Source organism: Prinia subflava, chromosome W (assembly GCF_021018805.1).
Source record: "Prinia subflava isolate CZ2003 ecotype Zambia chromosome W, Cam_Psub_1.2, whole genome shotgun sequence".
Taxonomy (NCBI): domain Eukaryota; kingdom Metazoa; phylum Chordata; class Aves; order Passeriformes; family Cisticolidae; genus Prinia; species Prinia subflava.
Window position 1 is genome coordinate 4,002,646 of NC_086282.1, and position 274,899 is coordinate 4,277,544.

The following is a 274,899-nucleotide window of genomic DNA, read 5'->3' on the forward strand; positions in this document are numbered from 1 at the left end:
TAAACACAAGGAGAGTAAGATCAGATTTCAGCCTCCTAGAAAAGGGAGGGTTCCACATTAGTGCAGATAATCAACAATTCCAGCTCTCTGGACTTCAGGGAAGTTTTGACATTTTACACCCCCTCCCTATGTTTCCATGCTGAGACTGTCACAAGATAGCTGTGCTGACCACGGCACCACTAACCAGCCACACAAGAAAGCAGTTCCTCTCCTTTTAAGTGAGAGTTTAAGCCTTTCAGATGGATTAAACCTCAGGTGTAGATGGCAAGAATGGAATTCTTGTTTGAGAATGAAGTAACATGAAATGAATTTGAGATGTTCTTAGAACACCAGGAGTATCATAAAAGGGTGCTTTTCCTATTTTTTGCAGTCTTCCCTAAGCAAATGCAAATTGGCTTATTTGCACATTGGGACCATTTCTTAGGTTCACCATTCTTCTTGCTTTCCTCAATACCAATCTTGCCTTTAAGGTAAGGACTGTACTGGACATTCCATCATGGAGTGACCATTCCTCCTTTGAGCAAATAGGCTTGAAGAATACAAGAGCAGAAGAAACAAATTGAGTTGGTCTTCAGTGCAAAGCCACTGATTTTCACCATTTAATTAAGGCTTCACCAAAAAGAAATATATAGTACCATCTTTAACAGCTGAAAATTAGCACACTCCCAGAACAAATGGTCCATGAGTGACTTTTGTGTCTCTACCATCAATTGTCTTCCTGAACAAAGTAGTATCTTACAGGTGGCCCTGGCAAGTCTTCCTGTCCATCAGTCTCTGGAGCAAATGATACTGTCAAATCCACATACTTCTTATCAGCTGATGGTTTCACAAGCTTTTGCATCCTATAAAGAAATGAAGAACAGTTCATAAATGTACCAAGAGGATTGGCAGTGGGAATTCAGGGCCAGACTAGGAGGAATGTCACTGCCACCAATTTGTAGTGGCCCAGCATACTACAGACCAAATTCAAATAGAGAATAAGCCACCTCTAAATTGCACACAAAAGCTGTTCCTCCACCTAAGCTTCAGCAAATCATATTCCATTTTCCTGACAGACACAGCCCATTAAAGTCTCAGAGTAGTAAAAAATCTTGATATTCACAAGAAGGCAGCTTCATACCATGACTTTGACTTCATTACATACCCCACTCATTCAACATTATTTATATAGCTGTAAGAGAAAGCATATAAGCAACGTTTTTGGAGACAGGCTGTAAATTCTCATCTTAGTATGCCAGGCACTCTACAGCTTAGCAGCTCTTCTCACCCCGGGAGTTTGAAGTAGCTTACTCATACTTCTTTGCCTGATACCTACTAGCAGGCCTTTAAAACAGTACTGGTCAGTGCATCCACTTGCTTCAGCAAAGCCTGTGAGCACTGACTAGCACACACTTCACAGGAGCTGTAAGGAACAGATTTTGAGCTAAAGTAGTTCAATCCACAGGTGTAAGGCAGAACTAAACCTGGATGAGACCTGGCTGTTATTTTGCAAAGGCCTTCAGTCAAAACCCAGTGCTCTGCCTTCACATCCTGCCAAACTGTCAGGGTGAAACACCTCAATTTCCTGTCTGTAAGCAGTATTGCAAAGCCTTTGTGAATGTCATCATTTTTAAATGGGCGAAAGTGATGTAGAATCTCAAGCAATTACTATAACTGAACAGACTTCCAGAAATTGTAAACTGCAAGCAATACATTATTCAGAGCTAAGTTGCTAAACATCAGCATTAGTTTTAAGCCAGTTTCAAAAGGTTCTAGTAGCCTTGCTCTGCTTGAACCATGGTACATTCTTTCCACCCCAAAAATTACTGTCAGACTTCTTTAGCTTTCTCATTCTGGTATTCAACAGTTAAAGCAGCATTTTGCCAGTAGTTTCCTTTCCTCATCACAGAAGTTAATTTACTTCCTCTTTTTTTCTTTTCTTTTTTTTTTTACAAAAAGTAAGAAATTATCTTTTTTCTTTCCAGTATCTTTTTTCTTTCCAAAGTATTAATGGCTAGAAACCACTCTGAGAGAAAATACTGCTGTCAGACACGTCCTTTTGATATGAGCAATGAATATAATTTGTATGTGCATTGCATCCCTAAATCAATTTTCCAGTTATACTTACGTCAACTTTAATATTTTAATATGGCCTGGCATCACAGGAACATAGAGCATTTTGACTCCTTGTACAACCGTAGTTGGTTCAATTCCATATTTCTCCTGGAATTCACAAATTGAAACATGTTAGAAGACTAGAACAGCTGCCCAAACCTGCAGATACTACTGCTGCTAATACTACAGCTAATTATTCAAATCCATAGGATCCAAACCAGAAAACCTGCTAATGCATGGATGCTTACAAGAAGTTTTATTAAGATACATTTGAGCCAACTGAATTAACAAGGAATTTGAAAACAGGCTTGGATGCCTTTACTTAGAGACATCCCCATTGACATCAGCTATTACTAAAATTATTCTGGTTTGAACAGTAACTTGATGGAAAGAAAAAAGCAAAACAGAACAGTTTGAACGAACAATTCAACAACCCAAAACAAGAAACTCCTTTTCTCTTGTCTTGTATTAACCCAGGACAGTAGAAAACTTACTCTGACAGCATTTATGAAGTCCAACAGAGTAAAATCCTCTTTCCCATAAATTGTCCATCTGTCCCAGATGGTAAATGATATCCCATTTCTGTTTTAAAAAGTGAAAGGTTGTTACTTTAGAATGTGAACTCGGTCACTCCCTTTAAAGGCATATTGAAGAACTACCATGTCTTCCTGGCAATGTGCTGCTGTTTAATCTTGAGCAAAAATCTTTTCCCTCTCTGCTGCCATTTCTCCAGCCCTCTGACCTTGCTAAGCAAAAGACACAGTAAGACCTCTAAGTAAACATGGTATCTGACAATGAAGTTACTGAGTTTTCAGACCTACTGAAAAATAGCTCTTGTATTGAACAAGATGTTTCCTAAGAACAATACTACACATCTACCTTCTCTAGATTTTTAAATTCTCACAAGTAACAGCTTCCACTGAAAACCAAACTAAGCCTTTTAACCCACTATTTTTTAAACTAGGACAGATGGACTGCATTTTCCAAACAGGAAATTCTTGGGCAATGCATTATGGGACACCCTTGGCAGTATTACAAGGATCACTTACCTCTACCAGAACACAGTAAGTAGATAGCAGAGTTTGATAGCAAGTGTGAAGCAATTCATCATCTTCCAAGATTAAACAACAAAAAAATACCCTTGAATATCTAGAATGCTTAACTGGAGTATGGCCATGAGCTGTGGTTCCATCATAGCTTTGCTATGTGAGCACATAACGCCTCAATGTGGCTATCTGGATTTAGTAACTATTCAAATTTCACACTTGTCGGAATGGTTCAGGAAGTTCTAAGCATCAATTAGTATGTTTCCAAGTATTGTCCTTGCCCTTCTGACATTGTCCTTCCTACCTGATTTCCATTCTTCTTACTTCAGCAGTTTCTGTAAAGACCATTATGGGAATGGCTAGGTTCAGAAAACAGTTCTTACATGCATCAGCTGGGTAGCCACCGACAACTTTGATGAGTTCCAGTGCAACCTGCAGTAAATTAGAATTTACTTATTAGGTTTTAGTGTTATCAACTCTAGTGTAGTTAAGAGGCCAGCAACTACCAAGGAAGTTGTTAATGAGATCAGCCTTTGTCCAATCAGCAGAATAAATAACATGGAAATACAACCCACTATGCCACAGAAATTCTGTTGCAGTGAAGGGAAATACTTAAAATATTCAAAACTGTTCTTCATGTAGTACTCTTCCAAAATAGTTTGGTTCACGCAATCTCCACAAAGCATGAAGTTCTGTTGAGATGCCTGAACGTGAACTACTACAGAACAGATCCTTTCCACTCTTGGCAGTGGCATTCTGTTGGAAGTTAGTATTAATGGCCAAAAAGAAACCAAAATGCCAAATTCCAACCCATCTTTCTGTGCTGCAAATCAAAAATAAAAGCACCAAAGGCTCACCATGTTAAGGAAACTTCCCTTTTTGACCATTCAGGAGCCACTCTAGCAGCCACACTCACACCACCAAAGACTTTCACTGCTGGGACTGAATCCCCTTCACAGTGGGTGGCTTCTCAATCACTGCCTTGCTACTCATCCCACTCTCACAGCCAGACAAGGTTTCCTTGCTGGCTGGATCCTGGGTTTCCCTTGGCAGAGTCTCAGACTTCTGGTTTCCTTAAATAATCTTATCATGGTGTAGCAACAGAATAACAACTCAAGCTGGTGCCTTGGAGAAGGGGTCCTGAACAAAGGACTACCTGGGCTTTTTTACCCTTACAGTCTGTCTGCTCAATAGTCCAGGGTCTTCCAGCTCAGTCCTTGGCTCCTGCTGTGTCGCTGAGTGTCTGGTCACTGGGCTGGGCCACAGGTCCCCGTGCCCTTTGTTGTGCAAAGGGTCAGTATCAGTTCATGACCTCTTGCCTGAGGCTCCCACCCAGAGCTCAACAGCTGGCACTGCAGCTCCACACTGAGCTACCTGCACATGTATTCCTCAACAACCACATCTAGAACCAAACATGACCTTTGCTATTGGTACATCAGAAATAAATCCATGTCTTTAAATGAGCCTCTGTCAGGGTAGTAGTAATCAATACCCAGACAATAAACAGCAGTTTTAGGCAAGAAACAGTAAGAGAAAGAAATATGCATTTTAAAAATCAATCTCACCAGCCCTGATACTGCAGCAGTAGCTGTTGCAATGGCAGGAATAATCTTTCCAGCAATGCGCTTTATTTTGAACCGATCTGCTGGCTCGATGTACATCTTGGCTTGCAGGTTTGATGCTGCTGTTACGAAATCTATGTGCCCATTACTATCATCATCTTTCTCAAAGGAGATGGGCTTCATTTGCAAGTCAGCTGCTCATAAAAAAGAAAAAAAAAAAAAGAGCAAAAATTATTATTAGAAAACTGAAGATGTCCTAAACATAATTTAAAGGAACTAGAACCTTAACAAATTAAAAATTTCACATCCTGGAACTTGGTGCCTTACTAGTTTTCCTGTGCTAGGAAATGCCCCTCTCAATACCACTTGCTAAAAGTGAATAATGAAATAAACAGCAACAGAGCTCTGTAATTTTATTCTCCTTGCACCACCAAGAACAGATTTTGAATATTCCTATGGATGTTTCTCATACACCCCACCTCAATAAAGCTCCATTCTGTGAGAATTCCCTTTTAAAGCTTAGTTTATCTGCCAAAAATTCAATATATGGACTCAGTAGCATTGGAGTCAGAGTTTTGGGTTGACACTCCATGGGATTAGTTAGGGATAAGCTAATCTTTCTCCTTGATTCATGGGCTAAAAAAGCTTGCATGTAGTTGTTGCCGAGTGACCCCTTCATGTGGCCAGGCACAATAATGGGATGTGAGCATCCTCATTTTAAATCTAGAAGATGCTGAGGAAGACTCTTAACAGTCTTTACAATTTAGGGTAATTTCAGATTGAGAGCTCTAAGTAGTGACTCAGCCTTCTAATGCCCAAATCACTTGCAGTCCATCTGGGATCCACCCAGCACCCTTCCTCTCCTTAAGAGTTCAATTCCCCACTGCTGCATGCTCGCTGTCATCCATGTTGTAGTCACAAGCAAGCGTAACAGAAAGCCCTAAAATTTCCAGGAATCTCAGAAATACAGAACTGTAGGGTAATGTCAAGCAACAGGACAGGTATCTGCATGGCACTCCAGACAGCTTTACCTAATCAGCTCTACTTCTTGCAGAATTCCAGAATGGCTTCATCCAAAGACCTGAATGCCACTTGTGGCAAATGCAAATGCAGGGCATTACTAAACTATGAAGCTGGTTTACACTACTCACTTTCCAGAACTTTGTGGAATTGCATTTTATGGAAATGGTTTGCTCGGGCTCACCCCTGAAAAGTGTATGGTTTATCCCAAGTCTGTAACCTCCCTGCAGTATCGTGTATCTGTAACTCTATTGGCTGGAGAATCTTACCGCGCCTACTTTGAACCTCTGTGTTAAGGGTGCAAACGGAGAGGGCTCCTCCTCTTTTGCCCTGGTGGTCTTCGGAGACTGCTCTCTCCCCCTCCCTCACCCCTTCTCCCTCTCCCCCCTTCCCTTCCCCCTCTCCCTCAGGGAACATGCTGCCTTCCTGGGGTAAGACTCTGAATAAGCCCTCATCTGATCAGCACCTCAGCAGCCATCTGGAGTCTCTTTGCCTGCCAGCACGCGAACACCCACGACCCTAGAGTGTGGGGGCTCCCGGGGAACCCTCCCCGGGATCCCCCCCAAAATTTAAACTACAAGAGAACTTCATTGGATAGTATAGACTTCTCCAGCTGGAAAATCGCATTTCTTTCATCCTCACTGCTGATGGGAACATGATCTGGTTTTCTTGCAGTTTCATCAGTCTGTACAACCTGCAAGTGTGCACAGTTGTTGAGTAATGAAATACATGAACTTCATACAGCACAAGTGTCAAGTGTACTAAATTCCCTGTCTTCCTTGCAGGCTTTCCTCCCCAGCTCAAGAGAGACACGGATTTACTGGCTCAAGTCCAGCCAAGAACTTCTAAGAACATTAGAGGACAGGAGCATCTCTCATACGAGAAGCTGAGAGCTGTGATGGTTCAGATGAGAGAAGACAAGGGTCAGTGGGATCTTATCAATGTGTACAAGTATCTCATGGGGGGAAGTACAGAGAGCACAGCCAAACTCTTTTCACTGTGCCCAGTGACAGCACAAGGGCACAAACTGAAGCACATAAAATTCCCTAAGAAACATACAAAAACACTTGAAAGAAAAAGTACAAATAAAAACATCCCAGGCAAAACTCTGAGGATGGTTGAACACTGTCACAGGTAGCAGAGAGAGGCTGTGTAGTCTCTGTTCTCAGAGATATTCATCACCCAATGGGACAGCCCTTGATGACCTGCTCTAGCTGTCCCTGCTTAAGCAAGAGGATTGAACTAGGTGGTCTTCAGAGGTTCCCTCTAACCTTAACACGCTCTTATTTCCCTGAAACACATTATAATTTGTGTTAATTTCTCATTAGCATCAATGCAGTAATTGGAGATGTGGGATGTTGCATTCCCCTGGGAAATGGTTCCTCCCTCCCAAGAGACCCCTGGAGCCTTTAACCACTTAGTTTAACCCTTCCTCCCCTTTCTGACCCTATTGGCTGTGTTCCAATTATCTCTCCCTAGCAGAAGCCTAGATAAGGCCCTCTTCTTCCGCACTCGCCCTCTTTCCCCTCTGGAAACCACCTGGAATAAACGTCTTGAACTACATCTGTGGATCAGAGCCTCTTTTGGATCCTTTGTCCTGTCCCTGAAATATTCCTCCAAAGCCTTCTAAGGTCTTAGCTAGCATTGGAACATTGGAGGGGCTACAGGGGGATTTATTTCAGTTGGCACCCATAGTAGGTTTTTATGAATTATTAGAAACCCACGTATGAGCTAGAGACCTTTAACTGGGGTCTCAAAAGCTCTTTTGGGAAGATCAACTACCCTATAGCATTTTTAGCCAAATTCTGTAGCTATAAGTCTTTAGGGAGGAGTCCGTAGCTTGCTCAGTGTCCCAATTGCAAGTGGACTCAGGACAGGAACTTTGGATGCTACTGGCACGGCACCACGGTCCCAAAGGACAGGTAAGTCTCTCCGATTTGTGGTTACCCTGGGTATAACTTCCTAACTGGGAGGGAACAGTTTTTACCATCGGGATTGTGGCAATCCGGCGAGCAGGTGGGCGTTAGGACTCTGCTGCCAAGTTTGTGTAAATCGCTTTTTTTTTTTTTTCTGCAGAACCAGGGCTCCGTCACTGCGGAAGCCGCCCCGCCCGGCAGAGCCGCGTTTTTGGGGGTGAACACGGCACAAGAAGGCTCTCAGAAGCCAGGCAAAGGCGGCAGGACCCCCCCAGTGCCACTGGAGCTGGGAAAAAGTGGCACGAAAAGTGCTCCCGGCCCCGTGGTTCCCCCCCGCCTGTACTTGCAGTAACACAACAATATAGGACTGCCGTGCACGTTTACTGCATCTGAGGGTGGATATTGGACAAATAGCTTTCAAAAACATCAGAAATATGGGTGCACAGATATCTGTTGACCAAACGAGAGTATTAAAACAGCTTAAAGATGTTTTAATTAATGTTAGAATCTCAAAACAGCTGTTAAAACAATTTGTGTGCTGGCTATTAACAGAAAATACCAGAATCTGACGTTCAAAACATAGATTCTGTTTCATTTTGGGATGAAATTGGAGAGATACATTTAAAATCGAACAAGGTGATAAGATGGCATCTCTATTTATTCCAATATTTTCACAAGCTCGCAAGCAGCTATTAGACTTACAAAAAACCAGTCAGCCACAGACAAATTCTCCAGATAACCCCTTTCCTGATTCCCCAACCCTCCCTTATATCCTGGTCTAGATATCGCACCATCCTCCCAGTACCCTTTTAACACACCAGGTTTTCCTCAAGAACACAGTTCTGACTCCTCCAAGGGTGAAATGCCCTCCCAGGGCTTTGGTCAGGTTGCAGGTCCCCTGGGACCTACACCACACGTGTTGGACAGTAATGGCGTCAGCCATGTGCTTGCTCCTTCTTCCCACAATCCTTTCTTCCCCCCAAACCCCGCCCCTCCTCCATACCCCTTACCCAATCCCTTTGTGCCTTCGGCAGTCCTGCCCCACCCCTCCTCCCCCTGCCTCCCCCCAGGCTGCCGCGGCAGCAGTGAAGGGGGCGGGCCCGCCTCAACTCACAGCCGCGGCGGGGGGGGGGGGGGGCGATTTCCTCACGGCACGGGGACTGGAGCAGCCTTTCCCGGGGACCCAGGACACAGGGAGAGGGCTGCCTCTTGCCAGCCCCCCAGGGATTGCAAAGGCTGTACCTCCTATTTCCTCAGACACTGAGAGACCAGCAGAATTTTTAAGACGTCAGGCAAATGTTGATGAAAACATTTTCTCTGTAGCACCTGTCACGTACATCGGTAGGAGAAATGACACAAGGGCTTATCAGCCATTATCCTATCAGGATGAAAAGGAGCTTTATAAAATACAGCGAGAATTTGGCAGATCTAGTGCAATATTTAAGGGCATGATTCGAGCCACTTTTAATTCCAATGAGATGGTGCCCAGTGAAAAAAAAGACTTATTTAGATGTCTGTTATCTCCCTCAGAGTATGATCTGTGGGAAAGCATGTGGAAAAGAGCTTTAAAAACAGTATTACATGAGATTCAACAAACTCCTGGTGAAGCTAAAGACAATGATGGACATGATATCACACCTGATCACCTGTGTGGTGAAGGTGTCTGGCATTGTCCATAAAAAACACTCGAGTGTTATCCAAGCCAATTTTACTTAGGATCTGTGCTGTTGCAGAGAAAATGTTTTATCAGCTACCAACAATGGAAGGGAAGGGCAGCTATGTAAATATTAAGCAATTTGCTTCAGAGAATTTCTTGCAGTTTGCGGACCGTCTGAGAACACAAGTGGAATGACAAGTACCAGATCCGGTGGTGCAGGCAGAATTGATGAAGGAGATGGCTCAGAGGAATGCTAAGGAGACCTGTCGTAGAATTATTCTTAGCCTTCCCCTCGAACCATCCCCCAGTCTGTCACAGATGATAGAAGCCTGTGCAAAAAAAGCAGAATTGTTCTGCGCACCTGAAAGGAATCCAGGACCTGCACACCCACAGCCTACGGCAGCTGGGGTACCAAACCCAAGAAGGCAACCAATGTCACCAGACCAGCTGCAGCCCATCATCTGCCTCTGCTGCAAGAAACCGGGACACTGCCAGAACCTGCCCTCAAAACCACAAGCAGAAGAAATTCAACAAACAAAAAACCTGAATTTACAGCGTGTACCCGCTGTTGATAAAACAACGCACAAAGATATAAATATAGCGGGACTCACATTGGCAAATGCCTCTCTAAAAAAAAAAAGGGGAGGACAGGTCACACGATCTGGGGGTGCAGAAACATGTAAATGTTAAATGTTCAACTAACAAGGTTTGGCAGCCGCGAGGCCGATTCAGGCTCGTTACTACCACAGGTCTTCATTTCAGATCTACTGATTGGACAGTCATTACAGTGGACCTGTCAAACATCTCACAGGACCTGATGGTTTACCACATGGGACTGGACAGTGAGTGTTTTGTTATTGGGGACACAGCACACACACCCTTGGCGATTGAGGTAGCTCCCATGACCATTAAGGGAAAGATAACAGGCATCGTGTTGTTAGAACGCTGCACGCACCCACCCTTTTACCTGGCAGAGGGGCAAATCCTTGCCTAGGCCATTCCCGTTCCAGCAGCGATCACAGCAGAAGGAAAATCACTGGAAGTCTACTGGGCAGAGGTGGTGGGAGAGGATAAACCTTCTATGGCATCCAACCAAGCACGTGGGTCAGAGTGCCTCCAAGTGGCAGGAGTTCTGGACACGGGCGCGAACATCACAATACTGCAGCAGAGCATGTGGTCATAAAACTGGGAATTACAACAAGTGGCCGGCAAACTTCAGGGCATAGGAGGAATCACATTGGCAAGGATTTCAAAAAACATCATGCAAATTGAGGGACCTGCTGGAAAACTGGCAAATGTCCATCCATTCGTTGCAGATTATAAGGCTCCCCTGTGGGGGAGAGGCACCATGTCCCAGTGGGGAGTCCAATTGGTCATGCCTATGACACCCCAGGACTTTTGAAAATAGCCACTGTGGAGCGCCCTACCCAAAAGTTAAAGTGGTTGGAGAATACCCCAAGATGGGTAGCACAGTGGCCTTTGAGTAAAGAGAAGCTCAAGGCACTTGAGGAGCTCGTGGAAGAGCAATTGGCTCAAGGACACATCATAGAGACAAGCCCTTGGAATTCCCCAGTCTTTGTAGTAGAGAAACCGCAGAAGGACAATTGGAGGTTGCTCCATGATCTCCAAGAAATTAACAAAATTGTAAAAGACATGGGACCTCTCCAACTAGGCATGCCCACTCCAACAATGCTCCCTTGAGATTGGCAATTGGCTGTCCTAGACATCAAGGACTGTTTCTTCCAAATTCCATTGCACCCTGAAGATGCCCCATGGTTTGCATTCTTGGTTCCCACTGTTAATCGAGAAGCCCCAATGAAGCGTTATCACTGGAGAGTTCTGCCTCAGGGTCTGAAATCGAATCCTTTCATATGCCAACAGTATGTAGCCTCATTGCTGTCTCTGGTACACGCTGAGAGAAAAGAAGCCATCATCCTTCACTACATGGATGATGTGCTAGTGTGTGGCCCCAATGACTCTATACTCCAACACACGCTTGACCTAGTGGTTAAAGTTTTAACCTCTGCTGGATTTCAGTTGCAGGAAGACAAACGTCAAAGGATGCCACCGTGGAAGTACCTGGGTTTGCAAATCAGTGCAAGGACCGTTGTTACGCAGAATGTAGAAATTGATTGCAATCCAAAACCCCTAGTGGATCTCCACTCCCTGTGTGGGTCTTTGAATTGGGTAAGACCCTGGCTAGGCCTCACAAATCAAGATCTAGAACCCCTCTTCAATTTATTGAAGGGGGAGAAGGAGCTGGCTTCTCCCAGGGAGCTGACCCCAGAGGCGAAGACAGCAATCAAAAAGGTACAGAAGGCCTTGTCAGAGAGGCAGGCTCATTGGTGTGAGCCAAATGCGCCTTTCCATTTCATTGTTATAGGAAAGCTGCCACATTTGCATGGTTTGATTTTCCAATGGATTGAGGAGCAGAGAGAGTCACTCTTGATCATAGAGTGGCTCTTCCTCTCTCACCAAAGATCCAAGACCATCACAGAGCCACAGGAGCTGATAGCGCAGCTGATTCGGAAGGCCAGGGTGAGATTGTGTGAATTGGCTGGTTGTGACTTTGCACGTATTCACCTCCCGGTCAGACTTTCTGAGGAGGGAAAGAACTCTCCTGAGAGATTGACCAAAGAGATGTTTGAGCATTTGCTCCAGAGCAATGCCAGTCTCCAATTATCTCTGGACAGCTACAGAGGACAAATATCAGTCCATGCCCCGTCCCACAAGTTGTTAAATGAGGAATTCCACCTCATTCCTCATGAGAAAAGGAGTCGGAGACCACTCAAAGTTCTCATAGTTTTCACGGACGCATCTGGGGCTTCCAACAAGTCGGCGATGACTTGGAGGAACCCATGGACTCAACATTGGGAAGCTGATGTTGAGTTTGTGGAGGAATCCCCCCAAGTGGCTGAACTGGCCGCAGTGGTAAGAGCTTTTGAGAAGTTCTCGGAGCCAATTCATTTCGTAACCGACTCTGCCTACATGGCGGGAGTAGTGTCCAGAGGGGAGCAGGCCGTGCTCAACGAAATAGAGAATGAGCATCTCTTCAGATTGCTTTCAAGGCTAATTTATTTAGTTTCTCATCGAGAGCATCCGTTTTATGTGATGCATGTGAGGTCACACACTGATTTGCCAGGTGAGATAGCAGAAGGGAATCGTCAGGCAGACTCCCTTGCTGCACCAATTGAAAAAGCACATCTCCCTGACGTCTTCCAACAGGCAAAACTGACTCACCAACATTACCATCAAAATGTGCCGGCTCTGATCTGACAATTCCAGCTAACATGGAGTCGGGCTCGAGCCATTGTGGCCACCTGTCCCAACTGCCAGCTCCAGGCCATGCCATCGATGGGCATGGGGGTTAACCCCAGAAGCCTTGGCAGCTGTGAAGTGTGGCAGACAGACATCACACACATTCCTAGTTTTGGTCACCTCAAATATGTTCATGGGAGCATTGACACATGCCTCTGCCCATGCAGGAGAAAAGTCTGTACATGCCAAGCAGCACCTAGTGCAAGCTTTTTCAGTGTTGGGGATTCCAGAAAAAATCAAAACTGATAACAGCCCAGCGTACGTGTCCAAGGAGTTCCTAGAATTTGTCCAGCAGTGGGGAGTGGAACATAAAACTGGCATCCCCCACTCCCCCACAGGTCAAGCTGTGATTGAGCGTGCACACGAGATGCTCAAGCAGGTTTTGGCTAGGCAGAACACCTCAGCTGTGTGGATGTCTCCACAGCAGAAGCTCTGCACAGCCATGTTTACCATCAGTTTTCTAAATTGTTCATTTGAAAACATGAGTCCACCTGTGGTACATCATTTTAACAGTGGCAGTCAGTTCAAATTGTCTCAGCGTCCACCTGTCTTGATTAGGGATCCAGAAACTTGGGAAACCAAGGGTCCTTATGAGCTTGTGACCTGGGGTCGTGGCTATGCACATGTGGCTACTCCCTCAGGCCCTCGGTGGATTCTCCAGAAGTGGGTGAAACCTTTTGTCCCCAAAAATCCAGCTCCAGCAGAAGGGGATAAGAAGCAAGTAGCTGATGCTTCAAAGAGAAGACACCACCGGATGGAAGAAAAAGAATCTTCCTAGGTGTGGATTCCTTCCGGCAGAAACAGGAACCTTTTAAGATGTTTTAAAAATGTTTGGTTTTCCCTTTTAGAGAAAACCTACCTCCCACTCAACCCGGTGGTGAACCCCATTCAAGTTGTCATCCTGCTAATGCTGAACAGTCTGGCAGCTGCATGGATCGTCCCTCAGCCATGTCAGAACATCTGGGTGACCCTGGCACAGACACTTCAGCAGGAAAACATATGATTGTCCACTGCAGCAGCAAAGAACCCTATGTCTACCTGTCTGGTAGGAATTCCTTTGCAGGCTGGAGAATTTCCAGCAGGCTTGGACAAATACAAGTCCAACGAAATTCCAGAGGCACACACCCCACAACCACACAAAAATCATCAAAAGCAAGCTGCGGTGGTCATGAACCCCTTAGGGGAGTGGTTGCGGAGTTTGCCCAAGATGGCTCAGGAACCCCAAGAGTTAGAACTATTGGGTTCTTCCCCTGCGACATACTGTATACATTTTTCTGTCCTCCTAAAACCTTCTAGCACTAACGAATGCCACCTCATAAGGCAATATCGTGAAAAGTTTACTGCAAAAAGGTGGTGTCATAATATAAGCCACATTGCAGCAGACAACCCATCTCACTCTAGTCCCAAAAGCCACCCTAAGGGATTGTTCTTTATTTGTGGGGATTGGGCATGGGCAGGAATTCCGTCTCGACTTTTAGGAGGGCCATGTAACTTAACATCCATCTCCATCAGCTCTCTCCTAGAAGACGAGGAAATTACCAGACAGGCAACATAGATTTTCTTTTGTTACTGCATGGACATGAATGCCAGGAATTTGAAGGACTCTGTTGCATGAACCTGACCTCAAAAGCTCCAAACATCCATGCTGCCCTTCGAAGCATAAACAACATGATCGGACAAGTGAAGCAAGAGTCTGAAGATTGGATCAAAGAACTGTTCAAGGGCTGGGGATTCACAGGGTGGTGGATCTCTATACTTAAAACAATTTTGTTATTTCTTGTTATTCTTTTCCTTGTAACAATAGCGTTAGGGATCCTACGTTGTTTGATTTTCAAGGCTATTAACAGCCTCATACCTTCTACCTCAGAAGTCAACCACATAGAGTTGGCAAATCTAAAGCAGTCTGATTTCCCTACCAATAGTAAGTGGTGGGAAACCCCACACTCCGTGTCAAAATGAACCTAATGCTTTTTCTTGTTACCTTGTTAAACAAAAAAGGGGGAGATGTTGCATTCCCCTGGGAAATGGTTTCTCCCCCCCAAGAGACCCCTGGAGCCTGTAACCACTTAGTTTAACCCTTCCTCCCCTTTCTGACCCTATTGGCTGTGTTCCAATTATCTCTCCCTAGCAGAAGCCTAGATAAGGCCCTCTTCTTCCGCACTCGCCCTCTTTCCCCTCTAGAAACCACCTGGAATAAACATCTTGAACTACATCTGGGGGTCAGAGCCTCTTTTGGATCCTTTGTCCTGTCCCTGAAATACTCCTCCAAAGCCTTCTAGGATCTGAGCTAGCATTGGAGCATTGGGGGGCTACAGGGGGATTTATTTCAGTGGGACACTGCTTGTGGGATATTTTTTTTTCTTTAAATTAAATATCACACTTACTTTGTTTGAAGGTCTAAACTCTGGTACCTTCACAGATGAAATGACCCCCAAAATGGTTTCCTCTGACAAGTCCTGTTATCATTTTGAAGAAAAACAATTTAAATTCACATCAACCCAAAAGGACCTCCACAAAAAGATTGTAAATAGAATAGGATTTCAAAAATTACTAGACCCAAAAAATCTCACAGGTATTCAGTGATGTTTCAGCCAAACATCATCATTAAAACACCAAGTGACAATTCATTTGCCACAGCAAACCACAGCAATGTGAAGTGCCTAGCACTTGAAAACTAAACAGAAGTGCAAACCGGATTTACAGGAAGGTCCAATTAGAAAACAAACAAGAAAAAACAAAAAACCACAAAGGATAAACAATGCAGAGGCTGTAAGCAGTAAAAAGTAAAACTCCCATGGCATACTTAAGACACTTAATTTTTAAAAAAACCTTAAAGAGATTTTCTTTCAGTTAAGTTGTTATATTGCATCAAAATAATAATTCCCAAGTTCAGTGCTTACTGAAAATACCCACAACACTACTCATTTCTTCTCCAGGTTAGGGATTTAAATAAAATAAATAAGTGTAAGCAGCTGCCAAACAGCCAATGCTGAAGGATAGATTACTGTAAGAATCACTTTAATCAGCTCTTAAATAACTGGCAGCTGGACATCAGGCCAAAACTGAACACCAAGTTAAGGGAACACTGTTACAGTCTGGATTACCTTTTCTGTGAAAGGAACACAGTACACTGTTGCAAAGAGTTTTGCTGTGCTCACTATCACCACGAGCCTAGCTGATAAGGACACACTCAGGAGACAGAGGTCTGGGTTCATGAGAGCATCCAGCAGGAGAGCCAGAGCCAGAGAGCCCGAGTTTATTTACAAAACTCAGTTTTATACATTTCCTATGGGGCCTGTGGATTGGAGGATGGAATTCCACCTCTCAATCCACATTGGTCAAGCCAACTGTCAATCACCTTTCTCCTCCCACCTAGAAATATGTAAACAATCAAAGACAGTTAGCAAAACATGGCCAGTGTCTATAGTAAGGAGCGTGAGAAGCTGCACACTTCTGCTTTAGTATAGAACGCTCAGGAAACTGGGAAGAATCATGGCAACACTCACGATGAAGCCATAGCGCCTAAAGCAAAAAGAATTCTTTTTTGTTGGTTGTTTTTTCTCCTTTAGTTGCCCAAAGGTTTGCAATCATGCTCAAGATCTTGAACAAACATACTGAGAAACAGAATTTCCATCCTTCAGTGTACACAGTACAAAATAGCACATTTTGAAGGACTCAGAAGTTGTCCCCAAAACTAGGCAAATTTTGATGAGTGGAGAGTTACTTAATGAAACTGTATCTTCTTAAACTTTGCAGTCAAGCAAACAATTACAAATGCTCACATGACAATATGATAAAAAGCCTAATCTCAGAATTACTTTGATATTTACCATGACATCAGTTTTCACTCAAACTAAAACAGCCATCCAGTTTCTCAAAGCAATTGTAGATAGACAGCAGAGAAAAGCTGTTTAATCCATCAACCACATCAATTTTTAAAATTATCTGTAATACCCAAGCCATCTAGATCAGACCGAAATTGTGATGAACAAGAAAAGGAGTCCCTTCACTAGGTCATTTGGCACATCCTGCATTTTATGATGTGGACAGTGGGGGCAGGGAGGTGTGACAGCAGGAACTCAGTAATTCTGCAGCCATATAAGATATGAAAGGGGTTGTTCTAAGCCATTTCACATTAGATGAAGTCAGAACAGCACCCTCCAATCCCATGTCAGTGAAAGTTAAATTATCTGCAGTGAAAGTATTTGACAGCTCACCAAATCTGCCACAGGATAAAACTGTGCACTAACATCTATCGATTCCAGTCCAACTTCCAGGGCTATAAAGCCACTGCCTTGCACTTCCTGCTGTGAGTTTTATAGGATGCTATACCATGCATCTGGGACAGTACCATACTTACAAAGGATCATTAAATTCAAACTTCACTGGGAAAGGAGGCCTCTTTGGTGATTGCCAAAACAATCCTGGTAAGAAAACAGACTTAAGATGAAATCCTAAGGAACCAGAAGCAGCAACAGCATGACATATGCCATGAATTTTCAACAGGCATAAAGGGGCATTTGTACTTACTTCCATCTTTTAATCGTGCATCAAGGGGTATCACCGTGGAGGCCCAACCAGGAAAACAGACTGGGGACACAGATCTGGGTGCATCAACAGCAGCAGGGCAGAAGACCCTGCCCTTAGTTTATTTTTCCATTATATATCTGTGGCAAGGTGACCATGGATTGGAGAAGGGTATCGCCACCTCTCCTGTCACATTGGTCCAGGAGGCTGTCATTCAACCTCCCCTTCTCTTGGAGAAAGAATTCATAACATTACCAATATTTACAAAACATGGTCCTGTGTTTACAATTCACCAGCGTGAGAAACTGCACGTTTCTCCTTTAATATGAACGCTCAGCAAACCAGGAAAATTCATGGCAACATCTCACCCTTTTAAGTATATTAAAAAGAAAACAAAAAAAGAAAAATGAACAATTCTATGACAGGAAAAAAGAAAGAAAAAAAAAACCTGTATAAAGTTCACCGACCTTCATTTAGGTGACGGTGTGAGGGCTACATGTTGGTCTGATTCTGCCTTTGCTACCCAGGGTTTCACCCTGAACCCCTTGCAATAACTTGCTCAAAATATCTCGAGCATAGTCTAACATAATTCAACCAACACCCTCATATATTTAAATTTTTATAAGATACAAGGGAATATACGGTGCAAAAGGCAGGAGCATTCCAAGAAAAATTTAACCACTCAATTGAAAATTCTGAACCCCAAAAGTTCTGTCCCAAAACCACAACCCCCAAACAACGTGCACTTTCCCCACAGAGGTCACAATGGCTACCATACATAAAACTGAACCAAAGCAAACAATTCCTGTGAGTCCATGATTAACAGTCCGCTGGCTCTCAGCCTCACACTGCTACAATCAGTCCTTGTCCAGCAGCTCCACAGGATCCAAAGTCTCGATGGAGGCCATATAGGAAAAGAGAGGATGCCAGTCTGTGTCCATGTCAATCAGATCTCGAAGAGGCTTCTCTGACGAGTGGCACTAGGGTGGCACCGGGTGCACAAGGTTTCAGGATCAGTCCAATGCACCTGAGGCAGCTCAGCAGACTTTCAGTGGCCGCCTTCTTAGCATGGATCGCAGAACCTGAGGATAGAGAACTTAGAAAACACAAATTGAGCAATTGACTTTTTCTCAAAGAATGCATGCAACATAGGATGTGGACGTAAAAACCCACTGCAAGGTCCAAGGAAAAACTGACCATAGCTATGTGGCAACATCAACACTTCCTACACTTGAGATGATGGCTGTACACCAGCCAGAGAATTTTGCTCTTGTTCTAGAGCTTGGGAAACTGTTTCGTCCCCCTGATGTCTTCGTCTTTTTCTTCGCCTCCGAGTTTTCGGGCTTGGCGTGGGCTCAGCATGACCCACTGCTTTGCAAGTTTCTGCAGTATGGTCTGGACCCCCACATTGTGCGCAGAAAAACAAGGGAGTCACTTTCTGTGCCTCCTTTTCCTGTTCTCTACTAGGCTGAATATCTGCCTGTGTCTCATGTCCAGCATTCTGCCTCTGTTCAGCCGGCTGTGAAGCAGCCATTGGGGTCATCACCATAGAATCACAGGTGTTTAGAACTGCACAGGTCTGGACCATCTCCAGGACAGTAGAAGTCTCTGGAATGGTTTCCAGGAGCCTCTGGCAAGCAGAATTAGCATGGCTTCTTGCTAATTGCTCCAAAATTATCATTCTTAAAGTGCTATCCTGGACTCTCATCTCTAAAAAATCCATCAGACGCACTATAAGTCGATGAAAAGGTTCACCTGGCTTCTGTGCTATGTCTGAGAAGTCTTGCTTTGGGGAGAAGGATAACTTGGTTTTTATCAATGCAGATATCCCTATGTATCTGCACGAATCTAAGACAGTGCGAGAAAGACCAGCTTGCACATCAGGGCAAGCATATTGACTCCTCCCCATAAGTAGGTCAGCTCCGACCCCAAACAAGGGATCGTCTCGAGGCAGGTGTCTATTTATGGCAGCCATTTGTCCAGCTAGGGATTTCCAACTTTTCTCAAAGGTAAAAACCTGTTGAGGTTCAAACATCACTGTTGCAAAGCCTCTTATTACATAAGGAAAGATCAGATCCTCAAATTCTGCACTGATCCATTGAATTGCCTCAGTGAAGCTTGTATTATCTTTTGCCACGTCCCTTGATAAGGGAAGCGGGACTGCCCATGATGGGTCATCATGGCTATGATGTCGTGGAACCAAACTCACAGGTCCCTGAACTGGCTCGGGCAAAGCTGCATCTGCAGGCAGCAGCTCTGTTAGGTCAGCAGCCTGATTCACCTGGGATGCAGGACTAAAAACCTCATCCGATTTCATGACAGGGAAAGCGTGCACATCAGACAACGCTTTTGCCCTGTTATCATCTCCCACAGCCGATCCGGCCCCGTGGGGGGGGTGGGCGGGGGACAGTGACTCGCTCAGACTCCTCTCTGAGCGGGGGGGCGATTGTCCCGCTGGGCAGGGGGGCGTGGCCGATCGGCCACAGCTTTCAGCTCCCTCCCGGCCAGCCGATGGGTCGGTGGCCGGGGCCAGAGCCGGCGGCAGCTCTGCGGCTCCAGCGCTCGGCCCCGTCCCCTCTGAAAGGAGGGAGCGGCCCGGCGGAAACCGCGGCGAGCGGCAGGGGGGCGTCAGCAGCCCCCGCGGGCGGCGGGGACCGGGCGCGCGGCCGGGATCGCGAGGGGCGGGGCGCGGCGCCGGCGGAGCGGCGGCCCAGGGCAGCGCGGGCGATCCCCCGTGCTCGGCGTGGGACCCGATGCCAAGCACTCCGCCCCCTCGGCACCCCAGCTCCCCGCCCGCCCAACCGCGCAGGGAGCGGACCGAAAAAAGCTTCCCGATCCTTCCAAAAACCCCGCTGGGCGCGCCCATCCCCCGACATGGGGGCCGGGATCTCCCGCATCGGCTCTAACCCTGCATCAGAGCAATCCTCGTCAGAAGCGACGGAGCTCGCAGGGGAGCCAGTCCTGCTTCCTGTCGAAAGCCCAGAATCAACTTCAAAGTCCTCCCCAGCCTCTTTTAAAAGCAGGAAAACTGTGGTCCATGCCCGTAAAAGAGTGCCTGCCTTAGAGTTTCCGTCAAGGACGGCAGAGAAAAGTCTTTTTCCCAGGGTTCTCCATGGGCCAATATAAAGTGCCTTTTCAGCAGTATAAAAAATTCCAAGTTTCTTTCCCCAGCTAAACAGTTCTCTCATGTGTTTCCTGGTCAAGTCAGTGTCACAGGACAACAAAAAGGAGTGGAGCAGTTCCATCATCAATCGTTCCTCTGAGAACATCGTGGGTTTCTTCTTTTTGCAGCTGTAGAAGGCAGATTTTTTTCTTCTTTTTTCTTTTTCCTTTTTTTTTTTTTTTCCTTCTTTTTTCTTGCCTCACTAGCTTGCAACTTGACCACGTTGGGCACCAGTTATCACCATGGAGGCCTAACCAGGAAAAACAGGCTGGAGACACAGATCTGGGTGCAACAACAGCAGCAGGGCAGAAGACCTGCCCCTCAGTTTATTTGCCATTATACACCTGTGGCAAGGTGACCATGGATTGGAGAAGGGTATCTCCACCTCTCCATCACATTGGCCCAGGAGGCTGTCATTCAACCTCCCCTTCTCTTGGAGAAAGAATTCATAACATTGCCAATATTTACAAAACATGGTCCTGTGTTTACAATTCACCAGCGTGAGAAACTGCACATTTCTCCTTTAATATGAACGCTCAGCAAACCAGGAAAATTCATGGCAACAGTATTCCACACAAAATCAGTTTCCGAAGCTGAACTGAAATAGAGTTCTTGACCAACCTGACACTTCTAGCCGTACCACAATTATCTCGGGATCAGCACTCACGCCTGTGGCTTCTAAAAGCTTGTAGGGTTCACCTTCCATTTATCTACCCATCATCCAAAGTGGAATCTGTTCCCAGATTTACTACACATAAACAGGAGGCAGAAAATTCAACTGTTGGGTTTTGGGTAGGTGAAACCTTTTTCTACATTGCTGTCAAGATCTAAGGCACCTTTTTTATTTTGTGCTGTTTGTGAGTAAGGGGATGGCCTCTCTGCTTCTAAGGAATTAACAGCTTCTGTGTTATGCATTTACTGAATGTACATGTTGGGCATTTCAAAACTATTTACTAGCTTAGTGAAAACTGAATTAAGTCAGAAGACACCAACTTTGGTCAAGTTCTAGCAGCAGCACTACTGAGCTCTATCATGAACACTTTTGCCAGCACTATTTTTTGTTGTTTTATTTTCCCCAAATTTCAATGGCATAGTGGAGCATTTCTGACATAGTAACCCATGATGGGCTCTTACACAATACAGTACTTATCCAACTGTCAAATTCGAGAGATTTCCCTAGTCAAAAACACCAGTACAAATTAGAAAAGCCAATTTTACTCAACTGATACTAGTGATGAGTTGGATGCCATTGGAGTTCTAAGCACTGTTTAAAAAAACCCTCTAGATTTCATTACAGCCTTTAAGTCTTTTCTGGAGAGAAGTACAGACATTCACAAGTTCAGCTCTCTGTGGAGACACAAGACAGGGAAACACAGTAGTCCAGAAAATTTACTGAATAAGAAAGCCTACCTGTATGTGATGAGGTCGAAAAAGAAACTGCCTGTTCAGGTTGAATTTCTCGATCAAATCTGGATCTGTAATTGTAACCTAAGTCAGAAGGGGCAAAAGTAATAGCTGAAGTTACAATTTAAGTGTAACACTGAGCAATGATCTTGATGAAATTTCTATAGACACTTGTCAAAACAAAACACTGTTATTGGCATCCACTGTGGCCAAAGCTCTGCTTATACTGACTGAGTAAATTTTGTTTTAAAATCAAAATATGGCAAGACTGCTCCAAGTGTATTCTGCTTCTAATTGCACACCCTTCTATGCCAAGGCCACTGTATCCTCTGTGCAGAGATGAACTTGAAATAAGTCTTAGGCTTTTAACACCTTTAGTAGTCTAATTATTTAATTCTTCCCTGTCACAGCACTTCTAATGAGAAGTAAGGTTAACAGATGAGTTACCAATCCTTTGTCTTGCCCAGTACCAACACCAAGAAGTGTGAAGTTTTTCAGCATTTCACAGCCTATCGCTCCACAGCCAACCTAAAGATCATTACATTTGTAGAATCAGAAATGTAAGTGGAAACCACAAAGACAAGTCCCACTGCAATTCTGGACCATTTATTCAGCAGTGGCACATATCAGAGCTGCCCTCATGTATTTTGAGGACTGTCACAGATGACACGAAAAGAACTACATGAGGACATGCGGGTGTGCAGAGCAGGAAAAGGGCTGAGTTTATTTACAAAACTCAATTTTATACATTTTCTATGGGGCTTGTGGATTGGAGGATGGAATTCCACCTCTCAATCCACATTGGTCAAGCTAACTGTCAATCAACTTTTTCTTCCCACCTAAAATATGTAAACAATGAAAGACAGCAAAACATGGCCATTGTTTATAGTACAAACTGTGAGAAAGTAAAAATTCTGACTCCAATATGAAGAACATTACAGAAGGCTTAGAAAAGTCTTCAAAACCAGGGCGACAGAGGACAGTGGGCATTAGCTATACATACAAAGCATTTGCAAACAGTGTAACAGTGTCAGTCATACTCACCAAGAAAACATTCAAATCGTGGAGCTTCTGGCACAGAGAGTCTCCAATACAAGCCCTCAAGGCATCGCATCTATCTCCCCTATGCAGGCAGGGAGACAAAAACAGGAGACTTCAAGCAGCTATTTATCATGGTAGTACCATTGATGCCAAACTGCACTTTGACGTGAACTAAGAAAGTCAGAAAGAGTCTATAATTCCTTTTAATCCCATGCTGAAATAGGACACACATTCTTAACCCCAAACTTGTCCCTCCAGCAAACAGCACTGAATTTAAAATTTAAAAGACATCTGTGACTGCTTGAGACTCAGATGTGAACAGTACATAAGCCAGCAGATTGTAGTTATATTTACCGTGGGAGAAACTCCTCAGAGCCCGCCTTCTCTAGAGGTGTTACAATGTCTAACATATCTATATATAGCTGTAAAAAAAAAAAAAAAGAAGAAAAAAAAGAAAAATTAAATAAAAACCTGTGAAAAACATTAATGTTATTTTAATTTAAAAACTACCTACATGAACAACAGAGTCTAGAAATTTAGAAGCACTAAGTTTTTACTGTCAGTGGAAGACTACACAGCATCTGGGACCCTACAGTTCACTTCACAATTTTAGTGGACAAGAGAAAGCACTTGAACATAGAGGGGAAAAAACATTCACTCAAACAGGTGAGTTTGCTGCAAGTTTTTGACTTCTGACAGGCATGTTACCCCTCCATAGGTAACTCTGAAGATTGTGACATTTTTTAATCCAACTGTACTCTGACATTTATTCTGAGAGTCTGAAAGCCCTGCTCTTATGTACAGTAGCTTAAGCTGGTATCTGCACTATATCACACCTTTGCATCCATGCAGTGACAAGCCGATGCTCCTTTTGCTAGTGTGGAAAAACAATGTGCTGTCTGAACCCCAAATACAAAAATTTTAACTAAAACTCTCTGTACTTTTATAGTACACATAAAACCACTACTTTTTCTAAATATAGTCTCAAATCTTTTTTTTTTTTTTAGTTCCATGTTATAGAAGTTGTTCAGGTTACTCTGATCATACAGCATTTACAAGCAACTATCCATTCATAAAATGTCAAAATAACCATCCAAAAACCAAGACAGCCTTACCCACTGCTGCAATGGAGAAAATTTTCCTGTTACTGCTTTCAGGACTTCCTGGCTAGCAACACCACCCACTGCTGCAGCCAAAGGAGGCAGAAATCCCTGAGCAGTCCTAGACAGCCATTTCACCACATCTCCATTCACCTGAGGCTGAAAAGTTAGACACAGGAACAGGTTTACCCCCTCAGTGAACAAGTCACTGTTGGACAGTTTCAAAAACCATTATTCTTCACTAAAAGACTATTATATCACTCTGACTAGCAAAAAAGTTTCTAGCCAAAACAGATCCACCATATACCCTGTATTTGTCATATGCATTTGTCTAAAAACGGGATTGACATCACCACAGGATCAGCCTTCATGTCAGGATTAACATTCAGTTAAACCCATGCTGAAATCCAATTGTATTTCCGCACATGGCCTTCAAACAGTAGGCTGATCCATCTAAAGATGGATTCAAAGGCCAGAACAAGGACCAACAACTAAAGCATGACCTTTAGGCAAGTAAATGAGCACATAAAAAAGTAACTCATAATGACAATGATTTCTTACTGTGTTTTCCAGTGTTTCATTTATAAACATGGCTATTTTCAGCATTTCCTCAGCATCTTGAAGGCATCTAGACACCGGGGTAGAAACAATAATGATGACTTAAACATTCCAGAGTTCTTCTAGAAATACAATCAATGAAAGAAAAAAAGCAGTGGATACAGTAGGAAGTTTGGAATCTCACATTATCCTTAACAGCGAGCATTCAAGATGTACTTCTAAATGTTAGGGTTAGTTCAAGAACAGGAGTCTCAGTGGAAAAGGCCATGTGCAAGTAGTCTTAAGATTTATACTTTTTAAGTCATTTTGTCTCATTTAACTCAAAATTACACACATCAAGAACTACAGCTGAATGAAAAACATTGAAAATGAAACCCAAATCATCCAAATATATTTTTTTAAAATCCATGAACTACAAGATAATTCAGGATCACTGAAACAACTTTTCTATATCAATCCCACAATGTGAAAAAGCTAGAACAGAGAAGGCCTTCCTCCAGAAGCATCTTTTGTCTACCTGGGCCCAGCAAGTGTCATTGATGTATTGGGAAAGCCTTGTTACACACTCAGACACATCAGGTAACATTTTTCATCTTTCCATTTCTACATGGTCTATCAGGTACCAGACAGGGAAGGTACCATGCTGCACAGCCAGCCAGTAACTACACAAAAAGGAGAGATCTGTCTGATTCACGGCTTGGCAAACACAGAATTGCTGCTTTACCCAATCTTCGGTCTGTGACCAAAGTTCTTTTAGAAGTGGTTTAAGGCAAGCATGGCAACATGGATCTGCAAAGGTGCCTGTTAAGACAACAATAACTGTTGATCAGTTACAAACTAGAGAGAAATGAAGTACACAAAAACAACTATCTGAACTCTTTCACTTCTTGTCTCTTGAGTATAACGCTCAAAAAGAGTTTTAAAATAACATTAAAAAGTGAATTTGAAATACCTTTTATTAATGTTTTTTAAAAAGTATTGCTCAGTAGTGCAACACCCTTCACACACATTCAGCACCCACTTCAACTAAGTCCAACTGAAGAGTCCCCAAAAGAATTTAGAGCTGAAATTGGAAAGTGCAGTAATCTTTTAACTAAACATTATAATGCATTGCATTTTGCCAAACATCAATATCAAAGCCCAGCATTAAAGGCAAAAAGTAGAAATTATAGTATTCTAAACATAAAGCTACAGATTACAATCCATGTATTTTTACTATTAGAGCACTTATGCCCAAATCCCCACATGCTAATTACCTCAGGCTTGCTAAAATCTGCAGCAAGGCATAATGGATTTGTTATCTGCTTCTCCAGCCGTTCCTGGAAAAACAGAATTCATGGCAACACACTACTTAAGAACACAACAGCCACTGCTACCCGACTGTCCTGGGGTGACAGGACATTTTCATGCTTTGTATCCCAAATCGTGTTTTTTCTGTTCCCATGTTCTCAGTTTGTTTTGTCTATAGCTGAGCCCCTCCCCCGGCTGCTTGCTTTTGGCTTGCTTGCTGCTAGCTTTAGGCGGCTTTGCTGGCTTTGCTCTCTTGCTTTCTGCTTTTTGCTTGCTTTTTGCCATTTTTCTGCTTTTGTCTTTCCCCTTCTTTCCTTCCTCCCTTCCCTGAAGACATCGGACCTGCTTCGGGCCCTGATTCGGGAACGTCAAGGGAAAACCCCCCAGAGTCTGCACCTGAAAGAAGCTTTGGCACCCTCCCCAGCAGAAACTGCTCACCCTCTCTTGGACTGGTGAACACATTTGTTGTCATCTCGGACTGTTTTTCTTGTGTTGGGGAGTGTTTTTTCATTGTTTCTCAATAAACAAGTTTTTTCCACTTTTCCTCTGAGGAAATTCCTCCCGAACCCGGTGGTGGGGGAGGGAGTTGTGGAGATTTTCCCCTAATTTTGTCCTAAACCAGGACAAACATTTTTGGTGGCCCGTACGGGGAGACGATCATACAAAATGGAAAAAACTTTATTCTAATAATATTTTGGTTTCTGTTGTTTTGTGGGCATATTGGTATGTCTCTTTTTGAAGGTATAATGTCATTTGGAGTGAAAGCCTGCCTCTATTTCTGGTCATTAAGGTTCTTTGAAGTTTTAATACCTTTGTGGTCCCTAGGTTTATTTTCTTATCCAGAAATAGCTCCGATATTGTCCCTGATGCATAGCTTTTGTAACCGTGGGGCACTAACCAGAATATTTATTGGGCTGGGCTTGGTTGTGATGATTTGCAAGAGGTTTATAAAAATGTTGTAATCGGTTCCAGGAATGTATGGTTCATGGTTGTGGTTGTGTACTCAGTTTGTTAGGGGAGAAGCGGGGGGGGAGGCTCTTCGGCCTTTGCTTTCCTTCTTCTCCTCTGAATTGTTTACATCTCTATTAGAAAATGTTTGGTCCTCCCTGACTGCCAAGGACACCATCTTTCTGGCATTTAATTTAGTAAGCTTTCTTTATACTGTCTGCAGTTTATATAAGATGAAGGCTGAGATTTCTAGAGGGGCTGGTGAGACTCCTGATGTAGGAGTAAAACCAAGGGTGAAGAATTGTGAGTGGCATGGGAAATGGGAGGATATGGGCCGAATTTTAAAGGAGTTTTCTGATCCTGTAGTCTGGGACTTTCCATCTGAACAAATTCAGAACCCAGCTGAGGTGGTAAAGTATCTGAAAGAGAGGTGCCATGGTAACACTAAGGAGGAAAGGATCATTGCAGTGAGCTGGGCCCTGGCACATGCTTATCGCACCCTGCTACATCTCAAGGTTATTGTTTCCTTGAGATTCTCCTTGGGATTGCTGGCCCCAAGGTAATAAGGTTTTTCCCCAGGGTTGCTGTTCCCTGAGGGTTTCCTCTGGGTTGCTGTTCCCAGAGGTAATAAGGTTTTCAATCTTCTCTTTGCCCTAAGTGTTACACACCAGAGGTAGAGACGACAAGTTGAGTCCACCGGTGCACATTTCCAAGGCTGTTTATTCTTCATTATCTCAGTCCTTTTTCAGCTCTGCCAGGCCTCCCTGACAGGGTACCTTATCTTAGTTCTTTCTCAGCTCTGCAAGGTATCTCCGCAGAGCAGGACACGCGGCAGACTGGGCGGATCAGAGAGTCCCGCACCTTATGTACGGTCCCCTTGACCCAACCACTGTCCAAGATGTATTTTTTATTTACAAAATTTTACCAATACCTACTACCTTTACTAACATGTCAGTTCTACTCTAAGCCAATCTCTAAAACCCAACTCAGCACAAGATGGGGGACGAGAGCAAGAACTAGGAGGACAGGTGTTGTTGTTTAAATTTATGGGGGGTCCCCGGGGAGTACCCCCCGGAGACCCCCAGGGTCTTTTGGGGTCGTGGTGTTCCCGTGCTGGCAGGCAAAGAGACTCAGATGCCGGTGGAATGCTGATGAGGTGAGGGTTTATTCACTGAGGGAGAGGGGAAGGGAAGGAAGGGGGAAGGGAGGAGAGGGAAAAAGGGAGCATCAGGAGGCCTCCAGGGGTAGAGGGGCAAGAGGGGCAGAGCCTTCTGCCTTAGCATTCTTATCGCAGAGGTTCAAAGGGGCGCGGTAATTTCTCCAGCCAATGAGGTTACAGATAACTTGATACTGCAGGGAGGGTACAGACTTGGGATAAACCATACATTTTCCAGGGGTGAGCTAGAGCAAACCATTTCCATAAAATGTAATCCCACAGACAGGGGCCACTCCCCAATTCCTCCATCTTGTCTCTTCAGCCCCATATGCTAAGAATCCTAATTTCTATATTTATATTCTATAATAAACCATCCACTACTTATTTCAAATTTTTAGGATTTGTGATTCTTCCTGCATGTGAGTGTTCACTCCCATGGACAGGAATCAGAGTCAGTGTCCTCCTGGGATCTGTGTGGGTCTAACTGACCCCCCTGTACAGATCCCAGACCCCCCTGTCCGGTCTCCAAACCCTCCAGGGAGGCCAGAGGGATGTTCTAGACTCCAACATCTCCCCCTTCTCTTTGCAGTAAAAATGCTTCTCTGACAACTCTGTTCTTGGCCCGCCGTATGCATTGAAGCAAACACGGCACATACATCAGAAGAATCACAAACTTCAACAGGAAATACATACATACTCTCAAAAGTTCCCTCTACCATGATAAAAGGTTAAACACATTGAACATTCCATCCATTCAAGGCTCAGTTCTCATAATAAGTTGGTTCACAGCCTTTTTCCAGTTGTCTTATGTTCTCATGATATCTCTTCAAACTTATCTACTTGTGTCTCAGCATCAGCAATGAATAATCAATTGCTGTTCTGTTTTCGTCTCACACTGTCAATATCAGTTAACAAATCATTCAGTGTAAGAGAAGTGGCATGGGCATACTTGTTCTGACAACAGCCCTTTTGATCCAATAGTATTAAAATCATCCCTGATACTGTCTGCATTACCATCACAACTTGGATCATATTGTTCAACAGATCTTTCCTCTCTTGTTCTTTTATCAATGTCATGCTGGGTGTTAATAAAAAACATCTCTTGTTGCTGCATGGACCATCCTTGACAACTGCAGGGAGCACAGACTGAATCCTGTCTTCACAAATGAAAAGGATTCCTTTCGGGAATACCATTGAAACCTGGCTTGCTAGTTTATCTGACATCTCAGTGTAGTTACACCAAGGTGATGCACTTTTACAAATCATATGATTTGCAGTGACATCTATGATGTTATCTTTTTTGTGTCACTCCAGGAAAGACCAAATTTTTTTTTTTGCACAAATTCTCTTTTACTGAACCAAAAGTTTTCATTCCCGAGGTTCACAAAGAACCACAGAAAAGAATTTCATTTGAACATCCCATTTGTCCACTAGGTTGAAAATGAACTGTGAAATTACTGGAGGGATGCTCTCTGGGATCGACTACTTGTTCAATCACCTGCCTACTAACAAACTCATAGAACATGATAAAAGGAATTTCCCTGATCTTGAGTATGTCAAATGAAAGATGCTCAGCTCTGATACACTGGCCAGAGTTTCCCAACCATCCTTCCTTGACTGAATCATGGGCGAAACTACCCCACTGCCCAAGACAATCGGTGAGAACACAAGGTACAAGTATAACACTTGATTGAACTGCTTGTTCAAAGGCCTCACTCTCTGTGGGAATCTCTGAAATGCAACACCACTCAAGTCCCAAGAGAAATCCCAAGTCCCAAAATCTTTTGCATTCCGAACGAAGAAATGTCCGCAGTCTTGACAGCCACGACTGTGTGCCTGCTTTTCCATTTCTGGACCAACGCCTGATGCCGTTGACTTTGGCAGAGGTTCTCATGCCTTGCTGATGCTCATTTTCGGCTCCTCTGAAAACACGAGCACAATCCCTGCCCCAAACCTTAAATTTAAATGGTTTTCCAATCCATCCTGTCTCTGGGTTTCTGCTCAAGACTAAAGGATTCTCTTCACATTTCTCTTCCCGTTCCACTTGCTGCTCAGTGAAGTAGACTCTACAAAAGAACTTATCAAAAGTTTAAAACGTACTATTTTTTCCTCAACATTCTGCTTAGATTTGCACTCAGCATTCCTCCCCTCTCCTTTTGCATCATGAAGGTTATTTCAATTTTTTGGAGATATAAAACATGACATGAGTACTATAAAGCATGACAAAAGAATTCTATAATGAAATGCTCAACACAAAAGAAAAATTCGGCATACCAATGAAAATGAAACGTGATTATCAAATCATTTGTGCCATCACCTCAGAGACTGCAAACTGCTGAAACACTTTCCTTCAGTGCAGATCCTGATATTCTTTCCCGGGCAAGACATCGGGTCTCACGACAAAGTTGATTCAGATGTTATATTAATAAGATCAAATTGCCAAGTCAAAATAACTTGCATATTATTTTTTGGAGCAGAAATCTCTGGGCTTTGTTGGCAAACAGCATCCGTCCAAGTTAAAATCAGAGTTTGGCCAGAACTCAAACTTCAAGTTGGAGTGATGCTCTTTAGTATATTCTTTAAATAAATCCTCTAACAACAATGAGCATAAAATGCCCCAAATACAACAGACTGTCATAACGTTTTTACATAAAAGAGACATTTAAAATTTAAGATGAAAAATTGATCTGATCAATTAGGAACTCATCTTTTTTGGAACTTGAAAACAGTTGAGTACCAATTGGAACAATCACAGGTTCAACAGCTGATGGAAAAATCACCAATGATGCTTCAGGTATCTCTCTCCAAGACCTTCTGAAAAACACTTAAAGATTTAACAAACTGAAATGCAGTGTCTCTCCTCACACAAGAGGTACCAAAACAAGCCGAAAATCTCATTTCAAGCGAAATGCATAACACAGTTAAAAGAATCAAATGAAACTTCAAAAGGACATGCTAAAACATTGCATAAAACATACAAGATTGATTACAAAAGAGACAAATTATATACTTAAAATGAAACTTAAGAAAAAATTCTGACTTGCACTTAATAATACAACTACATTTTTCAACAACAGCATTTACGAAATACTTAAATGTTTAAAAAACATAGTAAAAATTCAAAATTACAAATGCCTTTTGAAAAACCCTGTAAATAAATGACAAAGCATAAAAGCTTAACTGTAATATCAACTTACAAGTATTATCAGTTTTTATATATATTTTCATACTATATAATCAATGTAACAATACTTAACACGTTAAATTGCATTTCAAAACCCTCATACACTTGTTAATTTAACATAAAACACAAAAGACTGAAACAATTCATAACCAACAATAAAATCAGGGATCTAACAAATTGTATGTTCTCCTCAAATCTTATTTATCAATGTTCCATCATCATCATTTCAGTTGAAACTGTTTCTTTGTTGAAGAAAAATAACTAAACTTTGCAAATTAAACAAACATACCTTCTATAAATTGTAAATCACTTTTTAAATCAACCAACACTTGAATTCAACATAAATAAATCTTGATAAAAAATCTACAACTTGCAGTAACCTTATAAAATCCATATATAATAAATCAATGAAATATAAATTTATTACTAATTAAACTTCATGAAACTCAAATCTAAACTTAACTTAAACTCATCAGGGCCCAAACTTGAAATAAACTTTAGAATTATATATTTAACAATATGTAACTCAAACTCGAACCAAACCACACAAAAATTTAAACAACAGTAAAATGTGGAAACATAAATTAATACACAATGAATAACTCTGGCTAAAAACTCATTTCCATTTCGTTTTCTATTTTATCTTCTATATGATAAGATGTCCCTTTCTCACATTTTGTGTTTCTCACACAATGATGGATTGCTCCACAACAAAGGGACAAATGATTGTATCTTCTTCTTCTGGTCTTTTCTTACAGTGTTGACATGCTGTTCTGTTGAATCACTTGTTGAAGTGCTGTGAGAATTCCTTCATCCCAGGCTTGGAGGATTCTTTCAAGCTGGTTTCTTCAGATGCCTGCCTGCACTGATATGCCGTGCTGAGGTGTGTCCACTTCACTGCATGCCTCTGCCATCTCTGCCTTCACCATCTCTGCCAGAGACTGTCGACCAGGCATTACACTGATGATGCATCTGCATTCTCCATTGGCATTTCCAAACGCAAAGAATTGAAGCGGGTGTAGCTTTGCTATTTCATTGTTCACTTGCCTGTTCATTGTCTTGGTGAGACAACCAGGGAATGACATGAAAGACTCTGAAGGTCCTTGCTGGATTATTATATATGTGTATATATATATATTATATATGTACAAATGTTTTCAGGTGTTTCAGTCAATGGAACTTGCAAAATTGTTTTTTGTGGTGTATTTTTGATGTCTGCCGGCACCTGTTGTGGCAAATCCCTGGCTTGAATTTTGGCTCTGTCATGTGGTATGTCCCCTGCCACCTGCAACATGGTGAGGGTTGTATTCACTCCTTGCTATTTGTTCCTTAGTTCATCGAGGGCTTTCCTCCATTTAGCATTCCTTCAAAAACTGTTTGAAGTACAGAGATTTCAAACCATTTTCTCGCATGACTTTCTTTCAGTCTCTGAGCACATCGTGATACAATTGCCCCTATCTTGAGTTTGAATCCTGTAGATCATAAGTCATTGGTAACACAATACTTTCCATGCTTCACTATATCACAGTTTTTCTCTTTCAATGTTTTCTTTTTGATTTCTTTGCAGTCTGTTATAACTCTTTCATCCTGTGGATTTGAAGGAATGTGATTCAATTGCTATTACCATGATGCTCTTTCTTCTATTTTGGAGCTTGCTAACATTTCTAACTTTTCTCCCTCTCCTGGATGAGGAGTGGATATTGTAAATCATTTTCCCCCTCCTCTGTGAGGACTGGGGTATTACTTTCTCTGTGCTACACATAATACCTATGTGGCACGGTGAAGGGAAATCACGGCTGAACTTGCCGCTGACCCAGCAGGTAGCCTTGATATAAATGTGTAGGAATTATTTGCAGAGGATTCAGAAAGGGTGTGACTACCTTATGCTGGAAGGGGTGATTGAGGGAAATGCATTGCTAAATTCGGATAAAATTCCAGAGCACAGTCTTTCAACTGAAGAAATAATTGCTTTTTTATAAAAAAAAATCTTTTGAAAATAAAGATGATTATGATTGAGTGGCAAAAGAAGTTTGGGCTACAGTCCAAAAATCATGTGGAGTTTGAACTGACTTGCTGTCACCAACGGTGAATATTTGCTGCTGCTTCTGAGCTAGCATATCTTGAACTTTGTTGTCTTCAGGAGTTAATGAAAGCTTCCTTTGTTACTATTTTTGTTGTTGAAGCTGTGCAATCTGTTTAGAAATTGTTGCAATGCTGCTGTTCCACCATGCATGGCGGTGACGCTGAACCGGCTGGGTTCAGTTTCAGCTTGTCTGCTGGCTAGGCCGTTCTGACTGAGCTGAGGGATTTGGGCTTGATAAAAAACATTGAGGGGTCCCTGGCACAGCCAATCCGTGCCAATGTTGTGATACAACGGGCATATTTGTGAAAAATTCTTTGCCCTGATCACTGCAGCTTTTGGGTGTTGCTGCGTGTTTCTTATAAATCTTAAATGCCATGCGTTGCCATCATGCAACATCATCTTCCCCCTTCCCTTTTTGAGGATGGGGGCTTACAATCCTTGTGATGCATGCTTTAAAAAGCTGCACTTTCACAATTTTGTCACTCGAGTAGCTCCGGCTGGGTGATGCGAGCATATTTGCTGCTTAGCTTTAATTATTTCTATGCCTTGGCATTGCTGCATAATTGCTTTTAATTTCGATTGTGCACCGGGGTCGCTGCGGGACCTCCCGCTGCTTGAGCACTGCTGTGATGAGAGGGAATGGGCAGAACGCTGCTTGTGTTTGCTGCGAGGGGGTGGGGAGGGGGGGCGGTGCCCAGAGGGAAATCCCACCCTGGCCCGGCCTTGCCCCTCTCGCACTGTCATGGGGGCGTGGAACGGAATGCCTCTGGCGTGGCCATGCCCCTCCTCTGCCTACTCTGGCTTGGCAAAGCCCGAAAAGACGCACTCTCTCTGCTCTCTACCGGGGTCTGCCCCGGCCTGATCTGCGCTGGCGGTCCTTACAAATGCCGCCAGCGCCCGCGCTTCCTGCATCCCCGCAGCTTCCGCGTTCCTGTGCTTCCGCATTCCCGCGCTTCCACGTTCCCACGCTCGGTGACCACTGCCTGCGATCCCTGTATTCTTTTCCCCTTTGTCTCTCCCTGTCCCGCTGTGGGGGGGGAAGCGGGGGGGAGGGGGGGCAGTTCTTTGTCCTTCCGTGTTGGATGTTTGGAGGGAGGGAGCTTTAGGGACACGGAGGCGGGGTCTGTGTTGGACTCCCCACGCCTCCTTCCCGGGGAACCCGTATCGTGGTGGAGGGGAAACGGGGGGGGGGGGGGGGAAACGGGGGGGGGACACACAAGCCTCCTTTTGCTCGCGCTGTGCCGCGGCACTGCCCCGTCTTCGCCTCCCTGCTGGGGAGGCAGCAGCCTCTGCCACCGGGCGCACGGCCAGTGCAGCGGGCTGTGCGAATGTTCGCGTGACGGAACCAATCCCGGCTTCCCCGCCCCGTGATGCACGGCGGCACCGCCGGCCGCCGCTTTCGCTCCAGCTCTGAGCTGTGCGAGCACACATGGCCACTAAACCTGCCATGTATTCCTGATGTAAACGGCATTTCATAAAAATCACTCAGAAACGATTCATTCTCCTCACTTTCTTGCTCTGACCGATTCAAAAGTGACTGTGAAAGCTTGCCTTCTCCTTAATGTATTTCTTCACCCTGTTTTCAACCCCTCTTCCCGATTGTTTCCTTCCCAGTGCAGGGTGTCTGCGGGCCGCCCTCTCCCGCACTGTGTGTTCTCCCCCCGCCTTGGCGGCACGGCTGGTGTTCTGTCTGCCCTTTCCCCTCTTTCCCTTGCTGTTTTGCAGTGGGGGATGGGGGGGGCTGCGCTGCGCGGCCGCGTGCCGCCCACTTCAGTGTCCTTTCCGGGGTGCGAGGTAGGGTGCAGAGTGGGGGATGTCCGAGGAACTGTTAGAGACTGCTTTTGAGCGTCCCCTCCCTTGTCTGGGGTTGCGGTCAGCATGTGGGCTCGCTTGGTCAGAGGGCTGGGAATCTAATTCCTCTTTGCCTCTCTGCTGCCGTGGGAGTTTTAATTCTTCCCTGGAATTCTGTAATATCATTTGCAGCAGTGCTCTTGCCGATGCCATTAATTTAAGAGCTTCTTTATCTCTCCTTATTGCTTTTTGATATAGTGTTTTTTTGTTCACCTCTTTCCAAAATTCTATCTGGAACTTTAGTTCCGATTTGTATTGTGGAGTTTCGAGGCAAACCCATTATTAGAGAGCTTCTGGCTCTTTGTTAATTAAAGCCGCAAGTTATGCAGCAGTAATGCTTTGCCAAGTTAATAAGATATGTAGCTATTTCTGGAATGCATTCCCCCCGTGTTCTGGGTTTTTGACCAGTCTCACCTAGGTGCAGTCTTTCCTGGCTGTGGAACTGGAACCGGTGTTGTCCCTGCTGTCCGGCAGCTGTGGGATGACGCAGCCCTGGGCCCCTGGGTCCACGTCGGTCCGGCTGAAGTTCCAGAGTCAGCAACTGCTGAGTCTGTTCTTATCTTCTAAGGATGGAGTTTTTGTCTTCTGAGGGTCTGTGGCTGCTCGGGGAAGTTTGGGCACCACTTCTCAAGGTTATTGTTTCCTTGAGATTCTCCTTGGGGTTGGTGTTCCCCAAGGTAATAAGGTTTTTCCTCAGGGTTGCTGTTCCCTGAGGGTTTCCTCTGGGTTGCTGTTCCCAGAGGTAATAAGGTTTTCAGTCTTCTCTTTGCCCTAAGTGTTACACACCAGAGGTAGAGATGACAAGCGGAGTCTGCTGGTGCACATTTCCAAGGTCGTTTATTCTTCATTATCTCAGTCCTTTTTCAGCTCTGCCAGGCACTTCCCTGGCAGGGTACCTTATCTTAGTTCTTTCTCAGCTCTGCAAGGTATCTCCGCAGAGCAGGACACGCGGCAGACTGGGCGGATCAGAGAGTCCCGCACCTTATGTACGGTCCCCTTGACCCAACCACTGTCCAAGATGTATTTTTTATTTACAAAATTTTACCAATACCTACTACCTTTACTAACATGTCAGTTCTACTCTAAGCCAATCTCTAAAACCCAACTCAGCACAAGATGGGGGACGAGAACAAGAACTAGGAGGACAGGGGCCACTCCCCAATTCCTCCATCTTGTCTCTTCAGCACCATATACTAAGAATCCTAATTTCTATATTTATATTCTATAATAAACCATCCACTACTTATTTTAAATTCTTAGGATTTGTGATTCTTCCTGCATATGAGTGTTCACTCCCATGGACAGGAATCAGAGTCAGTGTCCTCCTGGGATCCGTGTGGGTCTAACTGACCCCCCTGTACAGATCCCAGACCCCCCTGTCAGGTCTCCAAACCCTCCAGGGCGGCCAGAGGGATGTTCTAGACTCCAGCAGCTAGATACTGTAGGGCAGCAGATAGAGGAAAGGGAACAGGGAGATAAATTAGTTACTGTCCCAGTCACTCAGGCTGCAGCAAACATCCCAGGCTCCAGGCCAGTAGTTAAACCAGACAGTAAGCCCCAACCAATGGCTGTTGCTGCAAATACAAAAGGTGGAAAGTGCAAAAGCAAGACTGACCGAAGGGTGGAGGATGATGATGATCCAAGAGAAGGACCATCACCAACATCAGAGACCACACCAAGTGGCATAGATTCCGGAGCCAATATCGATTCCTTCTCCCTGAAGGACCTTCAAGGCCTAAGGAAGGATTATAGGCGACAGCCCGATGAATCTATAGTTAGTTGGCTAGTCCGCCTTTGGGATGCGGCAGGGGAGGCTACCATTCTGGATGGCACTGAAGCGAGGCATTTAGGATCCCTGTCACATGATCCTGTCATCGACCAAGGCATGATGAGGAGGGCTAGCCCTCACAGCCTCTGGGAACGGGTCCTGGACAGCATAGCACAAAGATACCTGTGTGCAGATGACCTCTATATTCAGCAGACACGGTGGAAGACCATAGAACAGGGGATCCAATGCCTGAGGGAGATGGCAGTGGTAGAGATCATTTTTTCAGATGATATAACAACTAGGAATCCGGACTTGGTACCGTGCACACCTGTAATGTGGAGGAAACTTGTGCGCCTTGGGCCACCTGAATACGCTTCTGCTCTAGCAATAATGAAGCGGGATGAGGTATATGAGACTGTGCTCGATATGGCAAAGAAGCTTCGGGCATATGCAGATGCTGTACATGGCCCAACTCATGCCAGAATTGCAGCTGTGGAAACATGACTGCAGAAATTAGAAGACAAAATAGAGGAAAGTCATAAGAAACTCAGGGAAGAGATTAAGGAAGACCTCCTCCAAATCTCAGCTGTACAAATTAGAGGCCCTAGTATCCAACGCAGACGTTCCTCTGTTGGGGAGAGAAGGTACACCCCACGAGCTGAGTTGTGGTTCTTCCTATGTGAGTCTGGAGAAAACATGAGGAGATGGGATGGGAAGCCTACTGCTGCTCTGGCACAATGGGTGCGTGAATTGAAGGAAGGTAAGAAAAGGGAAGCAGCTCCAGTTGCCCGTAGTCGAACTGTCAGGCATAATGATGACGATGATTTGTCCGATCCCCTTGAAGGAACCTCCAAGACATATGTCTCAGGAAAGAAGGATAAACAGGCTTAGAGGGGCCCTGCTTCTAGCCAGGTAGAGGTTAGGGAAAACCGAGTTTTTTGGACAGTATGGGTTCTATGGTCTGGCACATCAGAGCCACAGAAATATAAAGCTTTGGTTGATACCGGTTCTCAGTGTACTCTAATGCCATGGGAACGAGGGAACAGAACCTATTTCCATTGCCGGTGTGACAGGGGGATCACAAGAATTGACCCTATTGGAAGCCAAGGTGAGCCTGACTGGGAAGGAGTGGCAGGAACATCCGATTGTGACTGGCCCAGAGGCTCCGAGTATTCTGGGCATAGACTATCTCAGGAATGGCTATTACAAAGACCCTAAGGGGTTCAGATGGGCTTTTGGAATAGCTGCCGTGGAGGCAGAGGGCATTAAGAAATTGAACACCTTGCCTGGACTGTCAGAGAACCCATCTGCAGTAGGACTCCTGAAGGTAGAAGAGCAACGAGTACCTGTTGCCACCTCGACAGTGCATCGCCGGCAGTATCGAACAAATCAAGATGCTGTGATCCCCATTCACAAGATGATCCGAGAGCTGGAGAGCCAAGGGGTGGTTAGTAAAACCCACTCACCCTTCAACAGTCCCATCTGGCCTGTGCGTAAATCTGAAGGAGAATGGAGACTGACAGTGGATTACCGTGCTTTGAATGAAGTGACTCCACCACTGAGCGCCGCTGTGCCGGACATGCTGGAACTCCAGTAGGAGCTGGAGTCCAAGGCAGCCGAGTGGTACGCCACAATCGACATCGCTAATGCGTTTTTCTCCATTCCTCTGGCTGCAGAATGCAGGCCTCAGTTTGCTTTCACCTGGAGGGGCGTGCAGTACACTTGGAACCGACTGCCCCAGGGATGGAAGCACAGTCCTACCATCTGCCATGGACTGATTCAGACTACGCTAGAAAAGGGTGAGGCTCCAGAACATTTACAATACATTGATGATATCATTGTGTGGGGAAACACAGCAGCAGAAGTGTTTGAGAAAGGAGAGAAAATCATCCAAATTCTCCTGGAAGCTGGCTTTGCCATTAAGAAAAGTAAAGTTAAGGGACCTGCTCGGGAGATCCAGTTCCTGGGAGTGAAGTGGCAAGATGGACGGCGCCAGATTCCTTCTGATGTCATCAACAAAATCACAGCTATGTCCCCACCAACCAACAAGAAGGAAACACAAGCTTTCTTAGGTGCTATAGGTTTCTGGAGGATGCACATTCCTGAATATAGTCAGATTGTGAGCCCTCTTTATTTGGTTACCCGTAAGAAGAATGATTTCTATTGGGGCCCTGAACAGCAGCAAGCCTTTGCCCAGATCAAGCAGGAGATCGCTCATGCGGTAGCCCTTGGCCCAGTCAGGACAGGACCAGAGGTGAAGAACGTGCTCTATTCTGCAGCCGGGAACCATGGCCTGTCCTGGAGCCTTTGGCAGAAGGTGCCTGGTGAGACCCAAGGCCGACCACTGGGATTCTGGAGTCGGAGCTACAGAGGGTCTGAAGCCAACTACACCCCAACAGAGAAAGAAATCTTGGCCGCGTATGAAGGAGTCCAAGCTGCTTCAGAGGTGATTGGTACCGAGGTACAACTCTTCCTAGCACCTCAGCTACCCGTGCTGGGGTGGATGTTTAGAGGAAAGGTTCCCTCCACCCACCATGCCACCAATGCTTCAGAGGTGATTGGTACCGAGGTACAACTCTTCCTAGCACCTCAGCTACCCGTGCTGGGGTGGATGTTTAGAGGAAAGGTTCCCTCCACCCACCATGCCACCAATGCTACATGGAGCAAGTGGATTGCCCTCATTACACAGCGCACCCAAATTGGGAAACTAAATCGTCCTGGGATTCTGGAGGTAATTACAAATTGGCCTGAGGGTGAAAGCTTCAGTCTCACTGGTGAAGAGGGAGAAGAGCAAGTGACCCGTGCCGAAGAAGCTCCACCATATAACCAACTGCCGGCAGAAGACACACGCTACACTCTTTTTACTGATGGTTCCTGTCTCCTTGTGGGGATGAACCAGAAGTGGAAAGCAGCCGTATGGAGCCCCACACGACAAGTCGCACAAGCTATCGAAGGAGAAGGTGGATCGAGTCAACTCGCAGAGCTCAAAGCCGTTCAGTTGGCCCTGGACATTGCTGAAGCAGAGAAGTGGCCAAAACTTTATACTGATTCCTGGATGGTAGCCAATGCTCTGTGGGGATGGCTGAAGAGATGGAAGGAGGCGAACTGGCAGCACAGAGGAAAACCAATTTGGGCTGCTGAAGAATGGAAAGACATCGCTACCCGGTTAGAGAAACTACCTGTGAAGGTTCGCCATATAGATGCCCATGTCCCTAGAAGCAGAGCTAATGAGGAGCAGCAGAACAATCAGCAGGTAGATCAGGCTGCAAAGATAGGGGAGTTGAAGATAGATCTTGACTGGGAGCACAAAGGAGAGCTGTTCCTAGCACGATGAGCCCATGATGCCTCAGGCCACCAGGGTAGAGATGCCACCTATAAGTGGGCACGAGACCGAGGGGTGGATCCAACCATGGATAGCATTTCTCAGGTTATCCATGACTGTGAGACATGTGCTGCCATTAAACAGGCTAAGCGGGTGCAGCCCCTCTGGTATGGGGGGCGGTGGTCCAAGTACAAGTATGGGGAGGCTTGGCAGATTGATTACATCCCGCTGCCTCAAACCCTCCAAGGCAAGCGCCATGTACTAACCATGGTAGAAGCCACTACGGGATGGTTGGAAACCTACCCCGTGTCTCATGCTACAGCCCACAACACCATCCTGGGCCTTGAAAAGCAGGTCCTTTGGAGGCATGGTACTCCTGAGAGGATTGAGTCAGACAATGGGACTCATTTTAAAAATAATCTTATTAACACCTGGGCTAGGGAAAATGGCATCGAGTGGGTGTACCACATCCCCTACCATGCACCAGCTGCAGGTAAAGTGGAGAGGTACAATGGATTGTTAAAAACCACTTTGAAAGCATTGGGTGGGGGGTCTTTCAAGAACTGGGAGCAGCATTTAGCAAGAGCCACCTGGTTAGTTAACACTCGAGGTTCCACCAACCGAGCAGGTCCTGCCCAGTCTGAGCCCCTTAATATAGTAGATGGAGATAAAGTCCCAGTGGCCCATGTCAGAGGTTTGTTGGGGAAGACAGTATGGATTAATCCTGCCTTGAGTACAGGCAAACCCATTCGTGGGATTGTCTTTGCTCAAGGACCAGGTTATACCTGGTGGATAATGCAGAAAGATGGGACAACCCGTTGTGTACCTCAGGGAGATCTGATTGTGGGATGATATCATTGTTCGCTGAGCGTTACCACCATTATCTGTACGTTAGATCATACAGATATGAGACAGAAGGAAACGTGAAAGTGTCAAAGGTCTGAGCAAGTAAGATGGAAGGAAATGTGTTAAGTGTGGAAGGTTTGAGCAAGTGAGAAGAAAGTTTTTTTTCATTGTGTTCAGTAACATGTTCACGATATGGGATAAGGGGTGGAATGTCCTGGGGTGACAGGACATTTTCATGCTTTGTATCCCAAATCGTGTTTTTTCTGTTCCCATGTTCTCAGTTTGTTTTGTCTATAGCTGAGCCCCTCCCCCGGCTGCTTGCTTTTGGCTTGCTTGCTGCTAGCTTTAGGCGGCTTTGCTGGCTTTGCTCTCTTGCTTTCTGCTTTTTGCTTGCTTTTTGCCATTTTTCTGCTTTTGTCTTTCCCCTTCTTTCCTTCCTCCCTTCCCTGAAGACATCGGACCTGCTTCGGGCCCTGATTCGGGAACGTCAAGGGAAAACCCCCCAGAGTCTGCACCTGAAAGAAGCTTTGGCACCCTCCCCAGCAGAGACTGCTCACCCTCTCTTGGACTGGTGAACACATTTGTTGTCATCTCGGACTGTTTTTCTTGTGTTGGGGAGTGTTTTTTCATTGTTTCTCAATAAACAAGTTTTTTCCACTTTTCCTCTGAGGAAATTCCTCCCGAACCCGGTGGTGGGGGAGGGAGTTGTGGGGATTTTCCCCTAATTTTGTCCTAAACCAGGACACCGACAAAACAATACTCTTCCTATAGAGATTAAGAAATAAATATCCTTTCTGACTAGCCATTGCTCTCTTCATTATTCATACCCCACTAGAGGCTAAAACTAATTGTCTACTGCAAGTTCTATCAAAAATGGTTGGAGATGTTTCACATCCTACTGGCAAGACTCATCTTTAAATGCATGTGATTTTTGAGGCTGGCCTGAGCAGAGCCAGGAGCTGCAGTCCATGATCCTTGTGGGTCCCTTCCAAACAAAGGACATTCTATAGTTCTCGGAAACATGTACGTGCTGAACTCTTCTTCCAGTGCTCAGAGCATTAATGCCCAAGAACCCAGCTCTGTGAAGCACACACAAAGTAACACATCTTGGGCGTCTTCACTTGCACAGCTATACCTCCGTGCAAGTAAGGCTCCATCTCTGATGTGTCATCAGTGCTGAAGGAATAAGGTGACACCACTGAAAAGAGAATAAACAGTGACAGACAATTCAAAGTGTCATTGGATGCTACAGTTCTGTATACAACAAAGTGGGGTTTGCCAGTGCTGTTTGTGCTGCAATTTTGCAGTGGGCAACCATGTTTTGAAAGCATAAGCAGAACTGATCCTCCCAACAGGATTAACCCAGAAACTGGCAGAGGGACAAAGTATTAGTTTCACATGATCTGTTATGAAATGGGCTTTTTTTAAGTGGTGGCAGATTTAACAAGAATTCTGATGACCACAGCTCTGTACCAAAAATGAAATCACATTTAATTTTCTTTACACTATGCACAGCAGCATCCAGTATTAACTGCTCTGAGTAGGATTTTAGCCCTGTGATGAGAACTATAGGCAATCAAAAAAGGCAGCTGGAGCATTTTGTCACATTTTCCCCCTCATACACAGGAAGCATCATTCAGGCAAGGCAAAAAGACAGAAAAATTGTTAATTCATGGAAAACTGAAACCAAAAGCTAAGCCATGAATAGGAGGAAGGAACTGACTGCAGCATCAGTTCTAGCAAAATGCAAGGTCCCAGAGGAAACAGATTCAAGGACATGTTTCAAGGGTACTGGTTTTTGTCTCAGACCACAAAACAGTTAGAAACAAACAATCCCCATCCACTTGCTCTCTCTTCTGCTCCAAACAAACAGACATTCAGATCTGGGAACTGGAAAATTCGCCAGCATCCAAAAGGAAGCAACTAACACTTTTGTGGCTAAATCAGGCCAGAAAATAAGTACCTTGCAAATGAGTCAGCAGCAGTTTACCTGTTATTTGGTGTGTGGATCCATTCAAGCACGACATTCCATTAACTTCCCTAAAGTTTAAGAACTGTCCTGTTTCAAGCCTGTGCGGATGATTTTCAAGGCAAGTGACAATACCAGGATTTGACTGAAATAAAAAATAGCAGTCAGCAAGGAAGAAAGTCTTGAGCCAAGGGGTCACGTTGTATTGCAGGCACATAGCTTTTTTCTACTGAAACTGGAGTCTCTAATACTTTTAACATCTCATTTCTGTCACAGCAAGAGAGTAACCTATGACAGCTTTTTCAGTCCTACAATTTTCAATTTAACAATGTTTCTATAACACAAACTTTCCCATTTTCACTGTTTCCAGTTCTCAGTATGTTAGCAAACTGCATTTGCTAGTTCTCAGCAGTCAGATCCATTGTTATGTTCTGAAATAGTAGCAGATTTATCCCCTTTTTCTAAACTAAAAATAGTCCCTATGTGCAAAGAAATTTTCAGAGGCATTAAAAATAGTCTTGTGAATGGTCCTTATTACTCCATGCTTCCTTTCTCTCTGATATCCTTAGAAAGGACATCCAAACTCATTCTTGAAAGTTTGGAAGCTTAAAAAGCTGGACAGCATAGAGAAGAGACACAGCTTCAGCAGGTCACAGACAAGCTTACACTTGCAGGAATCTCAGACAACACCTCTTCCTGTTATGGCATGTGATGCCAACCTGACATGCACACAGAGACCTCACTGCAGTCTGAACACAGCTCATCAAGATATTGTGCTTCCCCTCAGGCTGTAACCTGGTGGATCTGCAAGCAAGCCTGGTCTGTAAAGTCTCCTCTCATACCTTCCTGAGTCCCCAGTATAAGAAAGTTTTCAGTTAAGTAGCATAGAACTTAATTACAGTGGACCACATTCTCTGTGGACAATGAACAACAGCAAAGGAGTTGACTGGAGAAAATTCTGCTCTCATTTAGGGAAACAGTGTCACCCTGATCCTGTCTATGGGACAAGAACAGCCACTTGATGGCATTGAGTTTTAATTCTCATCAGTGTTACACTTCAGAGTAGAAGAAGATACAACAAAATTTAAGTATCAGATTATTAAACGCAGAACATATATACTGTGGAGTCCCTAGTGCCCTTAAAAGAATTCCCAACTGCCTTGCCTTGGAAAAGTGAAGATTAAAGATACCCCTTCCACATATAACAAGGTTTTTTCCCCCATGGTTCTTTGCAAACATTGCGCAATCTGCTCCCTGGGTTTCCCAACATCCATCACCTTCCCATGGTGTCCCCTTCCCCTGGTTCCCCATTGGCTGTGGGGCCTGGGGTCCAGTTTCTGTCTTCTCCATGGTCACTTGCCCCCTTGCCCTGCCCCTTGTACCACCCACAAACCTGAGACACTATATAACCCAAAAATCACATTGTTCGGCCTCTTTTTGGCCCACAGACCTTCCTTCGGCACATAGAATAAACTTCGCTGGAACTAATCTGTGGCTGAGAGCCTTCTGCCTCTCCTTGCTTGAGCTAGCCGGTAACGCATGTGGATGTGTGGCTTGATTGCTTTGCCTGAATCTTCTCAAGCAGTTTCTCCACTGGAGAGGCTGACTGGGAGATAATTAGGCTGCAGCTACACACCAAAAAGACACAATGTTACAAATGGCACTTCACTGTGGTCTCTTGAACCTCAGAGCTTCTCAGTAGCTCTCCAGCAAGAGTCTCCAGTACCTCTGGTCTGGATTTTAAGTTGCTTTTAAGCACCACTACCCCGAGAGAGAAATTCCAATTTTCTGGAACAACTCTCTGGGGGGAAAACCAACAACCTTCTTAGGATTAAGGAAGACTGGTTTCCTTCAGCATAACTTCCACATGATTCTTTTTCTTTTGACCCACTGGAAAGGTGAGTATTTCTGGTGTAGGTCACCTTTTTATATTTTTTTTTCTTCTTTTTTTTAAATCATGTGGGAGGGAGAGGGCTCCATGGGTGGTAAAATATCCAAGGAGCAGCAAGAAGCTTTTTCCCTTATATATAATGCCCTTGTTAGAAATGATGTTACCTTCTCTAGAAGGGATCTAAAACTTCTTTTCCATTGGATTTTTAAATATATTCTGGGTGTAACTTCTGAGTCTGTCCTATCTAAAGAATTTTGGGATAAAGTCAGGAAAGCCTTATACACTCTACAAGTTCAAGGGGAATTTCGTGTTGGGAAATCCTATCCACTCTATCATTCTATTTATGTAGTTATTAAAGATTTGGGAAAGGGTTCTAAAGTTTCTAAATCTTCACCCCAGCTGTTGGAGTCCAGGACATCCCTCTGGTTGCCCTGGAGGGTTTCGAGACCAGACGGGGGGTCTGGGATCTGTACAAGGGGGTTAGCCAGCCTCACAGAGAGCCCAGGAGGACACTGCTTTTGATCCCTGTTCATGGGAGACAATGCCCAGAGTGTATGAAGAATCATGTGAAAAATGCATATTATATGGCTCTACGAAGATATTTTAATGAAGCTGGGACTATAAGTGGGGTCGGAGACGGAGCAACGAAGGTCAGACCAACATGATCATATCATACGTTCTCGTCTTTATTCACTAGATGGCCGGTTATATACAGTGAGAATAGTTTACAGTAACAGGTGCATTTCTATTGGCAGGGAAGTGTGAGCAAATATGCAAACATTTACAGTTTAAGGCAGCTACCGTGTCTTCAAAGTAACTGCCCTATTCTATTGATACCCATACCTTAACCCAGCTTCTACTGCGCCACAAGCTTATCTAGTTCTACGTAGGTTAAACGCTGAGGCCTAGCAGGCCCAGGTCTGAGGCCCAGTTTGGGATAGCTCTACCTTTATTCTATAAGTTATCCTGCTCTTGCTACAATATTTACTATACGTATTATGCTTGGTTGAAAAGTTATGCCGTATTAACATTTGAATAATATAGCAAATGTAGTTTTGTAATTAACATTAAGCTTTAGTAATCAAAAATAAGAACTATGTGTGTGAGATATTCTTTTTTTAGCTCAAGAAAAAGAGAAAATAACCAAGAAATTCTTCGCACAGAGATAACAATTACAGAAACCCCTAAATTTTCCAGAGGAGAGGGATTTATGGCTTCCTAATCAACAGAAACAACCTCTTCAAGCCTTACTTAGACTCAAAGGCACCTGGGGGATTAACAGAAAGTTTTTGACAAGTACCAGACAAAATCTCTTGTTTTAAATAAAATATGCATAATCATGAGGTGACTCCTCTTAAGGGGTAAATTCCCTTTTAAGGCTGTCCTTCTCCTGGCTGACTTTTGTCTAGGAAGGGGGACCCAGCCCAGGCTGCAACTCTTTGCTGTTATTGTCTTATTAATTGCCCTAACTCTAAATTGTTTAACCTTTATTATTATATTTGTATTACTATTTTTTATATAACCATTTTATTGTTATTAAACTTTCATAAATTTCTAAAACAAGCGATTGGCATTTATTACAATATGGTAGCAGAGGATGGTTATTAATACCTCACTGTGGGTGCTGTAGGAGGATTAGAGCGAGAAGACGCGTCCTGCCTTGATTAGGCGGTCTCGCTCTGTCCCCCTGGGGTGACCACAGAAAAGCAGGTAATGATCCGAGGACAAAAAGAGACAATAAAGCAAAGAAAAGGGAGAGAATTTCCTAAACTGCAGTAATTAGCTCCTAAAATTAACGTGTACACGAAGAACAAAGACCCAAGGACAAAGGAGCGGTAAGTAATTGCCTGGATTGGGGGGGTTGGTGCGGACGGAGCAGGGCAGATGAGTGTGTGTGTGTAAGAGAGGCGGGCTGGCTAATCCCAGACCTGCTAAGCGAGTGTGGAGTTTCCCACACTGCAGTGCTGTCTTTTCGCGAGAAAAGCGGCCAGTACGGAGACGAAGCGTGTGATAACTAAGAGTGAGAGAACCTCCCCTGGGGAAAAGTGGGATTGGGTCTCAGGGAAGGAGTGGGACCTCTTGGAGAGAGGAAGCCGAGGATTTTCCTGGCATAATCCATTGGGGAAAATAAAGAAGGTAAAATGTGTGGAAAGGGGCCCCTAAAAATCTGCTGGATTGAGGGTAAGAGTGCCCGAGAACATCCAGGATTAGATAACCTGCTGTATTGAGGAAATTATTATTCCAAGAGCACCCAGGGTTGTTTGATAACCTGCTGTATTGAGGAAATTATTATTCCAAGAGCACCCAGGGTTGTTTGATAACCTGCTGGATTGAGGAAATTATTATTTCAAGAGCACCCAGGGTTGTTTGATAACCTGCTGGATTGAGGGAATTATTATTTCAAGAGCACCCAGGGTTGTTTGATAACCTGCTGGATTGAGGAAATTAATAGTCCAAGAACATCCAGGGTTAAGTTAAACTCTGCAGAATTGAGGATATGCCCAAGAGAATCTGGGGTTGGGAACAACATTGCTAGATTGAGGGATGTCCGTGTAAACAGGGACTGGCCAGGGACATCTAAAAGTGTAATAGGTGTGTTGAAAAATAAAAGGTACCTTGTTGTTGTGGTTGTTTTGTTGTGTGTGAGATTAAGTGAAAAAAATAAAGTGGAGTGAATGTGGACGAATGAAAGTATAGGCAATGTAGATTGCTTTATTTTTAAGCTTTATTATAGTTCCTCGGAGGAAGTGTATTGTATTGAAAAGTAGTGTGAGAAAAAGGAGGTGGTTTTTTTTTTTTTTTTTTTTGGAGAATATAGTCGAAGGAAAAGTGGTATTTGGGTGGTGAAAGGAAAGTGAAAAACAGAGGCAGGGGGTGAAATAGATAAAATCTTGGAAAATGGGACAGAAATCCAGTAAGGAGAATACAGGAAAGAAAAAAAAAGGAGTAAGAAATTATCAACAGAGATACCCCAAGATAGTCCCCTGGGAGTTATGTTAGCCAAGTGGGAAAAAAACCCTTGTACACGAGAAAAAAAGGACAAAGTAAAGATGATACAATTTTGTATGCTTGAATGGCCAACAAAGGAAATAAGATCTGATCACGTTTATTGGCCTAGATATGGTTCCTTTGAAAGATGGATTTGTCAGGCTCTAAATGTGCTTGTAAACTCAAAGGAACCGTTTAATCCAGAAGAAAGAGAATATGCCACGTGTTGGACAGGGGATTTTAGGAAAATAAAAATTTTTAAGGTATCAGAAATCCCCAAAACAAAACAAGAAAAGAAAAAAGGGAAAGAGAAGGAAGGGGAGAAAGGGGAAAAGAGAGGAAAAGAGAAAGAATGGGATCCTCTGCAAGTTTTACCACCTCCCTTTCAATACATGCCTGCATTGCCGGTAATCCCAGCGTCAGTTCTGGGTCCCGGCGAGCTGTTTCCTTCAGCCCCACTGGCCCCGATGTCGGTGCCTGTCCCAGTCCCAGCATATACTGCGGGTCCTGGCTTGTCGCTTGTTCCTGCCCTGGTTTCCATCCCAGGGGTGAGTCCGCTATCCACGGCAGCGGCACCGGTTTCCCCTCCGCTGCCCGGCTGGTCCGTGGCCAGTTCGCTGGCAGCCTGGCGAGTTCCCATCGGCCCCAGCCGTCCCGTCTCTGGCCGCTTCTCCTGCAGCAGGTTTTTCAGCCCCATCCCCAGCAGTTTTTCCAGTCCCAACAGCACTGAGCGCTGCCGCCGCCTTGCCTTTCTTAGGAGCAGTTGGTACTGCCGCCATGAACCACGTGGGGGCTGACCACGCTGCACTTTGGCCACCCCCAGAAATGCTTTGCCCTTCAGCAGTTCCAGCAGCAAACCCCGCCCATGCTCCGCCTCTGGAGGACCAAGTCTCGGTGGTGTCCTCCAGACATTCCACTTCTGGTCCAAAGCCCCGTTCCCTTGGAAACCGCAGCTCCAGCTCAAAATAAAGAGGTAGGGGACAAATACCATCTGGAGCCTGTGATAACTTTAAAAGTGGATCCCCAAGAAGAAGAATTAGAATTTGTGGTAGATACAGGAGCAAGAAAAAAAAAACAACAAACAAAGTGTTAAATATTCCAAAAGGTTATAGTGTATGTAAAGACACTGTAAAAATAACAGGAGCAAAAAGAGAAAGTTTTACTGTTCCTGTCATCAAAGATGTAGTAATGGAGGGAGAAACTAGATTTTGGATAGAAGATGTTTTGTTGGTCCCGGGAGCAGGTAGTAATTTACTGGGACGAGATTTTCAAGTGAAATTAGGAATAGGAGTGACTCCAGAAGTAAGAGGAAAAAATTTGGCAGACCAGGAAGCTAGGGTGCAGCAGAAAATGAAGCTGAAAGAGTAATGCTAATATTAACTCCAAATGATGAGGAAATTGGAAATTCAAAAATTTAGTGAAGCAGAGGAAAAAGAATTAAAGGAGATAGGAGGTGAACAAGATGAATCAGGGAAATGGAAACTTCCTGATGGAAGGCAATTACTTAATAAAATACTTACTAGAAGAATATTAAAAGACATGCATCAGAAAACTCACTGGAGTACTCAGGCTTTGTGTTATCATTTTCTAAGGAACCATGGGTGTATTGAGATTTTTGGGACAGCAAAGAAAGTAACTAAAAAATGTGTAACTTGTCAAAGGATAAATAAACAAGTAATGAGGAAAACCACACTGGGAGGTCGGGAATTAGCTCTTAGACCATTTCAAAGTATCCAAGTAGATTTTACTGAACTTCCTCAAGTTCAAAGATGGAAGTATTTATTAGTAATAACAGACCATCTAACTCATTGGGTGGAAGCAGTTCCCACTACCAAGGCCAATGCTAACGTGGTAAGTAAAACCCTTTTGGAACAAATTATTCCAAGATATGGAATGGTTAATAGGATAGACTCGGACAGAGGAACACATTTTACATCAAAAGTGTTACAACAATTAATTCAAGCCTTGAGGATAAAATGGGAATTACACACCCCATGGCACCCACAAAGTTCTGGCTGAGTAGAGAGGATGAGCCACACTTTAAAAAGAACTTTAACTAAATTAATAGTTGAAACCCGAATGTCATGGGTACAATGCTTACACTTAGCCTTACTGAGAATCTGAACACAACCCAGGTCAGACCTGGGAGTGTCACCTTATGAAATGATGTTTGGGTTACCGTTTCTGACCCCCCAACATCAAAATACTACCTATGAGGTAGGGGAAAGGAGTGTTAACGGATATATTAACACAATTGCAAAAACTCTTGAAAATTTGAGGTTAAAAGGAATAATCCCTCAAACCACACCTTTAGACTTTAAAATCCATAATATTCACCCAGGGGAATGGGTGTTGGTAAAAACATGGAAAGAACAATCTTTAACTCCACAATGGGAAGGTCCTTTTCAGGTATTGCTGACGACCGAGGCTGCGATCCGGACCAGGGAACAAGGGTGGATCCACGCCAGCAGAATCAAAGGACCTGTGGAAAAACCTAAGGAGTGGATGATAACATCCGAACCGGGTGATACAAAGTTAACTCTTAAACGGGGAATGGGTAGTAATGAACTGGGAAGACCCGAATGATCCAAGGAACGTACGCAGGATCACACCTGACTGGGAAGTTAGACCGAGCTTACATCAGTGGTTTCAAATACCGCCTGGACAAACTTTGAAGCGCCTCTGGTACCCTCCCTGGGGAGGAATACTGCCACCACAGACAAGAGGATCGGGACTGTTTCGGACAGAAAACTCCTGTATTTTGGCCTTAGCCTGTGATTTATACAAAGAGGAGGGTGAATTACAACCTCAATCAGTGCCACGCAATATACCCTGTTTGATTCACCCAAGTATTGGACATGCTAGTTGGATTAAATGTAAATGTTTGAGCTGTGGGAAAAATTGGTATTGTAGTTCACACAATCGATGCTCTTGTTGCAGGAAGTGTCGAGTGCCAACTAGATCCCCTATCCAAGTAGAACTTGAAGCAACTGAAATAATAACTTTGCTTTGTGGATGGGAATTATTAGTGCCTGTTGAATGGGAAATAGCTGAGGAACAGTGGGAAACCACCATTAAGGAGTGTCAAAAATGATTTGCCTGGAAATTAGCTAAGAGAAAGTGACAAGAAAAGAGAGGGCAAGACCAGATTGGCCTCTATAATCACCACCAAGAAGATCACATACACCTGCTGTGGGTTGCAACCCCATAGGCATGGGAGGTGGGAGTATAAGCCATACTGGACCTCTCCTTTTTCTGTCACTCATTTTCTGTCTTTTCCCTTTTGGGATATTGACAAGGCCATGCTACAGATGTTATGGGAAGTTGTATATGGAAAGACACCGAGGCTCCTTCTTTATTTCTCACACTCATGTCAACAGTCACTGTTATAACCCTTCCAAATTAAGAAACTGCATGCACAATGGGCAAAAGTACTGGATTGCAGAGAATTTAGGGGGAAGTGAATGCCCAAAAGGGGAGAAATGGATGTGTTTCACATACACTATTGGGAATAAAGCACAGGATTTGGTAAAAGAGCAATTGATAAACAAAAAGGCTAGGCCAGCACCACCACCTAAACCTGTACCAATCTCACTTGACGATTTGTATACAAAATTGGAACAACAATTAGAAAAAGAAATAGATATTTCACAGATGGGTAAAAATCAGTTTGTGGAACTGGGAGAAAGAATAAGTAAGGAACTTAACATAACCAGTTGTTGGATCTGTGGAGGGGCTTTGATGTCAGAAGAATGGCCATGGAAAGGCAGCAGCTTAGGCCCAACTGAGCTCCTTAAGTGGAACCAGACAAGTATAAGGGGAGAAAACTGACCAGAGGGATGGATTTTGAGTTCAGTAGTCATAGGGGAAGAATGTCTTTGGCGCAATGGGAAAAAGTTCCTTCATGAAGTAGGAAAAACTCCCTGTAAAAGATATAAGGTTAGTAATGGAACCTCTGTATGGTGGGTTCCAGAAGAACCTACCGTGTATTGGACCCAGGAAAAATTAAAAAAATGAAATTGTAAGTATAATAATAAAATCAGACTTTTTCAATGTAATGATACAGGGAAAAATCCTTCCGTTGGCATCCCAGAGATTTCTAAATTTTGGGAGAATATAGATGAGCAAAAATTGGATTATTGGAAAGCTCCAGATGGCTTATTCTGGATATGTGGAAAAAGGGCATACCCAAAACTCCCCTCTCAGTGGAAAGGGAGCTGTACTCTGGGAGTCATCCAGCCAGGATTTTTTCTTTTGCCAGGGCCTGAAGGGGATCACTTAGGGATACCAGTTTATGAGAATTTAAAAAGAAACAAGAGAGACTTAATTGGAGGATTCCAAAAATGGGGAGACGAGGAATGGCCCCCTGAACGTATACTGGAAACATATGGGCCAGCCACCTGGGCACAAGATGGGAGTTGGGGATATCGAACTTCCATTTATATGTTAAATCGTATTATAAGACTTCAAGCAGCCGTAGAGATAATAACAAACAAAACTGGTCGGGCAATAGAATTAATATCAAGACAACAAACCCAAATCAGAGCAGCCGTGTATCAGAATAGGTTGGCTTTGGATTATCTATTAGCTGAAGAAGGGGGTGTTTGTGGAAAATTCAATACACCGGATTGTGTCTTAAAAATAGATGATAACGGAGATGCTGTCCTGGATACAGTCAATGATATCAGAAAAATCGCCCATGTACCAGTTCAAAGGTGGGAACCAATGCTAAATACTAGCTGGTGGGATAATGTGTTGGGAATAGAATGGTGGAAAAAACTAGGCTTCTTCCTCTTATGTGCTGCAGCTGGTCTAATATTCCTTCCTTGTTTGATCCCTTGTTTCATTCGACTCATCACTAGTGTAGTTCAAAGTGTGCAATTAGTGGCCATGGATCAAAAATTGAATACAACAAAAACGGTGCAAAGGATTATGGTATTAAAGAAACAAAATAGAATAGAATAGAAGACCCCTTCCAAGAAGCTAGATTGATTTATGAAGAAAATGAATGAAAAATGGAGGCGAGAAAGCAGTAAATATTGCTCGAGCCAAAGTAATTATAAAAAGAAAGAGGGAGGATTGTGAAAAATGCATATTACATGGCTCTACGCAGATATTTACTATATTTATTATGCTAGGTTGAAAAGTTATGCTGTATTAACATCTGAATAATAGAGTAAATGTAGTTTTGTAATTAACATTAAGCTTTAGTAATCAAAAATAAGATCTATGTGTGTGAGATATTCTTTTTTTAGCTCAAGAAAAAGAGAAAATAACCAAGAAATTCTTCGCACAGAGATAACAATTACAGAAACCCCTAAATTTTCCAGAGGAGAGGGATTTATGGCTTCCTAATCAACAGAAACAACCTCTTCAAGCCTTACTTAGACTCAAAGGCACCTGGGGGATTAACAGAAAGTTTTTGACAAGTACCAGACAAAATCTCTTGTTTTAAATAAAATATGCATAATCATGAGGTGACTCCTCTTAAGGGGTAAATTCCCTTTTAAGGCTGTCCTTCTCCTGGCTGACTTTTGTCTAGGAAGGGGGACCCAGCCCAGGCTGCAACTCTTTGCTGTTATTGTCTTATTAATTGCCCTAACTCTAAATTGTTTAACCTTTATTATTATATTTGTATTACTATTTTTTATATAACCATTTTATTGTTATTAAACTTTCATAAATTTCTAAAACAAGCGATTGGCATTTATTACAATCACAAACCAAGAGAATTCGAAATAAGTAGTAGTTAGTTTATCACAGAGTGTAAATGTACAATCAAGGATTTCTAGTATATGGGCTTGAAGAGGCAAGATGGAGGAATTGGGGAGTGGTCCTGTCCTCCTTGTTCTTGTTCTCATCTCCCATTTTCTGCTGAGTTGGATCACAAGGATTGGTTTAGAGTAGAAATGACATGTTAACATAGGTAGTAAGTATTGGTAAGATTTTGTAAATAAAAAGTACATTGTGGATGGTGGTTGGGCCAGGGAAACAGTACATAACGTCTGGGACCCTCTGATCCGCCCCAGTCTGCCGCCTGTCCTGCTCTGCTGGGGACGCCTTGCAGAGCTGAGAAAGAACTGAGAGATAATGAAAGAATAAACAACCTTGGAAACATGCACTGGCGGACTCAACTTGTCTCCTCTGGCTCCGGTGCTGGACTTTACAGGCAAGAAAAGCTTGAAAACCCTATATACCTTGGGGAACAGCAACCCCGAGGAGAATCTCAGGGAACAGCAACCTTGAGACCCAGCTACTGTGTAACTATCCCCCTGTTCCTCCCCCAGTGTCCCCACAGAATGAGTCTGAAAATAGAAACAGCTTAAACTAAGCTCGGGATTGCTATCAGCTTCCTGCTATTTCCAGCTCCTTCCTACCCCATTCCAAGGCTAGTGCTGGCCAGGCTAGCCTTGGTTCTGACCTTCACCCCTGCCCCAACCCCATCTACCCTGTACTAGCATCCTCTTCTATGAGAAATGATGAAACCGGCCATGTGGCCAGACCTGCTGCTTTAAATGAACTGGCATGAATTTTACCTTGTTTGCTCACCCAAAATGGCGTATGGGACCCCCCTCCCCCCTTCCCCTCCCCACCACGTGGCCCCATTCCCGCGGCGGGCCTCGTCCCTGGGGTGGGCGTTCCCCCTGGGGTCAGCTCTGCCCTTGTCTCAAATTCCCTGGTTCCCACGGCGGACCCTCCCCCTAGCCCCACCCCTCTCCCTGTGCCAGCCCCTCCCCTCCCCGCGTCGGTTTCCCCCACCCCTGCCCCACACCTGATCCTGGCCACGTGCTGGCCACCCCAGCCCTCCCAAACTCAGCCAATCCCTTCCCTGCTTGCTCCCTGCCTGTGCCTTGCTCTTCTACCCTGCCGGTTTCCCCTGCTGAGCAAACTGTTGCCATGTCAACAATCCCGGTTACTCCTGCCGCCCCTCCCGTACTTTCTGCCATTTTTGTGCCGGTCCCGGCTGCGTCCCCTGCCTGCGTCCCAGGCCCCCGACCCCCTGCCGGAGTGGTCCTGCATGCCGCTGCCGCTCTGCCAGCCACAGCCCCTGCACTGGCTGCTCCCCCCCAGCTCCCCCAGCCCTAGGGTACCCCGTGGCCCCGCCGCCTCCTCACATGGCAGGGGCAACCCCGGTCCCCACCACAGCAGCACCGGGTCTTCCCTGCCACCCCCTGGGTCCTGCTGTCCCTCCCTCCGGTCCCTTTCTCCTCCCGCCCGATCCTCCCCCCGCTTCGCCTGGCCCCGTGGTTCCTTTGCCGTGCTTCCACCACCCCTCCCCCTGATACCCGCACAGCTGCTCCCTCAGTTCCCTGCCCAACCCCCACTCCTCCCTGCCTGCCCAGTCCCAGCCCTCATGCTTCCAGCAAGGGAACAGCGACTGAATCTAACCAAAAGCTGCCTACTCTAAACACTACACACTCCAAGCACCGAAATAGGCACCGCAGCCAAAGCCTTCATGCTTCTACGAGCACATCCTCCTCCTCCTTCTCACAGGAGGACAGTGATTCAGACAATGAGTCTCAAAATCACTGGGCAAAGGTTAAAAAGGAAGCAGCCTTGGATAGAAACTGTGAGTTTGCTGAAAAATTACAAATATTAGCTGCTCCAGTAACATACAAAAGGGGCAGAAACCCAAAATGGGAACCCATCCCATATGCAGTGCTCAAAGAATTATATAAAGTCTCAAAAGAATATGGGCAAAATTCACCATATTTTAAAAATCTCTTAAAGGTAACCTTTTCAGCACATGTGTTAGTTCCCCATGATATTAGGCATGTTATGTCCCTCCTTTTAACACCTAAAGAGCTTCTTCTCTGGGAATCAATTTGGAAAAAGCAACTAAAAGCATTATTAAATAATTACAAAGGTGAACCTAGCTGAGCTCACTTCACAATGGAGTATCTCAGTGGGAGAGACAATTTGATAAACCTGGCGATCAGGCCAAACATCTACCCTAAGCTGTGTCAGATGACATTAATAATGCTGCCCAAAGTGCTCTTTTCCAAACACCAGATGGTATCACCCCACTACAAAGTTTCTCTGATATTTGCCAAGGGGTAGATGAAACCTTTATTAAATTTATAGATAGATTAAAAGATGCTATAGACAAGTGGACAACCCACAGGCTAGAGAGGAACTGCTCAACAAGCTAGCAATTTCCAATGCAAACACTGAGTGTAAGAAAATCATAAGAACACTGCGCCCAGAGCCAGAACCCTCCATACAGCAACTAGTAGAAGCATGTACGCAGCTTAAAACCACAGAACATGCAGTAGACATGGCTGTCAGTAAAGGGATAGCTGAAGCCTTTGTTGCACAGAATAAACAAAATATGAGGTGCTATAGGTGCGGTGAAATGGGCCACCTCAAGTTCGAATGCACTAGCCTTTCACAGGTACACCTTGCCAATGACTGTCACTGTCCAGCATGCTTGGACTCTAGAGAACTTTTAAAACACTGTCTCCAGTGGCAACATCACCAGCAGGTACAGCATAAGCAGCAGCAAAAAAACTTCCAGCCATGCGTGAGAGGGCCTCGCGCCATGAAACAAAATGCCAAGCCGTTTCATCCCTCTTTTCCCAAAACCTTGGAGTGTCAAGGCACCGAGGAAATTATCTACGACCACACCCACATGCAGGAACAGGGCAGGCTCTCCGAGGCATACCATTGTGTCCAGTCGGGGACAAGGAGATCACTGGTAAGCGCCCTTTCCATTGACTTCTACTATGGAGCACACTACCAAATTCCAACTGGTAAATATGGACCTCCTGATGGACCAAGGAACATTTTGATCCTAGGAGATGCTACAAATGGACCAGATGGTTTACATGTAATCCCAGAAGTACAAACTGTGGAGCCATGGCAAGAGATCACTGTGACTGTATCGTGTACAGACCCCCCCTGGCGTTTGATTATAGGCACACCAATTGCCCAAGCCTTTCTCGTACCCTCCTGGACTGATGTCTTGCCAGAAAATCCTATGTTTTTTTGGGTAGAGATGCTAGGCGAGGACAGACCTATAACAGAGTGTAGCTTGTCTCACCAAGGTGTCAAAGTTTCTCTTCCAGGAATAGCAGACACGGGCTTGGACGTGATGATTGTGGCTCAGTCCAAGTGGCCACAAGGCTGGGAACTAGTGCCACTCAATGGAGTAATCTCTGAGATTGGAGGAGCACCCACCTCTATACGTAGCAAAAGGTCAATTGTCATTGAAGGTCCAGACGGTCAAATTGCTACAGTAAGAGCCTTCGTGATGAAAGCGCCTGTCATTTTATGTTGTCGCAATGGGAGCTAGGTTAGAAATCCCTTCACAACCACGGGATTTTTAGCTGGGGCCACTATTGAGCGCCTGACCCCATGTCTCATATGGAAATCTGATGAGCCCATTTATGTAGAACAGTGGCCCATGAATGTAGCAAGAGCATGATGTGTTATGAAATGAAGGTTGAGCTATCCCAAACTAGGCCTCACATTTGGGCCTGCAAGGCCTCAGATTTGGGCCCATGTAGTAGTAGATAAACCTGTGGCGCAGTTAGAAATTCAATTAAGGTTTGTGCATGCTTTAGCTAGGACAGTTAGGATGGAAATACGGTAGCTGCCTTAAACTGAAATAGTTTACATACTTGTTCATGGTGAATGCCAATAGAAGTGCACCTGCAACTGTAAACTATCTGACACTGTATAAAGCCAGCCATTTCGAGAATAAAGAGAACGTATGTTATAACCACATTGGTCGGACCTGCGTTTGCTCAGTCTCCAATCCCAATTTTGTGAAATCCCCGATTTTCACATGAAAGAAGTCAAATTAAAAGCGTTTGAATCCCTAGTAGAGGAGCAATTAGCTAAGGGTCACATAGTTCCATCCACTAGCCCTTGGAACACCCCTGTCTTTGTCATTTGCAAACCAGGCAAAGACAAATGGAGACTCCTACAAGACTTCAGGAAAGTAAACGAAATCCTGGAGGACATGGGCTCCCTTCAGCCTGGCCTGCCCTCGCCTTCAATGCTCCCACGAGATTGGAAATCGGCAGTCATTGATATCAAAGATTGTTTTTTTAACATCCCACTCCATCCTAGAGATGCTCCAAGACTTGCATTTACAGTGCCCTCAATTAATCGACAAGCCCCTGTAAAAAGATATCAATGGCAAGTCCCCCCCCAAGGTCTCAAATGCTCTCCTGCCCTTTGCCAAATGTATGTTGCTCGTGTTCTTTCACCTATTCAAGAAAGGTTCCCAGATGCTATCATTTTTCACTATATGGATGATATACTAATTTGCACGGAGACTGACTGTTATCTAGAGACTGTTCTCAAACAGACTACCCAAGCCATTGAGGAAGCAGGATTTGAAATTGCTATGGAGAAGATCCAGCACACCTGTCCATGGACCTACCCTGGACTCCGAATCGGCGAACGGATGATAGCACCCCAGATTACCATCAAGGCCAACCCAAGGACCCTGAAAGACCTCCAGCAATTCTGTGGCAGCATAAACTCGGTGCGTAACCTGATAGGAATCACTACCGAGGAACTCGCACCCCTTTTCAACCTCCTGAGACTCCCTGATGACTTCGACTCCCCATGGACCATCACACTGGAGGCCCAGGAAGTAATACGAAAGGTATCAGAGGCACTGTCCACAAGACAGGCTCACCGTGTTGATCCTGCCCTGCCCTGCCCATCTTTTTGGGTAAGACACCCAGGTTTGATGGGCTCATTTTTCAGTGGGACCCTACTCTGAAGGATCAGATCTTAATAATAGAGCGAGTTTTCATTTCACACAAACCAAACAAGACCATCAAAACACCTCAAGAGCTCATGGCTCAGCTTATCATGAAGGCCAGAGCTCGCCTCAAGACCTTAGCAGGGTGTGAATTCACATACATATATACCTCCCAACTACACTAATCAGTCTAGAACGTGCTCCAAACCAATGAACACCTCCAGTTCGCCCTTGACAGCTACCCAGGTCAAATCTCCATCCACCCACCAAAACATAAACTACTCAAAACCTGCTTTAATTTAATCCCAAACTCATTGAAAAGCAGGACTCCTCTTCAGGCACTGACCGTGTTTACTGATGGTTCAGGGAAATCCCACAAGTTGGTTATGACTTGGAAAAATCCTGACACTCAGGAGTGGGAATCTGATATCGAGATTGTCCAAGGATCCCTGAAAATTGCAGAATTGGCAGGTGTTGTCAGAGCCTTTGAGAAGTTTAAACAACCTCTAAATTTAGTCACTGATTTGGACTATGTGGCTGGCATAGTTGAAAGGGCAAAACACTCCTTATTAAAAGAGGTGCCAAACCCAGAATTATATAGACTGCTCTCAAAGTTAGTATTCCTCCTCTCCCACTGAGAGCATCCATATCACTTCATGCACGTAAGATCACACACTGACCTCCCTGGACCCATCACAGAAGGCAACAGGAGAGCTGACATTTTAGCCATGGCAGTGCAAACCACCTTACGAGACATCTTTAATCAGGCTAAACTGAGCCATGAGTTTTTTCATCAACATGTACCAGCCCTGATCCGTATATATAAAATCACGAGGGAACAGGCAAGGGCAATTGTGAGTTCCTGTCCCAACTGCCAGGACTTTGCCTTACCCTCTATGGGAGCTGGGGTTAACCCCCGAGGGCTCGAAAGCTTACAGTTATGGCAAACAGATGTAACACATTATGCACCTTTTGGGAGGCAAAAATACATTCATGTCTCCATAGATACATTTTCTGGGGCTATCTTTGCATCAGCCCACTCAGGAGAAAAAGGAAAAGATACCATCAGACACCTCCTCCTTGCGTTTTCTACCCTAGGTGTCCCCCAAGCCATCAAAACAGACAATGGTCCTGCTTATGGTTCACAAAATCTCAAACAGTTTCTAGATCAGACGGGGGTGAAACGCAACACTGGCATACCCCACTCCCCAACAGGGCAAGCCACTGTAGAAAGAGCTCACCGCACCCTCAAGAGAGTCCTTGATCAGCAGCATGGGGGTGTAGAAACACTATCAAACGTAGGAAGATTATGCAAGGCTCTTTATGTGATCAATTTTCTTAATAATTCATTTGAAGAGCCAAACTCCCCCATTGTTGGACACTTTTCTAACATGAGCAGAGCTCAGCTCTCAGAAAAAAATCCTGTGCTGATCAAAGACCCTGAATCCAAGCAAATAATGGGCCCATTCAAATTAATAACGTGGGAGAGAGGCTATGCTTGCGTGTCTACAGATTCTGGCCCAAGATGGGTTCCAGGCAGGAATGTGAAGCCTTACATCGGACCCCTAAAGGCAGCATCCGCAGACACTTCTGAACCTCAGGAACAACAGAGAGACCAAACTCAGGAGGCGTGGAGGAGAAGAAGGAAAAGGAGTATAAAAGAAGATATCCGTTGCAAGAAAAATGACCCTCCAGTACCACAAAGGATCATAAGACTGTCTGCTGAACTTCACTCACAAACTGTTTTGCACAGTTACCCCTTTTATTAGTCTTATTGCTACCCTTCTTCAGTTGTTGCACTGTTATCCCCTCTTGTTTTCCCATACCCTGTCTGCTCAGTATAAACTGAGGGGTTAAGGTGGGAAGATAAGAGGGGCTGAGAAAGTTATAAAAGTCTCCGATTTATCTTTTCAGACTCACAGATCAACCCATCATCCCCAAGCGTCCTGCCATGTCTCCTGCGGCAGGGAGTCCCCAGCTACTCCAAATAGGACTCTGCATGATCCTCACATTTCCATCAGCTGGTGCATGGATTGTCCCCCAGCCCAACCAGAAGATCTGGGTGACACTAGCCAAGACCTTACAGCAGGAAATCTATGTCTGTCCATGGGCAGTGTGGACAACCCGGTGTCAACACGCCTGGTGGGGTTTCCCTTAGCAGCAAATGAATTCCCATACGCAGATAAGAATCCTAATCGGGTAGACACTTGGGACAAGTGGACCCAGACCCTAGCACAAACATCAGAGGAACCCTAAGAATTAGAGCTGTTGGGGTCCTCCAAGGCTCCATACTGCATTCAATTTCAATATCAACCTTATAATGCACTCTTGACCCACTTTGAACTCATTAGGTCTGCCCATAAAAAGGACATAAACCCATTCAACAAAGAATACACCCCCTTAAATTGGTGCACTTACACCAGCTCTACAACTTCCGTGTCCTCACTCCATCCCAAAGTGTTGCCTCGGGGAGTGTTTCTTATCTGTGGAGACCGTGTATGGGCCGGGATCCCCTCACGCCATCAGGGGGGCCCCTGTAGCCTTGTGTCTTGGGCTGAAAAATGTAACCAAAAATGTGTATTCTATTTTCATCTGTTGAAGTCAGTTGGGAGATATTGTTCCTTATCTCTTGTAATTCTAGGAGTGTAAAGAGGGTGGATGCCCTCTGTTAATGGGGCACCTGATAACACCAAGATAGCCTGTTTCCACTGGACTCCCAGAAGATGACTGGACCCTTTCTTGAGGATCATCTCTACTTCAACAGAGCCACAACTGTCACTCTGGGAGAACTTACTTCAGGCTGCTTCCAACACCCTGACCAACAGGGTGTCAGATTTGCATTCTGACTCTGTCAGTGTTCCTTTGTACTATTGCATTTATTTTATTTTATTTTATTTTATTTTATTTTATTTTATTTTATTTTATTTTATTTTATTTTATTTTATTTTATTTTATTTTATTTTATTTTATTTTTATATTTCTTGTTGTTTGTTCTCTCTCTATTAAATTGTATTTCTGACTTGGAGTCTCACTGGTTTTGCTTTCAAACCAGCACATATTTTTGGTGCCCAAGGTGGGGCACAAGAGCTACTGAGAAAAGTCAGAATTACAATTTTCTTTTTTTGAAGGAGACACCTGTTCACTATGATACTCAACATGCTTACATGGGTGTTATACCTAGCTCTCTATATTTTTCCACACATGGGGCACTATCTGCTGGTCTTAATGCTCCTGTTTAGACCAGAGTATGGTATCAAATTTGCTTTATTGGTCTGTTATGTCTATTGCATGATAACCTCCGAGGCAATGAACATCATTTGGAATATATACTCAATTTTTTTTGCTTGTCCTAGTCTAGGATGCTACATCTGGGGCCTCTACAATCACACTCAGCCCCTGTGGGGAGGGGTAAAGAATGATTTTTTCCAGCCTTTCAGACCTGACACAGCAGTTCTTGAAAATATTGATTTCTCTCTGGATGCCAAGGACAGTATAGTGTTGTTGTTGGTTCTGCTTTGTCTTCTCTGCACGGCCTGAACATGCTTAGAAACAAAGCGCTACATGGTGTGGTGCAGCGTCTTCTTGAGGAAGAGGAAAAAAGAAGGAAAGCAACAGCATCCATGTGCACACAGGTTATCACAAAAGAGAAAAGAATTAAATGCAAAGCAACGGTGTCAGTGTCTACACAGACTGTCACAGAGGAGGAAGGAACCAAATGCAAAGCAACAGTGTCTGTATCTACGCAGGCTGTCAGAAAAGAAAGGAGATGAAAGCAAAGCAACAGCATCCACGTCTACACAGGCTGTCACAGAGGAGGAAGGAACCAAATGTGCCGTCAGCATCCCCACAAAAATCGTCACTGAACCGGAACAGCCTAAACCGGTAGCAGTTGCCCCTGTTCAGAAGAAGAAATCAAAGAGCAAATCAGTCCGCATAGTGACTGACGAGGATGCGGCAGGACCTTCACACCCAGCAGAAGAGACAGAGCTGGAGATCATCACTCGCTCTCTATCCCTAGGTGAGCTGCATGACTTGTGGAGGGAATTCACCCCCCAGACAAACGAGTCCATCCTGACCTGGCTGCTCCACATCTGGGATGCTGCAGCCAATGACACCCTTCTGGATGGAAGTGAGGCCAGACAACTGGGATCTCTGTCCTGAGATGTGGTCATTGACCAGGGCACTGGGAGAACCCAAGGAACTCTCAGCCTCTGGCAGCAACTGCTAACAAGTGTGAAGGACAGATACCTTTGTAAAGAAGACCTCCAGGTGCACCAAAGAAAATGGAGCACAATGGAACAAGGTATCCGGTGCCTGAGGGAACTGGCTGTTCTGGAGATCATTTTTTCAGAAGACGAGAGATTTCCTAAAAGCCTAGATGGTATCCAGTGCACATCGCAGATGTGGTTGAGATTCGCACGGCTTGGACCAGAGACGTACTCTCGTTACCTGGCAACACTGCAATGGAGGGAAGGTGAGGACAGGGTGGGCACCTTGGTATATAAACTAAGAATTTACGAGGACACTGTCACAGCCCCTTTTCGCACCCATGTCTCATCTGTGGAAACAAGGCTGTCGGCTGAGCAAGTCAGGAGCTTGATTGAAGAGGGCCATCAGAAACTGAAAAAGGAACTTAAGGATGAAATTTACCACATCTTGCCAGAACCAACAAGAGTCTCTGCCATTAGAAGCAGGCGTCCCCCAGCCAGGGAGAGGAGCTACACTCCATGAGGTAACCTTTGGTCTTTTCTTCAGGAGCATGGAGAAGACATGAGTAAATGAGATGGAAAACCCACCTCCTCCTTAGCAGCCCGGGTACGTGAACTGAAAAGAGGGACACCTACCACGAGAAGCTCATCTAGAGTCAATGCTGCTCCGGTCTCTCATGCACAGAACTCCAGACAGTACAGGAATGATGATATGACTGATCCTCTTGAAGGGACCTCAGAAACATATTTACAGGAAGAGAGCAACATGCAGCATGACCAGGAATAGAGGGGCCCTGCCTCTAGCCAGGTAGAGGAAAGGGACAATTGGATCTTTTGGACTGTATGGATCCGATGGCCTGGCACATCTGACCCACAAAAATATACAGCTTTGGTTGACACTGGCTCCCAATGCACCCTGATGCCATCAAGGTATGTAGGAGCAGAATCCATTTCTATTTCTGGGGTGACAGGAAGATCCCAGCAGCTGACTGTATTGAAGGCTGAAGTAAGTTTAACTGGGAACGGGTGGCAAAAACGCCCCATTGTGACTGGCCCAAAGGCCCCATGCATCCTCAGCATAGACTATCTCAGAAATGGATATTTCAAGGATCCAAAAGGATATCGTTGGGCTTTTGGGATAGCTGCTGTAGAGAGAGAAGACATCAGACAACTGAATACCTTGCCTGGTCTCTCAGATGACCCCTCTGCTGTGGGACTGCTGAGAGTTGAAGAATAAGAAGTACCAATCGCCACAGCAACTGTACAGCATAGGCAATACCACACCGACAGATACTCTGTGGTTCCTATCCATGAGATGATTCGTAAACTGGAGAGCCAAGGGGTGGTCAGCAAAGTTCGTTCCCCTTTTAACAGCCCTATATGGCCAGTGCATAAGTCCAGTGGAGAATGGAGACTGACGGTGGATTACCGTGGTTTGAATGAGATCACACCACCATTGAGCGCTGCCGTACAGGACATGCTGGAGCTCCAGTACTAGCTGGAATCCAAGGCAGCAAAGTGGTACTCGACCGTCGATATTGCCAGTGCCTTCTTCTCTATTCCTTTGGCAGCAGAGTGCAGGCCCCAGTTCGCCTTCACCTGGAGAGGCATACAGTACACCTGGAACCGACTGCCCCAGGGGTGGAAGCACAGTCCCACCATCTGCCATGGACTGATCCAGACTGCACTGGAAAAGGGTTAGGCTCCTGAACATCTACAGTATATTGATGACCTAATCATATGGGGGGACACAGCAGGGGAAGTCTTCGAGAAAGGACAGAAGATTATCCAGCTTCTGCTGAAAGCTGATTTTGCCATTAAGCAAAGTAAGGTTAAGGGACCGGCTCAAGAAATTCAGTTCCTGAGAGTAAAGTGGCAAGATGGACGTTGCCAGATCCCAACAGAGGTAACCAACAAGATCACCACCATGTCCCCACCAACCAACAAGAAGGAAACACAAGCTTTCCTGGGTACCATAAGCTTCTGGAGAATGCACATTCCTGTGTACAGCCAGATTGTGAGCCCTCTCTGTCTGGTTACCCGCAAGAAGAACAATTTCCACTGGGGCCCTGAACAGCAGCAAGCCTTTGCCCAGATGAAGCAAGAGATTGCTCATGCAGTAGCCCTTGGCCCAGTCAGGACAGGACCAGAGGTGAAGAACGTGCTCTACTCTGCAGCCGGGAACCATGGTCTGTCCTGGAGCCTTTGGCAGAAGGTGCCTGGTGAGACTCGGGGTCGACCACTGGGATTCTGGAGCCGAAGCTACAGAGGATCTGAAGCCACCTACACTCCCAAAGAGAAAGAAATTGTGGCTGCCTATGAAGGAGTTCAAGCGGCCTCAGAAGTAATTGGGACTGAAACGCAGCTACTTCTGGCACCCCGACTACTGGTGCTGGGGTGGATGTTCAAGAGAAAGGTTCCTTCCACACATCCCGCTACCGACATGACATGGAGCAAATGGATTGCCCTCATTACACAGCACGCCCGTATTGGAAATCCAAATCGCCCTGGGATTGTGGAAATTATAACAAACCGGCCTGAAGGTGAGACTTTTGGATTATCTTCTGAAGAAGAGGAAGAGGAGGTGACGTGCTGAGGAAGCCCCACCATATAATGAGCTACCGGAAACTGAAAGACGATATGCCCTCTTCACTGATGGTTCCTGTCGAATTGTAGGCGCTAACTGGAAATGGAAAGCTGCAGTATGGAGCACCACACGACAAGTTGCACAAGCTACCGAGGGACAAGGTGGATCGAGTCAGGTTGCAGAGCTTAAAGCTGTCCAGCTGGCTTTGGATATTGCCAAACAAGAGAAGTGACCGAGGCTCTATCTCTACACCGAATCCTGGATGGTAGCTAATGCCCTGTGGGGATAGCTGAGACGCTGGAAAAAGGCCAGCTGGCAGGGCAGAGGGAAGCCCATCTGTCTGGGAATACACAAGACAGAGAGTCAAACAGACTTGATTAGCATATCTGGTTTGATAACCAAGATGCCATGGCAGGAACTAACAGAACTGTGAAAATTACAGGAGATAGGATTACACCTGCTTACGGGAAGAGAGAAGATTCAATCAACTTCTGCAAGCAAAGAGTTGTAAAATGCATGAGTTTTCTGTGTGATTTTTAACCTGATTATTGTAGTAGAAATGATTAACCTGTCTGAAATAGTATATAAGCTTTTGGAAAACCTGAGTAAAATCGAATTCTGATCACCGAATCAGTCTTCCCGTCTCTCATCAATCGCCAATAATTGGTGCCCCGTGTGAGGACAAGAACCGGCGGTCTGCTGGCAATTGGCGACGCCCCTGGAACTGATCGTGGCGGTGAAAGAACCGTGTTTGGGCCTACAATCATCTGTACGCCGGACGTGACAGGTGAGCCAGGGGAACTCAAGGTATGGGACAGGTCATGTCCGACGGAAGAGACATTAAGAAAACCATCCAGCGCTTGCTGAGCAAGCATGGATCCCCCATTCTTAAGCAGGACCTTAAGTCGCTCCTACGATGGGTGTCACGCATGTTCCCCGATACCACCCCTTCCTCTGTTCTTACTCTCCGCTACTGGGACAAGGTCGGCGTAAAGCTCTACGACCTGGCTACGCTGCCTGGCCACGAGCCAGAGCTGCGCCTGCTTCCTGCATGGAGGGCGGTCATGGAAGCGGTTAAAAAAGAGGGGGGGAGCGAGGCAGCCTTCGAGGCTACCGCGGAGACGGCCCCGGAGGCCGTGCCAGACCGAAACCTGCCCAGGTCCCGCTCCCCGTCCCCCGTCCGCACCCCCTCCCCGACGAACGCCAAAGATAAAGCCCAGCCGCCAGCTGCACCCCCACCGGGATCCCACCAGCGACCACAGAGCTGCCGAACACTGATCGCTTATGGGGACTCTGACTTTAACAGTGACAGAAAGCCATTCGACCCCGGCCCCGAAAATGATCCGGACTGACTCGCTTCAAATATGCATAACAATTGGTTACAGATAAAAAAGAAAGCCCTTAAAGACAGAGACCTTGCCTTTATTTCGCTAATCAATGCCTCTTCAAGTTTCACCAAATGGCCAGCTTTTACAGCAAATCATCTCACAGCATGCGACAGCGAGTGCAGACACAAGTCCCAGCAGCTGTCACAGCCAGAGCCAACCTTCAGCTTCCAGCCAGCGCAGGCCCTGCCCGCCAGACCATCTCCGACCTACGTCCAGCAACCCCAGGGAGCACCAGACTGGACATTTCAACCCGTGATACAGTAACGTTGACCAATTCCTCAGTGTTTTGTCTCCCCACAGGAATTTATGGACCTTTACTACCAGGTCACCATGCTTTGCTTTTAGGTAGATCTTCTACCTCAGTAACAAGATTATTTGTTTTGCCAGGAGTTATTGATTCTGACACGGTTGGGGAAATAAAAATCATGGCTTGGACCCCACAGCCCCCCTGCGTGGTCCCAGCAGAGACCAAAATAGCCCAGCTTGTACCTTTTCCAGCAGCCCCCTTATCCACACCCCCGATAGCTAATCAGAGGGGAGGCGGGTTTGGTTCAACGGGGGTACCACAAATTTTTTGGACCCAGCGCATAACTCCTGAATGTCCTACGTGCAGGTGTAAGGTGTCTCTGAGAGGTAAAGAGTTAATTTTAACCGGATTGATTGACACAGGCGTGGATATCAGTCTTATCTCCCAAAATCAATGGCCTAATGATTGGCCATTAATGCCTGTCCCCCAGGTCCTCTCAGGGGTGGGTAGAAACAGTCAAAGCTATCAAAGCCAACACCTGGTACAGATCACAGGGCCTGAAGGCAGGGTAGCAACTGTCAGGCCTTATGTGTTGTCTGCGCCGCTGATTTTATGGGGGAGAGATGTTTTGTCTCAATGGGGAATTTTCATGCAGTCAAATTTTGTATAAGGGTCATTGGGGCGCGCGAGACCCCCAAACTGACTTGGAAATCCTCTAATCCAGTTTGGGTAGACCAATGGCCCATGTCATTAGAAAAACTGCGCATTTTACAAGAACTTGTAAAGGTACAGCTGGAAAAGGGACACATAGTCCCATCTAATAGCCCTTGGAATTCACCGGTGTTTGTAATCAAAAAGCGGTCTGGGGGGTGGAGGCTATTGCATGACTTGAGGAAAATAAACGAGGTAATTGAGGGAATGGGGCCCCTACAGCCAGGCCTCCCTTCCCCTTCTATGATTCCTAGAAATTGGCATTTAACAGTAATTGATTTAAAGGATTGTTTTTTTGACATTCCTCTGCATCGAGATGATGCACCCAAATTTAGCTTTTCTGTGCCGAGCATTAATATGCAGGCACCTCTAAATCGATATCATTGGTTATCACTTCCCCAAGGAATGCGAAATAGCCCAATTTTGTGTCAGTGGTACGTAGCAAAAACCCTGAGCCCGATACGGGAACAAATGCCTGATGTTCTCTTTTATCATTATATGGATGACATTCTTATTTCTGCAGAAACCGTGGGTCATATGGAGGAAGCAGTGCAAGCTGTCTGCCAAGCTGTTACCTCAGCAGGCCTCACCATTGCTTCTAAAAAGGTTCAAAAGACATCTCCCTAGAAATATTTGGGCTGGCGAATAAGCATGCATTCTATTTCTGCACAACCCTTGCAAATCTCAACTGAAATCAAAACTTTACATGATGCACAGAAGTTGCTAGGAACAATAAATTAGGTCCGTCCCTTGCTTGGGATTTCAAATGCAGATTTAGAGCCATTGTTTGCCCTCCTGGGAGGAGAGCCTAACCTCTTATCACCCAGACACTTAAACAAAGAAGCACAAATTGCGCTTCAAAAAGTAGCTAATGCTATCTCTCAAAGGCAATCAGCTAGGTGGGCTCCAAAGTTGCCTTTGTGGCTAATTATTCTGAATCCTAATAAACAGCCTTATGCATTAATATTTCAGTGGGACTCAGAAAAACCAGATCCTCTTCTAATTATTGAATGGGTCTTTTTGCCTAACAATATGCCCAAGACTATTTCCATGCAAGATGAACTAATGGCCATGTTGATTGTCAAGACTCAGCAAAGACTGACCTCTTCGGCTGGGAAAGATTTTGATATTATCTATCTACCTCTCACAATGCTTTATTTGAATTGGTTGCTACAGATGTCTGAAAAATTGCAAATTGCTTTAACAAATTACCCAGGGCAGATATCTATCCATCCGCCTAAACACAAATTATTAAGTTCGTCTTTTAATTTAATCCCCAAGCCAAAGAGAAGTGAGACTCCCTTGCAAGCTATGACAATATTCACAGATAGGTCTGAGAAAACCCGTAAATCAGTGATTGTATGGAGGGACCCTGAAACTAGAACTTGGCAATCTGATATTGCTGTAGTTGAAGAGTCTCCACAAATAGTGAAATTAGCTGCTGTTGTCAGAGTGTTTCAGAAATTCAGCACACCTTTTAATCTGATTACTGACTCCGCATATGTTTCAAGTATTGTACAGAGAGCAGAGAATTCTGTTTTGAAAAATGTTAAAAATGACATTCTTTTTTCTAGTTAAAACTGCTGGTCTCTCTGTTAGACCAGAGGACAGCTCCTTACTTTGTGATGCATATCAGGTCACATTCCAATCTACCAGGTTTTCTCACTAAAAGTAATGACCAAGCAGACTTGTTAACCTTATCAGTACAGCATGTTTTGCCTAACAAAATAGAGCAAGCTAAACTGAGTCACTCCTTTTTTCACCAAAATGCTAGGGCTTTAGTAAGACTTTTTAAATTAACTCCAGCACAAGCCTCTAATATCATTTCTATATGCCCTAACTGTCAGCGTTGCACACTTCCTAATGTAAACACAGGGGTCAACCCAAGAAGTCTACAGAGCCTACAAATTTGGCAGACAGATGTGACACACATTCCTGAATTCAGCCGCTTGAAATTCGTGCATGCTTCTATTGATACCTTTTCAAGTACTCTGTTTGCCTCAGCTCACACGGGAGAGACAGGGAAAGACGCCTGCCGTCATTTCGCTGCTGCCTTTGCCACCTTAAGAATTCCGCAACAGATTAAGACAGATAATGGACCCGCATATATTTCCCGTAGAGTTACAAACTTCTTCTCATTATAAGATATCACCCACAAAAAAGGCATAGCTCACTCACCCACAAGACAATCAATTATAGAACGAGCCCATTGCTCTCTCAAACGTCTTCTGTTACAACAAAAAGGGGGAGCCGAGGATACTCCTGCAGAAAGATTATGCAAAGCCTTGTATGTCTTTAATTTCTTGAATTGTTCAATGACAGACTTAAATCCCCCTATGACTAGGCATTTTACATCATCCAAATCACTTTCCTGCAAAGAGAAACCACCAGTACTAATCCGTAACCCAGAATCTGGTAAAATCCTTGGCCCTTACCCTTTGATCACCTGGGGAAGGGGCTATGCTTGTATCTCCTCAGAAAAAGGACCCCGCTAGATTCCGGCAAAAAACGTGAAGCCGTTCCGAGAACCTCTACCGACAGCTGACGGAGGTCAAGACGCCACCGCCACCGAGCCCCCGAGAGAGGAGGAGGAAGAGGAACCCCACTCAGACTACAGTTGATTATGAATCTTTCTGATCACTCAGAATCTATCCATAAAAGCATTCAGCAGCTAAAAGATAGTGTATTTAAATTAAAGGTAGAATCTGGATCTTAGCTAGATAACTTGTTTAGTGGCTAAGGTTTGACACCCTAGCTAAAAGATTTTCTTAGGATAAGAATGCATGTAATGATTTTAATAATAATTGTATTAGTTATGATACCTTGCTTGCTTCAATGTGTGCAGAGATTAGTTAATAAAGCCATCAAGAGAGTATTCTTAGTTAATACAGAAGGGGGAGATCTGGGAATACACAAGACAGAGAGTCAAACAGACTTGATTAGCATATCTGGTTTGATAACCAAGATGCCATGGCAGGAACCAACAGAACTGTGAAAATTACAGGAGATAGGATTACACCTGCTTACGGGAAGAGAGAAGATTCAATCAACTTCTGCAAGCAAAGAGTTGTTGTAAAATGCATGAGTTTTCTGTGTGATTTTTAACCTGATTATTGTAGTAGAAATGATTAACCTGTCTGAAATAGTATATAAGCTTTTGGAAAACCTGAGTAAAATCGAATTCTGATCACCGAATCAGTCTTCCCGTCTCTCATCAATCGCCAATACATCTGGGCCGCTGAGATTTGGCAGGACATCTCCACCCAGGTAGAGAAACTGACCGTGAAGGTTCGACACGTGGATGCGCACGTACCCAAGAGTCGGGCTAATGAAGAGCATTGCAACAACGAGCAGGTGGACAAAGCGGCCAAGGTGAAAGTATCACAGGTGGATCTAGGCTGGCAACACAAGGGAGAATTATTCCTGGCTCTTTGGGCCCATGATGCTTCTGGTCATCAGGGGAGAGATGCAACATACCGATGGGCCCGTGATTGAGGGGTGGGCGTTACTATGAACAACATCTCCCAAGTCATCCACAACTGTGAGACCTGCACTGCAATCAAGCAGGCCAAGCGGGTGAAGCCTCTGTGGTACAGTGGATGATGGTTGAAGTACAGGTATGGGGAGGCCTGGCAAATTGACCACATCACCCTTCCCCAAACCCACCAAGGCAAGTGCTACGTACTGACCATGGTGGAAGCCACCACTGGATGGTTGGAAACCTACCCTGTGCCTCACGCTAGACACGGAACACCATCCTGGGCCTGGAAAAGCAAGTCCTGTGGAGACATGGCACCCCTGAGAGAACTGAGTCAGACAATGGGACCCATTTCAAGAATGGCCTTATAAACACCTGGCCCAGAGAACATGGCATCAAATGGATATATCACACCCCTTATCATGCACCAGCTGCCGGGAAAGTAGAATGATGCAACGGACTACTAAAGAATACCCTAAAGGTACTTGGCGGACGGACCTTCAAGAATTGGGAAGTGAACTTAGCTAAGCCACCTCAATGGTGAACACTCGAGGATCCATCAACCGAGGTGGACCTGCCCAGTCCAAGCCCTTTCACACAGTGGATGGAGATAAAGTCCCGGTGGTTCACAGGAAGGGTATGTTAAGAAAGACTGTTTGGATTAATCCCACCTCAGGCAAAGGCAGACACATCCGTGGGATTGTTTTTGCTCAAGGACCCGGTTATACTTGGTGTGTAATGCAGAAAGATGGAGAAACCTGTTGTGTGCCACAGGGAAACCTAATCTTAAGTGAGAATTGTGTATAAGGTTTCATTGTGCATGTATATATATATATATAAGAGTATATTGATTTGGATATGATACAGATGATAATAGAATAAGGGGTGGATAATGTCTTGGGCTGAAAAATGTAACCAAAAATGTGTATTCTATTTTCATCTGTTGAAGTCAGTTGGGAGATATTGTTCCTTATCTCTTGTAATTCTAGGAGTGTAAAGAGGGTGGATGCCCTCTGTTAATGGGGCACCTGATAACACCAAGATAGCCTGTTTCCACTGGACTCCCAGAAGATGACTGGACCCTTTCTTGAGGATCATCTCTACTTCAACAGAGCCACAACTGTCACTCTGGGAGAACTTACTTCAGGCTGCTTCCAACACCCTGACCAACAGGGTGTCAGATTTGCATTCTGACTCTGTCAGTGTTCCTTTGTACTATTGCATTTATCTTATTTTATTTTATTTTATTTTATTTTATTTTATTTTATTTTATTTTATTTTATTTTATTTTTATATTTCTTGTTGTTTGTTCTCTCTCTATTAAAATGTATTTCTGACTTGGAGTCTCACTGGTTTTGCTTTCGAACCAGCACACCTTGGCCAGCTTACTACCCTCACTCCAAACATAACCTTACTTCAAAATTGGAAACAGAAAGGGAAATTGGCATGCCAAAAGAGGTCATATTCTGAATTTGATGAAAATTGTGATAGCCAAATTTATAACTGGAATAAAGGAAACAGGGTCATAGTCTCCCGACTTTTACCTTGGGTGGCTCCAGCCAAGGCCCTCAGTGAGCTTTCACCTGGAATACTGTCTTAGTAAGTAGGCAAATGCTACCTCTGCTGCACTCAGTGACCTCCTTAGTGACACTGAGATTACCAGGCATGCAACTTTACAAAACCATGCAGTCATCGACTATCTGCTGCTCGCCCATGGACATGGCTGCCAGGACTTTGATGGGATGTGCTGTTTCAACCCCTCTACTCACTCGGAATCCATCCACGCACATATCCAGAAGCTAAGAAAGCAAGTAAAGGAATTAAAGACTGAAAACTCAGACTGGATCAGTGAACTTTTCGGACACTGGGGATTGACAGGATGGGTCTTGTCTGTTGTTAAAGGGATATTTTTAATTGTAATCATTGTTTTTATCATCTTGCTTGTGTTTCCCTGCCTAGCTAAGTGTTTGCAGAAATCCATTGGGGAAGTGTTCATAGTTGGCAAAAACGGGGAAGTTGTGGAGTCCCTAGTGCCCTTAAAAGAATTCCCAACTGCCTTGCCTTGGAAAAGTGAAGATTAAAGATACCCCTTCCACATATAACAAGGTTTTTTCCCCCATGGTTCTTTGCAAACATTGCGCAATCTGCTCCCTGGGTTTCCCAACATCCATCACCTTCCCATGGTGTCCCCTTCCCCTGGTTCCCCATTGGCTGTGGGGCCTGGGGTCCAGTTTCTGTCTTCTCCATGGTCACTTGCCCCCTTGCCCTGCCCCTTGTACCACCCACAAACCTGAGACACTATATAACCCAAAAATCACATTGTTCGGCCTCTTTTTGGCCCACAGACCTTCCTTCGGCACATAGAATAAACTTCGCTGGAACTAATCTGTGGCTGAGAGCCTTCTGCCTCTCCTTGCTTGAGCTAGCCGGTAACGCATGTGGATGTGTGGCTTGATTGCTTTGCCTGAATCTTCTCAAGCAGTTTCTCCACTGGAGAGGCTGACTGGGAGACAATTAGGCTGCAGCTACACACCAAAAAGATACAATGTTACAATATACAAATAGATATTAATTTCTTGATTTGGCAGGTAATCAGCACAAGCCATGAAACTCAGTTATGTACTCCTTATGTAATTAATGAGAACAGTCAAGTCATCCATTCCCTTTTAAAGGCACCAAGGAACAGGCTACCCAAATCATCATAGTATAAGCTTTAATCCAGACCAAACCCAACTTGCTGTACAACCCCTCCCACATTGGTTATTATTATATCTAGACTGGAGATAGGACAAAAGACTTGCTGCTGGATGAGTGAGCTTCCTGTCTGAACTTCCAGAACCGAAAAAAGAATCTGAAGTAATTTCCCTTTATAAAACAACAATACAAGATTAAATGGACATCTTAACATTCTGCAGTGGAAGTACTAGCAATAATATCCCCTTCTCATTGCCTCATTGCTTTGGTAGGTTAAAACAAACCTTTTAATTTCTTTTCAAAATATGCTCTCAATCTCCTTAATTATTCCAGTAGCCCGCCTGTAAGTGCAGCAGTTTCTTATAAAAAGGGCACTTTCCACGCCTATTTTCACACTTCCTTAGAAGACTTACCCTATTTTCACACCAAAGTTATGTCCTCTTTCTACATCTCCTCATTTTCTTTCTCTCTCTCTCTCTAATTAAAAAATCAGTATTGTGTTACATAGTAAGTAACAACCAGGTGGCAAGGGTAAGAATAAAGTAACCAAAGTAGCTTTGCTTCTCCTATAGCGCCAATTTTAAATTGCTTAGCAGGTTGCTTAAGTGAAGCACTCTGGCCCTCCCCTTTTCAAAGAGCCAATAATAAGTCCTTTTAAAAACAGTTAAAGCAACACAATAACTTTTATCCCTTACTTGTGTTATATTTGAAATGAATATTTCCTTTGGCTCCTCTCCTGTTGTATCCAGCACTTCAAATTCATCACCAAAGTCACAAAACAAACGTGAACATGCTCCATACACATCTGCACTGATGAACTACAAGAGAAAGTAAAAATCATGAGTATCCCTAGAACAGCACAAGCCAAAGATATGATGCCTCACATTGGACCTTGTTGAAGGCCAGCAGGTTTAATTCTACAGTGGAAACCTGTTGTGTACTCAGGCCACTGACTACACAGCACAGCAGTGACAACAGACCTTGAACATGCAGGAGCATTTCTGAGCCCATTCACAACACAGGAGTAACATCACTACACAGTGAAATGCTGCCATTTCTACTTCTCTTACATCCAGCCTCAGCATGTCCTTCAGCACATTCTTTCAGAACCATTTTGAGTTAACAGTGAAAACTATTTCTTTAACACAAATGCTTTTTAATTAAGGACCAAGCCATGGTTACCTGTTCTGGTATCCAGATAATACCAGTAGCAGCACTGTATTCCCAAAACTCCTGCTGCTTCATCAACATGCCATCTGCATTGAATTATATACCCCATAACCAGCTTTCTCCATTTTTGGAAAGAACATCCTGGAAGTCCAGAATGCCCACAGATTATTCATGTGTTGCATATTTTTCTATTACCTTAATAGGTGGCTGCTGAGCATGACAGAAGTCATTTATCTTCTTCTGCAGCAACAGACTGACTTCAGTCAATATGACACACTGTGAACAAGAACAGAAATACTTCTAAGACACTGAAAGTAATCAGTATCTTCAAGCTATGGGAAAACTTAGCACTTAGAGTAAGTTAGGTGTCCTGACTCCTATCCTCCACACTTAAGAGAAAGCAGTCTTGAGGAAGTTTTCTCATTAAAGCAGACTGGTTACCACTCCACAAGATCTGGAAACATGAGCAAGAGCAGGAGCAGCAAATTCCCAGGTTTTAGTTTGTTTGGTTCGGGTTTTTTTTAACTGCAGCTGTGAAACTCAAAACCTAATTAGAATATTTACCGAAACAGTTATGGATAATCTCAGCAAAAATGTAGATTTTGAATTTTAGGATTAAAGCTAGTAAACACAAATAATACTCATCAGTGCACACCAAGAAGTCTGCATAGGCTTCCAGTATTTCTGGTCATAAAATTGCAGACACAGAATTTCTATACACATTCCTTTAATGCCTAGGACAGTATTGGCTTCCAAGGCACATGCACTGCAACCCATTCAGTTACACATGGCCTGCTGTAGCTGGGACATTCAGAAACTTGGTGTGCTTGTATCTAAGCCACACAGGTAAAGGTTCCCCACTCAGACGGAGCCATGCACACAGGCAGGACACAGCTGACTGAACAACTGCAAGTGCCCTCACTCCACCACAGAGGCACTTACATTTCATTACATACATATATGAATGATCTAATTATATAGCCTGAGCTTCTGCTGCCTGGAATACAGCACAAAGAATATATATAGAACATCTGTGCTACATAGCTGCAAAGAAAGGTCACAGTTTCACCTTCAAAGAAAAAAATTTGTACAGTGACCCCACTTAGCTATTTATTGTCATAGCAAATTCCATAGTAAGTGTATTAAGAAAGTGGTGGGAACACAAACCCACTGTTTCAGTCTTGAAAAAAACAAGCACAACACTTCATCAGTCCAAATACAAGACTTACTGCTTTCTTTACACCATCTCAAAATATACTTCAAAGTTCTTCATTCTATTTAATTACATAAAAAATCCAAGTTTTATGCTCAGAGCAAAATACACCAATACACATACAACTGCTTTAAGAGAAACATACCTGGTAGTGCTTTAGGAAAGACAGATCTGTGGTTTCATCTAGTGGCACAGTTGATGCTGCTACATGGACATATGGATTGAGTTCTGCAATATGAGGAAGTGTGGCCTCAGCCCTGAAAGAAAAGCAATTTTCAATTTTTTATGTATCTACAAAATTGTATTTTCAATACACAATTTCATACTACACATGCCCTACAAGAGACCCTCACAATGTGTCCTGGCAACAACCAACAACTAATTTATTCACACTTCAATTCTTAGCAAGCCTGAGGAAAATTGATGTGTCCAATATCTGTCACAGCGGACACGGAAAGAACCACACGAGGACACGCTGGTGAGTGAAGCAGGAAAAAAGGGGCGAGTTTATTTACAAAACTCAGTTTTATACATTTCCTATGGGGCCCGTGGATTGGAGGATGAAATTCCACCTCTCAATCCACATTGGTCAAGCCAACTGTCAATCACCTTTCTCCTCCTACCTAGAAATATGTAAACAATGAAAGACAGCAAAACATGGCCAGTGTTTATAGTAGAAAGTGTGATAAGGTGAAATTTCTGACTCCAATAGGAAGAACATTACAGAAAGCTTAGAAAAGTCTTCAAAACCAGGATGACACAATATCCCACAGGACTCACGGATGGTCTGCTGTCATGGCTATTGTCCAGTCTTGTACAGGTGGCTGAGAAAGCCCAAGGAAGAAATGCATGCTGGCCCCTGCTATTAAATTTGCATTACAAGCAGTGACACTTTTGACTCTGAACCTCAGTCCCAGTCTAGACTTGCTCTAATATCTACCTGGGCACTGTACTCACAGCCAGCATCTCCAGAGAAAGGGTTTAACAGGTATTTGATATGTACTACCAGCTCTTGGACAACAAACTGCTATTTTTGATGCTGATGAGACTGTCGAGCTCAGTCCTCTCTCACTCCAAAGACTTCACTAACCTGTTCCTTTGACTGGTAACATCATCTTCATGGATGAAGAAGTTGATCCCCAAATCCCATTTTGTGCAGTGCTTGGTGTCATGAACTGTAAGAGCCTAAGAAAGTTTGTCAAAAAGTATTTGCTGGAAGAAATATACAAGGTCACAGCACCCAAAAGCATGGACTAAACCCCACATAAAATGTTGCAAGGAAGAGATTTAGTTGTAGCACATAGAAGAACAAGCTCTTCCAACCTCTTTTCCAAAACTCTTACTGTTTGAGAGAGCAAAACACATCTGCAACATGCACTTCATTCAGCATTTTCCTGCCAGTTTGCAGTGATAACAGACAGCATTTAAATATTAAGGATGATTTTTGCCAGACTGTGATACAGGGGCAATTGTGATCTGAAACTTAATGGAGTCATTTGATTTTTTTCTATTGGAAAGAAGAGTTTTAAAAGGCTTCTTGCTAATAAAATTAATCCAAGCAGCACAAAAGCAGTTGTTGGATTAAAACACCCAACCATTCTAATGTCTACACAAAAGGATTCTAATGGATGACAAAATAAGATATTTTGAATAGTTTGGCTTTCAAATTTGGACCACTCCATTTAGGAGAAGCCACTTTGTACAAAAGGATTCAGTATCTAATCAGCAGCTGGCTAAAATAGTTTATGAGCCATTTCAGAGTGCAGTGGACATTAACCTAAGATTCTGACTGTACCACTAGAACATCCAGATTATTGAAAGTTTTCACCCCTAGGCTCTCAAATGTTTTGCAACCCTTCTACTGAAAAACAGATTCAGAAACTTCAATTAGCTAGTAGTGTTTTGCCTTTTTCTCATGCTTACCCAAGAATACCCAACAACAGAATTGTTTTACATACCTTTACCCTGGCCAGAATGATGTTTTTGGCTGAAAAAACAAAACAAAAAAAAAGCAAAAACAGTGAGAAGGACTATTGCAGGTTACTTGCAAATCTGTAATTGGATAGTTATTCAGGTGGACAATGACAGTATTTCATTATTAAGAAGTTCATAGCTTAAGGGTTTTTTCTCTCTTACATTTGGCTCAAGCATTCTACAGCACTCCTGACAGCAAAATAACATAAGTAAGGTTAAAAAGACTCTCTACATTTGTCATTTGTCAGCTGTTCATCCCACAGTTGTGATTACAGAGATAGTAATGACAATAAACTGCAAAACCCCAGGACTCTGTTCTGGCATCTGGTGCAAAGAACCACTAGAGCCAACTGAAGGAGGAATACCCCAGGCACAAACCAGCCAAAACAAGTCTTGCTCATGAGGAGTAAGGGAAATTGTTAAGAAGTCTCTTGTATCAGGGCAGTTATGCATTTTCACCAAATAGTTCTGTTCTGCTACACACCCTCCCATTTCACACGGGAAAAATTTGGGCTATAGCTATTTCTATAAAACATTCATTGATACTGATGCATAAATGAGTAACTTGGATTACCTACCCTAAACCTTCACCCAGGACACAAGATTTAGCTAAAGCAATCTGGCTCATGGAAGCACATTTTAAAGTAAAATTTGAAATGTTGTTCTAGTCAAAGGAGAATTTAAGTCCAGGATCTTTCCTGCATCTGCAATGTTAGTAATATGCATCATGCATACATAAATTCATTCAGATAGTTCAGACATGCTTAATATATTTAAATTGAAGGTTTACAGGTATCCTGGGACAGTATGTTTACACACACTCATGTCTTCTTAAATAAATGTTACCTAACTTACCAATCTCCACACCAAGGCCACCTATACCACTCAGGAACACGTGGGACTGAGCCATCTTCTGCATTGCTGTGTCTCCAAGAACATACCTCTGGCGACTACAGCAAAGACAAATTCAAATCAAAACAAGATACAAAGTCAAGAGCATATTAAAGCAAGTCAAGAATTCCCAGTCATTAAAAAACTTCATAAAAATGCAAATGTTTATCAAACATAAGATTTGCACTCACAATGCATACAGCAAAATGCATTTAGCACAGACCTTGTCAGTGCAAGGTTTTAGAGAAGATAAAGTTATAATTTTAAATCAGTGCAAAACTTCTTCAGGATAAACAAAGTTTTTGGAATTAACTACTGAAGACACAAATATGCATAAGAATTTCTTTGTTATCAGAAATCTTCAAAACAGAGGGTGTTGGGGGTTAGATTTGGGTTTTTTTTTTTCCTTCTCACAGAATTTTTTCCCATAAGTTTCCAAGAAGCCTTAATGACTACTTAATCAGAACAAAAGGGAGTTCTTGAGGGACATGGCAGCACAAGGCTACACTTGTTGTTTTTGAGTCCCTGGGAGTGTCCCTCAGAGGGGAGAGATGATGAGCTTTGGGAAAGGCAAAAAGACAGCTGGGGGAGGAGAACTCACTTGCTCTCAGCGCCGAGGAGGACGGTCAGGCTGCCTCCCGCTACAGGAAGAGTTCGCGGCCCTCACTCTGCCTCTGTCTCGTCCTGGGAAATCTACAGTCATCTGCTCCTGTACCCGGGAATCCTGAGCTCGCTTTCTCCAGCCCTCCCCCCACTGCTGCTGCTTCTTCGGAGCTTTGAGGTTTTCCTGCTACTCTGTAGCCCTGCACTGCCCAGCCCTGCCGGGACACCCCTGCCGCTCCAGCTTCCAGCGCAGAGCTCCTCATCTCATCCACCAGCCCGAGACTTTCCTCCCTTCCAGCTCGGCCTCTCAGAGTCCTGCAGGGGCACCGAGATCAAACTGCCCTGGGCTTTCTGTGAAAGCCCTCAAGGTTCTTGGTTCTGTTTATTATTAATGCTGTAGTTGTTGTTTGTTTGTTGTTTTGTCATATATACTAGTAAAGAACTGTTATTCCTATCCCCATACCTTTGTCTGAAAGCTCCTTTAATTTTTTTTTTCTTAATTAGAATAATTTAGAGGGAGGGGATTTGAATTCTCCATATCTAGGGAGGTCCTGCCCCCTTCCTAGCAGATATCTGTCTTTCAAACCAAGACAGAGGGTAACACAGCTTTTGTAGTCAGATCCTGAAATCTGGAAGAGTCCTAACTTCCAACTGTACAATTAAACTTATACCATTTTAAACATCATCTTTTTCACCAAGGAAAAGAAAACTTAAATGAGGCTACTGACAAAAAGTTAAGTGACACAACACCAGAAGTATTGCACTGAATTAAGAAGAAGCCTTATTTGTTCTGCATACAAGCAAATTTTAAATTATTTTTTATTTTTTGATATACAAAGAAGCTTTTCATCCCACCATGCTTTTACAGGGATACCATTTGTCCCAGTAGAGACTTTCTGAACTATTACCATGCCAAGTGATATCAAGACACTCCCAGCTAACAAATTAAAACAAAACTAAACCAAAAGAAATAAATATTTTCTTTTGAAATCTACAAAAAACCCTCGAAATATAACACCCTGAAGTCTGGAGGGTAACAGAGATACTGGTGATGAGGACTGAGCACAGCAAAGGCTGAGTGATGAATGAAATTATATCATTACTGCATGTAAATGTAAGTGTTCCTGAAAAGACAGGAGCAACACTTAAAAATCAGACAATCTTACCTATGCAAAGCATCATCAATTTCCATAGAATCTGCTGCCATGATTCAATGTGATTTGTTTACACTAGAAGGGTTACAAAAAGAAATGAGCTGGTTATTCAGATGCAATTTCACAGCTGGGACCCCCTCCCTGCCCCATTCAGGTCTTCATTAAAGGAACTGAAAAATAAAAAAAATGATGTTACACAGGAATCACTTTGAACATTAAGCAACCTGTGGAACACCACATCACCTGGGTAAGGAAAACACACACCAACCGGAAGACAAGAACCCCCAAATCTTCAATAAATGCTTTCAAAATACAAACAGACATTAATTTCCCCACTGAGGAAATGCAAGATTTACTTCTTATATTTGTCACAGTAAGTTTTACTGAAAAAGCAACTTCATTTTATATGAAGAGCTCCAAACTGATCAACTTGCATCTATCTGATCAGTGAGTTTTTTTGAAAAGAAGATAGAAGATCACTGAATGGCTAGAAACAGGCATTTATGCTACATTATTTCTATGTTAATTGAAAACCCTTAAGAAACAAGTGTTTCAGCTAACTGAAGAAACCAACACCCAAAGATCTAAATTATTGCAACATTTAACTAAGACATGCACTTAGACAGTTTGATAGGATTGTAAGAAAAAAAGTAATTTTATGCTATTAAGGCCTTCAGCTGTTAACAAGGATGTTTTCATTCTTAAGTTGGTGATAGCTAAGCACCAGGATTAGGAACAAGCTGCCCCTGGGCAACTTGTTTCTTACTTATGCACACTGGGAACTGGTGCTTCCTGAACCTGGCAGGTGACTGCCACCAAACACAGGATGACCAAAATAGACCTTGTGTGTACTTTTGTAGAAGTGACAGGAACTATTGAAACGTGATATTGGAAATTAGAGGATATTAATCATAGAAATTAGAAAAGTTCATTAAAAGAGTAGGCATTCAGATGATGTATTGCTGCCCTTAGAAAAAACAGAAATATGTAGGAATGCAAGGATGCTTGATAAGAAGGAGAATGCTTACCCAAAGCAGGAGACAAGAATGCAAGTGAACCAAAGATACTAAGATAACAGGTGCCTTGCACCCCCAGGGACAGATAAAACTGACCTTACAGCTTGAACTATGACCAGAGCACCAGTGAGCATGCGCAAGGCGGCAGGGTCAGAAGTTCATCTCAGAGGAAGACTTCTGCCTTCATCGCTGAGACCCCCGTGAGAGACCACCAGAGACAACTGTGCAGGCACAAGAGACTGATGAGCTAATTAGCATACGAAGAGGAGAGGGGGGGAGCCAAAGGATGAATATTCATGAGGGTATTGTGAAACTCAACACATATGTAACATTCTAGAGGATAAAAGAAAATACGTAAAAGTGAGCAGCCCGCATGCCTTTGAGAATTATCTCGCATTGCCCCCAGCGCTGAATAAAACTGCATACCTACTTTAAAACTCGCTCTGCCTCCAAGTTTTAGAGTCCTCTCCGCATGTCACTGTAATAAATGCCATGGGATAATTCATGTTATAAAATTATAAAACGGGATTGTTTGTGTTATAAGGTTGCAAGTACATAAAAATAAATGTAACCAAACAAGCCTGGGCATGTTGCAGTGAAACCAGTAAACCCAGGCTTGGGCTTGTAGCAATGACGTTTTAGGTCAAACAAAAGCTGCTGCCAGGAAACCCAAGGTGGAGCTGGAGAAGTGAGAAGCACCGCCATCACCCACAAGAAAGGAGGGTGGACTGAGCCATCAAAAAAAGATACCAATCTCAGCGGCAAATCTCAACAGCAATATCTGAGCAGACCCACCTCTATTCACCCTCTCTACTCCCTATTCAGACACCCTGAATAACCAAAATTACTATTCATCTCTCCCTGGGAAAATCTATTTTGCAGCTGGGAGAACCAATCGAAAACCCAAAGTTATTATTAATCTTTCTCCAAAGAGCCTATTCAGAAGATGGGGCAGGAGAATAGGACAAAGAACTTTGGGTGCCGCGGGTGAAATAAAGTGTATTTAAGGGGGACCCTGGGACAGGTTTCCCTTTTGTGAACAAGGGAGGGACTCAGTGTGCTAGAGGCTGTGTCCATAAGGTTCACCCAGTGCCAATCCCAGGTTATCTGCACTGCACTTTTGATTGCTGGTTTGCCTAAATTTTTCAGTGAATTTCTTTATTATTTAAAAAAAAATATTTAAATAATTAAAATTGGATCATATTTTCAACAGGAATTGATGTTCTGTGAGACACTAAGTTTGAAGCTTTGAGAAAAGCTAAGGTTACAGTTAACAATAGATGTTGCTGATTTAGCTGAAATGAATAGATAAGCTTTGCTGAAATCAGTTAAAAGTTAGAGGATGGTCAAAAGAAACCAGATTTAAGATAAGCTACCCCGAATCTAGTAACTCATTGCTTGTCAAACAGAGAAACTAATCAATACAACACCAGACCTCCTGTTTCCAGAAACCCACTGAAATAGCCCTGGAAAACAGGCAACAGGGAGTTCTACCATCCATCAATCACATCTGCATTGAAAAGGTTGAAAGTTTATGTTATGAACAAGTTTCCTGGTCGGGAGGGGTTGGGCTGCCCCTGTCCTGGCCCCGTGGCAGGACGGTCGCCCCCGGGGGAAAGCGCAGAGCACGCATTGGCATGTTAAAAGAGCTCTGGGAGTGCAGTCCGCCTCCTCCCAGCCTTTTGGAGGAATGGGGGTTTTTCCTGTTTGTAACCCCCACACCCTAGCAAGTTTGAAGACAGAGGGAAGCTGCCCCGAAGGGAAAGGCGGCATTCTCCTACCTCATTAAAATGTGAAAAGGAGAGGCTCTGGCCTTGATGACCCAGCCATTGTTCGCTGTAACTACTTTCTTTTAGCAGGAATACCTCTGCTGTGACCAGGACAAATGCATATGTATTTGTATATGCAAATAAAACTGCCCCTGTGAATCCTGGGAGGGTTTTTTTGGAGAAACTGCACCTCAAGACAAGAAGCTAGATGTGTCAGAGGAGAATTAGATAGTGCTCTGGCCGAGCAAGAAGTAAATGCACCCCCTGGCCTGGTTTGAAGATTGACCATAACCTATGAGGAGCTTGGATAGAATGGGAACTGGCTAGCTGAACTGACTGAGACAGACAACCGGAAACTCTTGAAGGTTTTCCCTGAGGGCAAAGAACTGACTTTCCACGCCAGTGGCAGACTGCTCACGGCTCTGCTTGCTGATGGTTGACCAGAGAGAACTCCCAGCTGTTCCTATGGGAACAAGGACTCGGCATCTACTGTAATGAACTGGGACAGCACATGCTCCTTCGGATGGCCGCAGCAGCGTGGAAAGCTCCTATTGGACTCTTCAATCCTGCTGATGACTTTAATAATGAGCTGATCACTTTAATAAAGAGCTGAATATTAATAAAGACATATGCACTGCTCTTTTCAGTTTAGAACAAGGAAGACTCGTTTTACTTCCTCCTTTTGGTGACCACTCCTCACAAAAGGACCACCGACCCATTTCAGGGAACAAACTACCCATGCTTAATAGCCTTTTTGTCAATTAGCATACGAAGAGGAAGTGACAGGGGTATGAATATGCATTTGTATTTTGTGTATTCAACATTTTTGTAAATAAAAGGCTTTGTAATTACCTGTGATCTTTGCAGTGCGCATTAGGGAGCTATCCCATGCGCTGCCCGGTGTTGCAATAAACATACACTTTCTAACTTTAACTGTTAGAGAGTCTTTTGTCCGTCACAGCTGAATATCAATATTAGATAGATATTCATATTTTAATAAATCATCTTGGTCACATATCTTATTTCAGCTTTCTACAAACTGCCTCGGAAATTACACATAGCTGACAACCCTTTCTCCTGAGACTGAAAAGTAAAGGCCCAGGCATACTAAGGACTTTTTATTTGAGATCACAGATATACCCTAAAACAGCTTTCAAACCTGCCCGAAATCTAATTTCTATTCACTGTTCAGGTGACTTTGGCAAACATTTTAACATTTCTGAGGTATGGCACCTGCAGGCTGTCACAACGTGGAGACTGCAACTGAGACACTAATTTTGAAGCTTTGAGAAAAGCTAAGGTTATAGTTTATAATAGATGTTGCTGATTTAGCTGAAATGAATAGATAAGCTTTGCGGAAATCAGTTACAAGTTAGAGGAAAAAAGAAACCGGATTTAAGATAAGCTATGTGAAAAATATGGGATGTTAATTCGTGTTCTTATGGGTTATGGCATGTTAGAAATTATAAAAACCACTGTATATACGTTAAATGGGAATATAGTCTTAAATTACAGTCTGCCTTGGAATTCACTGAGACAGGCACTACCCTGGAATTTCCATTTAGAAAGGAGACAAAGGATTTATGGGAAAACCCTGGCCTTCTCTTTGGCATCAGAAAGGACCCATTAAGATAAGCAATCAGTCCTTTCCCCATGGGCGGTAGAGCCATCAGATCATTATCATCAGCCATGGAACACCATCATCAGAGCAGAGCACCACCATCAGAGCACCATCATCGTCAAAATCTCCGGAGATGAACTCTTTCCATTCATAAACTTTGGTGTCTATTCACTCACGGGAAACCAAAAACTGACAATTTAAAATGGAGGAGGAAACTCTTTTCACCCCAGCGAGTAGTTAATGCTGCTTCTGCCTGCGCTGACTCGGAGGCAAGAACACTGTGAAACCAGCACACCGCTACAGCTCCTGTGCCTTTGCTGCTGTTATAAATGCCAATACAATATTCCAATTAAAATTATAATTTTGGTTTATTAACAAAAAGATCGAATTACAGAATTTCGGCAAAATCACCCACAGCGGAGATACTTGACTATTTTTACCCTGGAAAATGTCAAGGGTGAACCGGGACTCAGTACCTGGCGGACTGCCGTCCCCCCTAGGTTCACAAATTGGCCTTGTTTGGGGCTTAGTTTTTATACACTTTATTCCACCTCTGGCAAAAAATTTCCTCATAGTCCCTTTGCGTCCAAGCTAGTTATTCAAATTCATAGTTGTCTCCGGCTTAGCTCAAAAGAGTTCCTTCTCTCCTGCGAGGTGTCAATTTTTTGGTTTCCCGTAAGTGTATAGACGCCCAGGTTTATGAATGGTAAAAGTTCATCTCCAGAGATGTGGATGATGATGGTCCCCTAATGGTTGTGTTCAATGAGGGTGTTGGCTGAAGATAATGATCTGACGACTCTGCCATCCAGGGAGAAGACTGATAGCTTATCTTAATGTGTCTTCTCCTGATGCTGAGGAGATGGCCGGTTTTCCCGTAAATCCTTTGTCTCCTTTCTGAATGTTAAATTTCAGGGTGGTGCCTGCTTTTTGTCATAGCAATTTTTAGAGGCAGACGGAAACTTATATTCTCATATAACATATATACAGTGGTATTCATAGTTTTAATATGTCATAACCCATAAGAACATGAATTAACATCCCATATTTTTCACACTGCTCTTCAGAGCATCTTAATTCTTCTTGGTAACATGTAGCTTCTCAGTTTGTCCCTGGGTTATGTCATGCAAGCAGCTGAGGCTTTAAAAAATGAAGAACATTACTTAAACAGTGAAATACAAGGCTGACATTAAAACTGAAAGTGTTGGCTTCTAAAAGGAAACATACAAGTGTATAAATGTTGAGCCTCTGGTAAGAACTAGGACATAATGTTAGAATGACTTCTTTTACAAACATTTCTTTGAAGCAGGTTCAATACCGGTAGAACAAGAATGAGAAATAACTTGGATGCAGAAATACATTGACCAAGTTTGTCCTACAGTCGCTTGACCATAGTGTTATTAAATCCTCCTTGTAGAAGGAGGTATTTTGCTCTACCTGATAGGTGCACTGGCAGCATCTCAGTGCTGTAACTATAACTGCAGGAGGAGAATGGGGAATATATTCAAGTATATTGAAAGAGCCACTGTCAAATGAGTCTGTGTGAAACAGGTAGCTGAGTTTCTCTTGCCAGTTGATCATGTCCTAGGTTGTTTACAAAAGACTGTTTGGGAGGGCACAGAGATTGAGATGGCTGTCAGCAACCACAGCTGTGGAAGCTGAGCATTTTTATCCAGGGGTGGATCACCATCCCCATCTTAGTACCACAATCCTTTTATGTTGTGTAGTCCCAGGGTGGCAGTGCTGTTTGTGGAGGATGATTGTGGAGGAACAGAACAGCTCTGGTCTGTTAAGAGATGATGCTGGCTTGCTTTGAGGGGAACTTCCAGTCTTGTGTCTCAGGCTGCCGCCGCTGGGCCTGACGATAAATGAGGGACTCAGGAGACATTTCTGGGTTGCGAGCAGATCCGGGCAGGAAGCAGGAACTCCCCAAGTTTATTTACAATGTCACTTATATACATCTCCTATAATGTCCATCCATTGGAGGATTAAATCCCCACCTCCTAATCAACACTGGTCAAACTAACCGTCCATCACCTTTTCTCCTCCCAACTAGAAATATGTAAACAAGGAGAGACAGTTAGCAAAACATGGCCAGTGTTTACATTAACCAGGCATGAGAGAAGCTGCACATTCTCTTTCAATATGAGCACTTGACACACAGGAAAAAACCTCATGGCAACATCAGGCAGTGGCTGAAATGAAAGCCCTCATTTGAGCAGGGACTGAAGCCTGTGACTGCAGGATGTGGTGTGTTGCGATCTGGCTCTAGTAAAATGGATATTGCTTGTCCTCAGCCCATATGGTGTCAAGGGCATGGGAGCTGCATGGGAGTGGCTGGTGGTGTGGTCTGTGATGGAGCTGCCTCATGCTGACTGCCTTGAGTGCTAGCTGAAGTGTAGGAGTTAATATGCACACTGTTTTTGTTTTTCTCCCAGTAGCTTCAGTCGGTCTCGGCTGCCTTGGTTGTTCCTGGTTAGGGGTGCACCTACGTACCCCCCTGCCCAAGCAACTCCGTCAAAGCTCCCAGGCACAGGCAACACTTAGCAAGCTTAGTTATAGTGATATTCAGCTCTTAGCAGTGATCAGCTCTTTTGCAGTGATTCTCAGCTCATAAGCTTGCTAAGGTGCCTTGGCAGACGCAGGGAGAGAGAGGAGAAGCGCCGTATGAAGTTCCACAGATGAATCTTTATTAGCTTCTTTCGTGAAGGGTTTCAGGGACAGCTCTTCCACTGAGCTGGGGGAAAAGTGGGGGTTTTATAGGGTACCGAGGTTTTGAGAAGGGGTTCAATAGTATGAGTCGGGGTAGAAAGTGACCTATTGTCTTACAGGGAGATAAGAGAGGGTCCAAGCGCGGGAGAAGGGTTATTTTGGCCTAGTCACCATGACTAGGCATTTCTGCCCTTAGGCAACTGACCGCCAGAGAGGCCTACCAGGCCTCACGGCTGCAACACACAGTGGAAGAGCTTTGTGGATGAGATTTATGGCCTGTGTCCAATGTAACTCTGTCGCTTGCTGTGCTATTTCAGCAATTTCTAAAAAAAACAAAAGGATGAATTTTGCATCAGAATGTTGTGGTTTATTAAAATATGAATATCGATCTAATATCAATATCCAACTGTGACAGAAAAAACCCTCTAACAGTTAAAGTTAGAAAGTGTATGTTTATTGCGACGCCGGGCAGCGCATGGGATAGCTCCCTAATGCGCACTGCAAAGATCACAGGTAATTACAAAGCCTTTTATTTACAAAAATGTTGAATACACAAAATACAAATGCATATTCATACCCCTGTCACTTCCTCTTCTCCGCTTCGTATGCTAATTGACAAAAAGGCTATTAAGCATGGGTAGTTTGTTCCCTGAAATGGGTCGGTGGTCCTTTTGTGAGGAGTGGTCACCAAAAGGAGGAAGTAAAACGAGTCTTCCTTGTTCTAAACTATCAACCTTTTCAATGCAGATGTGATTGATGGATGGTAGAACTCCCTGTTTCCAGTTTTCCAGGGCTATTTCAGTGGGTTTCTGAAAACAGGAGGTCTGGTGTTGTATTGATTAGTTTCTCTGTTTGACAAGCAATGAGTTACTAGATCCGGGGTAGCTTATCTTAAATCTGGTTTCTTTTAACCATCCTCTAACTTTTAACTGATTTCAGCAAAGCTTATCTATTCATTTCAGCTAAATCAGCAACATCTATTGTTAACTGTAATTTCAGCTTTTCTCAAAGCTTCAAAATTAGTGTCTCACTATCAATATGTTCTCTCCCATTTCCCAAACTCTTGATTAAGATCCCAGCACAGCTCACCTTCTCTCAAGGTTATTGTTTCTCTGAGATTCTCCTTGGGGTTGGTGTTCCCCAAGGTAATAAGGTTTTTTCCCCAGGGTTGCTATTCCCTGAGGGTTTCCTCTGGGTTGCTGTTCCCAGAGATAATAAGGTTTTCAGTCTTCTCTTTGCCCTAAGTGTTACACACCAGAGGTAGAGACGAAAAGTTGAGTCCGCCGGTGCACATTTCCAAGGTTGTTTATTCTTCATTATCTCAGTCCTTTCTCAGCTCTGCCAGCGCTCCCTGGCAGGGTACCTTATCTTAGTTCTTTCTCAGCTCTGTGAGGCATCCCCAGCAGAGCAGGACACGCGGCAGACTGGGCGCATCAGAGAGCCCCGCACCTTATGTACGGTCCCCTTGACCCAACCACTGTCCGAGACGTATTTTTTATTTACAAAATTTTACCAATACCTACTACCTTTACTAACATGTCAGTTCTACTCTAAGTCAATCTCTAAAACCCAACTCAGCACAAGATGGGGGACGAGAACAAGAACAAGGAAGACAGGAGCCACTCCCCAATTCCTCCATCTTGTCTCTTCAGCCCCATATGCTAAGAATCCTAATTTCTATATTTATATTCTATAATAAACCATCCACTACTTATTTCAAATTCTTAGGATTTGTGATTCTTCTTGCATGTGAGTGTTCACTCCCATGGACAGGAATCAGAGTCAGTGTCCTCCTGGGATCTGTGTGGGTCTAACTGACCCCCCTGTACAGATCCCAGACCCCCCTGTCTTGATCCCAGACCCCCCTGTCCGGTCTCCAAACCCTCCAGGGTGGCCAGAGGGATGTTCTAGACTCCGACAACCTTCCCATTGTTATAAATGTCAATCCACTTTGCCAACTGAAATATAATTTGGTTTAATAAAAAATCAAATTACAGAATTTTGGTAAAACCAGCAAGCAGAGTTATGCTGACGATAACCCTGGATTGTCAAAGGGTGAACCGGAAAGAAACCTCTATCGCACTGCAGTCCCCCAAAGTTCATGAATTGGCCCTGTCTGGGGTCCAGGTTTTATAGGGTTTATTTTGCCCCTGGCATAAGATTTCCCCACAGTTCTTTGTTTCCTTGGAATAGTTATTCGAATGCATTGCCATTGTTGTTCTGCTTAATGGGGTCTCCTATGGGAGGGAGAAGTGTCAATTTCCTTTCTCCAGTGGGTGAATGGAAGACAAATTTTGAATGGACAGATGTTCTCCTCCGGTGATCAGTGTGATGGTGAAGCTCTGATGGCTCTGCTGCTTTTGGGAGAACTGATTGCTTATCTTAATGTGTCCTCCTTTCTGATGCCAATGACAGCGTCTCCAGTTCTGGACATTTCATTGTGTCCTCCTAAATGGTGGTTTCTGGGTGTTGCCTGCCTCGGAATTCGTCAATTCCGTGGCTGGCTGGAACTAAGGTTACATTCTACATAACATATTTACAGTTTGCATTTACCAAAACATGATTTAACATACTATAATCCATAAAAACATGAATTAACATACCATATTTACCACATCATCATCCAGTTTAATTTCCCTTCACCTTGAACCCTGCCTTCCCTTAGTTACCCCGATCACTGGAGTAGGTGAGAAGAGTTTAAATCGTTCGTGACACCATTAGCACATCTAGTCTAGAATGGGAGGGATTCAAGCACTCAAAAGTGTCCTTGCATACAAGGAATATAGAATAGTCACCTTGTATTTAAAAATATTTATAACTTTAAAACTGACCGACCAACTACCTGCATCCTGTGGTGTAACCGAATTTCTTAGAGATTGTGGGCATGGTGTGCTGTGGAATGAGATTTGAGCTATCCCAAACTGGGCCTCAGATTTGGGCCTGCTAGGCCTCAGATTTGGGCCCGTGTAGAAGTAGATAAGTTTTGTGGCGCAGTTAGAAATTAGGTTAAAATGTGTGCATAGACTGGATAAGACAATTAGAGTGAAGTCATGGTAGCTTCCTTAAACTGAGATAGATTACGTACTTGTTCACGCTGAATGCCAATAAAAATGCACCTGCAACTGTAAATTATTTCGCACTGTATAAAACCAGCCATTTTGGGAATAAAGAGGAGAACGTATGATCTGACCATATTGGTTGTATCGTGTGTTGCTCTGTTCCAGCTCCCATATAGAGACCCTGGGTTCACCACGGTACACAAGGAAAAAAAAAAAAAAAGGCAAGCTTTTTGTTTATCTTGACTGAGGTTTGGGGAACTTGTAAGGGCAAGATGACCCAAGTTTTCTGCTCTTTGTGAGCATCCAGTACATTATTTTGGCATTTCTTTTAACAGAATTCTAGCAACCCTCAAGATTTACACCTCAGTCCAAGAGCGCACACAGCCTTTGTACTTAATTAGTAACAAAGATTAAGAGCAGCTGGACAACACTGTGCTTGTTCAAACTTGGGCTGTGCTTTGGCAGGATCAGGGTGAAAGTTCTTGTCTGCTACACTGCTGTTTACACTTGCAGAAATAATTGGAGAAGATGTGGGCAAATTTTGGAGAACCACTAGAGGCCACTCAAAGTCTGGGATGCTGAACTCAGAGATGGGATAATCAGAGAAAGCTGTTCAGGATGTCGACTGCAACTCTTACCAGAAAAGGAATTGATGCTAAGGCTGGTATTTGCTTTGTAGCTTTTTCACATAATGCATAAAAATCAGAACATGGAAGAATTATTTTCATTATTTCAACACAGTAATTTCAAAGAGCAGTGCATGTATCTAATGAACGGAATTAACAGGACTCCCAGTGACAAGCAGGGTGGGGGGAAGATGAAGAAGAGTTAAAATATACCAAAAAAAGTCAGCTTTCGTTTTGTCACCTGCATAACTATTACTCTTGTTGGTGATTTTTACCATTATTTTTGTGGTTTCTTTCCTTAAAAATTAACTTTTTTTTTTTCTGAGGTTAACCTAACCATTCCTTTTTTCAAGCATGTACCCATCAAATTATGAGAAATAATAATAATTTTTAAAAATCTGCTACCTACCATCTTTGTGTCCAGGTCATTACATTTTTCAAGACCCAGTTCACTTTGATAGAGTCATCTCACATGAAACAGATTTTGCATAGTCACAGCAAATACTGACAAGCCTTTTGCCTACGTGGAGAATTAGCAACATCCTGTTAATTCTCACATAACCCTTTAACAGTAACCAGGCAAACACTAACCATAGGTGAAACCATGAATATGGGCCTCCTAAGATGAAATGCCATAAAGAAAGAGACAGATTCTGTTTACCTCAGAAGCCAAAGAAACAAGTTCCCAAATGCATCAATTAGCAAGTGTACTCAGGAACTCTCTAGGCTGATGGTACCAAATAAAAGAACATAGAGGTTTTCCCCTACCTTTCTAAGACTGCAAAATTTGAAACATCTGGAGTCATTTGACTTTTCTTTTTCCCCATAGTCTTCTTCTTAAAAAGTATATATGACATTAAAATCTTAGTAAATTTGGTTAAATAAATTAATTTTAAAGGAAATCCCAGCTCCATATTTGCATCATGTTAAAGTCAGCTATAGCTTTTGAGGTAGGAAGCAGAGCTGTCAGTTTACAGACTTAATGAAGCAATGAGTGGGATGAGGCTGTGACCAGGAGAACATCACCACTGCCAGACTTGAGCCTATTCATGTCCCAAATCTCTGCAATTTCAGTTTATGTGCACCACTGTAGATTCATTCTGCATCCAGGTATTGAATGCATCTTAAGAGCCAGAATTTCCAAAGGGAGCTTAAGTTGAAATAGCTGTAAATCTCCTTTCCATTTGCTGGAAAAATCCAACCCACTTGGGTATTTTTGGTCTTTAATTTCCTGGTTTACAGGTGCAATTTCACATTCTTACTGGGGCCTTGATAGTGGAGATTTGGGGACGTACATTTGTTTCCCTGATTGATTTAGTCAATTAGCAAATTAGCAGGCAAAAGTCTTGTAGTTTTTTTTTCCCTAAAAATGTGTTATTTGAAAATGTTAAGGCAAATGCAGTTCAGTTTAGCACACAGGGCAGTCTAGAAGTTACCATAAATCCACATCAACATCTTTCAGTGGGTTTCCAAACATTCTGCCATAGGCTATGGCTTGCCCTCAGCTCTTGCAGGAGCAAGGTACTGACTGGCAAGGCTTTGTCTCCTCTTTTTGGCAACCCATGCAGTGTAGGAATGTTTTGATGGCATATTTAAAAGGACTCCAGCTTCCCAGCAGGGTGGGCCAAAGGATCTTGCCACTTAAAGCTGCTCTAGCAAGTGACACCTTCCTGGAAACCATGTTAATAATGTTGATAAATCCAGATAAACAAGGGCACCAATTACCTAAGTGTCCTAGGTTACAATGTAAGATGCGCCCAAACTATGTCTTCTCCATCTTCACGAGCTGTTGAAACTAGATGAGCAGTGTTTCCCTTGTCCCCTCCCTCTGGACTATCTTCTGTTAAAGGGCCATCAATGCCTTGCCCCATGACTCATAGGTAACTCCCTCTGAGAGATATCTCTGTTTAATGGGCAATCAAAGACCCACTGCATGACTCATAGAATATCAGCCCATTGTGAGATGCTCCACCCAGGGGGAGAAGCCAAGCATTCCCACCTGGATATAATCTGGGATTTGGGACAGCACAGTTGGCCTTACCCACTGAATTCCCAGAGGACAAGAGCTACCAGACCTTTCTACAGGATCACTGCTTCAACAAGACTGTTTCATCTGTACTGCTACCACCACCCTAACTAACAGGGTGTCAGGTTGTATTCTGACTGTCAGTGGTATTTTGTGCTATTGCTTTTATTTTATTTTATTTTAATTTAATTTTATTTTATTTTATTTTATTTTATTTTATTTTATTTTATTTTATTTTATTTTATTTTATTTTATTTTATTTTTTATTTTATTTAATGTTTATTTTATTTAATTTTTATTATTTAATTTTTATTATTTAATTTTTATTTAATTTTTATTTAATTTTATTTTAATTTGTTTTATTTTCTCTCTCTCCTATTAAATTGTATTTCTGACTTGGAGTCTCTCACTGGTTTTGCTTTCAAACCAGCACACTAAGCTGATTTCACACTGAGATGTGTATGGATGCATTTCCAAAAGCAAGAGCCAGCTTTTCCATGCCTGTGAATCTGTATCTGTCCTGGGGTGACGTTATGATGTTTGTATCCCCAATTGTCTGTTGGGTTTGTGCTGGATATTGCATTCTGTGCCATTAAGATTGGGTGTGGGAGTGGGGGTGTGAGAAGCACGCAGTTTGTTTTCAAAGACTGTACTCCGACTCCGTCCTCCACATTCTGGCCTGGAGTGTTGTCTGCTACATGTACAGTGGTGGCAGGCATGGAGAGGTTTTTTTTTTCCTTTTTTGTTAGTTAGTTTAGGTAGCTGAGGAAGAAAAGCTTTGCTGGACTGCTTTTCTTTGCTTTTCCTAGAACTGTTTGAACCTGCTCTGGACTGGAAACCCAGGGGAGCACTGGGGGCTTGCATCCGGGACCCACCAGGGCCTACCCTGCGCAGCAGCTTTTTGCAGCTCCAGAGGGACTGAGAACAGAGTGACCACCTACAGGAGAGACCTTTTCTGAATTTGTCATCTGGTATCGTTCAGTTTATTGTGCTAGGGAGTGATCGGCCTATCAATAAACAGATTTCTTCCCACTTCTCTCAGAGGAAGTCTTTCCCAAACCAGTTGTGGGAGGGGCCACGTGGGTTTGCTTTCTGAGGTGGGGACAGAGGGCCCCTTTGGAGGTTTTTCTCCCAAATTTGCCTTAAACCAAGACAGCATCACAGGCTGCAAGTTGCCAGATAAACATTCATTGGGTTAAATAATGACTTTTGGCTCTCAGCTCATCTAATTTGTTGACAGGAATAGCAGATACAGAATGGGATTTTCTACATGCTTTACTTACATAAGGAATCCTGATGACAGACTGATGTCATTCAACCAGACCTCCTTCACATGATTAGGCCTTGTGCAATCAGCCTCTTCTTTCTTTCCTACTTCAGCTCCAAGCTGAAAATTAGCATTGGGAAAGCCCCAGACAACTCAATTTGAATAACCAGAGGTTTGGAACATGTTTCTTGATGCTTAAATCTACCTGGGCAAATCTCAGGAGAATTGGTACCAGCTGCATAGAGCTCCTCATAGCCAGTTTGCAGGGATGCAACATCATACACAGGTTTTTTCACAGGGGGAGAAGCAAGGTGGTGATTTCTTGAATGAAGCTTCAGATCCATTCTCCAATTTGCATAGAACTATCTTAACTCAAATTCACCTTTGAGTATTTTAGAAAAGCATGTCTTACCTTGTCTTCACTGAAACACCTGTAAAGTTCAACCACTGTTAATAACAAAACAACTCCTAGGACAGGGAATGGACAGAAAGCTGTAGTTTTAGCATAGTTTTATATAAAATAAGGAAGATTAGTCTATATTGTATCATATTCAAATTTTAGCTTGATTATTATTATGCAAAGAAAACAGACAGAAAAAGATCAGTTGTTTTTAAATACATTTGATGTTATGAAACATATTGTCTTTATTTTGTTTAAATCCTCACCAAATCTTAACATCAACAAAAATAAAAGGCTTTTAAAAACCTTTTCTTTATTCACACAGTAGCCTCGTTGTTTTACTCTAAGGCAAAAAACAAACAGTCATCATAAATAAAACACTGACATGGAATATAAGACCAACCCAGGCCAGAGAGTTTGCTAAAATGTTTATGAAAAGTGCATCTGGCTGGCTCAGGACTCCCCGAGTAAAGTAGACATTCTCTCACACACCTCTTGGCTATTTAGCCACTCATGAGAAAATCTGAAATATCTGCCTTTCTCTTTTTAAAGGTACTGCATTTACATGTCACTTGGTGTGTGAGGTAGGAACCAGTTTCTAGGGGCTGTATCTGGGCCTCACCTCCTTATTGTTGCCCCTCCATTTGCTATGCAAAAAGAGATTTAAGTGCAAAACAAAGCTTTAGCTGTCTATGAAAGTGAACTACTGTTTATTTTCAGTCACAATTTGTCAGCTGATTGTAAAGGACACTTCTCATTATTTTCACCTTCAAAGCAATAAGAGGCACAAAAAACTAGATGTAACATTTTTTTTGGTTTTTTTTTTTTTCCCCAAAGGATGCCTTTGAAAAAAGGGGACTTGAGCACTAGAAGAAAACATCGTGTTCAGGTTATCTAATTCAAAGCTCCATGAAGTTTCTGTTTTGTAACTGAACCCAGCCTGGACTAAATTCTTAATTGAAAAATAGCAGCAACTCAAAAGTGCAGAAATTACAAACTTCATCAATAAATTAAGGAAATTGATATGCTGCATCTAACTATCCTCCTAACTGTCCCAATATCCTTCTATTTTTATAATGACAATGACATGGAAAATCAGAATAAAGGTATTACTATTTTGAAACTGAAACTAATCTAAAATCTTCAGTAGATTTCTTTCTGAAATAAGGCAACTTGTGTTTTTACCACAATTCAAAAGATATACAGAATGACTGGAAGTAGCCCAATAACAAGACAACCCCTCCTACACCACCAAGCCTTAAACACAGGTTTTTCCATTCATACGTAGACTTGTAATTCAGGGTGTGATTTTTCAAGTAATGCCAAATATCTCATTCCCAGGGATGCTGATTATTGGAGAGCTTACACAGTAGGCTGAGGAGAGATCCAGTCCTGAGCATAGGGGAGGCAGGATGCTTCAGCAGAATTTTGAGCTGTAGTAGGTGCAGCTGTGGGACTTGCAGTTTCATTCATGTCTTGTACAGACTCCTGTGAGTCCTACATTCAGAGCCTAAGCAGTCCAGTGGCCATTTGAAGACTACAGGTGACAGTACTAGGGTGACATTTTGGATCCCCATATTGAAGGCCTTGGCTCTAGAGGACCCCCTTCCACCAGCAATCCATGAGAGGTTGTGCACAAAGGTAGGAAAAGTGCTTAATCAATGTGTAAGGATTGCATTTACTCTGAAGTTCTTATTGGGACTGTTCTTTATTATGAAATTACTCTTCATCCTCATAAGACATTCATATTCAAGATCATATTAATTCATGGCAGAGATTAATCCATCAGTGAAGTATCAGTAATCACTTTCTTTGCAGTGAGATGGTTTCCACTGGCTGGCATGCCCTTGGAAAAGCATGCTGTTTCTTGACCAAAAAAGGTAGTTCCAAGTTCATTTGTGGCGAATATTTATTTTTCCTTTAGAACAAGTTTAAATGCCATATTTCTTTCTAGGGAAATTGTTCATGGGGGCAATTTTTTTTTAAAGAAAACAGTTTGGGTAGAGCTTGTGTTTCTGCATCTTAAGCATACTGTGTGTTGAACAGAGTAGATCTAGAATACAACAAGTACATAGGTAGCAGCACATTGTTGTGATGAAACACTTCCACAATAGCAACTTCAAGCAACTTGAACTTCAAAAAATCCACAAAAACATTCCTGTTTAAAATGTGCTTTGCAATAAGACCATCAAGCTTTTCTCTTTCCCCTTCCAACCTACTGCAAGCACAGAAATCTTACTTTTCCTTTGCTAGGAACTAACCTCAATCCTGCTGATCCACTTTTAGTTACCAAGGCCACAGAGCAAGGTGAGCATCCAGGTTCTCAGTTGGAGTCAGTGCAGATGATAGTCTCTAGCAAGAATAATCATCAAGGGTCCACTTTGCTAGAAACACAGCTGTGACAGCATTTGCTTCACTGGAGGAGGAAGATTCAGCTGCAGACCTTGCCCATGGCTGAAGAAAAATTTTTCTTTTTCTTTTTCCCCTGGAAAATGTTTGCATTTATAAAGCAGGTAAATTGGTAGCTTTAAAACATAATTTTAATGATGTCAGTTCATAATTTCTGGTAAAGGAGAAAGTTTCACAGCTCAAAGATGAGGCAGACAATTTCATACATTTAGCATGCATTCAGAAGGGGTTAGGATCTCTGACAGCAAAGATAGCGCTTGCTGTGGACTAAGGTTGCTTCAACCAAAATTACATAGGAATATATATACTAAAAAATAGCCTTTCAGAATTACAGACAAATATGAGTTACATGTAGTCTATGTAGTTAAATCCATTTTTTACTTTGGAATTAGATGCCTGTTTTTGTGGTAATCCAGTCACGGAAATAAGTCACTCGTGTGTAAACTCCAGGTTTACTTGGCTTGGCACATTCATCTCCCCAGCTCACTATTCCCACGAGGTACCACATCAGTCTAGAGTCTGGAGTAACCAGTGGTCCCCCAGAGTCCCCCTAGAAAAGAGGGGGAGGAAAAATATTTAATTGATCAGAAGAGAAAATAAAATTTTCTTCATAGACAAGAGGGTCTATCCTATAAGAGAAGTTGACAAGCAGTATTTCAAGAGCAGCCATTTGTGCAGAATCCAGGCTGTTTCTGAAACTTGAGTCAGAAGTCTCTGGCATTTTCCTGTTTGCCAGGGCACCTCCTGACCTCTGTTTTGGTAAAATACCTAACAAAAAGCTTCTGTTCTGTAATACACTACTTCCCACCTGCCTTCTTTCTCGTACAGAGTACAGGAACACCAGTATAGGCAGCAATCTAAGACAGCAGGAACCTTTTTTTTGACAGGTTTTAATAGTAATTGCTATTCTTAAAATAAATAATTTTAGTCACTTTCAGCAATAATGTTTCAAAAAGGAGCTTAGAGCTCCTTTTTGCTTGGAGCTTTCATCAAGAACTTGGTCTTCTAGTTAGATGATATCTCCATAAGGTATTATTCACTTTCCAAGGCTCAATTCTGATACTGTTAATAGCCTGACATGGTAATATTAGTTAAACTGGAAATCTTACAGACTGAGAGGCAATCCTCACACAACAGACCAAATTCCCCAACTTTCAACAAAATTATTTACTGAACTCAACAGCAGTTGCACTCTTCTGCTTAGGTCTTTTCAGTGCTGAGCCAGGAACAGAGGAATGAGCTTCCCAAGTTTATTCTGCAGGGAGTTTGTCTTTGGGCAAAAATCTGCAGGACTGGGATTAAGGGAAGAGTCTGTATTGAACCAGCACTTTAAGAGTACAGTCTTTAAAAATAACATAAATAGAAATTATGTTTTTAAAAGTTATCACTATGGAAATATTTTTCTTTGAACATAAGCATTTCCTTGCTACATTTGCAAACCTGCAGCATGGATGTTTCCTTCTCATTCTTTTACACCTACCTTCCTTATAGTTATCTTGGTTTCAGACAGTTTTCCTTTCACTAAGCCAAGTCTGTTACCAAAGATCACATTGTAACAGATCTGTTTTGATATGATCCACTCCAGAATTTAATCTCAGTGAGTGACAGTGCATTTTTGCTGGTAACTTATCATTCTTAACCTTCTTCCTTCTTAGCTCTACAGATATCTGGTGTTAGCTACTTGAGACATTTAATTTTTAGCTCATAATTAGTATAACAGCATTTAGTACTAAATAATGTGTACTAAATGCTATTTCACTTTACAATTAAATTGCTGTTTGAATGGAGCCTATTTAAAGGACTAATACACTGTTCATTAAGATTTGGTCAACCAGATACTGCAGTCAGCATTAAAATAGTTTTCCTTTCTAATTTTCAGCTACAATTACCTGACAAGCATCTACTCCTCCTTCCAAGTATCCTGCACACAACATCCTGGGTGTTATGTCCCCATCATACACTTCTTCTCTGTTGCAAGTGTCTGAGTCAATAAGTTTCACTGTTGCCTCCTGAAGAGCATTTGTGGCTGGACCTGAGAGAAAATACAATTTGGGCTTTTATCAACAAAATTACTTTGGAGTAGTTAATATACAGTAAGAGTGTTTAATGTCTTCTTATAGAGGACCAGCTTGACTTGGTTTATTGTGGAGGTTTTGCTTGTTGATCTGCCTAGATCAGACCCTTAAGGGGAGCATACAGAGAACCACAGACTCACTTAGGAACTGTATCATTGAGACTGAAGTAATGATGGCATGTTACATAGTGCCATAAGTGTAAAGCCATATATTTTACACATGTTCCATATAACACAAATTCCATGTTCCATGGAACACAAATTACCTAGCAATTTGAGCAGATGACATAAAATGAAGACATCTTGATTCCATTGCTAAATCTACTCTTAGTGTGGTCTGGTAAGAGTGTGAGCTTGAGTAATTCACAGCTCACTCTGCACCTTTATCTGAAAGCTCACAGAGTTATCTGTAGCTTCTGATTAGTGCAGGCAAAATAGTTTTTAGGTGCTATATAAACACGTGCATGGCTGAACTACCTGTCTTAGGAATTTACAATATGAAATGGAAAGGCTGGAAAGGCTGGAAAAACAGAAGAGTTTTTTTTTCTACAGTGGACTGTAGTTCTGTCTTTATCCACTCTAGTTTTAGAACAATAAATTGATGCCTACAACTAAACAAACCTACTGCAAACATTAGGCTTGCTGTCATATCACATGTGGCTACAGAAGTGATATCAGTTCACCCAGAGCCGCTGTTTATGGACCATACAGGTCACCTAGCAGACTCAGGACTCACCATCATTGGTGAGAGCTCCCCAGCCTGTGATGACAGCATAAATATTGTAGGGAAAAGTCTGAGATGGCTCTGGCAGACAGACACGGTGTATGCTGTTCGTGAACTCAACTCGTGTAGAGAGCTGCACAAGTCATAGTCATGTTCTGGGTAGAGGTACTTCTCATGGATAATAATTGTCTTGACTGATCGCTTCAAGCTTGGTGGCTTCAAAAGAGCTCCAAAAGTAGCAGTCCACTTCTGAGGGTGAGTCATGCTGAAAAAGGTAAGAGTGCTGTAAGTATTTTGCTGTAAATATGTGTTTAGGACTTTAAATTTGCAGAGCACCTTTACTGTAAAACTTCAAACCAGCTCCCTACTAGACAGTTGGGGCATCCATCACTTTCTATAACAGAACTGTGGGCTGCTTCTAGATGAGGGCACTCCTGCATTCCCTCCTCAGCCATGGTCTTGTACTCCTCCCCTTCTCCTTGTCCCTGATCTAACCATTGTGTGGCTATAGGGTGTCATCAAATCCAAAAGCTCTTCTGCTGTAAACTTTTCATTTCCCTTACTCTTTTTCCACATTGATAATCTGTTCAATCAACTGTTCCATCTTAAAATACCTTGCAGTGTGGGCCCGATTTTCTGAAGCCTGAGAATTGCTGGCTTTCCCAAGGGAGAGTTTTCAGCAGTTTCTCCTTTCTCAGGCAGCTTTGTGTAAACACTTTTTCTTCCCATAACATTTCTGGGTAAACAATATTCTTTTCCCATAACAGCCTCTCTCCCAGGTGTTGTTTGTGTTACTTAACCAATGGAGAGAGGTGTCCATCCTGTAGACCAATGGCATGTCTTTTTATCAGAGCAAGCTATAAAAAGACGGAAAGGAATTGCAATAAAGTTTTTAGCCTTCTGATGTTTTCTACCTGCTGAAGTCAAGCATCTTTATTTTCATGTCTAATTGCGACACTTGCAGCTTCACAATTGCCACGCTTTAAACAAAAAATGCTGGGAGTGCATGGCTGAACAGAGGGACAGGAATATGAGGTGGTAACTGCTGGTAGCAGTCTGCAGTGGCTCATTGTAACACAAAGGCATACGTTCAAGAAATGTATAACAGGAAACAAATACTCCACCATTTCACTCACCTTACCCTTTCTGCACTTCTTTGGTCAGTACGCCAAGTGACTATTGACTTTCACTCATAAAATTGCCAGTTCTGCTCCCGAGGGCCAGTCTTTAATTTGTCATTGAAACATCCAGCTGATGGGCCTACTTAACCCCGACTTTTCCAAAATTATTTCTCTGGGAAAGAGTCAGGGGTGTGGTGCAAATCTGGAAAGCCGCACAACTTGATACAGAAGAGGCACATTCTGCTGCAGATTCTAAGATGGCAACTTACTCTCTGAAGCAGTGAGCTGCAGATACCAGCCACGTGTTGCTGATGAGTGTTGCACCACAGCGATGGATGTTATTGTACTGTAAACTGGCCTGCCACGGCCAATCCCTGGTCTCTGCAGAAGACAATCCACCAACAATGCGCAGCGATGAGGATTTTGCCATCGACTTGACTGATCTATTCTGCCGTAACCCACAGACTGTCAGAAAGGACAAAGAGAGTATAAGCTATTCTTCTGTTTAGTAAATACTGCAAATGGCTGTGGGAAACGTATGTAAAATTACACACCACTTATGTTCTGTAAAAATGTATTTGCATCAACAAGAAAACATACCTTTCACCAGCCCTCCCAAATCAGAGCTCCTCATGCACAACCCATGTGTTAGAAGCCTGAATGAACAACTGACTACCATGGAAAGTCATGATGGTCAAACACTCAGGCTTTGCTCTGTAAGCAGCCCGACTCAGGAATCAAAATTTTCACCATACATCCAAGACAATTCCCAGAGGCATTCCCAACTTTAATGTCCCAGGTAATTTCTCATTAAGATAAAATATGAAAAAGGCAAAACCTAAAATGGGAATGATCCAAGTCATGGGTTTTCACCATGCATGCATGCAGATTACACCAGCAAGATGTCACTTGGAGACAGGCAACTGATCACTGCAGTCTGCAAGTGGACCTGGGGAGGCACTTCAAGCAAAGAGCATCACACTACTTCAACCAGAGATGACAAAAGGCATGGATACCTCCAGCATGGTATGCATCCATGACACAGAATAAGCATTTTTATCCAAACCCAGAGAGAAATCGAAATATCCATAGTTTCAGCTATTAAACTCAGGATATTCAGGAGCAGCTGAAGCTCCTGCATAGCTTTAGAAACTTCCTCAATGAACAGACCTACTTCAGCCATCTTCTTCCATCCAAACAGCATCAAATCCATCCTACCTGGACCAAGACCCACTAGTTTTCATCCAGGTCCCAATTTCAGCTAGATATTAGGAAAGTTGACACACAGGACTATCCCAATTCATTGAAAAAGAGACAGAGATGAAAATTATTTGCATAGTGACCACACAATCCAAACCATTACTGCACAGCTCATCTCCCAGACATTGACCTGGGAGAGGGCCAAAGCAGAACTCATTAATTCGTCACTGAGGAGCTGGCAGCCCCAGGGCCCTTGAAGTCCTCAGAAGTGAAAAACTGGAGCCACAGAGAGTGTTATCTCATCCCTTTTCTGCTGGGATCTGCACAACATTATGTTAACAGTACTTCATGGTCAAAAGTGGCAGGAATACCACAGCAGACAAAGCTGTTCATAAATTTAAAAAAAGAAAGAAAAGTTACACCACATGAAAAAGTTCATGGGCTCAATGCGGTCTGCCCTCTTCTGAGATTTAAAACCACACTGAAGGAAAACAGTGAAATCTAAATCTACCTGTCCAAAAGTTTTGTGTAAAAGACAAACTTCAGAATATACCGTAGTTCATAAGACTGTCTAAACTAACATTTTCCCTCCTGAAAGCTCTTTGTAATCCTCAGTAAATGGTCCTAAAACTGTACAATCCTATCAACCACCTGAGCAGTCAATGTTCAAAACACAGGGAAAAAATAACCCAGTTCCATCAGTGCCCCAGAACACCAGCACCTACATCAGACCCAAAAAGTGATGTAATTTAATCTTCCATTGTTTAACAAGTTATTGCTAAGGAACTCATCAAACCTTCTCAGAGTTAAAAGAAACACAACTTGTAAGCAAAGATAGCTTTTACGACTATTTTATCTCCAAGCAAGCTGACTTCTTTCTCTGAAAACTTAAAAAACATCTCTACAAAACAAGGTATCTCTATTTAACCCCTAGAGCAATGCTTTGAGAAAAGCAGTCACATTTCCATATATTTCCATGAGGAACAATTTTGTGCTGTCAGCCATTCCAAATTCCAGAACATCTTGATTTTAATCACAGGCTGATGTAACTTCTATACATTTCCTTGTGCTACCTTTCTCCTTTAAATGCATGCTAAAGAAAATTACATAGTCCAAATTTCTGAGAGTACAAGGTCACATTCATTAGACAGAAGGATGAGAAAAGGCTCTTAAAGGCCAGGAAAAGTGCTCAGGGACTCTTAATGCTAATTTTAAAAGATGGAGATGAGATTTCTGATGTTTAAAAAAGGCCTCACTTACTATCATTGAAGATAGCTTCTGCTCTTATTGGCTCCACATCTGAAAGAAAAAACAGTCAGGGTAAGGCCAGGCCAGCACAGACAAGGTTCCCCATCCTCAGGGTCATCCCCCTGACAGCTATTTGAGTACAGGGTAGCTCGTATATGATCGTGTTCATGTGCTGGCTGTTGCCCTCCTCTGCAGTCAGTATTGTCTGAGGACCAGGCACTCATTGTGCCCATCCTGCTGGCTCCCAGTGTTTCTGAAGGGGAGTACAGACAGAACAATTCTTGTTTTACTCAAGATCTACAATTTTGTTGGGGAGACATTTTTATGGTAGAAATTTTTGAAGCTCCTCTTTTTTTGCAGAAAAAAATTATCAACAGTTCACATATTACACCCAAGAGAGGGCCAGAGGAGATCTGGTACTCTGTCTGTGCCCTCTTCAAGATCAGAAGGCACTCAGCTTCTAATAGCAGTGGCTCACTCTCCTTTCTCCTACCTTATTGGTACACTATTAATATTAAAATATATATTTCATAGCAATTTGCATGGCACAGCAGGTTCTAACAATACATTCCCTCCTTTAACATGCATGCTGTATGTTTACTGAAAATATCTCATGCTCATGCTGACAATAACAAGCATTGGCTCAAGGTTTAAATCTATCCCTTTTCTTCCAGAATGCTGTTTTTCACTAGAGCTACCACTGTAGTTTCCAGCATTCAAAGCATTTTTTAAAATAATTTTTTTCTCTTAAATCACAATTTCAATACAGTTTTTTATTTATATAGTGATTCTATACTAGTGTCAACAACTTCATATTTTGTGTCTGGATAGGCTTTCTCAGCAGATCCCTATCCTTTATCTACTTTCTTCATTTCTCTTTGCTGCTACACAGAATATTATTCTGGTTTTGAGCCAAACCCAAGTCAGGAGGAGTCTCTTTTGAATGCAAAGGGCTCTGGCTCACACTTGTCACTTGTTGGGTTTGTATCATGTGTTTTGCTTGCAGGCTTGACACTTCCTCAGGTATGCAGGGTGAATTGTCTGTTTGCAACCCACCAGTACCAGATGTGTGCTCACTCATTTCTTAATGTGACAGTAAGCAGATTATGATAGAAAAAAGGAAACAAGCAGGACTCCAGCACAGGTACAGCTTGTCTGCAGGGAAAGTTACAGACCAAAGGTAGTGCTAGGGCTGCCATGTGTGCATGCAACCACCGCTTTATTTTATAAGGATGGGAGAGGAGTTAAAACTGGACATTTATATAGCAACACAGTCTATTCACTATAGAGGGAACTGAAGTCTTATTCACTATAAACAGGAACTGTTCACATGATGAAGATGATTATGTTTCACTGGTGGGCAAGACACAACTTCCAAGGTCCTCTTACAAATAAAAATGCTCACTTGTACTTTCTCAATTCATATGAAAAAAAGGAGGAGAATGCTAAAAGGACACATACTTTTTTGCATTTCAGTAACACTAGTTGTATTCTGTGAATTTCCATGGATAATATGGTTGGTTGTCTCCTAGAACCCTTACATCAAAATGAAATACCACAAAGCAAAAGCTAGGTCAGCAGAGGGATTCAGCAGTGGCGTAAACATTACTGTTTGCTAAACTGTACTAAGGATTTGGCCCCTTCCCCTGTATATTTATATTAGCCAGAAGTGCTTTGAAAAATCTGGTCCTACTTGTTTCTTTCAGCTATGATGAACAACCAGTGTTTTCCTAGAAATTCATACAGCCTTCAGAACTAATTCATCATTTGAATCACACCAATACTTTATATCTGGAAACTGGTAAGAAACCAACAAATGTTCACAATGAAATAGGACCTTTTGCCTTTAAGTGCGATATTAACAACGTTTTTTAGCTTTTCTTTGGACGGAGAGACATTTACCTCATAATTCATAATTATAAAGCCTGCAGCCAATTATTATCACTTACATTATGCGGCAAAGCTCATCAAGAAGACAAAAGGAGCAACCAGCTTGTTCAAGTGACGTGCTGGAAGCAATTCAATTGGCATGTTTCCACTGCATTGCGTTTTGCTGTGAGTCACAGGTGCTCTGCAAGGCACCTGTCTATATCTCTGTTTGCCTTTTTATGAGGCACCTAGAAAAAAGTACAAACCTCACATGGGCAAAATTGTACCCATTGCTTCCAGTTGGATCAACATCTGTGTAATTGGAGAAACAAGCTTTCCACATGCACACTGCCAGTCTGTACAGCTTTGAATGTCAGCATATCTTGTATCACTACTACACAACTGCTGTACTCTCCTACTCATCCACTGCAGAAGGAAAAAGGCCAGTGATACCCTGTCAGCAAATTCAGTGCTGTATTCACTAGGGTAGGGTCCCAAACGCAGAGTACACACGTTTGGAAAACTGAAGGAACTGCCCCTATTTTCAGATAAGCTGAGCCCACAGTAGATCCCATTAAAAGCAGGGAGCACTTTGGGTTACATGATACCACTGAAAATCAGGTTGCTTACTGGTTTACCTTGCTAGGGGCTTGCCTTCATTTGTTACCAGCTTCACATTTTGGCCTCTTCAAGAGCACAGATGTTCATATTGTGCCAGCCAATGTGTTGCAAGCCCTGCCTTGAAGCAATCACTTGTAAGGCACAAGAGACAATTTTGCTGCCCTGCTCATTTACTATTTGCCCTAGTTGTTTGCACTACCAAGAAAAAGCATCAATTAGTAACAATTAAAGTGTTATATTTTGTCCCAACCGCATATGGCTTCAAAAGTAGTTGCTTGTGCCACATTTAGGAAAGCAGTGTTCAAGCTTCTACTGTAAACAAGTTTGACTTGAACCTGCATTGAATAGCTGTAAAATGGAGCTTGCTAATTAATTCAGTCTTGCTTAACTTTAATGAGAAAAATGAATGTTTAAATTAAAGTCGCAGCAATCTATTGAAATGCAGCTTAGGGATTCCATCTCTCAGAAGAGGGCTCTGTTCTCCAACTGGACAAGCAGTTTTGTTAATACAGTTATTTTACATATTTATTAAACAAAATAACTCTAAAACACGCTTAGATTCATAATTTCTGATTAACTTGCATTTACTATTTAAGGTTAATAAATTTTCAGTAAAGAACTTTTTTACTCCTCAACATATGTGTTTGAGCAAACATGGAAGGAAATGCTCATAGTTAACTGCAGAGTGAATGGGACATCTTATCTGTGAGGGGTTCAGAGGTTCCTGTGGAAAAATGTGCTCCATTTGCTACATCTCTAAATAGTATCAGTGTCACTGCATCAGAGGAATCAGTTGTGTCCACTGCCTCATTTCATTTTATCCACAGAGTTCAGTGTTTATGTTAAAAGGAAAAGACCAGACAGAACTCCGTGACATAAGTGTATCAGATATTATCTTGACATAGTGCAAACAAGGCAAGTAAATGAATTATTAGGACATTATGCATTTTCAGCATAGAAGGGGCCAGAGATGGCTGCAAAATTCAAGATGATAAATGCTTTAAAAATCTGATGTAGTTTTACCCAATTACATAACTTTTCACAGGTGTTGATTCATAAAAGAAACTTGAATTTCTTTATAGGTTTCTACACCTATAGATTTTCTAGATGTGAAAACATAACTTCTAGTCTCAAAAGCAAACTGCATGTTCCATCCTATACTATATCAAGTTCCCACATCTTGTTTGTCTAAAATGTTTTTTCACACAGAGAAGGTAAGGTAGAGATTATCTTAAAAGGGATATGAATGGAGGAAAGGATTGTAAACAAAAATAAGAAAGAGTATGTGCTTCAATACTCATAACACATTATTGGAAATGCATTTGAAGCACAGCTTTGGGAAATGCACCAGGGAGCAGAGAAAACTTTTTTCCTACTTTCCTTTGCCACATTTTAATAACAATTTTCTTGGAAGGAGAGAGAATTACAAAATTCTCAGCTACATCTGAAACAGGGGCCTCACCCAGTGTTAGGTAGGGTAACAATTGTGCATACAGACAAAAAGAGGATCACTGGTGAGTTTCAGTAGGTCATCAAACTGGGCAGCTGAGAGGAATGTCACAGAGTGCATGTCCTGCAGTGTAGACAGAGGTGGGGATAATAGCTCTACTCTAATGCTCTTTAATTACAGTGAAGACCACAAAGGTCTGAAGTACTGGGGGAAATGGGAATGAGAGCAGTGAGCAGCAGATACAGTCATATTCCAAAAACTGCACCCAAAAGGAACTGCAGGAATTTCCTGAAAGATGGCAAAACATGAGCTTTTGGTTCAGCAGGAAAGGCATGCTCTTGTGTGGTTGCATAGTTCATACTTCCTAAAATGTCTCTCCACTAACATTCCAATATTCTCACTGCTCTCTCAATAGGAATTACCTCTCCAGATTTATACACCCTTGCAGAAGTAGCAAAACATGGCTTAGATACAGGTGATGCAATTCTCATTCCTTCAACAGAGTAGAGTAACCTGATAGAGACACAACTGCTTTGTGCCTCTATTTTCCCTGTCACCTAGCTGTTCCCTCCCTGCTGCTGCTCACTTCACCTGTTCTCACATCTATGACTCCCTCCATTGTCCCCCATCAACATCTTAATCCTGTCCATGAAGCAGACACAGGTTCATACCTCACAGCATGCTTCCAACTCCATCTGGTTGTCCTGCAGCCCAAGGAGGGATCTGCTATGTACCAGTTCTGTAGCAGGTATCCAAACAGATACAATTTCTAGCATTACTTTTCTTCCTGATCTCTAATCATGCCCCAGTTGCAATCAATGTCTTACTACAGTAAAGGCAGCCCAAATTGCTCTCAACCGCTGCAGGCAAAGCACGGAAAAACCAAGGTTTGAATGAGAAAATCAATTAAATTAATGTATCTGGGTCATGAGAAGTGAGGTCAAGATGACTTTCTGCTTAATTCCTTTATCACAAGCATATCTTTGCAAAATACTAATTTTAAAATACATTTCAGTCCCTCCCATTTCAATCATTCTCTCTAGACTCTTACTGAAATGTACCACCTCATGCCAAACTAGTGACCTCAAAGTGGAGGAATATCAGATCTCCACTGTTTCCCAATGTACAGATGCATGTTCAGTTCCACTCCCCAGAGATGCTGTTGTGGCTGATAAAGAGCAAATATCCAGACTGCTCCATACATTATTTGATATGGAACATTCCTCATCAACCCTGTCAGACACTCATCTGTATGACTCCCACAGAAAGCTCGATAAAGAAGTAAGAATCTGTCTGCCAGGTTCTGTACTTTGTAGTTGGTAAGGAGCTTTAGCAAGCCCCAGATTCCAGATAAATAGAAACAATAACAGTTGGCTTGTTGATCAAAACCAATTCATGACTCATTATTCATGGTCAAAACCTTTGGCTGTGCAACAGGTGGGAATACTTCCTACTCATTTTGAACAGTGCCAATGATCATGCAACCAGCTGCTTTCTGACGTTAGAAGTACATTCCCAAAAATACATTTTGGGATACTTCCAACCTACCTGACCAAGGGAAATAGTCTGGCAAGCTGCTCTATGCTTTACTTAATACGGATCCAGACTGTTAGGTGACTCTACTTCTAACCAAGAAACCCTCAGGAAAATAAATCAGCCTTGTAGGAGAGCTCTTTGTTGCCAGAACCATACAGAAGGCAAACTGCAACACCTTCTTTCAGTGCCAGTGGAAGAACAAGTCCTAACATGGGTGTTTCCAAGCCATCTGACACTTTGATATCTCACTTTGATTGCCCTTGCACTGCTCTTCAGGGAAGGTAGGGATTAGTTTGCTTAATTCTTCACTGAAAAATAGTTGGGCTTCTAGTGGGGTTTGTACACAAGTGCAGAGAATTCTATCAGTTCTTATTTTCTATCAAAATCAGAGGGAATGTCTGGATGTAAACCATCCTTGGCCAGGGGACTCTGATATCTAGGTAAAAAAGAAAGAAGGAGCTTCAGTAATAATACATTTGAAGGTATCCTGACAAAAATGTATTTTTGCAGTCATATGTAAAGAACATCTACAGTTTAGTGACAGACAAACCAGAGACAGTATTGTTGTTTTCCTTGAAGTTTTGCACATTTTATATTTTCTCATATATGTATGATCAAGCTTCTCTCTGTTTTAGAAAAAATAATCAACTAAGAAAATATCGTCAGTTTAGACTTTATCCCCTCTTTATTCCCAGTCCTCAGGAATGCAGAGGCAAAGCAAGTTCTACCCCTGGTCTGGCAGACTCCTTAGTGTTGTAGTGCTGCCCTGAACTGCAGCTTGAAGGTCCCAAGTGTAGCACCCAGTTTGGAGGAGTTTGTTGAAGCTGATTCTCAAGGCAAATACTTGTGAGTGAAGCACAAGTTGAGACATGGTGTTGAACAACAAGGTGATTATTTCAGGGAGGAAGATTTAAGGAGGTTCCCTTTATCAGACTCCCCCTAGCATGCAATATAAAGAAGTGCCTGACCTGGCTTTGTTCAACTAGTGAGCTATGCTTAGCTCAACTGAGCTATATTGTGGCCCCTAAATTAGAATCTTTTGATAAGGTGGTTACAAAGAACAGGTTAATTACTTTTTACAAACCATTATAAAAGTGTAATTCTGAAAATGCCTTAGGATGAATAAGGATTCCAGTTGGCAAAAAGGTCCAATGAAGCAAGATTTAGAAAGGTGCCTGCAGAGCATGGAAAAAATCTAGGGCTTCTTAGGTTTCCATGGTTTAAATACTAATGGTGGACAAGATATTTCAGGAGGGGAAAGAAAAGCAGAAAATGCAAAACCTAAATTCTTCTCTGGATCTCTAGGACCTGTTGAAAATTGTCACTTCTCCCTGGTGGGAGGAATAAGTTTTATAAATTGAGACCAGCATCTCCTCTAAAAGCACAGGAGCTCTCCATTCTGTACTCTTCTCCTGAGTCGACCTGAAATGGCAACAGAATTCAGGAGCTGGCCTAAGCTTCATACCACTGCTGAAATCCTATTAGCAAAGAAAGATCAAAAAAAATTTTTGGACAGCCTTTTATTGTTGTCTCTCAGAAATGCTGAGGTATCATTTATGTTCCTTTGTGTCACTCGTAGCACTTGCTCAATGCTAGTCCTGTAATGAGTAGCTGACCTGTGTAGTCAAAGTTTTATGGTTAGGCTGGGAGAGCCAAGAAAAGCAACACAAAGTTTGTCACACAACTTTGATAAAGTAATACAGATGCCATCTCTTACTAAGACTATATAATGAAAACATTGCAATTTAATTGTATTAGCCAATTTTTAATTAGCTATTAATGTATTACTGTAACAATCCTGGTGCAGTTCAAGGTCAACTGAAACAGTTTTGAGTCGCTTCCCACATTTACCAGATTGAATAAAAGCAGCTTGACTTGATAAGATCACAGTCCTTTTTTAACAATAATTTTTGTACTCTTTCCAATTTTATCCTTTATGTAAAGCATCAAATTAAACTGAAGATTCAAAATTCACTAACCCATGATCCAACTATGTAAACACAAAACAAAACTCTTTGAATCTCTCTGATGCCCACACACTATTTTTATTGGGGAGAGTTTACATGTGCACTTTGTTGAACAGGAACTACTGGCATATAAACAACACTGCAGGGAAATGGTGATTAGTTGCCCAGAGGGATGCCATCTATCATCCTGAGCCATTCCAAAGGGGAAGGCCGGTTGGCCCATCAAGAAACAATGGGGATGTGACAGCTCATATTTGAGTTTCATTGCATTACCACAATGCAAATATGTGCCCAGTTCAAGTACCAAGAGGAGGAACAAGAAGTTGCTTCTGCTCATTTCTGAGTGGGAGGAAGTCTGGATCCATCCAGCAGGGAATCTGGCCCAGGTTTCTTGTTCTCTAAATACAGCTGTCTAACCTCTGCAGATTTCTGCTGGTTCAAGTAATCTAGTGTGGAATAGCAAGCAGCAAGCACCCATCCTATTACTGTATTGTCACCCTTGCACTTAGGAGTAAGCAGTTCTGCAAGAACAAATGGAGCAAATATCTGTCCCTACCTATCAACCAGCAACTCATTCTTGAAATGTCTGACACCCAGAAAAATTGCTGACTATATATAACTGAAGCCAAGACAGAGACTAGATTCTAAGCCTGCACAAAAATTCTGTAGCAGAACTGAAGTGTAGAAGATAGTGAAGTTAATGTTCATATCCTGCAGATTCATATCCGCTTTGTGAAGAAGGGGATAGAATCCCTAGCCGAGAAGTCATGTAGATAAGAACATTATGCCTTTCTTTTCCTTTCCTCTGGGGAATTTGCAAGGATTTTGATCCTCCCCCCCAAATATTATTTTTTCAGTGCATTGGTTCTTTCCTATTGTCATCCAAGTATACTTCCTGCACTTTTAGGCTCCATGACAGTATCATAAAGTTGGTACTGCAGTTTGGAGGAAGGCTGAGGCTGTACTGTAAAACCACAAAGTAACTGCTCCCATTTATCCATATTTAAGATATTTTTTAAAGATTTAGGGGGAGTTGCCACTGATTTTGGTCTAACTTAAGGAGCACAAAAGACTGTCATTCCGACAGTAACACCAAAAGCTCTCATCAAAAGGGAAAAACCAAGTCCCATCAATCAGAAAAATGGAAAGAATTACTTTTAAAAGAAATGTAATATACTTACTTGAGATGGTAGAAGATCGGACATTTATTTGCAGAGGTCCTGTGTATTTTTTCAGGCCCCTCTGTAAGATCTTTCCAACTCTTTCCCACAATGTTTCTCTAGAATCCGTAGAGGAGAACCAGAATGTGAGCAAAGCCTCTGCCATCACACCATCAGTATCTGGGCTACAAACCAATGAAAGAGTCTTGTTACCTTCAGCCCATTTCTGCATTTCTTAGCTTTTATCTTAGCTTTTCTAGCAATGGCAATGTAACATAAAAGATTAGATACATTTTCAAACATTTGTGAGAAGGAATTTCCAAAAGAAATCTAAGAACACTGAATAGTCAAATGCATCATAGGCTAGAAGGTGGCATGATGCTTTCTGTGAACAAATGGCCAGACCAATTAATAGAGTTTGAAAAGCAGTCGCTGACTACATGCCTGAGACAGAAGAGAGGAAGGAATGAACTGATTTGATTGCAATGAAAAGCTGGATAAACAGCACTTCAGAAACTTGAGGAAGATGATTAATGGTATCTACACAAGACCTTTCCATGGCCCTGTACATACACAGAATAAAAATTTACAGTCACCCTCAAAAAGGTACTTTGGGCCTTTTTGGGAGATGGGGAGAGACCACACAACCTAATTCTACCACAGCAACCTCTCGGAGAATGTTCCTAATAACCTCATGTTGTGCAACAATAAATGAAACTTGGCAGCATACCCGCAGTCTATTTATTAAAGTCAAAGAGATGGATAACAAAAGGAGCCTTTAACACCTCATTGAAAAGTGCAAGCAGCATACACATTGAGACACACAATTCCACAGTTTTAATGTAAGAGGAAAGAAAAGGGAGAAAAGTCTTGTAACAGGTTGAATTCACCTGGTAGTAGTATTTCTTTTCCCTTAAAGCATCAGATACTGCAGTAGATGGAATGATAGACTACAAACATCAAACTGACTAATCTGACATAGTAAATCTTGCTCTGTACTTGCAGATGGCTTATCCCTGGTCATTACAAAGGTAAGAGCTTGCACCAGGAACCTTCTCTCTTGTGCCTCCTCCCACCTGAACCAAGAAGCAACAAGACACAAGCTACAACAGATGAAATCACAGTTAGTTCATTCAGGGTGAGAGCTAAAAGCAGGTTGCTCTATCTTTAGATAGGAAAGGAAAAGAGATCTCCTAGTTATATCTCACTGTCTTGGAAATTTGTAATTACATAAAGGAAAAATAGAAGACAGGCAGTTTATACAGAACTCACACAATCAGGCTTTGATCTTTGAAAGGAACACATACGAAATTGAAACAAACATTCCTGATATCATCAGTGAAGGGAAAGAAAAGGCCCTGTGTTTTAAGGACATCAAGGCATGCCAAGTGGTTCCTAGGTGAGCAGAAAGACACACTCCTTGCCTCAAGGATCTCATAATTGAGACTGAGAAGTCATATGTGAACTTTTCAACAGTCTGTTTTTTCCATTTGTTACAACTTCAGTGTGATTGCCACTTTGTTTATTTTCCAGATATTATCTGATCCAACTGTGGGTGTTGCTCTGCATTTCTGAGGTGTTCCCTCACCTCTCCCCCCACTCCTCTTCCTGTGCTATGCCACACTGAAATTACCATATCAACTCTTGCAAGCACACCACACCTTTCAAAACCCTCAGGTAAGTACTGCCCACCTTGATTCACTTATTATATAGCAGAGATCCAGAGCCAAAGACACCTAGTCAAGATTAGTAGTCTTTCTCAGTGAGCAGTGGGCATTATTATTAATGCATTGCTTATACTGAGCCAAAAGATACACACGGTCCTTTCCAAATAAATTCACAACCACGACCCTACTCAAAAGAACTTGCAGTCTGAGCCCTTGAAGAGGCATAAAGAATGTATATCTGAAAAAACGAAGAAGCTTTGGCGCATACAAATCTCGCATCCAACACAGCAAACATCACAAGTACCTCAGTCTGTCCTTGGGAACAAGAAGTAGTGAAAAATACCACCTATCCCTACATATTGGCCTCTCAGATCCCTAAATCACCCTGCCTATGCTTGCAACACTCTAGTCAGAACCAAAAATATCCTTAAAGCTACATTCCAATAATGACTTGTGTGTAACTGGGAATTAAGCTAAGGTAGAGGAAGAGGTAGGATGTCACAAACCATGTAAGAACAAGGAGAAACACATTCACAAGGATTAGATCTTTAGATCTTAGTCTTGCAGCTTTAGTCTATGATTATGAAGGCATTCAAGGTTTATTTGCAAAGTAATGGGCACTGTCACTAAGGAACAAGATCTTACTACTACAGTAGACAGTTATATAAAAAGATAATTTTCAGCACTTAACAGTGGTTTAAAAAAATCAAATCAAACATTATGTATTATTGGCAGTTGAACAGAGAGTAAAAGAGGAAAAAAAGCTCCACATTGCTCAATGATAATCTCAACTACGGGTCTGACCCCTTCATCTCAAAAAAGCAGGAACAGCAGACCTGAGATATGTATGAAACAGGATGATAAGAAACAGTTTGAAGGCAAAGAATACTGAGTAGACTGGGATTTCCAACTGAAAAAAAAAAAAAAAAAAGAAGAGTGGATCTTATTGAATACAAGAGAGAAAAAGGATATGATGGGAGTGTCCAGTATCAGTAATTTCACAGAGAAGAGGGGTAGTGATCAACTTTTCATCATCTCTTTCAACACAAGACCTAGGGTTTATTGAATGATCTAAAGAAGGTGGTTCTTCACAAGTATCTCCTTCCTAAAGGACCGAGGTGCAAGGATTTCAAGAGTCCAGGAGACAATAGACAAGTCCTTGGGAAATAACGCCACCCAGGGCTGCTAAACAAACCACAACCACTTCAAGAACTCCCAAGTGGTAAATACCTGGAGGCAGGGAGCATACCAAGGAGCAGTTATCACATGTCTGTTGTGCTGCTACTGTTCTCTGAGCACCTATTTATGCCCATTCTTAGAGCCACAATGACAAGTGGGACTTTCTGAGCCAGCACAGCCTTGTTTTACTTGACAAGCCCAGTGCAATAGCAGTGCTAGAAATGGCATCTGCATTACAGTGTAAGAAATAATTTTGAAAATCCTTTTTGGTTTTAGATAGCTTTAGTTATCTCTGCTTTAATAACTAAAGCTTGCTCAAGATCTGAACACAAACTTCTTGGAATTTGGATTGATTGAAGGGTATCTTCAGCATTAAGATCCAAAGGAGAGCAAGGTTCAGAACCAGATTATGCTCAGTTAGGGATTATGCTCTGGTTTTACACAGAATACACTTTACTGAATCAGATCAAGCTGGGCTTGGTGTACATTTAATTTTATCTCAGCTGCGTGCATTTATTATAATCTCGCATACCTCACTCTGATTAAGCCTGAACGGATGTATTTTTTCCTTAAAATGGAATTGTAAAATGTCTTGTCGATCTGTTGAAAAAAGAAAAATATAAGATAACAAAAAAGGATGGAAGCGGACATATTGTTGCAAGGAGCATTCAAAAAACAGCATTCAGTTACAAACTCACAGCCTTAAGAGCCAAGAAACACAATGCAGCCCAGCCTCTAGGTAACATTTGTCACAGACCTTTTCTAAGCATTTCCCATTTGACCTAAAAGGCACATCATAAAAACTAAGCTCATTTTTCTAAATGTCCTATGGCTACATCAGTGTGCCACTGCAGTGCTGTCCACTCCCAGGCATAATGAGATATACATAAACATCCTTGGAACACGCTGCTGCAGTCTGCCAAAGCACAGCTTCTTAAAGACTGCCCACAGAACGGATACAGCATGCTGTGCTCTACAGTGCGCTCAGCCTCTCTTGTAGGGGTCGTTTCTGACACAGCATTTACCCTTGGTCTTACAGAAATCTATAGCAAAGCCACCTGTCGTGGTGACACGACAATAATTGGTGACACCACCAATAATTTCAAATTATTCGATTATCATGTTCCCCTATCACCCTTGTGATTTTCCACATGCTTGGGCAATCGTCAAGCAATTCTCATCAGAAACTGGAAATCTAGGACTCTTAAGGAATCAATCCCCAAATAACATCTTTACTGGTTCCTGCTTAACCACATCCTGTCAAGATGTCATCTCAAGATTGCATGATCAGTCTGAGACAGCTCAGTGTGATATAACATGGCATGAAATGCTGCCAGGAATGGCTTGGGATCACTGAAGGATTGAGAAATAGCAGAGTCACTGGTGAGTTATGTAGTAACTTCTCCCACCAACAAGACCCAGTAAACTGAGCATATCCTGTAAACATCAAATGCATTATAGGAAAAACTGCACAGAAATGCTTTACAACATCATGTAAACTTTTCTTTTTTTTTTTTAGTTTTTAGCCCTGTCGTGGTTTGAAGGGAAGTGAGTTTTTTTTGGAAGTAGTGGTCAAACCAATCAGTCTTTAGATTTGACTATTGGCACCTTTGCTGGCCACTAAGAGGGTGGATACGCCTCTGAGGACACGAGGGGTTAAAAGCCGGATTTCCCAGCAGGACGCTCTCTTTCCTGCTCTGCTTTCGGAGAGGGAGCGTCTTCTCCTCTCCCCTGCCGGCCTGGCTAGGCCGGGTGGGGGAGGGGAGCAAGGTGGGCCTGGCTTAGCAAGGTGGGCCTCGGGGTGGGGAACAGAGGGAGCTGGAGTGGAGCTGGTCCAGCTTCCATCTAGAATGGAGGGGTGGAGGGAGAACTTTGGAGGTGCCTTCCGTCCCCCTCCCTGTCCCATCCCGTTCCCCCCCCTTCCCCCCCCCCCCGGTCCCGTCTCTCTCCTCCCCCCACAGAGAGAAGGTGCCGAGTTGGAGCTGCTTGTGAGAACTGCAGTGTCTGCGATCGCCTGTGCCTGACCTTGGTGGTGGGAGATAAAGCTTTTAACTCTTTCTAAGGCAGAAGAGAGTTATCCCTGGATGCTGTATTCTCATAGTTGGTGGTTTTAGAAGAGAGAGGACAGCCTGGGACCGAGAGGGTAATGTGAGATGAAAAGAAGCCCCTTCGATTGCCGGAATGAAGAGGAGTGGCTTATGAAGCTGGACTTTTCTTGCATAATGATAGCCATAGACGGACCCTGGACCCTCCTGACTATAAATAAGACTGTGTTTGGGTGGATGTTTTTGGCTCAAACCCAGAGACGTTTTGGCCTGCTTCGTGGAGCCCCCGGCCCCAGGGGTAAATGGGGGGGACCTGAGTCCCAAAATGAGAAGATGGCTGGTTTTTGGTACTTGGCCAAAACACCCTTAAAAAGAGCCCTGTTGCAGTGCAGGTCCATGGACGGCAGTGAGAGTGCCGGACATGGAAAGGAGGGTGTCACCCTGGCAGACCCCTCGAGGCAGTGCCATGGGTGACGTGGGAACACGGGATGGTGGACCTGTGTTTCCTGTGGGGGGGGGGGCGGTCTGTGGTGCGAGAGAGACTCCTCTCGTCCTGGATGGAATGTGGATTGTCTGAATTTTAAAGGATGATGGTTTGGATTAGGAACCCAGGGTTGTTGAGGGATTAAGCAAGTAGATGAAGGTAATGTGCCGGAGTCAACTGAGTGAGCATGTATGGAATGGAATTGGGGGGAGGAGAAGCAGTGTTTTTGGGAGGTTTTCTCTTCTGCTTTTGGGTGGTTGGGTTTTTCTTTCCTTTTCTATTGTCCGTTGTTATGTAATGTAATAAATTGTCTGTCTGTTTCAAGAAGTAGGCCTGCTCTGCTCTGTTCTTGACCACATCTCACAGGAGTTCATTAGGTAAAATATATCCTCATGGGTGCATTGGCATTTTGTCTAATGTCAACCCATGACAGCCCTTAAAGGCAGTCTATTTTAGCCAAGTCTCAAGATGTTCTATTTTCCAAAGAAAAGGAAAAAATAATGGTTCTCAAACTACTATTGTGATGAAATATGTCAGATACAGAAATAAGCATGTAAGCATGAAATCTGGGGGTGATTCCTCCCAAGGAACACAAATCTCCCCTTTTCCAGCCTTGGCTGTCACAAGATGAAGCTTCATGGCATTACACAGGGATATTGAAGCAGAATAATTTCAAGATGAAAACTGCACAATGATTATTTTAAGGTGATTTTAAGCATGCATTAGTGTTATAAACGCCAGGACAAATTTATTGCCAAATTCAATAGTTTGGTTTATTAATATCCAAATCACAAAATTTAGAATCAAATTATAACAATTTCAAACAATAAAAACAAAACAATACGAACCCCACAAACAGCAAACTTACTTGACCGAAGTTCTCCCGGGAAAAGCAGAGTCAAGGGTGACCCCAGGGACACAGGACCTGGCAGCCAGTGCCTCTAGCTGGGTTCACAAACTTGCCCACCTAAAGACCCAACTTAAATACACTTAGTTTCCCCCTCGGCAACTTTCCTCCCATTGTTTCTCTAATCATCGACCATTAACTTTATTTACATTAAGTCCCGAAAGGGTCCCTGGGCACATTCAAATGCTAATGTCCAGAGTTAGTCCTTGCTTTGAGTAACTGCCGTAGAGGTGTGTGATGACCGGTGTAGCGTTTGACCGTTGCGAGTCCCGATGAGCTGAGCTGCACGTAGGCAGGAGCAAGTCGTTCTCACCTTCCATTTTTGGAACCCGGAAGATCAGGGAGGTGCTTTCCAGAAGTTCGTGAAACGTGCGGGTTGAGCAGACACATACATATCTTTATATAATATATATCACAGTTCCCAATCTATAATTATTTATAAAACATGAATTAAATAACCATATTTCCCACAATTCCCCCATTTCTTTTCTTTTGTCAATAATTTTAATTCATGTTTTGTATTTTACTTAATTGTTTTTCCTCCTTGGAGAAACACCTGATCAGCGATTCCTGAACCATGTTTGCCTTTTCTGCTTTTCTTCTATCTTTCCAATTCCCATGTCCTTGACTGCCTCTGAGTGCCAGCTAGTTACTTGTGCCTTAACAGGGGTAACTTTTTGGAGGAGCCTTAGGTCACAGGGCTAGCCCTTCACCAAGCGCACAGCCTGGTTCACACTCCCTAGAGTGATCCGCAGAAGCTTCCCTCTGTCTGGCCCAGCGTCTGTCGGGTTGCAACCGAACAACGGGGAAGTTTCTTCGCGACAGCAGGGGCTCTCTGCTCGGACCCTCGGGGTGGTTCGGACGGCATACCTCCTTTTCAAAAATTCCCCACCGAGATTACTTTACTTGTTCTGGCACTACATTAGTTCGACGGCACTTCGTGGCTAACACTTGGGCCTTTAGATCCAATTTTCCCTTTAACCCCTTTTCGTATATTGAATACCACCCGGGATAATTTGGTTCTATCAATCCCAAACGTGTGGCACAGTTTAAGAATCGCATAGTCAGAGTCTGTTTTTCCTCAGAACACCTGGGGCATAACCCCAGCGGCCCCCCCCCACCCCCACTTGCAGTGCACCACCCAAATTTCAAGACAATAATTGTATTTGAAATGGATATATGGACTGCAGGGGCATCCAGGTTCAGAGCAGCGCATGGATATTTCTTCTGCCATTTGCTTCTGATATCCTGGGGTTGGAGTTCTTTCTCCTTAAATTTCTGGAGCTCCGGATTCACCCTTCCTGATGTTCTAACACCTTCCTTCTGGTTACCCTTCCCTCTCTCAGTCCTCCTTGTCGGGTGGTTATTAAGTTTCCTTTGAGGCTCCTTTAGGCTGCAGCTTAATATTTCCAGGGTGTTGGCATCCTCGGTGCAGCCGGACCCTCAGATCTCCGCGGGAGGAGATGACCTTCCATTCGGGGTTTTCCCTCGGGGCTGTTAGTTTCTTAACCCTGGAAGCGTGTGTCCAGCCTCTTTCAGCTGTTCGGATGGCTGTATCTGTAGTTAAAAGGACAAGAAAGGGTCCCTCCCAATGAGGGGTTAATGACACCGCTTTCCAAGCTCTGATCAGTACTTTATCTCCTGGTTGTATCTCATGAATATACATCGAAATCCTGCAACTTCCTCAGATTGAATTTACCTAATACAAAATTCCAAACCAGCCCAATACTACAAGAATATTGTATAGAGAGAATCCCTGTCATGTCCAGAAAATCTGAATATTAGAACAAGTTATCTAATAGTACATTCACACCTTTACCATAAAAACAATTTTGTCCCTGGATCACTATGATTCTCACCTCACTATTCACCCAATGTACCATACAATCCAGAATTTTCCCTTTTTTGTATTGTTACAGGAAAAATTAAAATTAACAGAAAGAGAATTTTACTTCTTATTAAACGAGGTTTATACTGAAACATACAAACAATTCTTTTTACATCCTACCAATACTTCTGACAATGTCCACTGGATATATAGCGAGCAAACAATAAACACTAAGACTACTCCAAATCCCATAGTATTAACACAGGTTTTAGCTTTTTAAAGAAAAATTCAGTTTAAAAAAATCATAGATGAGCACAAACAATTTGGGCTTATTTCAAGAATCAAACTCAGCACATTCAGAGTGATTTGGCATACAGACAAACATTCATAAAACCCAGTATCCTACAATGCTCGGTGACAACAGCAGTTTCTAGGACAATCAGCTGTTAATGTTACACACATCCTCACTCAGTTTCTACAGTCTCAGTGTAATGAGTCTGCACTACTGCTAATTAACTGAACTACATATTTATATTCCAGACCCCTACCCAGCACATTCTCAGATACACACAGCCAAAAGAAGGACGCAACTTGAGTGAGACAATGGGACCACCTTGTCCCTATTTTCGATGTGCACCCTGCCATGGCCATTCTCACTCAGCCTCCAAGAAGCATCTGCCTTCACAACTGCTTCTCACCTTTGCTTCAGCCACCCCTAATGATCAGCAAAATTAACACAATTCCAGAAGCACTATCGGACCTTTCAGCTCTGCTGTTAGCTTGATGGCGACACTTCTTATTTTGGTTTGTAATTCCACTGCCTCGTAGCAATTGTGACTACACTCCTCAGATCCTCCCCAGGACCGAAACTGAGCGGGGTTTCGAGCAGCAGCAGTACGGAGTTCTAACTCCGGGGAATTTACCAGAATTGCCTCATATTTCAATAGCCGGGATTCAGTAAGCCATTTAAAACATACCCCACCGGTTTTCTGGCTCCCGCCCACTCCTGTGTAAGAACTCCATACGCCGTGTGATTGCTAACATCCACGAAAAGCTGGAACTCCCGGTTAATATACCGGGGCAGTTCCCGTCAACTACTCGTGCAGATCCGTCTACAAACCATTTCTCACAGACAGGATCAGCTGCAGACCCCTATTTCAGCGTGGCAAGATACAATCCTGCAGCAGTAGCTGAAGTGACTTCTTCACTTCATCAGAGAGCCAATTCAAACAATCAGTGAGCAGTAAGCAAAATTTGTACAAATTAAGAGAAAAACTTAAGACCTCACCCATAATCCTGGGGGAGTATTTTAACAAGACAGAAAAAAACAAAGCACACCAAATAGAAGAAACTATTACAAAGAGCAGAACTTACTCTGTAATAAACCATACATTACTTAAATTCGGAACTTAAAACCCAGAAAAGTTTTCCAAAGCCAGGAGTCACTGTAAACATCAGGCCCCGGTAATCAGACAGCTTTATCTAGTACAATTATCAGAACATTAACACTACTGCTTTTTACTTCAGTCCAAAAAAACTTCACAAACTTAGCCTTTCTTAACAAGCAAATTCGAGATAACTTGTGCCTAATTCCCAAAGTAAAGCTCCTGTATTTGCTATCCATTCTTGCGTATTATTAAGCAAACACCGACCAAACTTAACACCGGTGACAAAATGCTGCCTCTCTTACATCACTTACTCTCCACCCCTGAAAACACAGGCACCAGGGCAACCTCAAGGTTCACATCCTCCAAATTGAGGAGCAAGTAAGAAGACATAATATCAAAGGGACAACACAAACCATCTCCTTCTAAGGAGTCAATAATTAAAATTAAGAATCCCGGTTCCCAACTAGATAAAATACATACAGAATAGGAACTGCAAAGAATAAAGAAAAATCCTGTAACTACCAACACAGAGAATTATACCACTTTCCCAACTTAATACTAGAATCCTGACTCCAATTACCATTCCAACACTATCTCGACAGAAAGATTTAGTTTCCTGCCTCTCAACAGCCGCTTTAATTTGGACTTCACCGGCCACATGCTTCAACCTTTTGAAAGAAAAACTGAAACACACAAAACCCTTGCAGTACACAGTCTGCCAACACAAATGCCATATTCCTGCTCAAGCTGACAATCCGAATTCAAAATGTAGCAATTGTTTCAAACATAGACGAGCTACATCCACCATACTATCAACATGCAGTAGACAGACAACAAAAAGGAAGATATATTTTCAGCTTTTCAAGAACAAACACCTAGGTATTTCCTACGCATAAGTATAGCTCCCATTCTTGGTCTCTTCTCTCAATACTTTTATCTATTTTTGCTTCTTATTTCGCCTTACAGGGCGGTTTTCTGTCCCGGGCAGCCTCGTCTAATCACTTTAAAACTGCCGCTTTCCTTCGTCTCCCGGCAACCATGGACTGACTCGCCCTGCCGCTTGCGGGAAGGGGCGGGTTTCGTTCCATTCCCACGTTAGTGAAAAGAAAAAGAAAAAAAAAAACAACTCCGCCGATCTCGTTCAGGAGAAAAAAAACTCTTAAAGCAAAATACACAACTCTAGGGAGTCTCCAAAATGTATTCAGCCTGAAGTAAAAGATCTACCACCACCAAGGAAAAGAGTAGGCAAGATTCCTTTTAATCCCTTTTCTATCTTTTTCTCCTTTTGCAGACTCACGTGAATTTTCGCATTTCTAATTTGCACGCTTCCCAACACCACTAGTTATTCTCTAATGCATTCCAATTCACCTTTGGTAATTTCTGTTTTGCTCTACTGTCAAATTTCTTACGGGAATGCTTCTTTTCCCCCATTTTTCCTCCCGGGCCATTCTTGTTCTCACACCAACTGTCCCACCCCGAATCCCTCCCGGGCTCTTCAAGATCTCCTTCGGGGGTCCTGGTTTTAGCCAGGGCTCTAACTGGTGTATACCTGTCTGGTTTATTCTTCCACCCTTCGTTTTCCTTACCCTTCTTCTCTTTTTCTCCATATTTTAGCGTCGGTGGCCGAGGTGCGGGGTCAGGACCAGAAACGGGGGCAGGATTCCCTCTCGGGAATCTCCTTGAACGGGAGGGAGGTTTCTGGAGTGGCCGCTGAGCTCGGGGCTCCGCATGGGTCTCGGATGGCAGTGCTAACTCTGCCCCTGAGAAGGCCGGGGAGGAGGAAGGGGTAGGGGTAGGGGCTGGCAGGACGGGGGCCACCGAGCCGTGAGAGAAGTTTATCCCGTAGTCCAGTTCATTCCGTGTTTCCCTTAAGGAATCCTCCCGATCTCTGCTGAGATCTGATCCCATACTCCCCGTGGCACAGAAGTTATGGGATACCAAAAATTAAATCCCGAGTTTCCGAACTCGATGCCGTTAACTTAATGATCCAGCGGATGACCGTTCCGTGGATGTTCGGTTAACGGCGGGGCTCTGTAACCGCCACCGAAAAAATTAAGCGACCCCCCTGGTCGCGGTCAAGAAGGCTTACTCGTCCCCGAACTCAAAAAGGGACGTCCTCTTTCCTTCAGGACCCCCTGGTGACCTCCCCCACCCCGTCGGGTAACACTCACACACGAAGCGAAATATCACGCGTTCCAATCGCTTCCCCGTCGGTCGGCCGTGTCCCTCGCGGGAGCAGCGGAAACGCGACCTTAAGGTCCGCTCTCGCTTCGTGATAAATCACGTCTCATTCACACACACACTCACACGCACATACACGTTCTCAAGCACTTGGTCACCCCCACTCAACCACGCTATACTTACGGTCCTTTTCCTGCGTGGATTCTTCGTGCACTTAGATTTTTACGAGTGAAACAATACCGCGGTTCCAGGGGAAAACCCCTGCTGAGTTCCCGAGCCCCCCCCAAGCTAGCTTGTCCTAATGCCTAATCCCTTTGCTGTTGTGGGTTCTGGGTTCGTAAAGCCAGTTCGTTCTTCCGGACTTACCCGCTCTGCCAGGCCGCTTTTTACGGCGGGGCGCCCCCCGGTCAGAAGCAGGGATCCGTAGAATATTCAAAACTGGCCCCGCTGTTGGGCATCAAAATTGTTATAAACGCCAGGACAAATTTATTGCCAAATTCAATAGTTTGGTTTATTAATATCCAAATCACAAAATTTAGAATCAAATTATAACAATTTCAAACAATAAAAACAAAACAATACGAACCCCACGAACAGCAAACTTACTTGACCGAAGTTCTCCCGGGAAAAGCAGAGTCAAGGGTGACCCCAGGGACACAGGACCTGGCAGCCAGTGCCTCTAGCTGGGTTCACAAACTTGCCCACCTAAAGACCCAACTTAAATACACTTAGTTTCCCCCTCGGCAACTTTCCTCCCATTGTTTCTCTAATCATCGACCATTAACTTTATTTACATTAAGTCCCGAAAGGGTCCCTGGGCACATTCAAATGCTAATGTCCAGAGTTAGTCCTTGCTTTGAGTAACTGCCGTAGAGGTGTGTGATGACCGGTGTAGCGTTTGACCGTTGCGAGTCCCGATGAGCTGAGCTGCACGTAGGCAGGAGCAAGTCGTTCTCACCTTCCATTTTTGGAACCCGGAAGATCAGGGAGGTGCTTTCCAGAAGTTCGTGAAACGTGCGGGTTGAGCAGACACATACATATCTTTATATAATATATATCACAGTTCCCAATCTATAATTATTTATAAAACATGAATTAAATAACCATATTTCCCACAATTAGTAAGGAAAAAAAGAAACATTTTTAATGGTCATGCATTTAGCTGATGTTTTACCTTGCTCTTACTGGCAGTTATGTGCAATTACTTTGGCATTTGGAACAGACAAAATTCTATGGAAAGAGATATCTCAACTGCAACACTCTACTGTGGATATGTAGAATGCATTTTATCCTCTCACTCTGCAGATTGCTAGCTACTACCACTGCATGTTATGATGCATCCAGTTAGAGTTTTATTTCCTATAACTTTGCATCCTGTTCCACCACAACCTCCCCATGTTATTGGAAGCAGTTGCCCTTAGACATAAAGGGGGATATTTGCTTTGCCTTTTTTAATAATGACATTTGCTTATTGTTCCTGTCACAGTGTTAACTGCTTCACCGGTGATCGTGTAAGCAGAAGCATGTGGCTAAGCAGCACTGCCAGCTTTGTGGCATGCAGTGGCATGTGCTATCTTCAGCTGCATTGTCTTTGAGAAGTTTTGAGATCTTTGGGACACAGACTTCTTAGCAGAGTCCTTTGCAATCAAAAGACAGCCTTGAGCTGGGCTGAGCTACACCTCAAGCTGCCGCATTGCTAACAAGTACAGTGAAAGCAGAGTGACTTTCAGCTTGGGATTGAAGAGGGCAGGAATTTGCAATCCCTTGCAAGAGAGGGTTGCATCTATTTAACATTCCCAAATGCTTTATCTCCTCCTAACAGTTGTGTTTTCAAGACACCTTACTGTCTGAGAGGTTGTAGCAATGCATCTGTGTAACAGGCCATTTTGATACACCACCCAAACTGCTCCTGAGAAATCCTGTCAAGCCACCTACAGTCTTGTTTTCAGGGTTCTCAGGGATTCATAAAGGTTACTGGGAAAATAACAGGATTAAGATAGGAACAGAGAGCCTGAGAAACTGTCCACAGAGAATGTAAACCCTTGATACAGAAGACACGACGTGATGATGGACATTTGACCAACTGGATGTCCTGAAGGAGATGCACCTGCCTCTTGAATCAGAAACTTGGCCAACCAGTGAGACACTAATTTTGAAGCTCTGAGAAAAGCTAAGGTTACAGTTAACAATAGATGTTGCTGATTTAGCTGAAATGAATAGATAAGCTTTGCGGAAATCAGTTAAAAGTTAGAGGATGGTTATAAGAAACCGGATTTAAGATAAGCTATCCTGGATTTAATAACTCATTGCTTGTCAAACAGAGAAACTAATCAATACAACACCAGACCTCCTGTTTCCAGAAACCCACTGAAATAGCCCTGGAAAACTGGAAACAGGGAGTTCTACCATCCATCAATCACATCTGCATTGAAAAGGTTGAAAGTTTAGAACAAGGAAGACTCGTTTTACTTCCTCCTTTTGGTGACCACTCCTCACAAAAGGACCACTGACCCATTTCAGGGAACAAACTACCCATGCTTAATAGCCTTTTTGTCAGTTAGCATACGAAGCGGAGAAGAGGAAGTGACAGGGGTATGAATATGCATTTGTATTTCGTGTATTCAACATTTTTGTAAATAAAAGGCTTTGTAATTACCTGTGATCTTTGCAGTGCACATTAGGGAGCTATCCCACGCGCTGCCCGGCATCGCAGTAAACATACACTTTCTAACTTTAACTGTTAGAGAGTATTTTGTCCGTCACAGTTGGATATTGATATTAGATCGATATTCATATTTTAATAAATCATCTGGCGAGCCAGGCAGGAGACTGCTCTCTCTGGCCGAGGGGCCATCGGGGTCTGGGACCCCTCTGGTCGCCCACCCAGGATTTTCTGGGAAGAGGGCTCCCGCGGCCCCACTGACACCCCGGGGAAAGACCAGGACCTGTCAAAACTACGGACAAAAAGGTATGTTTAATAAATACTGGAAACGGGTACCTTTGAATAGAGGCAGCTTATAAGTCATGAGAGATGTCTTATGCAAAGCAGAGGCTTGATTGTGTTATGAACAAGCTTCCCGGATGGGAGGGGCGGGCTGCCCCTGTCCTGGCCCCGTGGAGGACGGTCGCCCAGTCCCCCAGGGGAAAGCGCGGAGCACGCATTGGCATGTTAAAAGAGCTCTGGGAGTGCAGCCCCCCCTCCTCCCAATTTGTGTTTTCACCCAGCCTTTTGGAAGAATGGGGGTTTCTCCTGGTTGTAACCCCCACACCCTAGCAAGTTTGAAGACAGAGGGAAGCTGCCCCGAAGGGAAAGGCAGCATTCTTCTACCTCATTAAAATGTGAAAAGGAGCGGCTCCGGCCTTGATGGCCCAGCCATTGTTTGCTGTAACTACCTCAGCCAGGATACCTCTGCTTCGGGATACCTCTGCTTCGACCAGGACCAATGCATATGCATTTTTATATGCAAATAAAACTGCCCCTGTGAATCCTGGGAGAGTTTTTTTGAGAAACTGCACCCCAAGACAAGAAGCTAGATGTGTCAGAGGAGAATTAGATAGTGCCCTAGCCGAGCAAGAAGTAGATGCACCCCCTGGCCTGGTTTGAAGATTCACCATAACCTATGAGGAGCTTAGATACAATGGGAAGTGGCTAGCTGAATTGACTTAGGCAAAGAATGGGAAACTCTTGAAACTTTTCCCGGAGGGCAAAGCGCTGACTGCCACTGCTCTGCCTTCTGATGGTTGACCAGAGAGAACTCCCAGCTGTTTCTATGGGAACAAGGACTCAGCATCCACTGGGACAGCACCTGCTCCTTCAGATGGCTGCAGCAGCGTGGAAAACTCAGATTGGACTTTGCAATCCTGCTGATGACTTTAATTATGAGCTGATCACTTTAATAAAGAGCTGAATATTAATAAAGGCATATGCCCTGTTCTTTTCAATTGGGTTTTGTAAGCTCCGCGGAATCTGGTATTTGTGATTTGTGTTTCAGGTGGTGCTGGCAGCAGCACCAGGCGTTTGTAGCCTGTGTCCCGGGGTGGGGCAGCGGCTGCTGGAGAGCTAGTTTTGATGTGTTCTGGGAGTAGTGGCTCCAGTTTGGCTTGGTTTGTGCTGAGAAGCAGCTTGGTGGGCTGCAGTGTGGGTGTCAGCCGCGAGTTTTGGGACGAGAGGGGTCCCGCTCTGGGTTGCAGGAGATCACAATTGCAGCCCGTGCGCGCTGGATGTGCGTGTAGTGTAAACAGATCTTGGTTTTGTAAGTTTGCGTGCTCACACTGTGGAAATTACTGGTGTGCCATACGTGTGGTGGTTTGTGAGGATTTGTATTTTGATTTGTGTGTTTTTGGGGTGTGCTGGTAGCGTGCTGTACGTGTTTTGGAGGAGTGGTGTATGTTTAAAGTTGTAAAAGAATTTTAAAACCCCCCGCCTGATCAGCGGAGGGATATCTGCGTTGGTGTTTGCGAAAGTATGCTTATAGCCTTCCTGGAATGTGTGCCACGGGGAAGTACTGTGTGTGTGAGTTTTGTTTGTGTATCTGGCAATGATATTTTCACCAGTGCGTTGTTAAGTGGAGAAGACAGTTGTGAGTGAATAAGCTGCTTATTTTGTGTGTAAAGGAACGAGTGGTGTGAAAGGTTTGAAATTACGCCCGGTGTCACCTTGGTAACCGGCGGAGGGATCCAGGTTTTGTAGTCTCACACTGTTCTACCAGCCCCGCTCGACCCCAAAAGATTTTGTTTGTGGGGACTTGCCTTGACTGTGAAGGAACATACTTGATTGCTTGTTAGCCTTTGAGATTGCCGGTATGTGTGGAGTGGTATTTTAACCAGGAACTGGTGATTCCTGGCCGCAGAGGAGTTCGGGACGGTGTGGGGCCGGGGTCGCCCCCCCCCTTCCCGGTTGCAGAGGGATTTGTGCTGTGTCTCCGCTTGAGCCCTTTGGCTTACGGCGAGACTTTGTTAAAATTTTTTAGTTAAGTGTGTATGTTTAAGATTGTTAACATATGGCCGAAGCCAGATATTAGTTGGTATTCTGCAAGAGCCCCATCTATACTGTAATTACAGCTCGACAGGAATTGCGTCAGGTTTTAACTGTACGCTTGCTGCAGTATGTGTAAAACTGCTTGCAATTTTTGAGCGCATTTTTAGCTGCAATATAGCCAGTGCAAGGTATAACAGAGGACTTAGTTCGATAGCGATTTGTAATCAGCAATTTAAGCAAGGAAGAGGGGACAAGTCTGTGTGCTGTCAATTTGTTTGACTGCATTGTGTTGTTTCCTTTTAGATTAAAATAAAAAGGAGCTTTTCCCTTCCCATGGTGTGTGTGTGCGTGTAAACTCTGCTTCATTCTTCAGTAAAAGTATATGCCCAGGAGCAGGAGATATAGGGAAACCAGTGGAAATCTTTAGGGTGAAGAGTGCCCAGTATATCTTTATACCAGAGGAATATTAAAGATGGGAGCAAGTGAAAGTCAAGAGATTGCTCAAGGCAGTCCTCTGGGATGTATTTTAACACACTGGAAAGAATTGGTGGGCTATGGGGGTACAGAAACCAAAAGGGAGCTTGTTAAGTTTTGTACACAGTGGTGGCCACTGTATAGGCTGGAAGAGGGGGTGAAGTGGCCAGCAAATGGTACACTGCACTATGAGACTCTATTGCAGCTAATGCTCTTCCTACGCCGTGAACAAAAGTGGCAGGAAGTGGCTTATGCTGATATGTTTTTTACTCTAAGGGATCACCCTGAGTGGCAAAGAGATTGTGGAATGAGGCCACCATCTGATCCTTTAGTGTTGGCCCTTGAAAAGGACCATAAAGTTACTAAGGGAAAGCCCAAACGGTGTTGTAGCAGCTGCTCAATAAATCAGAGGTGCACACATCCTGACAAGGTATACCAAGCAGAGGCACTGGAACAAGAGACAGAAGACACTTAAACCACCCCCTAAAAGGCAGGAAAAGAGGAGGGTGGTGGGGGATGCAGATTCAGAACCATCATTAACTCCAACCTCCCCCGCTTCATCTCTAGCTTCATCTTCCTTTGGAAGGACAGCAGCTGAGGTAGGGGTTTTTCCATCCAGTCCTGAACCCAGGGAACCATCCAAATTTTATCCACCACTGCCTAGCAGTGACAGTGAGTGGGATGAACCTGAACCTCCCCCACCAGCTCCCAAACTTCCCCCACAAGGACCCATAGCATTAAGGACCCGAAAACAAACCAGAGAGGTCATACAAGCGCCTCTAAGGCAAGCAATGACCTCTGATGGAGAAACAAAACTGACTAAGGTTCCCTTTTCCTCGACTGATTTAGAAATTTGGGGAAAGAATGCTAAGGGCTATTGAAGTGATCCAGTAGGGGTTGCTAAGAAAATGAAGTTTATGATTAAGCAGCATTTACCTGATTGGGCAGACCTCCAACTGCTGCTTGTTGCCCTAACAGAAACTGAGAAGCAATTAGTTTTGAAAGTAGCTAAGGATCTGGCCGAGGATGATTGTAGAACAACACAGGAGGATGTTAAGGATATATTTCCCCTCCAAGACCCAAAATGGGATCCTAATGAAGATGAGGCATTGGGACGGTTAAAGAGATACCAGGAACTGATAGTAAAAGGGCTGGAAAGAGCAATCCCCAAAAACCATAAACTGATCAGCATTATATGCTATCAAACAGGGCCCTTCTCAAACACCTTCTGAATTTCTAGATCACCTGCGAGACGCAATGTGCTGACACACCACCCTGGATCCTGGATCTGATGAAGGGACGCAGCAATTAATAAATTTATTTTTAGGACAGTCTACAGGAGACATCAGGCAGAAACTCCAGAAGATCCGGGGTCCAAACAGCCGGAATTTAGCAGCTCTACTGGATGAGGCCTGGAGAGTTTTTAGTAACCAGGAAGAAGGATATAAACAAGGGATGAAGAAATTAGTAGCAGTAGTAAAAGAGGGAGAAAAAGGAAAACGTGGGCAAGGTCCACTGAAACAGGGACCACCCCGACTGGGAAAAGATCAATGTGCATTTTGCAAAAAATTTGGTCACTGGAAAAACCAGTGTCCAGAACTAAAAAAAGGGTGATGAACATAGAAAAGGTGGTCAGAAAGGGGAGAAAGTGATTGCTCATGTAAAAGAGGACTGAGGGGGACCAGAGGGCCCTACCCTAGAGGACCCTCTGGTTATAGTCAAACTGGGGAACAAAGAAACAAAGGTGAAAGTTTTGATAGACACGGGGCAACATTTTCAGTGCTGAATAAGGCCCTAGTACCTGTAACCAATGATTATGTTATGGTAAAAGGGGCGACTGGCCAATCTTAAAGGGCTTATTTTTGCAAACCACTGAAGCATAAATTGGGTAAACAGTGGGGAATTCACCAATTTTTATACATGCCTAAAGCTCCATCTGCACTTTTGGGCACAGATCTGCTAGAGCAGCTGGAGGCAAAAATAACATTTAAGAATGGGGACATTATTTTGGAGGTAAAAGATCAACAATATGTAGAACTGTTAAGTTTAATGATGATAACCAAAGAAATCGAAGTTGCAAATGAAGAGGAAAATTTCAGGAAAATAATAGATCAGGTATTTCCTGGAGTGTGGGCTTCTGATATACCAGGAAGGACAAAGAATGCACTACCAGTGCAGATTAAACTTAAACAAGGAGGACAGCCAGTAAGGGTTAAACAATACCCCCTAAAGAAAGAAGATAGAGAGGGGATTAGTCCAATTATTGAAAACTTTCTGAAGATAGGACTACTGAGGGAGTGTCAGTCTGATTTCAACACTCCTATTTTGCCAGTGAAGAAGCCTGATGGGTCATATAGGTTGGTACAAGATTTAAGAGCTGTTAACAAAGTAACTGAGGACTTGTACCCAGTAGTTGCCAATCCTTACACCCTGTTAACCCGTTTAACACCTAAATTAACCTGGTTTACCATTTTAGATTTGAAAGATGCTTTCTTTTGCATACCTCTCCATGAAGCCAGCCAGAAAATATTTGCATTTGAATGGGAAAGCCCTAGATCTGGACATAAAACTCAGCTCACATGGTGCGTATTACCGCAGGGGGATAAGAACTCTCCTACCCTATTTGGGGAGCAGATTGCAAAGGATTTGGAGTCCTGGGAACCTCCTCCAGGAGAAGGACAGCTCCTCCAGTATGTGGATGACCTCTTAATAGCCACTCAGACACAGGAAACATGCATGGACTGGACGGTAAGCCTCCTAAACTTTCTGGGCATGCAAGGGTATTGAGTATCCCAAAAGAAGGCTCAGATGGTAAAGCAGACAGTTATTTACCTGGGCTATGAAGTAAGTGCTGGACAAAGAACCTTGGGACAAGATCGCAAGGAGGCAATATGCCAGACCCCAAAGCCTCAGACAGTGAAAGAACTGAGAACCTTTCTAGGCATGACAGGGTGGTGTAGACTGTGGATTTATAATTATGGATTGCTTGTTAAACCTCTGTATGCCTTGATCACGGAAAGGAGCAGAGATCTTCAATGGACAAAAGAAGCAACTCGAGCCTTCGACCAGCTAAAGAAGGCCCTCATGTCAGCACCAGCCTTGGGACTTCCAGACGTGGGTAAGCTGTTCTTTTTGTTTTCTCACGAGAAGCAAGGAATTGCTTTAGGAATACTAGCACAAAATCTGGGCCCGTACCGAAGGGTAGTTGCCTGCCTCTCCAAACAGCTGGAAACAGCAGCTAAGGGGTGGCCAGGGTGTCTCAGAGCCGTTGCAGCAGTAGCAGTGAACATCCAAGAGGCACGCAAGTTCACCCTGGGCCTGAAGAGGACTGTGCTAGTGTCCCACACAGTGTCTACAGTCCTGGAAGTGAAAGGGGGGCATTGGCTTTTCCCACAGAGATTCCTGAAGTACCAAGCTATACTGGTAGAACAAGATGATGTTGAGATTGTGGTGACTAACACTGTGAACCCAGCTGCCTTCCTCAGTGGAAATATGGGAGAACCAGTGATCCATGATTGCCTGGAGACCATCGAAGCCACCTACTCCAGTCGCCCGGATATGAAGTATACCCCGCTTGAGAATGCTGAGACCTGGTTTACTGATGGGAGCAGCTATGTCATCAGTTGAAAGAGGCATGCTGGGTATGCAGTCACCACAAGCAGAGCAGTAATAGAGTCTGGACCATTACCAACAAATACCTCTGCGCAGAAGGCTGAAATAATCGCCTTAATTCGAGCCTTAGAGCTGGTGAAAGGAAAAGAAATTAATCTCTATACAGATTCCAGATAAGGATTTGGAGTAGTTCATGCACATGGAGCCATTTGGAAGGAAAGAGGACTGTTGAACTCACAAGGGAAGAATATTAAACATGCCCAAGAAATACTGAGACTATTTGATGCAGTACAATTACCTGAAAAGGTAGCCATCATGCACATTAAAGTGCACCAAAAAGTGAGCTCTGAATTGGAGGAAGAGAATATGCTGGCGGATAGGGAGGCAAAAGAAGCAGCAAAAGGTGAGATGCCTGATGAGACAATTGAGGCAGCATTGATTCCAGATGGAAAAATTTCTATTGAGGGTAAGCCAATATACAATAAAAAGGATAAGAAACATTAAGGTAGTAAAGGCAAGTTATAACCAGGAGGGATGGGCTGTAACAGAAGAAGGGAAACTTGTAGTACCCTCTTTTTTGTTGTGGTCATTAGTAAGGAGGGAACATGAGAAAACACACTGGGGAATAGATGCCCCGTATAACCATTTGAAAGAAAGAATTATGGCTAGGAAATTGCAGGGCACAGTGATACAAGTAACTCGTCAGTGTAGCCTTTGCCTCCGAACTAACCCTAAAAACTCCCCAAAGCCTAAAATGGGACAAATTGGGAAAGGTTGTGGACCTGGGCACCAATGGCAAATTGATTTTACAGAACTGCCCAGGAAGGGAGGGTATCGTTACCTATTGGTGCTAACTGATACCTTTTCAGGATGGCCAGAAGCCTTTCCTGCCAGGACAGCTAAGGCCCGAGAAGTGACCAAAGCACTGTTGCAAGAAATAATACCACGATTTGGAGTTCCAGCCACCATATCCTCAGATAGGGGGCCACACTTTATTTCAAAAATCTTACAGCAAATAAGTCACCATCTGGGAATAGACTGGGAATTGCATACCCCATACCACCCTCAATCTAGTGGGCAAGTGGAGAAAATGAACCATTTGATTAAACAACAAATTGTGAGATTGGGGCAAGAAGCAAATTTGCCCTGGCCCCAGGCTCTCCCATTGGCATTATTGCGAATTCGAACAAAACCAAGGGCAAAAGAGAAACTAAGCCCTTTTGAAATATTGTATGGGAGGCCATATGCAGTTCAAGAGGGAACAACACCCATTCAAGTAGGGGAAGAAACCCTACATAGATATATGGTAGCCCTAAATAAACAACTCAGAGAAAGTGAGAGATATGTGGCTGGAGCTCAAAACAGGGAATTAGATGGACCAGTACATGATGTACAACCTGGGGATTATGTGTACATTAAGACTTTTGCAGAAAAGACCTTGGAACCGCAGTGGGAAGGACCATTCCAGGTGCTCCTCACTACCTTCACTGCAATCAAGATCAAAGAACAGAAGGCCTGGATCCATCACTCCCGAGTAAAGAAAGCCCCAGAGGGAATTGGGAAGGTCACACCAGGCAACAACGAACTGAAGCCGAAGCTCACTCGGGACCACGAATAAATGGACTAATAATTATTATGGACATTATGTGGAAAGTTTATAACTATTGTAGTAATTACTTTAGCCATAACAAGAGTCAACACAATATCACGTAGGTATAATGTGACTGGGATGTATCGGTGCCAAGGAACAGCTTATGACCCTTACTCTCGTAAGGCTTTAAACAAGATGCTAAAAGTCACGAATGCAAGCTTGTGGGAAGGAAGAAATGTTTGGGGATGTAAGTATGCATTCGTACAGGATGGGTTCCATGAGGCTTACCACCCACCCATGAGACCCATCCGGATTAGTCCTGAGTGCTGTGACAAATACTTGAGTAAATGTCCTCAGTTTAGACTCAAAATAGAGGGGTGTGCGATAAGAGGGTATGATATTGACTTTAACATCACCCAGGTATGTACTGAGCTCCATAAGGACCAGACCAAGATTACTCCACCAGTGCCAAGAAAGGCTGTGATCACCCAGATGCCGGCTATTCCAGAAGTAGAGGAATAAATAACTCCTGTAGTTACCAGAATTAGGCCATATGCTATTAAGAAGACAAGAGTTCAGAAGCTGATAGTTAACCCAAAGTGGTCTTTGAAATGAGTAGAAATGGGAGTACAGGTAAATGCTTCTCACATTTGGCCAGAATGTGCCCCATTTCTCAGGATCTCCTTTATGGACTGGACCACTTGGCTCCAAAAAAGTATGCCTCCTAATTTTAGGAGTAAGAGGGATCTCACTGGGTTGCTAGGGACAGGACTGGGAGTGCTGAACACAATAGATTCAGAAGTGCTGATGAATACATTAACCTCAGTAGGGAGCGGTTTAGTCAAACTACAACAACCTTTGCAATCCTCTCTACTAGCACTGGGTAACAATCATTGGAAATTGACCCAAATATTACCAGAATGGGAAAATACAGAGGAGCGAGATCATGAGGTAATAATTAATGCGCTAGGCACAGCTAGTGAAAACATCTCGCTGGCTCTAGGGTGTACTCAAGCACAACTGTGGATGCAATCAGTGGCTGCTGCAGTTATCAGGGAAGGTGGAGAGGGAACATTCCCTGCTGAAATTCGCAAGATTGTTTGGGACAATGCCTCTGATATGGAGAGGGAACTTCAGTCTTGGTGGATGTTGGTCAATTTCACCTATAACCCTGTGACTAGTATGGTGACAGCCTTTGTTTTAACTATACACGATACCTCAGTGGATCTAATACATCCAACAGTCCCCTTAGGATTAAACCATGAAGGAACGGTACTGTGCCCTTCTGAGCACAGGATGTGGGCACGAGAAATTGAAGGAAAATGGCAAACTGTTAATCTAGAGCCCTGTACTGTGAGGAGACAACTAGGATACATATGTGAAGGGACATTAGAAGGTGACAAAGACACTTGTTTGGATACGGACCAAAGTATTTGTCACTTTGAAACGAATCCAGGCAAACAGACAACTTCAGTTGTATATATGGGACAAGGTTGTGTCTTAGGACTGCATGCCCCATCATAAGGATAGACAACCAAATTATAGATGGGACTCAATTCCATTTGTGTGTTTGCAATTTTGTTAGAATTAAAGGATGTGATTTTTCCTATCGGGCACCTGTAATATCACATCAATATATAAAGGCCAACCTAGCCACCGTGCAGGAGATACTGCCTGTGCCCATAGGAATGAATTTGACTTCAGTTGCTCAATTGATGAAACATCACGAACTGAGAGAAATCTTAAAAGAAATTAGAGATGGAGGGAACAAGATATTAATTTAAATACATCATGACACTGAGACCATCAAAGGGGTTTTTAAAAGGCTTGAGGAACATTTGTCTCATCATTGGTGGGATGTGCTTTTTGGGTGGACACCAACAGCAACTGGTATACTGAATGCCTTAGTCCACCCTATAATTGTGTTGCTTATTTTAGTCAGCATAAGTTTAGTATTATCTGTTGTAATACTTGTTTGGAATTGGAGGATGCTACGACGAGTGGCAGCTTTAACATCACTATCAAAGGCATATGGCTTGGTCTTGAGAGACACTAGCCGTACAGCTTGGATAGATGAAGAAGATGCTGTATACTGAGTAAAAGAACTTACTCATTTCAAAGAAGTGGGGAAATGAGACACTAATTTTGAAGCTTTGAGAAAAGCTGAGGTTACAGTTAACAATAGATGTTGCTGATTTAGCTGAAATGAATAGATAAGCTTTGCGGAAATCAGTTAAAAGTTAGAGGATGGTTAAAAGAAACCGGATTTAAGATAAGCTACCCTGGATTTAATAACTCATTGCTTGTCAAACAGAGAAACTAATCAATACAACACCAGACCTCCTGTTTCCAGAAACCCACTGAAATAGCCCTGGAAAACTGGAAACAGGGAGTTCTACCATCCATCAATCACATCTGCATTGAAAAGGTTGAAAGTTTAGAATGAAGAAGACTCGTTTTACTTCCTCCTTTTGGTGACCACTCCTCACAAAAGGACCACCGACCCATTTCAGGGAACAAACTACCCATGCTTAATAGCCTTTTTGTCAGTTAGCATACGAAACGGAGAAGAGGAAGTGACAGGGGTATGAATATGCATTTGTATTTTGTGTATTCAACATTTTTGTAAATAAAAGGCTTTGTAATTACCTGTGATCTTTGCAGTGCACATTAGGGAGCTATCCCACGTGCTGCCCAGCATTGCAATAAACATACACTTTCTAACTTTAACTGTTAGAGAGTTTTTTGTCTGTCACAGTTGAATATTGATATTAGATCGATATTAATATTTTAATAAATCACCAGGAGTGTGTGCCCACGTGGGCTGTAGATTTTAAAATCTATAACTGGGATTGCAATGTAAACAATAAACGGCTTCTGGTGAAATCGTACTGGTTTGGTATTCAGTTGCCCATATCCCCCTGCAAGAGGTCAAGTGTTTTTGCTACACTTTCCACCTGCACTTCTGCAGCAGATACAGGGGGCCTTACTTCAATCACCCACTCTCTTGTGTACATCTTTGATACAGCCTAAGTAGCTGTGATTGTGGTTTTTGTACTCCCAACATGTTCAGCTTTCTCCTTTTCTCCTCAATCTGGACCACTTATAAGATGTTCCATACAGTCTGATTAGGAACACTGTGTACTGCAGCAGAGACAAATGATGGTGGAGGGTTAAAAAATATAATTTCTGTATAAGTTAACCATGGGGTTAAGTTGAGGTATGTATGGGGGGAGGAAGGTAGAGAACGTACAACTGGAACTTGACGCAGCTCGGCTTTGGAACAAGCGTCAGCTTCTGCAACCAGCTCCATGCCATTGTAATGACCGAATCAAGTGTGACTGCAACTCAGGGGATAGTTGAGAAGCATTGTTTTAAGCAAATCAAGTGTGGATCAGGGTAGAAGCATAGGTATGATTTAAGATAGTAACTAAGGAATAGGATAATCAGTATCTAGGGGTGGAGGTTAGTTAACGTGTATAATTTAAACTATAAAAATCACAAATCGACTCTGTATTTTTGGGCACAAGATTTGGGCACTGTATGCCCCTGTGTCCCCGCGCGTTTGAATAAAGAACCGCATATGATCGCCTTCGTGTGGTTATATGTTTTCCTACGCTAACACAAAGACTTCCAGTTGTGTCTCACAAAACACAACTACACACAATGCTGTTGGAGGTTAGATTTGCCTCTTTTTCACTTACAGAATTTTTTCCCATAAATTGCTAAGAAACCTTAACGACAGTACTTAACCAGAACAAAGGGAGTAGTTGAAGGACATGGCAGCACAGGCTACACCTATTGTTTTTCAGTCTCTGGGAGTTTCCCTCAGAGGGGAGAGATAAGGTGAGCTTTGGGAAAGGTAAAAGACAGAGCTGGGGGGGCAGTTGTTCACTCTTGCTTTTTGGCATCGAGGAGGACAGTCAAGCTGCCCCTCGCTGCAGGAAGAGTTCACGGCCATCACTCTGCCTCTGCCTCGTCCTGGGAAATCTACCGTCATCTGCTCGTGTACCCAGGAATCCTGATCTCGCTTTCTCCAGCCTTCCCCCGCCCCCCCCCCCCCCCCCCCCCCCCCGCCACTGCTTCTTTAGAGCTTTGAGGTTTTCCTGCTACTCTGTAGCCCTGCACTGCCCAGCTCTGCCGGGACACCCCTGCCGCTCCAGCTACCAGCACAGAGCTCCTCATCTCATCCACCAGCCTGGGACTTTCCTCCCTTCCAGCTTGGCCTCTCGGAGTCCTGCAGGGGCATCGAGATCAAACTGCCCCGGGCTTTTGTGAAAGAAAGCCCTCAAGGTTCCTGGTTCTGTTTATTATTAATGCTGTAGTTGTTGTTTGTTTGTTGTTTTGTCATATATACTAGTAAAGAACTGTTATTCCTATCCCCATACCTCTGCCTGAAAGCCCCTTTTATTTTCTAAATTAGAATAATTTGGAGGGAGGGGATCTGAATTCTCCATCTCTAGGGAGGTCCTGCCCCCTTCCTAGCAGATACCTGTCTTTTCAAACCAAGACAAATGCTTTTAACAAAAAGAATCTATGGAGTCCAAATGCAACTAAACTATCAGCAACAGACACTGTTTTCAGAACATTCAATCCAGAAGGCATGTTAGTTATTTTCATGGGGAGAACAAGAAGCATATGATTTAAAATCATAACAAATTTGTGTAACTTCCATTCTCTTTCACACTTTCATATCTGAATGAGAAAGTAGATACTTTTCCCATTACACACTGTCACTAGCTTTTCCACCCTCAAAAGTTGCCTTAGCACTACATCACCCACAGACAAAAAAATAACTGAAGGGCGGCTTTGTTTTCAGTGAATCTTGCAGGGCCTTTAACACCTTCAAATGTGAGCTAAGATTTTTTTAGTTTTGCAATCTGCTCTGTCTTATCATAAAAGAAAGGCTAGCCAAACCTCGGCACTGTGGCCTACTGCTCACCTGCTGATGAATTAATTTGCCAAATATGACCCAAATCTCTTCCTTCCTCTAACCATGATTTTGGTAACTTGAATTATTAAGAGTAATCTTTACATTCATACAGAGTTTATATAAGAGAAGAGTATGTAGGAAGATTACTTCAGATAAAAACTTTCAGAGATTAATGTTCTGTCTTATATTTTTACAGTTCTTTTTTTTGGTGAAGCCTTTCACACACCAAATAGAAAACATTTCTCTCCAGCCAGCTTATAGCTTTCTTTCCAGCTTGAGTTACAACCGTGGGAGCAAAAGCAACTAAGACTTTGCCCAATGACTAGGTGTGACCTGGTCCTGCTTGGGAGAAGCATTTACACTCATTTTAAATGTTTTGCTTTGATTACAGCCCCTCAAAAGTGACACTGTCATGACCACATCCCTTAAATTCACCACTGTTTAAGTGCATCTCACTGTTTTTCCTGGCCCTTTTCTAGCAACAGCTCAACTGTGACAGCTGTTGCTGCAGGCAAGGTCTATGAGCATTCTGAACCAAATGCCAAGTCCTGCTCCTTTCAAGTGACAAGCAATTTCCTGACAGCCTTTGTTTTAGCATTTGTCCAAACAAGATTTTCTTTTAGCTGATGTTTGCTGGCTAGCTAGGCTTAATGACATTTCTAATTTCCTCAGTTTCATTTCATATTCTCTATACTTTTTACTACACTCCTCTCTATGCAGAACAATTTTCTTAGACAAACTGGACTTTGTTCCTGAGTGGTGCTCCATCCAACAGAGTAACTAATAGTGGCTAGCACCAAAGATGCAGTAAGAAGGCAAAACATTCCCACCTGTACAAACCCAGACAAAAAGGAAATTCTTCCTTGTTCCTTGTAGCCAGAAGTTGTTTTATACTTTGATGAACAAGACTTCTTTTCCTATTCTGTCTCAAAAAACTCTAGATCTCATCATCATACTCTTTTTCTTGTGTTGCACCATGCTCCCTTCTAAGGCCCATGAGCAACCTACTGAAATCTTTGTGATTTCAGAGTCACACAATGTCCTTCCTCCCTGGGACCCAAAAAACACCCAAGCTCTGGAAACAGGTCACAACAGGGATCTCATCACTCCAGGGTAGTACAGAACTGACATGAACTGGGCTTGCCCAGATGTGTGGCTGTGTCTGGAAGTGACCCGGCAAGGCTGGCTGTGTCAAGCCCTCACCCTCTCCCACCACACAGTGCTCTGCCACCACACACTGGGTCACAAGGTTTATCAAAAAGTTATCTTACATCTAGTTTGACAGAACTCTCTGCAGGAATATATGCTGAACACACTGAGTTACTTGCATGGGATGTTCAAAAGCATTCAGGCTTGGGAGCACAAAGCCTCTTGCTGCTCAATAGTATTGCTTTTTTGCCTGCTGCCAGTTTAGTCCTTCAACAGCTATCCTCATACTACATTCTTCCCCTTACCTCAGTAGCTACTTAGGATGTAAAGCCTATTATTAGTGATTTTTAAAGCTTTTTGACCATAAATATTAATTGCAACATACCACTTGATTCAGTGACTCTCCCCAATTTACAGCTCAACATGCTGGGTCCCCTAGAGCTGACCATAATACAAATCCAGTAGCTGCTCCTTTGAGAACCTGACATTTTTACTGCCCTGATTTCAACTAAGGGGTTGAGAGAGGACACAAGGAGAAAGACTGACAGGGACAGCAAAAAAAAAAGAATGTGGCACTGTTCCAAACCAGGATGTGGACATCACACTCTCCTTGGAAACAGACATTCCAATTACTACCACAGCCCTACAGCCAGTCTTTGCCTGAGGTGAAGAAAATGGACCTGAAGGAGAGCAAGTGAAATGGTCCCTGTGCCTCCAGCAAACCACAGGATCAGAAACCTTCTCATCAGAAACCACACACACAAAGACAGCAGGTCTCACAATGGGCAAGAGCTGTGTGATCCCAAACACCAGCAAATGGCATCACAAAGTTCTCATGGAGTTTAAGCTAACAGAGCTGCTAAAGCTGAGGGTTAAGTACTGCCTGAACTGCACTGAAATAAGGAACTCAGCTGTATGGTTCCCGGAGGCCACATCTGCAAAAGAGGAATAATTGTCCTTGTACAGTAGTTCCTAAAAAGATTGGTCTTTTGGATAAAAGAAATTAAGAGGACTAATATATGGGATAACGTCAGGATTTAAAGTATCAAGCATATGCTGGGTGCAACCAATTTCAAAGGCATGTAATGACATGAGTGTTTCATTACAGTAATGTGTATTAGTGACAGCTGGAATTAAGGTCACCTAAGTATTCTCATTCCTACTCCCTGCTTTCAATTATCCATAATTAGCTTCCTAAAACTTTCACACTGCTATTAAAATTTTGTCCACTTAGTGGGGGGAGTTCCAACTTTTGGAGAGAAAATCAGGTTTGGTGAGAAAAGCATCTGTGCCAATATCCAGAGAAAGGCTTTATGGTTGGGGTTTTTCTTCTTCCCAAAATAACACGCTTTCCCCAGGAAAATTACTATGTGCATTCTGGGGGGTTTTAAAAAATACTAAGAGGTAAGGAGCTGAAATACAAGAGCAAATACCTCTTAGGAAAATAACAGTTTTGTGAAATCTAAGGAAGATTGTTGGTTATGTATTCAGCTTACAAGTGCCCAAATACCACCAACCACACAACTTCAGTATTGAATTTGGATTCTCCCTTTGGACAACACCAGGATCTATGCAGCCATTTTCTTGACCAGCCAGATTTTGATCACTGGTTTGAATCTTGAATCACTTCATTTATATAATTACTTGCAAACAATGCAGTAATTCTGGATTGTGAGTCTATAATTAAGATAAGGTTCTACCCTTAATCACACACACTATCGATAGCTGTGCTTTACTTCATTTTGAATTCCTTTTTCCACCTCAGGTTCACATCCATTCTCCTTGTGCACATTTTAGAGCTTTTCATGATGCACACTGGATCAGCATGAATTACTTCTTTGTTGGGGGTGAGGTGTCTTATGATTTTTCTGGATTTGTACATGCATATTACAACTTCTGCTTTGATGAACCAAGAAAAAAAAAGAAAAATAAAAATCAACTTGCATGCCTATTACTTGAGAAAATTGTATTGCATTAGTAAATCAAAGAATCAAACAAGTTGAAGGATCACTGACTTTATATGAGAAAAAAAGTTGGATATTAGGCACATTTTTGATAATTAATGATTTCATTCCGAAAATTCATGAAATTTAGGTAGAGCTCACTGAAAGTTTGAGCTCTTAGAGGTGATTAAAAGCACTAAGCCACCGCTTCATGTGCTATACTGCATCAACTCACACCAGAATTTAAAAGTGTTTCATAGTTTCTTCAATATTTAGTTTCCTGTGCTAGTTTTGCCTGTTTCCATGTGACCTGTTTTCCCTGTTTCCATGTTTTGTGAAAACAAAATTAAAATCAAGAAAGCATGCTGTTTTTTAAATCTATGCAGTACATACCTATGCCAATGGTCTTTTTCTTCTTTTAATTTCAATAGGAACTTCTAAAAACAGCATCACAAGTGAGATGCAGGTGTTTTCTGTGAGTTATTTCCTCTGTCAGAGTAGAGCATTTCTATCTCTTTAGGGCTACACCTGTACATATACATACTGAAAGTCAAGTGTGCTCTCAACCTCTAATTCCAGAGCTAAATAAGCATGTCGCCAGGCTGTCATCTTGGCCACTGATCCATTGCTGTTTCCCTCTTGGCTGAATTACCGTGGAAAATCCTTTCTGCTTTGTTTCTAGCCCCAGCCACCCATAGAGGGCACCCCGATTGTACCTCACTAGTCCAAGGGCAATGTTTCCTATTTGTGAGAATTATTCCCTTAAAATTAAGCTTATAAAGTGGAAGTTATAAAATCCCCTAAATTTATTTTGGTATTTTTCTTCTCAAAATGTTCCTTAAATAACTTTTTTTATATAGATAAAAAATTGTTTCTCAATTTTACAATATTGTTTTTCAGAAGAAAAAAAAAAGGAGACTGTTATTTTAAAAGTCTCTAAAAAGCTAAATTTAAAAATCTTAATTATTCTGGCTTTTGTACTACAGATGCATTTGTAAATATAATTGCCTTAAGTGACGAACAAGAAAATCTTTCAATAAAAGTTCTGCTCTTTTCACCTCATATTGGTAGTATATAATTACTTGAGGGAGCACATATAAAGCCTAGGAATGCTTGAGTTTAAATAGAGACTTAGGTTTTAGATTTTGGGATCTTTATCTGTAAACACTACCAAATCTCTTTTGAAATTTATTACAGTCAAAACATTCTTACTCAGTTTGGTCTGGGTGCTGCAAGACTAAAGTCCTTGGAAAGATCTGGCTGCTGCAGATACCATAGTTTCTGATTTGGCTAATTTACATTAAATTTTCTTTTGTTTTAGGGGCTAAGAGGAAAAAATAAGTGGGGGGTTTTACTCACACAGCAAATGAAGCTACATGATACCTGTAGATACCTGCACTCTTCCATTTGCTGTAAAAATGAGAGTCCTGTTAGACTCCCTTGATCTTCAGCATACTCCCTTTTCTCGGGGCATGTTTACTTAAAATCTCTAAAATAATCCTCACAGTCTAGTCTCCCAGAACAAATATTCTTCAGGAGCGTTTCAAAAACCTGCTCCCTTGGGGATCTGCTCCTACTGAATTAACCTCCCAACCCAAGGATCATAAGGCACTGATGGAGCAAGCCTCAGACTTTTGAGCTTTATCTAAACACCCACGTGGAAGGTTTGACAAACATACCTCATGCACAGTTTCACTTGGCTTTGCAGCTTTGTGCTCTGAAGGGATTTGTATTTCACCATCCTCTCTCTCCCAAATACACACACTTCTGCTCCCCAGGAAGACTTGAGTCACACGTGACCCTAAAAGGCCAAATGCTGTAAAACAGCAGCCTCATCTGCTCACTCACTGGTGTTCCTGGTGTTTTCAGATAGGCTTCCTTGGAGTTCAGCTCAGATGGAAACCCTAATCAGAACTTTGGCCCTTTGGTCCTGCAGATGTGACAGTAATCTGTTCACAACTTATAGGATACAAGATACTTCCTGATATTGGGATGATGCAAGCTTATCCCTGGGTATAAAGCAGAGAGTCTTTCAGTTACAAGCATCCTGTTGAAGGCTAACCCTTGCACCAAATAGGGTTATCACGTGTCAGAGCTGGGGGGCAGGGAAAGAGGTGCATGATGCCTGGTTGTTTCCCTGTTTCTTCTCCACCCAATTCATAGTGAGAGATGTGTCTTAATAAACTCTAAAATCATCATCTGCCAAGGGAGAAAACTGCCTCCTTCCTCACCAGTTCCAGTACAGGGACTCAGCAGTGAGCCCTTCAACCTACCGAGAAGAGGCAGCATTATCAGAACTGTTGTGCAGCGTTTTCCTGTGGAATCTCAAGTGCCTCTGCAATACCCAGTAGAGACATTAAATTAAACCCAGACTAATTCAGCTCTATCAGACAGGACAAACTTCAAGAGCTGTATTAAAAACTTTTCCCCGACACGTGTACTTAAGGATATAGAAGATTCTCTTGTCACTTCAAGTAGCTGATGCAAGATGTCTGTTTCTAAGAGATGCCCACACACAATGCTGAGTTCTGAGGTGAAAATTACTTGATGAAATTCCATTAATTCAATAGAAATATTTGGATAGGCAGTAGTTTCCCAGAGGAAGTGTCCAGGTATTGTTTTAATATAATCCCCAACCCCTCTGCCCGTTAGTTCTGTGCTGGTTTTGGATGGTGGAAGGACAAGGGGGTAGCCCAGGTGCCTTCTGGATTATGAGACAAAAGGGGAGACTCAAGTCAGTCCATTCCATGGCTCAAGGCACTCCAGGAGGGAAAACAAACACCTCAACTCTCCCCCAGCCACCCAACCAGCCAAGGAGGGAGCCATGCTACACTCGTAGCTGAGGAACATCCATCCACCCAGCTCACAGCCTGTGGGAGCAGGAGTGAGTAGGGAATGACAGGACAAAGCCCCAGAAGCTGGGAAGGGTACAGTGTCCAGGACAAGATTCCACAGAGACACATGGACTCGGACAGGGAGAAGCAGCCACACAGCAGGGCTGGGAACAGCTCTGGCCAGAGAAGGAGACAGGGAGATAACAAGGTGCCTGAGGAAGAAGGGTTGCATAGGCTCTCCTTGAAGATGGGAAAGCCCAGCACTTCTAGGAGGAAGTATCAGAAATCTATCGTAGTGGCAAAAAAGAGCCAACAGGTACATTTATAAACCCCTGGTGGGCAGGGTAAAGGCTGATGTCTGTTTCTATTGAACAACCAGCCATGTACTGAAGGGGTCACCTGCTGGGGCTGCTTGACATCCACCTCTCTCTCACAGCTAGAAACTTGCCAGCCTTCAGCTGAGACAACTTCGACTGAGATTGAGATACTCATTTCAAGCTCTCCTGACTGCACATCCCCTTCCCTTGGAGTCAAAGATGATTTTGTTCACAAGACACAACGCCTCTCCACCCCCTTCCTGCACACAGGGCAGTTACTGCAGCTGCCCAGAGTAGGCAACTGGGATCATCCCAGTCACCCAGGTCTATCTGATTGTCACAACTCCCTCCACTCTTTGGCATGCCAGAAAGGCTGAAGAAGCAAAGCTTAAAGCAGAGCATTGTAAATTTCCTCCAGGATACTGTTAGTAAGAGGGTAGTTAGCGTCTCCAAGGCATTCTTGGGAAATCCAAAAGAATGAATATATTTTGTGGGAGAAGAAAAGGAAATCTAAGTCTGGTGAAGGAGCTGGAGAAAAACAGTGGGTAAAAATTGTGCAGATGAGCCACACAATAAATGAACCCACTATAAAATAGAGGCTCCTTGGAGAAGGAGCCATAAGGCTGTGACTGTGCCTTTTTTATCCAGTATAAGAGAGGACAGTCTGGCACAGAGCATTTTAGCTTGGCAAGGGAAGAGGGACTAGTCCAACTAGAAAAATGAGGAGACTCTAGTGAGCTGGAATCTCTCTTTCCCTAGTCGCATTCAGTCAAGTTTGATTTTTCAAGAGAGCACAAAGGGAACATTCACAGACACTCACAAGAAGCCAGTCAAGGTGCAAAGACCTTTCATCATATGTTCCTCAGTCCCCCCAGCTCCACCCCAGAAGACATTTTCCAGACTTTCCAGTTGGCCCTAAGATGTTGACTGGTGCACCAGCTTCATCAGCTCTCTGGCATGATCTGTCTGCATTCCCTCCCACCTTCAATGAGATAAGAGTCAGAAATGTTGTTCACACAATGGGTGTTATTATTCAAATCTGGAAACCAAAGCAAACATCAGGTATTTGCTGCAGGTCCCAAGTCACATATGACTTCCATATGGAAGCAAAACCATTTTTCCTGGTGAAACACCAGCTCTGAAAAGACCTCTTTTCTGGGTCTTTCTGCAGACAAATGAAGGAGGGCTTCATCAGGAAGGAGTCAGAGAAGGGAACACTTGGCAGGGAGTAGCACTAACTCAGGTAATTTGAATGCTTCTGATTATCAGAGATGATTCACTTCTGTTCACTTTACACTAAGTGTTGAGAAAGACATTGCATTTATCTGCATTGACTCAATGTTTCACAACATGAGCTTAAGGTATCTACTGCTATGACAATGGGAAGGCTTGGACATCCAAACCCTGACACCAGCCATGGAAAGACTGGAAAGGGTTTTGGTAAATCCAGACAAATTAGAAAATGTGATAAAGAACTCAACTCTCTCCTTTTCTATAATAGAGTTGCTGTGAAGATGCTGAGAATAAAAATGCAAATTTTCTGAGACAGCTGTCTGTCAAGATATCAAGAGGATACATGTGTCTGGGAAGATGGCTCTGATTTTTATCACCACAAGATGAGTTTTGAGGTTATAAAATCAGACTTACAAGGAACACACTGTTTCATTACTGTATGGAGTTGCTTTCAATAAGGTTACGGACAATTCTCAGTCTTATACATCCTTGTTAAATGGAACACCTGAAACTAAGACCACAAAAAGTCAAACTTATGGTAGGAACTATTAATATAAGCAAAAAATTCATAAAATTTGAGAGAGGAACATAGAATTTAATGGCTGAATTAAGAATAGCTCTTAAGAAAAGTTACGTGAAGGAAAGACAACACAGTTCTGTGTATGTTTGTTATGGTGTTACTTATCAGGTACAATTAACATGCCCTTGTATAATGGTTCTCACTGCTCAACCTGCACTGGTATTTACTGTCACTACTGTCAGAACTGCTCAACACCCAGAGAGGATATGAGGTTTCTAAAGCATTGGCTTCCATTCAAGCATCTAAATTGATAGCCACGTTCAGAGGAAATCTGACTGCATTGGGCACTGTCTGGAAGAACTCTTGAGCTAAAAGAAGTGTTTCTTTGCCAAAGGAGGCACATGCTTAAAAAGAAAAAAAAGAAGAAGGAATGGAATGGAATGGAATGGAATGGAATGGAATGGAATGGAATGGAATGGAATGGAATGGAATGGAATGGAATGGAATGGGAGGAAGGGATACAACTGTACTCGATGTATTATTCCTCAGACTCCTTCTAAGTCCTTGCCTTCCTTCCCCCTCAGCAATACACAGTGTCTTCTTGGTCAGGGAGAACATTCTCTCTCCAAGGTTCTATATCACAAGGTGAAAAGCCTGCAATTATTAGGTAATATATGTAAAGCAGTAGCACCTAAGCAAATGCAGCTTGTGTAAGACTCCATACATACAGATATGCACCAGAAGCATATCTGGGAAATCTGGTATGGGTCCCAGTAGACAAAGAAGGCAGAAAGAGAACAGGCATACAGAGAAGAGGACAACTTGACTAAGATCACTGAAACCCTCAGCAGTAGAGCTGTGAAGAGATGGTAGCACTGCCAAGTCCCTACACAGCACCCTACTTCTCCAGAGCAAAGTTCAGCACAGCTCACATTTTGTTGTGGGCAAGTGTCATTGCCCTAAATTAAATGATAATGGGGAGCAAAGCATTGTCCTATTAACTGGGTATCTGTGCATGGTTGCCAAACATGAGGTAAGAGATATGCATCGGATTCTGATGAATGAAACACAAAGATACAAGCACAATCATATGCTTATTGTTGTATAGAGATGAACTCTGTAATTAGCATCTCTGGGATAGTGTCTCAAAGAGAAAACAAGAAAGGAAATTGCAATGTGTCTGTTTATTTCCATAGCTACTGTATGACAGAGCCACTCAGCAACCTCTGCTATTTGTAGGAGGGTTTCCCAATAAAGCATACCAAAGGCACAGGAAAAGAGCTTGTGTGTTGTTTTCTCAACACACAGTAACAGCCCAACAGGTAGAGTTCCCCAGCCTGTAAAGGAGAGGGTATAAAAGAATGCTTTCCTTAGAGACAAGGGGACAGAAATCACAAAGCCAGGCTCAGGGCATGGAAAGAGAACACACACAAATGATGATATTAGATCAACTGATTAGAGCCTGCTGCTAAAAACACCAAGATTGTGGTTTCAATCACTGAATGGGCATTTCACTTGAGAGCTGGAGTTGATGGTCCTTGTGAGACCCTTTCAGCTGAGAGTACTCTGTGATTCTATGATCAGTGATATAGGAGGAAGCTGAGATTATTTTAACTATCTACTTCACCACTGCAGAGATAGAGAGAAGTGACAGGCTAGAAGATGCCCAGTGGCAAGCACCTGGTCTGGCCTCTCCTGCTATCCATTTCCCAGGTCTGTCCACTGGGAGACAGAGGGTACACTAGACCCTGTGGTCTCCGAGTGTGCTGTTCACATTAATGACTCTTGTATTATCACACAGTCCTTAATGGAAAGGCACAATGATCCAAACTTACCAGTCTCTCAACCCTCTCGCTCAGGTCTCTAAACCTTCCTGAGGACTGTCTGGAAAATTCATTATTGTACCGGATGTTGGTGATTTTTACATTGGCACTGTAATAGAACAGCTTCTGATCTGTAAGGGAAAGAAGAGGAACAGCCAATACTCAAAGTACCAAGATGGATGAGCTTTAGAGAAACACCTGGTGCTGACTGATATCCTATCCTGACACTAGGGAGTGGATGAGCCTTCACCTGTATCCAACCCATTCAAATACAGCTTCCAAAAGCTAGTAGCAAGCACGCAATTCAGTTAGGTGATCTAATCCAAGTTTTCCCAGCAGTTACATTTCTGGCCAAACAACAGCACTTGGGGCTCACACAGAATCACAAACTGCACCTTGCTGCTTAGTTACCTTCCTTCCTGGCCTGTCCACTCAACACCAAACCCTGGCAGGAAGCTGCTAGTGGTCAGGGAAAGGGAACAGAGAAACACCCCAGAGAGACATGCAGAAGGCTCTCTTTGCCACTCATGTAAGGGAGACCAGACACTTGCATGTTGACTTCATCCCAGAAGTAGATCATGAGAAAAATGTGAAACAAGTGAAAGTAAATGAAAACCAACAGAAACCACAGCCCTAAATCACCCTGCACAGCAGGAAATATTCCTAGGAGATCTGCAAAGATGCTAAACGAGGAAGGAAAGAGAGCTCTAGAGAAGCCAGTTTTTTTCCCCCAGATAAGCTTTAGACAGACTGGTGAAAACTCCCAGCATCATCTGGCACAACAGGCACAGAGGAAATTCACTAAGCATAGGAATAGTGATACATTATGCAAAACTTACCATATGCCAGAAAATAAACTAGGAGACCAATGGTGATAGCTGCTGCGACTGCTGTTCCAATAACAATTACAGCAATTTTCCAGGGCTCAAGATGTCTTATTTTGATGGCTGACTGATGAATTCTGGGGAAAAATAAGAACAAAGGGAGATTATTAAGAGATCCTTTTCTATTTATGGCCCCCATCTCCCTCCCCCCCAAAAAAATAAGCTAAAGTTTTCTCCCTCAACATTAGTTGATTCTTCCCAGCAATATTATTTGACTTCTCACCTAATAGCCTTGAAAATGAAACCATGACACAAGACAATTTTGAAACAGGTGTTGGGATGTGCTAAAAGTTAAAGAACACAGATAGGTTTGAGGGTTTTAGGTATTATTAGGGCCAAATCAAATAGGAGTCCCACTAAGATTTTTATGTGACTCCTGACTAGAAATTTGCAAGAATAAAACTTATTTGTCATCTAGGTGAACTTTCACACAGCAATGTATACAGCCTTCAATTGGTTAAGCAAATCAGTTATCAGACACATTGGCACCTTTGCTCCCAAAACTGCTTTGTGCAGTAAAATTGGTAAAAAGAACCCCATGCTTTAAATAATACATATCTATACATTATTTCAGCTACTCAGTCCATTTCAGGCTTCAAAACAGAGCTGAACAAAAAAGAGAAAGAGATTTCAGAGGGCCAGCCTGTGCTTCCTGTCTTATTCAAACTGAATCTAAATGCGAAAAATGTGAGATGATTAATTCATGTTCTTATGGTAAATTGGAAAATTATAAAGCTGTATAAATTTATATCAGGTAAAAGTCTATGTTTTAGGAGGTTTCTCCATTCAGAAGGGAACAAAAGACTTTGCAGCCTTCTCAAGTATTGGGAGGGGACCTGTTGAGATAAGCCAGTATCAGCAACTCACACCTCGGGAACCACCTTCACAGACTATCAAGCAATATCACCCATATCTCGAACATTCATCAACTATAAGGATCCATAGAAACTGAACATTAACACATGGACTTGGGCGGGGAGCTCTTTTCAATCCGACCAGAGACGAATTTGGGTTTGAATAGCAACCAAGAAACAAAGGGAAATATGGGGAAATATTGCCAGAGGCAGAATAAAGAGTATAAAAACCAAGCCTTGAACATAGCAAATTCGTGTACCCAGCTAGAGACACAGACGGCCAGAGTCTATGTCTATGGGTCACCCTTGGCTCTCTTTTTCCCGAGAGAAACTCTGTCAAGTAAGTGTCGCTGTTTGTGGGGGGTTTTTTTTATTGCTTAAAATTCTGAAATTTGATTCCAAATTTTGTGATTTGAATTTTTAATAAACGAAATTATGGAATTTGGTAATAAATTGTCCTAGCATTTATAACACTAAACACAAAGGCAAGTACTGCTTTAAGCAGTATTTGCTGAAGTGATAGAATGACAGGGAAGGGTAAGGACATGTGAGTAGGAACATCACCAGATGCTTCTCTCTGCTGTGCTCTTAATTACATGGGTACTAATCCAAATTAACTAATGGAAAGCCAATGGACAGTCAGTATTATTAAAAAAAAGTTCCCTGAAAAAAAAAGTTGGTTACAGCAAATTCTGTCTTTGACTATAAACTCAAAGACTCCTTAAGAACCTTAAAGCCATATTTCTATTACATTATCATCCATTACACAACACAGAACAAGAAGCCACTATTTTTGGTAGAGTCCTTTCTATTTCAGATACCTCACTCATGCAGACATGCACACCTGCAGGTTAAGGTACAGCCTGCCTCAGAAAAGCAGGCTGCAGGGATCCTCTCCTGAGGGTGTGAGGTACCTCAGTGAGTTCCAACATACAAAGTACACACAGCTCACTCCCAGAACACGCACCTCATGAGACAGAAGTTTAAGTACATTCAAATAAATTGAAATAATTGCAAGTGACTCCTGCAGCTGTGTGCAGGAAAGGGACAGCAATCAACTGCGCATGGCTCATAAATACCAAAGCAGATCCTGATATTTCGTTCTAATTCCATTGTGATGCCTTACAATTACAATCTTATTACTTTGGCTTGAAAAACAACTGACTCAGGCCAAATATCATGATATGTGATTGAATGGAAATGGGAGTAATAATTTGTCACTTGGATCTGTTCTGACTTGTTCTGCATGTCCTATTTAGTGTTTCCTTCCCTCCTGCTATCCTGTACAACAGCCATTAACCTCTCAAGTTTGTCAAAACCCATTTGCGACTCCATAGCAAAAAAAACCCCACCCCCCAAATGCCAAACAAACAAAAAACAACAACCAACCAACCAGACCCCCAAAAAACAAAGGCTGAAATCAAATAGTCCTGTTAACAGTTGAGAGATGAGCACCTCCAAAATTGCTTCTGAGATTATTGTATGAAAATTGCCTTAAAACTTCAACTGGAGAAATGAAAAATATGGAAGTATAAATAGTCAGGAATCTACCTCACTAAAAAGAATATTTCAACGTTGTAGCTTTTAGATGAAACCATAAAGTCAGTGATGAGTTCAATGTGCATTTGTTGGTTTATGGTTTATTGGGGGTTATTTTCCTCACTCCGAGTAATAGTCTTTTGCATGGCTTACATGCTTTGCAAATGTGTCTATTATGATTGAAATGAGACTGAGTTACAAGAAAAGCCAACAAAACAAACACAAAAATGCATTTAACTTAAGACAACCTACTCTTGTGTTCTTGTAGATACTCTCATTTAAAAAGCAGTTATCTTGATTAGGCTGCACAGAAGGAAAAGACTGGAAGGTCTTTCAGCTATAATGACCCTGGCATAACTTCAAACCAAAATGCTGGGTTAGAGAAGCCCATTTGAAAGGCTGAATGCCACCTCTGCACCGCAGTAGGTGAGTCTGAAGAAATTACTGCCTATCATATCAGTGAAAATGCAGTTTGAGACCAGAAGTAACATGGCTGGAACACAGTTAAATAGAGTGCTATAAATTTGAAACCTTTTCAGCATTCTCTTGTATATAGTGTAAAATTTTTTGTAACGCTTATTCTTTATTTCTTCTATTTCAAGTTCCATGTTCCATCATTAATAAACAGAAGCCCCAGTCCACAACAGTTACTCACACATGTAATTCTACTCACAAACATGAGTTTCACTTAATTCATGAAACCTATTTGAGAACATAATTTCAAAGAGGTGCAAGGGGTCTCAGCATCAGTTTCTAAACTGAATTTCCTCAAACAAGAAGCTGTTTGACAAATTCATCTTAGAAAGTCACTTAACTTTGTGAGTGGGGGAGGAGGTGGTGTTTGGGACTTGGATGTCCTTTTTCTTGATTTATCTTAATCTTTCCCCCTTCCTTTTATACATAAACAAGAAACAGCTGTTAAATTTTATCCTCCACTCCTAATTTCTTTTAAAAATGAAAATTTATTTTAAAAATATCCTCGGTTAGGCTGTACCATTTAGATAAACATCTTGAATAGATATGCTGCAGACTATGAGGATTTCTAATCCAGGTTTTCAAAGATATCTGTGAGACAAACCCACAAAGATTACTGAACTGATTTTTTTTATTCCCGTTAACTTTGAACTTTATTACTGCTTTGCTGTACCTTCTGAGATTCATTCCTCAAAAATTAATTATTTTATCTAACATGTCCCACTGTGTAAACTTGACCAGTACTTACAAGGATTCAGTACACACAAGAAAAAGAACTATGCCAGAACTGAAACAACTGAGATCCATATGATGACTTGAACACTCTGGAGAGAACTGATAAAAGTTCAACTCTGTGAATTTATTTTTCTCAGACCAAGAGTTAAACAGTCTTTTCTTACTCCATGGGAGCTATGTGCTCAAAGCAAGGGAACAGGTACTGAAGCCTAGAAATTCATGCTAAGATTAAAAACACTCCAGCTGGGAAAGTCACTGAAGTCCTCTAGAGTAGCAGTGAAAATTTTATGCCTGAACAAAATACCTGAAGATGAAAGCTCCCCACCGACCTCAGAGGGCTTTCTGACAAGGTCTCTCCTGCTTGCAGCTCAAGTGGCCCTTCCTTCCCTCTTCCCCAGGAAACCACGCCTGTGCAGTAATCTTAAACACACTGCAAACAAGGACTGGATTTCATCTCTTGACAGAAGACTGCCAAGTCTCAGATTATAATTTTTCCAGTGAGGAAGAGGAGTGAAATACTTGCTGGCAAAGAGAAACAACAAAAACTGACATAGAATTGTTTACACTGACATAACGATTTTACTTCTTTGTCCTCTCTTGGTTTCCTAGAAATTCCCAACATTGTCTCAGCTTTTTCAACTGACATTCAGCTGAGAATTTCCCAGAAATACCCACTGAGACCTTTCCTGAATGGTGGTATGTGATTTGGAGCCTTGCATTCCATACTTGGGTTTCTTCACATCATACACAAAGAAGCCTTTCAGGAACCTTTTACTCAACAAGAAGCTCACACCAATGAATACAGAGCCAGAGGGATCCCTCCTGTTATGCATTTTAGAAAGCATAAGAAGGACACAGATAATTATGTGTGACTTTTAGTAAGAGAAGAATATCAAGAGAAAAATGTTAGTCTCAAAGGAAAATTAAAAATATTGCCTAATATCCTAACCTGGGTTTTTAAGGGTGTTTAATAAACAAATGATAAACATTGCATTAAATAAATCATAAATGCACTTGCCTCACTGCAGTCTGGAACTCTTACTTTATAGAAGAAATTAGTGTCTTTTACCTACGGAAATGTAGATTCACTTCTTGCAAAGAAGCAGAATTAAAACTGCCATCTATGAGTCAAACTGTCTGCTTCAGAGGAAAAGCCTCAAAGGTTTTCCTCACCAGGGCTGGAAGCACGTTTGGACACCAGTGGAAGACCTCCATTACCTGCAGTGAGCTTTGTATCAGAGGCAGTGTCCAGCTAAGTCAGCATGCACCAGGAAAGAGAGCACAGGCTCTGCTTTGGCAATCACCCACTGGCAGCGGCTGCTCAAGAAAGGTGCTGATAGGACAGACTGCTGAAAAGCCAAACCCAAAACAGTCACCTAGAGATGATCTCTTGTGGGCTATTACACGTCCTTTGCTTTTAGTCCTTCCTGTAAGAGAGGCATGCTTAGATTGACAAAATGTCTCCACTGTTTTAGGATACCTATAGTACCTATCTCTTAAGGTGCTTTGAGAAAAATAAATTATAAAAATCACTATAGCAATGGTTCTAACATTACAATGTAATGTAATATAAAAAATACACAAATAGTAGGACAGTGATGTGCTTCAATTTGTTTACTGAAATAAATCTCTTTACTGGTACATGAAAACTATACTTACCATCACTCCCAAGGAGTTCTGCAAGTCTGATACAGCTCTTCTGCTGGTGTGCATCTGTGACAGCTTATGTCAACCCAGAATCTGACCCAAAGCATCCACCTTCTTCTGCAGTTTAAAAGCTTGTATTTCTGGATAATAATACATATTTCTGTGCTTTATGCTTTATGTCCTGGTTTTCACTGGGATACAGCTAATTTTCTTCTTAGTAGCTGGTACAGAGCTGTGTTTTAGGCTTAGTGTGAGAATAATGTGGGTAACACAGTGATGATTTAGTTGTTGCTCAGTAGTGCTCACTGTCAGTCAAGGACTTTTCAGTTTCCCACACTGGCAGTGAGTAAATGTGAAAGGAGCTGAGATGGAGCACGGCCAGGACAGGTGACCTGAACTGGCCACAGGGTTATTCCATACTACAGAGCCTCATGCTCAGTATGTAAATGGGGGAAAGTTGGCTGGAAGGGGCCATTCCTTGCTGTAGCATGGTCTGAGCATTGGTCAGTGGGTGAGCAATTGTATTGTACATCAGTTGTCTTTCTTGGGAATTTTTTTTGCTGCCTCTCTATTATTATTATTATCATTAATATTATTGATATTATTAATAATAATATTATTAATAATGATAATATTTTCAATTATTAGACCGCTCTTATCTCAACCTATTCATTTTTACCTTTTTTTCCCCCTAAATATCTTCCCCATCCCACTGGGATGAGGGGTGGTGTGTGTGGGGTGTGTGGCTGCATGGCACTTAGCTGCTGTTTGAGGTTAAACCACAATATATGATAAACAGTTGCTAGGCTGGGTAGATAAACAGTGAAATGCTGTAATCAAGCAAAATATTTTCACTGAATAGAGATGTACAAATTTCTTCATGGGAAAAATGCTGCTGAAATTACAGAAAGCTCTAGTCAGGTGGTTCAGCTGATACTGAAACCCCAGGCAACTCTCCAGTGGCAGAGAAATTGAATAATTCCCATGTTCAATTCTGAATAAAATCTGTCCCCCTGTTATTACCAAATCTGCCCAGACTACATGAAGCTTTCAGATTCTCTCGTATCAGAAGCACGTCAAATTAAGCCAGCCCACGCTTGGCTTCCTTCAAAAGGAGGATCTGTATGTAATAAAAAACACAAACATGGAAGGAGTGTGTGGTGGAAGCAGAATGCCTTGATTTGCAAAGCTTATGCTGACCCAATATGCCCAATCATAAAACTTCATGGGAAAAAAACAATAAAGGGAAACACTTCTGAAACACCCTCTAAAAGGAGCAGCAGAGGCCAGAAAAGCTGCTGGGATTACACTGGGGCTTGCTCAGGGAATGAAGATGACAAGATTTTAAGACTCCAGGAGGAGGTCTTGTCTCATTCTGGATTCCCTGTCTAAAATGGCCAGAAACTGAGGGAAATCAGCAAGGAAACATCACTGGTTCCAATTGCATATGAGTCAAATCAGGTGTGGTGTGTACTAGAAGCACAAGTATTTCACTAGGTGTTGTGGGTTAACAGAGTTTGGTTTTTAGTTGAAGAATACTGTGGACTATTGCCCTGTCAGGACCTTAGATTTCTTTAGAAAAGACAACGACCTATCAAGGGCCAGTTCTTGACTACTGGCATGTGGTTTGACCACTGAGAAAACAGAATACGACTTTTGGTAATACTCATATAAAACTGAGGCTTTATTCAAGCCCTCCCTCATTTCTCCCGGTGAGCCACCAGGTAACATCGTGGGCAGCAGCGGGGCCCGCCTTAGGCCCGCTCCGCCTTGGGGCCGGCTGAGCCCCTTTTCTCCCCGGCTGCCGGCAGGGGAGACGGGAGGCTCCGGCTTGGCAGGGCTGGACGCGTGCTGGAGGCCACGGCAGAGGGGGCCAGGCCATGGCCGGGCCCGGTAGCAGCTGGCAGAGAGGAAGGGGAGCTTGCAGACTCTGATGGCAACCCTGAGCTCAGCTACCTTGGATCAGATCGAGGGGTGGAAAAGAAAGCATCCACCAGCCTCCTCTACCGGCATGGCTTTGAGATCTTTGCAGCTGCCGCCTGGAGAGACCACATGATCACTGCAGGCCTGGGAAAGTTTTAACTCTTTCCAGTCAGCACATGGAACTCTCAGAGCACTGCCCCTTCCCAAAGTGAGAACAGACAAAGTAATGGAACTATAAAGAGAGATAGCATGAAACTGAAGTCGGTGAAGAGTGAGTGAAAAGACTATTTGGAACAAAGGAGGAGGAGGAGTGGCCTAATTTGGCTGGACATCTCTAGTAAACTATGGATAATGGACTATTTTTTCCTGTAACATATGAATGCTATTGGGGGGGGGATGTAAAGCTCTAGTTAAAAGCAATATGAAGCTCTTTGCTCCTAAGGAAAATGAGATTTTTAGTTTTTGAAATGAAGATGATTTTGGAAATAGAAGATGTGAAAAATGTGAAATGATTAATTCATGTTCTTATGGTAAATTGGAAAACTATAAAATTGTATAAAATTGTATTGGGTAAAAGTCTATGTTTTAGGAGACCTTGCAGCAGATGGTGAAACTAACAACCCTGAAAAAGCAGACGCCTCCATTCAGAAAAGAGACAATAGGCTTACAGGAAACGGACAGCCTCCTCGAGCACCGGCAGGGGACCCATCCGAGATAAGGTGGCAGAAACATCAACGGTTCCTGACTACTCCCTCTCCGGTCATCATCCATATCTCGATCATTCATCAACCATAAGGATCTATAGAAATTGGACATTAACATTTGAACTGAGAAAGGAACTCTTTTCTGCTTGGTTGGGAAAACTCCTGAGTTTGTATAGCTAGTCGGGAAACAATGGGAAATATGGAGAAATATTGCCGAGGGCAGAATAAAGTGTATAAAAACCAAGCCCCGAACCGGGCAAATTTGTGAACCGTTGGGGGGATAGCAGGCTGCCAGGCCCTGTATCTCACGGTTCACCCTTGGCATTTTCCCGGGAAAACTCTGTCAAGTTTCTCCGCTGTTGGTGGGTTTTCGAAATTCTGCAATTTGATCTTTATTAATAAACCAAATTATTATTTTAATTGGAATATCATATTGGCATTTATAACAGAAGAGAATCTTTGTTTTATACTAGAAGAGGCATCCTTAAGCAGTACCCCTAATAAGCAGATATGGCCCATATGCAGTGTTGGGAAAGCTGCTATTGGGAATGACCTTACAAAGGCAGGTTTCTGGGCAGCTTTGTGAGAGATGAGACCCACAAGACAACTTTTATGTTGTCAGTATAGAAATTCCATAGAAGTTTCTAAGAGAGACTCCTTTCCTAAAAGAACTGATCAAAGATTATTTTTGAATGGTGAAACTGACTGAAAATTAAAAGTTTTGTCTCTTTATGTTGTATGTGAGAAAGTAAACCATTAGTGGGGGTGAGGGGAGTGCTTTGCAAGCTTTCATTTTAATTTTTTTTCCCTCTTTCTTTTGGTGTGTGTTAATAAATCTATGTGGAAAATAGGGTTATTTAATTCATGTTCTATAAATAATTATAGACTGGAAACTGTAATATATTGTATAAAGGTATGTGTGTCTGCTCAACCCGCACGTTTCACGGACTTCTGTAAAGCACCTCTCCTGATCTCCCTGGTCCAAAAATAGAAGGTGAGAACACGAGGCACTGATGAGACAATGAACACGGACCAACCTACCCCTTCCTACGTGCAGCGAAAATTACCAGGACTTACACCAGTCAAATGCTACGTGCAAGAGGAATCATCACACACTTCTACGACGGTTAAATTACTCAAAGCAAGGACTAACTCTGGACATTAGCATTTGAATGGGCCAGGGGACCCTTTCGGGATTTAGTATAAACAAAGTTAATGGCCGGTGCTTAGTGGAAACAATGGGAGAAAGGCTGCCGAGGGTGAAATTAAGGGTATTTAAGTTAAGCCTCTAGGTGGGCAAGGTGTGAACCCAGCTAGAGACTCCGACTGCCAGGGTCCGACTGCCAGGGTCCGTGTCTCTGGGTCACCCTTGACTCATGTTTTCCCGGGAGAAATTCTGTCAAGTAAGTGTCGCTGTTTGTGGGGTTTTGTTTTGTTTTTTTTATTACTTAAAATTCTGTAATTTGATTCCAAATTTTGTGATTTGAATTTTAATAAACCAAATTATTGAATTTGGTAATAAATTGTCCTGGCATTTATAACATCTATCTATTTTTATCTTTAAGTTGAGCCTGTTTTGCCTTTTCTCCTAATCTTATTTCCACAATAAGAAAATATTTAAACCACTACACTAAATTTAACAAGCAAAGTTCAGCAAACGTGAAACCTCTACATATATTGGTGTTTCCGCTCGGATATGAATGTAAAACCATTGCACTAGGGTTTCCTGAATTCAGGATCTGCTCTAGGACAAACTGAGCAGAATAGGTTTCTCTTCAGCACCATGCAGGAACCACATCTGCCTGCTGCAATAATCAAGGTAAACTCCCACTAATGTCAGTGGCACATGAGTGTCCTTGCACCAGGGCTGGTATCTATTTCCTGCTACACCTCAGCAGTCTAATTTGCATTCATTTTGCCCACCTACTGCATGACAAATTGGTGCAAGTGGCACTGCATTTCCACCTGCATATTCGCTTTTAAACTGCCATAGACAACACCAGGTACTTTGTACCTCACCCTGCCAGGGCATGAGATCTTCACAAGGAAGCTGGAGATAGGACACTGCACCTGCTTCCCAGAGTGCAGGACACAGCAAACAGCGGGACAAGACCAGCAAGGCTGTCTACTCCATCCAGTTTTCCTCAGCAGGTTTGCTTCCTGAAGGATTTTACAGAGCACACATGCCAACTAGGCTTGAAATGCTTTGAAAAGAGGCATCTTGGAACTGGATAAAGCTAACAGTGAAACTCCATAAGGGACTAAGGTGGAGAAGGATGAGTAAAACTAGCAAAGCTTACAGCTCCACACTCAGATCCACATCCCTGCCCAGCAAAGAACTCTGGACATCTTAACAGGCTGCACAGGGGCTTTGATTAAGACTAGGCAGTTTCCATCTCTTCCCAAACATGTAAATATTTAACTATCCAACACAGATTTCCCCTAATGTACTTTGGATTTTATAATAATTTAAACAACCATTTAAACAATTAAATCCTTTCTTAAGTAGGAAGCAACCAAACTGTACTCAGAGGTTAACTACCCTCTAGCACACTGTCATTAAAATTATTTACACCACTGTTGATATCACAAGGACATGGCTAACTAGACAAAACTAACATCTAACTAGGAAAAAAAAGGCTTTTCAGTTCTGTTAGGTAGAGAAATCTCTTTTAGTTTTCCCTGTCTATGTAACAAACACAAATTGGTAGTTACAACTGATGGGGATTTCTTCTTTACCTGACAGTTAGAGTAGCATATCTTTTAAGTTATGGATATTAAACGGGGCAGAAAATCTTTGGGTATTGAGCAGGGTACTACTAAGCAGCACAGAACACATAGATGAACTTCATCCTCTCCTGGAAAAGTCAGGATTATTGACTAAAATTATATTGTTTCCACAAAATGAGAACAATGCTTCAGTGGGCACAAAGAATAAATTTTGTCCATCCAGAAACAATGTTTCTATTTCAGCATACTCTGAAAATATTTTAAAAATCCAATTTTTAAAAATACTGAGGATGGAAAAAATAAGTATCTTGCAATCATCCACAGCCATTTGCCCGAAACAACATAGAGAGAAGTTAATTGTTGTAATCTTTAACATTCACACACAAAAATTCAGCCATCCAGCCAAATCATTAGGATGTTAAAAATAATTCAATTTCTTTAGAATTTTGTTCCTGAGGTCATACTTTTAAGCTTCATCAACTGCTGAGACAACAACAAAAAACAAACTCATGGGAGACATCCTCCTCTTGCCACATGAATCCAGAATCCAGTGAGTTAAACAGAAATTACTAATTCCAAGAGGTTTCCTGTACATCTAGAACCCAATCTCTGTTCTGACCCAAGAGACAATAGTTGAGTGCACCTGGAAGACTTACTTTTGTAAAAATACTCTGAACTTTCCAGTGCTGTCTGAAATATTGTTATGGTAAAATAAAACTAAGGATATCCAGCATCTCTGACTGCATGAAATACTTTCTGATGCAAACCACCCACTCATTACTCCCTAGAAATCATGGCTTCTTCGTTAAAATACAAGGGTTAAAACCAGAATGATGAACAACTATAGTGTTCCCCTTATGTAGTCTTGCTGACATCGCTTACTTAACCAGGATTTTTTGCAGGATTTGGGGGAAATAATATTGCAACTCCACCTGACTGAACCCCATATTTTTAAAAAATTGCGTCATTAGCACTTGATTGTGACACAAAAGAGCTTCTTGGTTTCCACAATGCTGCACTAAAAGCCTACTGCAGGCAGAATAAGATGATCAGAAAGAAGAAAACATGAGTGTCAACCTGACATCATCTTTCTAAACAGACAGCAAATCATTGTGCTCCTGGCTGTGCTAGAGAAGGATTTCCTTCTGCATTTCTCACTCCAGCCACGTTACTCTTTTCATCCAGACCATAACCTCCAAAAACACCCTTTCATGCTGCAATTTCCTGTTCAGCTTTCTCTCTGTTTATCATGCCTTTTCAGGCTGCACATTTCAAATAGATCCACGATGTACCCCAGGTATAAAAGGATGAAAGAGGCATAGACAGAGCATTGAGCACCAAAAGGTAAGAGAAAAACCAGATTTCTCCTCTGGATTTATGGTCTTGAAGCCCTAGGTCTTTCCCATAGACAGTACCCTTTACCACCATTACGCCTCCAAATTAAACTTGCCAGGTTAAAACATGCCACCTACTTTTGAAGATCCCATGGTAGGTCTCGGTAGGCCTGGTAGCCTTTCTGCCCACCAATGAAGGCTTGACTAAAGTCTGGACTGCGCAGAGAATGGTGCTGGAAAACGCAGGAGTCGCATTGACTGGTGTGACGGGAAGGGAAAGGTGTTGAATGAAGATCCTTCATTGAGGCATGGCTGGCGCAACACCCAGCACCCTGTGGGTTATTGCAAAATGAGGGAATGAACTTCAGAATAAAACCAAACAGAGGTAAGCATGGAGTTGATAAGGAGACTGTAGCCTTCTGATCAGCTCTGCATCAAAGAACTCCCCAGGCAGAGATGGAGTGAGCAGATAAACCAGCCCAAGCAAGAAGACTTCTTCTTCACTACAGCGAAACAGGAAGTGTGTGAGATTTCCCTTTTCCAGCACTCCCTTTCTGTCCAGCTTTTATCCCTACAGCAGGCCTTGTCCTGAGTGGCTTCACCTTTTACCACACACTCACTGGAAAACCCACAGCGGAGAGGCACCACACTGTCCACAACGCTAAGTCACTTGTCTTCTGAGAGAGCCAACATAAAAAAAAATATGGACATAAATGGCTTGGTCACCCAAGCCTGATCTACCTCGATGCTCACTCATCCACAGCTGTCCTGGACTCCCTTGGCATCAGGGACAAGACAACTATAAGTATCCAGCCTCCTAATTACATGTTAGTCATTTAATGGTTGGCATAACCCCGCCTGTGGAAAATGCTTACTCTGTGAAAAGGGCCACCAATCTCCTTGGAATTCCCTTCTCCCAGCACAAACATGATTCTTCAGAGCCAGCTGGAAAGGGGAAAAATGGAGATTCACTAGTGAGAAAATATGCATTTACATCGAAAATCAAAAATCACAAATGAAAAAGTAAAATTACAAGAAAGCAAATCTGTTTTCTGCTGTTTGATGCACTTGGATTTGTGCCAAAAAGCTTGAAGCATTTGGTTTTCCCATGAAGTCTCAAGATTTCAGTCATTTTTGTTGGAACATTCACTATCTTCCAGAAACAGCCTCAGCATAAAGGGAGGGGAGGAAAAAAAAAGACAAGAGGAAAATTTGAAGAAAATTTTACCTCAACATACCAAATAATTTTCCATCTTTCTCCAAAGTTATCCATTCACAAGCATTTCAATACAATTGTAGGAGTGTCTGGGCAGATTGTTTTGAGGACAGTGGGAAAAGCTGATCACTGCTGAACAGCATCTGCTGTTTCTGTAACACTGATTTCTTCATCTGCTTTGATCAAATCAATTGGGGTTTTGGCTTCTCCAAGCTCCCTGTGGAAAGGGCATTGCCACAGTTGCCTGCCTTACCTGAGGCTTTACTGATATAGTACACAGTATCTGTCAAGTACTAATATCCTCCCTGGGCTGTACCTTCCATTCCTCACCACCCACCCTGTTATTTTTCTTTTTCAAAATTAGTAAAACTCAAAAAAGATTGTGCACAAAGGATTCCCTGCTCCACCCAAAAACACACACATCCCCCCAGGAACTCAAGCACTTGATGCAGTGATGGAGATTGATTACAAACCATTTCAATGTAGGAGTCAAGAAAATACCTTAGCATTCCTTGTTGGGGCTTTTTTCTCCCTTTTTTTTTTTTTCCTCCTGTTTTTGTTTCTTTTTGTTGGGTGTTTTTGTTGTTGTTGTTGTCATTGGGTTTTTGTGTGTGGTTTTTTTTCTTTTTTATGCTGGGAAAAAGTGGCCCTTGAAGTGCTTACCCTGTGAGATGTGGAGAATTCTCCCTGATGTGTGCAGAAGTTCAGTGACAAACTCTGAACACCTGGATCAGGTAAAAAACATATTACAGGAGAAGTAGGTTTTAGCAAACAGCTAGATTTTGAGACATCATTTACCTGAAATCTTGAGTCCTGAAACAAGAATGAAAAACATTCATTAGAATTGCAAAGGTTCTTAGGAAGAAGTGTCAGAGGAAAGGAATTGGACAACAGATGAATGAACTTCTGGTAACTTTCAGATCACACTATGACAGACTATTCCTATTGTTACTCCAGAGTATGAATAACAAAGATATTCCTAAAAAAATATTTCATTTTCTTACAATCAAGAATATTTTGCCACCTGCCTAATAAAACTTTAGGTAAGTTGCCTTTGTTTGCAAATTAATTAAACATTAAAATGAACTGTCCTGCAAAACAGTGTGAAATAAGGAAATACACTTTCTTCTTTCAGATGATGCAAAATCAATTTACATATACCTGTGCCCCAGGAACAATGGTACAGACAGACCAAGAAAAGACAATAATTAACAAATAAATTTCCTCACAATAAATGATAAAGTTGCAAAGTGCTTGGTATTAGGGTGTCATTCATTAAGCTAGGCAATTAGTAACCTTTTTTGGTTAATACTAGGGAAGCAGTATGGAAACTAGCTATCAGAGCGTGGGGTGGAAATCCAAGAATGTGGGTGCACAGGATTTTGTGAATGAAAGTGTAAAAAGATGCAATGACCATTCTCTCTGTTTAACCCTGCAAAGTCAGTCCAGCAGGTCAGACAGACTGCTTGCCTAAGAATGGTAATAACAGACTACCTGGGTTTGTGTTTGCATACACGGGCTCTAGAGACAAAGGACACCTTTAGAGAAGACCACTGGCCAGTCCTGTAGCAATAACATCTTTGGAATTTACAAGCAAAGATGTTTTGCATAACTGTCTACCAGTTACTCAAGCCAGGCCATGAATTTCAGACCAAAGACAGCAATCAACCATTACTTGTAAATTGAGAAGTGAGTGTTCCTATCAGTGATGTTTAACAGAACTGACAGAAACTCTGTTAAACAGCCTGAATGTTAAACAACCTGAATTAATTAGAGCTGCTCTGAGCAGGGGGTTTGACAAAATGACCTCTGTACATCCCTCCCAATCTAAATTATTCTGTGATTCTCTGTGACCACCTGACAAGACCAAACTGGTACACTGCGAGGAAATCCTTCCCTTGGATAAGTCCACTCCTTTTTCCATCAGCACACCTGGACAGCTCAGTTACGGCTTCAGGCCTCCTCCTCCTGAAAAACACAAAAACATCTTGCATTTGGTCTTCAAAAATCAGCAGAAGCTCTAAATGAGCTGCATTTCACTATGGTTTTTAATTTCAGCTGTGGACATGCTACACAACTTTACTCTTTTGACCAAAAAAAGTCACCAGTTTATTATCCCATGCTTTCCTATGCTACATTAAATGCCAGCCATGGCTTTTAATAACTGATGGCAATTAAGAACTGACAAGTAAAAAACAAAAGCAGAAAATCCATTAAAAAATAGTATTATTCTGCAGAGCCAATGTGAGGGCTGGGAGAGAAGCCAGGGCCTTTATCTTGAGCCTTGAAAAGTCACTTGGGGCAAGATTTTATTACATGCCCATGTGGCTTTGAGATACCGAACACCTGGAGACTTTGGGATGCTACAGCAATGGCCTCAAGCTCTGAAGTATGCTAGATCCTGCCCTGGCTGGTTTCCAAACAGTCCTTCTTTCCAGGCCCTCATAACAGAAACTGCTACACCTGTCTGAATTGCAGCCAGGAAGGCCAGCCCAGAATACCAGAAATGCCCTTCAACAACAGAAGTCTTCCCGTGCCAGAGTCATTAAAATAGAATTCATAGCCCATCGCCCTATTTGAGGCAAAAAGGTGGCACACATGTGCCGGTCCTCTGCAGCTGCTCAGACAGAGCTGCTGCTTGGTGCAGTGAAACAGGCCAGCCTGCATTTTCTTCTGCCAGGCAAACAAGCCTCTCTCTACATCCAGTGCATGAATCCTCCTCTCCCTGTTAAGGCACACAGCATCTCCAAAGAGACAGGAGAACTTCACGTGACTTAGACTAGGCCTACAAAGAAACAGAGCATTTTAAAATACAAATAAATCTTTTACAGACACAGCTCCAATTGAACAAAGGAAGAGCAGCATTGTTTCACACATCTGAAGTGCTAGAGGGACTTACTGGGAGCACTTAAACAGAGCTCTGTGGATGGCAGCACACGCAAAACAAGGCTTTTCCTACATCTCTACATCCCCAGAAAATAGGTAGCTTGGATTTGATCTCATATTATTTGTTAGCAGCTAAGTTGCTGTTTCGTAGAAGCCAGAGTCTGAGATGCTTTCTACCACAGATATTACCTGTTCCAGTTTACTCTGCAGCAGCATGCAAGATCCTACATGGCATTCTTGTCAGTGGTCACCTGATTTATCATAAACTGCATTAGCCTTCAAGGCTTCATAGACTAAATTTGACATAACGAAAATCATGTCCAAGACCTCCATCCTGCAGCTGTTTTGACTCTGGCTGTATTTTCAGCCACAGTTCAGGAGATCAGTCACTCTAATAGAAACATGCAGAATAACAAATGAGGGTCCTACTTGGTTAGCTGCCTCCCTGTGAGACCTCCTGTCTGAGCTCTCTCTCAGGTAATTTGCTTTCTACTTGGGTGGCACAGAACGGATAGTTTTCCCTTCTATGCCCTGCTGTTTCCATTGATTATTCAAAAGCAACAGTGGCAGGCAAGTTTGGGACAACAGCTCTGTTATAGCACGTAAGGGTCAAGCATGAAAAGGACCTGTGTCAGGCTTCTTTAGGCTGGCTACCAGAGCACTCGGCTGTCAGTCACAGCTGAGGGGGGGCAATCAACTCACTGAGACAGTACCCACCCCTAGCCATGGTCATGTGCCTTTCCCTGAAGCTGCTAAGGCACTGGAGGGAACAGAACCACAGGCAGAAAGGGAACTCTGGAGATCATCTAGCCCAAAATCTCTGCTCAGTACAAGCATAGGTGGATGAGAGTGCTCAGGATCATGTCCAATTGTGTTTTGAGTTATCTCTGAGGATGGAGACTCCATAACTTCTCCTGACAACCTGGTTCAAAGTTCAAGTACTCTCACTGTAAAGAGGTTTTTTCTTCCATTTTCATCATGCTCTAGCATAGAAGACATTATTTACTAGCATAGTCCCTCTATCTCGTCTGTCCACTGGAGGAGGAATGTTGCCATCAACAGCCCCCTTTGGTATGCAGGTCATCTGCTGGCCTGGAGAACAGTGCCAGACTGAGTCACAGCTCCAAAGGCTGCAGATGATCCCAAGAGCCTGCTGAAGGTCAGAGAGAGATGTGTGACAATTGCTGTTTGTTTTTACTGATCTGCAAAGAACAGTCTGTGGTTAAAACAGGCTCTGGATGCCAGGCTTATGGTATGTCCTTCCTCAAGTAAGGGACAGCCCAGTGGCACAACTGGAAGGTGGAAAGCACAGGCACAGAAGGGACAAACATCACATAGCAAGCACAGCTCTGGTTTACTGCAGGGAGGAAGGAATTCAGTAGCTAATCGAGTGAATTGGAGATATGCTATGTATTTCTCAGACCTATGCATGCTTATATAAAAGGAGTTGCATTTTTTGAGTGACAAGTTCCTCAAAGCTTTTTCGCTTTCTGAATTGAAACAATTTTTTTGCACCTGAGAAAAAGCCACAAACAATGAATGGCAAACAAAATATTCTTCAAAGGAAGTGTGATTTAAGAAAGGATTCAGTTAGAAATAAAAGATAAAGCAGATTAACTGCCATTTGCTCTATTTGATTCTGAAGTCTTCTAATCAGATGAGTTTTGAAGTTTTCTTTGCAGCACTAATAGATCAGATACCCAGCAAGCTGAAATACAGATAGCTTTGTTTTATAGAAGGATGCTGTTTAGCCACGCATATAAAAGATCACAAGAATTGTTCTTCTCTTCAGTTCTTCACTTCAAACCCTTTGACAGAAACTCCACCCACATAGTCAAATACAGCCACACCAGCTGAGCATATCTTTGGGTCATGGCACAGTTACCAACATAACTGAATGCTCATAAATGCTTTAAGTGTTACATACACAACACAGGCTCTGTCAGAAACTCAGCACAAAGCTGTTTTCTAAGCCATAAAAAATATTTGTTAAAATTATGTTCTTTAAGAAGTCTGTCTCTAACACTCCCTTTCTTGCACTGGACCCAGTAAAATGTGACAAAAGGGCTACTCTTCTTTCAAACAAATGGCCACCTCCCCATCTATAGCCAACATGTCATGTCCTGTAATACTGCAATAAAGCTATTACACTCCCTTTTATCCTCTTAAATAACCTCAAGTTCCAAGTTCATCCTGCTGGTTGTTCTGTTACCACTCAGAATACGGTACAATTTTTTACCAAGTTTCCCATTATGACACGAAACAGACAGGAAGAAATCTGATCAGTGTCTTCAATCTACAAGAATCATCAGGAATTGTCAATATGGGAGACCAAAGCATGCCACTGCAAACCTTGCTATCTTTATCCTATCAAATTCTCAAAATTACTGCTGCTCTGCTATCTCATTTGCATGAAGGCTGACAAGCTCAGAAAACTGACTCATGATGCCAAAAACACCTGACCACACGCCTTTCCAGTCTACTCTTCCACAGGACAAAGCTCTGGCCTTGTTGTTGCAGATAAGCAGACAAAACCTGATCAGCCCTTGCTCTCACAGCCATAGTCTACTGTATTTAACATACATAGAGGGGAGAGAGAGATGCCAAGCTTTCGGATGGGAGAAGCCTGAAACTCACGCAGTCCTGCAGATGCCTGTGTTTAAAGCCTCCAGCTTTAAGCAGCTGCAGCCTCTCCAGGTTTTGCAAGCAAACTGTGTAGCATCTCTGCATCTTCAAGGCAGCAGGAACACCTTGTCCTCCTCTCTAGTGAGTTGAAGCAGAGCACCACCAGCTGCTAAGGGTGTAAGGCTCTTGTACAATACGATTCACCCTCTAGTGGTTGACACGGGACCTGTTATCTGCACATAAATTTGGGTAACTGCCGGCCAGGTGAGTAAATTCTGTCCTAGTCTGGATGAGATTTTGCTCCTCTAACAGCTTTTAACAATCAAAAAAGCCAGATGATCAAGAGTACATAAAAGCCAGCACATAAATCCATGGTATAGGATCAGTGTAACGTTCTAAAACAGAGGAGTCTCCAACTATAAGTTGCTTACTGTGATGCAGGAAATTAGTAAGTACATGAAACAGAAGGTAAATTTAACAGATTTTATTAAATTTACATATAAATTACATTCTTGTGTGTCATGCATGATTGTATAGTTAGATATATCCCATTCCGCCTTGAGTGAAGATGTTAATTCCTCTAAAAACACATATGAGAGAAACTGCAGCTTGTAGCTTCACAAATAGGTGAAAATGCAGCTTAAAATAAATACAGGTCTGCTTGACCACCTAAACCCAACAAAAAGTTTTGGCTTCAGGTTTCCTTAATTTCCCTCATGAAAAGCCAGACAAGGTTGACATCAGTGTAGTTTTGCCAAAAGTAAGGCATTCAGGCCCATCATGTCCAACCATACCAATACTCCCTTGGATGAAGTATGTTCTTTCAAATGCTCTTCTTGATAGTCACAATTTGTACTGCTTTTCATCACCAAGAAGCCTTGTTGCTTCCAGAAGAAATTGGAACAGAAATTTCCAGATGCTATAAGGAGAATCTCCACAAGGTAGTCCAAAATAAACGCTTCCAAAACATACACCAAGTAGACGCCAGGTCCTCTTCATCCCCACTCCCCCTGGCTGTACTGTGCTGGCACTTGGCAGTAAGGGAGATCAGGTACTGTATCTCTACAAGTAAACCCTCAGAAATGGCAGTTCCTTAAACAAATGACAAGTTGAGTTTTTAAGTTTTGCTTGCGCTACTTTGGAGAATGAGATTTACTCCACCCCTTGAGACTGAGCTAAATGCTTAAGGCTTTCTGATATAGTACCCAAAAGAAGCAAATTAGAAACTTCACAGATTCAAAATTAATTTTTTGGACATCTACTTATCTGTTTTGGGGAATCAGTGAGAAAGTTGGTATTTGCAACCCTAAAAATGTGAAGTGTGCTAGTTACAATGAAATCCAGCAGATGGGGAAACTGTTGCCCGATCCGAAGAAAACACAAACAACTAAAGTTGTTTATGCGGTGCTTTATTGAGGGCCCTGGGAGCCGTGGACTAGCGTCCAAGATCAGAGCCCCATCTTACAGAAAATTTACAGGGTTTTTATATGTTTCTTTACATGATTTCTTAATCACTACAACATCTTACTTAATTCTATCGCCTGGTACTGTTATCTTCTTGACATTTAGGTTCTTGCCAACAGGTACATTCCTTAGATAAGTGATTATTCCTTAGATACATTGCTTACACTACAAATTTAACTATGATAGTTCATTTGCAGGTTATATGCGGCCTATCAAGCCTTAGCATGACTACTATGACTAATGTCAACTATAAGGTTCTCTACTAGCTAGATACACTTTATTTCAATCAAATGGCAACAACTTCCCCCCTTTTGAGCATTCTTCAGTCTTCTGCAAGGATGCTCAATTTTCAGTTGTTATCGGGTCTTCAAATGCTGGGTTCTCTTGCCCGATAACATCTTCATACTTCGGAGGAGTCAAGTGAGACAGTTGCATCTCGTTGGTTCTTGTTAAGGCTTTCATTACTCTTCTGGTGCGTTTTGTCTCCTTTTCAATGACTCCTAGAACACACTTATATGCTAGCCAAACAGTTAGTAACAGAATTAAAATCAACACAATGTTCTGTATTACAGACGAAACCCATCCAGAAACCTGAAGCCCTAAAGATTCAAAAATTTCTCCAATCCAATTATGTTGTGCTTCCTTTTCAATATCTTTTGTTTTGGATTCAACGATTTCTAATTGAGAGATATCTTTTTCTACTTCAATAGTCATGTTTGGAATATGGATGCAGCAATGATCAATTCTTGTTTTTAGATGCTGACACACACCATGCTCTTTTAGCAGGAGCATATCTAGTGCCATCCTGTTCTGCAAAGTCATTCGGGATGTGGCTTGTAATTGCAAATTTATATCCTTGAATCCTTTTTTGGTGGCTGCTGCTAATCTTTCAGTCTGCCCTAGCAATTTGTACAGCATCTCTCTGTTCCTATAAGTGGCTATAGGTGCAAATAGTGATTCTAAAGCCCACCCAAATTTAACTCCGCCATCAGGTTCGTGCCATTCATTTTCTAACTCAGTGAATGCATCTACTTCTCTTTTCTTCCGGTTGGATTTCAATTTTGATTGTTTCCATAGGGGACAAAGAGTAGGGATTCCTAGAGTAATTTGTGTCACAGGCCCATCTATAGGAATATGTGTGGTCCATTGTCCATGTCCCATTACCCAAACTAAGTTTCCTGGACTTTTAATTGTAGTGTCCTTACAGCTTACAGCTCTCCTAATTCCGTTACTCCAGAGTGAGTTTATTTTGTCCAGTATTGTATGATTGAATCTCCTGCATTCACATCCCCACTTAAGTAGTACTCTAAGAGGAGCTAGATTGATCTGATTTTCAGGGGTATCACATGTAATGACATTAGTGCAATTCCAATTTTCTCTAGCTTCTTTAATTTCTCTTGTAGATGTTTCCGTCTTGTAGACTTCTAATAGGGTTTTATTTTTACTTCCTGTCCATTGTATACACCAACTCACTGCTCCAATATAGCTATAGTGTTCTAGCAAGCTCGGACCCCATACAGTCTTCCAATTATCCCAAATAATTTGTTGCTGGCTTACATTTTCACACTTAACTTCCTGGTAAGGTTGCTTTGTTCTAACTTCTACTTCTTCGGTAGCATACAAGGCTGCGTTCCAGATCTTTTTGACAGTCACTGTTTCTTTTTCTTTTCTTTCAATGTGACATACAGTAGATATATTTTCTGCTATTTCATGTGGTAGTGGAATGGGAATTATTCCCCATGGAATTGGTTCTCCTGCTGCTTGTGGAAGTGGCAGGCATGCTGTGATTCGGGATACGTTTTGCACCATCCCAAAATCTCTAATCAGCCCTATTATCAAATTTTCCCGTTCATGACTTTGAGGTACAGCTACCTCTCTACGCTTCTTTCCTATTGGGGGTACTATACGAGGGGGTCTGGTTCCTTGTCCAGCTTCTACAATTCTTATTCCATAATCGGCCTCAATTCCACATATCACTAAACACAAGTATTTTCCTTCAGTAAGACCAATTTGAGGGTTACTAATGTTCAACCACCCTATACCTTTTCCAGATTTCTCCCACCAGCTAATTCCTCGGTCTATCTTATCCCATGACTTTGGCTTGTTTTCTTTCCACCATTTGACCTGCACAGTCTGATTACATCCCTGTTTCAATATGAATGGGCAACTTATTTTCAAGGGAAGTCCTTCCCACATATCTTGTCCAGCCCAAGGGGGATCTATCTCTACAGATTCCTGGGATGGAGCATCCTTCCACAACTTCCAGGGCACTACTCTCAATGTAATTTGTTTATAATCAAAGCTTTTCCGGGATTTTACAATACACATGTACCTTTCCATATCTTTTTGACTGACTCGCTTCAGCTGTAATGTGGTGTTTCCTTTTTGTGCATCCTTATCCCAAACTGTAGTAGCATTTGCTTCCGGATAATCAGCACCTTTCTTCCAGATTGCTCGCACATTCCGGGCTTCAGTTTTCTGGTTATTTGTTATTACACAGGTCAGGTTCACATCCATTCCTTCCATGACACCGACCACTGGTTCGGTAACTGCAACTACAATAAAATCAGAACCATTAACACGGATGGGTTTCGTCAACACCAGTAACAATATAATTAAAAATGCTACTTTTTGTGGAAAATCATCCGCGTGGGAGAGACTAACTGTGCCCCCCATTGCACCGGGACTTTCTTGACCCGAGTGTAATGGATCCATGAGTCGATTCCTTCGACCTTTACTGCCGTGTAAGTTGTCAGGATCACTTGATGTGGGCCGTCCCATGCTTCTTTCAAGGGGTGGGTGGACCAATTTTTCACGTACACTTGGTCTCCTGGTTGAATGTCATGCACCGGATTTTCCAGTGGCATGGGTCAGTTCCACTGCAAGGTTCCCCTTAAAGCATTAAGGATTTTATTTAATGACATGACATAACTGAATATTGTTTGATCACCTTGCACATGCAGATCCCCTTTTAACACAGTAGCATGGTATGGTTTCCCGTATAGAATTTCATATGGACTAACTCCCACCCGCTCCCTGGGTTTGATTCTGATTCTGAGCAATGCTAACGGCAATGCCTGTGGCCACTGTATTTTTGCCTCTTGGCAAATTTTCTTAATTTGTCCTTTGATCGTTTGATTCATCCGCTCCACCTGGCCACTAGATTGAGGTCGCCACGGGGTGTGTAGGTTCCAGGATATGTCTAGTACCCTGGCTACCTCTTGTACAATTCCTGCTATAAAATGTGGGCCTCTATCTGATGACAGTCCTAACGGCACCCCGAATCTTGGAATGATTTCCCTCAACAGTGTTTTGACCACTTCTTTGGCTTGATTTGTTCGGCAAGGGAAGGCTTCAGGCCAGCCTGAAAAGGTACATACATACACTAAAAGATATTTGTAGTTCTGTGCTTTTGGTAACTCTGAAAAATCCACTTGCCAGTAATCTCCTGGTTCTGGTCCCATCTGTAATTTCCCTAGCTGAATCTGTTTCCTAACTATTGGGTTATTCTTTAAACACATTGGACACATGGCATTTACCCGTTTTGCCAATGTTAACATCTGGTTAGAAATCACTTCTCTTTTCAGAAATTTTACCAACGCTTCCGCTCCCCAGTGGCATTTATTATGTTCTGTTTCTAGGATTGCCTTCATGATTCTGGCAGGCACTACAACTTGTCCCGTTCCTGTTACATACCATCCGGTTGCATTTCTTTGGGCTAGCAGCAATGATGCCAGTTTTTCATCATCTGGAGAGTACTTTGGTTCCTGCAATAGATGTGGGGTTACTGGGCTCACCTTAGTTGGTATCAGGGCCATTTGAGTCCATACTTGTCTGGCTATATCTCGGGCTGTCCAGTCTGCCATCCGGTTCCCTTCGTAGATTTTTCCTTCTTCTTTCTGATGTCCTCTAACATGCATCACTGCCACCTTCACAGGTTGGTGGACCGCATCCAGTAGAGCAAGAATTTCAGTTTTATATTTGATAGTAACTCCCTGAGAGTTCAACAACCCTCGTTCTTTCCACAAGGCTCCATGAATGTGGACGACTCCGAACGCATATTTGGAATCAGTCCACACATTCACTTTTCTCTCCTTGCTTAATTCTAAAGCTCTTGTTAATGCAATAATTTCTGCTCGTTGGGCTGAGGTTCCGGGAGTCAAGGCTTTTGCCTCTACCACGGTTTTTACTGTTGTTACAGCATACCCTGCATACCTGGTTCCGTTCTCCACAAAACTGGATCCATCAGTAAACAATTCCCAGTCCGGGTCCTCCATTGGGGTGTCCTTTAAATCGATTCTGCTAGCATGCACCTGCTCAATCACTTCCATGCAATCATGTGCCAGTTCTCCTTCTTCCTGCTCACTGCGGAGAAATTCTGCTGGGTTAACATGATTAGTCATTTTCAGCTCCACATCGTCCTGTTCTCTCAGGATGGCTTGGTATTGCAGCATCCTGCTGGACGAAAGCCAGTGACCCCCCTTTTGTTCCAGAACTGCCAGTACCATGTGAGGCACAAATACCTCCATCTTCCTCCCCAGAGTCAATTTTCTGGCCTCCTGGATGAGGATCACTGTGGCCGTAACTGCCCGCAAGCATGACGGCCATCCAGCACTAACTGGGTCCAGTTGCTTCGAGAAATACCCCACCGGGCGTTTCCAGGATCCGAGTCTCTGAGCCAGTACCCCAAGTGCTAATTTTTGCCTTTCATTCACATATAGCTGAAAATCTTTGTTCAGATCTGGGAGGCCTAACGCGGGGGCCTCCTTCAAGGCCTATTTTAAGTCCTCGAAAGCCTTTTTCCTTTGTCGGTCCCAGTGTAGCTGCGGTTCTTTCAGGGCCTCATATAAGGGCTTGGCTAAGAGGCCAAAATTTAAAATCCACAGCCTGCACCATCCTACCATTCCCAAAAAGGATCTCAGTTCGTGGTGGTTCCTCGGCTGGGGTATAGCACAGATAGCTTCTACTCGATTGATTCCCAATTTTCTTTGGCCCTGTGTAATTTCACATCCCAGGTAAATAACACTTTGCTTCACCAATTGGGCCTTCTCCTTTGATACCCGATAACCAGCTTGGCCTAGCATGTTCAGCAGTGCGATTGTCAATTTGAGGCAAATTTCTTGTTCTTCTGTTGCTAGAAAGATATCATCTACATACTGCAATACCACATAAGAGAAAGGAGATTCTCTTACCTCCGTTGTCTTCCATACCTCCAATTCCTTTGCCAGCTGATTTCCAAATATCGTAGGACTATTTTTGAAACCTTGAGGCAGCCGAGACCAGGTGAGCTGTCTCTTTCTTCCAGTGTCGGGATTCTCCCATTCGAATGCAAAATATTTTCTGCTTTCCAATGCCAGAGGGATGCAGAAGAATGCATCTTTGTGATCAGTCACAGAAAACCATTTAAATCTTTCTGACACAGATGTTAACAATGTGTACGGGTTAGCCACCACTGGGTGGATGTCCTTTACTATTTCATTAATAGCTCTCAAATCTTGTACTAACCTGTACTTCCCATTTGGTTTTTGTACGGGAAAAATTGGAGTGTTGTATTCTGACTCACTTTCTTGTAAAATTCCTTGGGCTAGGAACTGAGTGATCAAAGGTGCTACCCCTTTTCTTGCTTCCAATTTAATTGGATATTGTTTTACCCTGACCGGTTTTGCCCCTTCTTTCAGCTCTACCACCACCGGCTCCGCTGCTTTGGACCGTCCTGGATTTCCCGTTTCCCATACCCAGGGAACTACTGCATCTTCAATTTCCTTAGGTATTGGAGAGGGGTCTACTTCTTTAATCACAAAAAGCTTAGCAATCTCCTTTTCTGGGAACTCTAATTTTACCCTACCTTGTTCAAAGGATATTTTGACATTCAAAAATGACAGTAAATCCCTTCCGAAAAGATGCTTAGGGGAGTTGGGCATATATAAAAATTGGTGATCCCACTCTTTTCCTCCAAATTTTAAGTGTGAAGGCTGCAAAAAGGGTCTTTCTTCTACTTGCCCTGTTGCCCCCACTACTTGTATGGTAGTGTCACTCAAAGGTCCTAACCGTTTATTCAGAACAGAATGGGTAGCGCCTGTATCCACTATAAATGCCTGCTTTTTCCCATCAACTTCAAGCACCACAGTCAAACCTTCTTCTAGTCAGCTCTGATTCTGATAGTTGCTCAACACCAATGTCTGGGCAACCCCTTCTGGATTCATCGGGTAACCCCCTGAATTACCGGATACCCCTCCCAGCCCAGCTTTCACAGGACACTCATTTTTCCAATGTCCTATTTGTCGGCAGAAAGCACATTGATTAGAAGCAAGCCCCCCTTGTTGGAGTCCTGGGGAAACCATCCCTCTTCCACTTGTTCCCATGTTTTGAAATCCTGCCCTTCCTTGCCCTCGGCCCCGTCTGAAGTTACCTCTACCCCTCCCTCTCCCAGCATTCGTTTGCTGCAGCACAGCTAACAGACTCGCTTGTTGCTTTTTGCTAGCTTCTTTTTCTCTGTTATTATAAACCTTCCAAGCTATCTCTAGCATTTTATCCAAATCCCGAGTATCTTGTCCCTCTAATTTCTGCAGTTTCTTACAAATATCTTCCTGGGTCTGACCCAAAAAGATTAAGGCAAGCTGCAATTTTCCTGCTTCACTATCAATTTCCAAATCTGTGAATCGCCTGGCTGTTTCTTTAAGTCGTTCTAAAAATGCCGAGGGTGATTCATTCTTATCTTGTCTCACTGAATACAATTTTGACCAGTTTAGTGTTTTGGGCATTCCAGTCCTAATTCCCTCCACTAACAACTCCTGATATTCCCTGATAGATTCCTTCCCCTCATCCCTATTCGGATCCCACCCTGGATCATCACTAGGCACCAAGTCTCCCAAGGTTCTTCCGCCTGGATACAGCCTGATCATTTCCCGAGCACGCTCTTTCATTGCCCGCAGCACCATCTCCCTCTCGGTGGAGTCCATTAAAGTGTCTAACAAAACTTGCATATCGTTCCAATCTGGATTCTGTGTTTTAATAATCATTTTAACTACCCGCGCCACTCTCTCAGGATTCTCACGGTAACTCCCTGCTGACTGTTTCCATATTACCAGGTCTCCTGGGGAGAAAGGCACTTTCACAAGCACTTTCCCTCCTTGAGGTCCCATAGCTTCCCTTAAGGGAGCAATAAGCTGGGGTTCCCCATGATTCTTCCGTCCTTGCCTAGTTCGTGCTGCAAGCGGGGTGTTTCGCCGATTTTGGGGAGAAACAGGGGAAGGGGTTGGGGGACGCACAACAACCCTCTTAGCATTCCCTGGCATTACTGTTATATTTGCCACCTCCTCTTCCTCCTCTTCCTCATCTTCCTCATCTACCTCATCTACACTGCTCTCCGGTAACGCGGGATACAGGGAGGAATAAGGTGAAACAGAGGGGAGAGGGGAGACAGCAGGAGGAGGTGAGACAGTAGAAGACGCTGAGGCAGCAGGGGATGCTGAGGCGGCAGGGGATGCTGAGGCAGCAGGGGAGGGTGGGGCGGACGGCGCTCCGGGTGACACCATTAAAGACAAATCTTCCTCTGGTCGAGAGGTCAAGGCTAAGCACTGAACACATTTAGATCCCCCTTTACAGCCCCCGCACCCAGATTCCTTCATCTCCAATACCATTATTCCACATTCAGTCTGCCACTCCTTTTTACTGCGCAGTAAGTAAAACAAGTCCAAATACTGTACTTCATCCCATTTTTCATTTTCCTTTAAATACTGCATTAGTGAATTCAGGGTATCATAATCCACAGTACCATTTTCTGGCCATACCGGCCCCTCTCGCTCATATTCCGGCCACCAATGATTACAATATTCAATCATTTTATCTTTATTCATCTCTTGGAAAAACCTTTCACTCTTCCACCTTTTCAATAAACATCCTAACGGAGTATTTGCAGGTGTACCCTTAGAGAACTGAACCATAGACTTGAGAGCTCCAAATGGCATTTTGAACCGATTCCACCTACAGCCGTACAACAAATCAACAACAACTAATGTGCAGCAGTGTACAAAACAATAGTCACCCAAATCAATATTGACAATTCAACAAATCAATCACACCATATATTCGCACTCACACAGCAAGTAAATACCAGAATAAAATACCAGACCAATACCAGACCAATACCAACTTGCCGCTTCTCGACGCCGCGAGGGGCAAGTGCCGGACCTGCGCAGCTTTCGCCGCGTCTGACAGCCGGCGTCTAGGCTTCCCAGACCAACCAGACGTCTTAGCCCAACCCGGCGAGGATTGCCACCTCGGCTTATGGGCAGGCACCCAAACCAGAAAAATAAAGCACCTTCGGGCTTACCTTTCGCAGTCGTCCGCCAGGCGCAGGGGTCGGGCACGAGCCGATGACTCCCCGAGAATCACTCGGTGCCGGCGTGGAGTGGATCGAAACGCGAACCGCCCCTAGTCACCTTCGGAGTCCTGCCGCGGTCGCCAGAAAACTGTTGCCCGATCCGAAGAAAACACAAACAACTAAAGTTGTTTATGCGGTGCTTTATTGAGGGCCCTGGGAGCCGTGGACTAGCGTCCAAGATCAGAGCCCCATCTTACAGAAAATTTACAGGGTTTTTATATGTTTCTTTACATGATTTCTTAATCACTACAACATCTTACTTAATTCTATCGCCTGGTACTGTTATCTTCTTGACATTTAGGTTCTTGCCAACAGGTACATTCCTTAGATAAGTGATTATTCCTTAGATACATTGCTTACACTACAAATTTAACTATGATAGTTCATTTGCAGGTTATATGCGGCCTATCAAGCCTTAGCATGACTACTACGACTAATGTCAACTATAAGGTTCTCTACTAGCTAGATACACTTTATTTCAATCAAATGGCAACAAAACCATTACTCCCTTTGAAAATCCAAGCCTAAAGTGCTTTGAGAACTGAAAATCCATAACATTTTGTAATGATATTTATGAAGAAAAGTATAAAATTTAATTCACTATCCTGGCAAGACCATTGTTATAACCAAGAAAAATATTTCATATATATTTGTCATATATCGGTTTTAAGCTTCCTCTAACAAGCAATGTATGTCAAAGACATGTTTGGCTGAAGAGGCTGAAATGAAATTTGTTGGGCTAAGACCTATGGAACCAGTCTGACAGTGTTTATTTCCTATGTAGAAATTAAACCACCAAGTTTGTTTCTGAAGCTCAGAACATTCTACAAGAAAAGCTCCTGGAGGGAAAAAAAAAAAAATCAAGTGCCAGGTATACGCAAATATAGAGCACACAATAGCTGCAGACCTTCTGTGGTCTTCCAACTATTCCAGTACCTCCAGTGAGGCTCTAGAAAAGCACTGTTCTCTGGACTGACAAATAGAGCACAGGACATGTAATCAAAATACTTCTGTTATCACTGCTCCGGAGGGATCGCTGCTCTGGCAGCACTGGCAATTAGCTGCACAGCTCAGAGGGGATCCCTGAACTGCCATTGACTTTGCCAGATGACTGGTGCTCAACTTGAACGACACTCTGATACTAAGACTATAACCACTGAGGGCCTGTTTCCCCCAGCCCTTCTAACTAAGAGCATGCTGAAAGCCTTCTGTTTGCCTTTTCTAGCCTGGCAGAAGGTCCTTGCTTGCTTGCCATGCTGGACCAGCTCTGAGTCTTGGCAGTGTGGCCAGTATCTCCTCTCCTGAGTTCTTTCTCTTCTGACCACAGAGTGAGAAGAGAGCAGTTGAGTGGCTCATTAACCAGCAATTAAGTCCACAGCTCTTGCTGTTGTTAGGGTCAGGATCCACATGAAGTACTGGAAAGCTTGCAGACACACCAAAGAGAGCATCCCCACCAAGAATAGGTGTGTTCTGCTGCTGGGTTGTAGAAAGCATTGAATATCTATCTGGCTGACAGAAACATGGGCTCCTGAAAACATGAAGCCAGAGAGAATATGAGGTTTCTGTGGCTGAGATCAAATGAGTCAGCTACAGTCTGGCAATGCAACACAGGCATTTCTTACTTCCCATGAGAAGAGAGAGATCTGTACATAAGATTTCTGGGTCTGTCAGAAGTTCTGTCCTGCTCTGAAGGAGAGAGGCATTTCCACTGTAATGCAAACGCTTTTTTTTTCTTTTTACAGGATACAGCTAAAGATGCACGTATAAAACTGTAAAGATTTGAGAACAGGATTCACAAGAATAAGAAGTTTGAGAAGTTTTTTTTGACATATTGAGATTGTTACAATTGTCCATCCTGCACAAAAGGCAAACTATTTTTATTCAGAAAAATACAGTCTGGAAAGATAAAAATGGAAATTAATTCAGCCAAATATTGTATTATGACAACAGACTGGTAGGAACATAAAGTGGTTTTTGGTCTTAAGTCCAGCAATCACTCCCCTGGCAAATGCTGTGATAAAGACTGTTTATATGAAGTGATGAGCGGGCATATGTTCACTTGTTCAAAGAAGGTGGACACCAGCTGGTGTTTTCCACTAATTTCTTTCTCAGGCAAGGAAAAGTTCTCTATTCACTTAAGTAACAGTCCGATGTGATATTAGGAACCAGGACTTCTCTAAGCCATCTTCTGTTCTTCATTATAGTGCATTCCCTGGAATGATGCAGGAGAAAGCTCAAGAATTCAGAAGTACAGCAGCCTTTGGAGTCAGGGCCTGGATTGTAGCTTGTCTATTGATAGATAGGGCCTTGTGAGCACACAGCAAATGGATGGGCCAGGTTTCAGTTAAAGCTTGTCTTGGATGCTGGTAGATGATTGTTTGGGCTCAAACACTTTGCTTGGGTATAAAAGCTGGGGCCAAGACATGTGACCATGGAGAAAAAAAGGGCCAATATATTGCATATAGATGAAGGCAGTTATGCCTCTGACAGACTGCTTCCTGAACAAACAAATGTCACATGGATCAAATCTGTTCCTGTCTGGCTGTAGGCCAAATCAATTTCAAGTCCAAGACTGCTCCAAGCTTACAGGTACTTTATACATGACCACAACCTAAGCCAGCAGCTGCTTAGAGGGTGACCACAGAGCAGGATGTGTCAGAAGAATAGCTGTACACAACCCACAAAACTTAACTTGCTCCAGGTTTCAGATGCCCGTTTTGGAGTGGATCCAGTTTCGATAGTAAGTCACTCGTGTGTATACTCCTGGTTTATTTGGCTTGCCACATTCATCTCCCCAGCTCATTATTCCCACAAGATACCAGATTCCTCTGGAATTTGCATGCACCAGTGGCCCACCAGAGTCACCCTAAGGGGAAAAATGTCAACAGATAGGAAAAAAAAGTAAACAGTGTTCACCTCACTCACAGACTCAAATTCTCAAATTCTTATTACAATTGACAGATATTTTTCTGTAGACCTCAGTTATAATTCAAATTTCACACAGTTTACTGACAAGAGAGAGGCTCACAGCCTATGTCTAATTCAGTCTCTTCCAGTCCACACCCTCGCATCTGCATTATCTCTGCATTGTATATAAACCTCATGCAAACTGAAGTGCAGACTCCAGTGCATGAGCCTCGAAGCTCTTCATTTGTATCTATCGAGATACTGAAACTCATTAACTTAAGATTGCCCAAAGTACAATTTATTTCTAGAAAACATCACCTTCCATCCCACCTATTTATTTTTTACTACTACCAATAGACTTACCTGGCAAGCATCCACCTGCCCCTCCAAGTATCCAGCACACAACATTCCAGGTGTTATCGCTCCACCGTACACTTGTCTCCTATTACAAACCTTCGTACTTATAATTCTCACTTCTGCTTGTCGAAGCTGATTAACACTATAGCCTAGAAGGAGAAGTGGCATTAGAATTTGCAGACAGGTTAAGCAACATAAAAAACTCAAAGATTAGGAGGATTAGGAGTAGCCAAATTTTCCTGCCACTTTTCTGCCATCACAGGCACTTAAAGGAGCTACCCAGAAAATGTCTCAGGATTCAGAAAGTTCCCCCCACTGCTGAAGTTCCTTCACTTGTTCCCAAGCATAACTCCTATCAGTCTTTCATCATCACCAGATGCTCTTTAGCATAATGGACAAATGGAATTTTGTACATATTTCAGTACTGCATTCAACTGTAGGCTATATGGTATGTCCTTGCTATCATTGAAAAGACCCATTTGGTTAACTGCAGCATAGCTTTGGGTGATCACTACACACTACGAGGGTCTCCCATGAAACACAACCTATATAGTTCAGTGGCCCTCACTGATTTATAGTCTCATCCTCTCTAACCTCAATGACACAGACTAATTTGAAAGAAGCTCATTCAAATCACAGGATGAGGACTCATATATGACCAAAGGAAGAATAACCGATGAAAATTGTCATGGTGCATCTACAGAAAATCTGAATAGCAAAAGAACTCATGTCAGAGCTAAATCCAGAGGGACTGGAGAACAGAATGTATTCAACTAGTGCTGTGCATGCAGCAACTAAGAAAAGCTGCTCTTAAATCCTGTAAGACTAACCTTCAGGGTCTTCCCCCAATTTCCAATCCACTGACCAAGCCAGAAAAAAAGCAGCAAACTATTTCCAAAGGTCTCATTGGGACATGCACCTATTAAACACCAAGTCTAAGGAACTCAAAATCAACAAAAAAACCCAAAAAACTAATATCAGTCTTCTCAGGCACATGTGTGACAGGGCACAGGGAGGCAAGACACTCACCATCATTCTCCAAAGCTCCCCACCCAGTGACAGAACAGGAAATGTTGTCTAGAAAAATGTGAGATGCTTCAGGAAGGCAGACACTGTGCATGTCACTTGTGAACTCAATAGCAGAGGCAAGTTCCACAACAGCCACATTATATTCATGATCAAGGAGATGGTCACCATATCTCTTGTGAACAATAATTCTCCGGACAAATTTTTTCTGTTTTGGAGGTCTCAGCAGAATTCCAAAGCTGTCAGTCCACCTCTGAGGATCTCTTACTCTGTAAGATGTTTGAGGTTATGCCAGAGCCACAAAAAACATCTCTAAGGGAGCTTAGGTCTCCATTTAAGCATCAAAAAGCAATGTGACCAGGTTTGCCAAAGGGGAAGAGTAAAACTTCATTATCTTTCAGCAGATACAGTTATTAGGGGGTCACAAAAGGTCAGAGCACTCAAGAGTCCTAAGGCCTGTAGGATCAGAGAGGTGCTGATGACTTACCCTCTAAAGCAGTGGGCTGCAGTCACCAGCCAGGTGTTACTGATGATTGACGCACCACAGCGATGGGTCCCATCGAGCTGAATACTCGCCTGCCATGGCCATTCTCCCTCCTGTGCATGCTGCCCACCAGTTATTCTTTCCACTCCTGAGAAGGAGAATGCCTGTCTTCGTATTCCACAGCCTGTCAAAGAAAAGGCAGCTCTGCTTTAGCTGACTGAAGGCCCTCATGGCTGCAGTCACAGGTGAAACAGGGCAGGAGTCTCTGTCAAGAGACAGCCTTCACCTCAAGCAGGGAAACCAAGTGCCATGGTCACAAGTGTCTCAGGATAGATGCAGGGTAAACAAAGAAGTTTGTAGAGGCGTCAGTGCTTTTTCATTAAGCCAGTTTTCAGAGACACAAGCCCATATGAACTCCCATGGGACCTGAAGGATGTGTATCTGAGACACTGAAAAAAAAGGGATTTTTGTCAGGTCACCTCCAGATTAGCCTTGGCCGCAACAACAAAAAAATAGTGTCCTCTTCCCAACAATTTACTTACAGCCACTGTGCCAACAATCAGGTATTACCCAGCTGAAAAAAGTTATATTCAAACCAGTTAATTCTCAGAGGCCATTTGAAGATGGAAAGCTAACATGCAAAATCTTCAAGGGCACGCAGTGGACTGATGGAGTGCCCTGGGAGGGTACTTATGCTGTCTCCCAGCTTCCAGAGGAGCTCTAAGACCTCAAGGGGGAGCACAACAGGAGGACTGAGAACCTGCCATTCCACTCTGGGGTGGTGCCACTGCCTTGCTCTGAGTGTGGACAGCTCTTTTCCCTCTCCCACCCTCTGGCCTTTCCTTAAAATTTAGCTCAAATCTGACAGACATCTGTTGCTAAACCTTTCTTCAGGGAGGAGGGGGAAGGAGGGAAAATGTTTTTTGAAGGATTCCAGCAAGAATCATGGCCCACAACAAAATTGTAGTCCTTCTGCAAACTTGCTAACAGCAGCTCACTACATGCCCCTACTTCCAACAACCAACATTAAAGCAAGTGCTTCCCACTACCAAGCCAGAATGCTTGATTCTATAAGTGTATAGAGCCAGCAAGACTGCAAGGAAATGAGCTGAAGTCTTCCCTGGCTCATGCACTGTCTACTGCTCTAATATCTGCAACAAATTCTATTTTCAGCTTGTATCATAAAAGTATAAGGATTTTGTAAGCACAGAACCTCCAGCACTATGTCCCTAGAACTTTACTACAAAGCATTTGTACTTACAGTTGTTTAAAAGGTTATCTCCCTTTTCCTTGTTCAACTCTGGAATGAAAAACAAAGACCACAGTAAGTTTATTGCATATGCTACATGATCTAGCCCAGACTCTCCCTGTACCCAGGAAAAAAAAATTAAATGGCTTGCATTGCTGCCTGGAGTGACAGTACAAGAAGTAGTATTTTGCTTTGTTGGAGAAGTTCAGTTAAGCCTCTCTTCCTCACTGAAAGGCCACAGGATGCACCTTTCTTGCCTTAGCTCACAGCTAACAAAAGCAGCAGATGACTGCAAGTGGGTCCAAGTTACAGCTACATGTACAATGTGCACAGCCACCAGCAAATGCCTACAGGCCTTTGTTTAGGTTTAGTGTGGCAAGGTGGTCAGATGAGTCTTCACAAATCCTCAGTGCTAGAATTGTCTGAAGGTAAACTGCAACATTTCTAATTTCTTTCCTACAAAAACCCCTCTGTCAGTCAGATGGCAATCCATGACAGATTCATGGGAGAGGATTACTGCCCAGGGATCCTCAGGATCTTGTTACGGACACTTGCTACAGCAATCTGTCAAATAAAGGAAATGGCAGAGGGTAGAGAAGGGAACTACCTCAGCCTTGAATTGTTTAATAGCTTGAGAATTCTGCATTTTAGTGCTTGGTTATAAAGGTTCTTGTTCAATTTACTGTATGTCTTAAAGTTGTTTGTGAATCCATGGTCACAAAGTTGAGCCTTTTTTGATTAATTGAGGGGGACTGCCATTCCACACAACTAGATCACATAGGGAAAGCCTCTGATACATGGAGAAGAGCCCACACTCATAAATCAGTGCAAATATGTTTTAATTCTTTATATGCTCTGTCTTCCAACTTCCCAGGCTGTCAGCCTAATAGACAATTTTGAGAAGGCAAAAAAAGAAAACAAGAATAGCCCATATTTGCATACTAAGGTGAAACGTATTACACTAAGAACAGCAAAGTGTAAGGAACAAATTACAAGCTGAAAACACAAACCTAAGGCACTTGCCTGTGAGTCTAATGGTAGACTGGTCAACATGCAGGTACATCGAGGTTGCTTTCAGCCTTCTGAGTAACACACGGCTGACTTGACCCCAGGTCGTTGCCTCACTGTCAGCAGAGGGAAATTTAAATACCAGAACAACAGATGCAAGCACTCCAACAGGATCTGGGCTACAAACCAACAAAAACAAATGGTGTCGTTCTCTTTGCCTACTAATGCTCCTGGTTCTGCTTTGTACTGCCTGCCTTCTTTGTATGAGAACAGATCTGGTCTGCACAGATGTCCAGAACAAATAGCATGGCTGTGCTCAAGTAAAAGAAGATGATGACATGTCAGCAGGCAGCAAAAGCTTCTTGCTGTGACAGTGATCAGAGGGAATTTTCTGGGAACAGTTATAAGCAGTAAAGCTGAGAAGCAAAGAAGGGATCACTCTCTTTGGCCTCCACACAGGTCCTTATTAGTAGGACACAAATGACAGAGGGAACACTAAAGCAAATTAAAACCCTTCAGCAGATATCCAACAGTCCATTCCTAACAGCCATTCAAAAGATCCAGAAGTTACAACAGAAGTTAAAAAGGTCTTTTGGCATTTCTTTCAATTTATTAGCCAGTTAGATCCCTCGTGTTTAGATTCAACATTCTCAGTAGTTTGATGTCACTTACTGACACTATAAAATATTGGGCCTAATATCTTTAACCATCTAAAGGAAAACTAACTGAAGCTTTGAGGGAAAGAGAGCAGAGATGCAGCTAAGCTCCCCCAGTGACTAGTAGTACAAGGTATCTGTTGAGAAAACAAGTTTGGAAGAGATCAACCTAAAAGGCGTAGAGAAGTCACTTGGACTCTAGCTCCCAAGCTCTGCAATTTCTCTTGACATACACTGTGGGAGGCTTGTGGAAGAAACCAGCATCAGAAAATGATGTAGAACAGTTTAAGAAATTACTCATTCCATCTAGAGACAGATAAAGGAAAAAAATCCCACAAGTGCTGTGAAGTACATTTGTGGGAAGTCTGGCATTTTTTGCTATCTTGGAAAAAATATTCCACAGCAGAATTGAGCCTTATAGAATTACAACTCCAAAATAAAGTAACATGGAAGAGAGGGAAGCAATGGCTCTTACCACTGAGAGTGATACATAAATACTGCACTGGAAACAGTAAAATCTCTCACACAGGACCCTCTACTGTATCCATGTCTATGTTCTCTCATCTATATCCCTGTATCTCACAGTGGAATCATTTTTTGCTTCAGGCCTTTTCACAGAGGGAGGAGAATAATCACCTCCTATGGTACATCATGCAGAGGGGTAAACACCAGCTCGAGCTTACACAGAAAAAGAGCTTATTCTGCATCTCTCAGGCTGTTAACTAGTAGTGAAGATGGGGATCATCCAATAATCCAGTTACTATATCACAGCCACAAACAACTGGTGTACAGGTAATCAATCTGCAGAAGTGTAAGGCCAAACTTCTCCTCCTTGCTGACCTCTAAGGGTAACTGAGTCCTCCATGTTGTGAGCACTGGAGGACAGCAACAACCAGACAAGGATTAGCCACCCTGCTGGTGTAACCAAAGCATAAGCAACCAGGAATGCTGCATATGGTCAACAGGTAGGAAGAAAAGGTATTTAACACATCCCTGCTTATTCCTGGCCTTCACATTACTTACCTTAGACTGACCACGTGGGACCTGATGTATCTTTTACTCAGAAAGGACCCCCTGAATGCTTCAGATATCTGTTTAAAAAAAAAAGGAATTTGTTAAAATACACCTGCAAAAAGTACATGCTTTTACAATATAACAGTCTCATGAGCCTCTGAAACACATGAAAATGCCTTCAGATCTCCTCCTCTACACCAAAGCTACTCCTAAATTTCCATCAGAAGATGCAGATACAAAATAAACAGCTGAGTTGACTGGTTTCACTGTCCATTCTACTCTGTGGTTGCCAGTTCCATCACAGGGCTTCTGGAACAGAGCACCTGAGCTAACCATCTGCGTGTGCAAAGTCAGCTATGCATCTTTAACCCACAACAGTAAGGTGTGAAAGGTAAGGCCAGCCATGTAAGGATGAGGCACAATCACCTCTGACTCTGTTTGCAATCACACATTTGCAGAACTCTTTTCCATAGGTCAGGTGTAAACAGAGAAGCTTTTAGTTTACCATGGTTTCAATATCTTTGCTTAGGTTCCTGAACTCATCTGTAGTTTGCCTTTCATACTGAGGATTGTAGTCAACATTGGTGATTAGGAAAGATGCATTGTAATACCTGTCTTGATCTACAGAGGAGAAAAAGAAGGAAAGGTAGCTGATCATCTTTAGTACAATTCCAAGATGCACAGTATCTCACAGAACATGGCACAAGCAAGGATCCCTGGCTCTGGCAGTGATCCTGTAAACCGTGAAATTACAGCTTTAGCAGCACTTTGGGAAAAGGGGGTTCTGGACCATCCTGTTGCTCCATGGACCATCTAGAGGCTCATTTCTTCTTTGAGGACCATCCCAAGGAGCTCCAAATTATACCCACTACAACATTTCCCTGGGATCCATCATCATGTTGGCCTGAGGTGAGCACAGCACGAGACAAAGAAGCCCTTCTGACTCAGACACATCCACTCCTCCCCAGCTGCACTCTGGCACATCCCTGCCCCTCTGAGAGGCATGTGGGGCAGAGCTGTTTGCATCCATTCAGTGGTCAGGTTAATTTTAAAATCTGATTCTCAGGTGTATGGCAGAGAGGGGTCCTGTAACACAGAGCTGGCAAAAAGCAAAGCTGAGCTGTAGCTGTGCCACTTTTCCTTCTGGCGTCCTAGTGCAAGCCACAGCCTCATTGACTCTTGGCGAGCTGAGGTGGCCACATGATTAATTCCATTCAAGCAGGAAAGCATTTCAAAAAACTCACACTGGTATCTCAGACTGAGAATTGAATGACTCAACTTCATTCATGAGGCAAGTGACTGGGAATGGAATTAATTGTCTTCAAATCATGAGTCAAGATATTTGGACTTGGTGATCTCAAAGATCTTTTCCAACTTTAATGGTTCTATGATCTGCTACTGAAACTGGGCTCTTGGCAAGCAGAACTGAGTCCTGAGCTCTGAAAAGCCTAAAGCTCTGCCCTCTCTCTGGAATATTCTCAGCTAGAGGGGCCAGGTTGAGCTTGTGCAAAAACCCCATTCAAGACTAAGCTTACTCTGCATAGCCTGAGCATATTATAAGCCTCTGGCTTATACAGAAGACTGTTATCCTTTGGTCAGTCAGTGGAGACACTGGATACCAATGGAAACACCAGGGCAAGAAACAAAAGGAGGGTTAAAATTGAAATCCCTGCTTTAAGTAAAGCACATTTCAAGTATTCTTAGAGGTTTTCAGATCAATCTAGTTCTCAAATAGCATTTAGAAAGTTCTCATGTGAGTTTCATACCGGGGCCAAATTGCATGCCTAAATCATCTGGCAGGGCCATAGTAGCAAGTGAAACACAACAGATTCCTGAAAGCTTGTAACAATAAAATAGCGGGGCACTTGCCGTGGCACAGAAGAAATGTTAGCAAGCCAATGATGAGGGCTAAGCCTACTATCACCGACACGACGACTGCAATCTTCCATGGCTCTATGCGCCTTATTGCTCTGTCCATCTGGATCACTGCCTGTATTGAAGAAAACAACATGGAGAAATTCAACTCTAGTACAAAGACAATAGTTCATCCAGAGTCTAATCATATCTGGCACAGCTTACCTCAGCTGAAATATCCCACAGAATGAGGTAGGTTGGGAAGGACCTCTGGACTCTGCAGGTGTGACTGTTTAAACTAAGCCCCGTAGGTTGCTCCAGGGTTTGTCCAGTCAAGATTTTAGTATCTCCAGGGAGAAAGATAACTCAGTCTCTCAAGATCTCTGGTCCAGTTGCTGCTCATCCTCATGGCAAAAGCTTTTCCTTTATATTTAGTCAGAATTTCCTGTGTTCTAACTTGCCTCTGTTGCCTCACATACATCCCAAGAAAAAGTTGTGCAGGTATTGCTAGTGGACGCAATTTCACTTCAAGAAATATTACACAGATTTCAGGTGCAGCCAACTGCCCACACAGGCACTTAAACTGAACATAAACAATAATTCATGACTGATGAAATAACCTCTGCCCCAAGGAGACTCTAGGCATCCAGAGATGCCATATAATACATAGCTTTGGTTATATTTAATTAGTATGAGCAGTAACATTTATTGAGTCCCTACAGGTTTTGGGGCTTACTGCTCCAAAGCTACACAGATATTGAGAGAGACCACATCCTGTCTCCTGCCAGACAATCTATAGAGAAAGAGGTACTTGTGTGTAAATGTGACATAGCAACAGGATCTAGTAGTAACTCTCTGAAAGCCAAGAGCAGACCTGTAAAATGGTTGAGAACTTGACTCACACATGGACAAAGGCACAGAAGACTTTTCCCTACATTTACATCCTCCAGCGTAGCATAAAGCAACATAACATTAGGAAGACTGCATTTTTGCGCATGCTCTTAATAGCTTTATTGTAGAATGATGCAAAACCTTAAGCACAATTATTAAAGATCCCCAGTAATTCCACAGCAGACCATGTGATAATCGTCACGCCACATACTAAGTCTCCTCAATATGGTCTGCATTAGTACCAGGTATCAGAAAAAAACCCTGAGATAATCTCTCACATATTATGGAGTGACAAATGGCAGCAGCCAGCCCTCAGGAGGACTGGTTGGCTATTCACCATGCTGCTTTACACTCCCTGATCCATGCTTGTATTGCAGTGAACCAGACATACTAAACGCTGTTTTCCCCTTTTCAGGCCTATGGCACAGCCATCTCTGAGCAATATCTAAGAAGATGCAGGCAGGAAGAGGAAGAAAGGCAGGCAGAGAGAATAAGTGTTTGCAAGTTTTCGGACTACATGATGGAAAAGAAGAAATCACAGTGAAAGCAGAGCAGGTTACCAGCAGAGACTCCATCTCAGGAAATGAGCTGAGTGGGCAGATGAGCAGTAAAAGTAAGGGTCTGGTGCACAAATCCAAGACAGCAAAAGGCAGTGAAGTGGTGAGAGAGGGTGTTATACCCTCAGCTCTGACAGGAAGAAAACCAAGGAAAGCCACAAGCAAGAAATGGCAAGAAAAACAAACAGGGAAAAAAAACCCAAAATAAAAACAAAACCAAAAAAAACAACCAACCAGATAGCACTACAGAGGAAGGCAATGAGAGATCTGCAGACAGCAAGGGTGTATTCAGCAAAAGATAGGGAAGTTGGAGGGAACCTAAAGTTTAATCTCCTCCTATAAAATCTTGGTTTTGGCTAATGAGAGTGCTAAGCCAAATGGGCAAATTTTTACCTATTCAAACAGGTGGCATACTAGAAAGAAAATGTTAAAATAGAGGAGCTTCAGCCAGCATCACAACTGCAGGTAGTCACAAGCAGCAGCTTAGTGTTACCAAAATATACAGGACAGGTGACCAAGTCTTCTGCTTCAGAGTCACATGCTATGGAGAAACCCAGTACCTGTCCTTTGGTTGTTCCTACTTTACTGGGGCAAGTTCTGTTCTTGCAATGCACAGCCCAAGTTTTCCCCCACCAGACTGGCTCAGTTTCCTGATGTCAAGGCTGAAGGACAGTTGATAGGAGTCTGAAAATCCAGGCTAGCCAAGAGTACTTCTTTGCAAACTGCAAGTTGCAATAAGAACATAAATAACACCCACCAGAACTCAACTGGCTCCACTGAGGCCTTGACTTTTCACCATCTAGACCTTCACTGTGTACACTATTGTCTTGGGTTGAAAAATGTAACCAAAAATGTGTATTCTATTTTCATCTGTTGAAACCAGTTGGGAGATATTGTTCTTTATCTCTTGTAACTCTAGGGGGGGAAGAGGGCGGATGCCTTCTGTTAATGGGACAACTGATAACACCAGATAAGGCAGTGCCTTCTTATCTCTTCCTCCACCCATCCTTCTCCAAGGGACATCACCTGTGAATGTGCCATTTAAGGCCTCTCACATGACTGATAACATTTCTTCATTCCATTGTGAGATGCTCCACTCAGTGGGAGGAGCCAAAGCCTTTCCACTGGCATAAAACCAGGAATCCCAAACACCAATTTAGCCAGTTTTCCACTGCATTCTCGGAGGAAGACTGGACCCATCTCGCCAGCACTGGACCCTTTTTTTTTCTACAGGATCATCTCTACTTCACAGAACAACATCTGTTACTCCAGGAAGACTCATTTGGACTGCTTCCAACACCCTGACAACAGGGTGTCAGGTCGTATCTATGACTCCGTCAGGGTTTTCTAGGACTTTTGTTTGTTTGCTTGTAGGTTTTTTTTGTACTACTGCATTTGTATTTTTTAAAATATTCCTAGTAAACAACTGTTATTCCTATTCCCATATTTTTTGCCTGAAAGCTCCTAATTGCAAAATTGTAATAATTTGGAGGGAGGGGGTTTTTACATTCTCCATTCCAAGGGAAACTGCAGTTTTCCCTGACAGATATCTGTCTTTCCAAACTGAGACAACTATCTATCTGCTCTGAGGGTTTAGCAGAAAAAGAGATAGAGATAAAAACCTAAAACCAGTGGAACTGTTCTGCCTCAGTTTCTTCAATATGCTGCAGCCTTCCATGGAACACTCCCATACCCATCTCACAACCTTTCCCAGTCCCAGGGAATTGCAACATACCTCATGGGCAGTCAATTATTACCCTTGAGGGTAAGCCTCTTGGCTAATCAGAACAGCCTACTATGGCAACATGCCTCTGCCCCTCCTTAGTAGCCACATCTCATGCTTGAAAGAGGCAGCTTTTGCATCTCACTTTGCTCTCCTCACTGGAGAGCTTTTGCTTCCAGCCTGGGCCCCTCCCATCCATCTCAATCAGAGTGGTTCCCTGTCTTGCAGCTGTCCCCACTCCAATGGACTTCCACCTGAATGGCAATTGGAGCACCATCCCTCCACTGCTCTTGGCACAGAGAACACAGCACAGCCCTGGCAGTGTATGGCTGATTGTACAGATATTGAGTCAACTGTATTCTTGGATCACAACTGCTGCATTTTGTGAACTGTATCCAGATAGTTTTCCTCAAAATATGGCCTTATGCCAAAGCTACAAAACTTACGATTAAAAAAACTGAGCATCTCCTTGCCTGTGAGACTCATGCTCTCACAGGCAGCACTGCCCTTCCAGCCATCTGTCTCTATTTCCTTTTTGTGCAAATATCAGCTACAGCCACAAACACTGGCAGCACAGACTCCTTTCTCCAACATTTCAGAACAGCTCATTCTCCACAGGTCACACAGACTTGCAAAGGGAAACAGAAACCTTGGGAAGCGCTGTAGTGCTGAGGGAAATGGAAACATGGGAGATAAGGAATAAAACCCTACGCTACTTCCCATACTGATTTCACTTAACATTTTTTTTAAGAAAAAAGTTTGAAGCATTCCTATAATAGAAGCATAGAATGGTTTGGGTTGGAATGAACTCTTAAAAATCATCTATTTCCAACACCCTTGCCATAGGCAGGGACACCTTGCACTTGACAAGGTTGCTCAGAGCCCCACCCAATGTGGCCATGAACACTTCCAGCCAGGGATGGGACATCCACAACTTTTCTGAGCAACCTGTTCAAATACCTCATCACCTTCACAATGAAGATTTTCTTCATAGTATCTCCCAGGAGCCTTCTCTTCTCCAGGTTGAACAGCCACAATTCTCTCAGTCTGTCTTCACAGGAGAGCTGTTCCAGCCCTCTGATTATCTTCACAACCCTTCTCTGGCCTTGCTCCAAAAGGTCTTTTCCTTCTTATGTTAGGCTTATGTTGCTCGGAACGCAATAATCAACGACACGGAGGCACAGGTCTTCAGTGAAAGCTGCTCCCCACCGAAAAAAAGGGGCTAGCCTGTTTATTTCTTTTCCTTTTATAATTTTGTGGGTCTGGGAGCACATTGGCTCCTGGGGTTACTACCCCTTCACTTTACTGGCTAGACCAGCTGTCAACTAACATTATTTTCAGGCTGGAAATATGTAAGCAAAGGACAGTGAACAAAACCAAGAAGGGTTGTTTATGTTCTAAAGCGTGAGAAAGTGAAAAACTGACCCTTAATATCGCAACAGTAGCTAAAGAACTGACTCTATCTTATAAGCAAGTAGAAGGCTTTAAAAAATCTCAGAAAAACCAGGGCAACAGGCTTATCCAGAGCTGGATGAGTACTCCAGTGCTCTGCAAGAGCAGAGTAGAATCACCTCCCTCAAACTGCTAGCCACAGTTCTTTTGATGCAGTCCAGGTCACAGTTGGCTTTCTGGGCTGTGAGTGCACATTGCTGGGTCATGTTGAGCTTCTCATCCACCAACACCTCCAAGGTGTCAACCAACATCCACATACAGGTAATTAATTTGTATATAGGATATACAAATTAAAGTGGAAATATCTCTTCAAAACCAAAACAGTTTCCTCCCTTTAGCAGGATGTTTTTGACTTCCATCTTGCTAAGTGCAACAGAATAGGGAAAAAAATTTGCAATGGAAGCAAAGAGATTCATCAACTCCCACAGTGTACAGTTACCAGTGTCCTTCAACTGTAATGCCTGTGTGTGGGACCCAGCTCAGCATCCCCCATGTTTGGTTGGTTTTTTGTTTTCTATTTTATCTCACAGCTAGGTATGCCTAGCTGTGCTGAAATATAGGATAGGATGGTTACTGAAAGCCAGTTCAGGTTATATTCACTCAATGTTTTCATTATGCATACACATTACGTGTCCAACCAGCTCTTCACTCCCCTAGCCTTTTTTGCTATGGTGCCACAGAGAGCAGGACTGTTGTGCTCTACCAGAATAACCACTTTGACGGGGGTTCCTGTGCTTGGGACATCCAGCTCCACAGTTATATAATTTAGTGGAAGGTGGATCCCCTAGTTTAGGAATTAGACATGGTCTTCTCCGCACTCTAGTAACCAAGCAAATTCTGCTCCACCCAGAAACACTCAGTGGCTGGAGAAACACTGATCCTCTGCAGTGCTAAGGAAAGCCTTCCACCATGGATGCATCCTTTCTTTCTTCTTGTGGCAGAGATACTGCTTAATAGATAGGTGTTCTCCTCAGAAGACCCCAAATACCATAGCCGTCTGTGTGATGCCTTCTATAATCTGGTGTTTTGTACAGCCTTACATTTCTTGTTTCCTTATATCACAGGCTTTGACTTTTTTTACTGCCCAAACTCCAGTAAGCTGCAAATTAATTCTTAGCAGGGCTGACAGGGGAATTAACGTAACAACACTGCATTCACCCTCTAGCAGAGAGAGATAACTCAAATTCCACAGGAGCAAACCCTAACAAGAGATCAGACCCAGACTCCACTAGTAGATCTCAAAGGCTAAGTCCTCTCTGCTCTTAAAACCACCTCTTCATGGTCTATATCTGTCAGCTTTCAGTCTGCAGTGAATTACTGGGAAGTTTCAAACCCAAGATCCTTTAGTTCAGTACAGACCTTCTTATCTTGGCAATACTATCAGCGAACATTAAACCTCCTCCAGCAATCTGTGTTCTCATTTAAAATATGCGTCATTCCCAAGGGGCCCAAGATAATCCATGGAGACAGCAGCACCTCTCCAGTTCATATCACAGCTAACTTGGGTCAGGAAGAGCAAGCTATTAAATCTCCTAGTTTACACACTTTGGCTCTGAGACAAAGACTCTGATCCCTAAAAAGTTATTCTGTACTGAAAAAAAATCAAAATTAATTATTTTGAAAATAGATATGTTTTCATATAATGAAGTACTTTAAATGCACTAAAGTTGTGTTTAGAAATATATATATTAAATCAAACCTTGATGAAAGATACTTTAATAAGTGAAATACAGCAAGAAATAAAGCTACATTAATAGTTATTGGTGTATTATGAAGAAGTGTTATACTGAAATTTTACAGAGCTAAAATTGGTCTTCCTTGTGAAACCAATGAGAAAGCACATAGGATTTCAGGTTGGACTTCTGATCAGCCCCAAATTAATTCTTTAACTTTGAATTTGGAACATTTACCCAAAAGCAAAAGACAAGCACAATATACAGGTAATAAGCCAGTTTTCCTCTCATCCTGTACCAAACTCCCTAAAAGGTTACTATATTCATTCACAATGCAAGTGATGCAAGTTCAGCTCCCACCTCTGCCTGACAGGATTTGATTCACTTTATTGAGATTATCCATCTCTTCTGGTTGAGTTGCTGTGTTATCAAAAGCCTCAGCAAGAGCAATACCAGCAGACTGATCAGAAAGCATCTGTTCAGAAAAGAAAGTGTAACTTTATCATGTGGCCCTAATCACTGAACTGCAGGATAAGAAGGGAACAGCTACCCTGTTCTGCTTTACAGATCTGCCCTTGATATTGTTGACTTCTTAAACTAAGACCTCATAGCATCCCAAACTAGATTTGCTTTCAGATTAATCTAAACCATGTTTTTTTGTACCAGCTCTTTACTGTTTTGCCATGTTCCACATAGAAAAAAAATGCATCCTCTTCTATGTGATCTGCTGCTGTCTTCTTATAATGCATTTATTATTACATTTTTTATTATTATACCCCTGCTAACTGATAATCCAGTATTCTCGGAAGAGTCAGTGGCAGAGTTTGGGTGGCACATCTGATGAGGAGAGTCTCTCCACATTTATAGCCGTGACCGGTTTTCCCAGTTGATGGATTCAGGTACACGCCTACAATCACTCTTCCTAGAAATAGGACCTTTCACAAGACAACTGAACAGACTAATCTGCTGGCCTGGCAAGTGTGATTTGAAAATCCAGACTAGGTCCCTGGAGCTATCTACCTTGGCAGGGTGGTTGGGAATGGCAGCAAATGAGATACATATGGTTTAGTCCAGGAGGCCTATAGAAAAAGCACAGGGCCACAAAGCAAGACTTGCTAATTTCACTCCCACCTTTACCACAAACAACCACGCCAGCCTAGCTCTTCTCCTGTGCTCTTGTGGCATACTCAGGACATGCACTTCTAAAAGAATGGGACAACAACCTCAGCTGCTTTGAGAACTGAAGCAGAAGAAGCTAGTGCCTGCCTAAGTACTGCCAGACCCTTGTTTGGATGAGGTCAGTTACATACCAGCCTCAATTACTCAATGTTTGATATCTCCTAAAGCATTCTGATACAATGAAAGACTTCCAAACATTGAAGGGATCTGCCGAGGGAAATGAAGTGTGCGGTTTTCTATGTGTCATACTGAATCAGCTTGATCTCCCCACACCCTTGAACAGCCCACAAAAACAGTAGGTGCTGCATGCCACCCCTCTGCAGTCAGATAAAGCATCAGTAATGTATTTGCCACTTACTAATTGTGCTCCTCCCCTTAACCATCCAATTTTACTAAGGTCTTGCTGCTTCCGCAGAGCACACTTCAGCTGGGTAAAGACAACCACTCCAAACATGGCTCTTGTCGTTTGCTTCAAGATTCAAGGACAGCATTCAGTCTCTGGGATGTTTTAATGCAGAGCTTCCCAGCAACTATATCCATGATGCCAAAATGCTGCTCATACAGGCTTCCCTGCTTATCCAATCACCTCTGCAATCAGCACAAAAGGTTTACTGTTCCTTACTCTCTCATCCATTTTGCACACGACTGTTTGGAAGTTCTGAGCTCTTTAATTGTTGGGATAGAGGTAGCCTCCCATACCACTACAACAGTCTGTGGGATGTAACTCTAATGCCAAGGACTGAGATATCCTTTATCACTTATTTGTCTTTCTACAGTTAACTGCCACAGCCAACGTCTTGAGAAAGACTCTCATGTTCTGAAACAAGTTTTAGTAGAAGTAGGAGGACTACTCACTACATAAAGACTTACAATCTGCATGAACACTGAGAGTCCATCCCAATGTAAAGAAAATGTTAAGTACATGGCCACTGACTTCAATCAGTTTATGATAAATTTCTGTAACTTTTACATCATCTTTACCTCTCAGATTTCCCCTTCCAGCTATGTTGGTCATAGACAAGTATCTTGTTGTTAGTTTGGCAGTCGCAGATTATAGCAGTAGATCTCTGCTTTCCAGCCCTCAAAAATAGCTCTGCCTGCCTCCTTTTGTCCTTCTTTGATTTATTGAAATCTACTCCAAAAGCAAGACACCACAGAAGCAGTTATATTCTCTGTGGATTTTCAGTTTGATTTTCATTCCAACGCAGGGCAGGCAAAACGGTCAGGTGCCAGATTTGGTGTGTTTCTAAGATGATTCCGCACAGATTAACACTTCACTGGCTGCATACAAAGTCCATGAAAATAATCAAAAGCACAAGAAGCTGCTTTTACTAGCTGTACTCCACTTGTCCTCTGGTTCAGCAATTGTGCCTGCAACACATTCTAACTGTGCTAGCACAAACGGTAGGTCAGACAGGGCAGCATGAGATGACTCTCACCTGCTCTCCACATAGGCCACCTTGATTTGCCATACTGTGCTGTAGATGAGCAGGAGAATTCTCAGAAAACAAATGCATTTTGGGTGGGGAGAAAGGCTGAAATATCAGATGGATTACTGATGCATGAAAGGCAGATCTAATGAGAAGCAAGCTCTGAACTAGTGCCATTCTCCCCATACCCTCGGTTGAAGCTCAAACTGCCCTATAAATCTACACACTATGTACCCATGCTGCCCAAAATACCAAGAAGCAAGCCAGAAGCTTGTGGCACTCACCTCTGGGTACCACTGAGAGGCCAGCAAGAAGCTCTTCTCTCTGGGAGATCCACCATCCTGAACACCACAACACACTGTGCAGCATCTCAGCATAGACTTGAGGCTTTATCTCCTGAATTAAGAAAGAAAGGAATCATAGGCAAGGCAGAACAAACAAGTCCAGCAAGTCTCCGTGACAGAGGCTTACCCAGTAGCACGATTCCTCCCCTAAAACAATAATACACTTCTTTCATCACACCTTTCATCCAGGAATCCCGAAGCCTTTTCAGAGCATTAGCTACACCCTGCAACACCCCAAATCAGAAGAGCCATGAAAATTTTGCAAGGATGCAGAGTTTATTTCCTTCTTTGGTATAATTAAGAACAAATCAGAAATTGTGGGAAGGACCAATGCAGAACATTTGCATGTTCAAGAGACAATGTTCAGTCCTAGGCCAGGTATGGAGCTGACAAACTGATGCAGAATCAATGGTATGTGCCTCTTAAGTCCCCTTAACTTCCTTGAAATTGGTCATTTGGCCAGAAAAGAATTTGCCCTCATAACAACAGCTAAATTGATTTTTTTCATTCTTCTTTAACTCCTTAGATGATAATTTTAATTTTGGTCACCTAGCTATACACACATTTCTGTCCTGGAAAAATTCTTCTATGTCATAAACATTTGTCATACAAATATTTTCAGGTTGTCTAAATAAGAAGTTCTACTTGTCCTAGTGACAGTAAGTTAGCTGGCAAACAATCAACACAAGCCGAAACTCTAACTTAAAGTAGCATTTCTGAGCCTTCAGTTTTAAGTTTTCTCAAAGTTTTCTTTTTTTACCCCTAAACTTACTAGGAGATCTATGTGACCACATAGCCTGACACATAGATTTGTTTCAGAACGACAATAAGGGAGACAGACCTCACAACAAGAAATGAGTGGCACACATTTTCTGTGCTTTACTGCAATAAACTTTCTAACCTCTAGGGACTCCTTTCCTCCACCTTAATGACCTCCATTTGACCCCTCTACAGCTCAGGGATCACCAGCTTAATAACACACTGATGCAAATACATCTTACATGGCTGGAGCTCTTCCTTCCACCTTACATCAAGTCCATCGCCAAGTAACAGGAAGACTGCCTTTTGGAGAATGCCAGCTTCTTTCAAATGAAGCATAAGCTAAAGATAAGCCTCAGTGTCTCTTAATTTGGATTCAATGTCTCAGCATAAGTTGTTACAAAAGATGATGAATACAGTTGTTAAGACACATTTAATGTAATTGCTTCTCAATTCTTTAACTGGAAGGTGCATTGCCATCCCATATAGGAACGCCTGAGTCAGTCCAGATGTGCAAGAGAAATGCAGTCAGAAGCCCAGCTAGAGGGTGACAATTTCCAGGGTAAAGTGTCAAGTGTCACATGATCACCTGACCTGCGTGTAGGTGATGCAAAGACATTCATTCCAGGCACCCCATGATCCTCAGACATAGAGCTCTGCCTTGTGACTTGATTGTGCCATAGGTGGAAGGATGTACAACACAGAGCCCTCATGGCAATCCTTGCATAGTCTCACCTGCAGGTAAAAAACCGATTGCTGCTTAAAGAAAGACGTTAAACTGAGGGGGCTTTTTTAGGGCACTGAAAAGCTTCTCCAGGTCCAATTTCATGGCAACTGCTAAATAATGTGATAATCCTGGTCAATGGTCCCCTCTCTGTACAAGGTGTCTGAGTTTCTTTTACCGGCAATAACTCCCTGCAGCAAAAAGCTCATATGACAAAAAAGGGACAGGCAATAGCCACAAGTGGTTCCATTGCCAGGTACCAAACAGGTTTGGCTCCTGATTCCAGAGACAGCCTTCTTATGTGCCATTTGGTGCTACACTGCAACACTTTAAAAAAAAAACCTGGAAAAGTTAGGAAATGCTGGGAAGGAGGCAGAGATTGTAGCCCATCTGGGTACCACATAAAAGAAACAAGAAAGATTCTGGAGGTTGAACCTAAAATGCCCAAGATCAAGACCCCCACCAGAATCCAGCTGGTGAAGAGGCAAAGTTTCAGTGATTGGCTATAGCAATGGAGTAAGGAAGTGAGGCTAAGGATCACCAGGGACTGGGGAGCTTCTAGAGTGGATTAAACCCAGAAGAGGATGAACAAATTTCTGCTTAAAGTGAGAGGGAAACAGGATCTGCACTTCACATCAGGAAGACTATACAGAAGCTTCAAACTGAAAAGTAGAAAGCACACAGGGAACAATGTATCCTGTTGTAAATCCTGGGTAGACACTGCAACCTCAAGTAAAATATGCAACAGAAATACAGTAAAAAAAAAGTTTTTAAAAGGTTCTGATATGAACATGATACAGTGACAGACAAAACAACGGTTGCCATGTTCCACAGAGTTCTGTAAGTCATTGATGGCAGACCCAGAATGAAAAGAACAGGGCATATGCCTTTATTAATATTCAGCTCTTTATTAAAGTGATCAGCTCATAATTAAAGTCATCAGCAGGATTGCAAAGTCCAATCTGAGTTTTCCACGCTGCTGCAGCCATCTGAAGGAGCAGGTGCTGTCCCAGTGGATGCTGAGTCCTTGTTCCCATAGAAACAGCTGGGAGTTCTCTCTGGTCAACCATCAGAAGGCAGAGCAGTGGCAGTCAGCTCTTTGCCCTCCGGGAAAAGTTTCAAGAGTTTCCCATTCTTTGCCTAAGTCAATTCAGCTAGCCACTTCCCATTGTATCTAAGCTCCTCATAGGTTATGGTGAATCTTCAAACCAGGCCAGGGGGTGCATCTACTTCTTGCTCGGCTAGGGCACTATCTAATTCTCCTCTGACACATCTAGCTTCTTGTCTTGGGGTGCAGTTTCTCCAAAAAAACTCTCCCAGGATTCACAGGGGCAGTTTTATTTGCATGTAAAAATGCATATGCATTGGTCCTGGTCGAAGCAGAGGTATCCTGGCTGGAAGAGGTAGTTACAGCAAACAATGGCTGGGCCATCAAGGCCAGAGCCGCTTCTTTTCACATTTTAATGAGGTAGAAGAATGCTGCCTTTCCCTTCGGGGCAGCTTCCCTCTGTCTTCAAACTTGCTAGGGTGTGGGGGTTACAACCAGGAGAAACCCCCATTCCTCCAAAAGGCTGGGTGAAAGCACAAATTGGGAGGAGGAGGGCTGCACTCCCAGAGCTCTTTTAACATGCCAATGCGTGCTCTGTGCTTTCCCCGGGGGGGGGGGGACTGGGCGACCGTCCTCCACGGGGCCAGGACAGGGGCAGCCCGGCCCCTCCCATCCGGGAAGCTTGTTCATAACACAGAATGCTTACCCTAAAAAAGGACTTGGACACTGCATGTATAAAAGAAACATGGTGGCAGGAATCCAATGGAATTTGGAAATCCCAGGAACTATCATTCCAATTATTTTAATTACTCTTAAGTAAAATGTGAAAGATTTTACATTGATCACACAGATAATACTGGATTTCTGGATGCTGTAAATAACTTTTTACGGAACAGGTAGCTGGGAAATCCACAAAATTGGAAGCAACTCTTGATTCAGTCCTGACCAGTATAAACAATTGGTTTATCATCTTTCTGTCTGAACTACATCAGCATGAGATTCAGCATTTCAACAGACACCAAAAAGTAGATCAACTACTGACATGCTGAATTTCAAAGATAGAAATAATATAAAATTATAAAAAAAAACCTAAAAGAGAAACCTTAAAGTGCATGTTCTCTGGAGACAGAGAGACTATTTCAAGACATCATGTTAGTCTCAGAGCAAATGCATCCTGCCTGGCAAAGGAAAAAAAAAAAGCCTTGAGGAAGACTAAAGCTAAACATAATGGCATCTAAAAAGCAACAAACCTATTTGCAACAAGTAAAGAAAATAAATCAATGATAATGCTTTTCTGAAGCCAGCTCACTATCTCATAAGAATCTCTGCTATATTCATAAATGGTCTGGAAAAAAGAAATACTGAGATGATAATCATACAATAACTGTCTAGTTATCACAGTACAGGGAAACACTACAGCATGCTGCAGAACCATCTTATAATATTGAGATACTATGTAATGAAACAACAGATGCACTTTGGAATTAAAAAGTATAAAGTGCCACACGTTAAAAAAAGGCCAGTCCTCATCCTACTCCCTAGGTCAGGAGTTGAGTTATTATTCCTTTCAGAAAAAGACTGAGGCAGAGTCTCCTATGAGAATATCAACTCAGGAGCAGTCCAAAAAAAAACAAAAACAAAAAACCCAAAAAAAAAAAAAAAACCCACCCAAAAGGAATGCTAGAAACTATTTGTAAAGACAACAGAAAAGTAAAAGGAAACAAAGTTATATCCCAATATTAATCCATGTTATGTCTGCATCCTAAATATTGAATTAAATTCTGGTCCATTTGCCCATCTCAAAGCTTATACAGAGGAATAGTAAAAGGTCCTGAAAGAAGCAGTACAGCTCATCAAAGGAACACAGCAGCTTCTATGCATGGGATGTCCAAATAGACAGGACCTGACAAAGGTATAGAAAGGGATAGGGATCTAGAGAATATTGTGTGGAGTAGTGAAAGTGAACAGGAAACCACTGTTCACTGTTCACTGTTTCACCTCATACAATAACTAGGGGACTTCAAACAAGAATGGCCAATTTAAAATAAGCACAAGAAAATACTGATATATAATAAAGAGCTCAGGTACGTGACTCTGCTGGAAGGTATGTAAAATGTCAAATATTTTGCACATTCAAATGAGATAACCAGTTTTCTGGAAGAAAATGCCACATAGAGTTCTTAAACATGATGATTCAGCTTTGTGATCCAAGAATTACCTGACTCAGATCACTGGAAGTTTAAAAAACACTCTCAGGAAGGACCATAATTTGACTGCTCTATTTCATATTCTCTAGGTGCCCTCCACTGATTACTCCAAAGGAATCTAGTTCATTTAGCTGCCAGGCATTCCTTCATAACAATAACAAAGTACTATTAATCCTTTGATAGAACAACTGATACCTTGGAATCGATATTTTCCCCATCTGTGTTCTGAGCAAAATGTGGTCAACCCACCTACTTGGACCAGCAGCCACAGGAAGGACATATTGGTATATTGTTATGATTTTCAGACGGCACAGAAATAACAACATGACTCTTGATATGATGGTGAAATGAGAGCAATCTTTATTGTTCTAAATTCTTTTTTTATGGAGTAGTTCGGTACGAAGAACATGATTGGTTATTCAGAGTCTACACTCTTTGCCAACAACCTTGCCAGTAAACATGTTGGAAAAATGCCACCTGCGGATGGTTTCTCACTTCCCAAGGTTTGTTTGAATTCTTCTTTAAGATTTTCAAAGGCCAGAATGAGAAAGTTGCTTGCTTGCCTTTCACACAGACACTAGCAGAGCCTGAAGCCTAAATTCAGACCAATTGTCTGCACCCATATTGGTGTTTTGTCTTTTAGACAGTTGAGGAACCATGGCATACTTCTCATCAGAAGAGTTCAATTGGAAGGGTCCTACAGGGATCATTTAGCCTGACTGCCAAGAAGTTATAGGCATTATGTTCTCAGCACCTGACAGTGCATTAGGCTCCAGGTACAGACAGGCTTGTGCTCTGCAGCAATAGGCATTCCTAGCTACAGATTGCCCTCTCTGTATAGTCTGCACCCGATGACACATCAGACTCCAGGAAGGGGCTGTGGCCCCCCAGTTTAGCTGGACAGAGTTTCTGATCTGAGAGAGCTTAAAGCAAAGCACATCATGTCTTTCACATGACCAAAATTTGCCACTCTTTTGAAATTATTTTCAGACATACACTGTCATTTTCTTAGATACTCCCAAAGTTTGGCAGGTGAGGTATGGTATACAATAGGCACTTAGCTGAAGTCAAAGCAGAAAGTTACTTTTTCTTTCACATGTAGACACTGAGATGACATTAATAAATCAGTGATTGCTGAGACAAGCATGTTTTTCGTCTTTTCCCCCTCCAAAGCTGTCCAGTTACACCTGCCAAGGAAATAAACCCCCCCTTATTCATAAGAATTCAAAATTAACATTAGAATAGAAAACTCCTGAAAGAATATTTGCATTTACAGAGGGTCCTGCCTGACAAATTCCTTTTCCTTCAAGAAAAAGTCAACACAATTACAACTCGAGGCACACACCTCACCACACCTTTGTAGCCACAAGTTTAGAGAGTTCAGTCCTCAGCGCAGGACATTGCAACTGTGTCTCAGTTGTGGTCTACAGCCACATTTGGGAAAGAAAGAAAGGCTGCCTACAGGATGGGAAAATTGGAATGGAAAAGGTAAGACCTGTATAATTAATGACACAAAAAAGTTTGCAACACAGCTCTCTTGTTACCCATTATAAATGCAAGTCCAAATTCCATAGCTTATGCTTTTCCTCATGGTTACACACAAGTATCTTAGTTGCATAGTAGCATATTAGCAATATTTTAAACATTAAACAAAACTATAAAGTAATAATTTTAAAGTATTCAGGAAAGGCATCTTCAAACTTCTGTATGAAGAAAAAAATAAGAGTATACACCCAACACACTTTACAACTTGTCCTGTCCCTTAGTTTGAGTGTACTTTCACAGAAGGGAATAACCTTTATCAGACTCACACACACAATAACTACTAAACCTTTCCTTTCTCATTTTATTGAGGGAATATCTTTCATTACGAAACTTCAGGAAACAAGAGAAGTTTTTAATACATAAGGACCTTCACCCACATTTTGCTTTTTCACTTGGTCACACCACTATAGGCTGTCATCAAGTCGTGATTGATTACCACTTCCAGAGGACTTGCTGACAAGTTTATTTTATTAGTAGTCTGTTTAATTCAAGTCAAAATATGCTTGGAACTTGAAGCCTTAAATTCCAACTTGGGAATCTGCTCTAGTCTGAATCTTGGTCTACCTGATATGTCCAAACCAGATCATCTTCCTGATGTCAAGTCCCTCTGAACATGAGAATCTAAGTAGCCTTCAAGCACAGTAACTGCAGGAACTAAAGCTGGAAGAAATTTAACACAAAGCTAGATTTTTAAAAAATATTTAGTGATGCTTGAGCAGGAACACCTTATGGTAGCAAGGCATATATGTCACTTAACCCTGGTTTGGTTGTTACAGAGAAAGAAGGAAATCCATGAAGGGGTAGACATGTGACTGATTCCAGAGCAGGTTCACAGCTTTATTTTAAGCCCCAAAGTTTCCTACAGGGCTTGCACAGAGCTTGGAATTTTCCAATAAATAGCTCACCATCCCATCTCATCCACAAGTGCTCTGACACATTTAGTGTCACCTTTAGTGTCACCTAAATAATCCCACATCCTATGACTTCATTCTCTATCCTTGCATAAAGGATACAGTAAGCAAGCCATAAGCAAACAAAGGTAAAGTGCTGTTTCAGCCTTTGAAAAGGCATTTGATAACTTCCTCCTTTTAGAACACTGCTTTGACTTGTCCCTAACAAAACACTAACAGGATAGGTTGCTTTGCTAGAAACTGTATCAGCACAGGCTACAGAATAGCCAGGACTCTGCTCAGCAGCAACCAGTGCAAACAGCTTGTGTACAAGCTGGATATTACTTACAGCAGAGTTTATAGCATAACCAAACTTAAATCTTCAGCTGTCCTTTTCTACTGCTGTAGTATGAACTTAATTGAGCTCATATGTATTGCAAACAGATGGAGAGAGATCCAAAGCCAGTGGATACGGAAGCAATTTTTTATGTTTGTGAACCTTCACTTTTTTTTCAATTTTGTTTTGTTTCCTTTGTGCCTCTAGGAGGAAACCATACAGTTTCACCTAAGGCTCTGAATCAAGCAGCATTTAATCAATCTCTCAGGATAATCCTAAAAAGACTCTTCTCCTTATTAAATTACTGTGTAGAATTTTTTCTGTTTGGAGCCTCCTGCTGCCTTGTCAATCTCTTTCCTAATTGAGAAATGAACATTATCCAGAACTGCCCTGACTTGCAAAATGCTCAAGAATTGTCTTAAACACTAATCCATTAACAAGATCCTGCTCTACTAATGTGTCATAAGAATTGCTTCAGCAACCCTTGTGATTCCTCCCCAGCATATTTGCCAGGATAGCTCTTGTTTTCTTCTGCAAATGCTGTTGACATGTGGATATGCCCACAGTCCATAGTATTTAACCTCTCCTTGAGCAATTCTTGAAACACAGAGAAGCAAGAACAATCAGCTGCTGCTATAATGAATTGCCTGGGTAGGACTTAGTGCAAGAATAGAAACTGATAGGCTGGTGCAGATCTATGGATGACTCAAATCATCTTGTGTGTTACCAAGTACAGAGCTGTGCTGACTCACTAGCTGAAGATTTCTTGCCATTACTTCAGGGATGACTATTCATGTACAGGCAGTAACACATGCTTGGAGACTAAGTTGCAAGTCTAGTTAAAGGCAAAATAAAAAAGGGGAGAAGAAAAGGGTGATTAACAAAAATATCTCTCCTTATGTCATGGGTTGGTGCTGGCCAGATGCCAGTGAACCCATGAATGTATGTTTTTCCTAATGAACTACTGTGAGATGTGGTCAAGAACAGAGCAGAGCAGGCCCAAAACTTGAAATAGAAAGAAAACTTTATTAAACTACATAACAACAAAAAATAGAAAAGAAAAAAAACCCTAAATGCACAAAAAACCAGAAATGAAAACCTCCCAGAACATGTCTTCTCCTCCCCTAATTTCCATCCATTCCGCACTCTAACTTTTAACACTTACACATTACCCTCCATCTTACTTGCTTAAACCAAAACCCTGGGTTCCCAATCAAAGTCATCATTACTCAAAAAAACCAATCTTCAATTCATCCAGGGAGAGAGGAGTCTCTCTTGCACCACAGACCCCCCACAGGAAACACAGGTCCACCCTCCCGTGTTCCCATGTCACCCATGGCACCGCCCGGAGAAGTCTGCCATGGTGACACCCTCCTTTCCATGTCCAGTGCTCTCACTACCGTCCATGGATCAAAACCACATATAGGTGCTTGGCCAAGTACCAAAAACCAGCCATCTTCTCATTTCAGGACAAGCAGTCCCCTCCACATTTACCCCTGGGGCCGAGGGTTCCAAGAACAGAGATCTTCATCCCTCAAGACAGAGGGCGCCACCACACCCTCTTCCTCTCTTCTCTGTTCGCTCCACTTCTACAGTGGCAAATCACTGCCACAAAGTCTTTGGTTTCGAGCCAACTGCATCCTTTATCATCTCAGTCCCAGGCTGTCTCTCTCTCTTCTGAAACCACCAGCCACAAGAATCAATGTCTGGGAAAAGTTTTCTTCTGCCAAGAAAGAGTTAAAAGTCTCTGGCTCCCGGCAGGGCCACAGGCTCGGGCACTCCCACACGCAGCTGGGCACCTTCTCCCTGAGGGGGGGGACGACGGGGGGGATGGGACGGAGGAGGGGACAAGACGGAAGGCACCTCCACAGTTCTCTACCCTTCCATCCTGGATGGGGCTGGCTCAGCTCCAGTCCCTTTCACTCTCTCCTCCCCCCAGGGCACTGGCCTACCTCAACCTGGCCACATGGTTTCCCTCCCCCACCCAGCCTTGTAAGCTGGGCAGGGGAGGAGGAGAAGATGATGCTCTCCTGAAACCAGAACCAGAAAAGGAAATCCCTCTGGAAGTCCTTGCTTTTAACCCCTTGTGTTCTCAGAGGCGTGTCCAACCCCTCAGTGGTCACTCCAGGTGCCAACATTCAAACCTGACCACTGATTGGTTTGACCACAACTTCCTGGAAAACTCACTTCCCCCTCAAACCAGGACACCTTAGAATTTGTTTTTGGATTTACATACATCTCTAAGGGATGAAAGACAACTCCAAAGAGCAAAGTAATTTGGCATTTGTATGTTCTGTTTAACATAATTGTTTTACAAAGCTAATATTAAGAAGAAGAGATATTTAACTTATTCCTATTGTGAACAATGAAATTAAGAACCTCTTCATGAAAGGACAAAAATATTTCCAGGTTGTCATTAATCTGTATGAAGGAGGAGACACAAAAAAATGGAAGTGGATATGATCCTGAGCACAGCTCTAGTTCCAAAATCAGGAAAGGGAAAGTAGTGGTGAGATTCTCATCAGTAAGATGAGAATCAAAAATACTGGATATTAAACCTTGAAGCACTTCCTTGTGTAGGCTGAGGCTGCTACAAATGACAACTAAACTCAGCTAAACAGAGGGGGAAAAAATCAGAAATGTATATTATTCTCATCCATTCAGAAAGGTTCAAAGAAAATTAAAGGCTATAGCAACAAATAAATACCAATGTTAGAACTCCTGGACAGCAAAAAGGAACAGCTCTTCAGTACTAACTCAGTGGATTCTGCAGTCTCACGGATTCAGAAACCTTCCTACCACACTGAGGGCTACGTCACAGTCCCACTACAGAGATACCAGACTCAGGAAATATGGAGCAAAGACACCATACAAGTAACCACCAACACATGAGGGACAAAACCCATGACCTGCTGCATTTCATTGCTCCAGTCCATGCTGTGCAGAGCTGCAATAGACCATACCCATCAAGAACAGTGTTGCCCTGGTTGTATACAAGGGCCTGTGCCTTCAGTTCCAGTACTCAGAGAAGGTTTATTCTGGCAGATTGATCCAAATTCCCTCTCGCTCTCAAAGTGTCCCAGCAGCAAAGGCTAGCAGCAATCACAGATGACTGCTCTAGTAAGCCTGGAGCTTTATCACCTGCAAGAAACAAAAGGTACAGATCATGCTTTGAGTATTCTGTAACAGTACCAAAGAGAGTGCACACAGTGGTGGGAGAAACTTTCTACAACCAGCAACCTTCCACTGCAAACACCAAGAGTCTTTGCTTCAAGATTTTTACTAGCTGGAACACAGCATTATTTAGAATTCCTTTTTTTCCCATTCTTTTAGATATAATAGGATGGCCTCCACCTCGGTGCTAGTAGTGCACATACTTACACTAAAGCAGGAAACATACATCTGGAATGCTTAGCTATAACAGGGTTGCAATAAAAACACAGCAACATCTTTGTGCTGAGCATGTAATGATCTCACATGATCACACATGTGATCTCCCTGCAGCCAGGCAGATTTCTCAGGATGTTTTATCCTTCCTGCCTGCTGAAACTGGGTGGGCCAGGCCTTGGTTTAGGTTGCTAAAAAAGAGAGTACTGATGGAGTGAGCTGGGCTCACAAAGCATTTGGGTGGGGACATGGAATCAAACAGTGCTGGTGACAGCTGTATTTTTCAGGCTGTGTCTGCATACTACAAATAGACTGTACCTCCCTTACTTGGGGAGAAATGAGGTTCTTGGACTTCAGTGTGAGAAGCCTCCATCTCACCCAATCATCTCTGCTATACAAACACTGCCAGGCAGCATCTGTTCAGGGAACCAGGGCAGCATGCTCCAGCACACAGCAACTACAAGGGGAGAAGTTTGGGCAGTGATAAGCCAGCTCCTGTTCTGTTCCTGTACAGGGAAAAGTCAGCAAGATGGAGGAGCGCATCTCACTGGTACTCCTGAATGGTAGCTCATCCTTAAGTAGTCGGCTCTATCCTGACTAAACATTTTTTCCACGTATTGGACTTGATTGAAAGAAGCAGAGGAAAAGAACCATTTGGAAGGGAACAGAAATGGATACATGTTGTTTAAAGAAAACTGCATAGTTTCTAATCATGTAAACTATCTTTCACTACACAGCTGATAGCTTGAAGCCACAGGACAGGAAGAAACCACTCTATATATGAGCTGTGTTTGCTCATCCAGCTATTTTCATTGCTGAACCACAGAGAGAAGTGCTCTGACCTTTGCTAGACTATGATGTTGCTCAGGTGAGGAAAACATGCACAATGAGTGACTTTTCACCCTTCATCTGTTCACTGCCTTTCTAAAAGGAAGGCTTCCCTGTAGGATGGCACACAGAGCAAGGCAATTATGCTGCAAGGTGAGCTCAGGCCAGCACGTGGCCTCCTAGTCAGCTGATCAATAGCAACATCTGTGAGGCCCTCTCCATTTTTACACTCAGAGTCTCATAGTGAACATAAAGGATTTGTTAGAGCCAATGCATAACATTCATTAAAAATTGGTCTTGCACCCAATGCTAAAAAAATGCTTTGTATGAACAAGTGTTGCAAGACACAGTTCTAGCTAAGAGCTTTCATGACTGTATGACTTAGTTGCTAATATTAGCTAAGCTGCTAATAAATAACAGGAAATATTTTTCCTTCCACAATGTAAAGACAGCCAATATTGTTACAACTTGAAGCCATGCAAATGCCCTCTCTGCTTGATCCAAAGCTCATTCAACATAGCTGTTAGCACTAGCAGAATGCAAAGTCTAAAAGTTTGCAAAATTTTTAATTTGGGAAGGCAGTCTTGCTCACACTGACATAGTCCACAAAATAAATGCTTTTGCAATGATGGTAACTCCACAAGAGTTTGGCAGTTGACTTTGCACAGACTAGTGCTCATCCATTGTAAACAGTATTTTAGTTCAAATACTCCTGAAATTTCCCAGGCCAAACCCTTGTAAAGTGCTTGGCAACCCTAAATCTTATTCTGGAGATGATGCACATGTATTCAAGATGTTCAGCCATCCATGACATTCCCATGAGTCAGCAAAAATTGGGCTGTCAAGAAAGAGAAGACTTCAACCAAAAAATTACAACTTTTCAAAGTTGTTATCCTGTACAAAGATATCTATAACTGAAGTTGTTTTTGCCACCAGGGAGACCGGATTGAGTACTAACACATTTGAAAAGGAGAACAAACTTCCAATATATCCAGCTGCAGAGGGAGGGAGAAGCTCTCTTACTATTAGCTGTGCTTCAAATATTGACACACTTGTGGGCAAAACTACTAGCAGCTAACATTCATAAGCATCAGTTCCCCATCCCCTTAGCCTAGCAGTCAGGTGCTGCTGGACAGGCTCTTCTGCCTCTTTCTTCAAGACCAAAGGAGCCAACAGCTGGCAGCTCTGTGCCTGTGCTGACATCTCTGTCACACATGGGCTCCAACTGCTGCTCAGGAAAGGTGAGGGTCTGACCAAGTCCTGTGTGCCAGACCCAGGAGGACATTACATATACCGCAAGGTGTCTCAGATAGTGTTAGAAGCCAATATGATGACAACTGAATCAAACCCTAGGGGGACACTACTCTTACCACTGTTCTTTCCAGGGCCAGAAATCTCCATTACACTGGCAGTATAACGTACTTCAAGTATTCTCCCTGCAAGTTCAGTGCTGATGGAGGAAAGTCAATTCCCAGACACGACCAGGTCAGAATCAGAAGGTGCTATTTATACCGTAAATAATACAGGATTCTTACACTGAGAATAACCTGTGGGAGACACTGCTGAAGTCATTTGGACTTAATTTTGCACCAAAACCAAAAGTTTGTACCTGGTAGGCAACTAAGTAAACATTTCTAATTATCCAACCTAACAGCTCCAGGGATTTTGGAAAGAAACAGCAAGGTCTACGTCTTTGAGAGTCCTATGTTTGAAGACACAAGCTTGCCTTCCAAAGCCACATATTTAACCCACTATGCTGGCAGTTAGGATCACAAGGCACAACTTTTGTGAGGTGGTCCTGCAAGAAGCTGAGGAGAGATGCCTGCTATCAGCCAAGTCACCGCACATTTCCTAGTGACCAATTTACCTGCTGAACTGCATTCACTAGTCAGCTGCCAACTGCAGGGTGACTTGAACTTACTTCCATCTGATTTACAACATGTTAAGCCAATATAACGTTGCTTTGTGCTGTGATGGGAAAGAAACAACCATGCAGTCAACATGACTCAGCTGAGTTGTACCAAGCTGAACAAAAGCAATCCAGATGTCACCCCTTTTTCTGGCATCCCTATCCATCCTTCCTGGAGCACTGGGGTGCAGCACCTTCACAGCATTATTTGTAATTAACTATTATCTCCTTCCCCTATCCTGACAGAAAATACATCAGAAAAAATATTAGAAGAGAGCATAAGAAACCTGTTAACCAAGAATTCTTTTTCCCCCTCTGCCTTCAATTCACGTCCTGTATCATTGTGGTCATCCTCACAAATAGCCCCAGGACTAGTTTACTTAATTTGTATGCAACCTCTCCTAATTGATGTTGGAAAGAGGTGAGCTGCTGCTGTAACAGCAAGAAGCAGTCTGTCACTAGCCACAAGATGCAAGATAAAAACCTAACAAGCAAAATAATCCCACACACTCTACCCAGGCAAGACAAAATTCTAAATATAATCAGTCTGAAGAAAGCTAAGTTCATACCGTTCTGCTCCAAGTGTAATGTTTGCCAATAACATGGAAAACTTAATTACGTGAGGAGTGAAGACTCATTTGTATCATTTAAGCTACTAGGTCTTCATCAGACATTCTTAAATGTTAAGTAAAGCAGCTTGCTGTGTTCTAACCATTATTCATGACTGGAATAGCATATACTGCACTGCTCTGTATTTCAGATGAAGGTCTCCATCTTTCCATCTGGAAAATGAGTCTTCCTTGACCTTCCCCCTACCTCCACTTCTGCACTTCAACTGTCCTATTTTCCTCTGTAGACTGCAGGTTTTAAAATGACAGCTTGAGTATGAGCTACATTCAGTTGCACTTCTGGGATGGAGAGGACTAGGTCCTACTGCCTGAACAAACATCTAAGGCGGGGGTTAAGAAAAAGTCTGCTGAAAGTGAAATGGTGTATCAAAATATGGAACATGCTTCACTGGGACCTAGGTTCCGACCACCTAAAACTTGAACCAACTCCTATATGGAAAGGAAAACCAGAATCAGTTTGCTGCTTGCAATGGCATGTTACTAAGGCATGCTACATATTATACCTATACATATTTAATAAAAAAGGGTGGCTATTTCTCCTCAGTTCTTCATTCTCTTTCAAGAAAGAGAAGCCAAACAATGAAAATCCACCATGAACAAGTAGCCACTTGACTCCAGCTGGGAAAACACCTGTGCTTATTGTTAGGTCATGTCGCAGTGTGCTTTTGCTTTAGGTTCTTGGCTAGCCTTCTGTTTTATGTGTGAGTTAGCAATCATAAGGGGTTTGCTTGAAATTATGGTTATGCTTTAGGATTTGCTGTATGTCTTCCCTAAGCATATCTTCCCCCATTCCCTATAATGGTGCCTGTCTTTATTTGTATCAGCTTGTATTATATTTTGACTCATACCCTGATTGCTATTCAATCGGTTATATGTCAATCCCTTTCACTTATTAGCTAGCCACTTCTTAGAGACTCTCCTATCGGCCCCCAGGTGCCTATCTTCTCCCTAATCTCCTCCTTTCCCAAATGTCAATCCCCTGTATTCTTATCCCTCTCCCCAGAACCTTCCTTATCAATCTTTAGTTACTCAATGTCCTATTTGTCCCTGTGTATCATTCCCCTCCTCTGTTCCCCCTGATAAGTTTGTAAGATGTAAACCCTGCCTTGGACCCCTCCCTAGCTGTGCCCTCATGGTTTGTCTGTTTTGCACCACCCCCTCATAAAATCCACTGTCTGACCCCTGCTCAGCGTCTTGGGCATCTGGCACACCTTCAGTAAACCACCTCAGCTTCACCCCAAGACCCGTCTCGCCTCTGTGTCATCTCTGCTCCCTGAGAAGCAATAGATGAGAGAATCAGTGCTCCGGGGGGGAAGTTTCACTCCTTGAGTTGCTGCGTATTCTGGGACCCCCTCCCAGAGCCACGGACCGTAATAAGGTCATATAGCCCTGACAGCTGAATTGGTCTCTGACTAGAAGTGGCTCTGGCTACCAGTCTCTTCCCAGGATTCCTGTGTACTAGCACTGAACACCTGGAACAGGGAGATGATCTGTCTGGAGAGCAGAGTTTTATACTGCAGATAGCTAGGCAATTCAGATACATCTTATCAATAAACTAAGGCTTTTAAAGCTGTTGGTTTTTAGACATATTTAATTGCTGCTCCACTAATGTGCCCCAATATCACTGTCTGTCTACATATCACTGCCATACTGAGTTTAGCTGGTCAGACTTCTTCCAGAATGCAGTTCATCCAATTTAATGCTACCTGCAGGATGTCTGCCACACATCCAGTCCTCCGAGCAACAGCAGCGTGGGCGTGTTGGACCTATTCTTAGTGATTCCCATCAGGTCTTGACAACTAAATGGATTAAACATCTGTAAGAAATATAAAGGCTATTTCAGGTCACCATACTGGAAGCCTGGGCCAAGTTTATCCTCTTGTGACAAAAAAGGCTTTAGAAACAAGGTGGGAAAAGAGACAACACATAGCAGAGTGTTATAAATGCCAATCCAATATTCCAATTGAAAATATGATTTGGTTTATTGAAAAATCCAATTACCGAATTTTGGTAAAAACCCCCAGCGGAGTTAGGTTGACAATAAACCCGGGATCGTCAAAGGGTGAACTGGGACGCAGCCTCTAGCGCACTGCAGGCCCCTCAAAAGTTCACAAATTGGCCCCTTTTGGGGTCCAGGTTTTATACACTTTATTTTACCCTTGGCATAAGATTTCCCCACAGTTTCTTTGTTTCCCGGGACTGGTTATTCGAATTCATCGCATCATTGTTCTGCTGAAAGGTTTCTCCTCCGGTAGGGAGAGGTGCCAATTTCAGTCCTCCGGTGGGTGAATGGAGACCCAGGTTTGTAAATGGAAAGGCGTTCTTCTCTGGAGATCGGGGCGATGATGATACTCTGATGGCTCGGCTGCCCATAGGAGGAAGGACTGATTGCTTATCCTAATGTGTCCTCTTTTCTGATGCCAATGACGGAGCCCGGGTTCCCGACATTTCGCTGTCTTTTCCTAAATGGTGATTCTAGGGTGGTGCCTGCCTCCGGATTCGTAAATTCTGAGGCTGGCTGGAACTAAGGTTACATTCTCATATAACATATTTACAGTTGGTGCTTATGATTTTAACATACTATAATCCATAAGAACACAAATTAACATTCCATATTTATGACAAGAGGAAGGGAGTCTATTAGAATGCCCTTCAAAAAGCTGGTGATATCTCCAAAGGCAGATGGCAAAATAGCAAACTCTGGTTCTAAAATGCTAACATAACAAAGAATCATGGAAAGATTCAATGAACAGTTTTGTTATAAATGCCAGGACAATTTATTACCAAATTCTATAATTTCGTTTATTAAAAATTCAAATCACAAAATTTGGAATCAAATCACAGAATTTTAAGCAATAAAAAAAACCCACACAACCAGCGATACCTACTTGACAGAGTTTCTCCCGGGAAAAAGAGCCAAGGGTGACCCATAGACACAGACCCTGGCCGTCTGTGTCTCTAGCTGGGTACACGAATTTGCCATGTTCGAGGCTTGGTTTTTATACTCTTTATTCTGCCTCTGGCAATATTTCCCCATATTTCCCTTTGTTTCTTGGTTGCTATTCAAACCGAAATTCGTCTCCGGTAGGATTGAAAAGAGCTCCCCTCCCAAGTCCATGTGTTAATGTTCAGTTTCTATGGATCCTTATAGTTGATGAATGTTCGAGATATGGGTGATATTGCTTGATAGTCTGTGAAGGTGGTTCCCGAGGTGTGAGTTGCTGATACTGGCTTATCTCAACAGGTCCCCTCCCAATACTTGAGAAGGCTGCAAAGTCTTTTGTTCCCTTCTGAATGGAGACGCCTGATTTTCAGGGTGGTCAGTTTCACCATCTGCTGCAGAAACCTCCTAAAACATAGACTTTTACCTGATATAAATTTATACAGCTTTATAATTTTCCAATTTACCATAAGAACATGAATTAATCATCTCACGTTTTTCACAGTTTGGTCAAGACAAACTGGCTGATAAATCCTCTTTCAGCACGTTAGGCAGAAAGTCCTTAGGACCAACAGACTACCGGACTGTTAAAGGAGTACTGACAGAAGATGCATTTGAAACAAAAAGTTAAGGAAATTCTTCACAGCAGCCTGGTGAGGCCTGTACGCTGGAGTCCTTCTTTAGAAGTAGTTTATCTTCTGTGTTCAGCAGGAAAGAATTTATTCATTCTTTTATTAGCATTTGCTAAGGTCAGGTAGTTTCAACCAAACCTTCAAAAATAACTTCTACAGAGTGGAGCATGAGGAAGGCGAGAACAGAAGGTCCCCATCCTGAAGATGTGTGATAGCAGTTACAACATGAAAACTTGAGCCCGTTCTCAAGATGCTACTTTCCCACACAAAAGGTAGCTAGCAAATCAGAGACCATCAGCACATGACAATAAACACAAGAGCAGAAGATGGACAGGCATCAAAATTTCTGTCATGTTCTTAGGTAAGCATCAAGAGGGAATGAATTGACAAACCCAAGGCCTGAAAAGCTCAGCAGTTTGCCTAGCAAGGTGAGAAGCAACCAGACATGCCTCCAAAATAGCAGGGGACCATGGAGTATGGTAGTTTTAATCACTCTATTTTCTGATATCTCTGCCAACATTTCTAAGCACCTATAACCAGAACAAGCCTCAGCCTTTCTCAAACAGAAAAAAAAAAGGCAGTACCTGTCTCTAATTTTCACTCCTTAAGACAGTATGACACACAGGCAGAGATATCACACTAGAGAGGAGACATGACAACCACCTGCAGGGCCAGGTTTAAGTTCCAACACTTGTAAAATTATCAAACAATGCAAATGCTACAGGCGTTTAGTGAATTTAAAAGCAATGAATTTACAGTGGGTTTTCACACATTATCCAATAACTGTCTCGGTTTGAAAGACAGGTATCTGCTAGGCAGGGGGCAGTACCTCCCTTGAAATGGAGAATTCAAATCCCCTCCCTCCAAATTATTATAATTTAGACAATTAAAGAGGCTTTCAGGCAGAGGTATGAGGATAGGAATAACAGTTCTTTACTAGTGTGTCTAACAAGGCAAACAAACAATAACAACTACAGCATTAATAATAAACAGAACCAAGAACCTCGAGGGGCTTTGGTTTCACAAAGCCCAGGGCAGTCTGATCTCTTGGGACTCCGAGAGCACCAAGCTGGAAGGGTGAAAAATCCCGGGCTGGTGGATGAGATCAGAAGCTTCGCAATGGTAGCTGGAACGGCAGGGCAGTGCAGGGCTACAGAGTAGCAGAAAGCCTCAAAGCAGTGCCGGAGAAGCCGCACTGGCAAGACACGGCCAGCCCAGCAGGGCAGGAGGAGGCGAGCTCAGAATTTCTGGGCATATGAGCAGATGATGGTAGATTTCCCAGGACGGGATGGAGTGATGACAGTGAACTCTTCCCACTGCAAGCAGCAGCCCGACTGCCCTCTCTGATACCAAGAGCAAGAGAGACAAGCTGCCCCCATCTCTGTCCTTTACCTCCCCCAAAAACTTGTGTTATTCCTCCCCTCTGAGAGAAACCCAGAGACCCAAAAACAATAGGTGTAGCCCGGTGCTACAATCTCCTTTGACCACTTCTTTGTTTTGGTCAAGCACCCACAAGCACCCAGTAGTTAGTCTCTTAGCAACTTATGGGGAAAAATTCTGTAAGTAAAAAAACCCCACAAAAAACAACAACAACAAAAAAAAAAAACCCAAAAAACCCCCCAAAACAAACAAACAAAACCAAAAAAACCCAAAAAAAAAAACCCCAAAAAACCAAATCTAACCCCCAACACTACCTTTCTGCAAAATATGAATGTGACAAATAGCTGTGTAATATTTATGAAAAGCATCAAGCAGTTGACTCCAGCTTCAAATAACAGGGCAGTTCTAGGCTGACATCACTGTTACTTGTATGTAACTGGAGGGAATTTGTCTCCAGCTGTGGCAATCCTGCAGAAGTCCTCACTTAGCACATATCAAAGCAATCAGCAAATTGGTCATAAAAACAAGGTTCTCCCAAGGACATAATTTTCTGCAAAACTGACATTGGCCTCTAAGACAAAACCTACTGCATTGATTCAACTGGGATCACTGTGAGGTACAATTGTTCTGGCCCAATTTGCACTTAGAGGACTACATTACAAAGCTGTGGAGTAAAAGAAAAAGAACATGCAATAAGCACATCCTTACAGTATCTACCACAGCAGGTGACCTGATCATCAGACAATATTCACTTCTAGTATTTCCATTTCTCTTTTGAACTACAAGTGAAAAAGCAGATCTTATTTTGGATCTGTATCAGACTGGTATCAGACCAGGAAAAAAATATCAAAGCCTGGTTTCCTATGGAGAAAAAAGTCTTCTGCCACCACATTTCCTCTGTACTTACCCTCATTAGTTCCATGCCACCATATGAAAGGGAGATGATGTTTTAACCTGTACTGATGAAAGGCTGGTGTTCGAACTCAGGGCTCCTAGATAACAAGGGAACTCTTAGAGGTGAGGTGATCAATGAGACAGCCAACAAGACTAACCAAAAGCCAGTCAGACAAAGATCCATACAAACCCAAGTTGCTTGGCCTTGCTGCAACAGCAGGTATCTTGAGAAAGCAGCAAAAAAGCTGACTTCGGCTCTGTAAGCAGTGCTGGCAATCTGGACAAGCAGACAGCAGGAGCTAGGACAGGCATGGAGCTATTGCTTAATGGCTAAAGCCTCTGATGCTAGAAAACAGCAAAAAGCCCCTAGACTGTTAATCTGCTAATAGTGCCTAGTTTCTCACTCGGTAGAAAGCCACATCCTACTGATATAAATGAGGAGCTTGACTCAGCCAATATATCAAGCAACAATCAGTTTATTAATTCATTAGTTCAAATGATAAACTGTGAGAAAAGCAGCGTGGTGCTGGGTACAGTGGAGTGGGGTCTCCCCTCCAGCTGCACACCAACTGTTAATTCTTGCTGGTATTTATTTAGCATGTTCATAAGCATTTCTCAGCAGTTTTTTTTCTGTGATTTCCTCCCAGTTTCTATTTGTGAAGTCAGATTTCTATACCTTAGTGTTGAAAATAAGTCTTATTTCTATACTCCATTGTGATCAGTTCCTATTTGTGACGCTGAACTTCTATACCCCAGGGTTGTGAATCGGTGATGGTCACGTTCATCTTCTCTTCTTAGAATCATACACCTGCGATGGTGATGTCCAGCTTCCTTTTCCAGGATTATAAATCAGTGATGGCAATGTCTAGCTGACACGTGCCGGTAGACCCTAGCTAGCTCAAATTCCTGGTGTGCCAGGGGCCGTTCCCAAAATCTGCCAGCAGATTTTGGTGACGATGCCGAACAGAGTTGTTCTTCTATGGCAACAGATGTTGCAGTGTCTAGACTTCGGAGCAAGGAATAGAGAGGGCTCTCTTTCGTACGAATCTCAGAGACATTTATTCTTCAAGATGGGGGGACAAAAAAGAGCACGAGACAAAGCCTGCGCACACTTTTAAAACTGAGGGGTGGGGAGTGGGAAACAAGCAGGTGATTGGCCCCAGGACAGATGGACAGGGGTTTTTCCATAACATAGGGCAGGGTCAGGGGAAAGATGGACAGCTGACCAAAGGTTCTAGGAACAGGGCAGGGGTAGGAGAGGTAGACAAAGAGACAAAAAAGGGGGACATGCCTGGACAGCACCTGATGCATCGAGCGGGGGGAAACAGGGAAGAACCATTGATACAGAACTCAAAACAGCTTAACAAAAACCCACCATCACATCTAGCTTCCCTTTCCAGGACTGTAGCTTGGGATAAACTTACTTTCCTCCTTTCTTTAGGTGATTAAAAATCCTTCTATATTTTCTAAAGCTATAGTTCAAAACCTCTTTTTACAAAGCAGCCTAAAGCTTATAATAATTTTATTTTCAAGAGGAAATAATAATAATACTTCCACATTCTTCTATCCTACATGTTAAAGGCCTATAAAACTCATATTAACTAAAACCCTAAAACTTATATTGTGAAAACTTTAAAGCTTACATTATTCACTTATAAGCAAGCAAAAATATTTGTTCAAAAGCCTCTTTCCATGTCTCTTCTGGTTGTTTCTTAAAGCTTATTTTTATAACTGTCCCAAGGCCATGTTCCACACATTTCACAATTACAACTGTACAGGCCACCTTTATCTACCTGACACGAAACACAATCCCACATTTCACACTACTCTCCCATGCAATAGCAGATGGGAAAGCCATCACAACACACCATTCCTTGCCAGTAGGTGGTCAAAAAGGCAGTATCTAAGCTGCCCAAGCCAGCTGGGGCTGCCAAGCAGCCTCCCAGCAGACAGCCATCTGTAGTAGCTCTCACCTGCTAAATTGACCTTCCTAGCTGCATCTGTCAAGACATCTCTGGAGTGGCAAGCTCTGCAGAAATTTTAAAAAAATTTCAACTTAAAAAGGAAAGTTTTACTACAAGCTAAAATTAACATTTTAAGCAGGAAAAGCAAAGTGCCTATACAAAATTAAAAAAAAAAAAATCCAAAACATGTAAAGGCAGGTCTCTCCTAAGAGACTTGTCCTCTTTGGCAGGTTTGACTCTGGTCACTCTGGTGGGTTTCCAGATTGCAGCAAACACTATATAATCCATCTCCCAAGGAAGTTGCTCTTTCTGTCACAAGAGGCATGGTCACCTGCTCCCTAACTCCATAGCATCCCCCCATCAGGTGCAGGCTCTCAGGGCTCTGGCATCCCTTTTGCCACTTACCAACCAAGCAGAGATTACATCCTAGACATTAGGTTTCATGACCTTGTAGTGTTCCCTTCTTTCTTTTGAGAAAGCCAGACTTCATGTTGTTTGGGTTGCCTTGATATTGCCCATATTTCCATACACAATCTAATTTCGTCCATTTAAGAGTTTTTAATTGACTGATCAAATTAAATCATCCAGATTTGATGTGATCTGCTTCGTAACATGGGGATTGAAACCTGTCCCATTCACAAACAATCCCATAAGCACTGTAAGGTGCCTGTGCCACAAAATAGGGCCCACACACTTTCCCACAGCAAAAGGGCAGCTAAGACCCAAGGGGTCCACAAAATCTAGGAAAGTCTTTTCCGAAGAGGGACAGCTGTCATACAGCCTTTTAGATGAGGAGACAACAATGATAAGGAACTAAATCTGAAGGTTCCTGGCTTCCTCAGTGTCACAGCCATCTTCTCAGACCTAAGACTAGAACATGTTTACTGAGGTTGAACAAAATATCCTGTCACCACCTCTCAAAATTATAGCCATGACAAGCAGAATAAATGGAATTGATTAATTTGAAGTAACTCAGAAATTGAATTTTTTAAAATTATTTTACCCTATAGAACAGCTTGAAAACACTCAGTTTAAGTTTAGGTTTTTTAAAAAAAATATAAAAGCTTTAAAACTTAAGTAATCTAGCATTGTCAGAATGACACTGAAGGGGAAAAAACCTCAAACCACCAAACATTTTTGTTCCCAAAGCAAAGTAATTTTTTGGCTGTTCTTTGGATTGTCAAGTTCTTATCTAATATATCCACATTTGAAGCAACTATAATATCCAAGGAAGCCATAATTAAGATAATTAACCTATCATACACATGTAATTATGAATTCTACTTCAGTACTTGGAAGAATTACTAACATGTTGCTACATGATACAAATTTTAAAAGAACTACAAAGCAGCAGTTAGTAGGTTATAAAATAAAACAGGAGGCAATTAAAACTGTTCAACTGATTGCAGAGACTACTACTACAGGAGAATATACTTGATGTGGTTGGGATGAATTTTCTTCACAGCAGCTCATATGGTACTGTGTTTTGGATTTGTGATCAAAATAGTATTGATAACACACCAATATTTCAGCTATTGCTGAACAGTGCTTGCACAGCAACAAGACCTTCTCTGTTTCCCACTCTACTTTTCCACTCCCTGCCAAGCAAGCAGGCTAAAAGGTAGGCAGAAGATTGTGAGAAGTCACTGACAGGACAGCCGACCCAAACTGATAAAAGGGATACCTTATCACATAACACCACGTTTGGCAAAAAATTCTGGGGGTCATATTTTCAAAAGTAATTGTTGCTTAGAGACTGGCTGGGTATCCTACTTGTGGAAGATGGTGAGTTACTGCCTTTGTGTCACTTGATGTCCACACACATACACACTGTCCTTCATTTAAACTTTCTTCATCTTGACCCAAGAGTTTTTCTTGCATTTGCTCTTCTGATTCTCTCCCTCATCTTGCTGTATGGACCTGAGCTATCAGCTGATTATTAATTGCTAACCAAGATCAGCTCCCTTCAGAATCCCAAAAGACAGAGCTACTCCTTACAAACCAAGGAACAAGCAGTCAGGCAGGTCAGATTAAAGAAAATTTAAGACAACTTGGGGTTCTGGAAAAAAAAACTACAGGTGAATTGGAAATTTATTGTAATAGCTAGGAATTTCAGGAGCAGAAAACAACAAGAAAAACAACCATGTAGGTTATTCAATACATCAGAAGCCAGATGGTTGAGCAGGTTCTAAACTACCAGGACAAAGATAAGGCAGATAAAGTCAGTGCAGTGGCACTACATATTTCTGCATCTGCTTTCACTTTAGGAGATATGGAATGGATAATCCTCAGGTGAAGGAGTATCTCCGTGACGGTAGAGTCGGCGACAAAGTATCTCTATAAGCAATGTGCAGGGGTAACACGTGGTTTATTGTGAAGGCCTTGCTTGTAGCTGCTAGGCGCAGCTAAAGCAGGCCAGGAGAGCAGGAACAGCGAACCGAGCCGAGAGAGCCCTGAATACCGTACATTAAATATCTTTTCAAGTTGAATAGTATCAGTTGGACTAACCAATCTAATACAAGATAAAAACACATACAGCCAATAGAAATGTCCCACCACCCAAGGCAAGCAGAAGGGGATTGTTTAATCAATCGATCTGGCCCTTAGCTTAGCAGGAGTATATTGTTTAATCAAACGATTTGGCCCTCAGCTTACCAGGTCGTTGTTCACAAGCTGATGGCCCTGCACCCCACACCCTAAATCTCAAAGCTTGCTTTCATTTCTATCTCGCTTGTTGAACTCAGACTCCCAGAATCTAAACCACCATATTTGTAAGGTCTTTCTACTTCATCTTTCCCAACACTCAGGTTTGTGTTAACTCTTTTCAGAAAAATGCAAAGTACTTCTGGGAGCGAAAAAACCCTACAAAATTCAAAGTACAAAACCCTAAAAATCGGCTCAAATGAAACATTAAATCCTATGTCAGAGAAAAGCAAATGAGTGAGCCAACGGTGCTGACAAATTCAAAACCACCACACAGATTAAATTAGACCCATATATTATGACTCATCTGAATAATTGTCGAGCAAGCTGTGTCTGAAGAAACATCTCAGCATGGAAGAATTTCTATACCTGTGTCAGAGAAGGTAATCTCGACTCAGTTGCCTTGCTTTGCAGCAGAACTTGTCAATGCCTTGCAGAGAAAGCCAAGTGGCAGAGGAGGAGCAGAAAGGAGACAGAATAACTAAAAGTTCTGAGTACAGCTGTGATGAGCTGCAGAAGCAGATTAGTCCAATAACACCAGATAGAGAACCAAGGTTGAGAAGAAAAGGATAAACCACATTCCGTATGTATCAACACAGCTGTATGGAGACGTTTGGTGAGTAGATGCTCCCAGAAAACATCTGAAAGGTCAAGTTAAGTTCGTAAGCTTTTTTGGACTGAATAAATGTTGCCGTCATCTCAAATCTATTGCATTTCATTACCTGCTCCCACAATAACTCCTCTCTGAGGCAAACCTATTAAGGCACTGGAGTTGCCTAAGGTCCCTCCTGCTATCTCTGGCACATGTGCTGTCTCCCTGACAATCACTGTTTTATCAAGACTTATTAAGCCCCACAGAAAGCCCTGCCATGCAACTGGCCCCTCAGCTTCCAGCAGCAGGACTCAGTCATTAAGGGCTAGCTCACATACATTATCCAGCCAAAGCACTGTACCACAACACACACTGTACAAGGAGAGGGGTCACATTGTATCCTAATTTTAAATGGTGGGGGGTTTCCTGGGGGAAGGTGTGGAAGGCATATGCATAACTGGAGGACACTTAAAGGCTCCAGATGTGCAGAAGCCCTCTAGGACATAAATTTTAGAGGAACATATGTACAGGCTGAGAAGTGCCATCTCAAATAAGAAACATTTCTTGAATCCAACTTATGGACAATTTCCTGAGAAAGATGTACAATTCTTTGAGCTTCAACTTTTTTGGTGCTACATTGAAACCTACTACGTGAGATCAAGCCTTCAAATACATGCAATCTTGTCAATACTGATTCTGATCACTGATTCAGAGTCTAATCATTTCCTTCCAACATTTCACCTCTTACCACTTGTCTACTGACAAGACACTTCCTGGTAATTTACTTTCATTTCTTTAACATTTACGGTGAGGCAAAGCACTAAAGTATGAATCCTACTTCTAAAACTTAAAGGCAATAGAATACCCACTCTTATAGTGTCTGAGCTCTTAGTAATTGTCCAACCTGTTCTTCTAAGCTTCAGTTACAGATATTCTAAAGCTTCTGTAAATAAACAAACAGCCAAGAGCACTTAAGCTGTAGTTGAACATTTGTGAGTTGAAAGAGGAATCAGAAGACCCAGCAATACCCTTTGAGCCCTAGCTTCTATTATAGCTTTACTGTTGATCAATGAAACCCCATAGTTTTGCTATCTGACTCATGATTCTAAGTATCCAATGAGAGTAACACAGATGAACAATCAAACAATTTGATAAACAATCAAACTCACACAGAAAAAAATTCCGAAACTTAAGATAATTGAAACAGGACACAGAATGAGCAAGTCTAAAATCCAGTCCTATGAAGCATGAGTATTCCAGCAGCCCCAGAAACAGAAAAGCATTGTGGCTTAAAAATAGGGTGTGATACCAGATAACAGCAGTGATTCAGCTGGAAGACAATGAGAGTACAAAAGCAAGAGACAAGCCAAAACCTGCACTGTAATGACAACACAGTCACAGCCTTAACATCTCCTTTGGTGCTGGAATGAGAGGTTAAGAACAGGGCAACCTGTTTCATGAGTACAAATAATAGGAAAAACTATAGCCATCACAAACACAAATGGCTATTACCAGCTTATCTCCTGACAGGGATGCACGCTGCAGCCATCTGCAATCAAACACACTAAAGCCACTTTGCAAAGCAGGACAGCTTTTGCAATTTGAACCACGACATTTAGTCACAACCAAGAGTCTGACCATAAAGACTGCAGATGCAAAAGGGAACAATATTGGGAGCAAATGAATTTCCTGCCACAGTAAAATGTGTAAAATGTATGTCTCAACTTGATCATCTAAACATGCTTGTATGTGCAGAATGAGACAGTATCTCTTCATGCAATTGATAATGTCTATTTACACATTGTCCTTTTTTTTTTAATGAACAAACATAACATTTGGTCCCATTGATGTAATTTCATGGTTTTGGGGTCAAGAGAAGGAAACATACATAACCTCTACCCAAAACCAGATATGCATGCCAAAGAAGCATTTCTACAATTATGAGATGGATTGCATTTTTTTTTAGCTGCTTCCTGCCCTTCAGTTCCCCTTGGATATTGCTTCTAATAGTCTAAACCTCTGAGCAATTGCTACTCTGAACCTGATTTCTCAAAGACAGACATTACTGCAGGCAGTGTCTCCCAAGAAACTCAATGGGCTTTGACATTTTAAGAGCTGGAGGAAGGCGTGGGGAGCAGAGTAGGAAAAGAGGCTACTACCCCTATTGAGAACGCCATTTATGGTCACATCTTGTTAGACAACACAAACTCTGCTAAAGACATACAGGTAACTGGGTTTTAATTTGTTTAGGATTCCCAAAGAACTACTTATTAGCAGAAAAAACCCTACACACTCATCAAATACAAGTTTCCCTCTTTCTCTAAAGATGACTTCCCAGAAACATTATCCCAATGATTACATTCAGTCTTTAATCAGACCTCCAACTCCGAACAGCTCTCTGCAGAGAGAAACACAGCAGAAGTTGTTCAGAACTGTCAGTACGCTGAAGCCTTGCTGTGCTTGGCTACGACAGCAAAAGGTCAAAAAGGTGACCTTTACAGTCTGGTACCTAAACAACACATGGCGCTGCTTCTCTTCAATTCTTTCTTAAAAATCTGTAGTTTCAGAAACTAAAACCCTCCGCATTTCTTCCTCAGGACAAAATAGAGAAAAATACACTGGCACAAGACAGGGAAACCTGACACGTGTTCTCTCCATGATGTTGTTGAAAGCTATCTGTCCATTTTGTATAGCTTTAAACTGTGCTACTGCTCATGGGTGTAAATACTGTGTGGAGAGCCCTGGACACTATTTTTGTTACCCAAAGAATTCCTTGGTTTGCATCAGAGGGCTATTCATCTATTTCAGTATAAGTTAAGGTAGGGCTATCTAGCTAATGATAGGGTCTACTACAGTACCACGTAGACACCTAGTCTTGTCAAGCTTGTTCTTTCAACCCCTCTTTAATTGGGCTAGACAGTTTGTACCATACAGTAATTGTTCATACACTTCCAGTGAGGTGACAGCTAAGAAGACAGCTGTACTTTCCACAACTATAAATCACAGCAGAGGAGAGTGAGTAGAGATTGCCAAATATACACCCCACCCCTTCAGTGCAGGAGAGCATGTAAGCTGAGCTCCAAGTATAGGGCTCACTGCCAGTAAGGAGTAACTGCAAAAGGATTCAGTAAAGACCATAAGGCCATGCTTAACTTTAGGCATTTGGTTAGGATGTTGTGGCTGCTGTAAGAATCAGACAGCTCTCTTAGTTCTGTAAAGGCCCAGCTGAACTCAGCAAATGCAAATGTCAAAAACAGATCTGAGAAACACATCTCAGGGATTACCTTAATTGCAACCTTACAGCCTCTTGTTTCTCAGGGAAGCAGACACTGCAGGAGCAAAAATTTACCACTTGAAATATCACCTGAAAAAATCCTGCCACCTCCATACAAGGTCTAGCTATTCCAAGCAGCACTTTCATGACAATGATCTCAAGGGGATCCTGCATTTCTTTTCCCCCAGCCATAACCACTGTAGACCCTTTTACTGCAGCAAAGAAAATAAAAGAGTTCATATTGATCTGGAATCAAAATGGGCACCAAACACAAGATGCTGCCATCTGATTCAGTAGGGGACTGACCTAGAAAACCCACAAAGCTGAACAGGGTTGCAGCTGGACTGAGCCCACGTAAGCACTACTCAAGGCTGCCAAAAGGGGACAGTTGCCTTTTCTCTCTGTTCACCCTGCCTCTTGAAAAGCTTTTTCAACTCGTGTTCTGGAAAGTCATCCTGTGGGCCTGACATTGGTCTGAACTTAGGCTTCAGGCTCTGCCAGTGTCTGTGTGAAAGGCAGGCGAGCAACTTTCTCATGTTAGCCTGAGAAATCTAAAGGAGGAATTCAAACAAACCTTGGGAAGTGAGAAACCATCCGCAGGTGGTGTTTTTCCAACATGTTTACTGGAAAGAAATGTTTACTAAAGGGTGTAGACGCTGAATAACCAATCATGTTCTTTGTACCAAACTACTCTATAAAAGTAGAATTTAGAAGAATAAAGTTTGCTCTCATCTTTACCATCATGGAGAGTCATTTTGTTATTTCTGTGCCATCCGAAAACCATAGCAACGTCTAGTGGGACCCCAACGTTTGGAAGTTCAGCTCAGCCGGGACTGATTCATGCAGCAAAGCTTGAAAATTCTACCTGCCTCCTCAGAGAGGTAAGCGAAATATCTCCACACTTTTTCTAAAGAAGGCTGGTCCTGCTAACCATGGAAAAAGATCGATCCTGCCAAAAGACAGCAGGTCGGACGGCACCTAGCACAGCTGGACTTCAATTTCTAGAACAGACAGCCGGGCAGAGGTTCCAGAAAAACCTGAGAGAGGACAGTTTGTACCTTTCCTGACAAGAGCAGCTGGAATTCTTCGCTGCCGACAGCTTCTCTCACTCCCCCGACCACTTTCACTTCTATCTGGGCGAGATCAAAGCGAGAGTCTGCAAGCCTCTCCTGGCCAGCAGAGACAGCGCTTCCTTGGCTTTTCCTTCTCCTTTCTTCATACCACGGATGGCTGGCAGTGGTTCCTGCTTTATCAGCCACTGCGACTGGTCTGTACCGTGACTTTAAAAGATGCTAGCCCGTCCAAGATACAGCTGGTCAGATTCCCAGACCCTGAGTGTGACACAACGATCCTTTCCTCCTCGGCGTGGCCCAGCATCTGGCCTGCGGACGGGACCGGGATCGAAAACCTTTGATCCCTCTGTATCCTTCTGTGTGTTTAGGGAGAAAAGTTCACTTTATGAATGTTTTATGCTTTTATCGCTACCTGTGCTTGTTTTTATGATTGCCTGTGTGAGTTTAGGGCTTGTCCTTCTTTGTTTCTCTGTGTTTTAACTTTGTTCTTTCCATTGCGCAGGGGTGGGGGGTGCGGTGAGACAGGCATGGCAGCACGGATGCCATCTCCCTGCCTTCTCTCTCTCTGTCTCTTGCCATGCCCAGCCCCCCTTTCTCCCCGCGGTGGCAGTAGAACGGGGTTGGACCCTTCCCGCCCTCCCCCCAGGGTGGGGAGGGGGGGCTTCCGGCTCTCTGCTTGAGACAGGTGGCGGCGGGCTGAGCCCCGCCGAGCCCCGCTCCGTTGTCCCCTCCCCGTTTCCCCCCATGGCGGAGGCTTTCTCCCGCCGTGTGCAGTGGCAATGAGAGCAGGGCCAGCGGCCACTGCCCCGCCGGCACACACTTCACCACTGTTTTAATTTCCTTCCCGCGTGAACTTGCGCAGCAAGTCGTCATAGGAACGGAGGAGCGGTCTCCTCGCTCCTTTTCCCCCTTCCCCCCGCCATGAGCGGCGGGGTTCGCTCCCCACTCCTTCCCTGCGCGCCAAGCGGCGACTGCGAATAGGGCATGAGACGGCACTTGTCGTTCCTCTAGACAGCTTATAATGCTGTAGGAGTTGCTTCGCTTGAAATTTAAGGTACAGGGTTTTTTTTTTACAGAGAAATGGGGGCCACATTTGTTTGGATTTCCCCCAGCTCCGCGGGGCGGCCCTGGGGCCTTTGAGCCCCCAAAGCCCCACTCAGGGAGGGCCAAATAGCTTCTCTGCCTTTGAGGTGAGCAGAAGCTTTTCCTTTTAGAGGGACAGTTGATTTTTGTTTGGGTTTTTTCCCTCCCCCCCTCCCTCAAAACATTTCTTCTCAAGGCATCTCTGTGAACAGAATTGGAGCTTTAAATGCCTGTTCATAATAGAAGAAAAATGAGAAGAAATACAAAAAACAAATAAGCAACTTTTGTTGCCTTTCGCAGATAACACAAGAATTATTAATAATTCTACAGTATAACCATCAGTTATGAGTTTTAAGTGTTATCTCAGTTCAAAAGATATTTGTTGATGATATATTGACTATATAATGTGAATTCACTGATATGATAAAGTTATCACAGTTCTAGAGCCGGCTGCTACTGCTTCTGCTTCTTCTTCTTCTCATGTACTTTGCTATTTGTCTATAATTGCCTGTAAGACACGTGTCACCCAAGAATTTTTCCTTGTTTTCTAGCTGTCTATGCTAGTTTTTGCATTCATGATTTTCTAAATATTTTCAGATTTCCAGATAAGGTTATCTGAGTTTGTAAGAATGCCTCCTCTGTCCTGACGGTTTGGGATGCAGTTCCAATCCTGGTCACAGACCATCTCAGGAGCCTACTGAGCTCAGAGCATCTCTACCCTGACAAATTTAGGAGGTGTCAATTATCATATTAGTTTCTTATTATAAGATTTTTAAGAAGCTTGTTTTTAAAATTGGTGTAAGGGATTCCTCTGCAGTTAGAGCTGGGCACTGGCCATGCCTTGGCTCTCTCTGGATGGGAATTGCCTGTTTGCCCAGATGTTTTAGTAAAAATTACATATGAGTTATCTGACTCAACAATTTGACCTTTAAATATAATTTGCCGAGGCCATGGTACAGGTAAAAGTCTTTTATAGGTCTTACAGTATTTTAAGGTCTAAGCAGAGTGGTTTATTTACAAAGCATGTATCTGAAGGTGTGAGAGTTCTAAGAGCGGTCTTACAATACAATCCGTTATAAACATAAACAAGCAAAGTCCAAATAAAACAATAACCAAAGCACAGAAATCCTAACAAACAAAACTCTAATGAAACAACAAGCAGAGCACAGAATTCTTAACAAGCAAAACTCTAGTAAGACTATAAGCAAAGCACAAATCTGACATTACAGCCTCCAGGTAAATCAGCCTCCTATCTCCTGACCCCAAGCAGCATTTCCAGCCGTGGGGTCACAATAACAGAGAGGAATCAATCGCAAAATCACAAATCTCAGACAGGGATCTCAGCTGCGGGGATCACAATAAGAGAAAAGGGCCCCGAGATTCAAAACCCACACAGAGTCCCCGATCACAGGGTCACGATGACAGTGAGGGATCCTGAAGAGTTCCTGTCCGGGGGTCGTGATGGCAATGGGGGGCCCCAAACCGCACAGGATGCCCAACCACAGGGACGCGATGGCAATGGGGGCCCCGAGGTCCCAAACTCACACAGAGTTCCCAGCAGCCCCGAACAGAGTTCCGGGGCAACCACCACAGGGAGAAAGGGAAGGGACGGGATCGCAGAGGCAAGGAGGGGTCCCGGGGTCCCGAACCCTCACAGACTCCCTGGCAGCCCTGAGCAGAGTTCCGGGGCAAACGCCGCAGGGGGAAAGGGAAGGGACGGGACCCCAGGGCCCTGATCCGAGCGACAATAGATGGTACCTTTAGAATCCCATTCGGCTCCCTGGCAGGCTCCTTCCTCAGGCTGCAGAAGGTGGAGGTTGGATCGATAGATCGGATTGATCAATCGACACCTTCACTTCCAACCCAGAGGCTTTTTTATCTTAAATTACAAAATGCATATTCATATTTTTTATTTACACACTAGCCAATCTAGACACAATTTTAAAGTTCGTAAAACTACGAAAAACAGTATCAAAACCTACGCACATAGCATATCTATTAACGCAAAATTCTATCTTACTAGCATAAAGTTCTATCTTATTGTACATAAAATTCATACTAAAAATTATAAACAGTACTCTACTCTATTTTTGTTGTGTCTATACTTTATCACTAGGCCTGAAGCTCTGTCCTTCTACACTAACAACTAGGACTTAGGGCATGTGAAGCTTGAAACTGAGGCTTAGATTCCTACTTTATGCACAAAAAGCTTTATATATTCTAATTTTTCCAAAGGTCTTAATTCACTCTCTGTACTTCTCACTCTCTGCGGAGGATCCATGGAAATATGGACTCCAACAAGCTGAACTGATCTTTGAGGTGAACCTGGAATTCCTGCCCGGGAAGGATGAACGGGTTGTCACTGGAAAAGAAGCACTTCAGCTTTTGCAGTTCCTGGGCTGATCAAAATTATTATCAAAAAGATAACAGGCAACAATGTAACATTTATGTTATGAACCTGAAGAAAAAGTAATTCTGAAACCTGGATGTTGAATTTAGACAATGGAGTCTGACAAGTTATCAGTTTAGGGCAGTGGAGCCTGACAAGTTTGTTAATTTAAGGAGATGTGCCTGTGTTTTATCATTAGCAGGTTCAGCAGTCGTGTTACCCATCACCTTTGAGGACTGAGAAGGGACATTGCATAGCCTTAGTGGCTGTCACATAGACTGCAAACATGACCATGTGGTTGGAAGGTATGGAGACAACAGAAGTCCTGTGTCAGCAGCATGGTTCTGTTTCTATCGATCTTCCTCGAGTCACTCCCTGCTCCAGACTTCAAGAAGACATCCAGTGATGCTAAGGATCAACATCTTGTCTCAATGGACTTTTTCTTTTCATGTGTTTTAATTTTATAGTAGATGTTGTTTTATTTAAGTTTCCTACATAGATGTAGTTGTATTTTAGGTAATATTTCACGTGCCTTCGGTGTATGTTTTATAATTATTAAGGGCTGTTATTTCACTTTGTGGTTTTTGCCTTTCTGGTCATTGGGATCATGTAGATATTTTTGGAGTCAGATATCTTTTTATTGATATTTTTATTAATTTTATTATTCTTATTCTTTCTTTCTAGGTGACATCCTACAGGTATCATGGGCCAATTGAGTGACCAGTGGTCCAGTCCTGCACATCCTGCAATGGGTCTTTGCCCTTTCAAACATCACATGCATTTTTGCATTAAAAAAAAAAAAAAAAAAAAAAGGTCAACTCAGGTTGTCCAAATAATTGGAAAATTAAAATCAGTTTGCTGTTGCAGGTGTGATGCAAGGACCACTGTCTTTTGCTAAAAGGCAGAAAAAGCCCTTGTTATTTGAAAGGATGATTCCTAGAGTGATGAATCTTGACAAATTAGACTGCCATTTTTGAGCAGGCTAATGATGTTTTGGTTTTTCTGTATTAGAATTAGTAAATAGCTAAGCTTGACACTGGTGCATGGACATAGTTGTGAAGGGTCAACACCAAATGCCAGAGAACTTCCCTGACCATTTAAGTCGGTGCCCAATGGAAGTTCTATTTAGTGATTGGTTGATTACTAATGGGACTTCTGGTGTCATGTTTGTCTTTTTTTCTCTTGCAAGGGCCCTGCAGGAGAGGACACAGACACAGATGCCACCCTCAGCAAAAACTAAAAGGGGGAGATGTGGGCCTGACATTGGTCTGAACTTAGGCTTCAGGCTCTGCCAGTGTCTGTGTGAAAGGCAGGCGAGCAACTTTCTCATGTTAGCCTGAGAAATCTAAAGGAGGAATTCAAACAAACCTTGGGAAGTGAGAAACCATCCGCAGGTGGTGTTTTTCCAACGTGTTTACTGGAAAGAAATGTTTACTAAAGGGTGTAGACGCTGAATAACCAATCATGTTCTTTGTACCAAACTACTCTATAAAAGTAGAATTTAGAAGAATAAAGTTTGCTCTCATCTTTACCATCATAGAGTCATGTTGTTATTTCTGTGCTGTCCGAAAACCATAGCAACAGAAGAAGGCATCTTTCAAATCTAAAATGGTAAACCAAGTTAGTTCTGGTGTTAAACATGTTAACAAGGTGTATGGGTTAGCCACCACAGGGTAAAGATCCTCAGTTATCTTGTTAATAGCCTGTAAATCCTCCACGACCCGGTATGACTCATCAGGCTTCCGGACAGGCAAGATAGGGGTGTTAAAATCAGATTGGCACTCCTTCAGCAACCCCAGCTGTAAAAAAATTTCAATCATTGGACTAATTCCTTCTCTGTCTTCCTTTCTTAAGGGATACTGCTTGATTCTGACTGGTTGTTTTCTTTCCTTGAGCTTAATTTGTATTGGAGATGCATTTCTTGCCCTTCCTGGTACATTGGAGGCCCATACTCCTGGAAACACTTGGTTCAGTATTTTCTCACTAATTTCTTCTTTTGCCTTGGTAGCTGTCAGTAGTAAACTCAATACTTCGATATGTCTTTGATCATTCACCTCCAGAGTAATCTCTCCATTTTTAAATGAAATGGTTGCCTCTAATTTCTCCAATAGATCTCTCCCTAGGAGCGAATCCGGGGAGTTGGGCATGTATAGAAATTTATGGATGCCCCACTGTTTTCCATATTTGTATTTAAGTGGCTTTCAAAAATATGCTATTTCAGATTGGCCAGTTGCTCCCCTCACCCTAACATAATCATTCTCCACCAGTACCAAAGCTTTATTTAAAACTGAAAATGTTGCCCCTGTATCCACCATAAGTTCTACCTCCTTTCCCTCTTTTTCCAGTTTCATTTTTATAACTAGTGGATCTCCTGGGGTGAGGTCTCCCTCAGTCGCTTTTTGTGCGAGCTACCACCACCTCTCTGCTCCGATTTCTTTTCCCATTTCTTCTTTGTTCAGGACACTCATTTTTCCAGTGCCCAAACTTTCTGCAAATTGCGCACTGATCTTCGACCAGCCGGGGTGGTCTTTGCCTAGGTGGTCTTTGCCTCCTTTTCTCTTCTTCTTTTACTACTGTGATGCCTTGAGGCTGAAACAGAGGCTAGACAGAGTGAAAGGAACAAAATGAGTGTTTATTCAAGCCCATGCCCTTGCGTCTCCAGACCCACAGAAGTGGCCCAGCTCGAATATTTCCAAGATAGAGACGAAAAGGCACTTGTCCCCAGATCTTACCCCTTTTACAAGTTTCCATTCATTTGCATATAGCAATGCACCGTCCAATCAATAACCCCGAATCACCGAACACCCTCCTCTCGGCTTGCCCTTCTCTTCCAGGTTGTTTGTGCTCGGGCCTGGAGCTTGGAGACAATGTCCTTGAACAAGACTGCCCTACCCCCGTCACCCCGTGAAGATCCTAGCACCACTCAGTGCTATCAAACAAAACAGAAAAACTCAGCCCTAAGGCATCAGTTTCCCCCCTTTTAGAGGCTTGACAAGGCCTCTACCTTGTCGAGTCTCTACCTAAATAGCAACCAGTATCTAGCGAAAAATAAATATCTAACAGTAAGAGTATCTAACAAAAATTATGTCTTACCCAGCCAGAAATGTAAAGAAAACAGTAATTAAACATAGAAAAGAATTCATTTACAACGTATTATCATTTGCATCAGTCTTTGTTGTCGCAATTGTCTCAGGAGCAGAAGCCTTCTTAATTCTGGAGTAGTGGATCCATGGTCCTTGGCCAGCGACTTTTACTGCGGTGAAGGTGGTCAGCAGGACTTGAAATGGTCCTTCCCATTTGGCTTGTCAAGGATCACTGTCCCACCACTTAACATACACCCAATCTCCAGGTTGGAAAGGATGTACAGGTGTATCCAATCCTATGGGTCTAGATAACACAATGTAGGTTTGAAGCTTCTGCAAAGTAGAACTTAGAGCTATTAAATATCTTTGTAAATCAAGTTTCCCTTTCATATGAATTTCACCTGGGATATGTAGGATTTGATAGGGTCTCCCATACAATATTTCATAGGGACTGATGTTATCCCTTCGCCTGGGTTGGATGCGAATTCTTAGTAAGGCTATAGGCAGCGCTTGGACCCACGTCATAGATGTCTCTTGACAAATTTTACTAATTTGTGTCTTAAGAGTCCCATTCATATGTTCAACTTTACCTCTCGCTTGGGGTCTATATGATGTGTGCAAGTCCCAAGTAATTCCCAAGATTTGGCTGATCTCTTTAATCACTATTGCAACGAAGTGTGGTCCCCTATCTGATGACATTCCCAAGGGAACCCCAAACCTCGAAATTATATGGTTAAGCAAGACTTTTGTTACTTCCCTAGCCATGTTGGTGCGACAGGGGTAAGCTTCCGGCCATCCACTGAAAGTATCCACTAGTACCAGCAAGTATCGGTATCCCTCTTTACGTGGTAACTCCACAAAATCTATTTGCCAGTATTCCCCAGGAAGATCCCCTGCCTTTGTTACTCCTATCACCACTCTTTTCCTCGTGTCAGGATTGTTTTTACAACAAATTTCACATTTACTCACTACTGATTGTGCAATGTCAGCCATTCCTTTCCCTATCACTACCTTTTTAAAATGTTTTAGAAGATTCTCAACTCCAAAATGTGTGTTTTCATGTTCTCTCTGGGCTAGTTCCCAAAGGATCAAGGATGATACTACAACCTGATTTGCTGGTGTAACAGCCCATCCACTCTCTGTGATCTTAGCCTTAAGGAACTTAATTAGTTTATGATCAGCTTGATCATATTTTGGGGTAAACTCAGATAAATCAATTTCTTTTTGTGGAATTACTGCTAGGATACCTTTCTCTGCAATTTCTCTTGCCACTTTATCAGCAAAGCAATTTCCCAATTCTGGAGCAGTTTTCCCTTTTTGGTGACCTTTACAGTGCATAATAGCTACTCCTGTGGGTTTTTTAATGCTCTCTAAAAGAGCAAGTATTTGTTGAGCATGTTTAACTGGATTGCCTTGAGCGTTCAGAAGTCCTCTCTCCTTCCAGATGGCTCCGTGAGCATGGACAACACTGAACCCATACCTAGAGTCAGTCCATATATTTACCTTCATTCCTTCACTCAGGTCTAAGGCCCTCGTCAGCGCGATCAATTCAGCTTTCTGTGATAACACATCTGCCGGCAGGACCTTGACCTCAGTCACCTTGTCCTGTGTGGTCACAGCATAGCCAGTCATTCTTTTACCATTTTTCACAAAGCTACTCCCATCTGTGAAGAGTTCCCAATCTGGATCTTCTAGGGGCCTGTCCTTCAGATCTGGTCGACTAGAATGGACTTCAATTGTTTGTAAGCAGTCATGTTCAGGCATACCGTCAATTGAAGTAGGAGACAAAAACATAGCCAGGTTAACAACAGAAGTGGTTATCAAAGTAACGTCATCCTGCTCTAGCAGCAGTGCTTGATACTTAAGCATCCAGCTACCAGATAACCAATGTACTCCCTTTTGCTCAAGTACAGCTTCTACAGCATGGGGTACATACACCACAATGTTTTGCCCAAGGGTGAGCTTTCGGGCTTCTTGAATCAGGATGACAGTGGCTGCCACAGCCTTCAGACACCCTGGCCAGCCTTGGGCAACATGGTCTAGTTGTTTAGAGAAGTAGGCCACAGCCCTCCATTGGTTCCCGAGGTGCTGTGCTAGTACCCCCAAAGCCATATTTAGTCTTTCATATGTGAACAGTTCAAAAGGTTTAGTTAAGTCTGGCACACCCAGCGCCGGAGCTGACATCAGAGAGTGCTTCAGCTGTTTAAAAGCTGCTCTGCTTTTTTCAGTCCATATGATAATCCCTCTCTCAGCATCCTTTAAGGCTTCATATAAGGGTTTTACCAGCAGCCCATAGTTTGCTATCCACAACCGACACCAACCTACCATTCCCAGGAAGGCTTGCATTTCCCTTGTAGTGTGGGGCTCTGGGAGTCAACAGATGGCTTCTTTCCGTTCTTTGCTGAGCTGTCGATGTCCATGAAAAATCTCAAGTCCCAAATAAACTACCATTTCTTTAGCAATCTGTGCTTTGTCTTTTGAAACTCTATACCCACTCAGTCCCAAGAAATTTAATAAACTTACAGTAAGTTGTATACAGTCCTCTCTGGTTCCGGCTGCGATCAAGATGTCGTCTACGTACTGTAGAATAACTGCTTCTGGCTCCTGTCTTTTCCAGTCCTCTAATTCCTTTGCTAGCTGATTTCCAAATAGAGTCGGCGAGGACTTAAAACCCTGTGGTAGCACTGACCAGGTAAGTTGACTTTTTCTCCCTGTCTGAGGGTTTTCCCACTCAAAAGCAAAAAGCTCTTGGCTGTTTTTATGCACAGGAATGCAAAAAAAGGCATCCTTCAGGTCCACCACAGTAAACCACCCTAACTCGTCTGTCAGCGTAGTCAAAAGGATATAGGGATTGGCTACTACTGGGTGTATGTCCTCTGTAATCTTATTAATCGCTCTTAGATCTTGTACAAATCAGTAGCTCTTACCATCTGCTTTCCTAATAGCTAAAATGGGAGTGTTAAATTTAGACTCACATTGCACTAATAAACCATGTTCTAAGAATTTTTCAATTATAGGCATTAGTCCTTTACGGCTCTCTAATTTCAAAGGGTATTGTTTTTGCCTTACTGGTGTAGCTCCTGGTTTGAGTGTAACGATCACTGGTTCTGCGCGTTTGGATCTTCCTGGGATATCACCAGCCCACCCTATTGGATTTACCTCCTTCTCAACTTCAGCAGGGATTTCATTATGTCTTTCCTGCACAAAAAGTGCAGCAACTTCAACAAGTTTAGATTCAGGTATTATAACTTGTACACCCTTTCCCTTTCTAAACTTAATTTCTACTTCCAATCTTTCTAGTAAGTCCCTCCCCATCAATGGTCTAGGGGAGGTAGGCATAGAGAGGAATTGGTGGTTTACCAAATGCTTTCCCAGTTTAAAGTCTAAAGGTTCAAAGAAAGGCTGTGTTTCACTTACCCCGGTTGCTCCGATAACATGTGCAGTATCGTGACTCAGTTTCCCTTTTAAAGCGTTTAACGCAGAGTAGGCGGCTCCAGTATCTACCAGAAATTCAACATCTTCATTCCCCGGGTTAGCTATAACCGAGGGCTCGGCTGGGGGGTTAACCCTCGGTCCCCATCACTCAGATCCTGAGCCGCTTGAGGTTTGTACTACCGGGAGTTGGGGGACTGAGGATTTTCCTTTTGTTATAAATGCCAATCAGATATTCCAATTTTTAATAATAATTTGGTTTATTAATAACAAATCAAATCACAGAATTTTGATAACCCACCAACAGCGGAAAAACTTGACAGAGCTTTCCCGGGAAATGTCAAGGGTGAACCGTGAGATACAGGGTCTGGCAGCCTGCTATCTCCCCCAACGGTTCACAAATTCGCCCGGTTCGGGGCTTGGTTTTTATACACTTTATTCTGCCCTCGGCAATATTTCCCCATATTTCCCATTGTTTCCCCACCAACTATACAAATCCAGGAGTTTCCTCGACCAAGCAAAAAGAGTTCTTTTTCCCAGTTTAAATGTTAATGTCCAATTTCAGTAGGTCCTTATGGTTGATGAGTGGTCGGGTTATCGAAGATGTGGCTTGATGGTCCGCGAAGCTGGTACCCAAGGTGTGAGTTGCTGGTGCCAGCTTATCTCCGGGGTCCCCTCCCTGGTGCTTGGGCAGCTGCGGGCTTTCCCGGAAAACCCCTTTGTTCTTTTATGAATGGAGGCGCTGGCTGTCTCAGGGCTGTCAGTTTCGTCGTCTGCTGCAAAATCTCTTAAAACATAAACTTCTACCTGATATCACTTTATATAACTTTATAAATTTCTAATTTATCATAAGAACATGAATTAACCATTCCTCATTTATAACACCTTTCAACACTGGGCAGTCCTTTTTCCAGTGCCCCAAATTCTTACAATATGCACACTGGTCTTTCTCTGTAGGGGGAGCTTTCTTGAATGGCTTTTCCTGAGCTGCCTTCTTACCAGGCTGGAATTTGCCTCTCTCATTTGGACCTCTATCTCGAAACACCTTCCAGGCCACTTCTAGAAGTTTATCTATATCTCAAACTCCCTCTGTCTTTTGCAGTTTTCTTCTTATATCATTTGTAGCTTGACCCATAAACAGCAAAACCAGATGTGCTTTCCCATCACCTGATTCAGGGTCTAGATCAGTATATTTGATGGCAGTTTCTCTTAACCTGTTTAAAAAATCAGTAGGTGATTCATCATAATTTTGCCTCACTTCATAAAGTTTTGACCAATTTACAGCTTTAGGGACACCATGCTTCAACCCATATACCACAAGGTTTTGGTATCGTTTTAACCTTTCCATCTGTCCTGGTACATTCGGATCCCACTCTGGGTTTTCAAGCAGAAATATCTGAGTGACAGTACCTTGAAGCAGTCCACTAGCTATGCCCCCTTCCACGAAAGTAGTGTGAAAAACGTGAGATGATTAATTCATGTTCTTATGGTAAATTGGAAAATTATAAAGCTGTATAAATTTATATCAGGTAAAAGTCTATGTTTTAGGAGGTTTCTGCAGCAGATGGTGAAACTGACTACCCTGAAAATCAGGCGTCTCCATTCAGAAGGGAACAAAAGACTTTGCAGCCTTCTCAAGTATTGGGAGGGGACCTGTTGAGATGAGCCGGTATCAGCAACTCACACCTCGGGAGCCACCTTCACAGACCATCAAGCAATATCACCCATATCTCGAACATTCATCAACTATAAGGATCCATAGAAACTGAACATTAACACATGGACTTGGGAGGGGAGCTCTTTTCAATCCTACCGGAGACGAATTTCGGTTTGAATAGCTAACCAAGAAACAAAGGGAAATATGGGGAAATATTGCCAGAGGCAGAATAAAGAGTATAAAAACCAAGCCTCGAACATGGCAAATTCGTGTACCCAGCTAGAGACAACAGACTGCCAGGCTCTGTGTCTCAGGGTCACCCTTGGCTATTTTCCCGGGAAAACTCTGTCAAGTAGGTATCGCTGTTTGTGGGGGGTTTTGCTGCCTAAAATTCTGTGATTTGATTCCTATCCAAATTTTGTGATTTGAATTTTCAATAAACCAAATTATTGATTTTGGAAATAAATTGTCCTGGCGTTTATAACAGTAGTAATTGCCTTATTGACCATTCGTCTCTCAGTAGGATCAAGTAATGTGTCTAACATAGAATTCAAATCAACCCAATCAGGATTTTGGGAGTTAACAGCTCTCTCTACTAGTTGTGCTACTTCATCTGGGTTCTCCTTATACTTCCCCACAGTGGTTTTCCACTGTTCTAACTCTATGAGGGAGTATGGGACCTTCACATATACTGGCCCTTGATTACCGACAGCTTGTCTCAGCGGACCTTGCAGAACTGGCTGTCTTTCTTTTTCCTAGTACGTCGGGCAATTGGGCTACGCTCTCTAATCCCTCTTCTTGCTATCTTTCCCCTCCTTCGCCTATTTGGGGCAGCACTGATCTCATCAGTTTCGTCCTCAGTTTCTTCCCCCTCAGAGCTGTCAGACTCGGTTGTAACCAGCTGCCCAGCTCGGCTAGTCCCAATTCTAGAAAGCGTCACACAAGACTTGCTGCGGCAAACCCTCTGTGCTGCGTGTCTGCTGTCCTTGAAAGTATCTTCCCCGGAGGCAGCTCCTTGGCCTTCGGGGTTGCTATAGTAACTCACAGGCCTGAGGACGGGGGAGGCATCCCTCCCCCTTCGGGAAGTTCCCTCCCTGCTCTCTCCGTGAAAGGCTCTATCCCTCTGCCTGCGTTCCCTGGGCAGCTGCACAGCCCCACTGTCTCTCCCCCCCTTCCCCGCCCCTTGGGGCGGCGAAGGAGGCGGCGACAGGGACGGTGCCCGTCGCTGCCGGTCCGCGCCTTCCTCCCTCTTCACCGACCGGGGCCTGACCCGAGCCGCCCGCGCCCCCGCCGCCCCTCCCTTCGCAACGGTGACTGAGGGGACGGCAGGGAAGGGGCCGCCCCTTGGCCCGAGCCTGCTGCAAGCGCGGCTGGGACCGGCCCTGCCCTCATGGCAGGTGCAATCAGATCGGTCTCTGCCTCCCCTGGGTTCCTATACATGTTGTTAATGGTCAGTTTTTTCTTTTTACCCTCCAAGACCAATATATTTTCTTTCTTATCACCCAAGTCCTGTTCACAAGCCAACACCATAAAGAGCCGAGCATATTTTAACTCCTCAAAAGCCCTGTCCCAGCGCCGGCAGGATATCGAATCTGATAAAAATTTTGGATCTGCACTCCCAAATCTAGGCCATGTCTTTCCATTATCTAATTGATGTCGGCCACATCCTCTCCGACAGCCTAATAAGCTTAGGCATGGAAAGGCCTGATTCCTCCCCGACCAAATACACCCAGTTTTTCATTATCAATCCCAGAGGGCTATCTCTCGGGATGATATCATTATTCCCTTCGCCAGAGAACACACAGCCCATTCTGGTATTCACAACAAAGAACAAAACAAATATTTCTAGTACCCCCCTTTATTCACTCACGTGCCTCTGTTTCAAAGGTTCTTGGCTCCGGCACTTCTGGACCTCTGCTGGCAGGGTGAGGGCGGGGGGGGGGGAGAGGGGTGCTGCCTTCTTTTGGTCCACAGAAGATTTCCCAGATGCCTCCCTTCTCCTGCCTGGCTCGCCAAAGATGATGCCTTAAGGCTGAAACAGAGGCTAGGCAGAGTGAAAGGAACAAAATGAGTGTTTATTCAAGCCCATGCCCTTGCGTCTCCAGACCCACAGAAGTGGCCCAGCCCGAATATTTCCAAGATGGAGACAAAAAAAGGGGCTTGTCCCCAGATCTTACCCCTTTTACAAGTTTCCATTCATTTGCATATAGCAATGCACCGTCCAATCAATAACCTCGAATCACCAAACACCATCCTCTCGGCTTGCCCTTCTCTTCCAGGTTGTTTGTGCTCGGGCCTGGAGCTTGGAGACAATGTCCTTGAACAAGACTGCCCTACCCCCATCACCCCGTGAAGATCCTAGCACCACTCAGTGCTATCAGACAAAATAGAAAAACCCAGCCCTAAGGCATCAACTGCCATTAGCTTTCTCATCCCTTGCTTATATCCTTCTTCTCAATTGCTGAAAACCCTCCATGCCTCATCTACCAAGGCCTCTAAATTCTTTCCTTCTGGTCCCCAGAGCTTCTGAAGTTTCCTCCTAATATCTCCTGTAGATTTCCCTAAAAATAAATTTACTAGCTGCTGTATCCCTGTTTCGGATCCTGGATGTATTGGTGTATGGAGGCGCATCTTGTCTCTCAGGCGATCTAAAAATTCAGAAGGAGTTTCAGAGGGAGTCTGCTTAATTGCATACAAAGCTGACCTATTTATAGTTTTGGGGATGGCCTGTTCCATCCCCTTTGCTACCCATTCTTGATAATTTTGTATTTTTGCTAATTGCCCTTCATTATTTGGATCCCAGTCTGGATCCTGGAGGGGAAAAACACCTTTAACACTCTTGTGTTGTTCTGCAAAAGTTTTCTGCTAAATCCCCTGCTATTTTCAAGACTAGCTGTTTTTCCGTCTCCGTTAATGCTTGTTATAAATGCCAGGACAATTTATTACCAAATTCCATAATTTCGTTTATTAAAAATTCAAATCACAAAATTTGGAATCAAATTACAGAATTTTAAGCAATAAAAAAACCCCCCACAAACAGCGACACTTACTTGACAGAGTTTCTCCCGGGAAAAAGAGAGCCAAGGGTGACCCATAGACATAGACCCTGGCCGTCTGTGTCTCTAGCTGGGTACACGAATTTGCCATGTTCGAGGCTTGGTTTTTATACTCTTTATTCTGCCTCTGGCAATATTTCCCTTTGTTTCTTGGTTAGCTATTCAAACCGAAATTCGTCTCCGGTAGGATTGAAAAGAGCTCCCCTCCCAAGTCCATGTGTTAATGTTCAGTTTCTATGGATCCTTATAGTTGATGAATGTTTGAGATATGGGTGATATTGCTTGATAGTCTGTGAAGGTGGCTCCCGAGGTGTGAGTTGCTGATACCGGCTCATCTCAACAGGTCCCCTCCCAATACTTGAGAAAGCTGCAAAGTCTTTTGTTCCCTTCTGAATGGAGAAACCTCCTAAAACATAGACTTTTACCTGATATAAATTTATACAGCTTTATAATTTTCCAATTTACCATAAGAACATGAATTAATCATCTCACGTTTTTCACAATGCTTCAAGTAATAACTGCAGATCGGACCAGTCGGAGTTATGCTGCTTAGTCATATATCTTAACTTTTTAGCGGTTCCTGTTGGGTCATTTCTATAGTTCTTGGCAACCTTCTCCCAGCCTTCCAAGTCAATTGTAGAGAAAGGGACTTTAATTATTACTTTTTCTCTCCCAGGTCCCACTGCTTCCCTTAAAGGGGCTTGTATTACTTCCCTTGTTTGTTTCTTAGTCTGAGATGCTATGGGAGCACTCACACTTGTGGAAGGCTCCTCATCATCACTGTCACTATCAGGCAATGGGGCATACAATGTTCTTTGTAAGTCAGAGGTATGCGGGAGAGCAGATGGTCCAGCTTGTCTCCCTTCTAAGGGAGCCAAATCTGCTCCTCTTTGTCCTGTTTGCCTCTCAGGGGGTGTTTCAAATAAACCCAGCAACTCTTGTGTTTGTGCCTCTGCTTGGTAAACCTTATGATGTGTGTAACGCTGGTTTATTGAGCAGGTACTACAACATCATTTAGGCTGCCTTCTATTAGCTTTGTTTTCCTCCTCAAGGGCTAATATCAGGGGATCAGAAGGGGCCCTGATCCCACAATCCCTCTGCTATTCAGGGTTTATTTCAGAGGGAGAAAAACATATCCGCATATGAAACTTCAGACCATTTCCCTTCACGTCTGAGGAAAAGCATCAGCTGCAATAGGGTGTCATATTCTAAACTACCATTTTGTGGCTACTTCATTCCACCTTCCAACTGATACAAGGACCATCACTGTGTGCAGTACTTCACAAGGGTGCGTTTGGATTCTGTACCTCCCAAGCCTGCAATCTCCTTCCAGTGAGCTAGAATACAGCCCAGAGGACTTGCCTTAGGGACTTCCTTACTCTCTCCTGATCCCATTATTCTCTCCACCTATTTTGTCTCCGCCCAAACCTCTTCTCACACTCTCTTCCAGTCTTTTTCAATACTTTCTTTCTATGCTCCACATTTCTGGGACTATATGTGATCTTTCACAAAAATACTCTAAAATCTCTAGTTTAGGGTCCTCTTCACCCTGTTACTCCACCTGAGCATTAGCACTATGTCTTGTACTCAAGGAAAAATACCACCACTCTCCACAGGACCCACACTTAAACCAATACCCACGCTAGGTGCTGCCCTTCTTGCCTGCAGGAACAGATGGTCCCACTCTGTCACCGTGCTGTGTTTTGAGACCTCAGCGTCTCCACGCACGGCCAGCCCGGACACTGCAACACGGGATGAGGATCAGTTCGTACGCCGAGCGACGATACTGATTCCTGTGGGTTCTTGTTTCGAGAGATCTTTGGCAGCGGTCTTAAAGTGACGAAGCAGAGGCAGGATGGAAGGCAGCGAGGTAGCGATGTTTATTGTGCGGCAAGAGCGATCTCTCGCGCCTGTGTCTGCTCTCGCGATTGCCCCAAGGGCAGTTCTGCGTACACTTTTATACAGATGGTGTCAGGGAAGGGTAAAGGCAATACAACCAATAGAGAGAGTTCTGGGGACCGTTAGACAGGTGCAATATTCAACTTTTGCCAACCAGGGGACAAGAAGAAATACAAAACTCGCAGGCTTTCTGATGGACAGAAAACTGACAGTTATGTCACTTGCCTCAGGGGTACACGTGGATGAGGAGGGAACAAAGGAACATATAACAAACTCAATAAACTAAATTTCACACACCGCCACACCACTCCTCCTATTTTGCCTGGATATTCAGATCTTTTGGTGCAGGCTGCCTTTAGTCTAATACAACCACATTGCCTGCAAAAGTTTTATATAGTCCCTCTAAATAAACCTGCTGGTGTCTCCCTTACCACGCAATTACTTTTGGAGGTTACAAAAACACCCTAGGGTCGAGCCAAAACCACTGGGAAGAGGGACACCTTCCAGTAGTCTTGTCATGGCTAGAACAACCGTCAACAATGCACCATCTGCAGCAAGGCACACTAAACAAAAAGCATTACTCAGAACAAGAACATTAAAACGAACAGCACTAACCTAGAGCAGCATTTATCACACAAACTCTAAAGGCAACGCTCACAAAAAAAGCATTAAAACGACAGCAGCTATCAAAAGGAAAACGGCACCCTATCAAACAAACCTTAAAGACAATACTCACAACCAACAACCCCTAGAGAAAGCACTTTATCAAAGCAGAGCGCAGAGGAAAAAAAAAAACAACAAAAAAACTTAAGGACAGAACTCATGGAAAGCAACATAAAACAAGCCATAAAACAATATGCGAAAAAAAATAAAACAGAGAGTGCACACAGGAATATATATATGTGGTAGTTTGACGCAGTTATGACTTTTGACATAAGATGGCAGTAATACCTCAAAGATACACCACAGTTCTCAAACGCATGGTCACCTTACACAAAATTCAAGGTACACATCCGAACTTTTAAAACTCACACACACAACCAAGTAGCAGCAATAAAACAGGAATTCATTTGATTTACCCCCAAAATCACTAGCAGCCGATCCACAGTCAACGAACCCTTCCCCGCTGCCTTTCTCTCGGTCAGCAGTTGCTTGCAAGCCCAAACCCACCAAGACCCTTTCTGTGCACTCAGATGTCTCTGTGGGGCTTATCAGCAGTCTCTACGGGGCTGTAAGAGTCAGTCAAAAAAGGCCCCTCATCTGCCTCATGACTGTCAGAAGCCGAGACTCCCACGGACCCTGGGCTGCAGCACAGGAATTCTGGCCTGACCGAGGTGGGACCCAAGTTTCTCCCTGCAGGTGCACCCGTTGGACCAAAACGCCCTCCTCAGAGACCCGTGCATGAAACAATGGGGGGCTGTTACGGTTCCTGGGCTGTGTTTATGGAGGGGTATTTGCATTTTCTGTACCAACCGTACTTGCTGTCAAGGATCGGGCAACCCCTCTTCCTATTGTGAAGCCAACACCTGCGATGCCCACGAGACCCTCCTCCTTGCTGGCATGTTGCCCTTCGCCTCCAAAAAGAACTATAATAATCACCCCCAGAGAGCAGGCTCTTTGAGGCCTCCCCGGCGGACACGATGACAGTCTATTGACGCGCGCTACGAGGACTGCGAAGGTGGTCTTGGGCTCCAGCGTCACAAGGACTCACGTCTGCAGTCGGTAGCTATAACCCCCGTTTCCTCTTTTCTCTCTCTCTCTCTTTCTTTCCCTTCTCTACTATCTCATAATTGTGTGTATCAATAAAGATACAATTGATTTTACTTGAACTAAGTTCTCATTGCCTCTTTTTGCACTCTGAAATCAAAATGAACCATCACGACCATCCTTTGGCTCGTGACTGGGGCCCCTCTCTTTTAAAAGAAATACATACCGTTTCCCTGCTGTTCAGAGGTCGTTGTCTGTCCCTACAGTGAGTGATCCAAGAAGCGGAGTTCCTCTCCAGAGAAAAACCCGGGGAGGCCTTAGGATGTCCTCCCCTCAGTCGGTCCTAAGGCCAGCAGACAAGGTCCCATCTGGGATGCCAAGAATGACTCGTGGAAAAACTCTAAAACTCAGAGCCGAAGTGAGTTTTAAAGTAGGAATGTAGTTTATTCAGCGCTGGACATGATGCGGGATAGTTCCCAAAGGCATGCATGCCGCTCGCTCACTCCCTTACACATGCAGCAAGTTTCACAATACCCCCATGCATATTCATCCTTTGTCTCCCCCCCTCCGCTTTATATGCTAATTAGCTTATCAGTCTTTTGCGCCTGCGCAGTTGTCTCTGGTGGCCGTCTTGGAGGGTCTCGGAGATGAAGGAAGGAGTCTTCCTCTTGAGATGAACTTCTGACCCCATTGCCTTGCGCATGCTCACTGATCCTCTGGTCACAGTCTAAGCTATAAAACCAATCTTTATCTGGTCCTGGGGCCTGAGGAGCCTTGTTATCTCAGTATCTCTGGTCATCTTGTATTCTTGTCTCCTGTTTTGGTAAACATCTTTCTCTTTGTCAGACATCTTTGCATTTTTCTTTATTTTTCTGGCACATCTCTCTTTTCCTTCCTTAGGCAACTGATACAGCACAAAGAGCAGCAAGTATTAAGCAACACATATCATCTGAATGCTCATTTTTAATAAATATCTTCTAATTTCTATGGCTAATAACCTCTAGTTTACAATCTCATGTTTCAAGGTGATTACTACTGTGGTGCTACAACTTGAACTCATTCAACATTTATCCCATTTATCTGTTCTCTGGAGTGTTTAATAGGCAGGACTTGACACTAGTAGTTTTACTGGCACTTCTGATTCTGTAGCCAAACACTGAAGCAATTCTTGTGTGTCTGTTCTGACCACATCAATTATCACTTGGGTAAGGTGCTTGTGGAGTGACCTTTCAGTGTCTGGTATGCACACGACAAGTTTATTTAACATGTGTTATTTATAAGCAATACCTGCATTTTCTAATTTTACTAGAAATTACTGTGTGGTTCTAACTTCCTGTTTTGTTACCTATGGAAAAAAGGTCTGTTTGCATCTAATGCATTAGATGGTGCTGTCAGCATGAGTTAAATGGAAGAGCACTTCTGCGGGGTTGCTGCTGGTGTCAGTTTTTGTACTTTTCTTTGAATCTGGCAGGTGCACCAAGACAGCTTTGGAGAATACTGTACTTTAAAGCCCATCATGGAGCTTTTGGTGGGTTTCATGCCTTTCTCATGGGACAAAATTCAGATATTGGTAGTATGAGTCCAGCACCTTTACTGTAGTATGTTGTTAGTGATGGTGGGTATCTGCAAGTGAGCATAGCTGCTGATGCTTTTTTAAAGGATGTAATGGCTCTTATATAGACTAAACCATCTCCAGAGGTCTCTTTCAGCCTTAACCCTTTCTATGTTTTTTTATTGATGGGCTCTTGTTCAAGAGGGTAAGAGTGGTAAGAGAGAGAGGTAAGAGAGAGAGGTAAGAGAGTAAGTGAGAGGTAAGAGAGATTCCTTAATGCAGCAAGCAGCTGGTAGCTGTGGCTTCCTGTGTAAATTACAATATAGCAAATAGCTGCGGAAGGGAGGGAAAAATGATGCTAAACTTGGTAGTGAGTTTCCTTTTAGAACTTGCTGTGTCAGAGATTTGATAGATACAGTCATTTAAAGGGACAGCTAATTGCTTTGCCCTAACCTGTTTTAAAAGAATGTTGAAGAATTCCCTTGGTGTCTGCCAAATGCCTTTCAAAACCAGATCACTACAGCTGCTTGGAAATTCTCCCTTTGAAATGGTCTTTATAACATCTTGGTATTAGCCAATTTGTCCTTCTTTTTTTGTACAAGTAACTGCTGATGGACATTCTCTGAAGACTGTCTACTAAGATGGGCCACTGCTGAGAAGTGACTAGGGTAACTGAGAATATCTGTGTTCCACATTTGAGACAAACTTGGGGTTGCTTTTATGTCCAGGCCTTTTGCTATCTATCAAGGGGCTGAGTGGGAATGGTTGCTGATTGCTTGAGGTGTATTTTTGGAAATTATTTTTTCATAGGTCTGTTGCGGTCTGTGTAACTTAGAACTGTGGAGAACCAAGGTGAGGTGGGACTATCACTTTTGTAAAGTAGATCAATGTGTCTAAGATTAAAATGCACATGTCCACTAATTTGGAATTTGCATTCCAGATCAGAGGATAAGCCTTGTTACTGCTCCTGCTCTTATCAAAAGGCAGACTTTTGTGATGCAGGTTAGCAGGGAGTTATCCATATAGCTGCAGCCTGGTATTTAAGTCTCTACTGATACACCCATACATTTCGCTGATGTTACCATGTGTGTGATTTCCATAAAGCCTGATACCTTCCAGAATGTATGAGCACTAATGCTTGTCACCTGCCTATAACCCCAAGACAGTAAGGTGCAGGTTATAATAAAAATTCCCTCTGCTTTACTCTTATTCATTTATGCCTAAAAGCCTTTCAAAAGCCACCCTGTGATGCCTGCAAGTCTTTTGGCTATGTCAGCCCATGAAAGATGTTTACAGTTAAAAGAAACTTGTGATTTTTCAAGAAAGCTTCAGAGAGTGCTAACAAACACTCATTGGCATAGATATTCATCATGTATTTTTTGATTTAATTCCTGATTTGCACTTAAGTATAACTTCTGTGTGCTTCTTGTTCCTGTGCCTTGGTGCACTGGCAGCTTCCTGTTTACAAGGTAACTGCTGTATGCTGGACTCAGTGTGTGCCAAGGTCACGTACTTCAGGCCAGGGAGTTTATTGCATCACAGAGTAACTGCTGTGTAAACAGGAAACTCCCAAAAAAGATTACTCAAAAAAATATTTTCAATTAGTAAGTTAATAAGTTGGATGGGGGGAGGGGGGAAAGGGAAACTTAAGTTCTTGGAAGCGAACAAGATTTTTCCCACAAGATATGGGTTTGACTGCTTTTTCCATCATTTTTCCTGTTTCTTTGTTGCCTGTTTTTTTCCTTGGTCAGGCTTCTTCCCTCTCCCCCTCTCCCCTCAGGTGGTGTGGTTCTCATGCTGGTAGTGTTAAGGGCAATATCTAATTGTTTTCACTGGGTTTCAAGGAGGGTGAGCATTTTAGGAATAGATAAATAAAACCTGAAAAAGGTATTTTATGAATAGAGAAAAAAAAAAACCTGAGAAATATCCTGAGAAAGGATGCTTTTGGAAGTGCATGTTGTGAGACAGACTGACCCTGAAGAGTTGAGTAGTCACTTCAGTGACAAGCAAGTTAGGACAAAGCTGAGTTTGTTGAATGGTCCCATTGATTTTGGTTTTGTGGGGAGACCTGAAGAATCTGCATTTCATAATCATCACTGCAATTTTCCCTTCTTTGAGCATTTCTACTTTAGAGACCAGACAGTTTCTCTGTCCTTTGCCTTTTCAAATCCCATGATATAAGGTTAAATGATACAGCTGAAGTGGTCTGTTTCTGCTGCAGGTTATGGTGACCTTCTCTTCTATCTTGTCTGCTCCTTGCTTTCAGTTGTGCTGCCTCCAGTTCTCATAGTCATCACTGACCTGATTTAAATTGCTTATCTGAAATAAAAGTTTCATTTTTCTTTGATGGATGATGTTGTTATGGTTTTCGGACGGCACAGAAATAACAACATGACTCTATGATGGTAAAGATGAGAGCAAACTTTATTCTTCTAAATTCTACTTTTATAGAGTAGTTTGGTACAAAGAACATGATTGGTTATTCAGCGTCTACACCCTTTAGTAAACATTTCTTTCCAGTAAACACATTGGAAAAACACCACCTGCGGATGGTTTCTCACTTCCCAAGGTTTGTTTGAATTCCTCCTTTAGATTTCTCAGGCTAACATGAGAAAGTTGCTCGCCTGCCTTTCACACAGACACTGGCAGAGCCTGAAGCCTAAGTTCAGACCAATGTCAGGCCCACATCTCCCCCTTTTAGTTTTTGCTGAGGGTGGCGTCTGTGTCTGTGTCCTCTCCTGCAGGGCCCTTGCAAGAGAAAAAAAGACAAACATGACACCAGAAGTCCCATTAGTAATCAACCAATCACTAAATAGGATTGGATACACCTGTACATCCTTTCCAACCTGGAGATTGGGTGTATGTTAAGTGGTGGGACAGTGATCCTTGACAAGCCAAATGGGAAGGACCATTTCAAGTCCTGCTGACCACCTTCACCGCAGTAAAAGTCGCTGGCCAAGGACCATGGATCCACTACTCCAGAATTAAGAAGGCTTCTGCTCCTGAGACAATTGCGACAACAAAGACTGATGCAAATGATAATACGTTGTAAATGAATTCTTTTCTATGTTTAATTACTGTTTTCTTTACATTTCTGGCTGGGTAAGACATAATTTTTGTTAGATACTCTTACTGTTAGATATTTATTTTTCGCTAGATACTGGTTGCTATTTAGGTAGAGACTCGACAAGGTAGAGGCCTTGTCAAGCCTCTAAAAGGGGGGAAACTGATGCCTTAGGGCTGAGTTTTTCTGTTTTGTTTGATAGCACTGAGTGGTGCTAGGATCTTCACGGGGTGACGGGGGTAGGGCAGTCTTGTTCAAGGACATTGTCTCCAAGCTCCAGGCCCGAGCACAAACAACCTGGAAGAGAAGGGCAAGCCGAGAGGAGGGTGTTCGGTGATTCGGGGTTATTGATTGGACGGTGCATTGCTATATGCAAATGAATGGAAACTTGTAAAAGGGGTAAGATCTGGGGACAAGTGCCTTTTCGTCTCTATCTTGGAAATATTCGAGCTGGGCCACTTCTGTGGGTCTGGAGACGCAAGGGCATGGGCTTGAATAAACACTCATTTTGTTCCTTTCACTCTGTCTAGCCTCTGTTTCAGCCTCAAGGCATCACAGTAGTAAAAGAAGAAGAGAAAAGGAGGCAAAGACCACCTAGGCAAAGACCACCCCGGCTGGTCGAAGATCAGTGCGCAATTTGCAGAAAGTTTGGGCACTGGAAAAATGAGTGTCCTGAACAAAGAAGAAATGGGAAAAGAAATCGGAGCAGAGAGGTGGTGGTAGCTCGCACAAAAAGCGACTGAGGGAGACCTCACCCCAGGAGATCCACTAGTTATAAAAATGAAACTGGAAAAAGAGGGAAAGGAGGTAGAACTTATGGTGGATACAGGGGCAACATTTTCAGTTTTAAATAAAGCTTTGGTACTGGTGGAGAATGATTATGTTAGGGTGAGGGGAGCAACTGGCCAATCTGAAATAGCATATTTTTGAAAGCCACTTAAATACAAATATGGAAAACAGTGGGGCATCCATAAATTTCTATACATGCCCAACTCCCCGGATTCGCTCCTAGGGAGAGATCTATTGGAGAAATTAGAGGCAACCATTTCATTTAAAAATGGAGAGATTACTCTGGAGGTGAATGATCAAAGACATATCGAAGTATTGAGTTTACTACTGACAGCTACCAAGGCAAAAGAAGAAATTAGTGAGAAAATACTGAACCAAGTGTTTCCAGGAGTATGGGCCTCCAATGTACCAGGAAGGGCAAGAAATGCATCTCCAATACAAATTAAGCTCAAGGAAAGAAAACAACCAGTCAGAATCAAGCAGTATCCCTTAAGAAAGGAAGACAGAGAAGGAATTAGTCCAATGATTGAAATTTTTTTACAGCTGGGGTTGCTGAAGGAGTGCCAATCTGATTTTAACACCCCTATCTTGCCTGTCCGGAAGCCTGATGAGTCATACCGGGTCGTGGAGGATTTACAGGCTATTAACAAGATAACTGAGGATCTTTACCCTGTGGTGGCTAACCCATACACCTTGTTAACATGTTTAACACCAGAACTAACTTGGTTTACCATTTTAGATTTGAAAGATGCCTTCTTCTGTTGCTATGGTTTTCGGACAGCACAGAAATAACAACATGACTCTATGATGGTAAAGATGAGAGCAAACTTTATTCTTCTAAATTCTACTTTTATAGAGTAGTTTGGTACAAAGAACATGATTGGTTATTCAGCGTCTACACCCTTTAGTAAACATTTCTTTCCAGTAAACACGTTGGAAAAACACCACCTGCGGATGGTTTCTCACTTCCCAAGGTTTGTTTGAATTCCTCCTTTAGATTTCTCAGGCTAACATGAGAAAGTTGCTCGCCTGCCTTTCACACAGACACTGGCAGAGCCTGAAGCCTAAGTTCAGACCAATGTCAGGCCCACATCTCCCCCTTTTAGTTTTTGCTGAGGGTGGCATCTGTGTCTGTGTCCTCTCCTGCAGGGCCCTTGCAAGAGAAAAAAAGACAAACATGACACCAGAAGTCCCATTAGTAATCAACCAATCACTAAATAGAACTTCCATTGGGCACCGACTTAAATGGTCAGGGAAGTTCTCTGGCATTTGGTGTTGACCCTTCACAACTATGTCCATGCACCAGTGTCAAGCTTAGCTATTTACTAATTCTAATACAGAAAAACCAAAACATCATTAGCCTGCTCAAAAATGGCAGTCTAATTTGTCAAGATTCATCACTCTAGGAATCATCCTTTCAAATAACAAGGGCTTTTTCTGCCTTTTAGCAAAAGACAGTGGTCCTTGCATCACACCTGCAACAGCAAACTGATTTTAATTTTCCAATTATTTGGACAACCTGAGTTGACCTTTTTTTTTTTTTTTTTTTTTTAATGCAAAAATGCATGTGATGTTTGAAAGGGCAAAGACCCATTGCAGGATGTGCAGGACTGGACCACTGGTCACTCAATTGGCCCATGATACCTGTAGGATGTCACCTAGAAAGAAAGAATAAGAATAATAAAATTAATAAAAATATCAATAAAAAGATATCTGACTCCAAAAATATCTACATGATCCCAATGACCAGAAAGGCAAAAACCACAAAGTGAAATAACAGCCCTTAATAATTATAAAACATACACCGAAGGCACGTGAAATATTACCTAAAATACAACTACATCTATGTAGGAAACTTAAATAAAACAACATCTACTATAAAATTAAAACACATGAAAAGAAAAAGTCCATTGAGACAAGATGTTGATCCTTAGCATCACTGGATGTCTTCTTGAAGTCTGGAGCAGGGAGTGACTCGAGGAAGATCGATAGAAACAGAACCATGCTGCTGACACAGGACTTCTGTTGTCTCCATACCTTCCAACCACATGGTCATGTTTGCAGTCTATGTGACAGCCACTAAGGCTATGCAATGTCCCTTCTCAGTCCTCAAAGGTGATGGGTAACACGACTGCTGAACCTGCTAATGATAAAACACAGGCACATCTCCTTAAATTAACAAACTTGTCAGGCTCCACTGCCCTAAACTGATAACTTGTCAGACTCCATTGTCTAAATTCAACATCCAGGTTTCAGAATTACTTTTTCTTCAGGTTCATAACATAAATGTTACATTGTTGCCTGTTATCTTTTTGATAATAATTTTGATCAGCCCAGGAACTGCAAAAGCTGAAGTGCTTCTTTTCCAGTGACAACCCGTTCATCCTTCCCGGGCAGGAATTCCAGGTTCACCTCAAAGATCAGTTCAGCTTGTTGGAGTCCATATTTCCATGGATCCTCCGCAGAGAGTGAGAAGTACAGAGAGTGAATTAAGACCTTTGGAAAAATTAGAATATATAAAGCTTTTTGTGCATAAAGTAGGAATCTAAGCCTCAGTTTCAAGCTTCACATGCCCTAAGTCCTAGTTGTTAGTGTAGAAGGACAGAGCTTCAGGCCTAGTGATAAAGTATAGACACAACAAAAATAGAGTAGAGTACTGTTTATAATTTTTAGTATGAATTTTATGTACAATAAGATAGAACTTTATGCTAGTAAGATAGAATTTTGCGTTAATAGATATGCTATGTGCGTAGGTTTTGATACTGTTTTTCGTAGTTTTACGAACTTTAAAATTGTGTCTAGATTGGCTAGTGTGTAAATAAAAAATATGAATATGCATTTTGTAATTTAAGATAAAAAAGCCTCTGGGTTGGAAGTGAAGGTGTCGATTGATCAATCCGATCTATCGATCCAACCTCCACCTTCTGCAGCCTGAGGAAGGAGCCTGCCAGGGAGCCGAATGGGATTCTAAAGGTACCATCTATTGTCGCTCGGATCAGGGCCCTGGGGTCCCGTCCCTTCCCTTTCCCCCTGCGGCGTTTGCCCCGGAACTCTGCTCAGGGCTGCCAGGGAGTCTGTGAGGGTTCGGGACCCCGGGACCCCTCCTTGCCTCTGCGATCCCGTCCCTTCCCTTTCTCCCTGTGGTGGTTGCCCCGGAACTCTGTTCGGGGCTGCTGGGAACTCTGTGTGAGTTTGGGACCTCGGGGCCCCCATTGCCATCGCGTCCCTGTGGTTGGGCATCCTGTGCGGTTTGGGGCCCCCCATTGCCATCACGACCCCCGGACAGGAACTCTTCAGGATCCCTCACTGTCATCGTGACCCTGTGATCGGGGACTCTGTGTGGGTTTTGAATCTCGGGGCCCTTTTCTCTTATTGTGATCCCCGCAGCTGAGATCCCTGTCTGAGATTTGTGATTTTGCGATTGATTCCTCTCTGTTATTGTGACCCCACGGCTGGAAATGCTGCTTGGGGTCAGGAGATAGGAGGCTGATTTACCTGGAGGCTGTAATGTCAGATTTGTGCTTTGCTTATAGTCTTACTAGAGTTTTGCTTGTTAAGAATTCTGTGCTCTGCTTGTTGTTTCATTAGAGTTTTGTTTGTTAGGATTTCTGTGCTTTGGTTATTGTTTTATTTGGACTTTGCTTGTTTATGTTTATAACGGATTGTATTGTAAGACCGCTCTTAGAACTCTCACACCTTCAGATACATGCTTTGTAAATAAACCACTCTGCTTAGACCTTAAAATACTGTAAGACCTATAAAAGACTTTTACCTGTACCATGGCCTCGGCAAATTATATTTAAAGGTCAAATTGTTGAGTCAGATAACTCATATGTAATTTTTACTAAAACATCTGGGCAAACAGGCAATTCCCATCCAGAGAGAGCCAAGGCATGGCCAGTGCCCAGCTCTAACTGCAGAGGAATCCCTTACACCAATTTTAAAAACAAGCTTCTTAAAAATCTTATAATAAGAAACTAATATGATAATTGACACCTCCTAAATTTGTCAGGGTAGAGATGCTCTGAGCTCAGTAGGCTCCTGAGATGGTCTGTGACCAGGATTGGAACTGCATCCCAAACCGTCAGGACAGAGGAGGCATTCTTACAAACTCAGATAACCTTATCTGGAAATCTGAAAATATTTAGAAAATCATGAATGCAAAAACTAGCATAGACAGCTAGAAAACAAGGAAAAATTCTTGGGTGACACGTGTCTTACAGGCAATTATAGACAAATAGCAAAGTACATGAGAAGAAGAAGAAGCAGAAGCAGTAGCAGCCGGCTCTAGAACTGTGATAACTTTATCATATCAGTGAATTCACATTATATAGTCAATATATCATCAACAAATATCTTTTGAACTGAGATAACACTTAAAACTCATAACTGATGGTTATACTGTAGAATTATTAATAATTCTTGTGTTATCTGCGAAAGGCAACAAAAGTTGCTTATTTGTTTTTTGTATTTCTTCTCATTTTTCTTCTATTATGAACAGGCATTTAAAGCTCCAATTCTGTTCACAGAGATGCCTTGAGAAGAAATGTTTTGAGGGAGGGGGGGAGGGAAAAAACCCAAACAAAAATCAACTGTCCCTCTAAAAGGAAAAGCTTCTGCTCACCTCAAAGGCGGAGAAGCTATTTGGCCCTCCCTGAGTGGGGCTTTGGGGGCTCAAAGGCCCCAGGGCCGCCCCGCGGAGCTGGGGGAAATCCAAACAAATGTGGCCCCCATTTCTCTGTAAAAAAAAAACCCTGTACCTTAAATTTCAAGCGAAGCAACTCCTACAGCATTATAAGCTGTCTAGAGGAACGACAAGTGCCGTCTCATGCCCTATTCGCAGTCGCCGCTTGGCGCGCAGGGAAGGAGTGGGGAGCGAACCCCGCCGCTCATGGCGGAGGGAAGGGGGAAAAGGAGCGAGGAGACCGCTCCTCCGTTCCTATGACGACTTGCTGCGCAAGTTCACGCGGGAAGGAAATTAAAACAGTGGTGAAGTGTGTGCCGGCGGGGCAGTGGCCGCTGGCCCTGCTCTCATTGCCACTGCACACGGCGGGAGAAAGCCTCCGCCATGGGGGGAAACGGGGAGGGGACAACGGAGCGGGGCTCGGCGGGGCTCAGCCCGCCGCCACCTGTCTCAAGCAGAGAGCCGGAAGCCCCCCCTCCCCACCCTGGGGGGAGGGCGGGAAGGGTCCAACCCCGTTCTACTGCCACCGCGGGGAGAAAGGGGGGCTGGGCATGGCAAGAGACAGAGAGAGAGAAGGCAGGGAGATGGCATCCGTGCTGCCATGCCTGTCTCACCGCACCCCCCACCCCTGCGCAATGGAAAGAACAAAGTTAAAACACAGAGAAACAAAGAAGGACAAGCCCTAAACTCACACAGGCAATCATAAAAACAAGCACAGGTAGCGATAAAAGCATAAAACATTCATAAAGTGAACTTTTCTCCCTAAACACACAGAAGGATACAGAGGGATCAAAGGTTTTCGATCCCGGTCCCGTCCGCAGGCCAGATGCTGGGCCACGCCGAGGAGGAAAGGATCGTTGTGTCACACTCAGGGTCTGGGAATCTGACCAGCTGTATCTTGGACGGGCTAGCATCTTTTAAAGTCACGGTACAGACCAGTCGCAGTGGCTGATAAAGCAGGAACCACTGCCAGCCATCCGTGGTATGAAGAAAGGAGAAGGAAAAGCCAAGGAAGCGCTGTCTCTGCTGGCCAGGAGAGGCTTGCAGACTCTCGCTTTGATCTCGCCCAGATAGAAGTGAAAGTGGTCGGGGGAGTGAGAGAAGCTGTCGGCAGCGAAGAATTCCAGCTGCTCTTGTCAGGAAAGGTACAAACTGTCCTCTCTCAGGTTTTTCTGGAACCTCTGCCCGGCTGTCTGTTCTAGAAATTGAAGTCCAGCTGTGCTAGGTGCCGTCCGACCTGCTGTCTTTTGGCAGGATCGATCTTTTTCCATGGTTAGCAGGACCAGCCTTCTTTAGAAAAAGTGTGGAGATATTTCGCTTACCTCTCTGAGGAGGCAGGTAGAATTTTCAAGCTTTGCTGCATGAATCAGTCCCGGCTGAGCTGAACTTCCAAACGTTGGGGTCCCACTAGACGTTGCTATGGTTTTCGGATGGCACAGAAATAACAAAATGACTCTCCATGATGGTAAAGATGAGAGCAAACTTTATTCTTCTAAATTCTACTTTTATAGAGTAGTTTGGTACAAAGAACATGATTGGTTATTCAGCGTCTACACCCTTTAGTAAACATTTCTTTCCAGTAAACATGTTGGAAAAACACCACCTGCGGATGGTTTCTCACTTCCCAAGGTTTGTTTGAATTCCTCCTTTAGATTTCTCAGGCTAACATGAGAAAGTTGCTCGCCTGCCTTTCACACAGACACTGGCAGAGCCTGAAGCCTAAGTTCAGACCAATGTCAGGCCCACAGGATGACTTTCCAGAACACGAGTTGAAAAAGCTTTTCAAGAGGCAGGGTGAACAGAGAGAAAAGGCAACTGTCCCCTTTTGGCAGCCTTGAGTAGTGCTTACGTGGGCTCAGTCCAGCTGCAACCCTGTTCAGCTTTGTGGGTTTTCTAGGTCAGTCCCCTACTGAATCAGATGGCAGCATCTTGTGTTTGGTGCCCATTTTGATTCCAGATCAATATGAACTCTTTTATTTTCTTTGCTGCAGTAAAAGGGTCTACAGTGGTTATGGCTGGGGGAAAAGAAATGCAGGATCCCCTTGAGATCATTGTCATGAAAGTGCTGCTTGGAATAGCTAGACCTTGTATGGAGGTGGCAGGATTTTTTCAGGTGATATTTCAAGTGGTAAATTTTTGCTCCCGCAGTGTCTGCTTCCCTGAGAAACAAGAGGCTGTAAGGTTGCAATTAAGGTAATCCCTGAGATGTGTTTCTCAGATCTGTTTTTGACATTTGCATTTGCTGAGTTCAGCTGGGCCTTTACAGAACTAAGAGAGCTGTCTGATTCTTACAGCAGCCACAACATCCTAACCAAATGCCTAAAGTTAAGCATGGCCTTATGGTCTTTACTGAATCCTTTTGCAGTTACTCCTTACTGGCAGTGAGCCCTATACTTGGAGCTCAGCTTACATGCTCTCCTGCACTGAAGGGGTGGGGTGTATATTTGGCAATCTCTACTCACTCTCCTCTGCTGTGATTTATAGTTGTGGAAAGTACAGCTGTCTTCTTAGCTGTCACCTCACTGGAAGTGTATGAACAATTACTGTATGGTACAAACTGTCTAGCCCAATTAAAGAGGGGTTGAAAGAACAAGCTTGACAAGACTAGGTGTCTACGTGGTACTGTAGTAGACCCTATCATTAGCTAGATAGCCCTACCTTAACTTATACTGAAATAGATGAATAGCCCTCTGATGCAAACCAAGGAATTCTTTGGGTAACAAAAATAGTGTCCAGGGCTCTCCACACAGTATTTACACCCATGAGCAGTAGCACAGTTTAAAGCTATACAAAATGGACAGATAGCTTTCAACAACATCATGGAGAGAACACGTGTCAGGTTTCCCTGTCTTGTGCCAGTGTATTTTTCTCTATTTTGTCCTGAGGAAGAAATGCGGAGGGTTTTAGTTTCTGAAACTACAGATTTTTAAGAAAGAATTGAAGAGAAGCAGCGCCATGTGTTGTTTAGGTACCAGACTGTAAAGGTCACCTTTTTGACCTTTTGCTGTCGTAGCCAAGCACAGCAAGGCTTCAGCGTACTGACAGTTCTGAACAACTTCTGCTGTGTTTCTCTCTGCAGAGAGCTGTTCGGAGTTGGAGGTCTGATTAAAGACTGAATGTAATCATTGGGATAATGTTTCTGGGAAGTCATCTTTAGAGAAAGAGGGAAACTTGTATTTGATGAGTGTGTAGGGTTTTTTCTGCTAATAAGTAGTTCTTTGGGAATCCTAAACAAATTAAAACCCAGTTACCTGTATGTCTTTAGCAGAGTTTGTGTTGTCTAACAAGATGTGACCATAAATGGCGTTCTCAATAGGGGTAGTAGCCTCTTTTCCTACTCTGCTCCCCACGCCTTCCTCCAGCTCTTAAAATGTCAAAGCCCATTGAGTTTCTTGGGAGACACTGCCTGCAGTAATGTCTGTCTTTGAGAAATCAGGTTCAGAGTAGCAATTGCTCAGAGGTTTAGACTATTAGAAGCAATATCCAAGGGGAACTGAAGGGCAGGAAGCAGCTAAAAAAAAAATGCAATCCATCTCATAATTGTAGAAATGCTTCTTTGGCATGCATATCTGGTTTTGGGTAGAGGTTATGTATGTTTCCTTCTCTTGACCCCAAAACCATGAAATTACATCAATGGGACCAAATGTTATGTTTGTTCATTAAAAAAAAAAGGACAATGTGTAAATAGACATTATCAATTGCATGAAGAGATACTGTCTCATTCTGCACATACAAGCATGTTTAGATGATCAAGTTGAGACATACATTTTACACATTTTACTGTGGCAGGAAATTCATTTGCTCCCAATATTGTTCCCTTTTGCATCTGCAGTCTTTATGGTCAGACTCTTGGTTGTGACTAAATGTCGTGGTTCAAATTGCAAAAGCTGTCCTGCTTTGCAAAGTGGCTTTAGTGTGTTTGATTGCAGATGGCTGCAGCGTGCATCCCTGTCAGGAGATAAGCTGGTAATAGCCATTTGTGTTTGTGATGGCTATAGTTTTTCCTATTATTTGTACTCATGAAACAGGTTGCCCTGTTCTTAACCTCTCATTCCAGCACCAAAGGAGATGTTAAGGCTGTGACTGTGTTGTCATTACAGTGCAGGTTTTGGCTTGTCTCTTGCTTTTGTACTCTCATTGTCTTCCAGCTGAATCACTGCTGTTATCTGGTATCACACCCTATTTTTAAGCCACAATGCTTTTCTGTTTCTGGGGCTGCTGGAATACTCATGCTTCATAGGACTGGATTTTAGACTTGCTCATTCTGTGTCCTGTTTCAATTATCTTAAGTTTCGGAATTTTTTTCTGTGTGAGTTTGATTGTTTATCAAATTGTTTGATTGTTCATCTGTGTTACTCTCATTGGATACTTAGAATCATGAGTCAGATAGCAAAACTATGGGGTTTCATTGATCAACAGTAAAGCTATAATAGAAGCTAGGGCTCAAAGGGTATTGCTGGGTCTTCTGATTCCTCTTTCAACTCACAAATGTTCAACTACAGCTTAAGTGCTCTTGGCTGTTTGTTTATTTACAGAAGCTTTAGAATATCTGTAACTGAAGCTTAGAAGAACAGGTTGGACAATTACTAAGAGCTCAGACACTATAAGAGTGGGTATTCTATTGCCTTTAAGTTTTAGAAGTAGGATTCATACTTTAGTGCTTTGCCTCACCGTAAATGTTAAAGAAATGAAAGTAAATTACCAGGAAGTGTCTTGTCAGTAGACAAGTGGTAAGAGGTGAAATGTTGGAAGGAAATGATTAGACTCTGAATCAGTGATCAGAATCAGTATTGACAAGATTGCATGTATTTGAAGGCTTGATCTCACGTAGTAGGTTTCAATGTAGCACCAAAAAAGTTGAAGCTCAAAGAATTGTACATCTTTCTCAGGAAATTGTCCATAAGTTGGATTCAAGAAATGTTTCTTATTTGAGATGGCACTTCTCAGCCTGTACATATGTTCCTCTAAAATTTATGTCCTAGAGGGCTTCTGCACATCTGGAGCCTTTAAGTGTCCTCCAGTTATGCATATGCCTTCCACACCTTCCCCCAGGAAACCCCCCACCATTTAAAATTAGGATACAATGTGACCCCTCTCCTTGTACAGTGTGTGTTGTGGTACAGTGCTTTGGCTGGATAATGTATGTGAGCTAGCCCTTAATGACTGAGTCCTGCTGCTGGAAGCTGAGGGGCCAGTTGCATGGCAGGGCTTTCTGTGGGGCTTAATAAGTCTTGATAAAACAGTGATTGTCAGGGAGACAGCACATGTGCCAGAGATAGCAGGAGGACCTTAGGCAACTCCAGTGCCTTAATAGGTTTGCCTCAGAGAGGAGTTATTGTGGGAGCAGGTAATGAAATGCAATAGATTTGAGATGACGGCAACATTTATTCAGTCCAAAAAAGCTTACGAACTTAACTTGACCTTTCAGATGTTTTCTGGGAGCATCTACTCACCAAACGTCTCCATACAGCTGTGTTGATACATACGGAATGTGGTTTATCCTTTTCTTCTCAACCTTGGTTCTCTATCTGGTGTTATTGGACTAATCTGCTTCTGCAGCTCATCACAGCTGTACTCAGAACTTTTAGTTATTCTGTCTCCTTTCTGCTCCTCCTCTGCCACTTGGCTTTCTCTGCAAGGCATTGACAAGTTCTGCTGCAAAGCAAGGCAACTGAGTCGAGATTACCTTCTCTGACACAGGTATAGAAATTCTTCCATGCTGAGATGTTTCTTCAGACACAGCTTGCTCGACAATTATTCAGATGAGTCATAATATATGGGTCTAATTTAATCTGTGTGGTGGTTTTGAATTTGTCAGCACCGTTGGCTCACTCATTTGCTTTTCTCTGACATAGGATTTAATGTTTCATTTTGAGCCGATTTTTAGGGTTTTGTACTTTGAATTTTGTAGGGTTTTTTCGCTCCCAGAAGTACTTTGCATTTTTCTGAAAAGAGTTAACACAAACCTGAGTGTTGGGAAAGATGAAGTAGAAAGACCTTACAAATATGGTGGTTTAGATTCTGGGAGTCTGAGTTCAACAAGCGAGATAGAAATGAAAGCAAGCTTTGAGATTTAGGGTGTGGGGTGCAGGGCCATCAGCTTGTGAACAACGACCTGGTAAGCTGAGGGCCAAATCGTTTGATTAAACAATATACTCCTGCTAAGCTAAGGGCCAGATCGATTGATTAAACAATCCCCTTCTGCTTGCCTTGGGTGGTGGGACATTTCTATTGGCTGTATGTGTTTTTATCTTGTATTAGATTGGTTAGTCCAACTGATACTATTCAACTTGAAAAGATATTTAATGTACGGTATTCAGGGCTCTCTCGGCTCGGTTCGCTGTTCCTGCTCTCCTGGCCTGCTTTAGCTGCGCCTAGCAGCTACAAGCAAGGCCTTCACAATAAACCACGTGTTACCCCTGCACATTGCTTATAGAGATACTTTGTCGCCGACTCTACCGTCACGGAGATACTCCTTCAATTGGCGCCCAGCCGTGGATGAACGACGGATCCAGCCTTTTCCACCCGTGGGAGATTTCTCCATGGACGGTAACTAACCAGTTTTAGCCACCTTTAAGTGTCGCGAGCACAGCTTACGGCTGCAGCGCAGCACCATAGCTGGAGCTCTTAAAATCTGCTGAGGTACACCTGGAGCACAGGAAGCTGTTACTGCCGTAGCAGCCTCCTCGAGCTCTCAGGGGAATCTACCTGGCAGTCCTCGAGCACTCCTGAGGATTTGCGTAGCTACCCTCGAGCCCTGTCTCGCCATTGCTGGCAGCGGCGTGCCGGAGCTCTGCTGAGGGAATCTGCTACGTGTCAGAGCACTTGCGAGTGTTGCTGAAAGCACCGCCCGCACTACAGCTCTGAGTGGGACGTCCCGAGCACGGCAAGCCAAAGCCAGTGCTCTGAAGAGGGACGTGAAGCAGCGTCCACGCCGACGGGAGTGCCTGGCCAACACTCCACGCCGTTGGAGCTAAGGACCCTGCTTTGGCGACACACAGGTGAGAAAGAAAAAATCAGTCTAATAATGGGGCAATCACACTCTACCGGTGATAAATATCTTTATAAGCAACTAAAGCATTTATTGTACTCTAGTCAAAGTAAGTTACCAAAAGAAGAGCTAAAAAACGTCTTAGAATGGACTTTGATTAATTTCCCAAATGTTGACCGGTCAGCTGTATTCACCAAAGAATTTTGGGACACAGTCAGAATTAAGCTCTTTAATAACATTTCCCGCCGTGATTTCGCGGCCGGGGAACTTGTCCCAGCCTGCAGGGCGCTTGTAGAAGTGCTTGCTGCGAAGGAGCGACCCGCGGTAGCTGCTTTGAAGAACGCCGTTCCCGCCGCGAGTTTGCAGCACGACACGCCCACCGCCTTCCAGCCGAACCTCGTGGCTCCGGTACCCACCGTCCCGCTAGCCCCTGCCGCCCTGTCCCCTCTCCCCGCGGCCCCTGGCACCCCACCTGCCCCCACTACCCCCCCCCTCCACCCCGATCCGCGCCATCCCGCCGCTCCCTGCTGTCCCGGCTCCCGCGGTGTCGGCCCCCGCTTCCACCGGCGTTGCCGCGGTCCCCCTCCTCACTTCTGCCCCAGCGAGCCCGCCCACCGCCGTCCCTGCGCCCCTATCAGCCCCCCTAAGTCCCGCCAGGCCGGCCGCTTGCCCCTGCCCACCCACGTCTCTGCCAGCTGCTGTCGTCCCACCTCCCCTGGCCGCGGCCGCAGCCACCACGTGTCCCCCACGGCGCCACGCCGCTTCCCCTCCCCCAGCGCCCCCTATGCACGTGCCAGCGGCTCCCTTTGTCCCCCCCCCGGGGCTCCTACGCGGTTCCCGGGTCCAGGCGTTCCGGCGCGGTTCCCCTGTCACGGTGTACCGCCGAGGTTACCCAACCCCGGCGTTCCGGCAGAGCTCCCTTGCCCCCGCGCGGCTGCGCGGGACCTCGTAGAAGCTGCACTGAACACCGCAGCCCCGGCCGCGGCCGGTGCCCCGGCGCACCGCCCGCCGCCAGCCCCGGTGCTCGCCGCGGCTGTTCCCGTGTTGGAAACGGCGCCCTCCCCCCTTCCCGCCGCCGCTCCGGCCCGACCCCCCGGTCCCGCCGCCCTGGCGGCTCCGCTCATGCCCGCACAGACCCCTACGTTTGCGGCCGCCGCGCCCAGAGCCGTGCCTCCCTCCGCGCCCACGGCGGCAGCCCAGCCTCCCGCCCCCAGTCCCCCCGGAGCGCCTCCGTTGTTCGCCGCGCCGCCGCTGCTCGCCGTCCCGGGCCGGGTCGTGCCGGCTCCGCCGCAGCCCTCTGCGTCCGAGCTGCTGCGAGGAGTCGCCCTGCCGCTTCTTGCCACCGCGGTTGCCCCGTTCCCGCCCGCGGCCGTGCTGCCCCCAGCGCCCCCAGTCCCGACTGCGGCGCTGATGGACAGACACACAACCCCTGCCTAGCACGTGGGCCATTGTCCCGCATCACGCGGAACCGCTGGGAAATCCAAACAAACGTGGCCCCCATTTCTATGTTAAAAAAAAAAAAAATTCAAGCGAAGCAACTCCTACAGCATTATAAGCTGTCTAGAGGAACGGCAAATGCCCCTCATGCCCTATTCGCAGTCGCCGCTCGGCCCGCAGGGAAGGAGTGGGGGAGCGAACCCCGCCGCTCATGACAGAGGGAAGGGGGAAAAGGAGCGAGGAGACCGCTCCTCCGTTCCTATGACGACTTGCTGTGCAAATTCACGCGGGAAGGAAATGAAAACAGCGATGAAGTGTGTGCCGGCGGGGCAGTGGCCGCTGGCCCCTACTCTCATCGCCACTGCACACGGCGGGAGAAAACCTCCGCCGGGGGGGAAACGGGGAGGGGACAACGGAGCGGTGCTCGGCGGAGCTCAGCCCGCCGCCGCCCTGCCGCCGCCTGTCTCAAGCGGAGAGCCGGTGGCCCCCCTCACCGCCCTGGGGGGAAGGGGGGGGGGGACGAAGAGGCAAAGCTGCTCCAAGCCGCCCGTCTCAGCGGCACCGCGCGGGGAAGGGACCTGCGCGCCCGCCCGACCCGCGTGCCTGTGGGGAGGGGGGGAAACCGAGTACGGAAAAACGAGAGAGAGAGATATTTTGCAGCCGCTACAGCGCCCTGGAGCAGGGCGGGAGAAAACCCGAGCGAGAGAGGGAGAAAACAGGGAGGTCGCATCCGTGCTGCCATGCCTGTCTCACCGCACCCCCCACCCCCGCGCAAGGGAAAGAACAAAGTTAAAACACAGAGACACAAAGAAAGACAAGCCCTAAACTCACACAGGCAATCATAAAAACAAGCACAGGTAACGTTAAAAGCATAAAACACTCATAAAGTGAACTTTTCGCCCTGAACACACAGAAGGATACAGAGGGATCAAAGGTTTTCGATCCCGGTCCCGTCCGCAGGCCAGATGCTGGGCCACGCCGAGGAGGAAAGGATCGTTGTGTCACACTCAGGGTCTGGGAATCTGACCAGCTGTATCTTGGACGGGCTAGCATCTTTTAAAGTCACGGTACAGACCAGTCGCAGTGGCTGATAAAGCAGGAACCACTGCCAGCCATCCGTGGTATGAAGAAAGGAGAAGGAAAAGCCAAGGAAGCGCTGTCTCTGCTGGCCAGGAGAGGCTTGCAGACTCTCGCTTTGATCTCGCCCAGATAGAAGTGAAAGTGGTCGGGGGAGTGAGAGAAGCTGTCGGCAGCGAAGAATTCCAGCTGCTCTTGTCAGGAAAGGTACAAACTGTCCTCTCTCAGGTTTTTCTGGAACCTCTGCCCGGCTGTCTGTTCTAGACATTGAAGTCCAGCTGTGCTAGGTGCCGTCCGACCTGCTGTCTTTTGGCAGGATCGATCTTTTTCCATGGTTAGCAGGACCAGCCTTCTTTAGAAAAAGTGTGGAGATATTTCGCTTACCTCTCTGAGGAGGCAGGTAGAATTTTCAAGCTTTGCTGCATGAATCAGTCCCGGCTGAGCTGAACTTCCAAACGTTGGGGTCCCACTAGACGTTGCTATGGTTTTCGGATGGCACAGAAATAACAAAATGACTCTCCATGATGGTAAAGATGAGAGCAAACTTTATTCTTCTAAATTCTACTTTTATAGAGTAGTTTGGTACAAAGAACATGATTGGTTATTCAGCGTCTACACCCTTTAGTAAACATTTCTTTCCAGTAAACATGTTGGAAAAACACCACCTGCGGATGGTTTCTCACTTCCCAAGGTTTGTTTGAATTCCTCCTTTAGATTTCTCAGGCTAACATGAGAAAGTTGCTCGCCTGCCTTTCACACAGACACTGGCAGAGCCTGAAGCCTAAGTTCAGACCAATGTCAGGCCCACATTCTTTTGCCTACCTCTCCATGAAGCCAGCCAGAAAATTTTTGCATTTGAGTGGCAGAATCCCAAAAGTGGACAGAAAGCTCAGCTCACATGGACCGTTCTTCCCCAGGAGTATAAGAACTTGCCCACCCTGTTTGGAGAGCAACTTGCAAAAGATTTGGAATCTTGGGAAGCTCCACCAGGAGAAGGAAAACTGTTACAGTATGTAGATGACATTCTAATAGCTACCCCAACAGAAGAAGGATGCGTGGCCTGGACGGTAAGCCTTCCAAACTTTTTGGGGCTTCAGGGGTACAGAGTGACAAAGAAGAAGGCCCAGGTAGTAAAGCAGAAAGTGGTCAACCTGGGCTATGAGATCAGCGCTGGGCAACGGACTTTAGAGAATGAGCGCATAGAATCGATATGCCAAACCCCAAGACCCCAGACAACAAAAGAACTGAGAACCTTCCTGGGCATGACGGGATGGTGCAGACTATGGATTTACAACTACGGATTACTTGTGAAACCCCTGTATTCACTTATCACAAATGGGAGCAGAGAGCTTCAGTGGACAAAGGAAGCCACACAGGCCTTTAGTCAGCTGAAAAAGGCCCTCATGTCAGCTCCAGCTTTGGGACTTCCACATGTGAGTAAACCATTTTTTCTCTTCTCTCACGAGAAACAGAGAATTGCCCTGGGAATACTGGCACAGGACCTGGGCCCATATAGAAGGGCAGTTGCATATATTTCTAAGCAGCTGGATGCAGCAGCTAAAGGATGGCCAGGTTGCCTCAGGGCAGTGGCTGCAGTGGTGCTGAACATTCAGGAAGCCCAGAAGTTCACCCTGGGACAGAAAATGACTGTGCTGGTGTCTCATACGGTATCCTCAGTACTGGAAACAAAGGGAGGCCACTGGCTTTCCCCACAATGGTTTCTGAAATACCAAGCTACCATGGTAGAACAAGATGATGTAGAGATAGTGGTGACTAACATTGTCAACCCAGCTTCTTTCCTTAGTGGGAACCAAGGAGAGCCGATTCATCACGATTGCCTGGAGACCATTGAAGCCACCTACTCCAGCTGATCAGACCTGAAGGACACCCCTTTGGATGATGCGGAAACCTGGTTCACTGATGGAAGCAGTTATGTCAGCAATGGAAAACGACATGCTGGGTATGCAGTCACCACATCCAGAGACCTAATTCAATCATCACCATTACCAGCAGGTATCTCTGCACAGAAGGCAGAAATAATTGTCCTAACCCGTGCATTAGAATTGTCAAAAGGAAGAAGAATAAACATTTATACAGGTTCAAGATATGCATTTGAGGTAGTGTACGCTCATGGAGCTATCTGGAAAGAAAGAAGACCGTTAAATTTGCAAAGGAAGAACACGAAGCATGCACAAGAAATGCTACAACTGCTAGAAGTGGTCCAACTGCCTCAGAAAGTGGCAATTATGCACATTAAAGCACACCAGAAGGTGAGCTCAGAATGGGAGGAGAGAAATGAGCTGGCGGACAGAGAGGCAAAACAAGCAGCAAAAGGTGAGGTAACAGTAGAAGGAGCCTTGATACCAGATGGCAAAATCTCCCTAAAAGGTAAGCCAGTGTATGATAAAAAGGACAGAAGGTTAATTGAAGACAAAAAGGTGACATATAACCTGGAGGGATGGGCTGTTACAGCAGAAGGAAAACTGGTTATCCCCTCCCATTTCTTATGGCCATTAGTATGAGAGGAACATCAGAAAAAACATTAGGGAATTGATGCTTTGTATAATTACCTGACTGGAAAGATCACTGCCAGGAACTTATATGCCACTATCACTCAAGTGGCCCAGCAGTGTGAACTTTGCCTCCAGACTAATCCCAAGAATACCCCTAAACCAAACTTGGGCCAAACTGGAAAGCGCCATGGACCTGGTCAGCAGTGGCAAATTGATTTTTCAGAATTACCAAGAAAAGGGGAGTATCAATATTTGTTGGAACTAACAGATACGTTTTCAGGTTGGCCAGAGGCCTTCCCCACCATGACTGTCAAAGCCCAGTGTCGGAGTCCAGGACATCCCTCTGTCCGCCCTGGAGGGTTAGGAGACTGGACAGGGGGTCTGGGATATGTACAAGGGGGTCAACCAGCCTCACACAGAGCCCAGGAGGACACTGCTTCTGATCCCTGTCCATAGGAGTGAATGCCCACATTGTATGAAAAATCACAAGCTGAGAGAATTCAAAATAAGTAGTAGCTACTTTATCACAGAGTGTAAATGTAGAATCTAGGATTTTTAGTATATGGGTTTGAAGAGGCAAGATGGAGGAATTGGGGAGTGGTCCTGTCCTCCTTGTTTTTGTTCTTTTCCCCCATTTTCTGCTGAGTTGTATCACAAGGATTGGTTTAGAGTAGAAATGACATGTTAACATAGGTAGCAAGTATTGGTAGGATTTTGTAAATAAAAAGTACGTTGTGGACAGTGGTTGGACCAGGGAAACAGTACAAAAGGTCCGGGACCCTCTCATCCGGCCAGTCGGCCGCGTGTCCTGCTCTGCTGAAGATGTCTTGCAGAGCTGAGAAAGAACTAAGATAATGTACCCTGCCAGGGAGGCCTGGCGGAGTTGAGAAAGAACTAAGAGATAATGAAAGAATAAACAACCTTGGAAACACGGACAGGCGGACTCAGCTTGTCTTCTCTGGCTCTGGCATGGGACCTTTCGGGCAAGAAAAGCTCGAAAGACCTATATACCTCGGGGAACAGCAACCCCGAGGAGAATCTCAGGGAACAGCAATCCTGAGAGAAAACCCTATATACCTCAGGGAACAGTAACCCCAAGGAGAATCTCAGGGAACAGCAACCCTGAGAGCCCGGGAGGTAACCAAGGTGCTGTTGCAAGAAATAATACCACGCTTTGGAGTTCCAGCCATAATATCTTCAGATAGGGGACCACATTTTGTTTCAAAAACAGTTCAACAGATCAGTTAACATCTGGGCATAGACTGGGAACTTTACACGCCATACCGTCCTCAGTCAAGCAGCCAAGCTGAGAAAATGAATCATTTGATCAAGCAACAAATTGTGAGGCTAGGGCAAGAAGTTAATTTGCTTTGGCCCAAATCCCTCCCATTAGCATTGCTGTGAATTTGGACTAAGCCCAGAACTAAAGAAAAGCTGAGCCCCTTTGAAATGCTTTACGGGAGACAATATGGTGTGCAGAAAGGGATATCCACCCAAATTAGAGAAGAAAGGCTGACTGCTTATATGGTAGCCTTAGGTAAACAACTTAGAGAAATTGAAAAACACGTGGCTGGAACTCAGAGCAGAGGGTTAGATGGGCCAGTGCATGACATAACCTAGAGATTATGTGTATGTCAAGTCTCTCACAGAAAAGACTTTGGGGCCACAGTGGGAAGGACTCTTCCAAGTGCTTCTCACCACTTTTACTGCGATTAAGATCCGAGAGCAGAACGCCTGGATTCACCACTCTCGAGTAAAGAAAGCTCCTGAGGCCCCTTGGAAAGTAACACCGGGTGATAGTGAACTGGAACTAAAACTCACTCGAACAAAATGAGCACATTGCAATTAAGAATATCTTGTAATCCAAGGTGCAAGGATTTAGTTGAGAAAATTGTGTTGCTTATAATCATAATTGTAATCCAAGAACTGGGAAATACCTCTGGCCAGAACACTGCTGAGTGGCCTTGGTCCCAAGCTCTTACTTGGCACACTGGATCCATGGGAGAATATTCTGATATAAAAGATTTAAACCTATTAACTGTAGTCATGCACAAAAATCAAGTATATAAAAGGCAAGAGTGGCAAAAACAAGGGTTGTGTTCACTCCAAGGGACTATAGGAGAGAAAATTAGAATAGGGTGTCAGATGATTAATGGAACCACTCATAAGGAAGCAACCCAAATCAGTGCTTCAACCACTCCCACAGAAAAACGCCATAAGGTTTGTAGTCGTTCAAGTGAATTGGACTGTTGGTATAACCTTACGTTAGTACAAACCGTTGAGGTGGTCTGTCTTTAGGCCCTTAAAAATATTGGGCTCTCCTTCAAATTTAAAATAAATGCCACAACTTGTTGGAGTCCAGGGCATCCCTCTGGTTGCCCTGAAGGGTCACAGACCCGGTCGGGGGGGTCTGTGACCTGGACGGGGGAGTTTGGAACGTGTACAGGGGGGTCTGGGATCTGTACAGGGGGGTTGTAAGCCTTGGCACAGAGCCCAGGGAGATGCAGGCTTTGACTTCAGTCCATGGGAGAAACTACCTACACTGCAGGAGGAGTTACAAGTCACCAAAGCGTGAAATAGATAGTAATCAGTTTATCACTGGGGGTGCATGTTTTTTGGGTGTGTGGACTTGAGAGGACAAGATGGAGGATTCAGGGTGTGGTCCTGTCCTTCTTCTTCTGGTCCGACATTTCTGCTGTGAAGGTGGCACATTTGGATAGGGTCAAAGTAGATATGACCTGTCTAGCATAGGTGTTGGGTATTGGTGATTAATTGTAAATAATAGAAACGTAATATGTAGTATAAGAGGTCAAGACCCTCCCAGAGGAGGGGGAAGCATCGTTGCCCCTGCTGCTGCACGGAGCTCTGCAGGGCACGAGAAGAGCTTGTGAGATAAGAAATAATAAACAGAGAGTGAGACCTTGAACACGAGAAACCTGAAGACTCCGTGTGTTTCTTTGCACCCGGCTCACGACTCATCAAAGGGCAGAGACAATTTATCACCCTAATCTCGGGGGGTTAAACCCGAGAACAACTAAGCCCATTACAACTTATACCAGCACTCCAGTGTTGCCCAGAACGCAATAATCAACAACACGGAGGCAGAGTCTTCAGTGAAAGCTGCTCCCCACCGAGAAAAGAGGGCCCAGCCTGTTTATTCTTTTCCTTTTATAATTTTGTGGGTCTGGGAGCACATTGGCTCTTGGGGTTACTACCCCTTCACCCCACTGGCCAGACCAGCTGTCAACCAACATTATTTTCAGGTTGGAAATACGTAAGCAAAGGACAGTGAACAAAAACAAGAAGGGTTGTTTATGTTCCAAAGCGTGAGAAAATGAAAGACTGACCCTTAATATCGCAACAGTAGCTAAAGAACTGACTCCATCTTACAAGCAAGTAGAAGGCTTTAAAAAATCTCAGAAAAACCAGGGCAACATCTCACCCTTTTTAACTTTACAAAAAGAAAAACAGAAAAAAGAAAAATGAACAAATTTACAAAAGGCATATATACAAATTCAACCATTTTCTGTGGAGGAATCATCAGAGTGACCACTTGCATCATCAGCATCTGAGTCATCACTTGAGGATTCATCCACTTGGTGACCTTCAAGTCGATCACGGCCTCCACCCCGCCTGTTAGCCGAATTCTGCCTCTGCGGTCGCAGGTCAGGACGGACACACTTTGAGGGTACCCAACGTGCCCCAGTATCTGTGGACACACACGCATACCCACGCCCCATAGCTATCAGGTCATAGGGACCTTCCCACTGCTTGGTGACTAAGTTTCAGACCCGAACCTTTGCTCGAGGCTGATGCGCGTCGTCCAAAGCCTGCAACGAGAGGTGATGATTCAAAATCACAGGGTTATTTGAGTTCTGCGGCACTGTGAGGTGGTTGATGGTGTACAAAGCCTTTGCCAACCGACTGTGCGGGGTTTCGCCCTGCATCCCCTGCTTTTGTTTCTGAAGAACACGCTTGAGTGTCCCATGAGCGCGTTCTACGATTGCTTGTCCCGTTGGAGAATGAGGGATGCCAAAGTTGTGTGACACACCCCACAACTGTAGGAACTGCCGTACCTGTTGAGAGGCATAAGCAGGACCATTGTTGGTTTTCACCGCAGAAGGTATGCCAAGAATGGCAAAGGCCTGCCTCCAGTGGGCAATGACATCGCGGGCTTTCTCTCCAGTGTGAGCCGAAGCCCACATTGCAGAGGAGAATGTGTCCACCGTGACATGCACATACTTGAGCCGGCCAAACTCGGCGACCTGGGTGACATCGGTCTGCCAAAGCTCCAAGGCCCTAAGGCCCCTGGGGTTAACCCCTGCCGGCAATGGCACACCAAGAGTGTGACAGTCGTCGCATGACTCGACAATCTCACGAGCTTCAGTGGCCGTCAGTTGGAACTGTTTCTGCAGCGTATGCGCATTTTGGTGGAAAAACCCATGCGATGCCTTGGCCTGCGCAAGTGTGTCAGGCTGAGGAGCTACCCACGCTGGGTTAGCCAACTTGTCAGCCCTTGCGTTACCTTCCGCAACAAACCCTGGCAAATTAGTGTGGCTTCGTACATGCAGAACATAATAGGGATGAACCCTGGACTGAATTGCACACCACAGGGCCTTCAGTAAATGAAACAAGGCAGGATTACCGACCTCCTTCAAAACTGAATAACCCAATCGCTGTGCGATGTCGGCAACGTAGGCGGAATCCGTGATCAAACTGAAGGGTGTCTGGGAAAATTTTTCGAATGCCATGACGGCAGCCCTTAGTTCAACTAGTTGGGCTGACCCGTCCTCATGGCCTTCCAAAACCTGCCACTCAGATCCATCCTTCCAGGTAACAATGGCTTTTCCTGTTTTCCCTGAACCATCAGTGAAGACAGTGGGTCCTTGCACTGGCTCTTGGCTGTTTTTGGGTCGTAATGAAATTCGAGTATTTTTTGCCACTTGCAGTAGCTTGTGGCTGGGCAGATGATAAGTGATCTGCCCTGAAAAACCCTCTAGAGCACTTTGCAGCGAAACGTTGTTCGCATAGCTCCAATCAAATTCCTCCCTCTGAACCGGGAGTATGATTCTTGAGGGATCTGCACCCATCAATTGCAAACAGCGTTGCCGGCACTTGATTATCAAGTGCGCAATCAATTCAAATAACGCAGTTGCCGTCTTGTGCGGCTGATGAGGCAGGAAGACCCATTCCAAGATGTGCAGAGGATCAGTCCAATCATCGTTCCATTGGCCAATGATACCTGTAGGATGTAAATCAGGAGTGGTGATGAACACAGTGACATCAATGGAAGGTTCAATACGGTACACCTGGCGGGCCGAAACAGCTTGCTGCACCTCCTCCAGCACTTTTTGTGCCTCAGGGGTCAATTCACGAGGTGACTTCAAATCAGTGTCCCCTTTCAACAATTCAAACAAGGGAGACAGTTGTGCGGTGGTCAGTCCCAGGTAAGGACGTAACCAAGTGATGACACCTACCAGCTTCTGAGCATCATTCAGTGTCTTTACCGATTGCACAAACTGCACCTCCTGGTGACGGATAGTCCGTTCCAGAATTTTGACACCCAAATATTTCCAGGGAGGTTGCTGTTGTACCTTTTCTGGAGCCACCTGCAGTCCATGTGAATGCAGAGCATTCAACAATTGAGGCTGTATCCTCAGCAGCTCATCCTGGGTGGGCGCAGCCACCAAAATGTCGTCCATATAATGATAGACGTGAGCATCAGGAAACTGCTTGCAGACTCCAGACAACGCATGGGCCACGTACCGCTGGCATAATACCGGTGAATTTTGCATTCCTTGAGGCAGAAACTTCCATTGATATCTCTGTGCAGGTTCAGCATTGTTTATTGCAGGTACCGTGAATGC

The 274,899-nt window shown here is 43.3% G+C and overlaps 2 protein-coding genes, 1 long non-coding RNA gene and 1 pseudogene across 3 annotated transcripts; 1 reads left to right on the top strand and 3 right to left on the bottom strand.

The window, feature by feature from the left end:
* Window positions 1-653: 653 nt before the first annotated feature.
* Window positions 654-82,030, bottom strand: LOC134563378 (ubiquitin-like modifier-activating enzyme 6). Its single transcript, XM_063421263.1, is given in 29 exon segments — window positions 654-842; window positions 2,108-2,202; window positions 2,589-2,676; window positions 3,445-3,572; window positions 4,706-4,896; window positions 5,992-5,996; window positions 6,301-6,416; window positions 14,998-15,069; window positions 15,718-15,784; window positions 16,974-17,037; window positions 17,144-17,189; window positions 21,714-21,791; window positions 22,155-22,235; window positions 22,752-22,830; window positions 23,103-23,170; window positions 23,864-24,007; window positions 24,410-24,476; window positions 25,131-25,207; window positions 25,663-25,725; window positions 41,949-42,052; window positions 42,845-42,968; window positions 74,434-74,556; window positions 75,104-75,184; window positions 76,267-76,378; window positions 77,212-77,306; window positions 78,080-78,108; window positions 78,951-79,045; window positions 80,756-80,818; window positions 81,856-82,030. Coding segments are annotated over 28 exon segments (2,469 nt in total). The 5' UTR covers window positions 80,797-80,818; window positions 81,856-82,030; the 3' UTR covers window positions 654-706.
* Window positions 82,031-98,033: 16,003 nt separating this feature from the next.
* Window positions 98,034-162,827, bottom strand: LOC134563437 (transmembrane protease serine 11E-like; annotated as a pseudogene).
* On the top strand, window positions 116,791-118,317 carry LOC134563438 (uncharacterized). The gene is made up of 2 exons (XR_010083377.1): window positions 116,791-117,250; window positions 117,423-118,317. It is a non-coding gene; the product is annotated as an uncharacterized LOC134563438 (long non-coding RNA).
* Window positions 162,828-181,803: 18,976 nt separating the features above from the next.
* On the bottom strand, window positions 181,804-198,936 carry LOC134563451 (transmembrane protease serine 11E-like). Its single transcript, XM_063421372.1, has 10 exons — window positions 198,840-198,936; window positions 189,670-189,786; window positions 188,306-188,421; window positions 187,810-187,877; window positions 186,146-186,309; window positions 185,135-185,173; window positions 183,877-184,057; window positions 183,393-183,658; window positions 182,370-182,512; window positions 181,804-181,965 (listed from the first exon to the last, which is right to left on the bottom strand). Exons 1-10 carry the CDS (start codon window positions 198,934-198,936, stop codon window positions 181,804-181,806), a joined length of 1,353 nt encoding a protein of 450 aa, XP_063277442.1.
* Window positions 198,937-274,899: the final 75,963 nt, after the last annotated feature.

Excerpts from the sequence above, each read along its gene's own strand:
- LOC134563451 (XM_063421372.1), bottom strand. The coding sequence starts at position 198,936 with ATGCTGAGATGCTGCACAGTGTGTTGTGGTGTTCAGGATGGTGGATCT. Across the intron at positions 187,878-188,305 it reads GCAAAGATATTGAAACCATG|ATATCTGAAGCATTCAGGGG; the intron begins GTAAACTAAAAG and ends TTTTTTAAACAG. Across the intron at positions 184,058-185,134 it reads AGATAACCTTTTAAACAACT|GCTGTGGAATACGAAGACAG; the intron begins GTAAGTACAAAT and ends TTTCTTTGACAG.